At 45.9% G+C, this 202,877-nt stretch overlaps 1 protein-coding gene across 4 annotated transcripts; it reads right to left on the bottom strand.

The window, feature by feature from the left end:
- Positions 1-20,564: 20,564 nt before the first annotated feature.
- On the bottom strand, positions 20,565-189,763 carry LOC119969607 (rho GTPase-activating protein 18). Of its 4 annotated transcripts, XM_038803443.1 has the most exons (16): positions 189,572-189,763; positions 131,062-131,127; positions 86,016-86,209; positions 71,622-71,842; positions 67,518-67,608; positions 53,914-54,077; positions 48,077-48,242; positions 46,348-46,439; positions 45,329-45,406; positions 45,059-45,218; positions 43,212-43,294; positions 35,631-35,837; positions 32,671-32,796; positions 30,483-30,646; positions 24,953-25,011; positions 20,565-21,677 (listed from the first exon to the last, which is right to left on the bottom strand). In XM_038803443.1, exons 3-16 carry the CDS (start codon positions 86,185-86,187, stop codon positions 21,571-21,573), a joined length of 1,890 nt encoding a protein of 629 aa, XP_038659371.1. In that variant the 5' UTR covers positions 86,188-86,209; positions 131,062-131,127; positions 189,572-189,763; the 3' UTR covers positions 20,565-21,570. The 4 variants fall into 4 exon arrangements, with proteins under 4 accessions (XP_038659371.1, XP_038659370.1, XP_038659369.1 ...); XM_038803442.1 differs by lacking the exons at positions 131,062-131,127; positions 189,572-189,763 and adding an exon at positions 110,897-111,123 and having other exon boundaries at positions 30,483-30,640; XM_038803441.1 differs by lacking the exons at positions 131,062-131,127; positions 189,572-189,763 and adding an exon at positions 110,897-111,123.
- Positions 189,764-202,877: the final 13,114 nt, after the last annotated feature.

Genomic DNA, 202,877 nt, shown 5'->3' on the forward strand with positions numbered 1-202,877 from the left:
GTCCATTTGCCTTCTTTATCGCCTGCACACCTGCATGCTTATCTTCAGTGACTGGTGTACGAGGACACACAGGTCTTGTTCACGTTTCCCCCCTCCTAATTTATGGCCATTCAGATAATAGCGTGCCCTCTTGTTTTTGCTGCCAAAGTGGATAACCTCACATTTATCCAAATTCTACTGCATTGGCCAATCATTTGCCCACTCACTCAACTTGTCCAAATCACACTGAAGGATCTCTGCATCCTCCTCACAGCTCATCCTCCCACCCAACTTGGTGTTATGACACTTCGTTCCCTCATCTAAATCATTAATATATTGTGAATAGCCGGGGCCCTGGCATTGACCCCTGCGGTACCCCACTAGTCACTGCCTGCTAACTTGAAAAAGTCCCATTTATTCCTACTTTTTTTCCTGTCTGCCAAACAGTTTTCTATCCATCTCAATACGCTATCCCCAATCCCATATGCTTAAATTTTACACGGTAATCTTTTATGCAGGACTTTGTCAAAAGGCTTGTAAAACCAGGTTTCTCCTCTGGGGTTGCAAAGTAATAGCGCCACCTCTGGGGCGACAGCTTCTTCTTAAAGAATTTCACAGCTTGTCATCCTGGTCAGTCTAAGACAAAGGTACTGGCCAGGAGTTATGTTTGATGGCCAGGAATCACCAAGGACATCAAAAGTAGGGTCAATAATTGTGAGCAGTGTCAGACTGAACACAACCATCTGACTGAGACAAGATTACATACTTGGGAGTGACCAGGGCGACCATAAACGAGGTTCACATCAATGCGGTACTTTTTTTGGGAAAGGTGTTTTTAATGGTGGTTGACGCCCACTCCAGAGAATCACAGGAACGTTACAGTGCAGAAGAAGGCCTTTCAACCCATCAAGTCCGCACAGACACAGACAGTCACCCGAGGCTGGAATTAAACCCTGGTCCCTGGCGCTGTGAGGCAGCAGTGCTAACCATGCCGGGTGGAAGTCCAGCTCAAATGTTTGATGACTGCCGCAGTCAATGCTGGCCAGCTGCACCAAATCTTTGCCATTCACGAGCTACCAGAAGTGATCATCACAGACAATGGTACCGCCTGCACAGCTGAAGAGTTTCAACTCTTCGTTAAGTCCAATGGGATCCAGCACATAAGGACAGCCCTCTACCACTCTGCATCCAACAAGGTTGGCTGACAGAGCGGTTCAAACTTTTAAAGCGTCAATGAAAAAACAGTCTAACCGGCCAATGCTGCTTCATTTAGTGAACATCTTGCTCTCATACAATACAATCCTCCATACCACCACTGGGGTCACCCCAGCTGAATTGTTAATGAGCAGGTGCCTCAGGACCCAGCTTGACATGGTTTTTCCAAATTAGTTGGGGAGGGTAGAGGCTAACTAAGCCTCACAAAAAGGTCATCAAGATGCAGCCAAGGGGAACAGGTCATTTCAAACAGAAGATTTAGTTTACATGTGGAGGTTGAGTGGAGGATCAGAGTGGATGCTGGGAAGGGTTCTAAGTTCTTCTTCTTTACATAAATCAGCATTTTAACACTGCTTCGTCGCTTTGCTTCGCACTACAACAAAGAGCATCTCACCTCTTCCTTCCTAACCCTTTTATCCCTATTAAATTGTATTAGAATCATACAATCATAGAATTTACAGTGCAGAAGGTGGCCAGTCGGCCCATCGAGTCTGCAGCAGCCCTTGAAAGAGCACCCTACCTAAGCCCACACCTCGACCCTATCCCCGCAACCCAGGAACCCCACCTGACCTTTGAAAACTAAGGGGCAATTTAGAATGGCCAATCCACCTAACCTGCACATCTTTGGACTGTGGGAGGAAACCGGAGCACCTGGAGGAAACCCATGCAGACACAGGGAGAAAGTGCAAACTCCATACAGAGTCACCAAGCTGGAATCGAACCCAGATCCCTGGAGCTGTGAAGCAGCAATGCTAACCATTGAGCCATCTTGTCGCCCTATTCTATTTTTACAACATATTCTATTATTACAATTCCATTAATCTCTAATTTCAGGGTTGTTATAGATAAATACTGAATTCTGACAGCTATGGTATATATGGTATTGGACAAAAGAGACTTTTTAGGCTAAATGACCTGTTTCTGCGCTGTAGATAGTATTGCATGTAATTATTCCCTGGCCATATTTAAATTCTCCTATCAGGAGCACTCTATACATGTATCCATAAATTAATGTGCAGAGCCCTAAATCAGAAGCACCTTGTGTCATTTAAATACTTAACAAAGCACCAATAAAAAACTTATTTGAGTTCCAAATTATGCTAGAATCCATCCGGAAGGCAGTCTCGAATCATTTGAACTAGCCAGTCCATCCATTATTGTGAAACTGGCTTTTCCTAACTCACCATTTTCGAAACTAGCAGCAATCTTTTTAGTTTGAGCAACAAGACTTTTCCACCTGTTCTCCCTGGATAATAAAATTATTTTTAATACGGCCATCAGCGAAAAGTGGCCAGATGTTGCAATTGCAGACGACAATAACTCCCAACTTGCAAACAGTCAACAACCTCAGTAGTGAAGTGTTTTTTTTAAACTGCAACCTCAGTCAGCAATGAGACATAAAATGGTGCAGAGTAATAACTGAAAAAAGGAAAAATCTTTTGAGCCAGGATAATTGTTGAAACGAGACTTGTATGTTTTCTAGGCTTTATAGTTTTTCCTCTCTGGTCACCTTGAATCCTGATGTACTTAGTCCAAACTGTATATTACACCTTTGCTGTTCATCTAACAGAGCCTATTTCAAGGGTGCCTGATTCAGCTATAGATCTGTCAGAATGTCTTATTTCAGGAAAACCAGGTCATATTCGGGCAACACCCTAATCCGCAAGCACATGTCATCATAAAGTATTTTGTCCGCTTCCTATGACAAGATCCAAAATACACATGGTACTTCTTTTATTTTGAGTTTCAGACATATTCCTTGAATTATACAGAGCACAAAAACATTTAACTACATGTGATCATTGGCCGTTTTTTTGTTATCATTTCAAAAATCACACGGTTAAGAATACTTCCAGAAAAATATTGATTAAATTAAGTTCTGCGTTGCTGATTTCACCATTTTTTCTTTTCATACCGAAGATTATATGCTGAATCTGAAGATTAATTGTAGGAATAAATCACACTTCCATGTGGCAATTGGGAGAAAAATGTTCCAACACACTTACTAGCTTTGCAGACTACCTAATTAGAGACAAATAGAGTAATTTTGTCTTCAAAGTCATTGAAGGGAAAAATGGGAGTGATGCAAAACAGGCTAGCACCTGTTTAACACAATATCAATATTACCCCTTCAAAATAGATGTAAAGTGGTAAATTTTTGAGAAAACAGCACAGTAAGCAAGGTATCAATATCACCACTATCTGCTCTTAAATAATTGCATTCAATAAACCTCTCTGCCATTTTATTCTCATTTTATTCCACAAATTTACATGTATTGATTGTCCACATAAAATTGTAGTCGGACTTTTTCAAATGTTAACTTCAACTTGGGATAATTGATTTATTGACATCCAAATATATGTATGTACTACATATATTATCTACACACCTGCATATCTGATTTTATAAGCAGTTGGTGTTGCCAAGTTATTAGGCTGGGCTTTATTCAGCAGCTAGATGATTATTCACAATTACACTTTATGTTAACACCATGGTTACGAATGAGATACAACAAGTTTAGAAGAAAGTGCCCAGTTCAATCAAAACCTGGTCCGAGTCTCAAATTCCAAGTCATAGATCCCTTGCCGTCCATTCCTATTATGCATAATTTCTGGCCAAACATGACATTTAAACACAGAACTCTTAATCCAAGCGTAAAATGCTAGCCAATTATCTAGTCCTGAATGTTCAACACTTTAAATATAGCTAATCCACTGCTAAATCTTACCCAGAGATAGCAAACAGTACATTTTAGAAATCTAATTGTTTTTTTTGTTTAGATTGTGCACGCGTTATGAAAACTGGGAGATTGGTCATCCCTACCCACCCCCGCCCCCACTTAGTAGGAATAATCCGCCTGCATAATATTTTTTGAAAAACTACTCGTGTGTATTAGTTTATAAGTAGTATTAAATATGTCATCTAGGGGTAGAAATGAAAGCAGCTGCCTCTTCTTTCGGTTGCGCTGTGACTCACAAGTGGCTTTTAGCTTTAACTTTTAAATTGATGGACTGGAATAAACAAATTACTGTTGGAATCTGGAAGAACACTGATAGCAGCCATGACAATAGATCACTCCTACATCAATATATATGGGACCAGTGACACAACGGGCTGTAACTGACAATAGTCATCAGCTCTTGCATGGAAGATAGACACAAAAGAAATGCTGCACAATAGTAATTGTTGCAAATAGCAACATACAAGCCAGAAATAAGAATACAATTGTAAAACATGTCTAGTTACTGAATAGAAGAGGATATTTATTTTTGGTAGGGGGGGATGAAATCTCAGTTTAACATTCAAGTGCTCTCTTATTTTACAGTACAATGCGGAGTCTGCACATCCTCCCCATGTGTGCGTGGGTTTCCTCCAGGTGCTCCGGTTTCCTCCCACAGTCCAAAGATGTGCAGGTTAGGTGGATTGGCAATGATAAATTGCCCGTAGTGTCCAAAATTGCCCTTAGTGTTGGGTGGGGTTAATGGTTATGGGGATAGGGTGGAGGTGTTGACCTTGGGTAGGGTGCTCTTTCCAAGAGCTGGTGCAGACTTGATGGGCCGAATGGCCTCCTTCTGCACTGTAAAATTCTATGAAATCTATGAAATTTCTATGAAATTCTAATTAGAGAAAATATAATTGGGCACATCTAACTTCTAAAACCTGCTCATTTCATTCTGGAGTGTACATGGTTTTATGCGCACAACTGCAGAACTCTCGCCTGGGAAAGCCAGTAAAGTTTCGGCCTGACAGGAAGCAAGAAAGAGAAACCCTATTCTGCCCGGTTGGAACCCGAGCTGTCGCCACGAGCAACGTGCATGAACCTCCAGATATTCTGGTGATTTCAGACCAATTTACCAATACAGCACTAAGGTAATCCTCATCCTATCCTCCCTCAGGCCGACAAACTTTGAACTGAATGAATTAGCAAGTTAAGGAATGCAAGCACAAACAGAACAGAGATTTTCAAACCCTTTGTGGGGCCTGAGGATTGGAAACTGATGTGGCCTGGTCATTGCTGGTCTCGGCAACTCTGTAAACAAAAGCTGCATCTAGCCTTCAAGCCACCAATTTGTTCATACGCCAATGGGTCCAATCTTTCGAAAAATTTGTTTTTAATTTGGGAACTCGTGATGTTGGAGGTTAAGCCTGTTAAAGCAGGTAACCCCTATCTTTCCACCCTTTTCGTGTATAACTGAACTAAATTTACACCATGGAGCTGGAAATGTGAAGGAAAATGCAGCATTATTTGAATTTACCGGGGACAGATATGGATTATGCTGATGCCAACCTTGGAAACAGGTTTTGCAACAAAAGAAGTGGAAATCATTCTTGATTTGTAATATTATTGAAGTGAATAATATGATATGTCCTGAGTGGGATTGCAGTAAAAAAATAACAACCCACATATCGGTTTGAAATCTTGTAACCCCTACTGGAATACACTCCACACCCTATAAACTGACAATAGCCCCAACACTCAATGGCGCACCTCGTGACTGAATACCCCAACATCATCAACTGCAATTAATGCGAATGGCGAAGTCCCAGGTTTCAACCTTTAATGGAATATCTGGACAATCTTCGACTGCTGGTGAATGGGCCAGGGAAGATGTGGCCCACTTCTTCCACAAAAGGAGCATGGGGCACAACAAGCCAGACCATCATCCATACACTGAACTCCTACCCCGAGAGATCCATTCTTAGTGGTATCACAGCCATTCACACAGTGTCAATTGAAAGCATTAAATTAACCTCAGGGTCGAGCAATACCTGCACCCACCAACCACATTAATCTCCTGATAATGCAATTTCAAAACCCCTGACAAAAAAATGATGGTCCATTCATTCAACCCACATTTGATTAAGATTGTCAGTGGTTCAGCATGCCAAAGTCATCACTCAAGCAATTTAAAGAAGATTGTGTTTGGGTCCTTCCTGTTTGTTCCTGTTCATTCCCTTATTTCAGTTTTGCCATTACATTTTTGATCCATGGATGATTTATGGGCATATGTGTTTAAGGCAGCCTGTGCCTTTAATTCAAACAGTAGGATCCAAAAGACTGTGCTGATTGGTGATTGCAGATGGACGAGCACCGCTGGCAGATTGGCCAGCCTCAGTGATGACTCAGTTTGATTGATTTGGCTGGTGTCCAGTGAAATGGCCCACAAGGCTGTAATACGCCCAGTAACATGTGTTGATTAGATCTGATACCACTGGAATGTTTTAGAGCTTCAAGGGTTGAGTTTTGGTTTCAGTTTGACTCATGGAAATCCTGAGGAAGGACTGCTGTCCTCTCCCCTCTCTGTTTTTCTCCAGAAAGGCTGTGTTTCTGAACTGGCAGGAAACCTGGATGAATCCATCTACAGGAAAACCTTTACAGGCTTTACAAGCGGGGAGGGGGGGTGGGGGTGGAGATGGGTGCTGTCCAACTCTCTCTGCAGAAAAAGCGGATGTAAACTGACCAATGTTTCCTCCAGGAAAGGCAGAGGCCTGGAAATAAACCCCAAACTGAATGCAGAGTTTGATGTGAAGCAAGTGGGCCTTTCCAGGAAAAACCTTGAGTAATGCATTTCTAAACTATGGAGAAGATCATTACAGGGTGCAAATCAAGGACTTTAATCAGCCAGCATTCTGCGAGGAAAGTGTACTCAAGAACAACCATAGGAAGCAACGACTCATCTTTTAACCTTCATCCTTTATTATTTTCATCATCCCCCTCTGTGTTGGTCGGTCTTGTGTGTGTGGGTAGAGGGTGGGACTGTTAAATGGGGTAGTAAGTTAGCTTCTCGTTATCCAGTTGTGTTTACTACATATTTAATCATTATTGTTATAAATAAACAGGAATTGTATTTCAACTTACAAACCTGGTGACTGTAGTTTTCGACAGCCAAGGACCAAAGATTGCAGGAATCTTTATAAGAGTTATTGGTTAATTTGTTTGTGCTGTGACTCCAGGGCGCCTGGGGCTGGAGTTGACCGCGCACTTGCTCAGGACGGCGTAACAACTGGTAGAAATTACAATGCAGGAACAGAATGTAATCATTCGGAAGACATCCTCCGGTTTTGCTCTCATTGTTAGCATCATCATCAATGCCATTCTATTGAATACATAAAATGTTTAGCAACAGGAAAAACCTGTTCTATTCAAGAACTGTTTGCTGTTTATCCGTTCCCTCTCCCACCTTGCACTATATCCCTTAATTCCTTCATTTTCCAAAAACGTATCAGCACAGACTCTGCTGTGTAAGGACATCTGCTGTTAGCTAGATCTGTCCTCGCACATTTAGGTCTTTAAACTTTATGCATAGCAAGCTGTAGGAGGTGTGTGCAGGGAGGAGAACCAGAGTAAACAGGACAAGCTAGTGAAATTAACTCAAGGACTACTGAACGAAATGTGAATTAGCATGCGTGAATCGAATGTTCAATCAAGTGCAGAGAGAGAAATAAAATGAAAGGGAGTTCAAGCAGACAGAGCAAAAAAAAATGTTTTTTTACAAAATGTTTTCAAAATCTCGAACAACAATCTCGAACATGAAGGAATGAGACCTCGCAAATACTGCAACTTTAAATCACTCAACACAATCTCCATAGAGCCAACAGCAGAATGGACATTTTTAATTTTGTATCTTCCCCGGCCTGAAGCTGTAACGTTTGTGCATAAATAATGACAAAATGTCATCACCCGCACCATTATTTTGCGAGTAAATTTAGCCCAATCTAGTTGTCTCTTGAACGTTTACGATCTCTTTCTCCTGTTCTATGGTCTTTCTTTGGTGCATTACACCACAGTAAGTCAATTATCCATCAATAAGTTCACACATAATCTACAGGAGCAAACAACAGGCAGATATTCCAGTGTTTGTTGAGCAGTAATGAATGAAACAGCCAATTACCTAAGTAAGAGAAATTAAAATTCAAATATGAGGAATCTATTGCCAAAATAGCTTCAGCTTCTATAGGCTTCCAGATATACCGCATTAAATTGCAACTGAAAACTTTCTAAACACATGGAAATAATGGGATCAACTAAAATGGAACATATTCGGCATAAATCCATTTCTTTCATTCATTTGATGTATAATTACTAGGACCTTACTCCACATCAAGGCATACTTACTGTTTAAAAGCAACATGTAGACCATATCGGTCAATTCAGTCCCAAAATGTGAAAACTTTTAAATGGTAAATGAAATGCTTATCTTTTTGCTTTTAAATTAAGCTTTCCAGCTTCCAAGAGCCAAACATTTTCATCGAGAGCTGCTTTACCTTCAAGTAACCACTGGAGCTCGATAAAAATGCTGATAAAAGAATTTAACCAACGTATACCCAGGGATAATAATCAACTGGAATATCAATTTATATGCGTCAATCGCTGGGGAAAAAGAATCGTAACACAAAATTGGTTAAACAGTGTGTTGTAATTTTAATCACTGTAAATCTTTACTTGACAAACGAAGGCCTGCACTGCAACCAATTTTGTATTTTGCAATGTTATTGTTCCTTTCTCACAAAATAGTCTTGCGCAGTTAGTGACCTATTTCTGTCCAATTTTATTGCCGTTCCTCCAGAAACTGTGAAGCCATACTGGTTTGTATTCCAATGCTGGAGCCGCTGAGTAGCAGGAGCCTGAATCCTGGCTAATTTTACTCTTTCCTCAGGCTAGGAGAATCTAAAGTCGGTCAATTGTAACATTATCTCAACAGAGATCATCTTAGTAAGCACAAATGGAAAACGAAGACTGGAACTGTTCTAGTGTGCACGCCTCAAGACCATATTTACCATCAGGGCGTTCTCTATTATGTCGTATTAAAAAAAAACATACCTTAAATAAAACTACTTTAATAAATTATTAAAATATCTGTTTACGACAAATTCAATTATAATTGAACACGATTAAGAACATTCAAGAACCTACATACATATATTCTCATGCCTGCAGTCAAAATAATTTTGATTGATTCTGAACAATTATTTTCAGTTTCAGTGCATTTAGATTTTCGGAGCTGATGCTTGTGATTTTACAATCTACCACAAGAGGGGGTCAAGAGTGTAGTGAATGTGTGTGATCAGAAGCTAACCAAATTGTCTATGAAATAAAATGAAATTAAATGAAATGAAAATCGCTTCTTGTCACAAGTAGGCTTCAAATGAAGTTACTGTGAAAAGCCCCTAGTCGCCACATTCCGGCGCCTGTTGGGGGAGGTTGGTATGGGAATTGAACCGTGCTGCTGGCCTGCCTTGGTCAGCTTTAAAAGCCAGCTATTTAGCCTAGTGTGCTAAACCAGCCCCAGATATATCCACTGACCTTACCAAGTGACGCTCCAGTGCATTTCAGCACATCAAAGCACCATCTTCTCTCTGCAGTGCTTGTTGGTAATGATTAGTCAAAAAATCAGACTTACAATCATGGGCGCGATTCTCCGCTCCCCACGTCGGCTGGGAGAATCGCGGGAGGGCCGGGTGACTCACGACATGCCCCCCTGGCACCCCCCCGCGATTCTCCCACCATGCGCTCGGAAGAATCGCCGCTCGCCGTTTTTCACGGCAACCGGCGATTCTCCGACCCGGATGGGCCGAGCGGCCTGCCGTTCCCGACCGGTTCACGATGGCTGCAACCACACCTGGTCGCTGCCGTCGTGAACATGGCACCAAAAGCTGGTTTGAAGCTTGTGGGGGGCGGAGAAGGGAGTGAGCGCCACGGTCGTGCTCGGGAGGGGACTGGCTCGGGATCGGTGCCCACCGATCGTTGGGCCGGCGTCTCAGAGGGACGCACTCTTTCCCCTCCGCCGCCCCGCAAAATCAAGCCACCACGTCTTGCGGGGCAGCGGAGGGGAAGACGGCAACCGCGCATGCGTGGGTTGGAGCCATCAGCCGTCGTGACGTCAGACGCGCATGCGCGGGTTGGAGCCGGCCAACCTGCGCATGCACAGCTGACGTCACCTAGGCGCGCCGGCCGCGTCATTCTCGGCACGCCGTCTTGACGCAAGTGTCAAGAGTTATGGAGGGCCGCTCCTAGCCCCCGGTTGGGGGTGAATAAGGTGAGAGGAGCGGCCTCTGAGGCATTTGTGAAACTCGGCCGAGTTCACGACGGCCTTCCCGATTGTTCGCGGGAGCGGAGAATTCCGCCCCATGTGTATTGTTATGGGCCAGGGTTCAGAACACTCCAAAGTATATAATGGAGTTCACCTGACCTACAACTGTTTATTAATTTTGGTTACGAGGAGCACAAGGGCCTACCTTTCAGGTGTTATTGAACAGAGGCCTTAAGCACTTGTAATCAAAAACAAAGTTTATTCTATGAATTCAGTTAACATTTTTATAAACACACACAGTAGGCATTTTTATCAACTACAAACATAAATACCCCACACAGCAACAGTACTCTATATATAACCCTTAATAAATTTCCCCTTTAAACTGTTCCAATTTAATAACAAGATTCCATAAACCAGAAAACCCTTTTCAAAGGCGTGGTCCAGCACACAGAACTAAAGACCTGGTTTAGATGCTCGTGTCCTTTCCAAAACAGCAGGTTTAAATTTCTTCCAGAACACAATGATTTATTTTCAAGTTATCAGGAAACAGCTTATTAAATGTAGAGAGAGAGAGAGAGAGAGAGACAGGACAAGACTTCTCTGTCTGAATCCAGCAGCCAAATGAAAACGAAAGCAAAATCCCAGAGCCACAAAACAGCCCCAAACCAAAGGGGCGAAAGTAAACTCAGAGCCACAGCCCAGCTCCACCTACACAATGGCATCACTGAAGCCATGTGATAAGACAAAACATTTCTTAAAAGTTACACTCCCATGACAGTATGCAATGTGTCATTTAGAACTTTTGAATTTTGGGCGGATTAAATTATGTTCAATGGTTGTATTTTGAAACAAAGGAAATCCACATAATCTGAGGCTGAAGCCAGCTACGCGAGATATTAAAATCAAGGCAAGCTAGTTGAAACTGAAGCAATGAAGGTCTATTAACTCAATACAGGTCCATTGCCTGGAATGACAAGAAATACTATGTAAATAAAGAACAATACAGCACAGAAACAGACTCTTCCGCCTTCCAGGCCTGTACCGGTCATGATACCAATTTTGGCCAACACCCTTTGCACTTCCTCATGCCGCATCCCTCTATACTTATCCTATCCATGTATTTGTCAAGATTGCTTTTGAGTGCCATTAATGTATCTGCTTCTACAACTTCCGCTGGCAATGCTCTCCAGGCACTCACCACCCTCTGCATAAAAAAACCTGTCTCGCACATCTCCTCTAAACTTTGTACCATGGACCTTAAACCTATGCCCCCTGGTGACTGACCTCTCCATCTCCACCCTGGGAAAGAGTGCTTGCCCATCCACTCTATCCATGCCCCTCATAATCTTATAGACCTCTATCAGGTCACCCCTCAATCTCCATCGTTCTAATGAAAACAGTCCGAGTCTATTCAGCCTCTCCACATAGATAACACCCTCCAGACCAGAGAACATCCTGGTAAACCTCTTCTGTACCCTCTCCAAAGCCTTCACATCCTTCTGGTAGTGTGACGATGAGAATTGTGCACAATATTCAAAGTGTGACGACATCTATTCCCTGCTGTATCCTCAACACTATTTGCCACTCCACCAACCTTGGTGTCATCTGCAAACTTACTAATCAGACCAGCTACATTTTCCACCAAATCGTTTGTATACTAAAAACAACAGAGGCCCCAGCACAGATCCTTTTGGAACACCACTATATCCATCTTGCCACCTCACCTCTGATCCCATGTGACTTCACCATTTGTACCAGTCTGTCATGAGGCACCTTGTCAAAGGTTTTGCTGAAGTCCATGTAAACAACATTCAACCCCCCTTCCCCTCATCAATCATCTTTGACATCTCCCCAAAAAATCCGAGGACCATGCTATCTATCGCTAATGAGTCCATTTGTTTCCAAAGGGTATCCTTATCCTTAACCTTAAGTGGTCCAATCCTTTCCCTGGCTACCCTCTTGCTTTTTACATATGAAAAAAAGCTTTGGGATTCACCTTAATCCTACTTGCCAAGGACATTTCGTGACCCCTGCTACCCCTCCTAATTTCCCCTAAACTTCCCATACTTATCCTTCATTCTCTCAGGAACGTGACTTTCCTGAATCCTAATCAACTGTCGCTTGAAAGACACCCAAATGTCCGATGTTAATTTTCCCTCCAACAACGGCACCCAATCCAAATTCTTCAATGACTGTCTAACGTTATTGTAATTTGCCATTTCCCAGTTTAGCACCTGAATGCGAGTTACCCCCATCCCTGTCCAAAAGTACCCTAAAATTTACAGAATTGTGGTCACTACTCCCAAAATGTTCCCCCACTGAAACCTCCATTACCTGTCCAGGCTCATTCCCCAATACCATATCCAGTACTGCCCCTTCCCTAGTTGGACAATCTACATATTGCATCAAGAAGCTTTCCTGGATACACCTTACAAACTATGCCCCATCCAAGCCCCTAGCACTAAGTGAGTCCTGGTCAATACAGGGGAAAATCCCCTACCTCAACAACCCTGTTACTTTTGCACCTATCCAAAATCTCTCTACCTATCTGCTCCTTTATATCTTGCTGGCAGTTGGGGGGCCTGTAACAAACGACAAACATTGTGATTGCCCCCATCCTATTCCTGAGCTCTACCCAGATTGCCTCATTGTATGAGCCCTCAGAGGTATCCTCCCACAGTACCGCTACAGTAGTCTCCTTAACCAGTTATGCTACTCCCACATCCCTTTTAAATCCCCCTCTATCTCTCCTGAAGCATCTGTATCCTCCAACGTTCAGCTGCCTATCCTGCCCTTCTTTTAATCATGTTTCTATGATTGCCACATCATAATTCCAAGTACTAATAAGTGCTCGAAATCCACCTGCCTGACCTGCTATACTTCTGGTGTTGAAACAAATACACTTCAAACCACCGCATTTGAGCAGACATGGTGATGTTCTCTTATTTTGGTTCTCTGTTTCCCCTTCAGTTATTGCACCTTCTCAGCTAATGCTCTGATTCCCCACCACACCACACACCTCTCCCCCCCCCCCCCCCCCTCCCCACTGTACTAGTTTAAACCTCCCAGCCAGTATATTGGTGCTCCTCCCTTTAGATGCAACCAGTCCTTCTTGTACAGGTCACAACTGTCCCGGACGAGATCCCAGCAGTCCAGAAATCTGAAAGCCTCCCTCCCACACCACCAGTTCAGCCACGTATTTTGCTGCACTATCCTCCTATTTTTAACCTGGTGTTGTAAGACTTCTTACTGTGCACCTATTTTTAGCCTCACTTGGAGCCCAGGGAGTAATGCTGAAATTACAACCTTAGAGGTCCTGCTTTTTAACTTACTGCCTAACTCTCTGAACTCCTTCTGCAGGACTCATCACTCTTCCTGCCTATGTCATCAGTACTTATTTGCACTATGACCTCTGGCTGTTCACCCACCCCCTTACAGTGTGTCCTCTGTTCATTCAGAGACATCCTTGACCCTGGCACCAAGGAGACAACATAACATCCTGGAGTCTCTTTCCCGTCCACAGAAGCACCTATCTGTGCCCTTTACTATGGAGTCCCTTATAACTGTCGCTCTCCTGCACTTTGCCCTCCCCTGCTGAGCAACAGAGCCAGTTGTGGTGCCACTGTTCTGGCTGCTGTTGTTTTCCCCTGAGAGGCTATCTCCCCCAATAGCATCCAAAACGGTATACTTGTTAGAGAGGGGGACAGCCACGGGGATTCATGCACTGACTGCCTGCCCTTTCTAGTGGTCACCCATCTGTCTGCCTGCACCTTGGATGTGACCACATCTCCATAACCCCTATCTATGATGCTTTCCACCACCTGCATGCTCCTAAGTGCATCCAACTGCTGCTCCAACCGAACCACGTGGTCTGAGGAGCTGCCATTGGTTTCACTTCCTGCAGACGTAGTCGACCGGAAAGCTGGAAGCATCACGGATCTCCCAAATCTCAGAGCACTGCACCCCGCTGAGTGACATTTAAACACTAGTTAATTAAATCAAAATAAATACTTAAAATTGTTATTAGATTAAGTTACAATTAACTATATGGTCCCTGGCGCTAGATTTTTATGGTAAAATTAAATAATAAATACTAATCTCTGCCCTCCGGTTTAGTTACTCCTCTACCTAGTTAAGTAATTACAAAGAACAATACAACACAGCAACAGGCCCTTCGGCCCTCCAAGCCTGCGTCGATCAATTGCCCGATCTAGACCAACCGCCTGTATCCTTCTATACCCCATCTGTTCATGTGCCTATCCAGATTAATCTTAAAGGTCGCTAACGTATACCTCAACCACCTCAGTTGGCAGTGCGTTCCAGGCCACCACCACCCTGTGTAAAAATAACTTGCCCCGCACATCTCCACTGAACCTTCCCCCCCCCCCCCCCCCCCCCACCCTCACCTTGAACTTGTGCCCCCTTGTAATTGTCATTGCTGTCCTGGGAAAAAGCCTCCAACTGTTCACCCTATCTATACCCCTAACAATTTTATAAACTGCTATCAGGTCGCCCCTCAGCCTCCGTCTCTCGAGGGAGAACAAACCCAGTTTATTCAATCTCTCCTCAGAGCTAATTAGTTTTTAACGTGTATTTTTTTTTCACATTTAACACTGTCTGATTCCCCACCAGCCAATCAGGTCACAGCTTTACTGTGACGCCACTTCAGTTCCCCCCCCCCCCCCTACAATTTGATAACATAGAGACACAGGCACACTTACCTCCTCAGACAGCACTCTGGATTTCTCCTGCTCTGCTCAGCTCCGCTTCCGATGTGAAGGACTTGCCTCCCTTACCAGCTACTCACCAATCAGCTTTCTCCTTGTAGTCGCCTGCAGCAGGGCAAGGCCACTCACCGGAGGTTTGAGTGTAATAAACCAAGGGATAAAAAGCATCTCCCTCCACCCAGCCTCGACTTCCGACCCGACTTCAAATTCCCAGATCCCAAACTCACTCTTCAATGTGTCTCACTGGGAATGTGTCACTGGGAGTGAGTTTCAAACCCTTTCTCAAATCGGCCTGAGATGACTCCTACACCTGATAACTTTAGATCAAAACAATTGCAATCAGTGCCTCCTAATTAGGCTTTAGGTGGCTGACAGTTAACTGCCACGCCGCCTGCTGGCCAAGAAATATTCACATCCATTGCAATGAAGACGATTCTATTCATGTGAGCATCACCTTGTTGCGTTCAGGAATCAGAATTTTTTTAAATGAAGGAAAAGATCGGCATTCAGAGGACGTGCCACAAATATCCTTTAACCTGAAGCTCGAATCTAAAATGCAGGATGTCAATTAGAAGTTGTTGCGAGAGATAAAAATGCCAAAAACAATTGTAGGCATCTGCCCTTCCACGCCTCCCCACCCCTCAAAAACTGGTCCCCAATCACTTGCAGTAGTGGCCAACAGGTCCCCAAAATAGCGTCAAGGGTGGATCTGAAATTTGTGATAACACTCCAAATATTTTAAAAAGCATCAGGCCAGAATATATGCAACCGGAAAATGGCTGAAGTCCGCTGTTCATTAAAGCTAATGTCTGGGACATTTGCGCTGGGTGTTGTCGTGAATTAAAAATCCAAAATGAAATGTGTGCCAGCCTCTAAGATGGCTTCTGCCACTGGTGTGAACAGGGCAGGCAACTTGGTCTCTCCTTATCTATAACATTGATGAAAGGTTGATTCACAAGGCAGAGTGTGGAGCGGGAAATGCAAGTTAGAATAATTAATCCAATGTCAAATTAAGTACAGGAAGCAAAATGGGGGGGGGGGGGGGGGGGGGGGGGGGAAAGAAAGATTGGATTGAGCTATTTCAACACCACTTCCGGTGGCGGCATGTTGGAGGAGGTCACATGTTGGGTGGCTCCTGCTCGAGGCTTGATTTTAAAAAACATTTAATGCCCAGTCCCAGGGGCAATGTTTCAAATGCAGGAAGACATAAGGAAGGAAGGGGATGACCAACAACCAGAAGAAAGCTGCCGTGAAGAAGGGGGCGAGTGAAGATTCGCCATCGAACAAAAGGGTCAGCTTGGCAACTGGAAAGGTGGCGGGGGCTGGGTTGCGCCGCCCTGTTCAGGGCAGAAAAGATGACCGAGGTGATGGTCGTGGAATTTGAAAAGCAGATTGCAAAGCACATGGAGGTGATGAGGAAGTGGATAAAGGCGGCAATGAAGGTACTGGTGGAGGAGGCGATTGCACCAGTGAAGGTGGTGGTGTCGAGGACATCGGCCGAGGTGCGGGAGCAGGGTGAGAAACTGAAAGGGGTGAAGGAGGCCTTGTCACAACACAGTGATCAACTCACCTCGATGGGTGAGGAACTGCAGAGTGTGGTCGAAGCCATAAAAGGAGGGCGAGCGAAGGTGGAGGACCTCGGAAACAGATCCAGGCGGCAGAATCTAAGGGTTTTGGGCTTGCCCGAAGGGGTGGAGGGACCGAGGCAGAGTGAGTACTTTGCCAAGGTGTTGGGGAAGCTGTTGGGGAAAGAGGAGGATCCTCCCGTTACGAACTGGATTGGGCCCATCGGTCGTTGAGTCCTACACAGAAAGCGAATGAGCTGCGAAGAGCGGTGATTATTTGTTTCTATACGTACCATTGTGAAGAAGGTCCTGAGTTGGACAAAGCAGAAGCGGGAGGTGCAGTGGCTGGAGCTGGTATACGCAAATACCAGGACATAACCTTGTAATTGGCAATGGGGTGGGCAGTCGGGTGAAGACTGTATAACAGCGGTGTGTGGTTCGTTGTAGTGTATCCAGTTATGTTGAGGCTAACCTACAATTCCAAAGACTTTTACTTCGAGGCGGTGGAAGCAGCGGACACATTTGTGAAAGCAGGACTCGGGCAGAAATGAGAAATGGGACTGAGGATTCGGCTTGGACTGAGGATAAAGAGGTGGAAGATTGTATATAGTTCTACTTTTTATTTCATGTTGTAATATGTGTTAAATGGGGTGAAGTTGCCTGTTTGGACAAGGTAGGAGTTGGGATTTTTTGCAATGACGGTGTCCAAAGCTGGAGAAGTATTGGAGGGAGGTTTTCAGTATCATCTTGGGGGTACTTCATGTGAACTTGGAACCAGGGCCTCCCAGAAGCCATTTTCGGGGTGTCGGACCGGCCATTTTCGGGGTGTCGGACCGGCCCAAGCTGCAGATGGGTGCGAGGGCAGATGTTTTGCCTTCACCTCGCTGATTGCCCAGAGGCGGGTCCTGTTGGGTGGAGATCAGCTTCTACTCGGATTTCTGACTTTTGAGGTAACATTTGAGCTGCGGGGAGATGAAGGAAAGGTTCTACAATTGATGAGGACTGTTTATTATGCACTTTCGAGAATTGGTTGCCCTTGAACATGGGGCGGAGTTTTTGATTACACGCATGTTGTTTTTGATTACACTGTTTACTGATGACTATCAATTTTTCAACAGGAACATACGGGTAGATGTTTTGGTCTGCATATTGAGAGGGGTACTGCTTTTGTTTGGGGGGATTGTTATTGTATTTGTTTTTTTGTTGTTTATTCGATGAAAATGTTGAAAATGAGGAGAACAAAAAGATTTTTAAAAATGGATTGAGCTATTTTGTTTATAATACTCCTGTGTAGCACCTTGGGACATTTCATTACATTAAACATGCAATTGAAATATAAGTTGTTGAGAGAGAAATAAAACCTGAATAAAAAATAAAACATTTTAAATCTCCAAACATTGAAGTCTGAAGGAATCAGGCTCCACACGATAAAATTAAAGTTTTAGCACCACAGTGATTAACACTGATTAACACTTATACACTATCAATATTCAAGTTAAATATTCGTGAATAATTGAGTCACGTTGCCACTTTGATAGTTCAATCTTATTTGTATAATCACAAATGTAAAATCTTCCATGAATCAACACATTCAAGCAGTACAACAGAACACCATTTGTTTTTATTTCCTTTATAGTAACATGTGATATATTTGAGAGTGGTGAACTGATGCTGTTTTACTTATACAGCTGCAAATAAGTTTATCACAAAAATAAGGATTTTTAATAAGGATATCTAGTCTCCTGTGAGTAATCGAATCTGAAATCACTGACATTTTTAATAACACAATATGAACCATTTGCTAGTTCCACTGGTGCATGCTGGTGAGTTTCAGTTAAACGAGCTTAATTTGAAGCGCCTTCTTCAAAAAGGTACAAATGGGTGCAATCAGGAAGTGAAGTATCGTACACACCACTGTCTGCATCAATGGTGCCAAGGTGGAGATGATTGACACCTTCAAATTCCTAGGTGTGGACATCACCAACAAGCTGTCCTGGTCTACCAAGTTGACGTTACAACCAAGAAAGCACAACAGCGCCTATACTTCCTCAGGAAAATAAGGAAATTTGGCATGTCCACATTGACTCTTACCAATTTTTACAGATGCACCATACAAAACATCACAGCCTGGTATGGTAACTGCTCAGCCCAAGACCATAGGAAACTACAGAGAGTCGTGAACACAGCCCAGTACATCACGCGAACCCACCTCCCATCCATTGACTCTGTCTACACCTCCTGCTGCCTTGGGAAACAGGCAGCATAATCAAAGACCCCTTCCACCCAGGTTATTCTCTCTTCCAACCTCTTCCATCGGGCAGGGGATACAAAGGTCTGAGAACACGGACTAACTGCGTCAAAAACAGCTTTTTCCCAGATTCCTGAATCACTATTATGGACTGAACTGATCTCTTCGCACATCTTCCCTACTTGAGGAATACTACACTCCTGTATGCTTCACCCGCTGCCCGTGTCTCTGTATTTACATTGTGTATTTATGCGTGTCCTATGTTTTTTTTCTCATGTTTGGAATAACCTGTATGGACTGTACGCAGAAAAATACTTTTCACTGTACCTCGGTACACGTGACAATAAATGAAACAATTGAAATTCGCATGCTCACAATTTCAATGCAGGGACACAGCCAGGATTGTAGGGTGAGGTCGGCTGCCTATTTCTTTTCTTTTTAATTTAATTTTTAAAAGTAAATTTAGAGTACCCAATTATTTATTCCAATTAAGGGGCAATTTAGCATGGCCAATCCACCTAACCTGTGCATCTTTGGATGGTGGGGGTGAAAACCACACAGACATGGGGAGAATGTGCAAACTCCACACGGACAGTGACCCAGGGCCGGAATTGCTGGATCCTCAGTGCCATAGGCAGCAGTGCTAACCACTGCGCCACCGTGCCGCCTGGGTTTGGCCAATTTCAATTGAGCTGATGAAAGCAGTGCAAACTACCAGAAACGACGCAAAGATACAGAGACACCATGGGTGAAATTCTCCCCTACCTGGCGGGGCGGGGGGTCCCGGCGTAGCGGAGTGGCGCCAACCACTCTGGCGTCGGGCCTCCCCAAAGGTGCGGAATTCTCTGCACCTTTAGGGGCCACGCCCTCACATTGAGGGGCTAGGCCCGCACTGGAGCAGTTGGCACCACACCGACTGGCGCCAAAACCGGCAACAACGGCCTTTGACGGCCACGCCCGGCGCCGGGGCTGACCGAAAGGCCTTCGCCGGTTCGCGCATGCGCCGGTAGCTGACGCCAACACCGGCGCATGCGCGCTGGGGGATTCTCAAAGAGTGCCCCAACGGCACTGGCCCGCCCGCCAATCGGTGGGCCCCGATCGCGGGCCTGGCCACCGTGGGGGCACCCCCGGGGTCCGATCGCCCGCACCCCCCCCCAGGACTCCGGGGGCCCGCTCGCGCCGCCGATCCCGCCAGCACAGAGGTGGTTCAAACCACGGAGGCAGTTCAAACCACGGCGGCGGGAGAGGCCTCTCAGCGGCGGGACTTCGGCTCATCCGGGCCGGAGAATAACGGCAGCACAGAAACGCATAGCCTCCCGCCGGCCCTCGCCATTCTCCGAGGCGGGCGGCGGGATTGGCGGCACGCGGACTTTTTGCAGGTGGGGGAATTCTGGACATGGCGGGGGCGGGATTTTTAGCGGCCCCGGGCGATTCTCCGACCCTGCTGGGGGTCGGAGAATTGCGCCCCATATGTTCTGCAGTCACAAATTAATTTCATATTTTCACTGCTCTTTACGAATGTAAAGAGACATTCAGTTCAACTGTAAATATTGGTTGCAATTGTATCCATGACTCTTATGTAGAAATTGCTTCGTTTTGAACATACAATCTGTACTCCCAGTCACCTTGAATTTTTCAACAATACAGTATTGGGTGAATTTGAATAATAGTAATTCTAAGAAGTCAGCTTTATGACCAGTGCTTAAACCAAGTCTCCTAAACTTAACGTTATTAAATAGTGCAATGATTCCACAAAAGTTGGAAAGATTTGATACAATTAGAAATATTCCAAAATAATGTAAAGAACACATTCTTTAATCCTCTTAAAAATAACTTTACCAATTCACAGGATGACACAAACAGCAGATTGAGATGGTTATTTAAACAAACTGTTAGAATATAAAAAATTCTAATTGTAGCCATATGTAGAAAAAAAGTTCAAAATGTAAATCTATTAACATTATACAACAGTAAATGCTAATCAGCAACTATAAGCAGGCTGGGGACTCAAAGCTGACAAATACACACCACACAGGTTTCAAATATTATTGTCTGTAATAATTCCTGCAAGCTACTGCATTTCTATCTTTGATTGTGTCACATTCTCTGTACCCAAGCCCTAAAGTGCTAGACACAATCATAGTTATTTGTCCCCACTGAAGATCTTGTAACTCCCGAGGAGTTTGACACAGACATTCACATATTGCTTCACGACAAATAAACCGGAGGCACAGATTCACGTCCATTCTTCTTTCTGCTGCTCTGGCCCTTCAATAAATAATGGATTGTGTGAGATTTGGCACAAGCCAAGTTTATTTTTCTTTCAGGTTTTGCTGCTTTTTCCCCCACCTTACACATTCTTTTTCTCCAAGGAGTTCCAAGGTGGCACAAGAGTCCCATGCAACACAAAAAAAAAGGGTTTCAAAACATTCCAAGAAAATATATTATGTACAGTGATAAAGGAGACTAGTGTGACTTTTCCACAATATTCTTTGCAAATATTTGGCAGTGCTTCCTGAACATGTCTCAATAAAATAGGCATGGTTAAATACAAATTTTGTATAAAATTCAAGTTCTCAAATCCACATGCCAACACACCAGTAAGTTAAAAGCTGATTTGATTTTACCTTTAAGTAGTGGTAAATGTCCCTTGTCTAATGGGAAAGTTCTCTCTCGGTTGTGCCTTGGAAAAAGTACCTCAGCATTTTTCCTTTAGTTTTGAGAGGTCACAAACTTTTTAACAATAAACCAAAGTACAGATATTATGCTGTGGATTTAGGTAATGAATGTTCACAAAGGTTTAGCTTTCTTTTGACAAAGCTGCTCGCGGTCTGATGACCCACTCAGCCTGAGGGTTAATCCTGTGCAGTTCCAACACATGTGTGTCCGGATCGAGACAGCGTTCGCCTGTTGAAATGAAAATCAAAATAACTAACGAAGCACAGGATTTTTTTTTCTTTTTACATTAAAGTTTTGAAGTTTCCAAAATGGCTCAGTGCACTTTTACAGCATTAGGCACCAGAGACATGGAAAAATCTGTCCATATCGGTGCTCAGCTCACCTCTGCAGGCCACAGGTGAGGGGGTGATCGCAGGCTGAGATGGGAAAATAAATTGCACTCCTGGGGCGAAATTCTCCGACCCCCAGCAGGGTAGGAGAATCGCCTGGGGCCGCCTAAAATCCCACCCCCGCCGTGGCAGAGATTCTCCGCCACCCGGGAAGTGACGGGAATCTCACCACTCCGATCAGCGAGGCCCCTGCTGTGATTCTCCGGCCCGGATGGGCCGAAGTCCCGCCGCTGGGAGGCCTCTCCCGCCGCCAAGGTTTGAACCACCTCTGTAACGGCGGGCTCAGCGGCGCGAGCAGGCCCCCGGGGTCCTAGGGGGGCGGGGGGCGATCGGACCCCGGAGGGTGCCCTCACAGTGGCCTGGCCCGCGATCGGGGCCCCCCGCTCAGACACCGGGCCAGTGCCCTGGGGGCACTCTTTCTCCTTCCGCGGCCGCCACGGCCTCCGCCATGGCGGAAGCGGAAGAGAAACCCACATCGCGCATGTGCCGGTGGTGACGTCAGCAGCAGCTGACGTCACCGCCGGCGCATGCGCCGACCAGCGAAAGCCTTTCGGCCAGCCCCGCTGCCGGGGGCGCCGGTTTTTTGCGCCAGTCTTCTGGTGCCAACGGCTCCGGCGTGGGCCTGGCCCCCAAAGGTGGGGAGAATTCCCCACCTTTGGGGAGGCCCGACCCGAGTGGTTGGCGCCACTCCCCTACGCCGGCACCCTCCGTCACGCCGGGTAGGGGAGAATCCAGCCCCTGATCACTAATCAGCGGTGTTCAATTCCAGATAAGGACAGCACCAAGTTACATCTCCACAGGACAGATCATTAACCATTCCCGTCATGCAAGCTCAGGCAAAAAAAAAGTACAAATAAAAATTATATAACACATTAGATTGATCCTGTGAAAGTGGAAATTCTTGATTTTGTTTTTTTGGCTATCCAAAGAGGCAACTGACATGAAGATCACAATTGATAAGGTGACCACACCAGACTGTGAAATTACATTTTGACAGAATCATTGGAGTCAACCACATTGCTTTGAATCTGGAGTCATATGTGGACCAGACCAGGTAAGGGTGGCAGGTATCCTCACCTGAAGAACATTAGTGAACCAGATGGATCTTTGTCGGCAACAGTTTCATGAGCTTTGACAAAGGGTCATCTGGACTCGCAATGTTAGCTCTTTTCTCTCCCGACAGATGCTGCCACACCTGCTGAGATTTTCCAGCATTTTCTTTTTGGTTTCAGATTCCAACATCCACAGTGATTTGCTTTTATTATTTTAATAGTTTCATGGTCATCATTAGTCTTTTAATTCCAGATTTTTATTGAATTCACATTTCATCATCCGCCATGGCGGGATTCGAAACCAGGTCCCTAGGAAATTACCCTGGGTCTCTGGATTGTTACTCCAGTGACAATACCACAACACAAACCACTGCCTCCCCCTTAATTGGATGAAAATTGCTGAGCTAGTGCCTTTGTCGGCAAGTGGGGATTTGTGGTAATTTGGTGCCAATATCAGGGTACTGACGCCAGTGGAAAAATACAGCCATTTTTAGGATTTGTGTCAGCAGCAGGCTACTTTTGCTGAATGACTGGACATCCAAAATTTAAAAGCCATTGTATGAACCATTATGCAGCAATGTTTCATTGACAAGATATGGTATTCTGTTAAAACAAATGCTTCTTACTATAATGGAGGATTTTGGTGCTAAACCATCACTTCTGTATTGCAGCTATAAGCTGTTTTATTAGTCGTTATGAATGCAAGGCTATTTTAAGAGGGTTATGTTTTAGACGGTTTCTTTAATTTGAGCTAAAATGGAGAAATGAAGGAAGTCATGTGACCTGCTCGGAGTTCGCCCTGACGATAAACCTGGGTGGCCTAGTTACCATGGAGATGGGAGGAGGGGGTGCGAGAGCGAGAGAGAGTGAGAGCGAGAGAAACAACAGTTGTTATAGTCTGCAGAGAAGAAAGTAAGACTGCCTTACCAGTTCGAATGCGGGAAAGCCTGCACACTGGTCAGAGAGAAGGAATTCACAGTTATTTAAGGACCCCTGAAGATTTGTCCCAGCAAAACCCCGGGGAGAAATCACCAGAGGGAGCCTTTTGGTTGAGAGCCAGTGCAGGAATTCTCAGATGACTGAGAGCGAGAACCTTGGTTGGTCGCTGAACATAACTCTGTAAGATGGGAGACAAGAACCTATTGGAAGTGACCCTGGATTGTTTCCTGAAAGACTGCAAATCTGTGGGAAGCGTGCTATGAAATAGAAATATGGCCTGGGCTTATTGGATGTATTAATACATTATTAAGAGATACCTTTTCTGTATTTTAAAGTAGTTATTTTCCTCTTACGTAATATTTAGTTGATGTTGCATTTAGTTTGTATGTCACAGTAAAAGTCTCAAAACCAGAAATGATGTGTGATTCCTTTGAATCGGTCAGTGGGAATCAAATATCTCTTTTCTAAGTTATCATTTGCTATAGGATCATAACATAGGTAGGTATTAGTTTGTTAGTTGTTAAAAGAAAATGACTCCGGATGCTGGAATCTGAAACCAAAAGAGAAAATGCTGGAAAATCTCAGCAGGCCTGGCAGCATCTGTAGGGAAAGAAAAGAGCTAACCTTTCACGTTCAGATGACTTTGACAAAGGGTCATTTGGAATCGAAAGGTTCGCTCTTTTCTCTCCCTACAGATGCTGCCAGACCAGCTGAAAATTTCCAGCACTTTCTTTTTTGGTTTCAGTTTGTTCGTTGTGTTTTGCCCTGTATACCAATACAATCAAGAATTTCAATGATACCCTGCGTTTGATGTTTGTGTTGCTTGGGCTGCCTACATAATGATCATTTCAAATATTGTGGCAGAATTAAATTTGTTTCCCACTACTTTAATAGTCAGTGGTCAATTTTTTTTAACCATTCTCACCATTGGGATCTTCCAGTCTCACCAATGGCGACAACCCAACATGGGCTTCCTAATGGCAACTGTGTGAACAATGGAAAAAACGTTGCCGGGGGGGGGGGGGGGGGGGGCGTGGAAAATCCCACCCAGTGGCTTCATCCATTTTAACTGAGAATGGCATCAAAATGTTGATATTTAAAATAATATTGATGCATTACTCACCTATATTACCACCCACTTCATACAAGCAGAACTCTGAGCCATCTGTGGAATTGTTGTTTCTAAACAGAAAATAATATAAGGCTCACTAATATTGGATTGTTACGTTTCAACGACAATGATTCATGACTGAAAATAAAATCTACTTAAGTTCTGATCATACAATGATTCCATACTGAAACAACATTTCCCAGCAGTAAAAAATGTATAATGAAAGTTAAAACATTAACACTTGGGTCAACACTTCAATGCTTTGTGCCACCTCCACTGAGTCACGTTCATGGCAAATGTACTGGTTCCCGCAGAAGAGTTAAAAATTACACACTGACCTAAATCTCAATGTGGGTCAGAACATCACAATGGCATTAGATTATCTTGTCCAGACTTACTGGCACATGTCTAAACTGAGGGGCTGGTAGGTTCTGATAGACATTTGTGTAGCCATGTGATGCTCCTGCATATATATCTGCTGCTCTGGTTTCTTCTGACATCCAGAGCACCTTCAGATGACAAGTGATTAAATAATAATGCTCCAAAACTAGATGAAGCTGGAACGCCAATTGAGTACCAACACTGTGGCCTCGTTAATGTGATTGAGGCAGTGTTATTTCAAACTTGTGCAACAGCAGCAGCATTTTGTGATTCTGACTAGATTGAACTGTCTAGGTGTGATACGGTGATTACATGTTATTTTGAGACATTGTTTTAAAAATTATTCATGGGGAGTGGGTGTCGCAGGCTGTGCCAGCATTTATTGCCCAACTCTTATTGCCTTTGAGGAGTCACATGTAGGCCAGACCAGGTAAGGATGGCAGATTTCCTTCCCTAAAGGACATTAGCGAACCAGATGGGTTTTTCCAACAATCGACAATGGTTTAATGGTCATCATTAGACATTTAATTCCAGATATTTTATTGAGTTTAAATTCCATCACCTGCTGTGGTGGGATTCGAACCTGGGCCCCCAGATCATTATCCTGGGTCTCTGGATTATTAGTGACAATACCACTATGCCACCGCTCCCCCGGAGCTGAATGAACTTAACACATATACATTTATTCATCATACGCATTTCCCCAATCTGCACTCAGAACCACTCCACACTGATTTTCAATTGCGACTGTCCACTTTTTTGTTCAGTAAGAAGTCTTACAACACCAGGTTAAAGTCCAACAGGTTTGTTTCAAACACGAGCTTTCGGAGCACGGCTCCTTCTTCAGGTGAATCCGTGCTCCGAAAGCTCGTGTTTGAAACAAACCTGTTGGACTTTAACCTGGTGTTGTAAGACTTCTTACTGTGCTCACCCCAGTCCAACGCCGGCATCTCCACATCATGGCTACCACTTTTTGTTGAGAACCCAGTTGAAAATCACCACCACAGCATTTTGGACACTCAGCACCTGAAAACGGATTAGTACCTAATTCATTTTTTTTCCAATTAAGGGGCAATTTTAGCGTGGCCAATCCACCTACCTTGCATATATTTGGGTTGTGGGGGCGAAACCCACAGAAACACGGGAAGAATGTGCAAACTCCACACGGACAGTGACCCAGAGCCGGGATCGAACCTGGGACCTCGGCGCCGTGAGGCTGCTGGGCTAACCCACTGTGCCACTGTGCTGCCCTGATTAGGTGATTTTGCTGTGTAATTAACACATGCCTATCGATTTCAATGCATGCAACACGCTAACTTCATGCTGTCAACTCATTTCAGTGATTTCAACAATGATTTCAGCTCAACTTGTTGTTCAATGGCTGAACATAACAGTACAAGATCAATACTGTATGTGGCTACCACTTGAAACTGGCCTGCACTGATCATGCATCTCTTAAAAGGGAGCTGGCATTGTGGCTTGGGTACGGTTCTGGAAGCAGTGGAGAAAGGGAATCTGGACCTACAGGGCGTGGGAAGAGTCAATGCAATGGCCAGGGCAGCCTGAAACTCTTGATGGTGGCTAGAGAACTGGGAATTGGTTTGGAGCAAGCAGGGAACTTCTGGAAACCTGGGCGGACCAACTGGACAGCAGTCAGAGTCCGAGAAGCCCCAAGGAAGGGAAGGTTGCCCTCTGGTCTAGGAGACAAGGGAATCTGGTTCACAGGTCACGAGGAATTAGCATCTGGAGCTCCACCAACTGAACTCTGCTCCCTGACTGATCCGCGATCGGGGGTTAAGCTCTCGATGAGTCTTCTGGGGAATCTCGCACATCAGTTGCGAATATCCTTTGGAAATGGTTTGTTTCTCGGAATTAACTTTATTCATTAATGTTTATAAAGACTTCATGCCACTGAAATAATGAATTCTGTTTTATGATCTACGTTCAGTCAACGTGCTTTAATTGCATGCAAAAGGGATGTGTTGCAAAATCTCCAGTTCCATCCCTGAAGAATCCATATGTGTAGGAAATCGCAGTGGTTACCCTTATAGCCACAGCAATGTGGTCCTTGCCCTGCTCGGTTGTTGCAGTTATGGCTTCAACAATGGCAGATTTCAGTTAGGATTTCATTAATGAAGTATAGCAGTTTCACACACTACTCTTTGCTGATGTACAGCTGGGGGAATTATTCCCCGAGCACCCTGATCAGAAATGGTTTCCTGCTGGAAACCCTTCTCCAGCTCCTCCTGCCTTTCATTCCCTCTGTTAATTTTCCAAGTTATTTTGTATTCCAAAGGGAATGCCTACTAGGTGCAGCGATGTCAGAAAGCAACTGGTTCGTGCAGAAGCCTTGCAGTTGGCTAAAACCTATTCAGGACTTTCTACATCACTACCCGTCAACTTTTGCAACTTTATACAATTAAAGAAAGCTCCTGACACTTGTAGATTTGAAGCAACAGCCAGAAGAAATCAGACAGCAAGTGGCTGGTGATGCTTTAAAACAGCACTGATAGATGGTCCCTCCAACTACTGAAGATGAGTTGCGAGGCTAAGTGAAGGGATTAGCTGGAGTATTGAGCTCCAAACTCTGTTTTGCTGGCATTATAACAGAGCAGAGGAAGACTATGGGGCCAAGAAGATGCACAATTTCACAGGCCTCTCTTTTCTCTGGGTTTTCTTCTTGGCTATCAATGACTGTCTCCCAGTTGTCAGTATCAATGTCTGCCATCTTCACATCTTGCTTGCAGGTATCCTTGTAGCAGAGCTATGGGCACACTGAAAATCGTGACCCAGTGATCAATTCACTGCACTGAAGGGTATATGGCCATCATTCAACTGGTGAATGTGGCCACGTCAGAGCAAACATTGTTGGTTTGGCAATGTGTGTATGCTAATGAAATTAGCACACTTGAGGTGTTACGACTTTTAGTGACTTTTCCCTGCCAAGAGATTCAGAGGTATCAAATAGAGAAGGTGTAAACTGTTCAGTCTTTTCTCCTAGAAAGTCTTGTCTAGGTCTCACCACTGCAGGGCAGTAAGACTTACTTGAGTCGCAGCCATGACCTCTGGAGGCTGACTGTTGGGAAAGGCATTGGAAAAGGCGAGCAAACAGGAAAGCCTCGGCTGTTCAAGAAGAGAACCCAGAGAAAAGAGAGGCCTGTGAAATTGTGCACCTTCTGTGTCAGGTTGTTCCTCCACACTCTCATTCAGCTTGGCAATGACTGCTACAGCTTTTGTGATGCATGTGTTGATTTCAGCATTAACACTGCAATAAAGTTACTGTGAAAATCCCCTAGTCGCCACACTCCAGCGCCTCTTCGGGTACACAGCGGGAGAATTCAGGATGTCCAAATGACCTAACAGCACGTCTTTCGGGACCTGTGGGAAGAAACCGGAGCATCCAGAGGAAACCCACACAGAGGGAGAACGTGGAAGACTCCACACAGACAGTGATCCAAGCCGGGAGTCGAACCTGGGACATTGGCATTGTGAAGCAACTGTGCTAACCACTGTGTTACCACACCTTCTTGGTGCTGATGGTCGAACCAAACTCTTTATCGAGGATGAGAGAGTCAGTCCATTTGCAGCTGCAGGAGTTCCTCAGTAAGGAATGTTTGTGCAGTATCGTCAAAGTACCACAGCTCTGATGATGGCTTGGCGCATCTTTGTCTTGGATCTCAGGCAAGCAAGGCTGAAAAGCTTTTGGTCAGTTCTGTCATGCAAGTAGACACCTTGGATAGGCAACCTGAAGGCATACGACAGCAGCAAAGAGAACAATGTGCCAGAGAGAGTTGATGCTAGAACACAACCCCGTTTGAACCCACTACAGATTAAAAAGGGTTCCAATGTTGCACTATCAAAGCTGACCTACTCATCATGTTGTCATGGCAAGAGGAGATCACATCGAGCAGCTTTGGCAAGCAACCTATTTTCTCCAGCAGCTTAAATAGACCGCCTCAGCTCACACGATTGAATGATTTGGTGAGATTGATGGAGGCAATACATAGTGGAATCTTTAGTACATAACATTTATCTTGCAGCTGCCAGACTGAAAAGATCAGGTCAGTTGTACATCTTCTGGTTTTGAAACCGCATTGGGATTTGGAAGAGATGTTCAATCACGATCTACATTCTGACACCCTCGAAACAGCTGCAAGAATTCATACAAATTGCTTCTGTGTTGCCATGGTGACTCCTCTGTTACTCTCCAGTAGTAGAAACAATGTTTGTATTTTCGGTCCTCGGGTGATGAAATATTATAGTGACGATATTATTTTGAATATTATTGATAATAACGTTGAGGCCAACAACACTCACCGTTATCACAGGTTAGTCAGACGGCAACATCCAGCTTCTACAAATGTATAGTTAACCAAAGAATTCTGTAAGCTGCAGTCCAAGATAAACAGTATCCCCAAAGACTACATTGCAACAATCTTCGCCAATTGCAATTCTTCAGAATTTAATTGGTATTGACGATTTTTAAAAACATTCAAAACAAATGTGTCCCTTTTATCATTTCTAAATTCCATCTTTCCTTCCCAATCTTTATTTTGCCTTCTGTACAGGATTTAATTCCAGTTTTATATTCCAGGTTTTGGACACTGCATCTCTGAGTGAACGTTCTTCAGTTTGGTTGAAGTGCTCGTCTGTTTCTTACCCTGCTCACAGTCATTGAGGATCCCCTTTTGGGAGCATCAAATTGGACGAGACCTAGGGCAGCACGGTGGCCTAGTGGTTAGCACAACCGCCTCACGGCGCTGAGGTCCCAGGTTCGATCCCGGCTCTGGGTCACTGTCCGTGTGGAGTTTGCACATTCTCCCCGTGTCTGCGTGGGTTTTGCCCCACAACCCAAAAATGTGCAGAGTACGTGGATTGGCCACGCTAAATTGCCCCTTAATAGAAAAAATAATTGGGTAATCTAAATTTATTTTTTTTTTTAAATTAAATTGGACGAGACCTTCTCCCCCACTATAGAGAGCAAGTATCTGCTCAACAGCATGTAATATATCTCTGGGCGTCGGTAAGCTTAGTGAAGGACAAATTCCGTTCCTTCAACAATGATCGCAAAATCCAAGCAGTTGTGCAAATGGTATAATCCACTTTAACTCAACAAAATGCAGAAACAGGAATATAGGTGAAATGTGAAAAAATCAATTACCTTTTTGTGAAATCATCAGTGGCGGCATCCCAATTATTGCAATTTAATTGTTTCTGAAACTGAGCAACAATGTCTCCAATTGTAATATTAGAATTCAGCTGAACCTCCATAGTGTCCTTCAATAACTGGGGGGCTTGAATTTTTATCACTTTGTTCAGCTGTTGCTAAGAGAGAAAGACACCTAATTTCATTTAACTATCTAAACAGCTATATTGCTGCTAACTTGTTATACACAAGTAAATACATATTTACGGTAATAGCCAGTACAAGTCAGTTTACAAATGTGACGAGGGACACACAGAATTTCAATACTTTGAGACAGCAATCCAGCATTGAGAAGTACATCAATTCCATATTTTCTCAATGACTGCTGGCTATGAATTGACCTCATCAGTATATCGATAGAATTGACATCTTCCAACTGGAAACTCAAGTCAACATAAGCAAAAACCATTGTTTTTTCTACCATGTGTACTGCACGCCTTGCAATAACTAGGAGGAGGGCTGGAAATTAAGCTGTGCCCTCTATTTCCATGGGTCTTTCTATAGAATCTCCACAGTGCAGAAGGAGGCCATTCGGTCCATCGAGTCTGCACAGACCCTCTGAAAAAGCACCCTACCTAGGCTCACTCCCCTGTCCTATTCCCATAATCCCATCTAACCTGCACATCTTTGGACACTAGGGGGCAATATTAGCATGGCCAATGAAATGAAATGAAAATCGCTTATTGTCACAAGTAGGCTTCAAATGAAGTTCTGTGAAAAGCCAATCCACCTAACCTGCACATCTTTGGACTGTGAGAGGAAACGAGACCATCTGGAGGAATCGTAGACAGACACGGGGAGAACAGACAAACTCCACACAGTCGACCAAGGCTGGAATCGAACCCGGGACCCTGGCGCTGTGAGGCAGCAATGCTGAGCTGTGCTAGATTGTGCATTGGTGGTCGGTATTTCAAATGAAGATAAATGCAGCTGCCAAGGTGGTTGGGCAATATAGTGAACTAGAGAATCTTAAGTGAACAATTTCAATGGATCTTTGACCACCTTCTTAGAGAGGCTGAGGGGTAATTTTCTGGAGGGGAGCTCATGTCCTCTGTTCCAAGTACACACTGTGGCTTGTATCCTCTTCAAGCAGCAGATGTTTACGATGTGGTCCTTTGGGGTGCAGACAGTACCCATCTTTTTAAAATGAAGTGACCATATCCTGACCCTACCAAGCTTGGCGAGGCCCACACTTGGGATCGCTGTCACTGGTAGCCACATCCAGGCTCACGTGTTTTCATGTCTCGGGTCGCTAATGTTTGAGCAAACCTTAAAATTTCTCCTCAGGTTCCAAAAAGATGACATTTGGATACACTATGGGCGGGATTCTGTGATCCTGAGGCTAAGTTCTATATTCTATGTAAGGTTAAGGGGGGGTTGTTGGGTTACGGGTATAGGGTGAATACGTGGGTTTGAGTAGGGTGATCATTGCTCGGCACAACATGGAGGGCCGAAGGGCCTGTTCTGTGCTGTACTGTTCTATGTCTATCTATGTTCTAAGTGTTGACACTGTCGGAAAACGCTGTCGCGTTTCTCGACAGCGTCAACACAGCCTCAGGATCAGCAATAGCACGGCACTAGAGCGGTTCATGCCGCTCCAGCTGCTGATCCTGTCATGAACTGGGAGCCGCAGGATCTGCGCATGCGCAGTTGCACCAACACGCGCATGCACAGTTGCACCTTTCAATGCGCCGGCCCCGACGCAACATGGCGGGGGGCAACAGGGGCTGGCGCGGAAGGAAGGAGCCCCCCCCCAGACAGGGTGACCGGCCCGCCGATCAGTGGGCCCCGATCGCACATCAGGCTTCCCCCCCCCCGGACCCTTCCACGCCGAGTTCCTGCCGGCTGACAGCAGGTGTGGATGGCGCCAGCGGGACTCGGGTTTCTTTTACGACACACGCTCGGCCCATGCTGAGCTGAGAATGGGCAGGGGGTCGCCAACCACAGCGGTGCTAGTGGCGCCATCGTGTGTCAGCATCGGGGTGGCATGGTACAATTTGCGCTGGTCGCGGGGATTCTCCGGCCCCGGGCTGATAGAATCCCGCCCTATATGAGGGAGCACACACAATGTAAAACTTTCTTCTTCAGCAACGTTTCAACCAGGAAATGTAAACTGGAATGCAAAGTTGAACTGCACACGCACCTCTACGTGTGGCTTGTCATGTTTGTCTGTGTGAATCTTCTTCAGCAGGTACTTTAGACGATTCTCAGACTTCTTATTGCTGTTATCATTCAGTTTTCTCACCTGCGCCACAAGGAAACATGGAATCTACAACACAAAAAGAATTGAGTGAGAGTTTTATCATTTAAAATTTGTCGTAGCGGAAAAATTTTGATTGAGGAAATTCCGAACAATACTGATTAATATTTCTGTTTAAATCATAGATTTTAATCTGAATGTATCTATTTTTAAAAAAAAATAAGGTCAACACCAGTTAAATTTGCAGTGCTTTCCAATCATCTAGAAAATAATGTATATCTGTGGTCTTTAAGCTGCACTTATACTTGTTGCTATTCACTTGAGATTGATTTACAGCCAGCAAGACTTTATTTGTGTTGCCTAGCTCAGGAAGGAGTTGTACATTGTGCCCACATATTCCTGTGCAGAGGTCAGTGTCTGGGTGGTAAGTTCTAATTGAACCTGCAATTTAAACTCCACTTTATGAAGTGTTCTGGAGGCTTTTATTTGAGCGATGTTTGAAATTCTCCATGCAAGTGTCGTAGTGGAATTTTGAAACAATTGTCCAGTACCACAAAAGGCATCAATGTGTGTCTGTATTAACCTCTCAGTTTTACTTCTGTACACCTTTAGCAGTAAGTACCCATAACCAAAATAGGTGGTGGGATTTTCCCACCATACCCACCCGCAGGATCTGCCAGTCCCTGCCGGTGGAGTGTGCAAACAACGGAAAACCCTGTTTGACAGCAGTGGGACTGGAAGATAAAATGGGGTGTGAGGGGGGGGGTGGGTGCATAGTGAGGAGATGGAGGTGGAAAATTTGGTAGCACCAGAAACTAGGTGCAGGGATGACGGTACATGATTGACTTAATCCCACTTCTTCCATTGCGGGCAGAGCTCAAACTTTGTGCTGTCCGTTTTTGTAGTGCTAACCATGCTCTCTAGTGGTGGTGTGCTTCAGCAGCGTATTCAAGCTCAGGGGAGGCTCGGGCCACTTCAAGCTAGCCTACACTACTTAAAAGCAGCTCCACTTCTCAAAGGGGAGGTGTATTCTGCCTATGCCAGGGTTCTCTGCCACAGCCCTGGTGCAGGGTGTGATGAGAGGTGTCCTCCACAGACACGCGTGAGAGCAGATAGCTGATGCAGTCAATGGAAGCAGTACCTTAGAGGACCTGGTTGCAGCAACAAAAAATGTAATGACCTCACATGAATGAAGTGAATTCATATTCAAATGCTATACATTTAAAACCTAATCACTCGCCTCACACGCTGCCTAATTCACCACCAACATCACTTAGCTACCAACAATCTCTTATTAATCACGATTCCCAAACTTTACCTTTGTTGTTTCACCCTCACAAATTTAACACTGCTGCCAGCCTGACACCCATGTCTCACAGCTGGCACACAATGCCAGCTATTCAAACATGGCAGGCACATTGCACAAACGGAATGTCACTAAGTGTGGTGCATACTCTGTCCTCTCTTGCAGGATAAGGTAGCCTGGAATAAGATGCAGCAGAACCTAAAGATGAGAAATAGGCAAGGCCTTAACATCCATGGCAGAGATGGTGTCATTAATGGAGCAGCCATGACCGACTGGCGTGCATAACGGCAGGAACAAAACCAAAGATGACCATGTGCTCATATCTAATCCTCCTTCTCACATCCCAATTTCCCTCATTCCACTCTCTCCACTGACTGACAAGCTGCACTGTCAGCGTGCTCTTTTTGCTTTCATCTCCCCTCACCACAACCCTGCTTTTAGAGACCCGAGACCTGCACCCAATAATGGAAGAGAAAGAGGTGGAAGAGCAGGAAAACTTTGATGATGATGACAAAAGACTCGATCTCACGCTTACAGCCATTAGTTCAGGTGCTGATATTGTGTGTACTTTTGATAATAGTTTACAGGCAGGATCTGCATACGATATGCTACAGGGCACGAGTCAGCCAGGGGAGGGGCCATGGGGAGTGCAGGCATCAGATCGCCAGTGGGCAAATCGCACACGTGTTCTTCTGCAGAGGACTCAGTTGAGGGCTTCAATGAGGTGACTGACAGGGAAAGGTAAACAGAATGAAATGCCTGGTACCTCTGCAGGCCTGCCCAAGAGCCTGTGGTCACTGTGAAAATGCATGGATGAGCCTGACATCAAACTGGCACAGGGCTTTGCACAAAACTTAAAGATGAATCTTGTGCAGAATGATTGTGGTGGCCAACTCTATAGGAACACTTAAGAGTCAACAAAGATGCAACATCTGATTACCAACGTTTCAGCTTCCATTGCAACACAGGCAGATGCCACCCAATGTCTGGAGGAAGGAAGAAGCTCAATCAAACAAATTCAGCTCACTGCCACACAAGCTCAAACTGCTTTAGGTGAAGCTCAGTGGATACCAGCAGACAAAAAGACTTGCAGGATGTCATGGTGTCAGATGGCAGAGATACAACCCAGGGGAGTGACAGAGGTTTCTTGGGAGCACAAACCTGCTATGCCACCTCAGGATGAGTGCATGTGTCCTCCCACCACTGCCATTCTGCTCGAGTCCTTGCTGTTCCCGGTCAGCCAACCAGCCCAGACTAAGATGCCCACTCCGAAGCTGGCTTTTTGGGGCAAGAGCTAGTTGAGGCCATCCTGCAAGACTATCTATCCGTCATCTCCCTCAGTGCAAGTGAGCCAGACCACAACAAATAGATGCACTGACTGACATCACAATCTGTCTACTCTGCAAACTTCTGCCAATCACTCGGAGCCTGCTTTACAAAATGGCGTCCTGTGCACAGGATTACAAGATTTCCTGGTTACCATGGAAACCGCTTTGGGAGCCAAAAAAACATTAGTAGTGGCAATAATATGGGTGCTACACAACCAACTTGTGTGAGCAAATACATTTTCATTTTAGTGTTCTAAAAGTCAACATACAGTCCAGAGAAGGTCTTGATAGTGGATCAGCATTCGAACAACATTTGCAGCTTTTTCTGCCTGCTGCTTCTGATTGCCATCAGGAATTTTGTTTGGAATTCCTTTGTGCATGAAGAGGTTAGGGGCGATGATTGTGGAAACGTTCCAGAGATTCATCTTGTTTTTCTTCTCTTTATCAATCACTTTGCGGAGAAACTCTAGTAGCAACTGCAGAAAGTGGAACATCTGGTTAAACATGGAACACGTTTAGTCTTAGTTTTGTAACTGCTACAGATAAAGACTGTGTGTCGGCGTCATGGGAGTAGATACTGCAATCAATATTGTTCAAGTAAATAATGGACGCTGCTGGAAAATCTCAGCAGGTCTGGTAGCATCTCTGAAGTGAGAAGCAGAGTTAACGTTTTGAGCCTGTATGGCTTGAAGTTGTAATACGGACTCAAAACATGAACCCGGTTTCTCCTTCCTCAGATGCTGCCAGACCTGCTGAGGTTTTCCAGCATTTCCTGTTTTATTTTGTCCATGTAAAGATTAACCGCTATGTTAGAGCACAGTGAGGAAAGCAGTTATCGAAGATTCGCAGCTTATAATTTGTACCCTGCTATAGTTGCAAGGTAAAATTTCAACAAACAAAAGGGAATTGTTTAGCTGTTTTAATATACATTTTTTAAAATATATTTTTATTCAACAAGTTGCAGAACATCATAACAGTGAAATAGCTCGTGAGCACCCATACAACAGATGTACTGCAAACAACTTGTTTTTAAGTAGTGTGAATGCTGCCCTCCACTCCCTCGTGGAACCCTTCATCCGACCCCCGGTGGGAAATTTGATCGTTTCTAGCCTCAGGAATTCCACTAGGTCGACCAGCCAGTCTGAGACCTTAGGTTGCACTGCTGATCTCCATCCATGTAGGAGTCATTGCCAGGCTTTCAGGGAGGCAAGGCCAAGGATGTCTGCTCCCCTCCTCTCAGAGTTATGATTGGTCCGACACCTCGAAGATCGCCATCAATGGGCATGGCTTCTTCATCTTAACCCCTACGACCTTGGAAATGGCCTCAAAGTATGTGGTCCAGAATCCCATCAGTCTTGGGCAGGACCATAACACGTGGGAGTGGTTGGACGGACCCCCCCACCACCCATATCGTTCGCAACTGTCTTCCACCCCGTGGAGGAACCCGCTCATGCATGTCCTGATCAGGTGTGCCTTGTGCACCGTCTTCAGTTGCATCACGCTCCGGCTCACGCATGAGGTGGAGTTCAACCTGTGCAAGAACTCGCTCCAGATTCCTCCCCTGGACCGAGGCCGAGTTCTTCCTCCCACTTCTCTCTCATTTTGAACAGTAGGGCCTTTACCTCTTCTAGCAGTCATCCACGTAGATCTGTACACTTTCCCTCCCCTAACACATCCGGTGATATCAGTCGGTGTGTTGCTGGGTAACCGAGGGAACGATGGGGCCTCCTTGCAGAGGAAGTCGCTTATAGAATCATAGAATTTACAGTGCAAAAGGAGGCCATTCGGCCCACTGAGTCTGCACCGGCTCTTGGAAAGAGCACCCTACCTAAGCCTACATCTCCACCTGATTCCCGTAACCCAACAACCCCACCTAACCCAAGGGCAATTTAGCATGGCCAATGCACCTAACCTGCACATCTTTGGACTGTGGGAGGAAACCAGAGCACCCGAAGGAAACGCACGCAGACACAGGGAGAATGTGCAGACTCTGCACAGACAGTGACCCAAGGGGGAATCAAACCTGGGACCCTGGTGCTGTGAATACATAGTGCTAACCACTATGCTACTGTGCTGCCCCTTATCTGAAGATACCGAAGCTCACTCCCTTTCAGGAGTTGGAACTTCTGTTAGTTCCTCCAGGATTGTCACTCTGCCATCTCCATACATGTCCCTGACCCACAAAACCGCTTCCTCCCTTCTCCAGGTTTTGTATATGGCGTCCATTCTGGCTGGGGTGAATCTGTGGTTTTTACAGATAGGAGCTGAGATGGATGTGTCTCTTAGCTTGAAATGGTGCCTAAGCTGGTTCCAGGCATCACTGGCAGTGACCAGTGCCTGCAGGGACGTTCCTAGGAATGCCACATTTGCTTTTATGTCAGGAGCTGATTCTTATGGAAACTTTAACAAGGCTCTAGGTTCCACATCCACCTCAGTTCATTCTGAACTTTAGTCAATTTGCTTTTGCAATCCTTTGTAACCCTTAGCCCCCTCCCTCATTAAAACCTGTTGCACTGGGCCCCCATTTGCAAACAGAATCCAAGCCATTTACAGATTTTACAAGTATAATTCTTGATGTCAGTGGAAAGAGATCAGCCAGTCTCACAGGTCAATGGCACCTCCCTGCAGATTCTCCTCCAGACCATCAAGGAATGGCAGGAGTTGCTCATTCTGAGCAGTAGGAAAAGGAGACCTGCCCACCTGGCTAAGGCAATCTGGATGGTTTAAATTTTGTTACGATGCAGTGCAGTCTAGAATATAATGCATCAATATGAACATTATTATTCAAATTAATGGTTTTCGCACAATTAATCTAGATGATATATCTGACAAAAAACGCTTTCCAAATCATCGATATCCATGTAAAGTCAAGGCGGCAGCAGAGCGGAGCCGCTGATTGGCTGTTGCGGGGAAAATTTGCATCAGTGCATTGCGGTCACTGTATCTAGAAGGTATACCTGAGCAAGACACTCTCCGTGTTCAAGTGAAGGCAAGCATCCAGCAGAGCGGAGCTGCTGATTGGCTGTCGTGGGGAAAATTTGCATCAGTGCATTGCGGTCACTGTATCCAGAAGGTGTACCTGAGCAAGACAACTTCCGTGTTGAAGTGAAGGCAAGCATCCAGCAGAGGGCAGCAGAGCGGAGCTGCTGATTGGCTGTTGCGGGGAAAATTTGCATCAGTGCATTACGGTCACTGTATCCAGAAAATGTACCTGAGCAAGACAACTTCCGTGTTCAAGTGAAGGCAAGCATCCAGCATATGGAAGCAGAGGGGAGCTGCTGATTGGCTGTTGCGGGGAGAATGTGCATCAGTGTATTGCAGTCACTGTATCCAGAAGGTGTACCCGAGCAAGACACCCTCCGTATTCAAGTGAAGGCAAGCAGAGCTGAGCTGCTGAGGGGAAAATTTGCATCAGTGCATTGCAGGCACTGTATCCAGAAGATAGTCGGTGGAGGAGCTGTTGTCAAGTGACAGTAAGACCCCAAACACATCTTCAGTGTTTCCCTCCCTACCTCCTCCTCTAACCAAATAAAAAACAATCACTGTTGGGATCCTGGTCGATTAAAGATCAAGAGGGAGACTTGAGGGTAGGTAGAAGTAGAAAGAAGTTGAACCGTGATGTCACAGCCTGCAGGTAAATGATTGGCTGGTGACTGGTAAGTCGTTTTTCTTTTCCCTGAGGTGTGTTGATAAGGAAAGGTTTTTCTATTTCTATTTTTTTTTTTATCATCTGATTGGTGACAATTTTTCTTTTTTTTTCCTTTTTCATTTATCTATTATTTGATATTATAGTTGGACTAAGTTAAGTTTAAGATTAAAAATGGCAGGAGATCTCAGACCCGTGTTATGCTCCTCTTGCTCAATGTGGGAGCTCAGGGATGTGGCTGATGTCCCTGGCTCCTTCATGAGCGAGAAGTGTGTCCAGCTGCAACTCTTGTTAGACCGCATGACGTCTCTGGAGCTGCGGGTGGACTCACTTTGGAGCATCCGCGATGCTGAGGAGGTTGTGGATAGCATGTTTAGTGAATTGGTCACACCACAGATTAGGATTGCTGAGGGAGAAAGGGAATGGGTGACCAAAAGGCAGAGAAAAAGCAGGAAGGCAGTGCAGGTGTTCCCTGCAGTCATCTCCCTCCAAAACAGGTATATATCATTTTGTATACTGTTGGGGGAGATGGCTCACCAGGAGAAGGCAGTAGTAGCAAGGTTCATGGCACCGTGACTGGCTCTGTTGTACAGTAGGGCGGGAAAAAGAGTGGAAGGGCTATAGTCATAGAGGATTCAATTGTAAGGGGAGTAGATAGGCGGTTCTGTGGTCGAAAACGAGACTCCCGAATGGTATGTTGCCTCTCAGGTGCATGGGTCAGGGATGTCTCAGATCGGCTGCAGAACATTCTAAAGGGTAGGGTGAACAGCCAGTTGTCGTGGTGCACATAGGCACAAATGATATAGGTAAAAAACGGGATGAGGTCCTACAAGCAGAATTTAGGGAGTTAGGAGCCAAGTTAAAAAGTCGGACCTGAGGTAGTAATCTCAGGATTGCTACCAGTGCCACGTGGTCGGCAGAGTAGAAATAAAAGAATAGGCAAGATGAATGCGTGGCTTGAGAGATGGTGCAGGAGGGAGGGGTTCAGATTTTTGGGACATTGGGACTGGTTCTGGGGGAGGTGGGACTACTATAAATTGGACGGTCTACACCTGGGCCGGACTGGAACCAATGTCCCTGGGCTGCTTTTGCTAACGCTGTTGGGGAGGGTTTAAATTAATGTGGCAGGGGGACGGGAACCAACTGAGGAGGTTAGTGGGCAGTAAGGAGGTAGTAACTAAAGTCTGTAAGGAACTAGATCATGAAGTCAGTGTGACTAAGGGGAAGATTAGGCAGGGAGCAGATGATGAACGCAAAGGGGCTGGTGGTCTGAGGTGCATTTGTTTTAATTCAAGAGTATGATGAGAGTATGATGTTATTGCTATTACTGAGACTTGGTTGAGGGAAGTGCATGATTGGCAACTAAATATCCCAGGATATTGATGTTTCAGGCGGGATAGAGAGGGAGGTAAAAGGGGTGGAGGAGTTGCATTACTGGTCAGAGATGATATCACAGTTGTGCTGAAAGCGGGCACTATGGATGATTCGAGCAGTGAGGCGATATGGGCAGAGCTCAGACATAGGAAGGGTGCAGTAACAATGTTGGGGCTGTACTACAGACCTCCCAACAGCTAACGTGAGATAGAGGTACAAATATGTAAACAGGGTGGTGGTGATAGATTTTAATTTCCCCAACATTGACTGGGATACACAGTGTCAGAGGTCTAGATGGAGCAGAATTTGTAAGGAGCATCCAGGAGGGTTTTCTAGAGCAGTATGTAAATAGTCCAACTTGGGAAGGACCTGGTGTTGGGGAATGAGCCCGGCCAGGTGGTTGAAATTTCAGTCGGGAATTACTTTGGGAATAGTGATCACAATTCCATAAGTTTTAGAATACTCATGGACAAAGACGAGAGTGGTCCAAAAAGAAGAGTCCTAAATTGGGGGAAGGTCAACTATACCAAAATTTCACAGGAGCTGGGGAATGTGGATTGGGAGCAGTTGTTTGAAGGTAAATCCACATTTAATATGTGGGAGGCTTTTAAAGAGAGGTTGATTAAAGTGCAGGTCAGACACGTCCCTGTGAAAATGAGGGATAGAAATGGCAAGATTAGGGAAACCATGGATGACAGGTGAAATTGTGAGACTAGCTAAGAGGAAAAAGGAAGTATACAGACGAAGCTTTGGAAGAATATCGGGAAGTAGGACCAATCTAAAACGAGGAGAGGGACATGACGGGTGTTGAGGTTAGGGATAGATGTTTAATTACTCTAGGTCAAGTCGGCATAAGGAGGGAGGATGTGTTGGGTATTCTAAAAGGCATTAAGGTGGACAAGTCCCCAGGTCCGGATGGGATCTATCCCAGGTTACTGAGGGAAGTGAGAGAGGAAATAGCTGGGGCCTAAACAGATATCTTTGCAACATCCTTGAACACGGGTGAGGTACCGGAGGACTGGAGAATTGTTAATGTTGTCCCCTTGTCTAAGAAGGGTAGCAGGGATAATCCAGTTAATTATAGACCGGTGAGCCTGACGTCAGTGGTAGGGAAGCTGCTGGAGAAGATACTGAGGGATAGGATCTATTCCCATTTGGAAGAAAATTGACTTATCAGTGATAGGCAACATAGTTTTGTGCAAGGAAGGTCATGTCTTACCAACTTAATAGAATTCTTTGAGGAAGTGACAAAGTTGATTGATGAGGGAAGGACTGTAGATGTCATATACATGGACCAGTAAGGCATTTGATAAGGTTCCCCATGGTAGGCTGATGGAGAAAGTGAAGTCTCATGGGGTCCAGGGTGTTCTAGCTAGATGGATAAAGAACTGGCTGGGCAACAGGAGACAGAGAATAGTAGTGGAAGGGAGCTTCTCAAAATGGAGAACTGTGACCAATGGTGTTCCACAAGGATCCGTGCTGGGACCACGTTTGTTTGTAATATACATAAATGATCTGGAAGAAGGTATAGGTGGTTTGATTAGCAAGTTTGCAGATGACACTAAGATTGGAGGAGTAGCAGATAGTGAAGGGAACTGTTAGAGAATACAGCAGAATATAGATAGATTGGAGAGATGGGCGGAGAAATGGCAGATGGAGCTCAATCTGGGCTAATGCGAGGCGATGCATTTTGGAAGATCCAATTCAAGAGTGAACTATACGGTAAATGAAAAAGCCCTGGGGAATATTGATGTACAGAGATATCTAGGTGTTCAGGTCTATTGTACCCTGAAGGTGGCTGCGCAGGTCGATAGCGTGGTCAAGAAGACATACGGCATGCTTTCCTTCATCAGAAGGGGTATTGAGTACAAGAGTTGACAGGTCATGTTACAGTTGTATAAGACTTTGGTTCAGCCACATTTGCAATACTGCGTACAGTTCTGGTCGCCACATTACCAAAAGGATGTGGATGCTTTCGAGAAGGTGCAGAGGAGGTTCACCAGGATATTGCCTGGTATGGAGGGCACTAGCTATGAAGAGAGGTTGAGTGATTAGGATTATTTTCATTAGAAAGAGGAGGTTGAGGGGGGACCTCATTGAGGTCTACAAAATCATGAAAGGTATAGACAAGGCGGATAGCAAGAAGCTTTTTCCCGGAGTGGGGGACTCAATTACTAGGGGTCACGAGTTCAAGGTGAGATGGGAAAAGTTTAAGGGATATATGCGTGGAAAGTTCTTTACGCAGAGGGTGGTGGGTGCCTGGAACGCATTGCCGGCGGAGGTGGTAGAGACGGGCATGATAGCATCATTTAAGATGTATCTAGACAGATACATGAATGGGCAGGGAGCAGAGGAATACAGATCCTTAGAAAATAGGCAACAGTTTTAGATAGAGGATCTGGATTGACGCAGGCTTGGAGGGCAGAAGGGCCTGTTTCTGTGCTGTAATTTTTCTTTGTTCTTCTTTGACCCTGCAGTCACTATACAACAGCATCCAAATGTTTCTTCATGATTCTATGTTTATTGTCTGTGAGACCAAACCAGGGGATCTGCTCCACATGTTCATACTTATTTATGAAAAACACGCCCTGACCATAGCCCTACATTTATTGTGTCCAACTAGTGAGGTGGTCTTTAAAGTAGAATTCTGAGTTTACCTCTCCTGCACCATTTACTCTCTATTGTCAGTCAACCAAGATGCCCTCAGTCACTTCCATTCAAGGTTGACTTTTATTAGCTTCCTGTCATAAGTTTTGAATTTATATTGAATACTAAAGTGTGAAGGTGACGTTTGAGTGCTCTAATCCTTCATTTCCATAATAAATCCTACCTTTAGTGTAGCCCTATATATCTCTGGGAGGACTACCACAAGAAGATTCAGCGAATGTATCATCTGTGTTTGATCCGGGATATCTGAAATAAATCAAAAGCTGTTGCAATGCAAGTAAAGGATTGTAAAAAGTAGTATGATTTTAATTACAATGGGTAAAATTAACCCTTGAGCTGCTTTTTTATTTAATCAAAAACCTGCATGTACATAGAATTATACATCATGTGGAGATGCCGACATTGGACTGGGGTGGGCACAGTAAGGAGTCTTACAACATCAGGTTAAAGTCCAACAGGTTTCTTTGGAATCATTAGCTTTTGGAACACTGCTCCTTCATCAGGTAAGTGAAGAGGTAGGTATTTGTGTAACCTACCTCGTCACTCAGCTGATGAAATAGCTACGCTCCTAAAGCTAGTGATTCCAAAGAAACCTGTTGGACTTTAACCTGGTGTTGTAAAACTCCTTACATAGAATTATACAGCGCAGGAGGCCGTTCAGCCTGTCATGCCTGTGCTAGATCTTTGGTAAAGCTATCCAATTAATCCCACTCCCATTCACTTTCATAGACCCCCTACAGGCCCATCAAGTCTGCACCGATCCCCCCCAAAGAGCAACCTGCCCAGACCCACTCCCCCACCCTATCTATGCAAACTAACCTGCACATCTTTGGACACTAAGAAGCAATTTAGCATGGTCAATCCACTTAACCAGCACATCTTTGGACTGTGGGAGGAAATCAGAGCACCTGGAGGAAACCTACGCAGACACGGGGATAATGTGCAAAGTCCACACAATCACCCAAGGCTGGAATTGAACCCAGGTCCCTGTAAGGCAGCAGTAAATTCCTTCCTTTAAATTAGTTATCCAATTCCTCTTTTCAAACTTACTATTGAAACTGCTTCCACCAGCTTTTCAAGCAGTGCATTCCAAATCATAACTACTCACTGCATGATTTGATTTCTCATGTCACCTCTGATTCTTTTGCCAATCGCCTTAAATCTGTGTCCTGTGGCTACTGATCTCTATTTACTCTGTCAAAACTGCTCATTATTTTGAAGACCTCTATCAAGTCTCCTCTGAATCTTGTCTGCCCCAAGGAGAACAACCCCAGCTTCTTCAATCTCTCCAAATGACTGGAGTCTCTCATCCTCGGTACCTTTCTCGCAAATCCCTTCTGCACCATCTTTAAGGCCTTGGGATAGGTCTTAAAGTGTGCTGCCCAGCAGTGAGCAATGTAGTCTCACTGAGGCCTAATCTGTGGGTTCATAAAGGTTTATCATAGCTTAATAAATTCTGTACTCTATACTTCTATTAAGAAAGTCAAATATTCCACACACATTCTTCAGTCTTTTCAACTTGTATTCCAACTTCAAATATTTATGCTCATAGACTCCCAGCTTTCTTTGTTCATACCCTTTAAAATTAAACCATTCAGTTTACATTGCCTCTACTCTTTTCTCATAGCAAAATGTATCACTTCGCAGTCCTTTGTGTTAAACGTAATCAGCCATGCGTCCGATCATTTCACCGGCTGTTCACGTCCTCCTGAAGTCTCTTTCTAACTTCCGAGTCATTTGCTACATTTCCAAGTTATCCGCAAACTTTGAAATTACACCCTGTATACCCGAGTGCAGGATCATTAATATAGATTAAAAAGAGAGGTGGCCCTAATATCCAACACAAGGAACAACACGGTGTAGTTTCCTCCAGTCTGAAACTTAACCTTGAACAACAACATTCTGCTCTTCAGTAATTTGGGGTCCAGGCCCCCACTCTCTCCTTTATCCCATGGATTTTATTTTCATTACCGAGTTCATTATGTGCCACTTTATTGAAAGCCTACATACGTTTGACTGCTGTGAAAGCAGTCACATATTCTGCTGTTAGCAAGGGAGACGGCAATTCACGGATAAACATCTTTAATAAGCCTGCAAGGTCGTTTTGGTGCACTTTCTTCCAGTCAAAATTCATTTGGTAAAAGTTTGCATCAATCTCCTGTTGCAAATTCTGTGGGCAAGAAAGAAAATATACAAATGCTGAATGTTACAATGCCAAAACTATCAGTTGGTAAAATTAAAATTTATTTTACTTCATTCTGTTTGTTTGGTTAGGAGTACCTTCATCCTAGAAACAGAGCCCGAAATGCGAAGAATCCCTTCCGTTTCTAAACCTCCAATTTCCAGACAGCACACCAACTGTGGGAAAACAGAATTGTATTGGAACAGGCTACATGTACAAATCTAAAATTAATCTAATTCATTCTAAAATTCCTCTCTTGCTGTTTGGCCAAGGAATGAACCCAGTTATTTTGAAGAGGTTAATGGTCTGCTAATTCTGTATAGAGGCACAATACAGACAAAAGAAGTGTCATGCTTTTATTGATTACTATTGCTCAGGATAATCTCACAGTTTTAGAGTTCCTTGTACCTCTGGATGTGATCTTTAATTTAACAAGCACATCATATATTCTTGATTGAGGCATTTCTAGGCTGGATTTTATGGGACACTGTGGTTTTCGCCCTCGGTGAAAGGGTCAGTCGGGTGCCCGCCTATGACCAACAGCTCTCCTGCAGCAATTTAACACCGGGAGCAGTGTTTCCTGTTTTAAGGAGTGGTTTTAGCCCCAATCTTGGTGGGTTGTACTGCTAGAGAGAACAACCAGAGTCTCTGCAGCGTCATCCCGGTGAGTTGACCACTGTGTCGCAACACCGAGAGGCCCAGTTAAGCCTGGGGTCAGGAGTATCTCTGGAGGGTAGGGAAGTGGGATGCTTCTTTTTAATTCTTTCACAGGATGTGGGCATCACTGCCTAGACTAGCAATTTTATTGACCATCCCTCGTCGCCTTCTACAATCGCTGCAATCCATACGGTTTTGGTACACCCACAGTGCTGTTAGAGAGGGAGTTCTAGGATTTTAACCCAGAGAAAGTGAAGTAACGGCGCTATATTTTCAATTCAGGAGAATGTGTGACTTTACACACACTTGTTGCCGGGGGAGGGGGGGGGGGGGGGGGGGGGGGGGGGGGGATTGTAAAATCAAATGCCTTGGAGCTTGTAAGTACGGTTTCTATAATTTGATCCTTGTCTATTTTGTTCCTGAAATCTTTTCTTTATTGCAATGAAACAAAAGGGCTCACCTTTTTAAGAAATAGTGGAACTTTAGTGCTGGGCTCAATCTTCTGATCATTTTCAATCAAGTGTGCGAGTGGGACACCAAAAACTTTATTTTCTACACAACAAAAATTATATTAGTACTGCAGATCGCCATGATGATTAGGATTTCTGATGATTCTGCCATTCCCCAAGTTGCAAATGTTTCTCTGCAATGGCGGAATATAAATATCATGAGTGCCTATCTCAAGGTGTACCTGGAATCCTTCATACATGGAGTCCTGTTCTCGATGGAGAAGTCACAGGGAAAGAGGAATCTCATTGAGACTTACTCGTTCAGTGCTCCTAATGGCAAACTTCACTGCAGCCCGCGAAAACGACTCACTCAACTTCAAATTGCAAAGAGGAGAAGATACCTCAGAACAAAACTCTCACCCTTCCAATTCTTAAATTGAGCTTTTGTTCAGCAAGGCTAAAAATAAATTGCTAACGTTGTCCTAACCAGCCTGGTTTAATCCTGATGAGCTCTACGATGTAGTTAAGTGTTAACATGATTGTAATATCTCGCATGGGGCAGAGCGGTGGCTCAGTGGCTAGCATTGCCGCTGTCATAATATCCACTCCTGTATATCATGAGATGCAGACAGGCAGTGATTGACACACAGGATAACCAATGAACACACACGACACAGAACAACCAATCACCAGACAGGACACCACCACTATAAAGCCCGCAGGGCATTAAGGCTCTCTCTCTCTCTCACAGGACACGGCTAGGGAGATAGTCACAGTGCACAGGCCAATGAACATCATCACCATGTGGTAGAAAGCTAGTCTGGTCAAGCCAGTAGGAGGTTATCAGTTTGGTTAATAGAGTGTCAACCCACAGCAGATTATGTACAGCAATCAACAGGTTATATAAAACAGTGTTGGACCATCTCCTGTGTCGGAAGCCTGTTTTTCGTTTTACTGCATCCAGGTGCAGTCGATGTTAGACCAGCACAGATAACACATCAGCTGCCTCACGGTGCCAAGGAACCGGGTTCGATCCCGGCCCCAGGTCACTGTCCGTGTGAAGTTTGCATATTCTTCCCGTGTCTGCGTGGGTCTCGTCCCCACGTGCATGGTAGATGCAATGACTACACTAAATTACCCCTGAATTGGAAAAATTAAAGAAAAAAATATCGCACATGGGACCTATGGAATGAGAATGTGCATCTTCTCTGTGCTCCTTGCGAAGTACAGGCTCCGCAGCTAGGGGCATGGCATCCCACTAACAATAATCTTTATTATTGCCACAAGTAGGCTTATATTAACATGCAATGAAGTTACTGTGAAAATCCCCCAGTGGCCACATTCCGGCACCTGTTCGGGTACACAGAGGGAGAATTCAGAATGTACCTAAGAGCACGTCTTTCGGGACTTGTGGGAGGAAACACGAGCACCGGGAGGAAATCGACGCAGACACAGGGAGAATGGGCAGATTCTGCACAGACAGTGACCCAAGGGGGAAATCAAACCTGGCACCCTGGCACTGCTAACCACTGTGCTACCGTGCCACCCAATCACCCAGTGTATTTAAGGTCGGACAGTAAGGCACCGACTAAGGAAGTGTATCCCGTTTGTAAATAAACGCAGTTCTTATTTTTACTAAGTGTGGACCCCCAGTGTCCTTATAAAATGATGAATTATTTTGTTACAAACATGCATCATAATTACTTTATTTGACTGGAGGAGTTTGCATTTAACACCTACCATTTACTTTAACTTTCATTGCTTTGCATCGTTTCACCTCTAAATTCAGGACATCAAAGAGAGCTGTCAGCTCAATTAATGCCAAACTGTGAATCTTTTTCATGTCGTTTGCGGAGAGATCACCTATTCTCGTTACTCCGAGTTTATTCTTGCGCACTCTGTATTGCTATTAAAATAAGAAAAAATAGAGTATGTTATTTAATCTCAGAAACAAAATGCTGTTGTATTCACAAGTTACAAAATCATAGAATCTCTACAGTGCAGAAGGAGGGCATTCGCCCATCGAGTCTGCAACGACAGTAGAAAAGAGCATTCTACCTCGGCCCACGCCCCCATCCTATCCCGTAACCCCACCTAATCTTTTAGACTCGAAAGGGCAATTTAGCATGGCCAATCCACCTAACCGGCACACCTTTGGACCATGAAAGTAAACCGGTGCAGACACTGGGAGAAAGTGCAATCTCCACAGTTACCAGAGACTGGAATTGAATCCAGGTCCCTGGCGTTGTGAGGCAGCAGTGATAACCATTGTGCCACCCTATCTGTAAATCTATTCAAATAATGCACGAACATAAGAATGAAGAATATTTTCTTCATTAATTTACAATCTTCTACACATTTGTAAAACAGAATTGCCAAAGGAAAAGAAATGAAGATAATAGAAAAAAAAATCTAGGGTAAATATCATTTGAGTTCTGAAAAAGTCATTCTGAACTCGAAACGTTGACTCTGTTTCTCTCTCCCCCGAGGCGTAGAAATAGAAGCAGGAGTACGCCATTCGGCCCTTCAAGCCTGCTCCACCATTCATCTTCATGGCTGATCATCAAGTCCAATACCCTGATCCCACCTTCCCCATATCCCTTGATCCCTTTAGCCCCAAGAGCTGTTTCTAATTCTTTCTTGAAATTACGCAATGTTTTTGTCATAATATCCACTCATGTATATAATGAGATGCAGACAGGCAGTGATTGACACATAGGATGACCAGTCAGCATACAACACAGTACAGCCAATCACCAGACAGGACACTACCACTATAATATCCACCTCTCTCAATTTACCAAATCAAATAATAATCTGCCTTCGTATTTTTGCTACCGAAGTGGATACCCTCACATTTATCCACATTAAACTGCATCTACTATGCTTGTGCCCACTCACTCAGCCAGTGCAAATCCTGCTGAAGCATCTCTGCATCCACCTCACAGCTCACCCTCCCACCCAACTTTGATCATCTGCAAACTTGAAGATAATACATTTAGTTCCCTTGCCCAAATCACTAATATATAATGTGAATAGTTGGGGTCCTAGCACAGATCCCTGCGGTTCCCCACTAGTCACAGCGTGCCATTCAGAAAAGGGCCCCTTTATTCCAACGTTTTGCTTCCTGTCTGCGAACCTGCTTTCTATCCATCTCAAGACACTACTTGTAATCCCATGCATTTTAACTTTACATATTAACATTATTAAAAAGTTATAGTTTTATTATTTTTGGCGATACTGTGTTGGTGTATACGGGTGTGTGTCTAATTTAATTATGCTGGGGACTGAGTGTTTCTGGAATTGAGACCAAACGGCTAGGTGTGAAAAGCAGGCACTTGAAATGAAGGGGCCAAGTGGGATGTTCTACAAGTAAATGCACAGTAGTTAGAAATTTGCCTGAGGAGATAAGTGAGTCTTTGGATATTTAGCTGCTGGATTTCAAAGGGAGGCAAGAAAGTTTACAATTTAAAAGGATACAATAAATGAGGCTAAATTATGACATCTTACTTTATCTCTAAGTAGTGGTAAGGAAAAGACAAAATGTTTTTATATTCTAGAAAATGTAAATTTCAAATAAGGATAAAGACAATTGGGAAAGATTAATGAAGAAGTAACATATTTTCAGTTGGGATTTGTGTTGAGAGAAGTAGCCGTTAAGACCCTTCAGTGTGTTCTGTGCTTGGTCAGAGCCAAATGAAAAAAATCATCTAGAAGAGTGTCTGTTATCTTCAGGAAGCAGAGTTTATTCCAAAGCTTCTGAAATTCTCCACAACAGAGTGAGACAGAGAAGCTGTGTGACATACCTACCCTATTGCAACAGTGGGTGACTGGTGGTTTATATTACTGGAAAATGGAAAATTAAATATCTATAGGGACTGCTGCCTAAACGGGTGTTTCATTTGTGAGTCTATCCAAGAAGAAATCTTTTGGGGGGGAAATGTTCTGCAAGGTTAATTTGAACGGTGTAAATGTAATCATGGGGGGAATTTTTTGGGCCTATTTTCCTCGGACGCATATCCCGTCTGGCTGCTAACTCTTGCGCAAAGGTCATAATGTGACTTGCGCAGGGGTGATTTCAAAATTGGATCTTCCCCCCTCTCCCCCCTCCCCCCGGCAACGTAATCAAGTTTATACCCGAAGAGGATGGTGGGGGGTGGGGGGCATTGAAAGAAACCCTGATGCCAGAAATGGTGGTGAGGAGAGAGAGCGACAGAGACGCAGTGGCAGTGTAGCCCTCATGCCGGTGATATGGGGACCTAATACTGCCGTTGATTGTGGTTGGGGGGAAGCCAGGCTTGCCGCCGGCTCTACCAGGCCCCACCCCACCAGAGGAATGGCGCAGAGCACATCCCTTCCTTTTTTTTGACAAAGTGTCAGAAGATTTAGAGAGAAATCTGTCTCTTTTGGGGGAGAAACAACCTGTGGGATTCACCGTTGACGGGACCCTCCACTTCGCCGGCAGCCCATCCACGCCTGTGGATTTCCCACCGACGTGGGATGGCCACAATGATAAACCCCATTAGCCGGCTGCTGGAATGGAAGATCCTGCTGTCGGCGGGGGATGCTGCTGTCTGCTGCTGGAAAACAGGCCTGGCGGGACGGAGAATCCCGCCCAACGGTTTTCAGTCAGAACTTGACATTTGCTAGTTTTTGGTAAAATACCACCCTTAATATGTTTATCTTTTCTATTGTTCATAAATATTTTAATTTACCATTCAAATTCTACAAAAGTATTTGTGGAATTTGCGACTCCTGACTTCATCACACACAAGTTCATCTCGTAAAAGGAATATCTGACCCAAATTTCTAACTCTTCTCTGGCCACAGGGGAGGTGTCTGAGGACTGGAAACAGCTCATGTTGTTCCACTAGTTAAGAAAGGTTGTAGATAAGCCAGGGAGCTATAGTTCAGTGAGTCTCACGTCAGTAATAGGGAAACTATTGTAGAAAATTCTGAAGGAGAGAATCGATCTCCACTTGGAGAGGCAAGGTTTCATCAGGGATAGTCAGCATGGCTTTGTCATAGGGAAGTCGTGCCTAACAAATTTGATTGAATTTAGTGACTGGAAGCCAGTGTCCGGTGGGACCACAGGGATCTGTGCTGGGTCCCCTATTGTTGGTCATTTATATAAATTACATAGATAACTATGTGGGGAGTAGGATCAGTAAGTTTGCAGGTGACACAAAGATTGGCCGGGTCCTGAACAGTGCGGTTGAGTGTCTTGGGTTACAGGAGGATATAGGCAGGATGATCAAATGGGCAGAAATGTGGCAAATTGAATTTAACCCTCAAACGTGTAAGGTGATACACTTTGGGAGGAGTAATTTGACAAGGAAGCATTCAATGAATGGCCGGACACCTGGAAGTTCTGAGAAACAAAGGGATCTTGGTGTGTTTGTCCATAGATCTCTGAAGCCAGAAGGGAAGGTTAATAGGTTGGTGAAAAAGGCATATGGGACACGACTTTATCAATCGAGGCATAGATCACAAAAGCAGGAAGGTTACATTGGAGTTGCACAGAACTTTAGTGAGGCCACAGCTGGAGTATTGAGAGCAATTCTGGTCGCCACATTATAGAAAGGATTGGCGGGGACACTGGAGTGGGTACAGAGGCGATCCACCTTATGAAGAGAGGTTGCATAAGCTTGGGCTGTTTTCGTTGGAACAGAAAAGATTGAGGGGGTGACCTGATCGAGGAGTACAAGATTATGAGGAGCATAGACAGGGTGGACAGAGAGCAGCTGTCCCCTTAGTGAAGGGTCAGTTATGAGGCGACTCAAGTTCAAGGTGGGGGATAGGAGATTTAGGAGGGTTTTGAGGAAAAACATTTTAACCCAGACGGTGGGAAGTTCTGGAATTTAAAAAAAATTAATTTACGATATGTGGGCGTCGCTGGTTTGGCCAGCATTTATTGCACATCCCTAGTTGCCATTCAGAAGGTGGTGGTGAGTTGCCTTCTTGAACCGCTGCAGTCCTTGATGTGTAGTTACACCCACTGTGCTGTTAGGGAGGGAGTTCCAGGATGTTGCTCCAGCGACAGTGAAGGAACGGCGATATATTTCCAAGTCAGGGTGGTGAGTGACTTGGGAGTGGAACCTCCAGGTGGTGGGGTTCCCAGGTATCTTCTGCTCTTATCCTTCTAGATGGTTTTGGCTTCGAGTTTGAAAGGTGCTGTCTGAGGAACCTTGGTGATTGCAGTGCATTTTGTAGATGGTACACGGCTGCCACCATTAGTCGATGGTGGAAGTTTTGAATGTTCATGGAAGGGGGAGCATTCAAGTGGGCTGCTTTATCCTGGATGGTACATAGAGTACATAGAACAGTACAGCACAGAACAGGCCCTTCGGCCCTCGACGTTGTGCCGAGCAATGATCACCCTACTTAAACCCATGTAACCCGTATACCCGTAACCCAACAATCCCCCCATTAACCTTACACTACGGGCAATTTAGCATGGCCAATCCACCTAACCCGCACATCTTTGGACTGTGGGAGGAAACCGGAGCACCCGGAGGAAACCCACGCACACACGGGGAGGACGTGCAGACTCCACACAGACAGTGACCCAGCCGGGAATCGAACCTGGGACCCTGGAGCTGTGAAGCATTGATGCTAACCACCATGCTACCGTGAGGCCCCATGAGGCCCCACCGTGGTGTCGAGCTTCTTGACTGTTGTTGGAGCTGTACTCATCCAGGCAAGTGGAGAGTATTCCATTATGCTCCTGGCTTGTGCCTTGTCGATGGTGGACAGGCTTTGAGGTGGCCGGGGGGGGGGGGGGGGGGGGGGGGGGGGGGTATAGTCCCGGTCTTGCTGTATTTGGGTATGGACTGCTTCTTTATCCGCGGTTTCGCGAATGGTGCTGAACATTATGCAGTCATCCACAAACATGCCTGGAAGGGGAGCACGGTAGCATGGTGGTTAGCATCAATGCTTCACAGCTCCAGGGTCCCAGGTTCGATTCCCGGCTGGGTCACTGTCTGTGCGGAGTCTGCACATCCTCCCCGTGTGTGTGTGGGTTTCCTCCGGGTGCTCCGGTTTCCTCCCACAATCCAAAGATGTGCGGGTTAGGTGGATTGGCCAGGCTAAATTGCCCTTAGTGTCCGAAAAAAAAAAAATAATGTTAATGGGGGTTGTTGGGTTACTGGTATAGGGTGGAGTAGGGTGATCATTGCTTGGCACAACATTGAGGGCCGAAGGGCCTGTTCTGTGCTGTACTGTTCTAAAGGGTGGTAGAGGCAGGTTGCCTCACATCCTATAAAAAGTACCTAACTGAGCACTTGACACGCAATAACATTCAAGGTTATAGACCAAGTGCTGGAAAATTGGATTAGGTAGACAGGTCAAGTGTCTTTCATGCCTCAGACTTGATAGGCCGAAGGGCCTCTTCTGCACTGTATTATTCTGTGATTCCGTGACTCTGTTGCAAAGTGGAGCCAGCTATTTTGTCTGATTAATCACTTTGTCTAACTTTAGATATGAGAAGAGGTATTCAATGTGAAATAGGCTTGAGCACTCAGTCTATGTTTAGGCTGATTTCAGACGGAGCAAAAGAAGTAACGAAGATAACTCACAAGCAAAGTCCCATCATCCTTTCTTTTCTTGTTGGACTTTATATACAGTGCATGGTTTCGCAAAACCGATGCTTGTTCAGAATAAGAAATATCAAAAGATATAAATTCTGTCTTTGAAAGTTCGCACTGTGTTGGTATCGAAGCCTTGCATTTATCAGAACAAGCTGCAGAACAGAGAAATAAAGAAATCTGCATATGTTACTTGCTATAATAGAAAAACAAAAACACAAGTGCAGCTGTCAAAAATATGGATGAGATTTTGTCTATTTTCCATCTAGAATTTTCTTACTAACTACATCAATGTTAAACTTATAATATGCAGTAATACCTGACACTCTGTCTAATTTCTGCAGTGCGTCCTCGTTTCACAAAATATCTTGGCTTTTTTATTTTGAAGATAACAATCCATCCACGGCTTCCGGTTGCGGCTATGACCAGCTAAGTCGCACGTTTGGCGGCTCCTGCTACAAAGGTGTTTTCGGGCCAATTGGAGGGCCCCAACGGCGCTGTAAGGACAAATCCCGGTGGGGGAAGGCTCCCTGAGGAGAACCAGACCAACTTTATGGTCGGTACCCGGAGTGGGTGGTAAAGAAAGCGACAGCAGCTCCCCAAAAAAAGCGGGGGAAGAAGACCAAAATGGCGGCCGGTGGCGCACCCGAGGAATGGAGGAAATGGGCGGAGGAGCAGCAGGCCGCTCTCCTGCGCTTCTTTACGGAGCTGAAAATGGAGCTCTTGGAGTCAATGAATGCGACGACCACCAGGCTGATGGGAGCCCAGGCGACCCAAGAGGCGTCGATTCGGGAGCTGCAGCAGGAGATGACTGTGAGGGAGGAGGAGGCCACGGTCCTCGTGGGAAAGGTAGAGGTGCACGAGGCACTCCACCTGAAATGGCAGAGCCGTTTTGAGGAGCTGGATACCCGAATGAGGCGGAAGAACCTGAGGATCTTGGGCCTGGCAGAAGGCCTGGAGGGGTCAGACCTCCCGGGATACGTAGCAGAAATGCTGAGCTCCCTGATGGGGGCAGGGGCCGTCCCTTCGCCCCTGGAGCTGGAAGAGGCCTACAGGGTCATGGCTAGGAAGCCAAGAGCAAATGAGCCCCCGAGGGCGGTGCTTGTGCGGTTCCAGCGACTCAGCGATCGTGAGAGAGTGCTGGAGTGGGCCAAGAGGGAAAGGAGCAGCAAGTGGGAGAATTCGACGGTGAGGGTCTACCAGGACTGGAGTGCGGAGGTGGCTAAGCGGCGGGCCCGGTACAACCGGACGAAGGCGGTGCTACATGCAAAACGGATCAGGTTCGGAATGCTGCAGCCAGCGCGCTTGTGGGTCACCTACAGGAACCAACACCACTATTTTGAGTCCCCAGAGGAGGCGTGGGCCTTTGTACAGGAAGAGAAACTGGACTCGAATTAGACCCAGGGGATACTTGGCGGCCGTAGCCGCTCGGGTACTTTCAGCTGAACAAGCGTTTTTTTTTTTTCGGCTGGGTCGGAACTGGGCAACTCTTATTGGAGCGGTTTCCCTTTTTTTTTCTTCTTTCCTTGTTTGGATCTTGAACTCTTGCTTTGGGTTTTTCTTCTGATGTTTTTTCCCCCCTTTGCCAACTTCCCTTAGTTATTGTTATTGTGGTTATTCATGGTTATTTATGGTTATTTATACTGTTTGGTAGAGGGCGACTGTTAAGTACATTGGTATTTGTTATCTATCTGTTATTTATAATGTTAAGTTGGGGAGGCGGGACGGGGGGGAGAGCAGATCGGGGATATGGGCTCCTAGGGGGGGTTCTTTACAGGCATGGACAGGGACGGGGGTGGAACTGAAGATGGCGGGGTGGGGTGTGGCAGGGCGAAAGCGCGGGCTTTCCTCTGTTTTCCCGCGCGTGGGGCAGAGGAGGGGGGAGGGGAGGAGTGCGGGGCGTGGCTAGCAATGGCGACCTTTCCCGCGTTGGAGCGGGGCCAGGGAGGAGTGGCAAGGGGGGGGAGGCCCCCCCCCCCCCCCCCCCCCGAGCCGGGGGGAGTCGGAGTGTGGCAGGAGCAGCCGGGTCAGCGTAAACCAGCTGACTTACGGGAGTACGATGGAGGGTACATCGCGGCTAGAAGGGGTCCTAGCCTGGGGGGGGGGGGGGGGGTTAGGGAGGGACACCGGGTTGCTGCTGGAAAGACCAGAAACGGGAAGTGGAGGACTGGAGAGGTGGGGGGAGGGGGCCATCGCCATGGGGAGCGGGTCAGAAGGGGAGGGTCGACCCGGGGCGAGCAGGGAACAGGACATGGCTAATCGGCAGGGGAAGGGGGCGGGTCGTCCCGCGACCCGGCTGATCACTTGGAACGTGAGGGGGCTGAATGGGCCGGTCAAGAGATCAAGGGTATTCTCACACCTGAAGGGACTGAAGGCTGATGTAGCAATGTTACAGGAGACCCATTTGAAGGTAGTGGACCAGGTTCGCCTGAGAAGGGGGTGGGTGGGACAGGTGTTCCACTCTGGATTGGACGCAAAGAACCGGGGGGGTGGCGATTCTGGTGGGAAAGAGGGTGTCGTTCGTGGCGGAGGAGGTGGTGGCGGATAAGGAGGGTAGGTATGTGATGGTGAAGGGTAAGCTGCAGGGGGAGAAAGTGGTGATGGTCAACGTATATGCCCCGAACTGGGATGACGCGGGTTTTATGAGGCGCCTATTGGGCCTCATTCCGGGACTGGAGGCAGGGGGCTTGATCATGGGGGGGGGACTTTAACACAGTGTTGGACCCCGGGCTAGACAGATCGAGCTCAAGGACCAATAGGAGGCCGGCAGCGGCAGAAGTGCTGAGGGGGTACATGGAGCAGATGGGAGGAGTAGACCCATGGAGGTCTGGTAGGCCGAGGGCGAGGGAGTATTCCTTTTTCTCACACGTCCATAGAGTGTACTCCAGAATCGATTTCTTCGTGTTGAGCAGGGGGCTGATCCCGAGGGTACGGGAAGCTGAGTACTCGGCCATTGCGATCTCTGATCATGCACCACATTGGGTGGATGTGGAAATGGGGGAGGCGCGGGACCAGCGCCCGCTGTGGCGGCTGGATGTGGGGCTGTTAGCGGACGACGAGGTGTGTAAAAGGGTCCGGAAGAGCATTGAGAGCTATCTGGACTTGAATGACACGGGTGAGGTGCAGGTGGGGATGGTCTGGGAGGCCCTGAAGGCAGTGATCAGGGGAGAGCTGATCTCCATAAGGGCGCACAGAGAAAGAAAGGAGAGGCAGGAGAGGGAGAGGCTGGTGGGGGAGCTATTGGAAGTGGATAGGAGATATGCGGAGGCACCAGAGGAGGGGCTGCTGGGGAGAACGGCGCAGCCTGCAGGTCAAGTTCGACCTGCTGACCACCAGGAAGGCAGAGACGCAGTGGAGAAGGGCACAGGGCGCGGTCTATGAGTATGGGGAAAAGGCGAGCAGGATGCTGGCACACCAGCTTCGCAAACGAGATGCGGCTAGGGAGATTGGGGGAGTGAAGGAGAGGGGCGGGAAGGTAGTGCAGAAGGGGCAAGAAGTGAATGGGGTCTTCAGGGATTTTTACAAGGAGTTGTATCGGTCTGAGCTGCCGACGAGGAGAGGGGGAATGGAGGACTTCCTAAACAAATTGAGGTTCCCAAGGGTCCAGGAGGGGCTGGTAGAAGGGCTGGGGGCGCCAATAGGGCTAGAGGAGCTAGTCAAGGGAATAGGTCAGATGCAAGCGGGGAAGGCGCCGGGGCCAGATGGGTTCCCGGTGGAATTCTACAAGAAAAATGTGGACTTGGTGGGACCGGTACTGGTACGAGCCTTTAATGAGGCGCGAGAGGGGGGGGTTCTGCCCCCGACAATGTCGCAGGCTCTGATCTCCCTGATATTGAAGCGGGATAAAGACCCCGTGCAGTGCGGGTCCTACAGGCCTATCTCGCTTCTGAACGTGGATGCCAAGTTGCTGGCAAAGATCCTGGCAGCTAGAATAGAGGATTGTGTGCCAGGGGTAATCCATGAGGACCAGACGGGGTTCGTGAAGGGGCGGCAGCTCAACACGAACGTGCGGAGATTGCTGAATGTAATTATGATGCCGGCAGTGGAGGGGGAGGCTGAGATAGTGGTAGCGCTGGACGCGGAGAAGGCATTCGATAGGGTGGAGTGGGAGTACCTGTGGGAGACGTTGGAACGGTTTGGGTTTGGGGAAGGGTTTATTAAGTGGGTGAAGTTGCTCTACTCGGCCCCGACGGCGAGTGTAGTGACAAACGGGAGGAGGTCGGAGTATTTCGGGCTCCACCGAGGGACCAGGCAGGGATGTCCCCTATCCCCCCTACTTTTCGCACTGGCGATTGAACCGTTGGCGATGGCACTGAGGGGTTCAGGGGGGTGGAGAGGACTGACTAGGGGAGGGAAGGAACATCGAGTATCGCTGTATGCGGATGATCTACTGCTGTACGTGGCAGACCCAGAAGGGGGAATGCCGGAGATAATGGAACTATTAGCAGAGTTTGGGGACTTTTCGGGGTACAAACTAAATTTGGGCAAAAGCGAGGTTTTTGTGATACACCCGGGGGACCAGGGAGAGGGTATTGGGAGACTCCCCTTCAAGCGAGCAGGAAAGAGCTTTAGGTACTTAGGGGTGCAGGTGGCAAGGAACTGGGGGACCCTCCACAAGTTGAACTTTTCCAGGCTGGTGGAACAGATGGAGGAGGAATTTAAGAGGTGGGACATGGTACCGCTGTCGCTGGCGGGGAGGGTGCAGTCAATCAAAATGACGGTCCTCCCAAGGTTCCTGTTTTTATTTCAGTGCTTGCCCATCTTCCTCCCTAGGGCCTTCTTCAAAAAGGTGACGAGTAGCATCATGAGCTACGTGTGGGCGCACGGCACCCCAAGGGTGAGGAGGGTCTTTTTGGAGCGGAGTAGGGACAGTGGAGGGTTGGCACTACCCAATCTCTCGGGGTATTACTGGGCGGCAAATGTGTCAATGGTGCGCAAGTGGATGATGGAAGGGGAGGGGGCAGCTTGGAAACAAATGGGAGAGGGCGTCCTGTGGCAACACAAGCCTGGGGGCCCTAGTAACGGCACCATGGCTGCTCCCCCCACGAGGTACACCACGAGCCCGGTGGTGGCGGCCACCCTCAAGATATGGGGGCAGTGGAGGCGACACAGGGGGGAAATGGGAGGTCTGTTGGCGGCGCCAATAAGAGGGAACCATAGATTCATCCCGGGGAACATCGACGGGGGATTTCAGAGCTGGTACAGGGTGGGCATACGGCAGCTGAAGGACCTGTTTATAGAGGGGAGGTTTGCGAGCCTGGGAGGGCTGGAGGAGAAGTTTGAGCTCCCCCCGGGAAACATGTTCAGATATTTACAAGTGAAGGCATTTGCTAGGCGGCAGGTGGAGGGGTTCCCCCTGCTCCCCAGTAAGGGGGCGAGTGATAGGGTGCTCTCGGGGGTCTGGGTCGGAGGGGGGAAGATATCAGACATCTACAAGATAATGCAGGAGGCGGAAGAAGCATCAGGGGAGGAGCTGAAAGCCAAGTGGGAAGGGGAGCTGGGAGAGCAGATAGAAGACGGGACGTGGGCGGATGCACTGGAGAAGGTCAATTCTTCCTCCTCGTGTGCGAGGCTGAGCCTCATTCAATTTAAGGTGCTGCATAGAGCTCACATGATGGGGACAAGGATGAGCCGGTTCTTTGGGGGTGAGGACAGGTGTGTCAGATGTCTGGGAAGCCCAGCGAACCATGTGCATATGTTCTGGGCATGTCCGGTGCTGGAAGGGTTCTGGAAGGGGGTGGCAAGGACGGTGTCGAAGGTGGTGGGGGTCCAGGGTCAAACCAGGATGGGGGCTTGCGATCTTTGGGGTCGGGGTAGAACCGGGGGTACAGGAGGCTAGGGAGGCCGGAATACTGGCCTTTGCGTCCCTAGTGGCTCGACGAAGGATATTAATTCAATGGAAGGACGCGAGGCCTCCAAGCGTTGAAACTTGGATTAACGATATGGCTAGCTATATTCAGCTAGAAAGGATCAAATTTGCCCTGAGAGGGTCAGTACAGGGATTCTCAGGCGGTGGCAACCTTTCCTTGACTTTTTAGATCAGAGATAGACGTTCGGGGTCGTGGCAGCAGCAACCCGGGGGGGGGGGGGGGGGGGGGAGATGCACGACTGTAACGCGGGCAAGTCTGCTCGCTGCTCATGTCTGAAACTGTAGGCTGCCTTGTTTGTTAAGTTGTTGCTTGGGGGGGGGGGGGGGGAGGACTGGTGCGCGCGAGAGGGCGGGCGAGGGAGGGATATTTGCCTAGAGGGATTGTGTTGTAAATAATTTAAAAATTAGTAGGGGTAAATGTTTGTATGGAAAAACTCTTTCAATAAAAATTATTTAAAAAAAAAACAATCCATCCACCATTAGAAATTTCTCTAAAAATTGGGTTTAAGGTTATGCAAAAAAGGAATCATCATGACTCGCTTTTTAAAATCGCTTCCAAAGCTGTGGCACAGGCAGCATTCTCCCATCCTGCCCATGGCGGGTTTGGTGGCGGACATGATGAATCTGGCGGGAACCAAAAAGTTGGAAACCCTCCAGTATAAACCATGTTGCAATTCTCTCAATAGCGGTTCGGTCATCCCGTTGGCACAAATGGCATTAGCATTAATTTGCATCTCACAAATGCTCATTAGGATGGCGTTGCGCCAGCAAGAAATCACATTGGCATCAAAACTGGTGAGGCTGGCATACACAAGACTGCCCTCAGTTCGCCAAGGACTTTTGAGATGAGCGCACCTTCCAACACCACCTGCCATAGATGTGCATTGCTCCTGATGTGCTGTACACCAGCCTGCCGAGGCAGACTGGTTCCTGCCCTCCAACTCCATGGAAAGCCAAGCGCTGCTAGATCCATGGACTGTCCTCGATCACCAACTCGGATCAGTACTGCACCTGGGGTTGGGGAGTAGAAGGGCCTCCTTTCTCTTGGTGCCACACACAATGTCTATCTGGTCAGCACTGTGGTGCAGGACTCATGCAGCCACCGTAACAATGACCAAAGTTTGACTAGCTGAGTTGCGTGGTAAGGTCAGGGGTTTGGGACATCACTGTTCACCACCACAACGACAGGATTCAATATTAGTGGGGGAGTCTAGATGCAAACAGCTGAATTAGAAGCAAGAGTAGGCCACTTCTCCTCCTTGAACCTACTCGGCCAACAATAAAATGATGATTGATCTAATTTTAACTTCAACCCCACATTCCTGCTTACGCCCAATATCCATTCACTCCTTTGTTAATCAAGAGTCTATCCAGCTCTGCCTGAAATGTATTCAAAAATTCTGCTTCCACTATCTTTTGAGGAAGGGTGTCCCAGAGACTAATGACTCTCAGAAGAAGTTTCTCTTCATCTTGTTCTTAAATGAGCGATCCTTTATTTTTAAACAGTGACCCCTAGTTCTCAATTAGAATTAGAATTAGAACAGTACAGCACAGAACAGGCCCTTCGGCCCTCGATGTTGTGCCGAGCAACGATCACCCTACTCAAGCCAACGTATCCACCCTATACCAGTAACCCAACAACAACCTCCCCCCAATTAAAATGCCCCTAATGTTTCAATCCTCTTTCCCGCCTTGAACTCGTCTCTTACTTTGCTAAACTCTAGTGGATACAAACCTAACCTTTCCTCATTTGACAACCTGCCTGTTCCTGGTATTTGTCGAGGAAACCTTCTCTGAACTGCTTCTAATGGAATTTGCATATTTCCTTAAATAAGGCGACCCAGTTTTGTACACAATACTCAGGTGTGGTCTCAACAATGCCCTGTACAGCTGAAGCACAAACCTCCCTACTTTTGCAATCAATTCCCTTCACAGTAACTGATAACATTGTATTATTTTTCCTTATTACTTGCTGTACTTATATCCTTGCCTTTGTGAGTCATGCATTAGGACACCAGATCCCTCTGCACCTCGAGAGCTCTGCAAGTTCTCACTATTTAGATAGCCAGCTTCTTTTTTTATTCTTCTTGCCAAAATGGAAAATGTCACATTTGCCCACATTATACTATTCTTGTCCTTCCTTTTCCTTTTGATTTTCCTTTGTTCCCCTTCTTTTATTTTATTATTTTTGGTTGGTGGACCCATCGGCGGAATGTGCCTTGAAGGAACCTGCTTGTCAGGACAGTGTGTTCCAGGATTTGATTTGTTTAGAAAGGAAAAAAATCAGACTCGGCACCGGTGAATCTTAAGAGCTAGCTTCGGAGGAAGTTGGTTGGATTGGTTGGTAGGCAATCTGTTGGTTAGCGAGGGATAGTGATTGGTTCCTGCGTGATGTTTCTGAGAGAGCTGGGCAGAGGTGATTAGATCTTGAAAGAAGATCTCTCTCTCTCTTGCTGCTGAAATAAAGAACTGCCTTATTGCTCTCAAACCAATGAGCGTCTGGTACTTCTTCACCATATATTTGGGATAAGCTTGCATCAAGAGAGAAAGCCATGCCAGAGAAAAGCATCCCAAGCCGAGAAGGAAGAAGCATCGAAACAAAAGGACTGAAGGTATAACTTCTGAAAAGCTTTAACTGGAAACCGTCCATATACATCTTCCCTCTCCATCATCCTTTCCCTGTATGTTGTGTGTGCTTGTGTGTATGTATGTATTAGAATGGGGCAAGTTGGAAAGAGAGGTGTTGGGAAAGATGTGTTAGGTAGTCAATTACATTGTTGTCAGTTTAATTATATTACTGTTAAATAATAAAAGGTTATTTGTGTTTAATTTACAAACACAGTTACTGTAGTTTATTGGGCACAGCCAAGGTCCTCGTATTTGAAATGAAAAAAAAAATGAAAAATGAAATTTTTAAAAAATAACATCTAATTTTATTGTGTTGCAACTCCAGATCAGTTGCGGCTGGAATTGCCCGTGCATTTAGCTAGCCCAGAAGGTTGTGGCAATACTCTATTTGTCACAGTTTTGTCCACCCACTTAATCCATGGTTCTTTATAGCCTCCTTACATCTCCAAAATTTACTTTCCTACCTACCTTTGTGTCATCAGCAGCTTAGCTTCTGATACAAATTACTGGGATGAAGGGACTGAAGGTATAACGTGTTAAAAATGGAGGCCCTAGCAATGATCTCTGTGGCACAACACTGAATACATCCTGCCAACCAGAGAAAGACCCATTTATGCCAGCTCTGATTCCTGTCAGCTAGCTAATCTTTAATCCATTCCAATAAATTACTACCTACACCGTGAGCATTTGCACCTTATCAAATGCCCTCTGGAAATCTAAGTACAATACATCCACCAGTTCCCCGTAACCACCGAACAGATGAATCCTTCAAAATAACTCCAACAACTTGGTTAAACATGACTTCCCTTTCACAAAACCATGTTGACTCTGACTGATTGCCTTGAATTTTTTCCAAGTGCCTGCTATAACATCTTTAATAATAGTTTTGTGAGGGCCACGAAGAATCCAGCATGAGTTTTCAGGATACAAAGAAATAAACATTTATTTACAAATTAACATATATACACAACTGCAGCAACAACTTCTCTTGCTGCTCTCTCTGGTTCCAAACTGGCCAGCTCTATTTATGCAGGGAGTCTGCTAATGATTTCACCGCCCCCCCTCATTGGGGAAGCTCATATTCCCACAGGATTGTGGGATTGTCATTAGTCCCCAGCCAATGGTAAGCAGGCAGGTTATAACATCCCTCCCCCCCCCCCCCCCCCCCCAAAGTCCAAGGAATCCACCGAAGACCCTGGCGAAGGAGGGCGTCGGACTCGTTTTGCGGCAGGCCGGACACCATTTGCACAAGGCGCTGGATCAGGCGGCGTGTAACGTGATGGAGACCGGCGCTTCCGTGATGAACGGCGTAACGGTTGCACATCCACGGCCCGTGGGCCCGAGGATTCCCCCTTTGAGGTGGCTTGTGTCTCCATCTCGGAGTCAGAGTCTGCTGCCTCCGTCATCTCGGCGTCTTTATCTCCACGTGGCGCAGGCTTTGAGTGAGGCACCAGAGGAAGATTGTGAGGAATACTTTCCATTGTGTCTGGTCTCTGCAGCTGTAGAAATGAGCTCCTGGGGCGGGGAATCTTTGGCAGGGATAGTCTTCTGGACCGAACATGGTCTACATGTTTGTGATGGAGATGCCCCTGGGCTTGTACCTGGTAAGAGAGAGGGCCCATTTGGCGAAAGATTATGCCAGAGACCCACTGGGCACCACCAGCAAATTTCCGAACGAACACTGGGTCACAGGGCGTAAACTGCCGAATCGGCCGATGCCGAGAAACTTCTGATGCTCCTGGCAAATGGAGCAGTTTTGGGCCACCTTCTCAATGTCGGTGTCGAGGCCTGGCCACCAGACATAACTCCGGGCCAACATTTTCATTTTGGTCACACCTGCTAATCCATTGTGCTATGCACGCGTGGGTTCGAATCCCATCCTCGTTGCCAGTTTTGTGAGTGCCACGAAGAATCCAGCACGAGTTTTCAGGATACAAAGAAATAAACATTTATTTACAAATTAACATATATATACAACAGCGGCGACAACTTCTCTTGCTGCCAACTCCTCTCTCTCTGGTTCCAAACTGGTCAGCTCTATTTAAGCAGGGAGTCTGCTAATGATTTCTCCGCCCCCCCTCATTGGGGAAGCTCATACTCCCACAGGATTGTGGGATTGTCATTAGTCCCCAGCCAATGGTAAGCAGGCAGGTTATAACAAATAGCTTCTAACATTTTTCCCATGATTGAAGCTAGTCTAACTGTCCTGTAGTTTTCTGCGCTTTGACTCCCTCTCTTTTTAAATAAAGGAGTTACATTTGCTATCTTACAATCTAAATGGAACCTTTCCCAAATCTGGGGAATTTTAGAAAATTAAAACCAATGCATCAGCCATCTCATTAGCCACTTCTTTCAAGACCTTAGGATGAAGTCCATTCAGACCAGAGGATTTGCTGCCCACAAACCCGACAATTTGTTCAATACCATTTTCTGATGATTATCTCCTGAGTTCCGCCCTTCCTTTCATTTCCTGACTTGTGGCTGGAGAATAACAGATGGCATCTTTACCTGCACATTATGAGACTTCATGTAAATCAGGTAATTGTGTCTGGAAGGGGTATGATGAAATGCGGGAGGGCCAGAAAATTAGCTTCTGGAGCTCATTCTCTGGTGGAGTGGTTGAGCTCATTTATCCGCTTACTGCGCTGGATCACGCTCTGTCGGCAGGAGACAGCCGCACTGACCCCCTATGCAATGGTCTCCCAGGCCAGAGAGGCGAGGTTGACTTGCTTCTTTGAGCCATCTCTAGGGTAGAGGATGCGCTGGTGAGCCCGCTCTCCTCAAATAAGGGTCTTGAGGGCCCTGGTGCTGAAACCCAGTGCTGTCTTCTTCTCAAGGCCACTAGCCTTTTCCCTCTGTGTTGCTAACATCTTGTGTGGCCTGGTGAAGACCAGTGGACTGGAGAGAGTGAATGAGTTTACTGGACTGGTATTTAAAGTATGGCACTGAGACCATTGAACCCACCAGCGGAGGGCAGACAGACCAATCAGCTGCGGGCCTGCCAGGAGAGGAGATGGGGAACCCCTTCATGGATTATTACTGAGGTTCCAAGCACCATATCTGACGCAGGATCCTGACATTCTGGTCAGTGCGACAGGCGCCATCGGAACCACCCACCACCTCACTTGGGCTTCAAAATGTGAATATTCCACCCTACAAATTTAGAAAAAGCATACAACTTACTGGCTGTACAAAAAAGTTCTCTCCTACTCCAAATATCAACCTACAATTTCTCCCTTTTAACATATTGCAGCTGGGAGATTCATGGTGTAATATTTTTAAGCTGAGAATCTTCAACAGAGTTAACTAAGTGAGTTTACACCTGAAAAATCAGAGGATTATGTTCCATCCTGAAGGACAAATAAATTTCATTCTGTTCACCTGTGACATTGGCCCAGATCATCAAGTCAGCGGCAATGTTGGGGCCGTGGCTACCGACTGTGAAGATTGCTGCACCTTGACTTTTCAGTGTCCTTCCAGATAAGGCACTGTTCCCATCTGCAGCAGCAATGCTCATTGCAGCCTTCCACAGGGAACACCAGTGAAGAGGTGCAGTGCAGTGACACACCCTCTTTTTGCACCATCAGCCTGCTTTATCAGTTAAGTGCTTAAATATCTCAACCATTTCAGTTGGTTAGTGCGTGAGTGGGTGGGGGAGTGAATGGAGGTTGGATGGCCTGGTTAATGGGTGGGTGAACGATTGCATGGGCATGTAGGTGTGTGAGTGGGTGGACGAGTGACTGGATAAATGGATATGTGGTTAAGTTGCTAACTGGATGGGTGGTGAGAGGGTGAGCGAGTGACTGAGTGGGTGAAAGAGTGGATGGATGGGCCAGCAAGTTGATGGGTGAGTGAGTAGGAAAGTGGGTAAATTGGTAAACAGGTAAATTAGTTGGTCAGCAAGTGGGTGCATGAATAATTGGTAAGTGGGTGGGGGTGGGTTGCAGGGTGACATGTTGAGTCAGTGCGATTGCAATTGGAGATCAGTTGGGATGGTGGGTTGAGTTATAGAGTTAGACCAGAAATTATAGTGTAACATTTCTAGGGTAAGTATTAAGTATTGGATAAGTAGTGTGTATCGCGCCCAAGTCTCCCAAGACTGAGATCAATACAAGAGATATGCATGGAAGGTCCCACACAGAGCAAATCAGACCATCGGTTTAAATTTCCTGGGCAATTGCAGTGATTTTGTGCATGCCAGGATTTCAGATGGGTCTTGAAGTGTAACAGTGACAGAAACCTCTACATTCACACTGTTGATATCTGAAGGCTTGCCCCAATATCTCAAACAATTTTGGTAAACCATCAGCTAGCAAAGCTAAACGTGGGAGAAGCGCAAAAGGGGAAAACAATTTTAAGAGAAAAAGAATTATGTAGAGTGCATTGGTGTCCACCTTCAATTTCACAATGTGTACTTCTGTTGCACAGAAGTGAAAAGTTGTAAAATCTACCCTTAGAAAACTATCACCAGCAAAAATAAAAACATGCAAGGCAATGTTATCCCAAAGCAGAGCACTCAACATTAATAAGTGATGTAAAATAATAATGGACTGAATCAATCGAAACGGCAACATCGAGATGAAAGAATATTCAATGTACAGCATACTTGGACAGACAGGACAAATCATGTGCAAACAGGAAGACAGATTCTTGCCATATTTCAACAGCACAAAAGCCACACCAAGATGGTGTGGCTTTCAATTCTGCCACCTCCCTCCAAACCCCACCACATCCTTAATATTCTTGAAAGAGGGGAATAAATGCAGGGGGAGAAATGAAAGGTGTCTAGCAGGTTGCTGGTGCCACCTTCATTTTGGGAAAGCAGCAATGACATTAGCGATGGCCTGGAATCATAGCGATGGCTTGGAATCACAGAAATTATAACATCAGCTCAACCGCAGTAAGGTCTGAAGAAGAAATAAATAGCAGAAGCAATAGTTCCCTTCATAACTTAAAAGGCCCAAAGGCTAACTCAGCTGGTCTTTTTCCATTGGTAAGGAAAATGCTATGCAGCTTTAAAGTTCATAAATTCTTCTTGCTTACACCATCCCTCCCTTCTTCAAGACAAATTTTTTGATTAAATAAAGTTGAAACGTACCTTCTCTTTTCTCACCATCTGGCAGCAGATGCTCAAGTTGCTGATCCGGTTGCAATGCGTCAATAACTGGACTTTGGTTATCCTGCATTTCCTGAAAGTAACATAGTCCACAAAGATATTGGAACCTTTGATGCAAATGAACAGAACTGCTGAGGCATTGTGCTTATATGCTGCACTGCCAGTAGAGTACACAATAATTAAACTGCTGTTAAAGTGTCTGCCTGCTAGTGGTTTAACAGCGCATTTGAAGCAGAAACGTCTGCTGATCTACCTGGAATTGTAATGTTCAAAAGGTTCTTATATAGATAGTACAGAACCTTGCTAACCTTCTTGCAGAATCTATTTCTGCAGTAAGTATCAACACTTTTAAACTTTAAAAGGGCAGCACGGTAGCATTGTGGATAGCACAATTGCTTAACAGCTCCAGGGTCCCAGGTTCAATTCCGGCTTGGGTCACTGCCTGTGCGGAGTCTGCACATCCTCCCCGTGTGTGCGTGGGTTTCATCCGGGTGCTCCGGTTTCCTCCCACTGTCCAAAGATGTGCAGGTTAGGTGGATTGGCCATGATAAATTGCCCTTAGTGTCCAAAATTGCTCTTAGTGTTGGGTGGGGTTACTGGGTTATGGGGATAGGGTGGAGGTGTTGACCTTGGGTAGGGTGCTCTTCCCAAGAGCCGGTGCAGACTCGATGGGCCGAATGGCCTCCTTCTGCACTGTAAATTCTATGAAAAAATTCTATGAAAAACACAATGGCTTGGCTGTTTAACACACCAAATTACACAATAGGGAATTAAGTATCAGATCAAACTTCCTATTCAGGATAACCACAAACAATCCTGCAGCCAGGACTACAGTTTCTGGATCAACAATCACTGTAAATACTGTCAGTCGAGGCAGCTAATTTTGCTTTTGGTTCAGTTGGTTTAGGGAATCAGCAACTGAGCTGTACAGAGTAGAGATGTCTGTTTTGATCCCTAGTCTGCATAGCAAATGGGAACCTTATTATAATTATTGTATCTTTTATACATTGTGTGTTATGAATAGATTTTTTATGTGCATTTTTGAATTATGTACGACTTCCTGGTAGAAGAGGGTTAACTTGAGATGCCTGAGGAGGCGGTGTGAGTTAATTGAAACCACATGTTATGGATTGATTGTTTGTGTGTTAAGGATATGCTGTTTGGGTCATGACTGACGCATCACAACCATGAGTCGTGATTAATCACAATTACAGTTAATTTAAGCACAGATAGACAGTCAGCAAGATCAGAACACAGCAGCACAGGAAGGCCACCTTGCTGCAGGGGGTAAAAACGATCAACTCGCAGAAGTTTAGTGCACAGATTGAAAGACTCAAGGAGAGGAAAGAAGACAGGAGTGACAGGCTGATTGTAGCAACTGGAGTCAATGTGTTCCTGTCATCAGCAAATAAGGAACAAAATTAGCTGAAAGGGGTTTGAAGGAATGTACAAAAACCAATAACCAATAGTGGAAGTAGAAGAAAGAACTATTGCCTCTAGTAAGTCCTTAGCTTTGATGCGTACCACGGGTTGAAGTATAATTTGGCTTTATTTTCCCATCCCCCACCCCTCCCTTTACTGGTTATTGGCTCAGCACTTGTTGTTTAAATCCACTATGACCATGTGACTATTCTTCACACATGAGTAAAGTGAAAAAATGCCAATGGACAAACCTATCAATTGAGTCTACTTTTATTTGATATTCACCCACTGAATATGTATGGGCCTGGATGATCAGGTCGTCGTCTTATTCTCAGGTGGTTCCTCAATCCAGGGTTCTGGATCCAGTATTGGAATTTTTAGTCATCTTAGGACACATAATCCTGGAGTGTAGGAAAGGTGTCGGCTGCATGTTGTCCATGTCTCTGACACGTACAGGAGGAGGGCAGGTAGCACTGCAGCCTTGTAGGTCACAAGCTTGAAGTCCAAAGTCACTTACCCATCCCTAACCAAGAGCCATTGAGACCAATTTCAGTATTCCAACACTGCCCTGACTGAGAACAACTAATTTAGCATGGAGAGAAGAGGATCAGAGACCACAGTATATATTTCCAACAAGCGGACACTTAATGCAGTAGTATCAAGACAGTTTAATCAGTCATAAAAGTTATACTCAATTAACAGGACACGCCTGACTGTAACATGGGACGAGGGCTTAGTGGTGGGTGAGGGGTAACTCAGGGTTGAGGTGACAGGGTCGCTCAGATTCACCAACATGAGACCGTGGCCATTTTAAATTACGAACGTCTAGTTCCAAATCCTGTTTGAATCTGGAAGTAATGTGTTTGAGGGTTGGAATATTGGTCAGACGAATGGTACCACTGGGTGCCCACAGGAACAATCCACATTTGGCATGTAACTGGGTGGGGAAGGGAGAGGATGAGCATCATCAAGAGAACGGAAAGAAGCCCAGGCCATGCGACATCCCAAAGTTTTCTTGCTCATCCTGCCCCACAAAAAGACAATAACATTTTAATTTAATGCCCCCTTAAACTAATGTCTTGATCTTACTCTTCCCTGACTGTGGCTTTGAAGGCAGGTGCGAGATGATATTTGTAAAATCGAGCGGGAGGGGGGGGAAAGAGTGTAAGCCATTGGCAGTCCTACCCACCCTTGGGCCCATTGAGGCCCTGAGTTGGCTAACTAATGACCACTTATTTTATAATAAGCTTTATTGTCACAAGTAAGCTTACATTAACACTGCAATGAAGGTACTGTGAAAAGCCCCTAGTCGCCACATTCCGACACCTGTTCAGGTACACAGAGGGAGAATTCAGAATGTCCAAATTACCTCACAGCACGTCTTTTGGGAAACCAGAGCACCCGGAGGAAACCCACGCAGACGCGGGTAGAACGTGCAGACTCCGCACAAACAGTGACCCAAGCCGGGATTCGAACCTGGGACCCTGGCGCTGTGAAGCAACAGTGCTAACCACTATGCTACCATGCTTAAGGACATCATCCCACCCCTGCCACTGTTTTACCCACAGGGAAAAGTCCGAGGTCCAGCAGCTTTAGCTGTGCAGGTTAAATGTCTGTCAAGGAGAGAGGACCTCCGTTGTGGATCTTCTGAGCCCACCAAGATCCACCCCCCCCACCCAAGATCACACTGACCGTTTACTCTCAAAATCATCCCCCACCTCCCTCTCCAGGGCACGTCAGCCAACCTGAAATCACCCCATTTATTGTCCGGCTGCAGCTACAATCTCCATTGGGGATTATCGGTCATCCCACCATTCCCACCTGCCATTGCTAGAATTAGAGCTCGATGCCTCTGAGGTATGACTTTCCATCCCTGAGGGGTGGAAACCCGCCACCAGCCTGTTAACAACCAATTGACTGTTAAATTTCAGTGGGGCAGGTGTTCTTCCCCTGGGCAGGATCCCAATCAGGTCGGCCCAAGGACCTAGATGAGGCCAGCACTAGGCATGAAACACTCAGTCATGCATTAAACGAGTGTAGGACCCTAACAATGTCATAGAAGAATAGAATAGAATCCTCCAATGCAGAAAGAGGCCATTCGGCCCATTGGGTCTGCACTGGCCCTTGCTCTGATAGAGCACCCTATCTATGCCCAATCCCCACTCCTATCCCCGTAACCCCACCCAACGTTTGAGCAATGTTAACATGGCCAATTCACCGAACCTGCACACCTTAATAATAATCTTTATTATTGTCACAAGTAGGCTTACATTAACACTGCAATGAAGTCACTGTGAAAATCAGACTGGAAGGAAACCGAAGCACCCGGAGGAAACTCACGCAGACACAACCACACAGACACCAGAGGTCGGAATCGAAACCAGGTCCCTGGCGCTGTGAGGCAGCAGTGTCACTATGCCACCATAATGTCACTGGACAACAAATGTTATATTTTGATTAGATCCCCCCCCCCCCCCCGGGGCAAAGGCCTCGAAAAGAAGCCTGTTAAAATGGCGCAAGGTGCAAGCAAGACAAATACCATCTTGCTGATAGGTTAAACCACCCACTTGGCACATCCCCACCAGACATGGGGAAAGTTAAAAATCAGGTCTTGAGAGCTTTAAGATTCATATCATTCGGTTATTATAGACTGTTTACACTTACTGAAAACTTGGGTCTTGCAAAGACATCCCGAACATCTCGTACAGGCTGCTTACTCTTTACCCGCATAGACAGAGTATAGTTGTCCACCCTACGCTGTACAGCTGCAGACTGTGTCCGAGTTAGAGTCGAGAGCAGGACTACTTCATCGTCATCATTACTGCCTTCCTTGATAAGAGTGGAGAGCCCAGCATCCTGAAGCCAGTCAGCCTCAACTTCTCCATCTACAAGCATAAAAAGTCACATTTAGCTTTAACTTTTGATCACACTTTCCAGGTCAACATTGGCTATGTCCAGTATTAAATCATGAGAATCTACTCATTTCAACAGATTTTTAATAAAAAATATTTAATGGGATGTGGGTGGCACTGGTAAGGTCTGCATTTGTTGCCCTATCTCAAACTGACCTGGAGAAGATGGTGGTTAGACACCTTTTTGAACAGCTGAAGTCCACCTGGCTTTGAAAGACAGCTGTGCTGTTAGGAAGGGAGATCCAGGTGCATTTCAGGAATGGCAATATAGTTCCAATTCAGGACTATGTGCTTGGACAGACACTGGGCGTTTTTTGTGTTTCCATTCATCTGCTACCCTTGTCCTTCTAGATGGTTAGAGGTTGAATGTTTGGAAGGTGCTTTTGAAGAAACCTTGATGAACTGCCGCAGTCCAGCTTGTATATAATTCACACAGCCGCCACCGTGGGTTGGTGATGGAAGGAGAGAATGTTGAAGGTAGTGGACGGGGTGCTAACCAAGCGGGCTGTTTTCTCATGGATGGTGTCAAGCTTCTTGAGTGTTGTTGGAGCCACACTCAACCAACCATCACACTCCAAGGTAATCTGTATGGTCATCAAATTCAACTCAACGTGATTGAGCTTCAATGAATAATCAATTCGAAGCTGGCCACAAAGTGTTTATAATTAAAATATGATTCAAAATGTATCTTTTGTATTCTTGATAGGAACTGTAGTAAGATGTCCAGTCTGTTCCATCATTCAATTAGATCATGGCTCCACTGTAGCCCAACTCCATTGTCCAGTCATTCTTCTGTATACCCTGATACACATACAAACATCTATTGATAGCTATTTCCACTACCCTTTTTAAGAGAGCACTGCAACTCCTGCTGTGACCGGAAAGGCATCAGAAACACTTGCACAATGTACATTCAGCCCACACTGCAGCTGCTGGATCATGCATTACTCTTCCGGACACCTTTCTAGTTGGATACAAGAGTTCCGTATATGGGCGCTCCAGCCGAGTTTGTTTTGCACACTATCTACGGACTGCAAGTCACGTTATTCGGTCGCCCGCAGACTTGTCCTTGTTCAATTGTAGCCTTGAAAATTAACTATTTCAATTATGTTCCGTCTTTGTGTAGAATGCCTATGTAGCCACTTAGCTCAGTTGGTAGCTTTTTAATTTCTCAGCGTGAAGATAATGAGGTCAAAATCCCACACCGAGTAATGACCTTTTTCTTAAATATTTTCAAATTATTCTTTTCCTATTGATATTACGAAAAAGTGTCGTAGAGTCTGACAGCATAGAAGAGGCCCTCTGGTCCACCGTGTCTGCACCAGTAAAAAACAACCACCTAACTATTCTAGTCCCATTTCCCAGCACTTGGCCATAGCCTTGTATGCCTTGGGATTGCAAGTGCACATCTAAATACTTCTTAAATTATATGAGCGTCTCTGCCTCCACCACCCCTTGAGGCAGGGAGTTCCAAACTCCCATCATCCTCTGGATAAAAAAGTTTTTCCTCACATCCCCTGATCTTAAACCTATGCCCCTTGTTCATTAATCCCTCCACCAAAGGGAAAAGTTTCTTTCTGTCTACTCTATCTATGCCCCTCATAATTTAAACCATGTCCCCCCTCAGTCTACTCTGCTCCAAGGAAAAAAATCCCAGTCTATCCAATCTCTCTTCATAACTAAACCCCTCCATCCCAGGCATCATCCTGGTAAATCTCCTCTGTACCCTTTCCAGTGCTATCACATCCCTCCTATAATGTGGAATCTCGAACTGAACACAATAATTCAGCTGCGGCCTAACCAACATTTTATACAGTTCCAGCAAAACCTCCCTGCTCTTAAACTCTATGACTTGGCTAATAAAGGCATATGTTAAGATGGCATAAATACCATATGCCATCTGAACAACTTGTCCACCTGCTCTGCTACCTTAAGGAACTAGTGTACATGCACACCAAGGTCCCTCTGATCCTCTGTGCTTCCTAGGGGGTCTGCCATTCTTCATGTAGTGCCTTGCCTTTTTTGACCTGCCCCAAGTGCATGACGATGGAATTCCAGATGGAATTCTATTTGCCACTGATCAGCCCATCTGACCAGTCTGTCCATATCCTGCTGTAATCCAAGTCTATCCTCCTTACTATTTACCACTCTCCACATCATCCCCAAACTTATTGATCAACCCTCCTATAGTTCAGTCTACATCATTTATATAAATCACAGAAAGGGCCTCAACAGTGATCCCTACGGGGTCCCACTGGACACATGCTACCAGTCAAAAAAAATCCCCGACCATCATCCTCTGCTTCCTGCAACTCAGCCAATTCTGGATCCAAATTGCTAAATTCCCTTGGATCCCATGAGCTCTTGCCTTTGCTATCAGTCGTCCATGTGGGACTTCATCAAAAGCCTTGCTGAAGTCCAAGTCGACTGCACCAAATGCATTGCTCTCATCTGCACATCTCCAAATGCAGATTAATTCTGTCTCTCAGAATTTCTTCCAATAGTTTCCCCACCACTCAAATTCGACTGACTGGCCCGTGGTTTCCTGGTTTATCCCTCCGCCCCACTTCTTGAATAATGGTACCATATTGGCTATCCTCCAGTCCTCCGGCACCCTTCCGGCGGCCAGAAAGAATTGAAAAGTATTGTCAGTGCCCCTTCTATTTCCTACCTTGCCTCACTCAACAGTCTGAGATACGTTTCATCTGGCCCTGGAGATTTGTCTACTTTAAGCCTGCAAAACCACTCTGAATCTCCTCTCTGAACATGTTAATCTCTATGATTTCTGTACCCATACTGTCTCTCTCGTCAGTCAACACTGACACAATTCATTTACAACCCTACCTTTGGCTCCACACACAAATTATCACTGTGGTCATTAATGGGCCCTACTCTTTCCCTAGTTATCCTTTAACCCTTAATGTAATTGTAAAACTTAGGATTTTATTTTATTTTATCTGCCAGTATCCTTTCATGTCCCTTTTTGCTCCCCTAATTTCCTTTTTAAATTCAGTCTTGCACATTCTACACATCTCTAGCACTTGTGCGTTTTGAGCCCTCGATATTTGCCATATGCCTCCCTTTTTCTTTTAATCCAATGCTGCATATCCATCAATACACAGGGTTCACTGGATTTGTTGGTCACAGCCTTTTCCTTGATTGGAACATGTTGGCCCTGTACTCTCACTGTTTCCTTCCTGAATGCGTACCATTGTTCTGTCACAGATTTACCTAAAAGGCTCTGCTCCCAGTACCCAGTACACGCTGGCCTTATTCTGATCTTGTTAAAATCACCTTCCCCCAGTTCAGAACTTTCATCTCAGGTCCATCCTTGTCAACAAGCTTGAACTTTACAGAGGTCTGATTACTGCCTGCAAAATGCTCCCCCGCTGACTTGGGCAGAGAAATGGAGTTTAATCCGGACAAATGTAAGGTAATGCATTTTGGTAGGTCTAGCGTGGAGGGGAAATATACTGTAAATGGTAAAACACTTAGGAATATAGAAAGTCAGAGAGATCTGGGCGTGCAGGTCCACAGACCTTTGAAGGTGTCAACACAAGTGGGCAAGGTAGTCAAGAATGCATACGGAATGCTTGCCTTCATTGGATGGGGCATTGAGTGTAAAAATTGGCAAGTCGTATATAGTTGTGTAGAATATTGGCAAGGTCGCACTTGGAATATTGCGCACAATTCTGGTTGCCACACTACCAGAAGGACATGAAGGCTTTGGAGAGGGTGCAGAGGAGGTTTACCAGGATATTGCCTGGTCTGGAGGGTGTTAGCTATGTGGAGAGGCTGAATAGACTCAGACCGTTTTCATTAGAAAGACGGAGTTGATGGGTGACCTGATAGAGGTCTACAATATTATGAGAGGCATGGATAGAGTGAATGGGCAGGCACTCTTTCCCAGGTGGAGGGGTCAGACTAGGGGTATAGGTTTAAAGTCCGTGGGACAAAATTTAGAGGAGATTTGCAAGGCATGTTTTTTACGCAGAGGGTGGTGAAGTGTCTGGAACACGTTGCCAGGGGAAGTTGTGGAAGGGGATACATTAATGACATTCAAAAGGTATCTTGACAAACCATGGATAGGATGGGCATAGAGGAATACAACACAAGGAAGTGCGGAGGGTTTTAGCAAAGGTTGGTATTATGACCGGTACAGGCTTGGAGGGCCGAAGGCCCTGTTCCTGTGCTGTATTGTTCTTTGATACTTTAACCACTTGCCCTGCTTCGTTACCGAAAATTAAGTCCAGGACTGTCACCTCTCTTGTAAGTCCTTCTACATACTGGCTTAAAAAAAGTTCTGGGTGAATCTTAAGAATTCCACACCCTCTAAACCTTTCAAACAATGGATCTCCCAGCTAATATTGGGGAAGATGAAATCACCCACTATCACGACCCTCTTACTTTTACACTTCTCTGAAATTTGTTTTTAAATTAAACATTGCAAACAATTCTCCTCTAACTGAATTGAATGTTGGCCATCCCACTTACTGAAGTTTCCCGATTATATAGCTTCATCGTTTACTGATTTGTCAGGAGAATGTTTTACGGAGGAATCTCTAGGTAGGCTAGATATAGAAATGTACAACTGGTGAAGGACTCCACAGACCTAAGACTGGGTAATCTGAACTTTGTTAGTCTCCGTCAAACTAACTTGTTCATTTTAATGAAATTCACAGAGAAACTGCCTGTGCATATGCAGAAAAGATTGCAGCACAAATTATGAGTAAAAGTAAAACTTGATTTCACTCCTGTATGACTGAGCTCTCGATTTAACACTGTACCATCTGGATTCCTTCATCAGGAGGTATTGGGCGCAATTTAACAGAAGAAGGAACTGAAGGCACTGTTGCTAAGTTTGCAGATGATACAAAGATCTGGAGAGGGACAGGTAGTATTGAGGAAGCAAGGGGGCTGTAGAAAGATTTGGACAGGCTAGGAGAGTGGGCTATGAAGTGGCCGATGAAATACAATGTGGAAAAGTGTGAGGATATGCACTTTGGAAGGAGGAATTTAGGCATAGACTATTTTCTAAATGGGGAAATGCTTATGAAATCAGAAGCACAAAGGGATTTGGGAGTCCTTGTTCACGATTCTCTTAAGGTTAACGTGCGGGTTCAGTCGGCAGTGGACATGGAGAGGATGTTTCCACTTGTAGGAAAAACTAGAACCAGAGGACACAATCTCAGACTAAAGGGACGATCCTTTAAAACAGAGATGAGGAGGAATTTCTTCAGGCAGAGGATTTGCCGCTGAAGGCTGTGGACGCCAAATCACGGAGTGTCTTTAAGACAAAAATAGATAGGTTCTTGATTAATAAGGGGATGAGGGGTTATAGGGGGAAGACAAGGGAATGGGGATGAGAAACATATCAGCCATGATTGAATGGCGGAGCAGACTCGATGGGCCGAGTGGCCTACCTCTGCATGTGCCCACACACACACACGCCCTCTTATGCCTGCCCCCCTTCCCCCCCCCCCCCCCCAGTAGGATACCCCACAATGGGATTCCTGGGGGCCCTCCCTATGCCCCTTACAGGCCCCCCTTCCAAGAGCTCCGCCTGTCACCCCCCCAAACTCTCCCTACATACTTGCCCCACCCACCCTTCATACTCCTCCATCTCCCCTCCACCCTCCCTTCATGGGTATGGCCCATCCTGGCACCTGGACACCATTGCATTGTCACCTTGGCACTACTCCTGCCAGCTTGGCAGTGCCACCCAGGCACCTTAGCAGTGCCAAAGAGCCAGCCGGGCAGTTCCATGGTGCCGGCGTTCCAGGGGGTGGATCTAGGAGCCACATGGCACTATCCCTGGACACCCAGGGGCCTCCGATGGCCTGGTGCTGTTCGCCTGGTCCACATTTGGATTAGATTGGATTTGTTTATTGTCACGTGTACAGAGGTACAGTGAAAAGTATTTTTCTGCGAGCAGCTCAACAGATCATTAAGTACATTGGAAGAAAAGGGAATCAAAGAAAATACATAATAGGGCAACAGAAGGTATACAATGTAACTACACAAGCACCGGCATCCGGTGAAGCATACAGGGGTGTAGTGTTAATGAGGTCAGTCCATAAGAGGGTCATTTAGGAGTCTGGAAACAGTGGGGAAGAAGCTGTTTTTGACTCTGTTCGTGCATGTTCTCAGACTTCTGTATCTCCTGCCTGATGGAAGAAGTTGGAAGAGTGAGTAAGCCGGGTTGGAGGGGTCTTTGATTATGCTGCCCGCTTTCCCCAGGCAGCGGGAGGAGTAGATGGAGTTAATGGATGGGAGGCACGTTTGTGTGATGGACTGGGCTGTGTTCACGACTCTCTGAAGTTTCTTGCGGTCCTCGGCTGAGCAGTTGCCAGCAGGGTAGCATGGTGGTTAGCATAAATGCTTCACAGCTCCAGGGTCCCAGGTTCGATTCCCGGCTGGGTCACTGTCTGTGTGGAGTCTGCACGTCCTCCCCCTGTGTGCGTGGGTTTCCTCCGGGTGCTCCGGTTTCCTCCCACAGTCCAAAGATGTGCGGGTTAGGTGGATTGGCCATGCTAAATTGCCCGTAGTGTCCTAATAAAAGTAAGGTTAAGGGGGGGGTTGTTGGGTTACGGGTATAGGGTGGATACGTGGGTTTGAGTAGGGTGATCATGGCTCGGCACAACATTGAGGGCCGAAGTGCCTGTTCTGTGCTGTACTGTTCTATGTTCTATGTACCAAGCTGTTATGCAGCCAAATAGGATGCTTTCTACGGTGCATCTGTAAAAGTTGGTAAGAGTTAATGTAGACATGCCGAATTTCCTTAGTTTCCTGAGGAAGCATAGGCGCTGTTGTCCTTTCTTGGAGGGAGCGTCAATGTGGGTGGACCAGGACAGATTTTTGGAGATGTGCACCCCTAGGAATTTGAAACTGCTAACCATCTCCACCTCGGCCCCATTGATGCTGACAGGGGTGTGTACAGTACTTTGCTTGCTGAAGTCAATGACCAGCTCTTTAGTTTTGCTGGCATTGAGGGAGAGATTGTTGTTGCTGCACCACTCCACTAGGTTCTCTATCTCCCTCCTGTATTCTGATTCGTCGTTATTTGAGAACCGGCCCACTATGGTCGTATCATCAGCAAACGTGCAGATGGAGTTGGAACCAAATTTTGCCACGCAGTCGTGTGTGTACAGGGAGTAGAGTAGGGGTCTAAGTGCACAGCCTTGCGGGGCCCCAGTATTGAGTACTATTGTGGAGGAGGTGTTGTTCATTCTTACTGATTGTGGTCTGTGGGTCAGAAAGTCGAGGATCCAGTTGCAGAGTAGGGAGCCAAGTCCTAGGTTTTGGAGCTTTGATATGAGCTTGGCTGGGTATGGTGTTGAAGGCGGAGCTGTAGTCAATAAATAGGAGTCTGATGTAGGAGTCCTTGTTGTTGAAATGCTTTAGGGATGAGTGTAGGGCCCGGGAAATGGCTCTGTTGTGGACCGGTGTGACGGTATACAAATTGCAGTGGATCAAGGTGTTCTGGGAGTATGGAGGTGATGCGCTTCATGATCAACCTTTCAAAGCACTTCATTACGACTGAAGTCAGGGCCACCGGACGGTAGTCATTGAGGCACGTTGCCTGGTTCTTCTTTGGCACCGGTATAATGGTGGTCTTCTTGAAGCAGATGGGGACTTCAGGTTAAAGATGTACACGAAAACCTCTGCCAGCTGGTCCGCACAGGCTCCAAGTGCATGACCAGAGATCCCATCCGGGGCCGTCGCCTTCCAAAGGTTCACTTTCAGGAAGGCTGATCTGACTTCGGAAGCTGTAATGGTGGGTATGGGTGAGTCATAGGCTGCTGGGGCACTCGACAGCGGATTGTTGGTTACCTGCTCAAACCAAGCATAGAATGCATTGAGTTCATCAGAGAGGGGTGCGCAGCTGCTGGAGATACTGCTTGGCTTCGCTTTGTAGCCCATTATGTTGTTTAGTCCTTGCCACAACCGCCGAGAGTCTGCCTGTGACTCTAGCTTGGTTTGATATTCTCTCTTGGCATCTCGGATGGCTTTGCAGAGGTCGTACCTACATTTCTGGTATAAGTCAGGGCCGTCTGACTTGAACGCCTCAGACCCGTCCTTCAGTAGGGAGTCAATCTCGCGATTGAGCCATGGTTTCTGGTTAGGGAACATACGTACTGCTTTCTTTAGCACACAGTCGTCCACACATTTGCTGAAGAAGTCTGTGACAGTGGTGGCATACTCATTTAAGTTGGTCGCGGAGTTCTTAAATATGGATCAGTCCACTGTCTCTAAGCAGTCACGTAAGAGCTCTTCTGTTTCCTTGGACCAGCACTGCACGGCCTTCTTAGCTGGATTCTCCCGCTTGAGTTTCTGCTTGTATGCAAGGAGAAGGAGCACCGTCTTATGGTCTTATTTCCCAAAGTGCGGTCGGGGGATGGAACGGTGGGCGCCCTTGATTTTGAGTAGCAGTGGTCAAGAGTGTTATCGCCCCTGGTGGGAAGGAGATGTGCTGGCGGAACTTTGGCAGTACACTCTTGAAGTTGGCCTTGTTGAAGTTTCTGGCCTCAATGAACGCAGCACGGTAGCATTGTGGATAGCACACTCGCTTCACAGTGCCAAGGTCCCAGGTTCGATTCCAGCTTGGGTCACTGTCTGTGCGGAGTCTGCACATCCTCCCAGTGTGTGCGTGGGTTTCCTCCGGGTGCTCCGGTTTCCTCCCACAGTCCAAAGATGTGCAAGTTAGGTGGATTGCCCCTAGTGTCCAAAATTGCCCTTAGTGTTGGGTGGGGTTACTGGGTTATGGGGATAGGGTGGAGGTGTTAACCTTGGGTAGGGTGCTCTTTCCAGGAGCCGGTGCAGACTCGATGCGCCGAATGGCCTCCTTCTGCACTGTAAATTCTATGACAAGGCTTCCGGGTGTTCTGTTTCGTAATGGTTTATAACTGTGTACAGTTCATCCAGCGTCTTCCTCACTTCTGCCTGGGGTGGGAGGTAGGCCGCTGTGATAATGGCTGAAGTGAACTCACGTGGAAGGTAGTATGGGCGGCACTTCACGGTCAGGTGTTCCATGTCCGGAGAGCAGTAGGTCACCAGGGTCGCCACATCCAAGCACCAGGAGGAGTTGATGAGGAGGCAATCCCCTCCACCCTTTGCTTTGCCTGATGACGCTATGCGGTCCGCCCGGTGAATTGGGAAGCTTTCAGATTGTATGGCACTGTCCAGTGAGGTCCGGTATGGACCAGTACTAAACAGTGCTCGGCTTTGGTCTCGCTGGAGAGGCCAGTAGATCCTGGGAGGCTGGTAGATACCAGGTAAGCTTGCCCAAGTCGGTTTAAAACCTACAGCGGCACACGGCATATGGTCACACCCATTTTGGGCAGGGTTCTGATTCCGATGCCTCTCAAGATCTGGGTAGGTCCCTCAAGGCGTGAAGGCTATCGATAGGCCCGCAGATCTACCGCCCGCTCTCGTCCGAGCAACGCGGCCAGTAGATCGCGTCCATTGTAAGAACTTTCGACATTTTAGCACAATTAGGCCACTCGGCCTGCTTGCCATTCAATTCGAGCTGATATTTTTCTCATCCCCATTCTCCTGCCTTCTCCCAATAACCCCTGATCCCCTTATTAATCAAGAACCTATCTATCTCTGTCTTAAAGACACTCAGTGATTTGGCCTCCACAGCCTTCTGCAGCAAAGAGCTTCACAGATTCACCACCCTCTGGCAGAAGAAATTCCTCCTCATCTCTGTTCTAAAGGATCGTCCCTTTAGTCTGAGATTGTGTCCTCTGGTTCTAATTTTTCCTACCAGTAGAAATATCCTCTCCACGTCCACTCCAACAAGGCATCGCAGTATCCTGCAAGTTTCAATAAGATCCCCCCTCATCCTTCTAAACTCCAACGAATACTCATCCAGAGTCCTCAATTGCTCCTCAAATGACAAGCTTTTCATTCCAGGGATCATTCTTATGCTGGACCCTTTCCAAGGCCAGCACTTCTATCCTTGGATCGTGGGTTACGGAGTCCAAAACTGCTCACAATATTCCAAACGGGGTCTGACCAGAGCTTTATACAGCCTCAGAAGGACATACCTGGCTCTTGTATTCTAGCCCTCGCGACATGAATGCTAACATTGCATTTGCCTTCCTAACTAATTTTTCCAAGTCCCGTTCCCAAGTCCCTCGTCATTTTGAAAACCTCAATCGGATCACCCCCATAGCAACAAGCTATTGATCATGGAAAGAGGAAGGTAAAAATATGATTTACAATGTAATCTGCACCGACTCATCTTAAACTTGATAAAGCAGAGAACCATTTTCTGCTCATCACACATAAAACTAAAATTTCCAGCATAAAGGATTTATAAATGCTATTCCCATCAATCACCATCACTGCAATAAATAAATTGAGACCTTCCCCATAAGCAATTTTGATTGCGGGCACAATCTATTTAAATGGGGACAGAGATTAGCGGCGTGTTTCCAGCGCTTGGTTGCCAGGATACCACCCAGCACATAGCGCACTGGGGCCCTCCAATCCACAAGTGTGTTCTATCCCTGTTTGTGAACATCACTCACCAGAGGTCGCCAAGGCGAAGGTGTCAGATCCCATGGTAGATCTCAGGAACGCATATTCGAGTGAGACTGGCTGTCTCACTAAAATGCAGGTTTGCCAGAAAGTGATCCCACCCACAATGGGTGGGATTCACATCACGACATCTCGTGAGAGCGCGTTCGGTCTTGCGAGACATGGCGAGGCGGATAGATCCCAGAAGTGGGATCGCCCAGCATCTAGCGGTTGCGTTGAACCACGCTGCTTTTCGAATGCAACGTGAGCGGTAGATCCTGCCTCATCTTTTTTAATCAAATTTTTTAAACTTAGATTTGACTTGGATATGTTATGTCACAGATTCTAAGGTTGTATTTAATTCGCGATTTCAGATTTAGTGCAGAGCAATTCACCACAATTCTAAGTTTGTGGGATAGAAATCTGAAATCAAGACTCAAGCAGAACAAAACAAGTCGTGATTCCCTTTGTGGTCTGAATCACATTAGTATCCAGTTGGGTTCAGACTCTAATTATGACTTGCGTTTATATTATAATTGTAGCATCAGTGCAAAGTGAACTACTTCATACTAATGCCATAAAAGCAATGTTTAATGCATTATCATAGCTGATTTGAATTAATTTGCAGTGTCACACAAAGTTTCAGAAATCCAGGCCTATATCACCAAAATGTATAGTTATGTAAATAGTTTTTTTTAACCTGCAAAACATGTCAAATTTTCATGTGATGCATTTTCAGTAATGACAGCAAGTTAGCCTGGAAATTATTATGAATCCCATTATCTGACAAATCTGTAAACATTCATGGTAAATTCCTCTCCATGTTTAACACATTTATTTGGAATCCTTTAAAATAGCAGAGAAAGAAATTTGATACGGGTCCATCAATCAATCATTCATTTATTAGCATCACTCAGCCTTTTCCAAGCTAATAATTCTGTTACAAACTTTAGACAAGGCTAATAATACATTATTAAAGAAATTCTATTTTTTTTGTATTAATTTACGGGTCATGGGCGTCACTGGCTAGGCCAGCATTTACTGTCCATCCCTATTTGCTCTCGGGAAGGTGGTGCAAATGGTCTTCTTCGGTAGTTTTGGTGGTACAGGTACACCCATAGTGCTGTTAGGGAGGGAGTTCCAGGATTTTGACCCAGTGGCAGTGAAGGAACGGCGATATATTTCCAAGTCAGGATGGTGAGTGGCATGGAAGGGGTGTGGAATTCCAGGTGGTGCTGTTCCCACGTATTTACTGCCCTTGATCTTCAAGATGGTAGCGGGCGTGGGTTTGGAAGGTGTTGCCTAAGGAGCCTTGGTGCACCTTGTAAATGGTACTGTGTCGGTGGTAGGGGGATTGAATGTTTGTGGAAGGGGTGTCAATCAAGCAGGCTACTTTGTCCTGGTTGGTTTTGAGCTTCTTGAGTGTTGTTGGTTCTGCACTCATCCAGACAAGTGGAGGAAATTCCATCACACTTCTGACTTGTGCCTTGCAGATGGCAGACGGGCTTTGGGGAGTCAGGAAATGAGTTACTCGCCGTAGGATTCTAATCTCTGACCTGCTCTTGTAGCCACAGTATTTATACGGCTCATCCAGTTCAGTTTCTGGTCAATGGCAACACCCCCAGGGTGTTGGTAGTGGGGGATTCAGTGGTGGCAATGCCATTGAATGTCCTGGGCACTGGTTACTTTGTCTCTTGTCTAAGATGCTCATTAACTGGTACTTGGGTAGCATAAATGTTATTTGCCACTTGTCAGCCCAAGCCTGGATATTGTCTAGATCTTGCTGTAATAATCATAATAATAACCAAAGAGAAAATGCCGGAAAATCTCACCAAGTCTGGCAGCATCTGTAGGGAGAGAAAAGAACTAACGTTTCGAGTCCGGATGACCCTATGTCAACGATTTTCCAGCATTTTCTCTCTGATTTTAGATTCCAGCATCCGCTGTAATTTGCTTTTATCATAATAATAATCTTTATTATTGTCACAAGTAGTCTTACATTAACAGTGCAATGAAGTTACTGTGAAATCCACTAGTTGCCACACTCCAGCGCCTGTTCGGGTACACTGAAGGAGATTTCAGAATGTCCAAAATGCCTAACAGCAAGTCTTTCGGGATGTGCGAGGAAACCGGAGCACCCGGAGGAAACCCACGCAGACATGGAGAGAATGTGCAGACTCCGCACAAAGTGACCCAAGCCGGGAATCGAACCTGGGACCCTGGCGCTGTGAAGCAACAGTGCTAACTACCGTGCAGTGTCTGAGGAGTCGTGAATGGCGCTGAACATTGCGCAATCATCTGTGAGGATCCCCACATTTGACCTTATGATGGAAGGAAGATCATTGATGAAGAAGCTGAAAGAAGTCTACGACACTACCTTGAGGAAATCCTAGTTATTTACTGGAAGAATGATGCCACAATGGTTCCATATTTTAAAACAGAAGAATGTTTACTGTACAAGATTCAAACAAAGCAATGTCCATCCTCTAAAGCCTAGAATGTAAAATATAAACTGTCCAGAAAATGGAATATTCAATAAAACAGATTTTATTAATTGTCTCAGCAATCTGCTCCATGTATATATAGGTCATCAAACTCAGTCACAAACTCCATCCTCCACACAAATAATTTCAGCTCCTTTGTTCCAGGAGCTATTCTGATCCCCAACCGACAGCAGCACGTGACCAACCCAGGTACTACGAGCACTATCTTCAGCAAAAATGGCACACATCAACAAAGCATTCTCAGCCACGTCTGGGTGGTGTAGATCCACTAATATTTTCATCAAGTAATGAAAACAGCTGCAGCAACTGTGTATTTGCTTCTGGATTTAACCTTTGTCTTCTTTAGCTTGCCTGTACTACACCACTGGACTCATCAACTTCTAACACTGAGCTCTGATGTCTCAGTCTCCTTTTATATAGTTTCAGCCAGGAGTTTTGATTTCCAATTCTCAGGTTTAGTCTTAGTTTCTTTAGCAACTGGGAGGGTCAGCCTCCTTTCATAATTTCCCTTTTTACATTCCTATTTCACTTACCCCTTTTCAATTAGGGGCGGTTTCAAATAATACAAGCTTTACTCACAGATTCCATCACACTTTTATGAACTGTAAGAGAAAACTGTTCCAAGGATAGACACAGAGGACATATACAATTAAAACTATTTCTCTGGAATGAATTTTGGAATCAGAAACTGCTGATTACATAACTGGAATTATGAAACAGTCCTTCAAAATGTTTTGATGCGTGCTAATTGAACTGAAACCTCAACTTTTTTTTCTCCACTGATTCTGCCTGACCTGTCGAATGCTTACAGCATTTCCTGTTTCTTGTACGGGGGGGGGGGGGGGGTTTCTTAAATGAAATGCAAAGGAGTTTCATTATGGTACAAGTCCGGCTCCTGCTTTACTATCGTATATCCAATTAATCACATCTTCTGCACGTTTCTCACAGACATTAAATGTAAAAAGGGGGGTTATTGGACTAACCACTGGACAAGCCAATCATGTGGTGCAAACAACATTACACTGCAACATTTTGTACTCCAAATTTGATATTCTATATTCCCTGTCTGTCTTATTCTTGGGCATCAAAAGATACCTAACTTTCTTGTGGCTTACCATCTACTGTTTTTACATCGACATTTTCATCGGACTCAGTCCCGCAGCTTTCCTTTATGTTCTCTACTTCAGTCCAGAAGTCATCCATTGACAAGTTGTCCAAAGAATCCTGAGAACTGGAGCAATCTGAAGACAACTGCTCTTGGAAATGTTGTGACTGCATCTGGTTCATGATTGAAGGACTCGACTCCCTCCTAATGTGCACAGAAGAATAAAACCATGTTTTAGACCAAACCACTGAGATAAAGTACTTATGTAACATCATTGATTGTCTAGATGCTTGTTTCTAGAGCACAATTTCAAAATGGCACAAAACTTGGAAGCACAGTGAAGAGGATAATGTAGAACTTCAAAAGGATAGAGGCAAGTTGGTGGATAAGTGGCAGATACGGTTCAATGCAGAGAAATGGGAAGTGATTCATTTGGTGCAAAGATCATGGAGAGACAATAGAAATAATGGGGGTACAATTCCAAATGAGGTGCAGGAGCAGAGGGACCTGGCTGTGTATGTGCATAAGTCTCTAAAGATGGCAGCGTAGATTGAGAGTATACTATCAATGACTTAATAGAGGAACAAAGTGCCAGAGCAAGGTCAAGGTGAACACGTGTTCAACATCAGCTGCAGTACTGTGTCCAGTTCTAGGTTCTGCACTTTAAGGTGTGAAGGCATTGGAGAGAGTGCAGAAAAGATTCACAAGAATAGCTTCAAGGAAAGGAACTTCAGTACAAAGATAGACTGGAGACGTTGGGACTGTTTTCCTTGGAGAAGGGAAGACTATGACGCACGTTGATAGAAATATTCAAAATCATGAGGGATATGGACAGTGGAGACAGGGAAAGCGGATCCATCTCGTGAAAGGGTTGAGCCGAGAGGGCACAGATTTAATCTAACTGGCAGAAGGAGCAAAAGCAACACAAGGAAAATCTTTTTCACACAGCTAGACAAAGCCTGCATTGCCTGAGATTGTGATTGAGACAAGTTCAATCAAGTCGTTCACAGGGGAATCAGACTGTTATCGAAAGGTGTGCAAGATTAGGGTGTGCAAGGTTACGGGGAGAAGGCAAGGAAAATGGAACTAGGTGAATTGCTCATTTGCAGAGCCTGCGCAGAAATGATCGATGAATGACATCTTTCTGTGCTGTAACAATTCTGTGCTATTGACATAATGCTGACCCTTTACTTTAATAGTGAAACATAAATAGTAAATAATCTACTTCAGATTTATTTTCCATGGAATAGAATTTAAACTTCCACTGTTGCCATTTAGAGAGCTGATTACCATCAAAGTGATGGAATGGTTTGGAAATAAATACATCTGATCGAACACAATTTTTAACATGAACTAAAAAGAAGTTAGTAAATTTTGGTTAATTTATATAATTCAGTCACAGTTTATTCTATACAGTTAATTCATTGTCCTTCCGCCCTGAGTAGGGTAAACTCAACCGTAACATGTGCCAGGCTCAGCCTGATTCAGTTTACGGTCGTTCACCAGGCCCACATGACGGTAGCCCGGATGAACAAATTCTTTGGGGTAGAGGATAAGTGCGCTAGATGCGCGGAAGGACCAGCAAACCACGTTCACATGTTTTGGGCATGTCCTAAGCTTATGGGGTACTAGGAGGGATTTGCAGGGATTATGTCCCGGGTGCTAAAAACAAGGGTGGTGATGAGTTCAAGGATGGCAATTTTTGGGGTTTCGGAAGACCCGGGAGTCCAGGGCGAGAAAGAGGCCGATGTTCTGGCCTTTGCTTACCTGATAGCCCGGCAATGAATACTGCTGGCATGGAGAGAATCAAAACCCGCGAAGACCAAGATATGGCTTTCGGACATGTCAAGTTTTCTGGGTATGGAAAAAATTAAGTTCGCCTTGAGGGGGAATCTGTACTGGGGTTCGCCCGAAGGTGGCAACCATTCATCGACTTCTTCGCGGGAGAGTGAACGTCAGCCGGGGGGGGGGCAGATTAGAGTAGAGAAGGAGGGATAAATAGGCGGGTAGTGTCGATGGGAGATGAGCGGGCTTGTGTAGTATGGTTCGATTGAATATTGATTTTACGTTGATGTTTGCACATTTTTGCCTTTTTTGTTGTTATCCGTAACTGTTTACAATGCCGAAAAATACCTCAATAAAATTGTTTGATAAAAAAAAATTAATTGTACTCCCAATTTACATTTTGTTCTATTGAACCAAATAAAGAAATTTCAGATTATTTTATTCTCAAATTCTTTATCAGTCAATGCGTTCCAACATTCTATAGCATTGTTACTGCACCACACCGCCATAATTGTAACAATTCCCTGCTCTCTTATTCTAATTAAATATTGTTTCACATCTTGCTGACCTTGCTAATGTTTGTACTGGAGGTAACCGAATGCTTGGCATTGCCTCTCTCAGTTACACATCTGGAGCAGTGAGTCAAATACCTTGAATGTTCAACCTCTGGAAGTTAAGCAACTGAGACAACCCATATCCACTAAGCACAGCTCCTCTCACCCAAAGTGGTATTGACACAGTCATGGTAAAATATGCACTCTAATCCAGCCTGCTCATGTCTTTGCTGAAGGAAAGCTTTTTGGTGTATAAACGCAGGCCCAGTTCGATCCTTCACTTGTTGGCTATCTGTGGTCAAACAGAGATAGCCCACAAATCAAGTTTTTTCTTTTCGCAAAATTATATTAAAAAATGCACAACCTCACACTTTTAAAATGAAATGACAAAGCTCAAATTGAAATGACTCAACGATACGCCAACCGGCCACTCTCGACATGGGGAAAAAGTTGCAGATGCTGGAAATCTGAAATAACAGGAAATTCTGGAAATACTCAGTGGAGGGAGAACATTTAAAAAAAAATTTAGAGTACCCAATTATTTTTTTTCCAATCAAGGGGCAATTTAGCGCACCCAATCCACCTACCCTGCACATCTTTGGGTTGTGGGGGAGAAACCCATGCAGACACGGGAGAATGTGCAAACTCCGTGGAGGGAGAACATTTAAAGTCTGTGATGTTTCATCAGAACTGGGTGTACCTGATAATAGGAAACCACCAGTCCCATCCTCACGAGGGAGGTCGCAAACATGAACAGATTTGCTAGACAGTCTTAATGAGGTGTGGGAAAACTGCGCAATCCATTTTAATCCCTCATCCATCACTGAATTTCAATGGACTCAGTGGGTATTTCAGAGAAGTGTAAAAGTAACAGAGTAGTGACAGTGGGGGATTTCAACATTCTCAACATTAACTGGGGTAGCCATTGTGTGAAGAGTTTAGAGGCAGGAGAATTCTTAAAATGTATCCAGAAGACCTTTTTATGCCAGCGCATAGAAGGTCCTACAAGAGAGAGGGAGGTCCTGCACTTAATTTTGTGTAACAAAGCCAGGCAAATAGTTGAAGTAACAGTGGGGGAGTACCTTGTTGAAAGCGATCATAACTCCATTAGATTCAAGGTTGTAATGGAAAAGGTCAATGACGGGCCTGAAATCAAAGTTCTAAACTGGGGAAAGATCAGATATGATATGGCAGAGTGGACTGGGAGCAGACACTTTTAAGCAAATTTGTAACTGAAAGGTGACAAATTTAAGGAGTTCTTTGATGAGGTGACATAGGCAGTGGATGAAGGTAGTGTTGTGGATGTTGTATAATTGGACTTTCAGAAAGCATTTGATACAGTGTCAGGTTGGTTAGCAAATTAAAAATGTTTGGGATTGAAGGGTCCTTGGCAGCATGGATTGGAAATTGGCTAAGAGATAAGCAACAGAGCGTAGGTATACATGGGCACTTTTCAGACCGGAGAAGAATTGAAAGTAGTTGAAAGTATTTTGCAGCATTTTCCCTTTCATCGAAGAATTGAAAGTGGTTCTCCCCAGGGCTCAGTACCTTTATTTTTTCTGATTTATATAAATGATTTAGAGGTGGGTTGTTATAACCTGCCTGTGTACCACTGGCTGGGGACTAATGACAATCCCACAATCCTATGGGAGTATGAGCTTCCCCAATGAGTGGGGTGGAGGACTCATTAGCAGACTCCCTGCATAAATAGAGCTGGCCAGTTTGAACCAGCAGAGAGAGGCGTGAGCAGCAGGGGAAGTTGCTGCTGTATATATATATATGTTATTGTAAATAAATGTTATTTCTTTGTATCCTTAAAACTCGTGCTGGATTCTTCGTGGCCCTCACAAAATGGGTGTTGAGGGCAAATTTGCAGATGTGCTAAGCTAAGATCAATAAATAATACCCTCCCCCATCATCTTGAGACTAATGTTAAGGGCTTTCAGAAGGATCAGTACTTCAATATATCGCAGGAAAGGCGATATATTGTCAAGTCAGGATGGCACTGCCAAGTTGGCACCCAGGTGTCACTGCAAGGGTGAGTGAGTGAGCGAGATGATATCTTATCAAGAAGATATCAAAAGTTTTAGGTGAAAACGTGATCAACAATGATCATATTCATCATCAGAGCATAATTAAGATTTATAACCTGGAACACAGTATAGCCAGAGCAATGAATAGCACTGTATTATGTATGTTGTCACAGTTTAAATTTCAGAACTATAGAAATTGAACTAAATAATACCAAAACACAATTTGCTCATCGAGGATGGAAGAGCAGACAGGGCACTCAGAGGCTCAAAGACCTTTATCCACACAAAAGTCCGACCACTCATTAATTCAGATTGATTGTAGATCAATTTACTTTTATCTGCATGCTTCTAGTTGGAATGAAGACTCTGGCTTCATCTGTAAATAACAGGAAGGCAGACTGAAGGGATAGGATGCGGCGGCACGCTGATGTTGTGGTTGGCACTGCTGCCTCACACCACCGAGGATCTGGGTTTGATCCAGGCCCTGGGTCACTGTCTGTGTGGAGTTTGCAAATTCTTCCCATGTCTGCCTGGGTCTCATCCCCACAACCCAAAGATGTGCACGGTAGGTGGATTGGCCACGCTAAATTGCCCCTTAATTGGAAAATAAGAAATTGGTATTCTAAATGTATTTATTTTTTAAATGAAGGAATAGAATGCATGAAGACTAAGTCAACAGATCCAGCAGCATTACAGATTACCAGGTGTTTGGGTTAAAATTGCTTTAATAATAAATTCAAGTTTATACCCCAAAATTGATGTGTTTACTGCAGCTCAATGTCAATCAAAATTACTCAAGTACCAGCTTCGGTTTAGAATATTACTTAAATCTCCAAGACGACATGTGAGTGCCCCTTTAAGAAAGGTTTTGTTTTACCACATGACTGTAGCACAGCTCCAGTGATGTCATTTGTGGGTGGAGCTGGGCTGTTGCTGTCGGGTGAGAGGGGGTTTAGCTTTTTGGTTTCATTTTCAGTTTGTTCGTTTGGACTGCAGAAGAAGACAGTGTTGGAAGCAGTGTGTTAAGCTGCAGGAAGTTTCCTTGTTTCCTCTATTTTATTTTAAAGCTGTTCCAGTGAACTGAAAGCTAGAGTTGCTTTCCTGAAAGAGTTTTGAATCTGCCGGTTGGAAACTGGATCAGAATCTCAGGAAAATGACAAGTCCCATTCAAGTGAGATTATGTGAGGGTATGCTGGGCCACACCCTTGAAAGGGGTTTTGGTTTTATTGGGTTTTGTATTGAATTGGAACAGCTAAGGGGGATTCATTAAGAGTTCTGTACATAGATTACTGTAGCTGTTTTTTTCATGTTTGTAATTGATAACAAATTTTTGCTAAGTGTTTTATATATGTTAATTACATTCTTATAATAAACTTTGTTTTGATAGAAGTGCCCAGGAAATCTGATGAATCACACCTGAAGTGAAGGCTCTTGTGCTCATCCTAGCCCTCAACCACACTTGATCCCTCTTCCATCATGCATAATCTTACTTTGTTAGAGACCGACCTTCCCTCTGTCATCCAACTTTCTCCCCCAGTCCCCTTTCACCCTTCTTCAGGCTGCCATGACCCGACCTCCCTCCTCTCGACAGCCATGTCCAAACCTCCCAGGACAGTCACCACCCATGCTCAATGTAACAGCTGAGTCTCTTCTCCCCATCCAAGAAAAACAATGCCTGCTCAATCTAAATTCAGCAGGAAGACTATCTCGTGACCTGCACTCCACCTTGAACCTGCCATGAATCTGAAGGCACATGCCTCAAGATATATGATAGCTGCAGATGTCCTTAAGCAGATGCAGGTAAATAGTGTACAATGCGTAGGAATGGCATGCGATTACTGACATAGATGGCAGGAGCCCTGCATATTACTGTCTACTGGTCTGGTACACATTTTTTACATTATTAATTGAATGTATGTTATTTTGAAAAATATACCCCAATTATTTACAGATTTGGCAAGATATGTGAACCCTGGAAGCAGTTGAAATAAGATGCCAGATCCAGCGGCTATAATAATATTGATGTGGAGGTGCTGGTGTTGGACTGGGGTGAGCACAGTAAGAAGTCTTACAACACCAGGTTAAAGTCCAACAGGCTGTTTCAAATCACTAGCTTTCAGAGCACTGCTCCTTCACCTGAGGAAGCACCTGATTGAAACAAACCTGTTGGACTTTAACCTGGTATTCTATGACTTCTTACTATAATAATATTGGAGAAATCCGATGAGGTGGGAATATCAGAACGGTTTCTTCACTGAAAGGCTGGAAATTCATGCAACATCCAGTAGTTTAGAAAATATGCACTGGAAGAAAAGGGAGTTAATGAAACTCATGGGCGTATTGGAAATATTTAATCTATGTCTGCATTTAAAGACATGAAGCAGTTACAAGGAAAAGCGGTAGCAGAAAGAGTATGAAGTGCACAGTGATGGCAGCCTGAGATCTACAGGAAAGGCAGCCTCAAAGTTCAGCATCACTAGGATGGAAATCCTGCTTCAAGTCATGAGGAGAATGCATGAATTATTTACACGCAGGGCAGGGAAGTGGTTAAACCTCAGTACCAGCTCCAGCAGCCAGTGTCAGGGAAAACAAATGCTCAATTTGATCAGAATTAACCATGTAAATGCATGTGGGTTCTTCAAAATATCACCTTATATATTGGCACCTTGGCACAATCAATATATTGTCAATGTCTAATGTAGTGCCAGTATGGACACTGCAGAACCTGCCTAATTTTCATCCCATATGAAAAATAACACTATATGTTTACATGGATAGATTTGGTGACTAGAAACAATGGCTTTTTGACTACTTTGCATGCCAGATCGAAATCAAAACTCCAGCATACAGCTACCAAAACCAAATGTTGCACTGAGAGTTTTGCATTCACTAAACAGGAAGCAGGAGATAAAAGTGTTTCTTTTTTATTCACAGAATAATTTTACATATTCGAATTCAAGATCAGTAATCATTTGCCATTCATATGCATTGTACACCATTTACCTGGACGCTGCTCAACTACAGGAAGTACAGAAAGTAACTAAAAATAACCTATATAAATCAGCATAGTAGCATAAATGGATTTTGACAGAATCACATTTCTTTATTATAATGACATTCAGTGGGGTATCCGTTATTTGCTCGGAGGAGCAAATATTCAACAATCTTTTCATACTTACAGAAGAAAATTAAAAGCAAGGGTTTCAAGTTCACTCATCCACCTGCCACAGGGTTTCTTTTGATATAACACATTCCAATAATTATTATTTTAAGTGAAAACTTGTAGCAAGCATTATGCTGGTAAAGATTCAGAGTATCGTGGCTTTTAAAATGATTCTCGGTTTTCTGATGCCTCATGGGGCCTAATTTGGATAAATTAAGCTATGGAGGGAGGTACTCTACCCTGGTGCACATAATACTTCAGGGCATTGCCAATGTGGCCTGAACAAAGGTATATGTGTAGATACAGAAAAGCCTTTTATAATAACAGTATATATTTATGCAGCATCTTGAACATAATAAATCATTGCGAGATGCTTCATAGGAGTTTAATACCATGAAATATGACACCAAGGCACATGAGGAGATACCAGGTCAAATGGCCAAAAGCTTGGCCAAAGGGGAGGTTTTCAGGAGCATTTTAAAGGAGGAATGTTGGGTAAAGAGGCCGAAAGATGCAATCAAGACCTTGCAAAATCAAGACCCCCAGGGACATTGCAGCTGGGCCCTTAAAACAGGAATCCGCATTGTGTGCTTTGCAGTTTGGGTCCCAAGTTCAAGTGGTTGCACTTCAGGTTCTCAGTTTCAATTTGTAGAGATAGATGCGCCCCTTGGACAGACTGGTAGGCTGAATACATAGGGGCTTTGAAATAACCACCGGCAGTCTACTCTCACAGATCAGTGGAAGTATTAACCCATAAACCCTGACAGTGGCATTAGCACAAGGGATAGGTCTGATGAAAGCAAAATACTGCAGATGCTGGAGCTCTAAAATAAAATCAAAGTGCCGGAAAAAGTCAGCAGGTCTGGTAGTATCTGTGGAGAGAGGAACAGAGTTAATGCTTCAGATCCATGCCATACAAGTCTTACAGAAATGTGATGGGTTTTAGGCTGTTGAAGGGGAGGGAGGAGGGGGCAGAGGTCAGAGGTAACATAAGGAAGATCAGGGATGGGTTAGAGGGTAGAGGTGATTGAATACCAAAGATGCGATGGGACAAAAGGCAAATGGAGTGATAATGGTTGTAGCAAGGAAGCAAAGCAAAGCCTAGGTCCAGAGTAGGTGTGAATAGCAGAATAAAGGTCAGCTCAGCCTGAAAGCAAAGTCAGGATAAAAACTGGCACTTGGCAAAAGAAAATCAAAATGGAGCAAAAGCCCATGATCTGAAGTTGAGCTCAGTATGGGGTCCAAAGTCGCCAGCCCACCCTGCAGCCATAAAGCATTGCAGGTGGGTTTGGTGGGGCCAGTGTGGGACTTCTGCCCCTCACTGGGGAGGAAGTCATCCCCGAGGAGCTGCCGGCCAATTGCACTTGCCAGTAGCTCCATCAGTCCTGGCAGCGCTAAGCACGCATCATGGATGCTGCCAGGACTGCAAGCAGGCTCAAAGAGGCGGATCATAGTTAAGCCCAAAGTCTTGGGAAGCAGGGTTTGGCCAGGTCCGGGGGGGGGGGGGGGGGGGGGGGGGCTGCTCTGTCTTAGGCGGGCTGACTGCAATTGGCAAAGGGCAGTCCTGTAAGATAAAAACCCGCCCATCCCCTTTCCTTCGTATGCTTTGAAGATTTAAAAAATATATATATATAATCGGGCTGTCCACTCCCATCCAACTCCCCATGGGACAGCATATTATCCGGATCAATTGGCTTGGTAACAGGATCAAAGACGACCCTTATTTATTCATTTTAAATATGGTGGGGAGGCTGCTGATTTCAGCACTTGCCAACTCTCCATATTATGGAGGTAAACAGGAGGGTGATGTGATGGTCATCCACCCTGCTCTATGTGCCCACCCACCATAAACATGCCCAGTGGGGCACATAAAATGCAGCCTTGACACTGCAGTTGCTCATGCTCCCTGTCCTGTGGGACAATTAAACACAGCCAAGTGCACTTGTCAAAAGATATATTCAGTTCCATAAGAAAATTCCTGTACCAGCCTCCCCGGACAGGCGCCAGAATGTGGCGACTAGGGGCTTTTCACAGTAACTTCATTGAAGCCTACTCGTGACAATAAGCGATAAAAAAAGAATTACCATACCTTTCACCTGTTCTACATGTAAATTATTCTCATCAAAACAAGTATGTCATTATTCAAGTGATACAATGCAGATATCACAATCATATTTCTAGAAAACGATAACAAAATAATCAAATAACCAATGCAAATATGTTTAAAACTCAGCTGGACACACATTACAATTGGAGCATTAACAAGGTTTTCACAATGACTCGGCAGTTTGAAAAGTCAAGTTCACAAGAGTCAACAGCCAACCTGCACTGATTGTATCATTAACATGGAAGGGGCAAAACAATCCAATCTCGCGGGGGCAGGGGGGGGGGGGGGGGGGGGGGGGGGGGGGTGGAAATTGAACAGCTGAGACCCCGGGCGGTATTCTCCGCTCCCGATAAAAATCGGGATGGCCGTCGTGAAATCGGCCGAGCTTCACGATGGCCCGATACGGCCCCGCTCCCGAGCTATTCACGTCCTGGAAATGGGCTAGGAGCGGGGCCGCGGGTGTCGCGCGTCAAATGACGCAAAAAGGCTGCGACTCCCGAATGGCGCAACAATGACGCCGCTCCGCGTCGTAAGAAGGCGTGAGCGGCCCCTCTTCTCCTTCTCCCCCCCCCTTCTCCCCCCACTCCCTCTCCCTCTCCCCCCTTCCCCCCCCCACCCCCTTCCCCCCTTCTCCTTACCCCTTCCCCTTCTCCCCCCACCCCCCCACTCCCTCCTCCCTCCTCCCTCCTCCCTCTCCCTCCCCCTTCTCCCTCCCTCCCCCCTTCTCCCTCCCTCCCCCCCTTCTCCCTCACTCCCCCCCCTTCTCCCTCACTCCCCCCCCTTCTCCCTCCCTCCACCCCCTTCTCCCTCCCTCCACCCCCTTCTCCCTCCCTCCACCCCCTTCTCCCTCCCTCCACCCCCTTCTCCCTCCCTCCACCCCCTTCTCCCTCCCTCCACCCCCTTCTCCCTCTTCTCCCTCCCTCCCCCCCTCATCCCCCCGCCTTCCCCCTCCCCCCACTGTTCGCTGCGTTCTCCGGGATGCCAGCCCCGGTTTGCTCACAGTCCAGCGGTCCGCTCACCTCCTCGTCAGCCAGTCAAGCAGGTGTGTCAGCTGGCGTACTCAACTTGCGTGCCGACGTCGGGACTTCAGCCCTACTGGGCCGGAGAATAGCGGGAGGCCGGTTTTGGCCATTTCGGGCAATTTGACGGGGTTATTCGCGGGAAAGGCAGTCGTAAAAATTTGCGCGTTGGGGAGAATAGCGGGAGCGTGTCGCACCGGCGTTGCGGGAAAAAACAGCGCATCCCGCTATTCTCCGTACCAGCGTGGGTTCGGAGAATTCCGCCCCCCAGCTCCTAAGCTTTATTAAAAATGAGCAACTGTGTACATCAAGTGAGAATAAGGTCATGTTGCACTATGATGTTCTGCGTTTAATAATCGTGCTAATGCTCAATGACCAAGACCTCAAACATTTCTAGGTACTATCCATTCTGTACCAAGAATTCAAAAGGCTCGATCTTCCTCGGATTTTTCGGCAAAGAGGATTTTAGGACTATAACAGCAATCAGGTGCACCACCAGCATAGGCATGCTCCCTGATTAGGCCTTCCACCTGCAGCTCATAAGACACACTGTTATTGTGCTATCTTATCATCCTACCACCTCAAAAAAAACTTAAATCAACTCCAAATGGTGCAAGAAGATAACCCCACACAGGTTTTCCTGTGTGTTGGTCAACACAGTGACAGTGGTTAGCACTGCTGCCTCACAGCACCAGGGCTCAATTCCGACCTTGGGTATCTGTCTGTATGAAGTTTGTACATTCTCCCCGTGTCTGCATGGGTTTCCTCCAGGAGTTCCAGTTTCTGCCACAGTCCAAATGTGTGCAGCTTAGGTGGATTGGCCATGATAAATTGCCCCTTTAAGGTTAGGTGGGGTTTTGGGGATAGAGCGGGTGTGCTTTAGTAGGTGCTCTTTCAGAGGGTCAATGCAGACTTGATAGGCTGAATGTCCACTTTCTGCAATGTAGGGATTCTACAAGGGAGAGTTCAGCCACCTCAACCTTCTACAAATTATAGCAGTGAGTGTTTGACAACAAAGATCACAGGTCAATGAAAGTCTTAATGTACAGAACAATTAACTTCACCACACTCCTGTACTACAGTGAGGCCTGGTATGGGTGGCAGTGATACATAGAGCACTAGAGAAATTCCATCAGCAATGCCTCCAGCACATCCTTTGGATTCAATGGGAGGACCATTGAACAAATGCTACTGTCCTTCATGATGCCAACTCCACAAACATTCAACAAAACTCCTGAAAAATCTACTTCAATGGACTAGTCACTATGCCCAAGTAGCTGAAAACTACCTTCCTACCAACCTTGTTTCCTTAACAATCAAATGGTCAACATTCTGGGGAGGACAATAAAAACAATTCAAAGACACTCTGACATTCCCCGTGGAGTGCAGCAGTATTGATATTAATGACTGGGTGGAGTTTGCTACCAATGATTCAAAATAGCAACAATTTGTCCATCAAGCTGCATCATGTTTTGAGTCAACATGTCTTAATGATGAGCCAGTGCGTGCGGCAGTAGACAAGTAAAGAAAGGAAGGCAAATCCTGAACTTTGGATCCCACTGCCTTGTTGCATATCTGGCCCCATAAACCCAAAGATATCCAGGCCAAGAATTGATATGTTCAGTCACATGTAGACCCATGGCAGAAACACGTGACCCCGAGTAGACATCATCCTTGAATCAAGGGGCAGCTTATGATGACAGGAAAGTCTGCCATGCTGTCCTTATGTCACACAGATTCGTGCACGCCCCAGAACTAGAAAAAGGCTGCAAGACCAAGCTCTAAAATTAGGTAAGTAACACTCACTCTGCAGGCCAAGCGTGGATGCAATATAATTCTGCAGCTCTGTATGGTTGTAAGAAGTCTTGTAATGAATAGCAACATTACAAGTACAGATAGATGTGATCAAATACTGTATCAATTGAACACTTTATTACTTTGGGTCCTGGGGCAAATTTTGCAGTGAATTAATGTTGATTGCATGCCTCAACCTAGCGATTTTATCCATTAACTAATCTAATTCTCCTGTTCAGCGGCCCAAACCCAGCACACAATTATTGCCACATACCAGCCTCCCAGAGTCAAACACCCAAGCACAGGTGAGAATCTTGTTGCAAGTCGAGTAAGGTTATATTGATTAATCTGGCCCCGAAAAAGTCACTGGGGTCAGTAACAGGTGGGCCACAGAGAGAATTGCCTACCATTTGTACCCGAGTATTTGTTCAGATGCACAAGCCACAAGTTTAAATTCAGGTGTCTGTGGACCTTTTGACAATGTAATCAGTTATAATCTTGCAAATATTCAAAGTGCAATATTTTGTTGCTGTAATTCAATCTGTAGTTGAAGGAGAACTCTTTAAAAATGCAACTGGATGGTTCAGCCAAAGTACAAACAGGCTAAACCCATCATGAGGGAAGAAACTGGAGTTCATTGATCTTAAAAGGTAAATAGTGATAAGGCTGGCTGGGATTTCAATTTCACCTGGAAAATAATAATTTCACATGAAAGTTATTGATTTCAATTAGTAACAAGCAAATTGGGACAGTGTAATGTTTCCACTGTTCGTATTAAATTTACATCATATTCCAGTTACTACTTGACAATTACAGAGCATAAAATAATAAAATGAGAGCGCCAACACACTGGTTACCATGCAAACAATTTGGCTAATGCCTCATCATCCTTTGCAAGCCCACAACTTGGGACATCACTTCTACATAAACAAGAGATGCATTGCAAGCATTAACATACAACAGAGAATAGCTGTCAAAAAAAATTTTTCTTTGAATTTTTTTTCCCAATTAAGGGGCAATTTAGCGTGGCCAATCCACCCACACTGCACATCTTTGGCTTGTGAGGGCGAGGCCCACAGACACGGGAAGAATGTGCAAACTCCACACGGACAGTGACCCAGGGCAGAGATCGAACCCAGGTCCTCGGCGCCGTCAGGCAGCAGTGCTAACCTCTGCGCCACCGGCCGCCATAGCTCTTGTCATTATGTGTACCAACATCATAGGTGCATTCTTAAGGTTTTTTTTAATACTTCTGAGTTTATCAATGTTTTAACTCATCAAAAATTTAAATATAGCCTCCACTCAAATCAGTAGCCCACTGGGCAGTATCTGACACCCATTAGGATCTGTTTTTTTCTTAAAAGCAAGAATTAAAATAGCGTATTTTATAGCAAGCAGCTTCATCAGTTTTTAAATTGACTTCACCAACGCAACAAAATTTGCTTACTTCATTTTACTCAAGTAGAGAATCAGGTCGCATTACCCAAGATTGGAAATTAGTTACAGGAATATTTGCCGTGCCAGGAAAGTTCAGTATTCTACTGGATTGTTTAGTCAAACTACAAATGTGTAATAAGTAATGTACATAAGTTAATGAATAAAACTTCTGTAAAGTACAGACTTTCATTTCCATTTTAACTCCAGAAGCTTTGTGTCCAGGTATTTTCATGCAGAGATGTTGTTTCTCTGCTACCTTGCTATAGTTGCCCAAAGATCATAAGAACATAAGAACTAGGAGGAGGAGCAGGCCATCTGGCCCCTCGAGCCTGCTCCGCCATTCAGTGAGATCATGGCTGATCTTTTGTGGACTCAGCTCCACTTTCCGGCCTGAACACCATAACCCTTAATTTCTTTATCTTAAAAACATTGAATGACGGAGCCTCTACTGCTTCACTGGGCAAGGAATTCCATAGATTCACAACCCTTTGGGTGAAGAAATTCCTCCTCAACTCAGTCCTAAATCTACTTCCCCTTATTTTGAGGCCATGCCCCCTAGTTCTGCTTTCACCCACCAGCGGAAACAACCTGCCCGCATCTATCCTATCTATTCCCTTCATAATTTTATATGTTTCTATAAGATCACCCCTCATCCTTCTAAATTTCAACGAGTACAGTCCCAGTCTACTCAACGTCTCTTCGTAATCCAACCCCTTCAGCTCTGGGATTAACCTAGTGAATCTCCTCTGCACACCCTCCAGTGCCAGTACGTCCTTTCTCAATTAAGGAGACCAAAACTGAACACAATACTCCAGGCGTGGCCTCACTAACACCTTATACAATTGCAGCATAACCTCCCTAGTCTTAAACTCCATCCCTCTAGCAATGAAGGACAACATTCTATTTGCCTTCTTAATCACCTGTTGCACCTGTAAACCAACATTTTGCGACTCATGCACTAGCACACCCAGGTCTCTCTGCACAGCAGGATGTTTTAATATTTTACCATTTAAATAATAATCCTGTTTGCTGTTATTCCTACCAAAATGGATAACCTCACATTTGTCAACATTGTATTCTATCTGCCAGACCCTAGCCCATCCACTTAACCTATCCAAATCCCTCTGCAGACTTCCAGTATCCTCTGCACTTTTCACTTTACCACTCATCTTAGTCTGCAAACTTGGACACATTGCCCTTGGTCCCCAACTCCAAATGATCTATGTAAATTGTGAACAACTGTGGGTCCAACACTGATCCCTGAGGGACACTACTAGCTACTGATTGCCAACCAGAGAAACACCCATTAATCCCCACTCTTTGCTTTCTATTAATTAACCAATCCTCTATCCATGCTACTACTTTACCCTTAATGCCATGCATCTTTATCTGATGCAGCAACCTTTTGTGTGGCACCTTGTCAAAGGCTTTCTGGAAATCCAGATATACCACATCCATTGGTTCCCCGTAATCTACTGCACTGGTAATGTCCTCAGAAAATTTCACTAAATTAGTGAGGCACGGCCTGCCCTTTATGAACCCATGCTGCGTCTGCCCAATTGGACAATTTCTATTCAGAAGCCTCGCTATTTCTTCCTTGATGGTAGATTCCAGCATCTTCCCTACTACCAAAGTTAAGCTCACTGGCCTATAATTACCCACTCTCTGCCTACTTCCTTTTTAAACAGTGGTGTCACGTTTGCTAATTTCCAATCCGCCGGGACCACCCCAGAGTCTAGTGAATTTTGGTAAATTATCACTAGTGCATCTGCAATTTCCCTAGCCATCTCTTTTAGCACTCTGGGATGCATTCCATCAGGGCCAGGAGACTTGTCTACCTTTAGCCCCATTAGCTTACCCATCACTACCTCCTTAGTGATAACAATCCTCTCAAGGTCCTCACCTGTCATAGCCTAATTTCTATCAGTCACTGGCATGTCATTTGTGTCTAGCATTGTGGATAGCCCAATCGCTTCACAGCTCCAGGGTCCCAGGTTTGATTCCGGCTTGGGTCACTGTCTGTGCGGAGTCTGCACATCCTCCCCGTGTGCGTGTGGGTTTCCTCCGGGTGCTCCGGTTTCCTCCCACAGTCCAAAGATGTGCATGTTAGGTGGATCGGACATGATAAATTGCCCTTAGTGTCCAAAATTGCCCTTAGTGTTGGGTGCGGTTACTGGGTTATGGGGATAGGGTGGAGGTGTTAAAGAGTAGGGTGCTCTTTCCAAGAGCCAGTGCAGACTCAATGGGCCAAATGGTCTCCTTCTGCACTGTAAATTCTATGAAAAAAACCTGTTCAGTTCCTCAGCCATTTCCTCATCTCCCATTATTAAAACTCCCTTCTCATCCCCTAAAGGACCAATATTTACCTTAGCCACTCTTTTTTGTTTTATATATTTGTAGAAAGTCTTACTATCTGTTTTTATATTCTGAGCAAGTTGACTCTCATAATCTATCTTACTCTTCTTTATAGCTTTTTTAGTAGCTTTCTGTTGCCCCCTAAAGATTTCCCAGTCCTCTAGTCTCCCACTAATCTTTGCCACTTTGTATGCTTTTTCCTTCAATTTGATACTCGCCCTTATTTCCTTAGATATCCACGGACAATTTTTACTCTTTCTACCATCCTTCCTTTTTGTTCGCATGATACAGGAAAAATAAATTCACATGGGTTAAAGGGGTCACGAGTTTCAATTCAGCATTTTCCCCTCAACAAATTTGGAAGTAAATGAACCGTCATTGCAACAGCATTTTCCTGGAGCTTGAACAAAAAAGTATCAACATTCATCCTCCCAAGATCATAGTGTCCAATAAACAAACATTTCTCAAGACAGAACAGTTGGTTGCCCACTCCAGAAATAATTCCAAAACTAAATGTAAAACAATTTACTAGAAACAATTTACTAGACGGTAGGCTATGGCAGAAAATAAGGAAGTATGGAATTGAAGGTGATTTAGCGGTTTGGATCAGTAATTGGCTAGCTGAAAGAAGACAGAGGGTGGTGGTTGATGGCAAATGTTCATCCTGGAGTTCAGTTACTAGTGGTGTACCGCAAGGATATGTTTTGGGGCCACTGCTGTTTGTCATTTTTATAAATGACCTGGAAGAGGGTGTAGAAGGATGGGTTAGTAAATTTGCAGATGACACGAAGGTCGGTGGAGTTGTGGATAGTGCTGAAGGATGTTGTAGGATACAGACGGACATAGATAAGCTGCAGAGCTGGGCTGAGAGGTGGAGAATGGAGTTTAATGCGGAAAAGTGTGAGGTGGTTCACTTTGGAAGGAGTAACAGGAATGCAGAGTACTGGGCTAATGGCAAGATTCTTGGTAGTGTAGATGAACAGAGAGATCTCGGCATCCAGGTACATAAGTCCCTGAAAGTTGCCACCCAGGTTAATAGGGCTGTTAAGAAGGCATATGGTGTGCTAGCCTTTATAAGCAGGGGGATTGAGTTTCGGAACCACAAGGTCATGCTGCAGCTGTACATAACTCTGGTGAGGCCGCACCTGGAGTACTGCGTGCAGTTCTGGTCACCACATTATAGGAAGGATGTGGAAGCTTTGGAAAGGGTTCAGAGGAGATTTACTAGGATGTTGCCTGGTATGGAGGAAAGGCTCCTCTTACGAGGAAAGGCTCAGGGAATTGAGGTTGTTTTCATTAGAGAGGAGAAGGCTGAGAGGTGACTTAATAGAGACATATAAGATAGTCAGAGGGTTAGATAGGGTGGACAGTGAGAGTCTTTTTCCTCGGATGGTGATGACCAACACGAGGGGACATAGCTTTAAATTGAGGGGTGATAGATATAGGACAGATGTCAGAGGCAGTTTCTTTACTCAGAGAGTAGTAGGGGTGTGGAACGCCCTGCCTGCAACAGTAGTAGACTCGCCAACTTTAAGGGCATTTAAGTGGTCACTGGATAGACATATGGATGAAAATGGAATAGTGTAGGTCAGATAGGCTTCAGATGGTTTCACAGGTCGGCGCAACATCAAGGGCCGAAGGGCCCGTACTGCGCTGTAGTGTTCTATGTTCTATGTTCTAAATAACAGTTGGTATATTGTGATCCACTTAAATTAAGGAGATTCCACATTCCCAGTCAACAAATTGTTAATGAATCAAATGGATGAAACCTTCATGTAATCATCTACATCATTTATGTCAAACTCGAGGGCAGCACGGTGGCCTAGTGGTTAGCACAACCGCCTCACGGCGCTGAGGTCCCAGGTTCGATCCCGGCTCTGGGTCACTGTCCGTGTGGAGTTTGCACATTCTCCGCCTGTCTGCGTGGGTTTCGCCCCCACAACCCAAAAATGTGCAGAGTAGGTGGATTGGCCACGCTAAATTGCCCCTTAATTGGAAAAAATAATTGGGTAATCTAAATTTAAAAAAAAAAATATATGTCAAACTCAAGGCCCGTGGGCCAAATCCGGCCCGCAGTGGAATTATCTTTGGCCCACGAGATAATATTTTTTTTTTTTTAAATTTAGATTAGCCAATTATTTTTTTCAATTAAGGGGCAATTTAGCGTGGCCAATCCACCTACTCTGCACATTTTTGGGCTGTGGGGGCGAAACCCACGCAGACACGGGGAGAACGTGCAAACTCCACACGGACAGTGACCCAGAGCCGGGATCGAACCTGGGACCTCAGCGCCGTGAGGCGGTTGTGCTAACCACTAGGCCACCGTGCTGCCCTAATAATATCTAATTACTATTAAAGCTGGCCCCAGCAATTGAAGCGCCTATGGCGTATGATATGGCTGATGCCGAGTTTATTCAGGTATCAGGTTTTCAGTGTTTATTCGGTTTCCTGGTTTATTTCCTGAATATCATTAATGAATAAATTTTTTTTCTATTAGAGCTGGTCCGCCGGTATATTGCCCCACCACCAATACTGCAAATCCCACAATACATTGCCAGTGCGTTGCTCGCGCTTGCCCCACTCTCTCATCAGCATCCTTATAACGCTAGTCATCTGTGGTCAACTTTTAGCTAGTCCTCACCCCAAAAATGGCTAAACGAAAGGTGGACTTAGAAAACAGGGGTTTTCAAGGCAGATGGGAGGCAGAGTATATGTTCGTGGATATAAAGGGCAAACCTGTTTGTCTTGTGTGCGGAGACGGTGTGGCTGTAATCAAAGAATATAACGTAAGACGACACTATGAAATGAAACACCACGACAAGTACAAGCATCTGGACAAGAAACAGAAGCTCCAGAAGGTAGAAGAGTTGAAAAGAAGTCTGGCGTCACAGCAGGCTATGGTCACAAAGGCCAAATCACAAAGTGAGGCTGCTGTAAAGGCTAGTTTTATTGTGGCAGCAGAGATCGCTAAATCAGCTCGGCCCTTTACCGAGGGAGAATCTGTTAAAAACTGCATGATTAAAGTTTGCGACGTCGTGTGTCCAGATAAAAGGCAAGCCTTTTCAAATGTGAGCCTGAGCAGAAACACCGTTGCCGACCGTGTACGTGAGCTTGCCACCAATCTACAACAACAGTTGGTGGGAAAGGGAAGTGATTTCATCGCATATTCCCTTGCTGTAGATGAGAGCAAGGACACTTCTGATACTGCCCAATTGTCAATTTTCATCCGTGGAGTGGATTCAAGTCTGTGTGTAACAGAGGAACTTTTGGGATTAAGATCAATGCATGGCACAACTACTGGAAAAGATCTCTTTGAAGAGGTATCCAGATGTGTAAATATAATGAGGCTGCCTTGGAATAAACTTGTGGGACTGACGACAGATGGAGCGCCCGCGATGTGCGGTCAAAAGAGTGGATTGGTGGGCAGAATCCGGGAGAAGATGCGGGAGGAAAACGGCGCAGGTGAGCTGACAGCTTATCACTGCATCATACACCAAGAATCGTTGTGTGGCAAAGCCTTGAAAATGGAACATATAATGAGCATCATAACACGAGCAGTTAACTTCATAAGAGCCAAAGGTTTAAATCACCGCGAGTTCAAGTCGTTTCTGGAGGAGTTAGGTTCAGAATATAATGATTTGCCTTATCACACAGAGGTGCGATGGCTAAGTGAAGGAAAAGTGCTGAAAAGATGTTTCGGGTTGCGTGAGGAGATCTGTCAGTTCATGGAAAGCAAAGGGAAAGACACAACAGAGCTCCGGGATAAAAAGTTGCTTTGTGAAGTGGCGTTTCTGTGTGACATCACGAGCCATCTCAACGCGCTCAACCTACAGCTTCAGGGGCGGGGCCATGTGATCACAGACATGTACGCTGCAGTGAGGGCTTTTAAAACTAAGCTGCGCCTGTGGGAGACGCAGATGCAGCAAGAAAACTTGAGCCATTTTCCGTGCTGCCAAATTATGAAAGAGCAGGTCTTTACCGCAGTGTTCCCACGTGCACAGTTTGCTGAAAAACTTAGCATACTTGGTGCCGACTTCACACGGCGATTTGCCGACTTTGAAGCCCAAAAAAACAGGTTTGAACTGCTCAGTAATCCATTTGCAGCTGACGTGGAAAGCGCACCAACCAATATACAAATGGAGCTGATTGAACTCCAATGTAGTGACACACTCAAGGCAAAGTATGACTCGGTGGGTGCTGCACAGTTTCTACGTTTCATCCCCAACACAATGCCTCAGCTGCGTAACCAAGCTGCTCAAATGCTCTCTATGTTTGGCAGCACATACCTGTGTGAACAACTGTTCTCTTTGATGAAGATAAACAAAACATCACACAGGAGTCGTCTTTCTGATGAACACCTTCACACAACCCTGAGGATTTCCTCAGCTCAGAGCCTGACTCCAAACATTGATGAACTTGCATCCAAGGTGAGATGTCAAGTATCTGGCTTAGACTAGTGTGAATCACAAAGTGTTGGCCTGTGGAAAAATGTTTTCATTAGAAATTACTCTGGAAAAGCTCCAGATAAAGCAATAAGAAATAAATGCAACTAATTTTTTTATTTATTTAATATTTAATGTTGTTTTTATAGGCAATAACCTAAGCTTTATTAGTTCCAGGTTCAATAAGTTCATTTCAATAAGTTTTGCAAAAAAACATTGAACCAGTCCGGCCCTCGACTTGTCCCGATTTTTAAATTTTGGCCCACGGTGTATTTGAGTTTGACACCCCTGATCTACATCTTTATTACGAAGAAGAAATGCTGACCAGAATTGAACAGATGGTGCTGTCGAGTACCACAGTCTGTACTAAGGGATAAAAGAAACAGTTCGGCGATCCTAATTTGTGTTCCAAAAGGGCGTTTGACTTCCGCAAAATTACAAACTTAGTAAAATAATTTTTAAAGCTCAAATACGGATTCAATTACTTGCATATTATTAAGACCCAGGAAGCCAAGTGACGAGGTGAGAGTTGGTTTTAATCAAGGTCACATAGGTCTGCCTGTGGCAGTGAACTATTGACACAGTATAGTCCTGGTGGGACAATCAAGATGCCGGTCCCTGCCCGGTCTTTATACAAGAGTTCTAATGAGGCCCAGCTGGGTGGACCTCTGCCCACTCAGCAGGGAAGCTCATACTTCACTAGTCCCTTGGGGAGATCAGTGAATTCCCATGAGTCTTGTGGGGGTTATTACACATACAAATAACATTCAGAGGTTGCTGTCAGCGTTAATAGCTTCCCAGCTTGGTATTCTTAGCCTTTTAAAATAATAATAATAAAATCCAAGCTATTGTTGTGTTTAAATCAACTTGATTCTGAAAGTGCATCAGAATATTAGCCCAGGTTTACCTCTCAAAACAATGGCAAGACTCAGGGCAAATGCCGTTATTTATGTGGAAATGGAAAGCAGCTTCAAGCACAGGACAGATGTATGGTTAAACTCTGTCATCAGCTTCACGAACATGACATCTTACTGCTTGCTTCATCATTGAAATGCACTGAAAAGGTACGAAGTTGTTGTATGTATGGTAAATGTGAACTTTAACTGTTAATGACATATGAAGGGTTGACAGAGAGGGATAATGAGGGCAATGTTATAGATCTGGTATACATGGACTTCAGTGCCACACAATAGACTTGTAAGCAAAGTTATAGTTCATGGAATAAAAGGGACAGTAGTGGCACAAAATTGGTGGTTAACCGATGTTCAGCTGGAGAAAAGTTTATGGTGGAGTTCCCCAGGGGACAGTGTTTGGACCCTTGCTTTTCCGGTTATAGATATAAATGTCCTAGACCTTTGTGTATGGGGCAGAATTCCAAAATTGCAGATTATACAAAGCTTGGTAGTGGTGAATTGTGAGGATAGTGTAGAACTTCAAAGGGGCATAGACAAGTTGGTGGAATGAGCAGAGGTGGCAGATTAAGTGATTTATTTTGATAGGAAGAACATGAAGAAACAATATAAACTAAGAGTACAGTTCTAATGAGGATGCAGGAGCAGACGAACCTGGTGTAGACATGCATAAGACATTAAAGGTGGTAGGACAGGACAGGTTAGAGTCAGAGGGCTACAGCAAAGAAAAGGCCCTTCAGCCCGTCGCATCTGTAGTGGTCAAAAACAGCCACCTAACTATTCTAATGGCATTTTCCAGCAGTTGGCCCATAGGCTTCTATTCATCGGCATTGTAAGTGCACTTCTAAATACTTCTTTAATATTAGTAGGGTCTGAGGTTGAGAGCATGATTAATAAAGCATACAGTATCCGAGGCAGAGTACACGAGCAAGGAGGTTATGTAGACTTTTATAAGGCATAGCTCAGCTGGAGTACTGCATCCATTTTGGCTCCAAACATTAGAAATAATAATGGGAAAGCGTTAGAGAGAGTGCAGAAAATGTTTACGAGAATGATTCCAGAGATGAGGAACTTCAGCTCTGAAGATCAATTGAAGAAATCAGGACTGTTGTTCTTGGAGAAAAGGCCAAGAGGAGATTTGATGGAGGTATTCAAAACAACGAGGGTTCTGGACAGAGTAGACAGGGAGAAACTACTCCAACTCATTAAAAGATTGAGAACAAGAGGGCACAGATTTAAAGCAATTAAGGGAAAAAAGCACTACGGGAAAAAAAACATTTCGCACAGCAAGGTTTGGAATGCATTACTCGCGTGTGTGGACGGCAGGTTCATTAACGTCATTCAAAAAGGAACTAAGACAGTTATCGTAAAAGGGATAATGTGCCGGATTATGGGGAGAAAGCGGGTGAACGGTGATGTGTTATCTGTGTTGGTCTAACCTCGACTGCAACTGGATGCAGTAAAACGAGAAATAGGCTTCCGACACAGGAGATGGTCCAACACTGTTTTATTGAACCTGTTGATTGCTGTACATAATCTGCTGTGGGTTGACACTTTATCAACCTAACGGATAACCTCCTACTGGCTTGACCAGACTAGCTCTCTATCACATGGTGATGATGTTCATTGGCCTGTGCACTGTGACTATCTCCCTGGCCTTGTCCTGTGAGAGAGAGGGAGCACCTTCATGCCCTATGGGCTTTATAGTGGTGGTGGTCCTGTCTGGTGATTGATTGTTCTGTATCGTGTGTGTTCATTGGTTATCCTGTGTGTCAATCACTGCCTGCTTGCATCTCATGATATACATGAGTGACAAACGGCTCATTCAGAAAGCCAGTGCAGGCATGATGGGTTAAATGATTTCCTTCTAAACTGCAACAATTACACGCAATCAACATTTCTACCAGAAGTGTGGAGTCGCATTCCTTCTGGTGTTGCAAGAGATTTTTTAAAATGTCAAATTGAAAATTAAGAAATTATTCTAACTTTTTCTTTCTGTTTCTTCTTGTCTCACTTAATCCAATTTTACATTCCCTTTATTTCTCTTTCTGTATCTGATTTGACAGTGAATTCACCCAGACTCATTAAAATGCCCTTTTCAGTCTTTGAGATTGGTTTGCCATTCTCATTGGGGGAGGGTAATTTAATAACCAGGTCAGTGTTCTTTGAGGTGGCATTAGCAGTGATTAAAGTTCACATAACAGGATGTACTTCAAGAAATCGTCATCCACCCATCAGCAAAGACATGTCAATCCAGGGTAGGCTTTAATCAACCTCTCTCAAATCCAGAAGGCTACTTTGGACCATCACCCTTCAGTTTTCACCCCTCAGCCTTGACGACCAGTCATGGAATGTTTGGAAGAACTGCAACAGGATTCCTCATAGAGGACCCCGCATCCAGAGGGTTAAAATCACCCCCATAAACAGTGGACAATCGCCAACCTCATCAGAAACTGCTATAATAGTTCTGTCGCCTTCTCCACTGTTGGAAGATTAAAGCATCCCCTACAGGAATTGCAGAGCTCCTAATCAGACCCTGGATCACATCTTCAAATATTGTTCTCAAAGGAGACGCACAGAAGCCTATCTACAAGATAGCTACGCTGTTATAGTCAAATCCTTGGTCTGGATAGCGGACTTAGATATTGATATTTGATTCATTTTTTACTACTACCATAGGGAAAGAAGTCCTTTGTGCTGCTTAATTCCACAATCTTTCAATATGGTGAGTTAGGGAGATACATGGTTGCTTGCCCCGTTCACTCAACTCTCAGATGCCTGGTTTCCCTCACTGTGTCTTAAAAACCCAAATGTGCCAGGACAAGTGTAACTAACTGGCAATGCCATCAAATGCCCACTCTAGCGGTCAAGTGCAACGGAAAACACTCCACTACTGAACAGCAGATAACACTGAACACATTCCCATTTGCATTGAAGCACTTGGAAAGCTGTGGGAACAAATAGCTTAGAAAAATTTTTATGCACATGATTTAAACTTCGTTCCATAAAAATCTGTAACAACGCCAAATAAAACAGAGACGGCTACCCTCCTTAAACAGGCAACGTTAAAGCTTTATATCTTCACCATGACTAAAGGATTCTTGACTTAATCCAGCTCCACACAAGAAGTTTCCAATTTGTTTAAATAATGGTGCTACAATCTGTGCTAAAACAGTGGATGGCCAAAAAGAAAAATCACATCTCTGGTGTCACCTCACCCACCCAAGATATATGAAGTATAAATTTACGATAGCAAAGTTACATTTTGAAATGCACAAAGAAAAATTATACCTTTGGGCAAATTTGGAACATGGGTAGCTGCGCACAGACGCCGGCATCGAATTCGCGTACAATTTGGGTCGGGGGATACGGGAATAAGTTTTTGAAACGACGCCTGTTGTCTGGTCGCTCTCCATCGCGACGACTGGCGAGTTTCCCCCTTTACAACGTCGTAAGACAAGCTGAAGGGAGCGACCTCGATAAAACGAGAGACCGTCAGCACACAGCAGCTCCCTTTCGTGAAGACTAATGAACTCAGGAGGAATGTGAAGCCCAACCCACTGCCAGTGACAGCGGTCAACAACCCCACCCCGCCCCCCTCGCCCTCGCTCAGGCACGCAACATCCACCAAGATCTGAACCCGCCAGATTGCAGCCTGTTAAAATTGCGCCGCAACACCTTCTGCTCCCTTCTTTAAAACGCCAATCATTTTCACCTCATTTTCTTCCACTTTTTTTTTAAACCGACCGACTTAATTTTTCTTACCGAGGTACGTTTTGAAAAGTAAAGAGCTGCTCGTTTTCTTTATAAAAATGAGTGTCCCAACAAAAGGTGCTGCGATGCAGTTGGGTTGGACACGTTTTGCTTCATTCTTTCGCAGGAGTCAATCAGGAGACATGTAGCCCGTTGGCAATCGAATGTGAAATGTTTGTTATCGCTCCAATACTTTCATTATGTCCCCGCGACTTGGAAATGTTCCAACGGAGAGGGAAAAGAAAGAGGAAGTTAGTCTTTAATTCCACACTTATCTCAACTTTGTGGACAACATTTGGATCTTGGCGGGGTGGGTGTGGAGGGGATGTTTCCTCTTGTGAATCTGGAACCGGGGCTTTTCGACAAAGGAGGTTTTTTTTTTGGAACCGTCTCCCTCAAAGGGCAGGGGATGCAGAGTCTTTGACATTTTTTTTTAAAAGGCAGAGCTGGATACATTCATCATAGGCAAAGGGGTGAAAGGTAATCAGGTGGGAATGTGAAATTGAGGTTAGGATTGGATTTGTTTATTGTCACGTGACCAGAGGTACAGTGAAAAGTATTTTACTGCGAGCAGCTCAACAGATCATTAAGTACATGGGAGGAAAACGGAATAAAAGAAAATACATAATAGAGCAACAGAAGGTACACAATGTAACACCGGCATTGGGTGAAGCATACAGGGGTGTCATGTTAATGAGGTCCATAAGAGGGTTATTTAGGAGTCTGGTAACAGCGGGGAAGAAGCTGTTTTTGAGTCTGTTTGTGCATGTTCTCAGACTTTTGTATCTCCTGTCCGATGGAAGAAGTTGGCAGAGTGAGTAAGCCGGGTTGGAGGGGTCTTTGATTATGCTGCCTGCTTTCCCCAGGCAGTGGGAGGTGTAGATGGAGTTAATGGATGGGAGGCAGGTTTGTGTGATGGACTGGGCTGTGTTCACGACTCTCTGAAATTTCTTGCGGTCCTCGGCTGAGCAGTTGCCATACCAGACTGTGATGCAGCCAGATAGGATGCTTTCTATGGTGCATTTGTAAAAGTTTGTAAGGGTTAATGTGGACATGCCAAATTTCCTTAGTTTCATAAGGAAGTATAGGTGCTGTTGTCCTTTCTTGGTGGTAGCGTCGACGTGGGAGGACCAGGACAGATGATTTTTTGGAGATGTGCACCCCTAGGAATTTGAAACTGCGAATTATCTCCACCTTGGCCCCGTTGATGCTGACAGGGGTGTGTACAGTACTTGCTTCCTGAAGTCAATGACCAGCTCTTTAGTTTTGCTGGCATTGAGGGAGAGTTTGGTGTTGCTGCACCACTCCATTATTTTCTCTGCCTCCCTTCTGTATTCTGACTCATCATTTTTTGAGATCCGGCCCACTATGGCTGTATCGTCAGCGAACTTGCAGATGGAGTTGGAACCAAATTTTGCCACGCAGTCGTGTGTGTACAGGGAGTAGAGTAGGGGGCTAAGTACGCAGCCTTGCGGGGCCCCGGTATTGAGGACTAATGTGGAGAAGCTTTTGTTGTTCATTCTTACTGATTGTGGTCTGTTGGTCAGAAAATCGAGAATCCAGTTGCAGAGGAGGGAGCCAAGTCTTAGGTTATGGAGCTTTGATATGAGCTTGGCTGAGATTATGGTGTTGAAGGCGGATCTGTAGTCAATAAATAGGAGTCTGATGTAGGAGTCTTTGTTGTTGAGATGCTCTAGGGATGAGTGTAGAGCCAGGGAAATGGCGTCTGCTGTGGACCGGTTGCGACGGTATGCGAATTGCAGATGATCAAGGCATTCTGGGAGTATGGAGGTGATGTGCTTCATGATCAACCTCTCGAAGCGCTTCATTACGACTGAAGTCAGCGACACCAGATGGTAGTCATTGAGGCACGTTGCCTGGTTCTTCTTTGGCACAGGTATGATGGTGGTCTTCTTGAAGCAGGTGGGGACCTCAGAGTGGAGTAGGGACAGGTTAAAGATGTCCGCGAACACCTCTGCCAGCTGGTCCGTGCAGGCTCGGAGTGCACGACCCCGTCTGGGCCCGTCGCCTTCCGAGGGTTCACTTTCAGGAAGGCTGATCTGACTTTGAAAGCTGTGATGGTGGGTATGGGTGAGTTAGCAGATTGTTGGTTACTTGCTCGAACTAAGCACAGAATGCATTGAGTTCATCAGGGAGGGGTGCACTGCTGCTGGAATAGTGCTCGGCTTCGCTTTGGAACCCGTTATGTTGTTTAATCCTTGCCACAACCGTCGAGAGTCTGTCTGTGACTCTAGCTTGGTTTGATATTCTCTCTTGGCATCGCGGATGGCTTTGCGGAGGTCGTACCTGGATTTCTTGAATAGGTGAGGGTCGTCTGACTTGAACGCCTCAAGATCTGTCCTTCAGTAGGGAGTCAATCTCGTGATTGAGCCATGGTTTCCGGTTAAGGAACGTATGTACTGCTTTCTTTGGCACGCAGTCATCCACACATTTGCTGAAGAAGTCTGTGACGGTGGCAGAATACTCATTTAAGTTGGTCGCTGAGTTCTTAAATGTGGACCAGTCCACTGTCTCTAAGCAGTCACGTAAGAACTCTTCTGCCGGACCAGCACTGCATGACCTTCTTAGCTGGATTCTCCCGCTTGAGTTTCTGCTTGTATGCCGGGAGAAGAAGCACCGTCTTATGGTCTGGTTTCCCAAAGTGCAGTCAGGGCATGGAACGGTTGGCGCCCTTGATTTTTGAGTAGCAGTGGTCAAGAGTGTTGTCGCCCCTGGTGGGACAGGAGATGTGCTGGTGGGATTTTGGCAGTACACAGATTGACCTTGTTGAAGTCTCCGGCCATGATGAGCAAGGCCTCCGGGTGTTCTGTTTCGTAGTTGTTTATAGCTGTGTACAGTTTGTCTATCGCCTTTCTCACTTCTGCCTGGGGTGGGATGTGGACCGCTGTGATAATGGCTGAAGTGAACTCACGTGGAAGATAGTATGGGCAGCACTTCATGGTCAGGTATTCGAGGTCCAGGGAGCAGTAGGTCGCCAGGGTCACCACATCCAAGCACCAGGAGGAGTTGATAAGGAGGCAAACCCCTCCACCCTTTGCTTTGCCTGATGACGCGGTGCCGTCCGCCTGGTGAATTGAGAAGCCTTCAGGTTGTATGGCACAGTCCGGTGAGGCGGGGGTGAGCCATGTCTCTGTGATACAGAGCACACAGCAGTCTCTTACTTCCCTCTGAGAGATAAGTCGAGTTAAGTTCATCCAGCTTGTTCTCGATCGCTTGGATGTTTGCCAGGAGTATGCTGGGGAGAGGGGTCTTGAAACTGCATTGCTTAAGTCTAACTTCGCTTCCTCGGTCGGTGGCTGTGGCGGGATGATCCTGCGATCCGATGGGAGAAGTCTGACCTTGTGGAAGGTAGGTGGTTGCGTCTGGCGGGGGCCAGGGCGCTGGTTACATTTCTGGGGTCACGTCTGGCAGGGTCCTGTTACTGTCTGATCAACCATGACCTTGTTGAATGGGGGAGCAGGTTCGAGGGGCCGAGCGGCCTTCTGCTCCTAATTTGTATGTTTGCGTTTTTTGTATCTATGTAACATCTTTTCCCATTGGAAGATGCATAATTAGAAATCTAATTAATATTCCTTATGTTGTATGAATGCATGTTTCAGCTCAGCACAGCCTGAAATTAATATATCCAAAAAATAAAATGAGTTGCAGCACTTGGCTGGTCATAACACAAGCAAGAAAGTATGCTGGAAAAATCCAATGATTCCTCTGCTGTGCCAAAAGCAGAGGTCCTGGCACTTCTCTCCAATTTCAAAATGACAATGAAGTTCACTTAGCCAGGGTCAGTAGTGTTGCACTTGGAGGTATTGTATTGCTAACAAAATGTTAACCAAGGCTATGTTTGCTCTCCCAGCGCACACAAAAGAAAGGCAGAGGTGTCAGTGCTCCAGTTTCTGGAATGTCGCTCCTACCCACCACCTTTTAAGGTTTTTGCGGCAACATTCCACAAATACTACATACACTGGTGATTTAAGATAACATAGCACGCTAGTTAAGTTTAAAAGGGAGCACGTCACAGTGGCTGCTAAAAATACTGCGCCAAGAAATTGTGCAATAAGATAAAAGTTGTAAAATTGTACAACAAGATAAAAGTTGTATTTGGAGTAATGTTTGCCCGATCCACAGGAGGCGAAAGGCCAGATGGAAAACTGGAAGATCGATCAGCATCTCCAAGCCCTTGAATATAGAGCATGTTGGAGCTGGCATTTTTTCTGAACTTTCCATTGCGGAATACAAGACTTGTGAAAAGGTGGCCAAGGGAAGAGAAAGAATGGGAAGAAAATGTTCAAGAAGAAAATAAGTAGAATATAGCCTGGCCACTTATTAAAATACAAGGCTAAAGCAACCATCTTCAAACCAGAAGTGACGAGTTGATGATCCGTCTCAGCCTCCTGAGGTCCTCAGCACTGTACATGCCAATCTTCAGCCAATTCAATTCACTCCATGTGATATCAAGAAAGAGTGAATGCTTTGAATCAGCAAAGACTTTTGGGCCCTGACACCATGCCTGAGAATTGAAGACTTGTGCTCCAGAACTGGCCCCGCTCCTAGCCGAGTTGTTTCATTACAGCCGCAACACTGGCATCTACATCACAATGTGGAAAATTGACCAGGTATGTCCTGTCCATCAATACAGGACAAATCCAGTCTTTTCATTGACTGCTAATTAAATTTACTCACAATCATCAGAATAGTGATAGAAGGTGCCATCAAGAATGTTATCAGAGAATGTTATCGAGTAACAATTATTCAGCAACAACCAGCTCACTGATGCTCAGTTTGGTTTCTGCCAGAGCCACTCAGCTCCTGACCTCACTAGAGGTCCAAACATGAACAAAAGCTGAATTCCAGAGCGGAGTCGAGTGATATCAAGGCAGCATTTGACCAAGTGAAGCCCTAGGATATCCATGTAGGAGTTTCAGGATGGTGTGCTCGGCGCAACCATCTTCAGTTGCTTTATCAATTTCATCATAAGAAATTGAGATGTTTGTGCAATGTTTAGCCATATTCTGATACTGAGGTATTCCATGCTGCATTCAGACCTCAACAACATTCAGGCTTGGGCTGATAAGTAGCAAATGACATTCACAAAACAGAGGTTTCAGGCACAGACCATCACCATTTGCATTTCATTGTCATTCTCATTCCTTGCAACATCAACATCTTCGAGTGACCACTGACCAGAAATTTAATTGGACCAACCAAAAAACACTGTAGGTATAATAGCAGGTCAGAGGTTGGGAATTCTGCAGTGGGTAAGTCACCTCCTGGGTCTGAACACTTAGAATGGCGAAGGCTCGACCCTCACTCAGGAGGAAATCTCACTTGGAGATCTGCCAGCCAATCAGATTGACAGGCAGATCTCTAGGCCAGTCATTTTTAAACCCAGGGTCACGGGCGGGTATCGGGAGGGTGGCGGGGCCATGTGTCACAGTGTTCTCGATCACAGGAACATGTATCGCGGCGTTCCCGATCGCACGAAGTAGCGCACAACAGCGCAACCAGCTTTTAAAAATGCCAGCCAGGACTGGCCTTCAGAATGCCGGCTGTTCCGTGCATGCATGCCCCCTCAGCAGTGCGCAAACCCAGAGCCCAGCGGGCAGACCACCTCCTACTGACGTCAGCGTGCTAACCCAGGAGCAGATTTTTTTTTTTTTTTAAATCGCTGGAGCCTTCCTGCCTGGAGCAGCAGCAGAGAGCAGGTCACGCGCCCCCGTATACTGATGTCACGTGTTCTGGGCGCAAAGGAGATTCCTCCATTTTGTAGCTGCTAGCAATGCTGGTGTGAGCTCACCAGGGCCTCTGGTGAACAACCCATTAAGACGAAACTGAAACCAGAAATAAAGCAGCATAATGATGATTACTTGCGGTATGGGTTTATTAATTGTGCCACTGCAAATCAGGATTCAAAGGTGTAATATGCAAGGAAGAACTGGCAAATGAAAGTTTAAAACTCTCAAAACTTCAAAAGGCATTTAAAGACTAAGCATGGCGAGTTTGAGGACAAACCTCTTGATTTTTTTAAATGAATGCAGTGAGCTCATAAATCATCAGCTCAAGTCATTATCAGAAATGTAACATTGAATAACAAAGCAAGTGAGATTGTGAGGACCAAGCAGGCTCACCTGTCGCATTAAAGGTAAGTGAAACGGGTGGGTCGCGAATTTCGGGGAGCGTGGGTTGTGAGGTTCGGGTGGTGTGGATCACAAAGGTTGGCCAGCTTGTTTTGTGAAGGTTGGCTGGCGTGGTTCGCGAAGGTCGGCCAGCACGGGTCGCGAAGGTCGACCGGTTGGTAAAAAGAGGTCCCGGGCAAAACAGTTGAAAAACACTACTTTAGCCCTTCCAGGCACAGTGCAGAGTGGCCACAAGAGGTACTGCAGGGAACTGCCTGGAACAAAGTCCAAAGACCCAGGGCGACAGATAGTGACAGAGGTAAGGTATGTGGCAGGGTAAGGAACGTCTGGGAATTGGGGACAAGGGGGGGGGGGGGGGGGGGGGTGGATCATCCGGTCTTAAGGGGAGTGTGCCCCAGGTAGCAGGGGCCTTATGATGGATGCCTAAAGGTCGAGTCTGGGAAGCAAAAGCCCTTTAATCGACCATTAAGAGGTGGCCATTAACGTCCTTAAAATGGGGCAAAGGTGGGCTTCATCTACGATGCCCTGCCCACCCGTATAAAATCACAAGTGGGTCAGGGCAGGCAAGGTTTCAGAGAGAATCCTGTCCATGCAATTTAACACTCTTTCCCCCTCCCCTCCTACCTCAGAACCTGCCAGGGAGGGAGGGGGTGGAGACTGAAAATTAATTTGGAGGTAGGCTGCAATGCAAACTTGGAGACTCTCGCATTGGCAACTTTACTCAGAGGTGGGACAAAGGCAGGGTCTCACTTAATAGGGCAGCAAGCACAGTGGTGACTTTTAAGGATGCTGTCTTCAGGAAGATTATGCCACTGCTCTCCCAGCAAAAGGAACACAAGCTCGGGGCCTGCATTTGATCCAGACATTGGGGCCTTGAAGCCCAGGGGAAAATCCATCCCCCGACTCTGGAAAGCCTGTCCAGCATCCACAAGACCCGAGTCCTGAGAGTGATGGAATACTCTCCACCTATTTGGGTGAGAGCAGCTCCAACAACACTCAGAAACTCAACACCATCCAGGACAAATCGTTTGCTTGATTGGAACCGCATCCATTACCTTAAATATTCACTTCATTCAGCACTGACGTATGTTGGCAGTAATGTTTACAGTATACAAGATACACTGCAGCAACTTGCCAGCACCTTCCAAACCCATGATCGATCGACTGAAGAACAAGGGCAGCAGGCACGTGGGAACACCACTACCTTCAAATTCTCCTCCAAGCCACACACAATCCGGATTTGAAACTAACTCATTTACTTTCCTTCAGTGTCACTGGGTCAAAAACCTGGAACTCCCTTCATAAATGCACTGTGGGTGTACCTACACCACATGGACTGCAAACGTTCAAGCAGGCAGTTCGCAGCATTTTCTCAAAAGGCACTTGGGGCTGAATAATAAATGCTGGCCTTGTCAGTGACATCCACAGTTCATGAAAATAAAATCTTCTCTGTTCCAGGAGGAAGAGACTTGCACATAAAGTTAATATTGTCAATATTGTAAAGAAGAATATAACATTTTCATTGACATCATATTTCACACCCCAACAGGGTTCCTGTTTATATTTATAACATTGTCAAAGTCAGAAATTGCATGGTAACTGTCAAGGGGGAAAGCAGCAGAAACCTGGGAACCCCAGCACCTAGAGGTTCCCCTCCAAGTCATTCACCATCTCGACTTCGAAATATATCGCCTTCGCCGTTCCTGCACTGTCACTGGGGCAAAATGCTAGAAATCCCTTTCTAATAGCGCAGTGGGTGGACCTACACCTCATTGACTGCAGTGGTTCAAGAAAGCAGCTTAGCACCACCACCTTCTGAAGGGCAGCTAGGGATGGGAAATAAATGCTGGCCAAACCAGTGACACCCACATCCCGTAAATTATTATTATTTTTTAAACTTAATTTATCTGATGGAGATTTGGCCAAAATCCAGATTCAATTCATAATTCTCTGTGTCAGCATCCAGGAGGAATATTTACTGACCTCCATTCAATTCCTTTCCAGATTTCTTTAGTATTCAATCTGTTGTGCAGAATACTCTTGAAATATGCCACATATTCCACTCCATGGGGCTGGTTTAGCACACAGGGCTAAATCGCTGGCTTTTAAAGCAGACCAAGGCAGGCCAGCAGCACGGTTCAATTCCCGTACCAGTCTCCCCGAACAGGCGCCAGAATGTGGCGACTAGGGGCTTTTCACAGTAACTTCATTTGAAGCCTACTTGTGACAATAAGCGATTTTCATAAAGAATTAGCAAAGCCCATTTTCAACTGTGATTTTGAGAAACTAGAACTGTGGGGGGAAATTTAAAAAAATACTTAAGATGCTAGAAACATCAAATTAAAAGATAAAATGCTGAAAATACTCAGCAGTCCAGGCAGCATTTGTGGAGAGAAACAGAGTTATGTTTCAAGTTGATGTGGATGAATAAAGTTTTATTTTTGTCCAAAGATGACTGCATTCACATTCAATGATATGAAAACGTGGGGCAGAATTTTCCCATTTTTTTTTTCAAAATGTCGGTTGCGGTGAGAAAACCGGGAAGAATCCCACCATCAGGTCCAACAGGAAAACTCATTGTATATTCAGCCTTTTTAAACAAATTTTTTCCCCACCATGTGATTCACACTCCGCTCGTAGTGGCTTGCCCCTGATACATTGGGGAAACCTCATCTCTGTAATCAGTGGGGCACCCCTTTTAAATGCCTCCCCAGCACTTGTTCCAAATCCAGTCAGGAGGATGGCTGCCAGGAAGACAGCACCACGATTTACAGAGAGAGCCCTCAGCAAACTTCTTGATGGGTCGAGCAAAGGCGGAATCCTTCTACCCATGATTGGACAGGCGTCCAGCCAGCAAAGTGACCAAGCCCACCTGGATGCCAGCTTACTCCACAAAAGGATGGGCTGGAGTGTCGTAAGAAGAATGACCTTCTTCATGCAGCCAGGATAAGTTTCCTTCCTGTCTACACTCTCCCCATCTATCTCATTGCAGGACAAACACAAGCACAACAGGCGTGAGTGGACACAGCCTGCCGGAGCTCACGACTCTAACCCCATTTGAGGATATAGCAGCACCACTCCTGTGCAGACTGCGAGGTCGGGACCAAAGACACAAGTGAGACCCCTCAACATATCCAGCAATGGTGCAAGCTTCACATGAGTGACCTTTCTCCCATCAGTGTTTCCCTGTCCCATACCAGTGCCTTCTCCCTTAAATTGCAGGTCAATCAGCAGACCAGCGCGGATCATCCTCCCGGCCCCAGGGCAGCACAGATCAACATTGAAAGGTGCCACAGCTGTCACACACACTTCCATCAACTCACACCTTGGTAGGATTAAGTATTAGGCAGGCTTCTGGGTCACTCACTGGTGAGCTCCTCACACCTGATGATCCACTGCAGGCAGAGGCAGGGACGTCACAGGAATTCTGCACTCGGAGGGATGCCTGAGCCCAGAACTGTGCTGAGCCTCAGGATGATGACTGTCCCTGGGAGGGGTCATCCCAGAACTGCTGGAACTGCAACGGCAGAGTCACGAGCATCAGTAAGGGATGACACCTTCTCTTAGACTGCAAGGCTGACTACAGGAGACCCATCTACTTTTGTTGAAGAGATGGTGCCATTAATCTCATACAACAAGCCTAACACTGTGAAGTTGGCATCCGCAGTGGAGACCATGACCCATGACATACACGCCATGGCACGGGATGTCTGCTCCATGGTTCCGGTCACGACCTCCATGGCGGAGGGCATGAACCCCATGGCGCAGGGCTTCAACTGCATGGTGCAGGCACTAGTGGAAATCCACGAGGGTCAATGCCAGAGGATGGCAGGGCTTCTGGAACTCACTCCAGCTGCTCCTCTATCACGTGAAGGAACCCAGGGGCACATAACTCTTTAATGGCTTGGCCATACTCCGTAGCCCCCTGCATAAAATCAGCACTTTGTCGCTGTCCTCCCCTACCCCGGCCCCTGGCAGAGTCTGGTCAATCACTTTAGCCCCCTGCCCATGAATGGAGTAGGGTGGCGCAGTGGTTAGCACTGCTGCCTTATGGCACCGAGGACCCGGGTTCAATCCATGCGGGTCACTGTCCATCTGGAGTTTGCACATTCTCTCAGTGTCTACGTGGGTCTCACCCCCCCACCCCCACCCCAAATCTAAAGATATGCAGGGTAGGTGGATTCGCCATGCTAAATTGCCCGTTAATTGGAATTGACCATGTCAATGACCTCCAACAGGCCCTACAGTAATGAGAAGATACGAGACACCCATGTTGAGAGAGATTTTCACACTCCCATCCTGGTCACTACCAAATTGAGAGTCAATGAGTATGCCCCAATCCCTGCACCCCTGAGGGCCCTAACCATCACCCAAACTCCTTCATCCTTCTCTTCCTCCATGAATTACCAGTCACCGCCCTCTTCAGTTCCTCCTCATCCAAGGGGATGCAGCACTCCATCTTCTCTTGATCCAGCTGCTCTTCCCGCTGCAGTGTTAGGTTGCGCAGAGCATAGCAGACTACAATGATGTTTGACACTCTCTTGGGCTGCATTGGCGGGCTTGCCCCACCTGTCCAGGCACCGGAACTGCGTCAAGTAGTCCAATCTGATGCTCAACCAGCATACACATTGACGCATGAGCCTCATTGATCGAGTCTCAGCAGGTGTTTGTGGCATCTGCACTGGCCTCATCAGCCACCTCCCTTTGTCCTCAATGAGCCATCCCTCCTGTCGTTGCTCTCCCTCAAAGACAGCTGGAATCTGTGAACGCCCCAAGATGTAACCATTATGGACGTTCCCCAGGAAAATGGGCACACACCACATGATAAGCATTGCGTAGTCACAGACAAGCTGGACATTTACCGGGTGGTAAAGCTTGGTGTTCAAAAATGATGCCCCATGCCGCCATGGGAAAGCAGAACCATGTGGGTGCAATTTATTACACCCTGCAATTGGGGCATGCCTGCTATTCTGGCCAAGTGGATGGCCCTGGATCACCTGGTTCAGGTCCAAGTTGATGTACATATGGGCCCTCACAAACCGAACACAGAATCTCCCCCCATCACACCGCACACCCCCATCCAGCCCCAAGTTCAACTTATCGGTGTCTCCCATGTCCCCTCTGACATCCCGTCTGCAACTGGCACCCTGGAGGTTGATGACAACCTGAGCGCTCACCTCCAATATCCCCATCAAAGGAGAGGTTGCCAGGTTCTCATTTTTATACAACTGTTGTAAACCGCGCCGGCGTGACCGATGAATATTCAATGAGGGGGACGTCTCGGCAGAAGGGCTTAGTAATGGCATGCTCATGCATTTAAATGAGGTTTCCGACCTTCTGTGGCATATTTCTCATCACCCCTCTGGTGAGGGGCTCGGAAAAATTGGAAATCGCAATCCCACCGGGGAGAATAGAGTTTCCCGATTCTCACCATAATATCTGCCCGTGTCGCTGTACTTCCTGATGGCTAACATGAGCTAAAAATTCCACCCGTGATTTATCGAAATATAAGAGCAATAGAAACAGAGCTGATTACTGAGACCATTGAACAAACATTCGCCACATCAGTTCTATGAAATAGCTTAGTTTCAAGTAAATTTAAAGAATGAACATTTATCTTCACACATTATATTTGGACACCATTCTGTTTTCTAGGATATGAAACTCTTTCAGGCAACCAGTAACAGTTTTATGCTTCTGCCCAAAAGGTATGAGGTTGTCATTGCTTGCTTCCTACCACAAAGTTGGCGTAAAGGAATCTGACCCTTTGTAGATCTGGGCTACCATTTCTTCTCCTGCTTTTGGTGTCAGCATCACAGACTAATACCTGTTTTCCATGAACATGTCTATGGGTAACGCTAGCTAAACCAGATATGACGTGCTGAAAAGGTAGTCCTGATGCTGAAAACGTACAAATAAAAATAATCCAAAAATGGGTTTTGAAGATTATTTCCTTTGGCAGCTAGTTCCTTGTAAGATTATCCTTGGGAAGAAAGATTGCTGACACACTGAATGGAATTTTACATCGGTGGGAGTGGAAAATCGCACCAAAGTCAATGGACTTTAGAATGGCTTGCCACATTTTCCAGCCCCATCCCTCCGCAACACGGCCGTAAAGTTGCACCCACTGTCTTGGAAACAGATGGTCTTTCGAATTTGTGTGGATGGCTATCTTGCATTTGTCATTGCCAAGGGGACCAGGGACCTGTTTCTGTCCACTCCATATTTTATAGAAGATGGCAGTCTATTTTTCTCCCTCCTGATGCGAGATTGGATGACAATTGAAGGCTTTATTGGACTAGGTGTTTCCCCCAGCAGCGCAGGTACAGAATGCAGCTGCTTGGGAGACACAGGCTCTTATACTCCGCCTTACTGGGCGGAACCAGCAGGCAGGCTTCACCAATTATCTTGCTGTCTCGGGTACCTCCCACACCAATGATCTTACAGCATCAATCTGGGCACCGTAATATCCCTAATACTGACTACCACATTCACCCCCTGTTAAAACAAATGAGTCTGGCAGGGGTGGTGGTCTCACGTTATACAGTGGTAGAGTTTGAGATTATTGTGGTACCCGGTATACATTAGTGCAGTGTTTTGCCTCGTTACATGTTGCAACTATTTGCAGTATTTATTTACATTCAAAATGAAGCAATTAGTCGATCGGGGGCCCTGGTCATCCTCTGCGATTGCCGCAGTTTCGGTGGTGATGCAAGCGCCGGCTCGGGCAACCGTGGCTCCGGGAGCGCCTCCGCGGCTTCGCCGGCAGCTTCATCACCCCTAGATGGGACCAGTGGGAAGACCGATCCACCTGGGAAGGGGGCGGCTGTGGGGTGCGCCAGTGGGAGAGACAGTGGGGTGGTGGTGGGGGTGTGGGTGGGGATCCAGCGGGCGCCAGGTCCCGTAGGGAGACCATATCCTGTCTTGAGGCAATGTCCTTGCTGAGCAGGAATTGATGCAGTTAGTCGCTCATAAAGGAGGACCCCCTATCGCTGTGTATGTAGGCGGGGAAACCGAACAGTGTAAAGATACTGTGGAGGGCTTTTATGACGGTGGCTGCGGTCATGTCGGGGCAGAGGATGGTGAATGGGAACCGGGAGTACTGGTCAATCACGTTCAGGAAATACGTGTTGTGGACGGGAGGGGCCCTTTGAAGTCCATACTGAGGCGTTCAAAGGGACGGGAAGCCTTTATCAGGTGTGCTTTCTCTGGCCTGGAGAAGTGCGGCTTGCACTCCGCGCAGATTTGGCAGTTCCTGGTGGCGGTCCTGACCTCCTCGATGGAGTACGGCAGGTAGCGGGTCTTGATGAAATGGAAGAATCGAGTGACCCCCGGGTGGCAGAGGTCCTCGTGGAGGGTGCAGAGTCGGTCCACTTGTGCGTTGGCACACGTGCCGCAGGATAGGGCATCAGGAGGCTCGTTTAGCTTCCCGGGACGATACAAGATCTCATAGTTGTAGGTGGAGAGCTCGATCCTCCAACGTAAGAACTTATCGTTCTTTAGCTTGCCCCGCTGTGCATTATCGAACATGAAAGCAACCGACTGTTGGTCAGTGAGGAGAGTGAATCTCCTGCCGGCCAGGTAATGCCTCCAGTGCCGTACATCTTCTACTATGGCCTGGGCCTCCCTTTCAACGGAGGAATGGTGGATTTCTGAAGTGTGGCGGGTGCGTGAGAAGAAGGCCACGGGTCTGCCCGCTTGGCCAGAGCTACGTCGGACGCGTCACTCTCGACTTGGAAGGGAAGGGATTCATCGATTGCGTGCATCATGTGCGACTGAAGGCCTGGCGGGCCTCTGTCGACAGGGGAAAAACCGTGGATTGCATTTGTCGGCGGGCCTTGTCCGCATAGTTGGGGACCCACTAGACATAATATGAAAAAATTCCCAGGCAGCGTTTCAGGGCCTTGGAGCAGTGGGGGAGGGGAAACTCCATGAGGGGGCGCATGAGTTCGGGATCTGGGCCTATAACTCCATCATGCACTACGTAGCCGAGGATGGCTAGACGGTCGGTGCTGATCATGCATTTGTCCTTGTTGTAGGTTAGATTAAGGATTTTTGCGGTATGGAGGAATTTTTGGAGGTTGGTGTCGTGGTCCTGCTGGTCGTGACCGCAGATGGTGACGTTATCGAGATACGGAAACGTGGCCCGTAAACCGTAACGGTCAACCATTCGGTCCATCTCCCGTTGGAAGACCGAGACTCCATTTGTGACACCGAAGGGAACCCTTAGGAAGTGGTAGAGCCGCCCATCTGCTTCAAATGCAGTGTATTTGCAGTCGCTAGGGCGGATGGGGAGCTGGTGGTAGGCGGACTTGAGATCCACTGTGGAAAAGACCTTGTATTGTGCAATCTGATTGACCAAATAAGATATGCGGGGGAGAGGGTACGCGTCGAGCTGCGTATACCTGTTGATGGTCTGACTATAATCGCTGACCATCCTATGCTTCTCCAAGGTCTTTACAACCACTACTTGCGCTCTCCAGGGACTGTTGCTAGCCTCAATAATACCTTCCTTCAGTAACCGCTGGACTTCCGACCTAATGAAGGTCCGGTCCTGGTCACTGTACCGTCTGCTCCTGGGGGCGACGGGTTTGCAATCCGGGGTGAGGTTCGCAAAAAGGGAAGGCGGATCGACCTTGAGGGTTGTGAGGCTGCAGACAGCGAGGGGGGTATAGGGCCGCTGAATTTAAAATTTAAACTCTGGAGGTTACATTGGAAGTCTAACTCTAGGGGCGTGGCAGCACAGAGGCGAGGGAGGAAGTAGAGCCAGAAATGTTTTAATTCCCTCTAGCCATCCTCGGCTACGTAGTTAAATATCCGAGGGTATCAAACTATTCGGAAGGACAGAGTGGATGGTAAGGGAGGTGGTGTTGCTCTGTTATTTAAGGATGACATCCGGGCAATAGTAAGGGATGACATCGGTGCTATGGAGGATAAGGTTGAATCCATTTGGGTGGAAATCAGGAATAGTAAGGCGAAAAAGTCACTGATAGGAGTAGTCTATCGGCCACCAAATAGTAACGATATGGTGGGGCAGGCAATAAACAAAGAAATAACTGATGCATGTAGAAATGGTACAGCAGTTATCATGGGGGATTTTAATCTACATGTCGATTGGTTTAACCAGGTCGGTCAAGGCAACCTTGAGGAGGAGTTTATAGAATGTATCCGCGATAGTTTCCTAGAACAGTATGTAATGGAACCTACGAGGGAACTAGCGGTCCTAGATCTTGTTCTGTGTAATGAGACAGGATTGATTCATGATCTCATAGTTAGGGATCCTCTCGGAAGGAGCGATCACAATATGGTGGAATTTAAAATACAGATGGAGGGTGAGAAAGTAAAATCAAATACTAGTGTCTTGTGTTTAAACAAAGGAGATTACAAGGGGATGAGAGAAGAACTAGCTAAAGTAGACTGGGAGCTAAGACTTTATGGTGGAACAGTTGAGGAACAGTGGAGAACCTTCCAAGCGATTTTTCACAGTGCTCAGCAAAGGTTTATACCAACAAAAAGGAAGGACGGAAGAAAGAGGGAAAATCGACCGTGGATATCTAAGGAAATAAGGGAGAGTATCAAATTGAAGGAAAAAGCATATAAAGTGGCAAAGATTGCTGGGAGAGTAGAGGACTGGGAAATCTTTAGGGGGCAACAGAAAGCTACTAAAAAAAGCTATAAAGAAGAGTAAGATAGAGTATGAGAGTAAACTTGCTCAGAATATAAAAACAGACAGTAAAAGTTTTTACAAATATATAAGACAAAAAAGAGTGGCTAAGGTAAATATTGGTCCTTTAGAGGATGAGAAGGGAGTTTTAATAATGGGAAATGAGGAAATGGCTGAGGAACTGAACAGGTTTTTTGGGTCGGTCTTCACAGTGGAAGGCACAAATAACATGCCAGCGACTGATAGAAATGAGGCTATGACAGGTGAGGACCTTGAGAGGATTGTTATCACTAAGGAGGGAGTGATGGGCAAGCTAATGGGGCTAAAGGTAGACAAGTCTCCTGGCCCTGATGGAATGCATCCCAGAGTGCTAAAAGAGATGGCTAGGGAAATTGCAGATGCACTAGTGATAATTTACCGAAATTCACTAGACTCTGGGGTGGTCCCGGTGGATTGGAAATTAGCAAACGTGACGCCACTGTTTAAAAAAGGAGGTAGGCAGAAAGCAGGAAATTATAGGCCAGTGAGTTTAACTTTGGTAGTAGGGAAGATGCTGGAATCTATCATCAAGGAAGAAATTACGAGGCATCTGGATAGAAATTGTCCCATTGGGCAGACGCAGCATGGGTTCATAAAGGGCAGGTCATGCCTAACTAATTTAGTGGAATTTTTTGAGGACATTACCAGTGCAGTAGATAACGGGGAGCCGATGGATGTGGTATATCTGGATTTCCAGAAAGCCTTTGACAAGGTGCCACACAAAAGGTTGCTGCATAAGATAAAGATGCATGGCATTAAGGGTAAAGTAGTAGCATGGATAGAGGATTGGTTAATTAATAGAAAGCAAAGAGTTGGGATAAATGGGTGTTTCTCTGGTTGGCAATCAGTAGCTAGTGGTGTCCCTCAGGGATCCGTGTTGGGCCCACAATTGTTCACAATTTACATAGATGATTTGGAGTTGGGGACCAAGGGCAATGTGTCCAAGTTTGCAGATGACACTAAGATGAGTGGTAAAGCGAAAAGTGCAGAGGATACTGGAAGTCTGCAGAGGGATTTGGATAGGTTAAGTGAATGGGCTAGGGTCTGGCAGATGGAATACAATGTTGACAAATGTGAGGTTATCCATTTTGGTAGGAATAACAGCAAACGGGATTATTATTTAAACGATAAAATATTAAAGCATGCCGCTGTTCAGAGAGACTTGGGTGTGCTAGTGCATGAGTCACAGAAGGTTGGTTTACAAGTGCAACAGGTGATTAAGAAGGCAGATGGAATTTTGTCCTTCATTGCTAGAGGGATGAAGTTTAAGACTAGGGAGGTTATGTTGCAATTGTATACGGTGTTAGTGCGGCCACACCTGGAGTATTGTGTTCAGTTTTGGTCTCCTTACTTGAGAAAGGACGTACTGGCGCTGGAGGGTGTGCAGAGGAGATTCACTAGGTTAATCCCAGAGCTGAAGGGGTTGGATTATGAGGAGAGGTTGAGTAGACTGGGACTGTACTCGTTGGAATTTAGGAGGATGAGGGGGGATCTTATAGAAACATTTAAAATTATGAAGGGAATAGATAGGATAGATGCGGGCAGGTTGTTTCCACTGGCGGGTGACAGCAGAACTAGGGGACATAGCCTCAAAATAAGGGGAAGTAGATTTAGGACTGAGTTTAGGAGGAACTTCTTCACCCAAAGGGTTGTGAATCTATGGAATGCCTTGCCCAGTGAAGCAGTTGAGGCTCCTTCATTACATGTTTTTAAGGTAAAGATAGATAGTTGTTTGAAGAATAAAGGGATTAAGGGTTATGGTGTTCGGGCCGGAAAGTGGAGCTGAGTCCACAAAAGATCAGCCATGATCTAATTGAATGGCGGAGCAGGCTCGAGGGGCCAGATGGCCTACTCCTGCTCCTAGCTCTTATGTTCTTATGTTCCCTGGACCGTGAGGTTCGCTACGCAGAACCCTTTGATCTCTACAGAGTGAGACCCGGAGGCCAGGGAGATTCTTTGGTTGACTGGGTGGATGGGAAGGGCACAGCGCCTTACCGTGTTGGGGTGTATGAAGCTCTCTGTGCTCCCGGGGTCGACCAGGCAGGATGTTTTGCGCCCGTTGATGAGCACGGTCGAGAGCGTTCGGGGCCGAGACTGGTCCAGGGTCACCGAGACAAGTCGTGGTAAAAGTTGGGAGATTTTCCTCGGGCGGCGTGTGGTCCTCCGAATCGGGAGACACAGGCTCTTATACTCCGCCTTACTGGGCGGAACCAGCAGGCAGGCTTCACCAATGATCTTGCTGTTTCAGGTACCTCCCACACCAATAGTCTTACAGCATCAACCTGGGTACTGTAATACCCCTAATACTGACTACCACACCTCCTTTGTCGTGATTTCCATTCCAAATCTTCAGTTGAATATCTGATACTGGCGTATTTCCCATTTGGTGAGTTTAGTAAGCTGTGGGCACCAAGCAGACATCTTGTTGCAGTTCCCTGGTTTCAGAGAGTGGGAAATTAAGCCTGCAATGGAGGGACACAGGGTGGAGCTTATTCCGCAAGCACCTGAGCGTGGGCCAGCGCTGGCTCACAGCATTGTGTCTGAGCCAGAGGTAGCATTACAACTGAGCAACACAACACCCGACAAAGTGGATGGAACATTCATGGCACCGCAAGGGAGCCTCCCAATTTTACCCGCACGTTAACCCCAATTTGCATTGAAAAAAATTATTTCATGGCATGTGGGCATAATTGGCAAGACCAACAATTCTTGCCTATCCCTAACTGCCCTTGAACTGAGCTTGGCCTTTGCAGAGAGTGGTTAAGGGTCAATTAGATTGCTATGGATCTGGAGTAAATTCCACCAGCTGCCATGGTGGGATTTGAACCTGTGTCCCCCATCTTCTGGATTAACAGCCCAGTGACATTACCACTACATCACCAACCCCCCCCCCCCCCCCCCCCCCCCCCTCACTGAAATGGATGGCTGATTGTTCATCTATTTACAGTCCTGTTTGAAAATTCTATCTGGCAGCAGATCTGGAGTGGATGAGATCCTGCCCCCCTCCACCACATCCCCAAACTTTGTAACAGCCATTATCTGCTTTAAAGTATAAAAGGATTGCTGGCAGTTAATAATTATGCCCTGAAAACATCAAAGATATACATAGTATGGCCTGATGGAGAATAAAACACCCTTTTAACAATATGATTCAACCTAAACATTAGAAGAGCAGTCCTGACATACAGTATCAATGAAATTTTCTATTTCCCACCTCTGTAAAAAAACAGAATGAACACAGTTATATCATACAAACGCATCAAGTGTCCACATCTAAACTTCACGAATCACAACATTTGACCCAATTACAATGTTGCCCTTCCCATTCACTTGGATTTTGGAACTCGTCATTTCAGCTCCAAGTTCAGTGAATTTTGGTTGGCTCTGCTTAAATTGAATGGCTGACCAGAGGTCAAGTTACTCATTCTTCAATTCAAATATTTTGCCCTTAAAAAAAGTTAAGCATTGACCACTCTCAAACCACAAGGATATAGGCACAGTCATGCACTGTTGAGTTTTAGTATGCTTTTACGTGGATACTCATTTGAAGCTCGATGAACCAAATCTATGCCTGGGAGTAAAAGATAACAATTTTCACCAGTGTATGTCACACACAGATTGTAGCTCCTAAATCTTGTCCAAGGCTTGTAGGTGAGTGTGCTACAATGCTCAAAGCAAGGCGGAGGAAAATGTTCCAATCTATACGCCCATATTGTATCAATAGAACCTTCAGTTCCAGTGAATGTTTTGAACAATATGACATTAGGTCTATCTTGAGAAAATTATTCATCACATTTTCTATTTTATTACAATAACAAACAGTAGGAACTTGGAATATGACTGAATACCTGCGAACAATTTAGCAGAGGTGCCCAAGCTTCAGCGTGGGTTTAGTTTCAGAAAGCGCCAGATATCTAAAATGTAAAACCAAGAGGAATACAATTGAAATGGCTTAATTTACCAGATTTATTTATTAACCAACAGCTTTTACTGTGCTGTACTATTCTATGTTTACAGGAAGAAGACACATTGTAAAATAAGTGGGTTTTCACAGTAACTTCATTGCAATGTTAATGTAAGACTACTTGTGACAATAAAGATTATTGTTATAAATTGATGGTAAAATCTTATCAACTGATCTTCATCCATTCAGAGAATAATTACTATGAGCCAGGAAAAAAAACAATAATAAAAAACATAATTATTTAAATCTTCCAAGATCTTTGTGTCCAAAGAAAACAATTAATCGAGGAATAAATTGTTAACAAATTGTTGTTTAACAATACTAGTTAACATTTTCCATGGCTACCATTTAATCAGAAGCACATTTCTCTGGTGATTTCAGCAAATTTGGGATATTTCTGGAAATTAAACAGAAGTATGATATCGTGGAAATATCCGAAATGCACTCCAGGCCAACAAAACATTCACCCCAGTTAAAAATAACTGAGAAATTGTTGGAATTGCTGTGCAAGAAAAGATCTAGGTCCATCCAAGCTGGTAGTGGCATGATACTATAATGCAGTTGTTGACTCATCAAAACAATGAATCTCTATGAATTTAGTCTGCAACAGATCCTGCACTGATGCTAGAAAAATCCAGTGATGGACAGCTTCAGGTCCTGTTCTTTAAAAATTAATTCATGGGGTGTGTCCCTGGCTAGGTCAGTATTTATTGCTCAGCCCTTGTCGTTGAGAAGGTGGTAGTGAGCTGCCTTCTTAAACCGCTGCAATCCATGGGGTGTAGGAACGGCCGCAGTGCTATTCCATCCAAGTATTTCACATGTAACACATCGGGCGAGGCTTTTGGCCGTTCCCGCCGAGTTGACCTTCTGGTCCCGATGATGGGAACCCCTGCCGCAGATTTCCACAACGATGGAGGTTGTGGGTAACGGGAAACTAGTTGACAGTGGCTGCATAGAGGATCCCACCATCGACCAATGGCGGGCCACGTCTGCAGTCGCAAAACACACCATGGGGGCGGGGTGAGGTGCAGGCGGAAAATCCCACCCGTCGTGTCTCATATAAAAGGTACCCCAAAATGTTACTTTCCAGAAGAAATCTATCTCATTTGCATTTGAATTAATCAATACTAACTCGCTTCCATCGACTCCCGAAGGAGTCACTGATGTTTTTCATAGATTTTCCACTTGGGATAACGGAAATTTTGACCTGCATTTTCAGCTGGAGGGGGATGCTACGTGTAGGAGAGCTGGTCAGGAAATCCAGAAGAATGGGTTTCCTGAATGTCTTGCAGAAATTAACTGCAGAGTTGCTTCCGTTGGTTTTCTTCCTACAGGCAGCCTGCTCGACAGGCTGGAGGTATTTTGTGTGGACCTGCTTCAAGAAGGCCAAAGCGTGAGAGAGCAGTCAGGTGCAGAGAAAAGAACTCTCGATATTTTGACCCAAGCTCAGCCATTCCGAGATCCACCATTGAGAGTTTCATTCTGACATGTACTTTGGGTCAGGTACGGTTTAACTTGGCATGTGGTTTTATTTGCCTCTCGGTATGAAAACTAGGGATTGTATTTATAGAGCACTTTACCCAGCTACCAGACATCTTGAAACACTTGACAACCAAGGAGTACTTTTTGAAGCATGACCAATGTTGCAGGAAATACCACAACCAATATGTGCCCAGCTGAGATTACACAAACAGCAAGATTATAATGACCAGATAATCTATTTTTGTGGTGTTGATTCAGGGATAACTATTGTCCAGGAAACCAGAGGTAACTCCCCTGTTCTTTTCAAAACAATGCCCGTGGGATATTTTATATCCAACAAAGTTGGCAGCTGGGGCCTCATTTTAACACCTTCAACATTGCAGTACTTCCTCGGTACTGTTGGGCTGTCAGCCTTATTTTTTTTGTGCTCAAGCCCTGGAATAGAACCTTCTGATTCAGAGGCAAGAGTGCCACCAACTGAGGCGCAGCTGACATACATTCAATAACCAGGTACGTGCATGTGAACAAATTGTATCTGCAGCAATACAGTCAAAAATAAAGTTTTATCACTACCAGAGCCAGCCCACGTACATGCAAGAATCCATTTGCTGCAGTGTTAAACTGCTTCAGTATGTACCAGCGCTACAAACACTCTTCAACCAGGACAGTTAGGACACTACATGATTTAGAAAAAACAAAGGCCGAAGGGTTAATGAGCACGTTGTTTTCCCCATAATTGGCAGTACATGCTTCACTGAAAGATAACAGTTGATTAAAGGACCAATGTTTGAAGTGAAATATTGTTGCTGATTTTTGGGCTTTTAAAATAAAGCTGTGTTCCGGACAGAAGTCCGAAACACCTTCTAATCCTGCAACATGTACGTTAGTAGAGGGAGGAGGCACTGAAGATATGGCTGATGACGCATGGTGAATTAATTTTAGTTGTCAACATTTGTTCTTTGCCTTTAGTACTTTATTTGTTTATTCCAGGATTGTTTTGCTAATTAAAACTGAAGTTTAATTTCTGACTTAAAAATTTACTGATAGCTGATCATGGAATTCTTTTCACCCGAATTTAAGAAAGTAATAGTATGAGAATATTTCCTTAATGTATGAGTAAACAAACCCAGAGGCACAATTTTTTTTACTGCACATAATGCAAAGCAAACCTTCTCCAATATGATGCAAGATTTACCGAATATGCTGCCACCTAATGGTTACTGCAGAGAAAGGTGTTTGTAGTATTCTGTGAAATAAACAGTGATCACATCTCAACAAAAGGAATAATAAGACTCGAGTAAAGAAAAAGGGAGTGTGTGCAACATTAGAAATTTGGTTGTGTTGCTTTTGACAACCTACTGGAGCAGTGTAAAATCCAATTTTGTGCTTAAGATAATATTTTATTTAGAGCTCTCTAATATGTATGCTATAATTGTCATTGCGCAAGGACTGAAAACTTCATCATTATAATATTGGACACTAATTATATATGCATTATATTGAAATAGTTGTCGATACTTTTTATTTTATTGCATTCATAAGACAGATATAAATGCCGAAGGCTAATCAGCCCATCTTAGTTCATTTGTCCAGGTCACTCATTATCGCATTCAATTGTTACAAGTTTTTTTTTAAACGTATTTTATTACAAACATGTATCAAAGAGGTTACAGCAAATAAACACCCTGGGAAACAAACTTCCCAACAATCAACTGTACAGTCTGTCCAGATTTTTCCCCTTTTTCACCCTCCCTCCACCACCCACCTCCCACAGATGAACAGCTACTCAAACAAGGTTAAAAACATCCCCCGCCTTGTCTCAAACTCCCCTGCCAAGCCCCTTAACTCATACTTTATCTTCTCTAACCACAGGAAGTCGCACAGGTCACCCAATCAAGCCACTACCCCCAGTGGCAATGCCGACCGCCACTCCAGCAAAATTCACCAGCATGCAATCAGAGTGACGAAGGCCACAACATCGGCCTTCCTCCTCTCCATGAACTCCGTCTTCTCTGAATTCCCAAATATCGCCACCAAAGGGTCCGGGTCCACCTCCTCCTCCACTACGCTGGCTAAGGCTGCGAACACTCCCACCCAGAATCTTCCCAATTTTTCGCAACCACAAAACATGTGCACGTGATTCGCTGGCCCCCACCCACACCTCTCATACTCAGCTGCTACCCCCTGAAAGAACCCACTCATTCTCGCCCGAGTCATATGCACCCTGTGCACCATCTTAAATTGTAACAGACTCATCCTTGCACCAGAGGAAGTCCCGTTTACCCTTCGCAGTGCCTCATTCCATACTACCCAATTGATCTACCTTCCCAACTCCGCTTCCCATTTCTCCTGGATCTTCACCACCCGCTCACCTCTCTGCTCCCCCAGCCACTTCTATATATCCCCAATTTTTCCCTCCCCTTCCATATCCAGAAGCAGCAGTCACTCAAGCAAGGTGTATCACGGCAACCTAGGGAACCCCTTCCAGAGCTTCCGTGCAAAGTCCCTAACTTGCAGATGCCTGAACTCACTACCCCTCCGCAGCACTACCCTCTCCCTTAGCTCCTCCAGACTAGCAAACTCTTCCTGCAAATGCAAATCCCTCACCTTGACCAGCCCCACTTCCATAACTCCCCAGTTTCATTTCCCTCCACTGCTCACCCTTCCATTTATTGATCAATCTTTACTGATACCATTCCAAAATTTTCTAATGAATCAACACCCCCTTGCAGATTGTGGATTTTGCACCAGTAAAAACAAAATTCACTCGAGAAAAATGCAGTACGACATTCAAACAGGTTAACAGACAGAAATAGTGCAGTCTATGCGGAACAAGCAGAACAGAGGGCGTAATGTCACTGGGGTGTCATTATGTTTTAGATGGAGCTAGCCGTATCTGCCCATATTACCAATGGAAATGTGCAGCACGCAGACAGGGGCAGAAATCTGGTATTGAACGCGGTGTCCTGAATGTTTGACTACCCCATTATGTCCATGCATACCTGTTTGCCAATCATGACAGAAACAAACACGGGCAACAATATTATTCCTGGGAATAATGGTAAAAATCCTGCCAGCTGCTGATTCTAGATACTTCTGGTGACATAATGTCATAGTATTTTTAAGGAAACATCAAATCAAGAGAATCCTTACTGCCAAAAATGGAAATACATGCCAATGCACTGCTTATTGAAATACCCGGCCAATAGGACATTTTACTACAATATGCTGTGTGGCATAAAACTGAATAACACCATGTATGTCAGTGTACCATGCAGAAATAGTTCTTAGGGAACAATGGTGCCCATGTTGTAATGGTTCATAAGTAAATTGGTTTGATAACAACTTTACCTCAAACTGGCTAAATGACAGCTATTGGTATTTAATCAAAAATGAGCATCTACTTAAAAGTCATCTTGTCTAGAATTCAATCCACTAAGACTCTATTACTTGTGCTCCCCAAACTGAACATGGGTAGAAACATGGAAGCTCCATTCTTAACAGAAGTTAAAGACATTAAGAATTAAATCACACTTCTTTCACAATCCTCTCAACTCTGTAGATCTTAGTGTTGTGCTACATTTAATGCAATATGTTAAGTTTTTTGGTAATTTTTTATGGTTTTACTGTTTTGCCCTAGCCACTTTTCCCTTAATAATTTCACACAAACTAATTTCTTCAGAGGCTTCTAACTAGAATTAGAAGGTGCTTTATATCACCTTGAACAATTCTGTCCATATAACTTTGGTAAACACAATCCTGTGGGATTAAATTTTCCCACTGCCTGTTCAAATAAACTACAGGTTTCTCTCAGTTTAATCAGATTGCAGGTCTGACTGGAGTGGCGGTCGGCATCACCACTAGGGGTAGCGGTTTGGTTGGGTGACCTGTCTGACTTCCTGCGGTTGGAGAAGATAAAGTATGAGTTAAGGGGAGGGCGGCATTTGTAGCACTGGGACTGCTGCGCTGAGGAACCGGGTTCGAATCCCGGCCCTGGGTCACTGTCCATGCGGAGATTGCACATTCTCCCCATGTCTGCATGGGTTTCACCCCACAACCCAAAAGGTTAGGTGGATTGGCCATGCTAAATTGCCCCTTAATTGGAAAAGAAAAATAATTGGCTACTCTAAATTTATATATAAAAAAAGTATGTGTTAAGGGGGTCTGCAGGGGGGTTTGAGAAAAGGTGGGGGATGTTTGTGACTGTGTTTGAGGAGCTGTTCGTCACGGGTGGGGGGTGAAAAAAGGAAAAAAATCTGTACAGACTGTAGAGTTGATTGCCGGGAAGTATGTTTCCCGGGTGTTTATTTGCTGTAACCCGTTTTGACACACGTTTATAATAAAATACATTTTTTAAAAAAAAGATTGCATGTCTGTATCTCATCAAATAAAGGGGAAGATTTGTCCTGCGCACTACAATATTTGTCCTGAATCCAAGCACAGGAGAAAAAAAAGCATTCAAATTTGTTGCGCTGTAATAGTCCTCCATTCTCACTAGAGGGAAACAAATACCTCTGTTGCCAATTATCGCAGTAAATGTGTAGCAAAATCCCTTGAATCCATCACGTTTTGTGAGCTCCACATCACAAACACTTGTTATCACACATTGAACAATATAGCCTATTTGAAGCTCTCCTTGCATCATTCACCTACACGTTAGGTACAACTGAATCAGTTAATATTTATTCTCATTATGTTTCACTGTGTGGTAGGGACTAGAACTAGGGGACACAGTTTAAAAATGAGGGGTCTCCCATTTAAGATTGGACGGAGAAGAAATGTTTCTCACTCAGAAGGTCGCGAGTCTTTGGAACCCTCTTCCCAGAGAGCAGTAGCCATTGAATATTTATAAGGCAGAGGTAGATAGATTCTTGACTCACAAGGTACTCGAGGGTTATCAGGGGTAGGTGGAATATGGAGCCGAGGCCACAATCAGATCAGCCACGATCCTGTTGCGGAGAAGACAGACAGCATGGTGGCACAGTGGTTAGCATTGCTGCCTCGCATCTTCAGGGACTCGGATTAAATTCTGGCCTCGGGTGACTGTGTGGAGTTTGCACTTTCTCCCAGTGTCTATGTGGGTTTTCTCCGTGTGCTCCGGTTTCCTCCCACAGTTCAAAGATGTGCAGATTAGGTGAATTAGCTATCCTAAATTGCCTTTTAGTGTCCAAGAGGTTAGGTGGGGTTGCCTGGGATCCGGGGATAGAGTGGAGGCATGGGCTTAAGTGGGGTGCTCTTTCCAAGAGCTGGTGCAGAATCAATGGGCCGAATGGCCTCCTTCTGCACTGTAAATTCTATGAAGATTCGAGGGGCCAAATGGCTTACTCCTGCTCCTAGTTTATATGTTCGTATGTACTAGGAACAAACTACCATGGTTAAATTTTGGATAAAGACGTTTCTTCGGAATTTCCTATTGGGTATTTTGGTGACTATCTTATTGTCACGATTTATGTTCTTCCTCACAAATAGAACTGAATTTTACAGAGAGGCTGGGGGGGGGGGGGGGGGCAGTAGTGACATCTTGGAAGGAATTGCCTCCGATGCATTCCCGAATGATATGCCCCCCCACATTCCCACCCTTGTTCAACTTGGCCCACTCCCACCCATCTGCCCATGCCATGGGCAGTGTAATATCACAGTCAATTGGCTTGGCAGAATGCCAAATTGACCGTTACTCATGTATTTAAATATGGTGAGGCGCACCAAAAACCGTGCCATTTGCAAAGCTATCAGAATGGAGCCGGGCTGTCTAGCCCACCAGAGATAAATCAACTTAGATGAGTTTGAATAACCCATCTCCTGAACCATTCACAAAACATCAAGACATAACCTGTTCATTCAATGGAGTGTGGACCAAGCCATTAGGAGTTATTTGAGAAGGGAACTCCACCTGCCAGATTCTAATCATCTTTACAATAGACTTGGAATCCGCTTGCTATGACCACGTTTGGGTGACTGTCCAATTAGTGGAAGTTCATGTGATGAACTTTTCATATTTTTTATGTTTTAAGAATCTCCCTCTCTCCAGCCACCTTCTCTCTCTCTCTCCAGCCATCCTGCAAGCTTGTGACATGCCTGTTTTTGACCAGCCACACACTGCAGGTAGCACCTTATATATGAACACAGCAGCTGTTGACTCCAGAAGGTAGGTCAAAAATCATCCCTCGGCATCTTTACATCTTCTCCACCAAGACCATTGAGACCAGTTTGTAACCATATAAGCCTTCAATCCACAGAATCCAAATACAATTGACTTTTTTTGGACTTTTAAACAATGTAACCCTACCCTCCCATTTTGTAAATTACTTCTGCATGTGTGTGTGTGCGCGCGCGCGCGCGTGAACTCTTGAATGCACATGCGAGTGTGAATTGGAGAGCTTCTATTATTTTTAGTTAGATTGGAAGTATAATAAATATGACCCACTTTTCCATTAAAGTATACCAGAAAACCAGTTTGTGTCTGTTACAGTCACAACACTTGGAACAGTTAAACACTAACTGAATTGCCAAGCAAATTCTCAAAAAAAAACAACTGGTGGAAAAAGGCAGGAGCCATTCTATCACTTCTTATCTGACCGTAACTAATTTTAATTAATAATAGTTCATGCTTCTTTTACTTTCGTAGCTGGTTTAGCACACTGGGCTAAATCGCTGGCTTTTAAAGCAGACCAAGGCAGGCCAGTAGCACGGTTCAATTCCCGTACCAGCCTCCCCGAACAGGTGCCAGAATGTGGTGACTAGGGGCTTTTCACAGTAACTTCGTTGAAGCCTTCTCGTGACAATAAGCGATTTTCATTTCATTTCAGTTAGTACTTCTTTTATTTAAGCAAATGATCGCTAGAACTGAATCCAGATTAAGTATTATCCGGGAAGAATTAACTGATCCAAGATACGCGAGGATCTTTGCTATCCTTACTAATCTCTTTACTTTGGGCCCGGTCGGACAGCCTCATCGCATCCAACTCAGGACACTAAAAGGTTGTTAAATCTCGCGAGACGTGTCTCGCAAGATTTCGGTCGCTTGGGACGCCTCGCGAGATCGAACACGAATTCACTAGACTTCATGATCTGGATCTCGCACTCACTGGGTAGGATCCAGATTTGCATATTTAAGTGAGCAGTTAGGTTCACATAAATACGTCAGCGCTGGATTCCCCCAAGGCCCGAGATCGAACGCCCATGCCTGGGAGACCTCGCCATATATCACTGGACCAGGCGTAATGGCACTTGGGGAGGGGGGGGGAGGAGGAGGGTCTACCAGGCCATCAGAGGCCACAGGGCGCTGGCAGGGCAGTACCATGACACCCCTGTGGCCACCTGGGTACCTTGGCACTGCCAGCCTGGTGCCACCACCCATGCACCCTGGTAGTGCCACCCTGGCACTTCCAGGATGCCCAGGTGGCACTGCCAGGGTGGCAATGTCAGGGTGCCAGATTGGCACTGCCAGGGATCTGGCCCAGAGGTGCCCTGCCCTCAAGAGGTGTGGTGAGAGGGTGCTCAAGGACTCTCTAAAAACTAAGTTGGGGCATTGGAGGGCGGGGGTCCAGAGGCCACAGCGCATGATCCAATGATCGGGCTGGCATTTAAAAATGGTGCCTCGACCACTTCTTGCACCTTGTCGTTACAGGCAATGAAGCTAAGTGCAGCCTCGGGGATGTTCCTCGCCAAGACCAAAAAAGGAAGACTCCCATTCGATAGCGGGGTCATTTATGGTGCTGAGAAACACCCCGCTAAACAGGCCTCTGTTCTTTTTCCCCGTTAAATCGCACCCAATGGAAGGTTGAAATGAACACATCTTCAATAGGCTACAGATTATTTTGTGAACCAAGAGTATGAACAGCCAACACATTTTCATGTGCAAACACATTGCTGTATCTCTTTTCTTGGGAGATTGCCCATCACAATATCAAGCACTCTGCCCCATTCTCACAGCCCTATTATGTCCACCAAGAATCTATTGGAAACATTCCACTTCATTATATGCCATTTCAGACTCAACAGCATTTTATATATGTCAGCTCACAAAAGCAGCAAGCAACAATTTTATTTTTAGCAAATGAAAAATAAACTTTCTCATGAAAGGATTTGCACCTGCACAATGGTCTGAATAAATGAGCATAACGTTTCTGACTTTCTGATTTGTTAATGTCATTGACGTCACAGGTATCAATCAGATTAAAGTAGTTGGAGAAAGAAACCCCAAATGTGGAGTCAGTCCTCTTGGCCATCATAAGCAATGTTATGGGATTTCTATTAATAAATGTATCTATATTTATTTCTACAAATCCAATTATACTCAAACAAGTGGAACTTTTTTTTCTTTCATTACTCATCAGAGATAACCACATTACACAATTTTTAAAAATGCACTCCCACTTCTCCCAGAAGATAATTCACTCAGGAATATGAATATAAATATGAAGATTTGCACTCCTGGCACAGTACATTGCATGACAGGAGCATATATCAGACATTCAGCTGCAGACGCAAGTCCATCTAATTTGAGTTCAGCACCATTTTCTGATCGAATTGATCTGTCCCAATAACAGGAAGGATAAAGGAACTCAAGATATTGTCAAGAACAAAACCTTGGATGCAGCAAAGCAAATAAGGATGATCTGATCCATGCCCAGCATGAAAGCCCTGGGCACCACGGAGGAAATGTTCTACGGTGACTCCCCCATTTGTACACCATCCCTGTGACAGAATAGCCAGAGAAATACTGGAACGACAGCATCCATCGATTTCACCTGTTTCTTTCTGGGTTTCCAACTCTTGTTCCACTACCAGCCTGCCTCCCCACCCAGTTACGGAAAATGGACGTGAACATTCAACTCGATTGCCTGCAGGATTTTTCATCTCTCCATCCATCCTGCCCCAAGATGACTTACTTTATGTTTTTAATAGGGATGTTGAACAATTGAAGAGTACAGGCTAGACAGAACTGACAGAATTGAACAGAAAATGCATCTGCTTCATTATTCATGATTTCCTCCCGAACAGACAATTCAAAATCCTTTTTTGTAACATGTCCTTCCTTTCCTGACAGCTTTCAAAATCAGCACTGCTGTGCAATTCACACAATTCAAGAATTCAAATACACAAAGTTTCACTTTCATAGTCAGGCCCTCTGCGTTCTCAATGTTGGTTTTCTGAGGCGCATTCAAATAATGCAGCATGGTTTATGTTGCTAAGTTGTTAACTAATTGGTGGTATCAGTGAGGGGAGGAAATACTGCCCGAGGTTAACAATGCTGTGTAAATGTCCATTTCTGGCAGACTCACATAAGCCGACTGTAAATTACTGCTTTATTTCTTTTTAAGAAATCCCCACAACATATAAAAACTAACATTGTGCATATGGCAACAGATCCCATGCACAATGTCTGTGTCACAAATTCAGAAATGGTCACTAAGCATGTAGCCATTTATCCTCCAGGGGGCAGCATGCACGGGAACAAATGCTTTACACTTCGGCTACAGTGTGGTTGAGCCAGCAGGTAATGAGTAACTGTTGTACATAATGCTGTTGCAGATGTTGAACCATAGTGATTCGTTACAGAACAACTCCAGCTGCAAATTCAATTGAATTTGATCGTTTTCTTTCACACAATGAAATGTCTGTTAACTGTAGCATACTGCTCAATGTTTAGGTTAAATTTGCATGTTCACTCAAGACCATTTGCAATAATGGCCACACTTGCTAATTCTGAGCTGTAGACAATTAGGAAACAGGACAACTTTGCCCCTTACTGTACATTCATATTAAAACACGAGGCATACCGGAGATTAATCTCCTCACAAAGATGGGAACAGGAAGAAATAATCACTCTCTCCAACATGCCCTGGAATATCTCTCAGGAGCAGATTCATTAAAGCATTTCTAGAAGCCTGGTTGTTCATTGCGTGATGGATGGGATATGGTAACATGGCTATTAGGTTGCAAGGAGTAATCCAGAGACAAAAAGCAGAAAATGCTGGACAGTTGCAGCAGGTCCGACAGCATCCGTGGAGAGTAACGGAGCCAACGTTTCGAGTCTGGATGACTCCTTGTCAAAGCTGCTTTGACAAAGAGTCATCCAGACTTGAAACATTAGCTTTGTTCTCTCTCCACAAATGCTGCCAGACCTGCTGAGATTTTCTAGCATTTTCTGCTTTAGTTTCAGATTCCAGCATCCGCAGTAATTTGCCATTATTTTAGTAATCCAGAAACCTGGACTAATAATCTGGAGACATAGCAGTTGAGGCACAGTAGCCTGCTGACCTCACATTGGGTTTCACTAGGACCATTTGGCTTCAGACTAATGACAGCCTTGATCCAAATATGGCCAAAAGAGCTGAATTCAAGAATGGAGGTGAACTTGATCTTAAGGCAACATTTGATGGAGTGTGGCATCAAGGAGCCCTAGTAGAATTGAAGTAATGGGAATTAGGAGGAAAGCTCTCTATTGGCTGGAGATACAACTCGCACAAAAGATGTTTGCAGCTGTTAGGGGACAATTATCCCATCCCTAGGGCACGGTAGCACAGTCGGTAGCACTATTGGTTCAAAGCTCCAGGGTCCCAGGTTCGATTCCCGGCTTGGGTCACTGTCTGTGCGGAGTCTGCATGTTCTCCCCATGTCTGCATGGGTTTCCTCCGGGTGCTCCGGTTTCCTCTCACGAGTCCCAAAAGACGTGCTGTTAGGTAATGTAGACATTCCAAATTCTTCCTGTGTACCCGAACAGACGCTGGGATGTGGCAACCAGGAGCTTTTGACAGTAACGTCATTGCAGTGTTAATGTAAGCCTACTTGTGACAATAAAGATTATTATTATTATGATAATGATTTCCACAGGGTAGTGCTCTAGGTCCAGCCATCTTCAACTGCTTCATCAATAACCTTTCTCCCGGCATAAGATCAGAAGTCAGGATGTCCACTGATGATTGCAAAATGTTCAGCTCCATTCAGAACTCTTCAGGTAAAAACCGAATTTAACCAGCTCCCCCTTGACATTATATAGTATCATCGTTTTTAAATTCCCGACCATCAACATCCTGGGAATCACCATTGACCAGAAATTTAATTGGACCAATAATGTAAATACTGTGGCTATAGGGCAGGTCGGTGGCTGGGATCTTCAAAGGGATTCATCTCCTGTCTCCCAAAAGCCTTCAAATCAGCCACAAAGCACAAGTCAGATGTATGATGGAATACACGCCACTTGCCAGAATAAGTGCACCTCCAACAACACTCAAGAAGCTGGGCAACTTCCAAGACAAAACAATCTGTTTGTTCAGGACCCATCTACCAACTTAAACATTCACTCCCTCCATCATCATTATCATAACCTGGCTACAGTGTGTGCCAAGACAAACTACAATAACTCACACGCACTTCTTTGACAGCACGTCCAAAACTCTGGAAGGACAAGAGCAACTAGCTGATGGGAATACCACCATCTCCAAGTTCCCATTGAAGTGACACTTCATCCTTATTTTGAAATGTATCACTGTTCCTTCATTGTTATGGATCAAAATCTTGGAACGCCTCACTGAAAGCTGTTTCCTTTGCTGTATGGACTGCAACAGTACAAGAAAAGAGCTCACCACTAATTTCTCAAAGCAAGGGGGAGAGGGGGCAATAAATGCTGACTTTGCCAGCATCTTCCCCATCCGGTGAATGAATACATTTTTTAAAATGTAGAAAATAAATGTATTTTGTTGGTGATACAATAAAAAAGTTGCAACCAATTTTTCCAACTTCTAAAAACTTTTAAAATTTTCGTATGCCCTCTCAATCTTCTCTTTTCAAGCGACGAAACAGCCAGGATAGTGAAGCTCTCTCATGTGGCCCTTAAATTCTTGAGATCAACTCTGCAGATCTTTCCTATATCCCTCCAATAACTGAATAGTCTTTTGAAAATAGAGAAATGACAGCTGCACACAGTCCTTCAGACATGGTCTCACCAAGATCAAAAAGAGTTTTAAAATAACTTCTTCCTTAGGATTTATAAACCCCTTTCGATTCATCCCAGCACTATTTGTTTTCTAACAGCCAGGGAATATTGCGCTGATTGTGTAAGCGATCCAGCCACAAAGAACTCCCAAAATCGCTCTCCTGTTTCGATACCTCAAGTGTAGTCCAGTATAACACATACTCCATATTCACTCTGCCAAACCTCAACTTTATACTTGTCTGCTTTAAATTGCAACTGCCATTTCTGCCCACCGATTGAGCTCGTCAAGATCCTTTGTGAATTTGTACCCAAATAAATGAGCTAAGGTCAGGATCATCTTTGTTTGCAACTCACAGTAGAAAACGTAGACAACCCATTTTTCTTTGATACATTTCATCTCACACTGCAGTCTCACCTGCTTTGTCATCCTCACTTAATGCTACTATTAGAAAAGCTTACTCTCAAGAGGCTGAATGTATGTTCAGTAGTGGATGTCACTACTCCCAAAGGTGGTACCTGCTGCAAACGTGAGACATTTTACACACAGTTCCTTCCTCCAATTGATTAATGAAAATGATAAATAACCACGTTTCTAACATTGATCTTGTGGCATTTCACTGGCTGCCAACCACATCTACCCATGCACTATTGCTTATGCGTGCTAACTAACCAAACATTTGTCCTTTTATTTTAGAAATTAACAAACCAACAGTTGGTCCATAGTGAGGTCACACAAACAAGCAGAAGCAAAAAAACCCATCCCTCTATGATTGATGCTTCCATGTCAACCATCCCTTCTGTTCAATTGTCACATCCCATTAGAATATTAAGATCCTGAACAAGAAGCCAACTATTTGCAATTTGTAAAACTATGAGGAAAGGTTACTGCACCCAGGTCCAATGGCACAGATCATGGGTATCTTTTATGTCAAAATAAACTTTAATTTAAACACAGAATCAATCACATTAACAACAGACTTTACAGTTAACATTACAACAGTTCTCAAGTGAAACAAGAAACTTTAATGTCCTTTCTAAACCTGCCAAAACATTCCAATTAAGCAAATCAACATAGTGTAATACCATTCATGAACAAAGTTAACAACCATGGGTAGGATTCTCCGTCCCGCCGCGTCAGATTTCTGGTTGAGCACGCCGGCGGATGCTCTGTTTCGCCAGCTGGTCAATGGGGTTTCCCATTGTGGGGCAGCCCCATGCCGTCGGGAAGCCCCTGGCCTGCCAGCAAAACGGAGCATCCCAAGGGTGGAGAAGAAATCACAATCGGCGCGGGGATGGACAATGGGCGTTTACGCCGAAATCCGGTCCGACGCCGATCCCAGGAGAATCATTGACAGAGGCCCACCCCGCGATTCTCAGAGGAAAACTGGCCGAATTCCCGACGGCATGGTTATAACTACCTATCGGCTGTCGGGAACAGCCGGTGGCGGCTGCGGACTCAAGATCGATCACCGGGGGAGGGCTTCCTGGACGGCCAGAGGAACGATCGAGCGTCACGAACCCGTGGGCACGCGTGATCTCGGGGGGGGGGGGGGGGGGGCCTACATTTCTGGTGCCGTTCTACGGTCCGGGTCTGCCATGTCAGGGGCAGCCACTGCAGGCCGCCGCCGTGCGCATGCACGGATACCGACCGGAAGTGCAGCCAGAGCTGAGAGAAGCACTCCGGGGTCCTGCTAGCCCCCTGCAGGTAGGAGAATCATTCAGGACCTTCTTAAGGAAAGTCCAGAGTGATTCGCCAGCATTTTTACGCTGGCGTGGGGACATAGCCCCATTATTGGAGAATCCCGCCCCATGTCTTTTTACTTGCTTTTCTCTGTCCAGGATCTTTGGTGAGAGAATCTTTCAGGACCAAAACTGAAACACCCTCTGTTCAGATTAAAATCCTGGGAAGAACTAACTTTTCAGACAGATCTAGCTCCTCCCCTTAATTACATCATCTGCAGCCAAAGCATAAGGCATCCTTCTGTCTCCTTCCACAAGAGACCCCATGACCTGTTTAGCAATGACCAAATACAACCCCTGAAATTATCTACACCCTATTTATCTTTTAAATGTAAACAATATTCCATTAGCTAGCCAGCTGTACATGGGTTCTCAAGTCTATCAACAGAACACTTCACCTGCAAAATCAATGATTACCTCACTTTTATGACCCATTAATCGCAGCTTTCGCAGACATACTGACTCTATGCAGCTGAAACCAGGTTTTAATGACATTACTGCAAAAAAATATATCAATTAAAGACAATTTCTTATGTTCACCATAATAATAAATATAAAACTAATAATAATCGCTTATTGTCACAAGTAGACTTCAATGTAGTTACTGTGAAAAGCCCCTAGCCGCCACATTCCGGAGGCTGGTACGGGAATTGAACCCTCGCTGCTGGCCTTGTTCTGCATTAAAAGCCAGCTGTTTAGCCCACCGTGCTAAACCAGCCCCTACCTGAAATTTGAGACAGAATTCTGTGCGCAACTTGTACTCTGATGTGATACTCTGCGTTCTGAAGCAAAGTTTCAGTCATCACTAGCCATCTGAAAAGATCAAGTGAAGTCACTGACCTGAAATGAATTCACGCTGCACTCAAATCACATCAGTTGCGTACATTTATTTGCTTGCAGGTGTCCAGCTGCCACCATTGCTGTTCCGATGACTTGGAATGATGCTGAAATCAGCACCCAGCTAGCTTCACCCATGCTCATAGCAAGTACCTTAAGGCTGATTGAGCACTCACAAGTAGAAACGTACAAGTCCCTGCAGTATTTGGAAATGTAACTAATTCCCTGCAGCCTGGTATAACTCCAAGTATGAACAATTATTATGAGCTAACCTCGACATGTCCGCCTCCCAATTTCTGATGTGACAAAAAAGTACCCAACAAATCCTTGACATACCCCCACCTTCCCTACAACCCCCACTGACCACCTGACCCCTCCCTTACACCCAGCCCCACCCCCTCCTACTCCCACCCCTAAACCCACCTCCTAACCATAGTTACCCTTCCCAGCCACTAACTTCCACTCCTTCCTATGCCTCAATTCCCTTCTATCAACCCTACCCCTGCCAGAACTGAAGTGATGTTGTGCCCAGCGGGCATGATGTCAGAGCTTGCTCAGCGTATATGCAGACTGCATGGGACTACTTAAGAGCGAGGTACGTTTTGGAGTGTGCAGACTGGGAGGGAGAGACAGACAGAGATAGAGAGGTAGAATAACAGACAGAGTAACACAGAGTCAGGGTAAGAGACAGAGAGAGATTGACCGAGATGAGAGTGAGAGAGCAAAAGAATAACTGCATTTATACAGCACCTTTCACACCCCCTGGTCTTTCCATTCTACTTTACAGCCAACATTTGGTAGCGCAATTTACCATTGCCATAGAGGAAATGCAGCAGCCAATTTGCACAGCAAACTCCACGAACAGCAATGAAATAATGACCAGATAATTTTATGGTGTTAATTGAGGGATAAATATTGGCCAGGATATTGGGGATAACCCCCTTGCTCTTTAATGGAAATCAAAATATGGGATCATTTTCATCCACTTGAGAGGGACAAATAGAGCCTCGGTTTAATGTCTCACTTGAAAATCCCTATCATTATTCCCCACAGCAAAATAGAACAGACATTGCTCATTGGGTTTCAACTACTCAGAAGCAGTAGCTGCCTCCCTGGGATTCTGAACAATGTAACTAACAGTAAGACCCGAGGTGGGTGTCTCCATTCCAGGGTCTAGGTGCTCCTACCAGTGGAGAATCCAAACTGCGTTCCGTTGGTGCATCGCCAGGATGGAATTCTCAGACCTCTGCTATGGAAAATAATGCATAGCGGCAAATACGGTGGTTTCCCAGCACCTACTACTGTCAGCCCCCCCCCCCCCCCCTCCCCGCACAATGCAAACGTCGGACCCCCTTCCCCCCCCCCCCCCCCGGCTAACTAGGGAAGCACCCAAAGCCCCTCATCAAGGAGGGGCATCTTAACCCCCCCCCCAACACAGGCGTGAGGGTAACACAACCCAATTCCCCCCTCTCCATTCTAACCCCCAGCTCCCTCTTCCCCCTCCTTCAGCCAGATGCTGGCCACTTCAAACCAGATAAGTGCTTTCACTTCCTTTTTTCTAACTGCAGAAAGCACTTAGCCTTATTGAAGTGGTCAGCCTGTCAATCAGAACAAGCATGTTTAAAAACATCACAGTTAGGATCAATGGAGGGTACTTCTGGTGCATTCAAGTGTGAAGGGAAAGATAAATAAACAAATTTCAGGACAGCTGTATTTAAACCATTGAGCTGTCAATCAAAGGCCCACAGGGAATTTCAAAGCTCTTCAAGTGTTGTAGTCTTTCTGGGAAGGCTCTGACACTTCAAAGAACAGTAATTTTAGAAACATAATTCTGAGGGAGCATGTGAAAAAAAGTCTTCCTGGCTTGAATCTTCAATGAACACTCTGATAGGCTCAACAGCAGCCTGGTACCAGCAGAGGGGCACATGAGCAATGGGCTCACCCCCTTGGAATTTGGAATCCATCGCACCAAGACTGAGCTTATCAATACTTGCACCAAAGCCCACCTGGTGGAGTCCCCGCTGGTATGGAGGGGGAGGGGGGGGGGGGGGGGGGGGGGAAACAGAGCATGACGGGGGTTGGAGATTTGTGCTTCCAGCTCATTATCTGCATTCTAATCAAAGCATACCAGCCGTTTGCATGTTTCTGCCGGTGCAGGTCATGGAGCCTGCTGTGGCCAATGGGTGGGACCAAAGACTGGGCACGGTGGCACCAGGCACCAATCCTTTTCTTGGGCCAACATGGGATTCTCCACCCAATCAGAATTCCCGATTTTAGCGGCAGGGAATGAAAAATTCCGGCCCATGACAAAGAAAAAGTTAATAAATAGACAATGGTCTAATTTCAAAGGTATCCTGAAAAATTTCTGTTTTAGTGCTTCACGATCTATTCAGAAGACACTTACTTTACTAAATGCAAGCCCAGCGATTCTCAATCTGTCACCACGGAATATTTCTTTCAACTTTTCTTAAACATGACGGGGTGAATTCTCCGCCGACAGGATTCTCCATTCCGCCAGCAGCTGACCCGGATTTCCTGGCGGTGTGGGTTGGCTAAAATGGGAAACTCCATTGGCCCTCAGTGGAACAGGCAATCCCGCTGCCAGCAACGGCGTGCCACGGGAAGCAGAGAATTCATCCCAATGTCTGTGTCCACAAGCTAATTTCCTGCAATAGTTTAGATTAGTCAGGAGATATTCTGGTGAAATATCATGGCAATAAATAAAAAGATACAAATTGGCTGAAAATACTTTGTATCTTGACTACACTGGGGACGCAATTTAATGAAAACATATCTAACGGCGCGATCTTCCAGTCACATTGCAGCGAAAAGCATCTCAGATGGCGCAGTGCGGCCAGTGAAAACCGGGAGACACCCCTCCCGGGATATATCCGGCTCGCAACACCTCGCAAGATTCAACGCAATCTCGCGAGATGTTGCAAGGGGAATTCCGCCCACAAATGATGATATTAACTTTTGGCAAATCTGCATATTAGAGCGAGGCAGGAAGTCTTACTCTAATGTGCAGTTTCCCCAGGTAGCGGAGGCCTCGGGCGAGCGGCGGTTGGTACTGGTCCCCACGAACGGTGACCGGCGGAACGTCACCCGTGGGGGCATCCAAGGGGATCGAAAGCTCCCAGCTGCATGCCCTGGCACTGTTGGTGCCATCTGGGCACCCTGGCAGTGCCAGCTTGGCACTTCCAAAGTACCTAGGTTACACTGCCAGGGTGTCACTGCCAAGGTGGCATTTTGAGCACACGCGCGATCGGGCATCAGGGATTTTTTTTGTGGGCCATACAATTAACGGGAGCCACGCCATATCCAATGGCTTCCCGTCATTCATCGACCTTCCCAGCAAGTGGTCACGTTGGCGCCTATTAGTACTCCTATTAAAAACGTGAAGCTGGGCAGCACGGTGGCGCAGTGGGATAGCCCTGCTGCCTCACGGTGCCTAGGTCCCAGGTTCGATCCCGGTTCTGGGTCACTGTCCGTGTGGAGTTTGCACATTCTCCCCGTGTCTGCGTGGGTTTCGGCCCCACAACCCAAAGATTTGCAGGGTAGGTGGACTGGCCGCGCTAAATTGCCCGAATTGGAAAAAAAAAATGAATTGGGTACTCTAAATTTCTTTTTTAAAAACGTGAAGCTGGCGGAAGGGTGTCGGTGGGGAGCTGAGCAAGTGAGTAGCCCTCTTGCTCACAGCCTGGAGGTGCTGGGCCTGCCACTTGCAGTGCTCAGCGGGGGGTTGGGGACCCTCCGCAGGAGTGGGCTGCCATTGGAAGGGGCGGATAAGTGGGCAACCGGGGTGGTGGGGCAACCGCTCACAGCACCACCATGCCAACCCCTGGATCATGTTTACCCCTTCTGGGGGCAACACCTGTCCCTGCCCGTCTGACCACCGACCACCCATAAACCCACTCACTGACGGCCGAGGCCTCTGGCCATGCTGCTGAAGGCTATTGCTGATGGAGAACTGCCAATTGAGCTGAAGTGAACAAGTGGATTCCCGTGGGTGGGTGGGCCACGTAGCATGTGGGAGTCATTGCCTTGCATCCCAATCAAACCGTGATGCCTGGACCTCTGGCTCTGCCAGTCCTGGTGGTTCCCTGTCGTCCGCACCATCATGTTGACACCCTCGGCGATACTCCTCAGTGACTGGGACATGCTCTACAATGCCCACCTGTCGCTGGGATAAGCTCCACAGTGCCTCGGCCATTCCCGCAGCACCTCATCAAAGTCAGCCTGGTACTGGGTAACATCCTCCAGTGAGGCAGACATACTGCCGAGGCCCTCAGCCATGGCCGTCATTGACTGCGTGACGCCTTGGACACCTTCACTCATCGTACATCAGGCTCCACTGCGGTCACTACCATAGCAGTGTTGGCCTCAGTGCCATGCATTGCCGATGACATCTTTAGCACCCATAGCGTCAGGGACTCCTCCAAGAGGCTATGGATCTGCTGGAGTATCGCTGACATCTCCCTCTGAATGTCCCAGCTGCTCCCTAACGTCTCAATCAGCTCAGGGAAAACCTCTTCCACAGGCTCAGCATCAGGTTGGGACCCAGCTGGGTCCTGGGATGCCGCAGACCTCCGACTGCTGTCTCGCCTGGGCGTTCCGGCCTCCACCTGATGTATATCAGCAGCAGTGTGGTGCTCACCAAACTGTGCCCCAGAAACCTTACCACTAACATTTCCCACCGAGGTGCATGCATCTGCGCTGGTGGAGGGTGGGGATGACAGCAGTGACGTGTCATTTGCGGAGACACCCTCGGAGCTCTCCTTCAGGTGGCCTCTTTCCACCACAGCACACAGCGGCACATTGTATACAGAGAAGATCCACTGCAGAAACTCACCAAGACTCCTTCCACAGCATCTTCCACAAGATGGGGCAATATGATCTCCAACCCCACGGTAGGGAGCGATTAATCCAAATCTGGGGCAATGAAGCTGTTGGAAGGAGGGAAAGATGATGGGGAAAAGAGGCGGGGAGCTCGAGGAAAATATTCCTGTTCCTCCGCATCCAAGCAGTGCTGTGAAGGCACTCACCTTCTGTATGAAGCTGTCTTTGCCTCGTTTCAGGTCCTGGTTTTCCTTGGCCATGCGCAGTAAAGTCTCCAAAACAGGTTAAATCAGAGGTTGCCAGCCTCATAAAACATTTAATGGTGGCTGCCCACCTTTTCCCCAGCCTCTGGGTGCTTTAGAGGCAGGGGTTGGGGTTGATGTTTTTAAATTATTTTTTAAAAATAAATTTAAAGTACTCAATTCATTTTTTTCCAATTAAGGGACAATTTAGCGTGGCCAATCCATCTACCCTGCACATCTTTTGGGTTGTGGGGTGAAACCCAAGCAAATACGGGGAGAACGTTCAAAAACTCCACAGGGACAGTGACCCAGAGCAGGGATCGAACCTGGGACCTCGGCGCCATGAGGCAGCAGTGCTAACCACTGTGCCAGCATGCCGTTTGAAAATTATTAACAATTGGCCCGAGCCCAACCCAAATAGTCCAGTCTAAAATCTAGCCCATTTTATTCTCCAAACACTCTGATGAATTCTCCCTCCTGTAAATAACCTTACTAACCACTTGTGACCACAAATCTCTTCCCACAGATGCAACAGCAGCACAATCCACAGTGTGAAAATTCACCCTCAAGAACCAAAACTGCAGGAAATGCAGAGTTTCAGAAAGCCGTCAGCTTTTCAGAAGGTAGACAAACTGTCCATTAACAACAGCTTAGTCAGCACGTAAATATGGAACATTTAATAAAGCGGTGCGCATAATAAAAATCATCAGTGCAATGGCAGTAACATGTCTGCCTGACAGAAGGACAACACCTCTTCCGCTTCATATAAGTCACCTCTTAAAAGAAATGTTTAGGAGATTAATACTAAAAAAAAACTACCTGGCCCAAAAAAAAATGAACTGCAATTAAAATACAGGATACTGGAAATACACAACAGGCCCGTCAGTATCAGAAGTATATACTATCCAATCGTCACTTTGTAATGCAGTAACTTCTATAGTACAACTTTGAAAATTGCTAATGGTAGATTTTTTTGAAGGCTGAAGAACAGGAAATGCAGCAGTCTGTCAACTATATAATATTTTCCTGTGTTCCAGGAATACAAGCCAGAAAGGAAAGAAAACTCAAGACCTATCCAATTGCAAGCCGACTGCAATACTTTCTCAGGAAGGTGTGCTTGTCCATTTTAATATATTTCGCAAAATGAATCATAGACCATATTTACATGCAGGCTGCAAGTGGTAACCTGTCACTGAAGTAAACGGGACCAACATTAACTCAACAAAATCCCGTAGAAATCTAGCATCAGCATGAAGCATAGTGCACCAGCTCTCCATTTCAGTCCACTTGTTTTTTAAAAATAAATTTAGAGTACCCAATTCATTTCTTCCAATTAAGGGGCAATTTAACGTGGCCAATCCACCTAGCCTGCACATCTTTAGGTTGTGGGGGTGAAACCCACGCAAACACGGGAAGAATGTGCAAAAACTCCACACGGACAGTGACCCAGAACGTGATCGAACCTGGGACCTCGGTGCCGTGAGACAGCAGTGCTAACCACTGTGCCACCGTAATGAGTAAAGAGAAAAGGATAGTGGAAGCAGTTGTGTAGTGGTATTTGCTTGCTGGACTAGCAATGCAGAGACCCAGGGTAATGCTCTCGGGATCCGGTTTCAAATCCCATCATAGCAGAAGGTGAAATTTGAATTCAGTAAAATCTGGAATTAAAAGTCTAATAGTGACCATGAAACCATTGTCATAAAGAACCCAACTGGTTCACTAATGTCCTTGAGGGAAAGATATTTGCCATCCTTATCGGGTCTGGCCTCCAGATCTACAACAATGCAGTTGCCTCTTAAATCAAGGATGAGCAATAGATGTTGGCTCACATCCCAATGAATTAAAAAAAAGACAAGACAGCAACACCGAAAAGAACGGGAGAGTGGAGAATGCGGAGAGGAGGACCCAGAAACAGACGGCAGGCAGCACCTAAACGTGAGAGAAAGATGGACCCAATCTAAAAGTTTGGGAGAGAGGTAGACCCGGAGACAGACTGCCGCGAAAAGGTTGCCGCGAAATCTATGGCATTCTGAGAAAAATCAAAGTATGACATCCCAGGAATTTCTCTTATTCATCTTTCAGAACTCAGCTAACTTTAGTAATTATAGAGAGACACTTCCGGTCGGCGAGCGAAGCGGTCGCAGGGAGAGGGGCACCCGCAAGCGGCAGAGAGCAGGGAAGGGACCCCCCCGGGCAGGCCGGTCGGCGGAGGAGCATCGGCAGCGGCAGCGGCGGCGGCAGCGGGGCTCGGCGGCAGCGGCGGTGGCAGCGGGTCGCAGCGGCGGCGACAGCGGCGGCGACAGCGGGGCTTGGCGGCAGCGGCGGCGACAGCGGGGCTTGGCGGCAGCGGGTCGCAGTGGCGGTGACAGCGGCGGCGGCAGCGGCGGCGACAGCGGGGCTTGGCGGCAGCGGCGGCGACAGCGGGGCTTGGCGGCAGCGGCGGCGACAGCGGGGCTTGGCGGCAGCGGCGGCGACAGCGGGGCTTGGCGGCGGCGACAGCGGAGCTTGGCGGCAGGGCTTGACGGCAGCGGCGGCAGAGGGGCTCGGCAGCGGCAGGTCCAATCCGGTCCAAACTCCCACCCCCCCTCCCCCCCCAAAACGCAGGCCAGGAGTGGTGCGGCAGCGGCAGGCCCTCTTCCCCCCCCCCCCTCCAACGCAGGCCAGGAGCGGTGCGGGACCGAAGGGGGGGCCAAGCCGGAGGCAGCGACCAGGAGGCCGCGGGGTGCGAAGTGCGGCAGCGGGGACCCCCCCCAAACCGGCAGCGACCACCACGTGGCAAGAACAAAGGGACTGGGCAAAAGCCTCTCTCTCTCTCCTGGGTGAGTGAGGAGAAAGGAAGGGGGAGATAAAACAAAAAAAAAAGACTTATATTTCTGTTTTTAAAAAAAAAAACCCAAAAGAAAACTGGTAAAGAGAAAGGGGGGAATATATACTATTTTCTCTCTTTATACACTCGCTCCCAGCAAAAGTAAGCCCATCGGAGAGGAGTTGCATAAAAGCGGGGAGGAGGAGAGAAAATAATTAAGAAATAAATAAAATAAAGGGGTAAAGGAAAGAAGGGGGGGGGAAAAATAAATTTTTTAAAAAAATAATAATAATAAATAAAATAAAAATAGGGTGCGGAAAAGGGGGGGAAAGAAAAACAAGGGGAGAAGAAAAGATGAAAGGGAAGACGGAGAAAAAAATGACAGAAGGGGGCCAAGAGAAAGGGGGCACCAGAAGTGGACGGGGCAAAGGGCAAGTTAGCTCGGGTGAACGAATCAGCACACGAAGCGGCGGGAAGGATGTATCGCCGCATCAAAAAGAGCTGGACAGACAGGTACCCTCTCCCCTGGGGTTAGAGGGGGGCGTGAACTGGAAGGCAGCCTTGGCCGAGGTGGTGAGGGAGCAGCTGCAGGCAATCAAGGCAGAGTTGAAAGCGGACGGAGAGGCCGCAGTACAGACAGCAGTGGCCAGGGCCATGTCAGGGGTGCAGCAGGCTCTGACCAGATTGGAGGAGAAAGTGGATGCCCAAGGGGAGAAACTGGCAGCCCATGAGGCAACCATTAAAGAGCTGGAGAAAGCAGCGACCGACATGAGCGACCGGGTCACGGCCCTGGAGAGGGAAGTGGCGAGACTGGGTGCAGCACAGGGGAGCCTGAAGGGCAGGGTAGACGACCAGGAAAACAGCTCGCGAAGGCAAAATGTTAAGATAGTGGGCCTGCCAGAGGGGGTCGAGGGCAGAAACCCCACAACATTCGTGGCTGCATTGCTGGGCTCCTTAGTGGGGGGGGGGACACCTTTCCCACCCCACCGGAAATGGACAGAGCTCATCGGTCACTGCGCCCAAAGCCCAAGGAAGGGGAACAACCGAGAGCAGTCATAGCCAAACTGCACCGGTACCGGGATAGGGAGACAATCCTGCGCTGGGCCAAGGAAAATAGAGCCTGCAAATGGAAAGGGCACGCCATCCGAGTCTACGAGGATCTTGGAGCGGACATAACTAAGAGACGGGCTGAGTTCAACAGAGCGAAAGCAGCCCTCTACAAGAGCAAAGTGCGTTTTGGTATGCTGTACCCAGCAAAACTCTGGGTCACATACCAAAACAAGGAATATTTCTTTACAGCCCCCGCTGAGGCGAATAGGTTCGTCGAGGAGCACGGGCTGGAAAAACGCCATGGGAGGTAGGGACGAGGGGCCCATGGCAAGGAGAAACGACATGCTGACGGGGGGGTGGGGAGGGGCGAGGCAAAGCCAGCCCCCTCCCCCCCGGCAGGAACACCCAGAACAAAAAACAACCCACTGCCTAAGGGGCCGCTCCAGGTGGGAGTCCAGGCCCCAGCACGAGGGAACGGGAGTATTGGAGAAGGGAGAGGAGAAGCGGGACAGCAACCTCCGAGAGGGGAGCCACTGTGCTAGCAAGAAAGCTAGCGACGGGGGCACGCAACAAAGCAGGGCCGCAGCGCACCCCCAACAGGGGGGAAGGCGCCAGGCAGGGGAGGGGGGGGGGGATCTCCCATCAAAGTCGGGAGAGCAAATGGGGACAGGAATAGGGGATGGAGGGGCAAAGGAGGGGTATACAGGGGAGGGGGGAAAAAGGGAGAGAGCGGGGGGGGGGGGGGGCACTCGGGGTGCGAGAGACCAGGGAGGGGAAACGCAGGGACAAAGGGACAAAAGAGGCCAGAAAAGGACCAGGGCCACAAAGTGCCACAAACAAGGGCTCGAAACAGGGAACCGCTGCACCCAGTACGGTCTGTGAGCAAAGGAGCCCCCCCGGAATGCAGGGGACTACCCGCGTGGCGGACACACAGTGGACGGCCATGGCGGGTGCCCCCGGGACAAGGGGAAACCCCGGAGCGCAGAGACCCGACCGCATGGGGAGAGCAGTGATAGTGGCCATCCTGGACGGCCCCCTAATAAAGGGAAACCCCGGAGGGCAGGGGCTCGTCCACCAGACAAATATGGTTAATCCCACAGGAACGAGGGGGCAGAAGCCCCCCACCAGGATAGTCACCTGGAACGTAAGGGGACTTAACGGCCCAGTGAAGAGATCTAGAGTCCTCACCCAACTCAGAAATATGAGGGCCGACATAGTCTTCCTCCAAGAGACGCACCTGAGGGAGCAGGACCAACTGCGGGTAAGAAAGGGCTGGGTGGGACAAACCTATCATTCCTGTTACGGGACAAGGGCCAGGGGGGTGGCGATCCTGATTGGCAAGAGGACAATGTTTAGGGCGACAAAGACGGTTACAGACCCAGGGGGGCGGTATGTCATGGTCAGTGGATGGGGCGCCGGTAGTTCTAGTCAACGTGTACGCGCCCAACTGGGACGACACGAGCTTCATCCAAAAGACCATGGCAGAAATCCCGGACATAGCGACGCACCGACTAATCATGGGGGGGGACTTCAACTGTGTACAGGATCCAAAGACGGACAGATTAAACCCCAGAACGGGGAAAACCTCAAACATGGCAAGGGAACTCAGTCACTATATGAAGCAGATGGGAGCAGTGGACCCCTGGAGATTCGCCCACCCGGGGGAGAAAGAATTCTCTTTCTTCTCCCCAGTACACAATGTGTACACCAGAATTGACTTCTTTGTGGTGGGGAAAACGGTGCTTCCAGGGATAGACAAGGTGGAATACTCCGTAATTGTGATATCAGACCACGCCCCACACTATATGGACGTGCGGCTGGAGACGGGAAGGGCCCAGCACCCCACATGGAGGCTGGACGGTGCCTTACTAGCTGACACGGCCTTCAGCGAAAGGATAGCGCGGGCCATAGCGGAATACACGGAGAACAACCAAAACGGGGAGGTCTCATCCTCCACGTTCTGGGAAGCGCTTAAGGCCGTACTAAGAGGGGAAATCATTGCCTACAAAGCGCAAAGAGATAGGGAGGAAAGGGTGGCTAGGCAGAAGCTGGTCGACTCCATACTGGAGGTAGACCGTAAATACTCCGAGGCCCCGGCCGTAGAGCTCCTGGCGGAGAGAAAAGAATTACAAAGGAACTTTGACCTGCTCTCCACCAGGAAAGCAGTACACCAACTCCGCCAGGCACGCGGGGCCCTGTACGAACACGGAGACAAAGCCAGCCGCCTGTTGGCACACCAGCTGAGAAAGCAGGCAGCCAGCAGGGAAATTGCGCAAATCAGAGGTACCAGAGGCACGTGGGAAACAGAACCAGAGAGGATTAACGAAACCTTCAAGGCCTTCTACCAAGAGCTGTACACCTCGGAGCCCCCAACGGGGAAGGCTGGGATGAACCGGTTTCTTGATGGACTGGACATACCAGTCGTGGGAGAGGGCAGAAAACGGGATCTGGAAGCACCACTAGCACTGGGAGAGATCATGGAGAGCATTAGCTCCATGCAGACGGGGAAGGCGCCGGGACCGGACGGATTCCCGGCGGACTTCTACAAAAAATTCGCGACAGCGCTGGCCCCGCACCTGCGGGAGATGTTCACAAACTCACTAGCTAGGGGCACACTGCCACCCACGTTAGCACAGGCCTCAATCTCGCTGATACCTAAGAAAGACAAAGACCCAACGGAATGTGGGTCATACAGACCCATATCTCTGCTGAACGCAGACGCCAAAATACTGGCCAAAATCCTAGCCAAAAGGCTAGAAGACTGTGTACCTGAGGTGGTCACAGAGGACCAGACGGGCTTCGTCAAAGGTAGACAGCTTACCGCGAACATCAGGCGCCTGCTGAACGTGATAATGACCCCCTCCGGGGAGAGAACACAAGAGGTGATCGTCTCCCTGGACGCAGAAAAGGCCTTCGACAGAGTCGAATGGAAATACCTCATAGAGGTACTGGAGCGGTTCGGGCTTGGAACAGGGTTCACCGCTTGGGTAAAGCTCCTATACAACGCTCCCATGGCGAGTACGGACCAACAATACCAACTCCCAATACTTCCAGCTGCACAGGGGCACCAGACAAGGATGCCCACTGTCCCCGCTGCTGTTCGCACTAGCAATCGAACCGCTAGCACTCGCGCTCAGGGCAGCAAAAAATTGGAGGGGGATCCGAAGGGGAGGTAGAGAGCACAGAGTCTCACTCTATGCGGATGATCTGCTCCTCTATATCTCGGACCCACAAAGCAGCACGGACGGAATCATAGCGCTCCTGAAATAGTTTGGAGCCTTCTCGGGCTACAAACTCAACATGAGCAAAAGTGAGATCTTCCCAGTACACCCGCAAGGGGGGGTGCAGCACTAAAGGGGCTGCCGTTCAAACAAGCCCGAAATAAATTCCGCTACCTGGGGATCCAAATAGCCCATGACTGGAAAGGGATCCACAAATGGAACCTCACCAGCCTGACGGAGGAAGTTAAAAAGGACCTGCAAAGATGGAACACACTCCCGCTCTCCCTCGCGGGGAGAGTCCAGACGATCAAAATGAACGTACTGCCCAGGTTCCTTTTCCTGTTTAGATCCATTCCGATCTACATCCCCAAGGCCTTTTTCAAAGCGCTGGACAAACATATCATGGCGTTCGTATGGGGGGTAAAAATGCTAGGATCCCAAAGAAGGTCATACAAAAAACAAAATCCAGCGGGGGGCTAGCCCTCCCGAATCTACAATTCTACCACTGGGCGGCAACAGCCGAGCGAGTAAGGGGATGGATCCAGGAGCCAGAAGCCGAGTGGGTGCGTGCGGAGGAGGCCTCCTGCATGGGAACCTCCCTCCGGGCCCTCGCCACGGCAGCACTCCCATCCCCACCCAAAAAAACACTCCACCAGCCCAGTGGTGACAGCCACCCTCCAATCCTGGAACCAACTGCGGCAGCAATTTGGCCTGTACAAAATGTCGGACAAGGCTCCCATCTGCAACAACCATAGGTTCAAACCAGCACTGACTGACGCCACCTTCAAAAGGTGGAGGCAGGACGGGGGGACACTGACAGTCAGGGACCTATACACGGACGACAGGATCGCAACACTGGACGAACTGACAGAGAAATTTCAGCTAGCTGGGGGGAACGAGCTACGGTACCTGCAGCTCAAAAACTTCCTACGAAAGGAGACAAGGACGTACCCACAACCGCCACGACAGACACTACTGGAAGACCTACTGGACGCAAGTATGCTAGAGAAAGGGAACTGTAGTGACATGTATGACCGACTGGTAGATAGGGACGACACCGTACTGGACGCAACAAGAAGGAAATGGGAGGACGACCTGGGGATGGAGATAGGGTGGGGACTCTGGAGCGAAGCACTGCATAGGGTCAACTCCACCTCCACGTGCGCAAGGCTCAGCCTGACGCAACTAAAAGTGGTACATAGAGCCCACTTAACGAGAAACCGTATGAGTAGGTTCTTCCCGGAGGTGGAGGACAAATGTGAGCGGTGCCAAAGAGGCCCGGCCAACCACGCCCACATGTTCTGGTCTTGCCCCAGACTTGTGGAGTACTGGACAGCCTTCTTCGAGGCTATGTCCAAAGTGGTGGGGGTGAGGGTGGAGCCATGCCCGATAGTGGCGGTCTTCGGGGTTTCAGACCAGCCAGATCTATTCCTGGGGAGGAGGGCGGACGCCCTTGCCTTTGCCTCCCTGATTGCCCGCCGTAGAATCCTGTTTGGCTGGCGGTCAGCAGCACCACCCAGAGCTGCAGACTGGCTGTCCGACCTCTCGGAATCTCTCCAAATGGAGAAAATCAAATTCGCCATCCGAGGGTCGGACGACGGCTTCCACAGAACGTGGGAGCCATTCATGCAACTGTTCCGGGACCTGTTTGTGGCCAACGTACATGAGGAAGAATAGTCGGGTGGCCAAGAACCAGGGGAAAATGGACGGGAATCGGGGGAAGGTAGCCGTGGGGAGGGGGGCTACGGGCTCGGTATGGGGGTTTGATGGCAAGCCAAGGCCCAAAACCAAACTATAAATAAATGCCTATAAACATGTGCCTCGGCCATATTGGGGAATGTAAAATATGTATGCTGGCTAAAGGGGGCGGCCACAATTATTGTTATGAAGATGCTTACCTGTAAATATTCATGTTAAATTTTTATGTTTTCCTTTTTTTTCTTTTCTTTTTTTTTCCTCTCTCTCTAATAACCTCTAATTTGTCATATATAAAATATGAAAACTCAATAAAAAAACATTTATAAAAAAAAACTTTAGTAATTATATGACTTTTTTTAGTAGTAGTACGGTTTACAATCAGAATTAAAGCTTATTAGAATTGTTGGTGAGTATTTCCTATTGATCTTAACTCGGGAATTTCAATTAGCGTAAGTAGGGCAATTATTGAAATAATAAGATTATAAGTACAGGGAGGACCAGAGACAATTATTTAAAATTTAGTCAGGACATTATTTAATTAATTAAGCACTAGTAACATGGCAGGGCAGGTGCTGTTGTGCGGCTGCAGAATGTGGGAGGGTGTGTGCACATCAGCATGCGCCCCCTAGACAAACACATCTGTAGTGTGTCCGAGGCTGAAGGAATTTCAGCTCAGAGTTACTGAGCTGGAGGTCGAGCCATAGGCTCAGCGACACATCAGGTAGGGGTGGAACACTTTGGGCTGGATTCTGACTGTGCGGAGTCTGCGTGGGTTTCCTCTGGGTGCTCTGGTTTCCTCCCACAGTCCAAATATGTGCACATTTGGTGGATTGGCCATGCTAAATTGCCACTTAGTGTCCAAAAAGATGTAGGTGGGGTTACGGAGATGGGGTGGGGGTCTAGGCTTGGATGGGGTGCTCTTTTCAAGGGCCAGTGCAGACCCGATGGGCTGAATGGCCTTATTCTGCACTGTAAAATTCTATTGGCTGTTTTTGGGACTACGGCCCTCGCCGTCGTAAAAACTGTGGACTTTCATGCCAGAAAAACGAGCCCCCGCACTTCCGGGTCGGAGGCCTCCAGCAGCCGCGCTGTGCTCCATGGCAGACTCAGACCGCGGAGCTGAACATAGTGCCCCCGATCGGCCGCGCGCCCAACCCGGACCGCCTTCCCAAACATTGCCTGGCCACGTACAAGGACCCTCCTGCCCTCCGATCGGACCAACCCCCTGACCCACCACACTACTATCCCGACCAGCAAGACCATGTTCGACCCACGCCGCTTTTTGGGGCACAGAGAATCGTGGAACCGGCACCGGTCCCGATTCCATGTGGGGAAATGGATTTCTCGCCCCAGCACCGGCTGCGATTTCAGCGTCGGGGTGCGGAGAATCCAGCCCTTTGTTCCAGAAGGCGGTCACACCCTTTAGGAAAGGGTCATCGGATTCTGTTCATCATTAGGTACAGGAGGATGAGACTGCAAATGAATCAAAGTATTGGGATTGCAAAAGGTAAAAGAATTGTTCAACAGGTTTGAGGTTCTTGTGACGGGTGCGACAGGGTGAATGGCAAACTGACCCTGGCACCATAGTTCAGGAAGCAGCCATTCAGGCTGGGCGAGTCAATAGGAATGTAGTATAGTCAGAGAGAGGCACAGTTCTTTGCAGCTAAGAGCAAGAGTTCAGCAGGCTTTGCTGCCTGTGTAGTGACAGCATTCAGGACTTCTGCTCTCGGCTGGAGAGGAATTTGCAATGCGAGGGGAGGATCCAGTTGCCATGGTTCACGTAGTTACCAATTACCTCAGTGAGACTAGTAAAGAGGTGCTGCTCAGACAATATGAGCAACTAATCTCTGAATTAATTAAATGCTATAAAAAAAATGGCAGAGCAGGTGATGCATATTGGTTGTCTACTGATAAAATAATGGGACGCAAACAAAAAAAAACTAAGGCTGCTGGTTTATGAGTTGCTTGCTGTGGAGAAATAATGAAAAAGGAAGCATGTTGGGAATACTATTCCATACGACTGCCCAAGAATAATAGTTCTGATTATTGCTGGGATGTACTGATTAGTCTTGTTAGAACTGATCTACAGGTGATATTTCTTAGAAAACACCCTCCTATCTAGGTACAGAACAGGACTTTGCACATAGAAATTGAGCGGGTCTACCCATATGGGTAACCTGGTAGATATCAAAGTTTACACTGCTTGAATTGATCATATGTCCTCAGGCTGTATGTACCAGAAAATATACATCATGATATTATAAATATAAACTGTAATTGTTAGTGTAAGGGACACCACAGAATGCCACATACTGGACTGAAAGAAATTGAACTGTATTGTACTTTATGCAATGTCAAACTTGAACTGTTATGGTACATTTTTTGAAAAAGAAAATCTATATTAAAAACTTGTCATCCATTTACACCACTGTCCAGCATTATAAATTACTGTACCTACATTTACAATGGAAATATTCAGGGAAAGTGGTTTCATCAACAGAGATGCCATGGTGCCAACACTGGCAGGAGAGCCTGACAAAAGCATAATTTACAATTTTCATCACAAATTATAGAATTTACATTGAAGTGTAAAAGTTGAATGGAACTTATGACTTTCAAATGGAGATTGAATTATAGCTGATTACCTAGTCCAATTATTACCTGTGTTTATGAGGCCACGAATGAATCCGCACAGAGTAGTTCAAAGAAACTTTATTCACAACCACTATTATATACATCACATGGTAGATCCCAACTACGTCTGCCTTGCCAGCGCCTAATTGGGCGGCTTTATGTACCCTACAACTGTACAATGTTTAGATGTCCCCTGACCCCTTAATTGGGGAGCTCATATTCTGCAAGGTCCACAGGAAAGTTAATTGTTCCCACCCCGTAAGGTACTTGTGGTTATAACACCTGTGCTCTCAGAGTCATCGAATGTCTATGTCGGCTCTCTGAAAGAGCAATTTAGCGGATGTCACACCCCAGCTTGCCCCTGCAACCCTACTTATGCTTCCTCTTTCGATAATTGTCCAATTTGTTTCGAAGGCCTCGTTTGAATCTGCCTCCACCGCATTCTCAGGCAGTGCATTCAAATCCGAACTGCTTACTACCTGCTTCTTTTGCCAATTACCTGAAGTCCGTGCCTTCTACATTTTGTGATCCTTCTCCAACAGGAATAGTTTCTCTCTATCTACCCTGTCCAGACCCCTCATGATTCAAAATACTCCCATCAAATTTCCTCTCAACCTTCTCTTCTCCAAGGAGAACAGCTCCAGGAGTGGCTGGGATGTGTGCGGGGAATGTGAGAACAGAGTATTACTTGCCTAACTGGCCGGGTAAGAATCCCGGGTTCAGTCTTCGAAAGTCTAAATAAAATGTTGGCAGAATCAACGGGCGCAATTCTCCCATCGGGAGACTAAGTCCCGACGCCGGAGTGAAAACCGGAGTGTTTCACTCCGGCGACGGAGGCGCTCCCAGCCCCCTATTCTCCCGCCCCGGGAGACTAGGAGCAGCGGCGCGTCATTTACGCGCACCGGGCCTTGGCACCACGTAAAAGCGGCGCCACGTAAATTACGCATCCGGCGCCGCGTAAATGACGTCATCCGCGCATGCGCGGTTGCTTTCCTCCCCGCGGCTGCCCTGCAAGAAGATGTCGGATGGATCTTGCGGGGCAGCGGAGGAAAGGAGGTCCTCCTTCAGAGAGGCCGGTCCGCCGATCGGTGGGCACCGATCGCAGGCCAGACCCCTTTTGAGTGTTAAAATGTACTAGATGCTGTGGTATGAAGAGGCAAGAGTTCAGCTCCCTTTTCACCAACACACCTTTAATGGTTCAAACTCACTCTGCACAGAACTCTACAGATCATCACAAGCTCCAGAGTCCACCTGAAGCCCCTTTACATATCAGTGTCAATAATTGAACACTTAACATAAATGAGACAATCATTGAACACTTAACATAAATGAGACAACTAATTGCAATGTCTCTTAACCCATTACTTAACATTGAGGCCCCCCCCCCGGTGCAAGAACCCCCCCTCCCCCCCCCCCCACAGGCCACTCCCACCCAGCGTTCCCGCGCTGTTCCCGCCGGCAGCAACCAGGTGTGGACGGCGGCGCCGGGAACCTGTCGTTTTGGGCAGGCCGCTTGACCCATCCAGGCCGGAGAATTGCCGCTTGCCTGCTACAAACGGCGAGCGGCGATTCTCCCAGCGGCCAGCCGTGAATCTCGCTTGCCCGGTTTGGGGGCAAGTGCCCCCAAACCGGGGGTTAGGTGGATTGGCCATTCTAAATTGCCCGTAGCGTCCTAAAAAGTAAGGTTAAGGGGGGGTTGTTGGGTTACGGGTATACGGGTTACGTGGGTTTAAGTAGGGTGATCATTGCTCGGCACAACATCGAGGGCCGAAGGGCCTGTTCTGTGCTGTACTGTTCTATGTTCTATCTATGCCGGGGCACCGTGGCGGGACTCGCTCGGCGCCCCGGCAATTCTCCCACCCGGCGTGGGGGGGAAGAATTCCGCCCAACAAGAGGACTGAATTGGGGAAAGTTTAGAAGACTTGGAGGCCCAATTATTCCTTCAAGAGGCTGCTATCTATCCACGTCACTGAAGTTCCTCATCACTGGAACCATTCTCTTGAATCTTCTCTGCACTCTCTCTAATGCCTTCATATTCTTCCTACTAAAAAGTGTGGTGCTCAGAATTGGGCACAATACTCCAGTTGAGGCCAAACCATTTTTTAAATCCTAACTCCCTTGCTTTTGTGCTCCCACCCTATTTATAATTCCCAGGATCCTTTCTGGTTTTTGAACTGCTTTCTCAACCTGTCCTATACCTGCCGGCCTTTTATGCTAGTGCTGGGTTAACTCAGTCCAATTGAACAAGGGGAACAATCCACCCCAGCTGGATCAGTCGTGTGCAAATTATTACAGTTTCAATCTACCTAGCAAATTGATTACCCCACACTTGTCTGATCTTGCTTCACAGGACATTCTTGTGTAACAACTTCCCATGCCAAAAATTTCCTTTAAACGCTTGAATGAAAACTCACAAAAGGATGAGGTTCAGTCAATACCAATGAAGTTGCATAGGACTCCTGCAATTCAACAACTGGACACGGACCAAGCAAATGCCCTGAAAATGCCATCAAATTTGGAGAGGAGCGGATGGTGTTGGAAGTTGGGGGACAGTGGTGGAGGGTGAGAATAGAGCATAAATTGCATAATTGTTAAGTTAGTAATCAAAGGTCCAGCCTCAGGAAGTCAAAATAAAATGTTGCCAGACTCAACAAGCGGGTAAATTGGGAAGACTTCAGAGGGCTAGTTATCCTTGCAAGAGACTGTGATCTTCATGCTAAAGTTGACGTTATTAAGTCCAAAGATGTGCAAGTTAGGTGGCTTGGCCATGATAAATTGCCCCTTAGTGTCCAGGGATGTGTAGGTTAGGTTATGGGGTACGGGAATAGGGCAGGGTAGATATTTGTGCAGTGCTCATTCGAAGGATCAGTGTAGATTCGATGGACCAAATGGCCTCCTTCTATACTATAAAAGATTCTATTATTGTAAGTCGCCATAGTCCCAGATGACCATAGGCTGCTTTCCTCTTTGAGGGGGAGAGCTGACTGGTGGTGACTTAACCTGAGAATCACCACACATCAGGCGAGGGACAAGGTTGAGACGGCCATTATTTTATTGTTCATAGTCAAATTTGTACAACACAAGTGTGTGCATTGTCAATGAAATTAGGGTGTGGCACAGAACTTTGAACAGGTTCAAATCTCTTTCTCCATGCTCAGACTCTGCCAACCAGTGTTTCAAAGACAAAATGTTTTTTTTTTTAAAAAGTGAGTACCGTAGCTAGATTGGTTCTGGTTCACTGAGAGATTAGGGACTGAAATGAGCCTCGGTGATGAGGTTAGGAGTGGTGGAATATTCAAGGTCCAGCTCCTGAACACTGTCCAGTTATTACTGTTACAGAGTAGGAGGATGTCGGGTGAGGGCAGGATCCAGGCTCAACAGTGAATCTCCTCCTACGGTCAAGTAATCAGCTGATACGCTCTGACCGGAGAAGTGGGGCCTATTGGATGAGGTACAGGAAGGGAACCTGGGGACATATTTGGAAATGTCTGGTGATTTGGACAAATGTTCTGCATTCCATGTGTGCTTTTCCCTGCCTTTGGGGACACAGAGGCACAATTAGCAGAGAAAGATATTTCTTTTTTTTTTACATTTAGAGTACCCAACTCATTTTCTTCCAATTAAGGGGCAATTTTTAGCATGGGCAATCCACCTACCCTGCACATCTTTGGGAAGTGGGGGCGAAACCCACACAAACATGGGGAGAATGTGCAAACTTCATGAGGACAGTGATCTGGGACCGGGATCGAACCTGGGACCTCAGCGTCGTGAGACAGCAGCGATAACCACTGTATCGCCGTGCTGCCCTAGAGATAGATACTTCATTGGGAACTAGGAGATGAAATAATCAGACATTGTGTGATCAGAGCTCTATGAATATGTCAAGCAGAGGTGCCAATCCTAGGACGCAAACCCAACAAACTGAGTCCCTCATTTTTGATTCTCGGAAAAATCACCTCTATTTGAAATTACTTTGGCTTTGTGCAATGTTTGCCTATCTTTGTTCTGAAAGCAAAGGTATTTTGAAAAAATAATCTCCAGATCATCCAATGGATAACCGAGGACATTTTACAATCGTACTAAGAGTTCTTTTAATATTGCGAGAATGAGAACACCGCGTTCTCAACACAATCATAATTTTGTTGGCTAAAAAGTTGGATTACCACTATGCCCCTAGTTACTTGCGTGGAAATGCAGCAGTTCCCGTCTCATCTGACTTAGGCTGGGTGAGAAGTGAATAGGACATCACGCTTCCGAGGCCCTCAATTAAGAGCTGGAGAGTTGGAGGTTAAGAAATCCATGATCCCTTTCTTGTCGTACTAGCTGCCAAAGAGCAGGTCAGGTTAAAGGTCCAACCACTTTCAGAAGCCAGGGAGAGAAGGTAGCTTCGTAAAGAAAGTGCATAGGATTTGGAGGTGTGGGTGTGTGTGTGTGGAGGGTGTATCCACAGCACATCTTTGGCGTGCCCCCCTCCCCCCACACCCCAGTCCCAGAAGGTCAGACGTTGCAAGCCATCTCGTTCAAAGCCAAATTGATGAAAGATCATTTCCTCAAAATGATTTCATAGATTTCATAGAATTTACAGTGCAGAAGGAGGCCATTCGGCCCATTGAGTCTGCACCAGCTCTTGGAAAGAGCACCCTACCCAAGGTCAACACCTCCGCCCTATCCCCATAACCCAGTAACCCCACCCAACACTAAGGGCAATTTCGGACACTAAGGGCAATTTATCATGGCCAATCTACCTAACCTGCACATCTTTGGACTGTGGGAGGAAACTCCGGAGCACCCGGAGGAAACCCACGCACACACGGGTAGGATGTGCAGACTCCGCACAGACAGTGACCCAAGCTGGAATCGAACCTGGGACCCTGGAGCTGTGAAGCAATTGCGCTATCCACAATGCTACCGTGCTGCCTTACATGCTCGCACATCTTTTGCTAAAATCTGTTTAGAATTTTCAAACTCATCTTTAAATTACACACTTTACTTTAAATGTAAATTTAGAACTAGGTCACTTAAATTTAGGATAAAATGGCTTATGAATCTTTCTCACCATTCAGAATCTTTTAACACTTGTAGAAGTTACAGGTGCATTTTCGAATTAGCCAAGGGACGCGATTCTCCGCTCCCCACGCCGGATGGGAGAATCGTGGGAGGCCGGGCAATTCATTTCACGCCCCCCTGGTACCCCCCTCAATTCTCCCACCCCCCACTCGCAGAATCACCGCTCGCCGTTTTTCATGGCGACCGGCAATTCTCCGGCCCGTATGGGCCGAGCGTCCGGCTGTTCGCGATCGTTTCACGATGGTGGCAACCACACCTGGTCGCTGCCGTCGTGAACATGGGCGCCAAAGGCCCGTTTGAAGCTTGTGGGGCGCGGAGAGGGGAGTGAGCACCACGGCCGTGCTCGGGAGTGGACTGGCTCGGGATCGGTGCCCACCGATCGTCGGGCCAGCATCTAAAAGCGACGCACTCTTTCCCCTCCGCCGCCCCGCAAGATCAAGCCGCCACGTTGTACAGGACAGCGGAGGGGAAGACGGCCACTACGCATGCGCGGGTTTGAGCCGTCAGCCGCCGTGACATCAGCCACGCATGCGCAGGTTGGAGCCGGCCAACCTGCGCATGCGTGGCTGACGTCACACAGGCACCGCCGTCGCGTCATTCTCGGCGCGCCGCCTTGGCGCAGCATCAAGGCCCGGCGGCCAAGAATAATGGAGCGCCGCTCCCAGCCCCCCGGGTGGGGGTGAATACGGTGAGAGGAGCGGCCTCCGAGGCTGTCGTGAAACACGACCGAGTACACAACGGCCTTCCCGATTTTTCCCGGGAGCGGAGAATTCCGCCCAAGGTACTAGCTGACACTAGATTCCTCTGTACACTTGGGGCGAGATCTTCCAACTCTTCACACATTTAATACTTGCCACACGAGTGGGCAGTCTTGTCCGGCTTCAGCATTGGGACCACTGGTGCTGCCCAGTCCATGAAGTGGACTGGGTGAATAATCCCAAGTTGTCTAGCCATCTAAGTTGGTCTTCCCCCAATGACAGCAGGGCATACAAGTCTGGGAAGACCCTAAAATACTTGGGTTGAGCTTCTCAGTCAACATAAATTTTAGCCAAGGGGGCCTTCATCTTCCCTAAGCCGTCTTGGAAGACTTCTGGGTGTTTTCCCAGGACCTCTTACAATCTGCCCGTACCAATTCTAAAAGATCTGTTAAAAATCTAGGAGTATCTATAACCAGTCGCAGCCCACAGGGGCTCGTTTAGCAAACTGGGCTAAATCGCTGGCTTTTAAAGCAGACCAAGGCAGGCCAGCAACACAGTTCAATTCCCGTACCAGCCTCCCCGAACAGGCGCCGGAATGTGGCACTAGGGGCTTTTCACAGTAACTTCATTGAATCTTACTCGTGACAATAAGCGATTTTCATTTCATTTCATTTCATTTCACAAGAGGCTCCGAGCCCCCACCAGTGGAAGTCGAATAGATTATTGCCCATTGGCAACCGGAGTCCCTTGGTTTCTGTGGCTATGACTCATCTTTCATTCTGCCACCCTACAGTATAAATATCTCCCACTTTCTATGTCTTTTAGTTTTGACAAAGTGTCATCTGGACTTGAAGTGTTAGCTTTTTACTCTCCATACAGATGCTGCCAGACCTGCTGAGATTTTCCAGCATTTTCTCTTTTAAACCCAGATTCAAGTTCAGTTTGCAGTCACGCAAAGTCGCACTGCTACCATCACTACTGTAGCTGTTGAAAGGAGCTTGCAGGGCATCACAGCAGTCCACTAAAGGTTACAGGTGGTGTGGCAGTGGTTGAATGGAGCATGATCCTGCTGTACTCTCTCAGGGTGACAGCATTCAGCCTCCTACCAGTGTCACTTTGCTGGTGTTTTAGTTGTGCCTATGCCATCAGCGAACCAATCCTATTCCAGGCTATAGTTAAACTCAGGTGGTAGACTGTTCTGATGCTCTTTGCCTCTTTAACAATTTCATGTCCTAGCTACAATCATCCTCTGTTCACCATGGACATCCAATATCTCTAATACCCGTTGCCATCACGGTGGTCTGAGAGTTCCCAGTATCTTTCTTCTTAAACGGATGTTCAAATAGTCCCCAATCATCACCGTCTTCCTCCATCTGGCTGAATATGATCTCAGATTTAAAAACTTCTCCTTTAACCCCACGGACTTCCTCCAAATAAAAAGGCATTGTTCTGGAAATTTGCGTCTCTTAGCTATTCGTTTTCGTGAGATATGTGAAACACAACTTGCTCTAGTCCTATCGCCCTCACCTTCATTTTCCAGTACATTGATAATTGTATCGCTGCTGTTTCTTCCTGACCAGAGGTGTGTGTGTGGTATTTTTGGAACCAGGAAACCAGCAAAGGAACCAGATCTTTGTGGCCAACGTTTTTGGATGGCAATTCTCTGTTAATCCATTTATCGTTTACTTTACATGGATTAGCACCTCCATTAAAATGCAGTAAATGGAGGAATGTCATACAAATGTATTAAACATTCGTCCACTTTAATCACCAATAGTAATATCAGCTCTATACTTTTGTGAGAAAGTGGAATAACAATAGTGGATATAAATACAAATTGCATATCTTTCCACTGTTAACAACCAAGCCTGCAGATAATTCTTCACAGTTGCTCTGCAGAGGGCACATATATCTATAAAACTAATGGGTTTGTCAAATGGGTTTTAATATCAAATATTTTATCCATCTCCAGTTTTGTATTAGAGCGCCGTGCCTTTTGTTACCATACTAACATGTACGCTGCAGTTGACTAATAAAGTTTAAGAAGGTTCACACAAGTAGGAGGACAAATGGACTGATACCTATCCATGACCACACAAGCCAGGGATCAATAAAAAAATTGCTCAGGCGTCTACTGGAGGTTTCTTGTAAAGTTAAATAAGAACCACCTGAATGAAGTGGACAGTGAGTAAAAAGCCCATTTTCAATAATAATATTTGCCCACTCCTTGGAAATCAAATTGGATTTAAATAACTGGATTGTGTTTTGGATGAGGCAACATAGATGATTGATGAAGGTAATGCTAATTTGGTGCATATGGGTTTCCCAAAGACTTTTGATAAAGTTTCATTATTATTTGATAATAAGCTCGTCAGCAAACGTAAAATCTATGGAATCAAAAAGAAAGGGGCAATAAGGAAACCAGGTTGAAAGAGTGACTGGAAGGGCTACACGGTGGTGCAGTGCTTAGCACTGCTACCCCGGGTCACTGTCTGTGTGGAGTTAGCACATTCTCCCTGTGTCTGTATGGGTCTCACCCCAATAACCCAAAGATGTGCAGGGTAGGTGGATTGGCCACACTATATTGCTCCTTAGTTGGATTTTTTCTTAAAAAGTGACAGGAAACAGAATAGCGATGCAAAGCTGTTTTTCAGACTGAAGGTCAGTGGGGTTCCCAGAGGACCACAGTTTTCCTTGATATATGTAAATGACCTGGACTTGGGAGTACAGGGCACAATTTCAAAATTTGCCGATGAATCAAAACTTGCAAGTATTGTGGACTGTAAGGACCATAGTGGTAGACTTTAAGAGGACATAGATAGGCAGCTGGAATGGACAGACACATGGTAGATGAAATTTAATGCAGGGAAGTGCGAAGTGATCCATTTTGGGAGGATGAATGAGAAGATAAAATATTAAACAAAGGGTGACATTTTAAGATATAATTCTTTCTATCTCGCCTACCGCGGGAATTGTCATGCGCCGGATGAAAACTTTGACGGACAAGAAAAATATTACTTGACCTTGGGTGGAAATTTAAGGTCTTGGGATGGACGGGAACCAGAACATCCCACCCTAAAAGCAGGAACACCTTGCTCAAATCCTGGAAGGTGATTCGGTAACTTGAGAAGTGATTAAAAAGGTATACGGGATCCTGGGTTTTATAAATAGAGGCTAGATTCTCCATCCACTAGCTAGTTTCTCAATGGCGCATCATTTGCTGGTGGCAGAATTCTCTGTTCCTGCCACCGGTCAATGAAATTTCCCATTGGAGACACCCCATATCGCAAGGAAACCTGCTAGCGAGGGTACGCTGCCGGCGGGGACAGAGAATCCCAACAGCCAGAGAATTCCAGAGTATTGCATGGAGGTAAAGGCTGCTTTCCCCTTTGAGGGGAGAATTGATTGGTGGTGATTTAACCTGAAGATCACCACACCTCAGGCGAGGGAGCAAGGTTGAGAAGGCGGGCCTTCCATGAATGAATGACCTCGGCGGTACAGGAATTGAACCCATGCTGCTGGTCTTGCTTTGCATCACAAACCAGCTGGCTTGCCAAGTGGGCTAAACCGGCCCACAATTAGTGTACAATTCTGATCACCACACTTTGGGAAGAATGTGAAGACTTACGGGTGGGTGCAGAAAAGATTTACAAGAATGGTTTCAGGGATGAGTATTTGAGGTACATGGATGGATTCAAGAAACTGGGGTAGTTCTTCTCAGAGAACTTTGAGAATAGAATTGTTTAAAATCACGCGAGGTCGATACAGAGGAGGTCGAGAGAATCTCCCCCCTCCCCCACTGATAGAAGAGTAGAGCAGACATTGTCAAGCTTGGGGGCGCGACCCGTGGGTGTGTCACGGGCGGGTGTCGGAAGGGTTGCGGAGTCGTCCATTGCAGTGCTCCTGATCGCACATATCTGCGCGCAACAGCCGACTGTTAATAACGCCGGCTGCAAGGGGCCTCCAAAATGACCGTGAACGTGTAAAGGAAATGCGGCTGCACTGCACATGCGTGCCCAATCATCAGCGCGCATGCACAGTGCGGCCACTTTTTTTTTAAAAAACATCCGCAGCTTTTTGTTTTAAAAGTTCGGGGCGGTTTTATTCACTTTATTCATTTTTTTTTTAACAATTTTGGGGATTTAATTTGATAAGATTTTACAGGAAAAAAATGCACGGGCGCGATTCTCCGCTCCCCACGCGGCCTGGGAGAATCGCGGGAGGGCCCCTGACATTTTTTACGCCACCCTGGCGCCCCCCGCGATTCTCCCCCCCCCCCCACCCTCGGGTGGGCCGAGCAGCCGGCCCTTCACGCCCGTTACATGACGCGGCAAACACACCTGGTCGCTGCATTCGTGAAACGGGCGCCAGATGCCCATTTGGGGCATCTAGGGGCCCGATTGGGACGGGAGCACCACGACTGTGCTCGGGAGGAGGCAGGCCCACGATCGGTGCCCACCGATCGTCGGGCCAGCGTCCAAAACGGACGCACTTTTTCCCCTCCGCCACCCGCCAAGATCAAGCTGCCACGTCTTGTCGGGCGGCTGAGGAGAAAGACGGCTACCGCACATGCGCGGGTTCGTGCCGTCTACGCGATGACGGCAACCCGCGCATGCGCGGATGACTTCACATTCTCGGCGTGACGAGGTCGCTGCCGAGAAAGACGGAGGCCCGCTCCTAGCCCCCCAGGTGGGGGTGAATTAGGTGCGGGGAGCGGGCTCCGAGGCCGTCGTGAACCTCGGCCGAGTTCACGATGGCCTTCACGCATTCGGCCCCCTGCGAAGAATTCTGCCCCACAACTTTGGACAGATGGAGACTCCATACTTTCCGACAACAAAAGGCTACACCTTCATACAACAGGTTCCATTGGAGAAGCGTGTGCGAGGGCCAAAGGGACCCAAAACCATTTCCTCCATTTTTGTCAGCAGCAAACAAGGCAAGACAAAAATGGTGGGTCACGCAGGTCGGCCGGCCGGGTTGGGTCCCAAAGGCCGGCTGGGTTGGGTCCCAGGAAAAAAAGTTTGAAGAACACTGGAGTAGAGAATTAGAGGATACCAATTTAAGGTTATTTACAAAAGAACCAATGGTGACAGAAAGAAAATGTTATTTACACAGTGAGTGGTTAGGATCCAGAATGCATTGCCTGAAAGTGGAAACAGATTCACTTCTATCTTTTAAGTCCAAATTCTCTGGTAGTTCCCCATTTTTTGTTTAAACATTGTTACCCCCATATAAGATTATGCCTCCTTTTCACATCCAAGTAAATCAACAAATGCAAAGATGGACAGAAGTTGATGACAAATAGACGGACCAATTCTGACTGCAGTAACCCTGTGGACCTCCATATAGACCCCTGTTTTGAAAGATTCTGTTACAACATTGATTGATTCTAGAAAGTTAAAACTTGTTTATCGGGTAAGCAGCCGAGCATGTGAAAAAAGAACGCATGTTCAGATTGCTCATAGGTCCAACTTGTGACTCAAATTTTTAAATGCAGCTTTCAGCCTTGCACCCAGACAACTCAGTGCAATTCTTATTTGCTGCTCTTTGCTACTTGAATTTTGTGTGGCTGAAGAATGGGAAAGATACCAAATTTAGGCATCAATATCTGTGAGTGTCAACAACTTGCGACATTTGCAAATTCATGGGAACAAAACTCGACACAGAATTTAGGTAAATGGATTTTAAAAATGTTTGGACAATTCTGTATTAAATCATACTACCACCATAATGCGAGTTATCCAACTGATCCCACCAAAGAAAGTATAACGAGCAGAAAATATGGACTGGAAAGTTTGAAAAATGCTAAATACATCCAGCCTTACAATCTGGCTCAGAGCACTGAAACACAAAGTTAAAAAACACATTACTGGTAAACTAATTTACTTCACCTCCCCATTATTGTTAAAATAATAGTCTTATTGTAATTTATTGTACATTGTGGCTGGTCTATGTCTGCAAAAAATTGTCAGTACACAGAGAGGCAGAGATCAGGTTGCGTTTCATGTGCAGATGTGATGAGATCATGAACATGAACTTCCTTCGGTAAGCACATTTTAACAATTTTGGTTCAGCGTTCTCCATTAGAGGAAGTGTTTGTAATAGGAAAACTGCTATCCACATTATTTGATGTCATCTGAAAGGTCAAATGAAGACATCTGACTCACAACTGTGAATATCCTACAGCCGAAACAGAAATATGAATATAATAATGGTAGCATTCCTCATGCTAAATGGAAAATACACGTTGCAAATTTTGGAAATAAGTTAGTTTGCAAATAAGTTACATGAACTAGAAATATACAGCAAAGCCATCAACAGCTGTAAAAATAAAAGACAAATTAATGTTTTAGTCTTGTAGAAAATATTAGCCTGTCTTTTCCATTATCGATGCTTACGCCTTACTCATCTTTTATGGATTTCCAATTTGTTGATCCTTATATGTCACAGTCATCGTCAGGTACGAATAATCCTTTCTACTACCTTCATGCGAAAGAGAGTTGTTAGAACGAATTGCAAACAAGTTGAATAATCTGTAATGTACTTTCATGCTGCACATATTGCAATTACTGGTCTGATACAGCAATTGTTCCAGTCAGCCCATACTCTTTTTAGTAACTTACAAAGCCTTGACGAATCAGGGTGAAGTTGTATGGTTAAAATTTTCAAAGAATGATCGAGAGTTTTTTGTTAAATTTAGAGTATCCAATTTTTTTTTCCCCCAATTAAGGGGCAATTTAGTGTGGCCAGTCCACCTACCCAGCACATCTTTGGGTTGCAGGGATGAGACCCACACAGACACAGGGAGAATGTGCAGACTCCACACAGACAGTGACCCAGAGACAGGATCGAACCTGGGTCTTAAGCGCCATGAGGCAGCAGTGCTATCCACTGTGCTACCCTACAATGCTCAAGAGTTAATGGTCAGTCACCATTAACTGGTGCAGTCATCATGACAATGCCTCTACCAATCAGCACTCTCTTCTCATCCAGTATAAATTATTGTTTTCCCCCTAAATTTGTATTCTTGCAAAGTGTTCTGATGAGTGCAAGATGAAAAACTTGTGTCTTTTTTTCTGGAATACTCTCTTTGCAGTACACAGTTAGAACTACAATTCACTCGTCCGGGAGAGAACTCCTTGCACAACTGTCCTTTCAGCAGTTAAAAGTTAAACATTTAGACAGTGAATGTGGCAGATGTGCTACTCGTAAAACATTTACTTTAATGGTAGGTAGATTTCTGTTTAAAAAGTATGTTCTGTAGGTCTACCACACACATGGGTACCTTTTAAAGCCTTTTCCACGCAGCACCAAATCTAAACCATACACTTTTGAGTTTTGACAAAGGGTCATCTGGACTCGAAATGTTAGCTCTTTTTACTCACTACAGATGCTGCCAGACCTGCTGAGATTTTCCAGCATTTTCTCCTTTGGTTACACTATGCACTGATGAACCAACCTCCTCATGATTGTTTCACATGACTGGACTGCAGAAGCACATGAAACCTGTTGCAAAATTATGTGGCAACTTTAACATCAACATTGCAATTACTGCATACAAAATTTTAAATATCAATCAAACCTTTCAATAGATATGTCGGCAAAAGGATAAATGTAAGACATATTATATACCTACGTCAAATACACAAAGATACAACAATCCTCCAACAGCTAAAGAGACAGACAGAATGAATTAGCTCATGTGTTGAGTACAGGAAGCTTATCTGAAACCAGACACTTTATTTGATCAGTTCAACATTTGGTAAGTCTAATATTCCAGTAAGTACACTGTGCTGAGAGAAAACACAGAACAAATGAGAAAGTCAACAGAATACAAGTTTGTTAAACTACCCTTAGTCATCTGTTCAAAGAGTATTAGGGACAAACTGTAAGCAGATCTGGCAGCCACTGTGGAGAAATAGGGCATAATCTTCCGGCCACGCTGCGCCGGAAAAGCATCTCGCCGTGGCGCAGTGTGGCCTGAGAAAGCCAGGAGACCCGTTCCCGGGATCTATCCAGCTCGCAGTGCCTCACGAGGTTCAATGCAATCTCGCAAGACATTGCAAGAGGTATCCCACCCACAATCGGCAGGATCAGTTTTTGGCTTTTCTGCATATTAGAGCGAAGCAGTAAGCTTTAAATTATTATGCAGATTCCCAAGGTATCCGAGGCTTTGGGATTCAATCCTTTCACCTCAGGGACCTCGGGCGAGTGCTGTTTGGTACTGGTCCCCACAAATAGGGACCAGATTGAACAGCACTTATGAGGGTCTCCCAAGGGGATTGGAGGCCCCCAGATGCATGCCCTTCTGAACTGCCTCCAAGGCAACCCCATCCCTCCTCAAATATGGTGACCAAAACTCTAAACAGTACTCCGGATGCGGTCTTGTACAGTTGCAGCAACACTTCCCTACTTTTCTACTCTATTCCTTTAGCTATAAAAGTTCAATTTGCCTTCCTTATTATCTGCTGTACCTTCATGCTAGTTTTCTGCAGTTCATGCATAAGGAGACCCAGATCCCTCGGCAAAAAAGCAACCTGAAGTTTTTTTCTATTTAGAATACCTGGGACTGCCACGGGGCCTAGGTGGCACTGCCAGATTGGCATTGCCAGAGTGCCAAGCTGGCATTTTTTGTGCACACGTGATTGAGTCAGGGTTGCAGGACATGTTGCATAGAGGTCGAGTAGTTTTTTTTTGTGCGCCTCAGAGATCGAAATGGCATCATTAATTCTCACTACAATGGGGATTTCCGGTGAGCGGTGCTCCACATTGTATAAAATAAGGCTACGTGCGGCTTTGGACACGCATTCTCCGGGGAAGGAGTCACAATGAATAGGCACTTGCTTCTTGCCACTGCGCATGCCTGGAAACATACGGCTAAACACGCTCACTCAAGGACTTGGTTCCCTTTTGGAAAATCGCGCCCATAGAGTTAACATTTTGGATTCCGATAGGACTTTCCTTCAGAATCCAGAATGAGTGGGTGGCATGGTAGCACAGTGGTTAGCACTGTTGTTTCACAGCGCCAGGGTCCCAGGTTCAATTCCTGATTTGTCCATGTGGAGTCTGCACGTTCGCCCTGTGTCTGTGTGGGTTTCCTCTGGGTGCTCCGGTTTCCTCCCAAAAGTCGTGCTGGTAGGTAATTTGGACATTCTGAATTTTCCCTCTATGTACCCGACCAGGCGCCGGAATGTAGTGACTCGGGGCTTTACACAGTAACTTCATTGCAGTGTTAATGTAAGCCTACTTGTGATAAGAAAGATTATTATTAAAAAACAGATCCGAAGAGTCATATAAAAAACATAAGAACTAGGAGCAGGAGAGGCTATTCAGCCCCTCTGGCCTTCACCACTATTCAATATATTCATGGTTGATCTCATCTCAGCCTCATCTCCACTTTCCTGCCCACTCTCCATAACCCTTCAAACAGTTACTAATTAAAAATCTGTCTATCTCTTCCTTAAAATGTACTCAGTGTCCCGTCATCCACCATACTGTGGGCTAGTGAATTCCACAGGTTCACGACCCTTTGAGAGAAGTAATTTCTCCTCATCGGTTTTAAAGCTGCCATCCCTTATCCTAAAACTATGACTTCTCACTCGAGATTGCCCCACAGGCATACACTCTATGCCTACTTTGTCAATGCCTACTTTGTCAATACCTTTTATCAAGGTACAGGCCTAAACTGCTCAATCTCTCTTTATAAGACAAACCCCTCATCTCTGTAATAAATCTACTGAACCTCTTCTTAACTGCCTCTAAAGGCGGCAGAATGTGGCATCTAGGGGCTTTTCACAGTAACTTCATTGAAGCCTACTTGTGACAATAAACGATTATTAATAATAATATTATTAGCTACTCTCTCCCTTTTAAATACATAGAAGCTTTTGCTCTCCTTTTTTTATATTTTGCGCTAGTTTTCTTTCATAATTTACTTTGCTCTTTTTATTATTTTTAGTAACCCTTTGTTGATCTTTCCTCCCAGCCTGCCGCTGGCCTTTACAATATGGTATGCCTTTGTTTTTGTCTTTATGTTTATCCTTAACTTCCTGAGCGATGGATGTTTTTCCCCTCTCTTACATTGCATGTAATTGTTTCTCTCTCCACAGATACTGCCAGATACTGCCAGACTTGCTGAGATTTTTTTCCAGCACTTTCTGTTTTTATTATATCAGAGAAAAATTGTGTTCTCTATAGAGCAATCATTCCAAAGAAATCATGCCAAACGTCTACTGCAGAATCAAACAACATAGCATGACACATAATTTTGAAAAATAACCTGTTGTTGCAATCATGCCTTTACAGCATGGTTATATTAATTTTATCAAAAAAACCTCAAACATTTTTCCAAAAAGTCAGACCAAATATCAGCCCATATGCCAGCTTTATTCCTTAAAATATACTGCCTATTAGAGGGTGTCGGATATCTACCAGGAACTACAGGAGGCGGAGGAAACCTTGGTGGAGGAGCTCAAGGGCAAGTGGGGGGAGGAGCTAGGTGAGGAGTTGGAAGCGGGTCTGTGGGCAGAGGTCCTGGGCAGGGTTAATTCCTCCTCATGATGAGCCAGGCTCAGTCTAATTCAATTTAAGGTGGTCCACAGGGCACACATGACGGCAGCTAGAATGAGCAAGTTTTTTGGGGTACAAGACAGTTGTATGAGGTGCAAGGGCAGCCCTGCAAATCAGGTCCACATGTTTTAGGCATGCCTGGAGCTTAGTATTCTGGCAAGGGTTCGCAGGGCATTGTCCAAGGTGCTTAACATACGGGTGGTGCCGAGTCCAGAGATAGCGATCTTTGGAGTGTCGGAAGACCCGAGAGTTCAGGGGGCGAAAGAGGTCAATGTCTTGGCCTTTGCCTCCCTAGCAGCCTGGAGACGGATTTTATTAATGTGGAGGGACTCGAAGCCCCCGAGTATAAAGACTTGGGTTACCGACATGGCTGGGTTTCTCAGTCTCGAGAAAAAAACGTTTGGCTTAAGAGAGTCTACGCTAGGGTTCTCTCAGAGGTGGCAGCTGTTCGTCGACTTTCTTGGGGAAAATTAAAATGTCAGCAGCAGCAGCAATCCGTGGTGGGGGGGGGGTGAGTGCTTCATTGGGATGGTGTGGGAAGACTGGGTCGCGTGGGGTAATGTCTATTTAATTGTTATTGTATATTCTCTTTTTGCACTATGTTAATGTTCACTCTAGTTTGTTTTGTTATTATGGTTACTACTGTTTTATTATGAAAAATTCTGCAAAACCTTAATAAAAATACCATAATGTAAAAGAAATATATTGCCTATTAGAATGACAATTTTCATCCATGAATTAACAAGTGCCCCTGTTGCAAAACTGCTTGGTGGGATTTCCATAAATAATGGGGAAAGGAAAATGAATGCTTTGCATTCACTAATTATTTATTTAAACCTTCTTAAAATCATAAATACACGGGAAGTAACTAGAGCAAATTTGTAAGAACAATAACATTTTAATCATGCCCCTCCTCTTATTTTTTCTTTAGTTTTTCCAATTGAGGGACAACCTAGCATGGCCAATCCACCTACCCTGTACATCTTTTGAGTTATGGAGGTGAGACGTACGTAGCCACGGGGAGAATGTGCAAACTCCAAACGGGGCCGGAATCAAACCCGGGTCCTTGGCGCCATGAGGCAGCAGTGCTAACCACAATGCCACTGTGCTGCCCGCCCACCTTCTTTAAAATGAGCATAGGTGTTGTTACGTTTTCAACATAACAAAAGTTTAACTGTACTATCTGACCAGGTCCAGTCTTGTAAAATAATACCTTACTCTTAAATTCTTTATACCACCTTCCTAAGCCAATGATTCACCCTCGGTCGTCAAAAACTAACATAAAAGCTCCAATACACAGGGGTCTGCATTTTCACTTCAATGTTCAGTGACAATGAAGCATAGTGAACAAACTACTACCTCTGCCATTGAAAATAGATGGAGATAACATTTTCATCCCCGTTTTTTAGTCTGAGTCAGCAAACAATAATATCACAAACAAAAATGGATGGTTTTCAGTTAAACTTGGTACACAGATAGAATATGGACCAAGGAAGAACAGAATTAGTTCTGGGCAAAGGAACGGATCCAGTTCCTCAAATTTTAAAAAATTATTTTGCTATAGAGAGATTTTTAGGAGGCCTCAGGTTGTCTTATTTAGAATGTGTTGATTGTTTTAGAAACTTGTGGATTGTCTCAGCTGCTGTGGTGGAATCTGTCAAAACGTGAGCTGCGTTTCCTGGGCAGGTTGTTAAATGTGGATTGGCATGCTCAGTGAGACAGAAGCTCTTAATAAAAAGATTTAATTGTTCAGCTTTGCAGCTTAAGGAGCCTCAAGGAAGAGCCACGTAATGGTAAAAACATTGAGTAATCTATTTTTTTAAATTTAGAATACCCAATTACTTTTGTCCAAATAAGGGGCAATTTAGCATGGCCAATCCACTTATGCTGCACATCTTTAGGTTGCGGGGACGAAACCAACACAGACACGGGGAGAATGTGCAAACTCCACACGAACAGTGACCCAGGGCCAGGATCGAACCCGGGTCCTCAGTGCCGTGAAGCAGCAGTGCTAACCACTGCGCTAACGTGCCACCCACGTTTCTTCATTGATGTCAGAAACAGAGTTAGCATTTCAGGGTGACCCTGTCAATTGGACAAAAAGTAATGAGCCGTTGAACATTTTAAAAGTGCATTCTCCTTTTATTATAAGAGGTATCCAGGTTTGATTCCAATGTCAGTGCTGAATTGGCTGATTTCATCCCAGTGGAAAATTTGGCGGAATGGAATGCTCCAACTGGTCTCAGTGTCCCTGGGATTGAGAATGGGAATATTTCTGTGCCTGATTACGATCTAGTGATCCATATGTACAGAGCAAGTCAACACAGGATCAGGCTCAAATTTAATGCCATCAACAGTTGAATAATTTACCAAACTCATTGGGTATAATGAGAAAGTTCCATAAACATGAATGATGTCTATCAGGGTGAGGTACCAGAGAGCTGAACAGCCAGAATCAGGAACTTCTATGAAGACAAAGAGAAAAATATCAATAATAAAAGGAAAGGATTCAACTTGAACCGAATTATAGCATTCTTTGCTCTGCAATAGAGGGTTCAACTCTCCCACTAACTTCACAGCTTGAATGCAATCACTGGTGATCTTTCAGTGGAGTGCTGTATTGTTCAACATGCCTTCTTTTTACCAATGCAACAAACTGAGACCTCACCTCCCTGCTGTTGAATATCTCATGGCAATTTCTGAATAAGAGCTGGTGTGCAGCTTGACTAAAGTTCCTTCCTAAAATAGATGAAGTTGTCATTATTATTATTGTTTGAGGGGGAAATGGCAGCTGATTTCACTTGCACAGCAATAGCAATAACTTCCAAGTCAAGTACTTTACCAAGGGGCCTCCGCGTCTTGTCTTGAGAAATATGTGCCTGTACTTTTAAATGAGAATTTAATAGGTATTACAATAGAACACGTGAAGAGGGTGTTCAATACAGCTCATACCTCTGTCTCACCATGATAACCCAATGTTGGGCGGCACGGTAGCACTGCTGCCTACGGCGCCGAGGTTTGATCTCGGTCCTGGATCATTCTCCCAGTGTCTGCGTGGGTCTCACCCCCACAACCCAAAGATGTGCAGGGTAGGTGGATTGGCTATGCTAAATTGCCCCTTAATTGGAAAAAAAAGAATTGGGTACTCGAAAAAAAAATTTAAATCAATGAAGAAATGCACATGATCTGTGCAGGTAGCAACTCGCAGCGCTGTCTGCCCAGGGGTGATGGATGCTCATAGCAGCTCTATATGATTCAATTTCTCACCCTGATTCTCTGAACATTAATATTGTGATATTCTCTGCACACGAGTATGAATTACACAACACATTGTTGCATAACAATTTAGAATTGCTAGATTTCAAAATAAGGTCAACCCTGAAGCCCCCCCCCCCAGGGAATCACTGGGCATAATACAATCTTTCCATACTCTTCCATTTTTCAGTCTCCCTTTGAGTCAGTTTCTGGTTCCCAATTTTACCCTATGTTAGAAAAAAAAAGTCCATCCATTTCTATTTAATATTTGTATAAACATTAGTGTAAGAGCACACTATTTATCTTACTGCAGCTTTACACCAGTGAATCCAAATTAGTCAAACTATTAAAGCTATATAATAAACCTAAATACAAGGAATGTTTCAATTTCTAATCTCTTGCCTTATTGTTTATTCTTTCATATGAAGTGGGAACTAAAAGGAAGGCCAGAATTTGTTGCCCATCCTTAATTGCCCTTAAACGGAGTGGCTTGAGAGACCAGTTAAGAATCAACCCCGTTGCTGAGGATCTGAAGTAACATATAGGCCAGACCAGGTAAGGATGGCCGATTTCCATCTTTGAACAAGATGGGTTTGTAAAACAATCACCAATGGTTTCTGGTCTCTATTACTGAGACTAGCTCTTTGTTCCACCAGCTGCCATGGTGGGATTTGAACCTATGTCCCCAGAACACTAGCTTAGGCCTCTCAATTACCAGACCAGTGACATTACCACTATATCACTCTCTCCCCATAATGAAGCAAAATCTATGTGTATTTGATTGAAGACTTATTTCCAGTGTTTATAGTAAATACTACATTTTTAAAAAAATAATTTTTATTAAGATTTTCACAAAATATAAACAACAACACAATATTAACAGAATAACCATTGTTAAAAACCCAAGAACAACACCCACCCCCCCTACAAAAACAACTACTCGAAAACAAAAAAAAGCAAACAACAGAAAGGAAAGAGATAACACCCGCCACATCTCCCACAAACCCATGTACACACTTCTCCCTCCCTCCCCCCCAAACCCAATCCCCTCCCCCCCCCCCCCCCCCCCCCCCACCCCCCCCACCCCCCCCCCAGGTTGCTGCTGCTGCCGACCTATTTTCCTACCGTTCTGCCAGGAAGTCCAGGAAAGGCTGCCACCACCCAAAGAACCCCTGTACTGATCCCCTCAGGGCAAATTTCACCTTCTCCAATTTAATGAACCCCATGTCATGGATCCAGGCCTCCACGATTGGGGGCCTCGCATCCTTCCATTGAAGCAAGATCCTCCGCCGGGCTACTAGGGACACAAAGGCCAGAACACCGGCCTCTTTCGCCTCCTGCACTCCCGGCTCCACTGCAACCCCAAAAATTGCGAGTCCCCAGCCTGGCTTGACCCTAGATCCTACCACCCTCGACACCGTCCTTGCTACCCCCTTCCAAAACTCCTTCAGCGCTGGGCATGCCCAAAACATATGGGTGTGGTTCGCTGGGCTCCCCGAGCACCTAGCACACCTGTCTTCGCCCCCAAAATCCCTACTCATCCTCGTCCCAGTCATGTGGGCCCTATGCAGCACCTCGAACTGTATGAGGCTAAGCCTCGCATAGGAAGAGGAGGAATTCACTCTCTCCAGGGCATCCGCCCACGTCCCCTCCTCAATCTCCTCACCCAGCTCCTCTTCCCATTTACCCTTCAGTTCCTCCACCGAGGCCTCGTCTACCTCCTGCATTACCCGGTATATGTCCGAAATCCTCCCTCCTCCAACCCACACCCCCGAGAGCACCCTGTCCCCTACCCCCGTGGGGGCAACAAGGGGAACCCCTCCACCTGCCGCCTGGCAAACGCCCTAACCTGCATGTACCTAAACATGTTCCCCGGGGGAGCCCAAACTTCCCCTCCAACTCCCCCAAGCTCGCGAATCTCCCCTCCACAAACAGGTCCCTCAACCTCCTAACTCCTACCCTGTGCCAGCCCAGAAATCCACCATCAATGCTTCCTGGAACAAACCGATGGTTCCCCCGTATCGGGGCCTCCATTGAGCCCCCACCTCTCCCCTATTCTGTCTCCATTGCCCCCAAATTTTGAGGGTAGCCGCCACCACCGGGCTCGTGGTATACCTCGTTGGAGGGAGCGGCAACGGCGCCGTTACCAGCGCCTCCAGGCTCGTGCCCACACAGGACGCCATCTCCATCCTCTTCCATGCTGCCCCTTCCCTGTCCATTACCCACTTACGCACCATCGCTGCGTTGGCAGCCCAATAGTACCCACAGAGGTTGGGCAGCCCGAGCCCCCCCCCCCCCCTATCCCTGCCCCGTTCCAAGAACACCCTTCTCACCCTCGGAATCCCATGCGCCCACACAAATCCCGTAATACTCCTGTTAACTCTCCTAAAAAAGGCCTTCAGGATAAGGATTGGAAGGCACTGGAACAGGAACAAAAACCTCGGGAGCACTGTCATCTTGACGGACTGCACCCTCCCCGCCAGTGACAGCGGTAACATATCCCACCTTTTGAACTCCTCCTCCATCTGCTCCACCAGCCTTGTGAGGTTGAGCTTGTGCAGGGCCCCCCAGCTCCCAGCCACCTGGACTCCTAGGTACCTGAAGCTCTTCCCTGCCTGCTTCAGTGGGAGCCTACCAATCCCCTCCTCCTGATCCCCCGGGTGCACCACGAACAACTCGCTCTTGCCCAGGTTCAGCTTATACCCAGAGAAGCCCCCAAATTCGCTGAGATATTATTGTTTATTATTTCATGGGTAGGGATTTCTACCAACAAATTACAAATCTTTTTGTTTAGTGTTGATTTGAAATCTTGTGTATTAAGATGTAGATTACCGAATTACAAATAAAAACTGCACAGACATATTTGCTACCTACCAGCAATAAACAAAGAGCAGTACTTCAATGGACTAATCAGTAATGTTTGAATTATGTTGCGACAAAAAAACTGGAAAGAATAATGCAGATAATAGATCATTGGGCAAGTGCGTGTTTTGGCACACTGATTATACCATACAGCGGAGCAGAAAGCCAGGCTGTTCATAGTTATTACAACCACCAATTTTCTAAATTGTAACCTACGATCCAGAAATGTACTTTATATAATGACTTACAATATAATAATAAGGTGTGATATGAACACCCTGCCCCCACCAAAAAAACTATTGCCATATTATCATTTACCCTGTTATATAGTATCTTCTCTGCCTCCTGCAATTTTTATACTGGAGGACCACTGAATCTCTTCCCAAGACACAAACAACTCCAAATTATTTCCTCACACAATAGTGATGAGCATTTATAAGAAAAATCTGCCTGACTGGGATTCATCAATACAAACTCAGGCATGACCTAAACATTTGCAACTTCCAACGTTGATTTGATTGTATCCATCTCGTAGGCCTCATTTGGGTATGGACTCAATGCTATATAGAGGGGAGTTGACTAGAGGGGAGTTGACTAGCAAATAGGTCAAACACAAATTCATGAGTATTCTGAATAAAATAATCCTGGTCTTTGTAAATTACATTTCTACTTGTGAAGTTGACTGTAATTCACGCGTCACTTTATCATTCATGAGAATGTCTAACTAGGAGAATTAAAAATCTTCTTTCATGACTAGTCAGAGAAATGTTTTAATATGCATGGATAGAAAAGTGGTAAGTAAGATTTGTGCCACACAAGTGCCAGGCAATGACTATCTCCAACAAAAGAGAATCTAATCACCTCCACTTCACAATCAGTGGCAAGTCCCACATCATCAAAACCCTGGGGAGCTTACTGACCAGAAATTTAAATTGAACAGAGACATAAATACTGTGTCTATGAGAGAAGGTCAGAGATTGGGAATTCTGTGGTGAGCAACTCACCTCTTGATTCCCCAAAGTCCACATTCCATAAGGCACAAGTCAGGAGTGTGAGGAAAAACTCTCCACTTGTTTGGACAAGTGCAGCTCTAACAATATTCAAGACTTTGAACACAAGTCAACACTAAGAAACTCACTTGATCAATATTCCATCCACCACATTAAACATTCACTCTGTCCACCACAGTGCAACATGGTTGCAGTGCCTACCATCTACAAGATGCATTGCAGCAAGTTGCCAAGACTTCTTAGTTAGCATCGCTCAAACGCACAGCCTATATAATCTAGAGGGTGGCACGGTGGCAGTGGGTGGCACTGTGGTTAGCACTGCTGCCTCACAGCACGAGGGACCCGGATTCGATTCCTGCCTTGGCTGACTGTTTAGAGTTTTCACTTTCTTCCTATGTCTGTGTGGGTTTCCTCCGGCTGCTCCGGTTTCCTCCCACAGTACAAAGATGTGCAGACTATTGTTTAAGTGCCCAGGTATGTACAGGTTAGGTGTGGCAACATTAAGAGGGCAGCACGGTGGTGCAGTGGTTGGCATTACTACTTCACTGCATTGAGGACCCAGTTCGATCCCGGCCCCGGGTCACTGTCCATGTGTAATTTGCACATTCTCCCCTTTTCCCCCACAACCCAAAGATGTGCAGGGTAAATGGATTGGCCACGCTAAATTGCCCCTTAATTGAAAAAAAGAATTGGATACTCTAAATTGAACAAAAAGAGATTAATCAGAACTGTGGGGCCAGGTCTATTAATGCTGTCACATAGGGTGGAACATGGTTTTGCAGTCAATTGCCCTGTCAGAGCTGCCAACATCTGGTACAGAGCCATGCAAAAACATCAAGTTGAAACTGGCTATTGTTCTTTAAATGAAAGAGGAATAATTTTTTTTTTCTTTTTTTTTTTAAATTTAGATTATCCAATTATTTCTTCCAATTAAGGGGCAATTTAGCGTGGCCAATCCACCTACTCTGCACATTTTTGGGTTGTGGGGGCGAAACCCACGCAGACACGGGGAGAATGTGCAAACTCCACACGGACAGTGACCCAGAGCCGGGATCGAACCTGGGACCTCAGCGCCGTGAGGCAGCTGTGCTAACCACTAGGCCACCGTGCTGCCCATGAAAGAGGAATAATCACTTACATTGGGATAATCACTATTACAACAGAAATTACTGATACAAAAATATATTAATAATACAAGAAAGCTCTACAAATAAAATAATGAGCAGGCAAAGCAAATTAAGGAAAGCACAGCATGGCCACCCACTAGGGAGACAACTAGACACTAAAGCACCAAAGAAGGGCCATGTCGTGCCTCACTGTGGTGGCCTCCCAATTTGGGTGGCAAGGAGGGCCTTAAGGCCAATCCATGGCCCTGGGAAGCAACATCCACACCTGCAGCTATGGTTTGAAGTTGCCCCACTCTCCTTCCAATTTTCCAATGAAATTGCCAGAGCCTCGCTGCCCGCTTACCCGTCTTCATGGTCACCTTGGCATCAAGGTTCCCTCCCCTTCATACTGCAGTTTCAGCAACAGCCAGCTATAACAGTGGCTCTGCTGAGCTGCCAGTCTTCTAATTGGGCCTGCAGCTCCGGGGGGGGGGGGGGGGGGCTCCGTTGATTGGAGGTCCTCCTGGCGGTGAGCTGCTAAAACCTAGTCTAGTTTAGTCTAACCTAGTCTGCAGAATCTCTGATGGGATCTTTGCAAAGTGGCCAACAGAAGGTTCGCTTCCATTGCAATTGACATAGGTTATTGTGGTCCGCGGTTGTTTCTCCCCAAATAAGGTCCATAAAACATTCTGCCGGAGAGCAACGTTTTGATAATGTGTGTAGGTCAGTAGTGCAGAGCCATTTCAATCGACAAGGCGCTTTGACAGATAGAAGCTGCTGGGTTGGTAATTTAGAGGAAAACTCGCCCTTTTGTTACTTTCCACAGCAGTTTATTTTTCGCCTACAGATTCCCTTTCACCTTCGGCTATCAACAAGTTGCTTTGGTGCCAAGTCCTTTGTAACATGGTAAAAGGTGTGTCCTGTTACATACATAATACCCTCCCACCCCAAAAAATCAACAAAGGGACTGGGGTGGAAACCTGATCTTAAAAGGAGTTGATCCCTGTCAGTGCAATTTTCTCGTTGCGCCTAACTGCAACCTGGAAGAAAGTCATTTGTTAATAGTTACATTTCCTCAGATAAATAAATCCGCCAGTACCTCCTCAAACAATTCGTCCCCAATTCCCCGTGCTTCTGCCCTGAGGCAGGGAGAATGAATGGTAAATCAACCAAGTTTCTCCATGGCAACCGCTCCAGCTGCCCTGAGCAACCAGATCGAGCGGAGCAGCTGCTTCCCCTGAGCAGAAGTTTGGGCGAAAGCCTCCTCGCTTTCCCGCGTCTCCCAGAGCGGCTGGAGTGTACAGAGAGAGAGATAGTTCATTTGTATATAAAACACCAACCTTTCCGGTGTCAGTGAGAGGAGGAGGAAGGGGCTACAGAAATGCAGGGTGCATGTCCTCGGCTCTGCCTCGGAGGATGGTCGCCCCGGAGCAAACGGCGCTCTTGTGGCTCCGCCTGACGTCAGCCTGCAACCCGAAGCTCCACCACTGCCCTGAATGGGCAGCAGGCAATTCTTCTCCTGTTGCCTTGTAGTCAATGCTGCATGTTTATTCATGTATGCACATTACAATATCCGGGAGCTATTTTTAGAACCCCCTTCGAATTGTGCAATCCCCACGAACTGCTCTTTCTGAAACTTTCTTGAAAGGTTGCATCGTTTACTTTTTCTGTGTTTTTCAGATGGTTTGGAGTTCATCATTCCTACTATTTTAATTAAAATGACCCCCCACCCGCGCCAATAAAAAAAACCTCAGTTAATTTGGAAAAACATAAAGCGTCATAGTTCCTTTCCTTAATATTTCCTTGTTTGACTGTGAAGACATGTGGGTCTGGAATCTCAGATTTCAATCTGACAGCAGCCCAGGTACTCTCGTGGGATAGGACAAGGTATGAAAGTCACCACAGTCCCCGAGGACCGTAGACTGCTCTCTCCCCCTTTTTTCATTTTCATAGAATTTACAGTGCAGAAGGAGGCCATTCGGCCCATCGAGTCCGCACCGGCTCCTGGAAAGAGCACCCTACCCAAGGTTAACACCTCCACCCTATCCCCATAACCCAGTAACCCCACCCAACACGAAGGGCAATCTTGGACACTAAGGGCAATTTATCATGGCCAATCCACCTAACCTGCACATCTTTGGACTATGGGAGGAAACCGGAGCACCCGGAGGAAACCCCCACACTCACGGGGAGGATGTGCAGACTCTGCACAGACAGCGACCCAAGCCGGAATCGAACCTGGGACCCTGGAGCTGTGAAGCGATTGTGCTATCCGCAATGCTACCGTGCTCCCCTTGACAGAGAGCTGGCTGGTGGTGATTTAACCTGAGGGCCAGCCACACCCCAGGCGAGAGGCAAGGTTGAGGAGGCTGGGCATTCTGGATAACTTCAGCCGGTATGGCAATTGAACCCAGGCTGTTGGCCTCCCTCCGCATCAACAAACCAGTCGTCCAGCCAATTGAATGAACCCACCCCCAAACGGCAGGGGTCAAACAACCACCTGGTTGAGCCAATTCAAGTGTTGCCACTAACCTGGGATCATGCTCCTTTAGTTGTTGGCCGCGAGTTCTCTAAATTAACAATAACGGGTAGAAAAGAATTGTTGAGATTGCTCAATTGTTGAGTATCTTCAAGACTCAGATGTTTGCTGGCGGCACTGTAGCGCAGTGGTTAGCACTGTTGCCACACGGCACTGAGGACTCAGGTTCAATCCCGTCCCAGTGTCATTGTCCGTGTGGAGTTTGCACACTCTCACCGTGTCTGCGTGAGTCGCACTCTGACAGCGCAAAGGTGTGCAGAATTGGCCTTGCTGAATTGCCCCTTAATTGGAGAAAAAAAAACAACTGGGTACTCTAAATTTAAAAAAAAGACAGATGCATGAATTTTTAGACGCAAAGGGAATCAAGGGATATTCGAGTGGAGTGGGCAAGTGAAGTTAAGGTGACAATCAGTCACACTCTTATTGAATAGAGGAGCAGTCTCAAGGTTGCATTTAGTTTATCGCATGCAGGAACTGGGGTAGCAGGCAGGGAGGCAGAAAGTCTGGGCTCTCCAGCAATGCTCACACACACTTCCAGTTTCTATCATGTTGAATAAAGGATATATAAATTAGTTCCGTGGAGTAAGTGCATAGTTGTGTGTTATATTGAACAATGTATTTCCATTCATCAATGTAACTTTATCAATTATTTGACTTCTGAGTCATTCCAGTTAACCTCATTTAAAACCACAAGAGTTTCCGTGAAACCTAAATCCCTCCATAGAAATAATTTGCTTTACAATTAATCTTCTATTGTGACTTAAATAGGATATAAAATGAGAAAATATACATAGATAAAGATTCAGCTTCTCTCAGTTCATGGTATTGTTCCCAATCTGGCAGAAAGTTGTTGAAGGTGAAGGACATCACCCAGGACATTACCTGAAAAGCAATGCCTTTTTGAGGCAATATTAAACCAAGGCTTTGGCAATGTGAACAAATAAGATTGTCTGCAAGAACATATCAGCTGGTTTTTTAGCTCGTTTGCTCTCTGTCGGAACTTGGGATTTGCAAAATGTCTGTCAGCATTTGGCACAGTGAAAACCGTACCGTGTGCTGACCATCAAGAAGGTCGAGCAACCCTCGTTCAATGTGACGGGAGAAGGCAATGCCAGAGTCATCACTAGGCATACCTTACAACGGCATTTTTCAAACTTTTTGTCCCAGGACCCACTTTTATCAGCTGGCCGACCTTCATGACACATGCTGGCTGACCTTCGTGACCCACGCCGGCCGACCTTCGTGACCCACACTGGCCGACCTTCACAACACACCAATTTTGCTTACCTTTAATGCGATAGGTGAGCCTGCTTGGTCCTCATGATCTCATTTGCTTTGTCGTTCAAGGTTACATTTCTGATAATTACTTCAGCTGGTGATTTAAATTTTTGCAACGCCCTTTGAAAAAAATCAAGAGATTTGCCCTCAAACTCGCAATGCTTCAAATAACTTTGAAGTTTTGAGGGTTTTAAACTTTCATTTGCTAGCACTTCCCAGCATATAACACACATGGGCTTTGCATCCTGATTTGCATTGGCACAATTAATAAAACCATACCTCAAGTAATCATCTTTCTACTGTTTTGTTCCCGTTTTCAGCTTCTTCTTAATGGGTTGTTTACTTGAGGCCCTGGAGCTTGCACGCGCACTGCTTTGTCCTGCTGTGGACTCACCTGTGCAGTTCTCTCCAGCAGATTTAGTTGTGAAATCCTGGTCTGTTTGTATCTCTGGCCCTCTCTTCCTTATTACAAAACAATCCATTTTCAATTTTTTACAGTCCTGGTGCTTGGTGGCAGCTGCAAAATGGAAGAATCTCTCCTCTGTGATTTCGCACCCAAAGCACGAACGTACAGGGTGCATAATGTCAGTGTACGTGCTGGGTGCATGAACTGCTCTGCCGTCACTTCCGGTGGGAAGACTCGATCGCTTTTAAAAACACATTTGGTCCTGGGACAATGCGCTGACATCAGGAGGAGGCGGTTTGTCCCGTTGGGTTCCAGGCCTGTGGGCAGACCCACCTCAGGGGCACGTATGAGTGGGAAAGTGGGACGGCCGGCATTCTTGAAAACCGGTCACGACCTCCATTTCTAAAAGCCGGTCACGGCCATTGGCCGCTTCTCCAGCGATCGGGAATGCTGCGCCACCCGTGGGTTGCGGCCCTGACTTTGAAAAACCCAGTCTTAGAATAAGGTACAACTCTAACGAATCTACTACCGGGGTTACCTGAAAATCAAACACCAAAAACAGTAGCAATAGACGGAGTTTGAGAGAAATCCACAATCAACAGTTCAGGAGGAGGAGGCTCTGTGAACAATCCTATCCAACCATAGTGGAGGCTACTATGAATTCAAGAGCCAGAACTGACATGGTTGCACATATCTTCAGCCAAAATTACTGAGTTGGATGGTCTTCGCCTTCCACCATCATAAATCTCAATATCAAACCAATTTCTTTTTTAAAATAAATTTAGAGTACCCAATTCATTTATTCCAATTAAGGGGCAATTTAGCCTGGACAATCCATCTAGCCTGCACATCTTTTGGGTTGTGGGGGTGAGACCCACGCAAACATGGGAGAATGTGCAAACTCCACATGGACAGTGACCCAGAGCCAGGATCGACGTGGGACCTCAGCGGCATGAGGCAGCAGTGCTAACCCACTGCGCCACCGTGCTGCCCTTCCAAACCAATTTCATTCATTATTAACCATCTAATGAGTGCAAAATAAAGGTAATGAGCCCTAACAATTTCCCATCTGAAGCACTGAAGACCTGTGCACCATAGTAAGGTACTTCCTTAGACAGGTTGTTCGAGTACATCTGTTACGCTGGCGTGTACCTAAAAATATAATAGATCGATCAGGTACATTCCAACCTAAAACAAAAGAGCAAATCTAATCCAGGTAATCATTACCACATCAAGTGCCTCCCAAAAATCATTAAATTATGGAAGGAGTCATCCATAGCATCTTCATAATTATCACAAGGGTACGGTCATACAGGAATAAGGAAAACCTGCTATAATAATAGAACTGTAGTGGAGTACTGTGGACTGTTTTGGTCTCCATATTGAAGGAAGGGTATTCTTGCATTGGAAGTGATTCAGCTAGATTAATTCTTGGAATGAGGGTTGTCCAATGATGAGAGGGTGAGTAAATTGGGCTGATCCTGTTTCAAGTTTAGAAGAATGAAAGGTGATCTCATGGAACCATATAAGGTTCTGAGGGGGTTTGATAGGATAGACATTGGGAAGCTGTTTCCCATGGTTGGGAAACCGGAGCACGGGCACCGCCTTCGGACCAACATTTTAAGACCAAGTTGAGAAGACATTTCTTCACTCAGAGGATTTGGAATCGTTCACTCCAGATCATGGATGTTTCATCATTGAGTATATTTATGGTTGGGGCCAGCACGGTGGCCTAGTGGTTAGCACAACCGCCTCACGGCGCTGAGGTCCCAGGTTCGATCCCGGCTCTGGGTCACTGTCTGTGTGGAGTTTGCACATTCTCCCCGTGTCTGCGCGGGTTTCGCCCCCACAACCCAAAAAATGTGCAGAGTAGGTGGATTGGCCACGCTAAATTGCCCCTTAATTGGAAAAAGTAATTGGGTAATCTAAATTTATTAAAAAATATATATATATTTATGGTTGGGATAGACAAATCTTGGTCTCCCAGAGAATCCATAGATATTGGGACCAGGCAAGAAATTGTAGTTTAGGAAGAGGATCAGCAATGATCCTATTGAATGTCAGAGAAGATTCGAGGGGCCATATACATCGCTCCTATTTCTTATGTTCTTATCAAGCAAAGCTTGTTCACCAATGTTCATTTCAAAATCTGCCAGAACCACACATCGTCATCATCAGACCTCATTGAAACCTTGATCCACACACAAATACAAGAACTAAATACCAGATGAGAGATGAGAATAACATGTGAACATTTGATGAAGTATTGCACCATGGAGTAATACAAGTGGATGGCATCAAATTGGATGCAAATAGATATTTTTGAGGATATTAGAAATCAGTTATCATAGCCCCGTGACATCACTGCATGGTGTCTTCAGTTGCTTCATTAAAAACCTTTCTTCCATCACAGGAGTGGGACTGTTCTCCAGTGGTTCCACAGTGTCCAAGTCCACTTGCAACTCCCCTGATAATGAAAGGTCTGTACAAGCTACAAGAGGACCTAGCTAAAATAAGACACAAGTTGTCAACTTTCAGGTTACATCTTTACAATATAGATGCCACGTAATAACTATCTCGGGCAAGAAAACGCCCAGAAACCTCAATTTGAACTTTGATAGCACAATCACATTATGGGCCAGGGTTGAACAACTCTAAAGTATATTCTGGAGTTCACCTGACCTATAACTGTTTATTGATTTTGGTTATGATAATCACAATAGCCTGCCTTTCAGGTGTTATTTAACAGAGTTCTTAGAAGCTTTTAATCAAAAAACAAGCTTTATTCGACAAATTTAGTTAACATTTGCATAAACACACACAATAAGAATTATTATCAACTACAAACATAAAGACCCCACACAGCTACCAAAATCTATGTATAACCCTTAACGAATTCCCCCATAACTGTTCCAATTTTATAGCAAGATCCCATAAACCAAAACCCCCTTTTTACCAAAACAGTAGGTAACTATAATAATTGGGTTTCTTCCTTGGAATAACTCTTTAAAATTGAAAATAGAGAGACAGGCCAAAAATACTTCTCTGTCTGAGTCTACAGCAGCCAAATGTGAAAACAAAAGTAAAAGCTCAGAGCCACAAACCAACTCCAAACCCAAAGCAAAAGTAAAACCAACTCCCAGAGCCAAAGCCCAGCACCGCCCACATAATGACATCACTGAAGCCATGTGATAAGACAAAACATTTCTTAAAGGGACCTTTTTTTAACAACCATCAGAAAGTTCCCCCACAACAACTTGCCAGATACCATTGATCAAAAACTGAATTGCAGCAGCCATATCAATATCACAGCTATGAGAGGAGGGCACATATGGGTACTCTGCAATGGCACATCTCCTTACTCCTCAAAGCCTCTCAAATCCAAGATTTAAGTCGACAGTTTGATAAAATATTCACAATGTGCCTTATAACGGTCATATGAGGAAGGATACAAATATAACTCCTGACCATGGTAGGGTTTTAGAAGGATGAAGGTATTCATACAATGTCTGTGTTTAACAATTTACATACCGATTGAAAAGAAACAAATCTGACAGATTTTCTTCAGGTTTAAAACAAAAAGGGGTTAGATTTTACTGAGTTAAAAAAAAACAGGGAAAGATAGCTAAATACTTTTAAAAGTAAACACACGCTCCTTGAACTTTTGTTACTCACATTCACACACAAGGACGTAAAATCTATAAGTTATACTGTAGGTAATTACTTTCGTAGCAATATTAAAGTTCAATGCTGAAAATGCTAAAAGAACTTGCAATTTCACTGTTTTAGTCTTTGGTTGGTCACTGTGGCTACGGCAGAAATGTTTCCATGTATCTTTAGATTCTGGGAGTTGAGTTGAAGTCTGTGTAACTGCAATTGCTGGGGAAAAAAATCCTTTTATTCTGCAATCCATCTCTTCCAGAAGTCGATGCATTTTGCGCCTGAGGTTCTTTTTTAAAAGTAAATTTAGCGTACCCAATTATTTTTTTCCAATTAAGGGGCAATTTAGCGTGGCCAATCCACCTAACCTGCACATCTTTTGGGGTGTGGGGGTGAAACCCACGCAGGCACGGGGAGAATGTGCAAACTCCACACAGACAGTGACCCAGGGCCGGGATTCGAACCCGGGTCCTCAGCGCCATAGGCAGCAATGCTAACCACTGTGCCACCGTGCTGCCACTGAGGTTCTTTTTTATGGAAAATTCAGTATCTCTATGCTGGATTTTTAAACTATAAGAGACACGGCTAACTTGGGAGAGGAGAGAAGGGAGCTCATCACTAATTTATTGGCAGCTTTCCAGAATACCGTTTACTTCTGTCTTTAGCAGCTTAGATTAAAGAGGTTTCAAAATGATTACTTCAGTAACATGACCACTCTCTCCCATAATGATTTCAGAATGGGTTTATTTATCTGATGTCTGAACCTTACAGTTTTTTGATTCATGGCTGGGGCTGAGTAGTTTCTGTGATGTCCCAGCCATTTAGGGCAGCATGGTAGCACAAGTGAATAGCACTGTGGCTTCACAGTGCCATGGTCCCAGGTTCGATTCCCCGCTGGATCACTGTCTGTGCGGAGTCTGCACGTTCTCCTCATGTCTGCGTGGGTTTCCTCTGGGTGCTCCGCTTTCCTCCCACAGTCCAAAGACGTGCAGGTTAGGTGGATTGGCCATGCTAAATTGCCCTTAGTGTCCACAAAGGTTAGGAGGGGTTATTGGGTTACAGGGATAGGGTGGAAGTGAGGGCTTAATGTGGGTCGGTGCAGACTCGATGGGCCGAATGGCCTCCTGCACTCTATGTTCTATGATCATTAATCTCTTGAATGAGCCATTATCTATCTTGACGAGATAGAAAGTCATAATTCCATATAACCATTGTTCAGGCAAATGTTATGTTTCTGCTTGAGAGGTAGTCTTATAGAAATGCAAAATGCTATGCCCAGTGCATTTCAGTAAATCCCTTTGAAATGGGTCTTGACATCCTTAGGTGTGAAATTTCAGAGAAGTATGTAGGTCCATTCAAAAGTCTGATGGCAGCAGGCACAAAGCTGTTTTTCAGTCAGTTGGTACGTGACCTCAAACTTTGGAATCTTTTTCCTGACGGAAGAAGGTGGAAGAGAGTATGTCCGGGGTGCGTGGTGAGTCCTTAATTATGCTGGCTGCCTTTCTGAGGCAGTAGGAATTATAGATAGAGTCAATGGATGGGAGGCTGGTTTGCATGATGGACTGGGCTACATTCACAACCTTTTGTAGTTTCCGGTGGTCTTGGGCAGAGCAGGCTCCATACCAAGCTGTGATACAACCAGAAAGAATGCTTTCTATGGTGCAATTGTAGACGTTGGTGAGAGTCATAGCTGACATGCCAAATTTCCATAGTCTTCTGAGAAAGTAGTAGTTGGTGGGCTTTCTTAACTATAGTGTCGGCATGGGGGGACCAGGACAGGCTGTTGGTGATCTGTATACCTAAAAAAATGAAGCTCTCGACCCTTTCTACTTCATTCCCATTGATGTAGACAGGGGCATTTTCTCCACTACGCTTCCTGAAGTTAATGACAATCCCTTTCATTTTGTTGACATTGAGGGAGAGATTATTGTCGTCGCACCAGTTCACCAAATTCTCTATCTCATTCCTGTACTCTGTCCATCATTGTTTGAAATCCAACCCACTACGGTGGTGTCATCAGCAAATTTGAAAATCGAGTTGGAGGGGAATTTGGCCACCCTGTACACCACGACCACTCCACTGGAAAGCTTGTTCTTGGCAAAGTGAAATATGGTGCTGATGAAGGTGGGGTAAAGGGTGAGAGCAATGACACATCCCTGCTGGTTTCCAGTCTTGACCTCAAATATATCTGTCTTATTTCTGTTGGGGAGGACTGTCACTGACATCTTGTCATGAAGGATTCGGAGGATGTTGATGAGTTTCTTTGGGCAGCCGGACTTTGACATGGTCTTCCATAGCACTTCCCAACTGACTGAGTCAAAAGCCTTGGCCAGATTAATGGAGGCCATGTAGAGTAGTGGATATTGCTCCTGGCATTTCTCTTGAAGTTGCCACGCTGTGATAATCATGCCTGCTGTTCCATGATTTGGTCGGAGGCCACACATTGGCTTTCCGGAAGGATTTTTTTCAGAGTCTGGGAGAAGGCAGCTCGTGAGAATTTGGGCAATGATATTCCCTGCAATGGAGAGTAGGAAAGTTCCATAGAATTTCTACATCGAGTCTGCACCGACTCTCCAAAAGAGCACTCCAACTAGGCCCTATACCAGCAACCCTACTCATTGATCATAGAACATAGAACATAGAACAGTACAGCACAGAACAGGCCCTTCGGCCCTCAATGTTGTGCCGAGCCATGATCACCCTACTCAAACCCACGTATCCACCCTATACCTGTAACCCAACAACCACCCCCTTAACCTTACTTTTTTTTTTTATTAGGACACTATGGGCAATTTAGCATGGCCAATCCACCTAACCCGTACATCTTTGGACTGTGGGAGGAAACCGGAGCACCCGGAGGAAACCCACGCACACAGGGGGAGGACGTGCAGACTCCACACAGACAGTGACCCAGCCGGGAATCGAACCTGGGACCCTGGAGCTGTGAAGCATTTATGCTAACCACCATGCTACCCTGCTACCCTATCATGGCCAATCAATCCACCTAATCTGCACACCATTGGACTGTGGGAGGAAACCGAACACCCAGAGGAAATACATTCAGAAACAGGGAGAATGTGAAGACAGGTTGGAATTGAACCCAGATCCCTGGTGCTGTGAGGCAAAAATGCTAACCACCGTGCCACTCTCGATAGTTCCCACAGTTCGCTTTGTCTCTTTTCTTGACGATGGAGGCGATGATGCCATTCCTGAGGTTGGCAGGAATTTCTTCCAAGTCTCAGATTTTCAGGAACAGCTGATGGAGATGATGGGTGATCTCTTCTCCTCTAAGATTTAAAATTTCTGCTGAAATCCCACCATTCCTGCGGCTTTTCCATTCATCATTGGTATAATGGTGGCTTCGACTTTGTCCACCCTTGGTGTTTGTCCAAGATCATCTTTGATGTGGAGTTGAGGAATTTCCTCAAACAGGTCCTCATCTATGATTGTTTCACAGTTTAGGAGTTCTTTGATGTGTTCTCTCCATCAAAGACTGATATTTTCTCTATCTCTCAAGAGGGTTCCATCCTTACTCTGCACTGGTTTGAGGCCTTGGATATTGGGTACATATATTGGTGGCACTGAAGTAGCCATGGGTGTCATGCTTGTTGGCGAGGAGTTACAGTTCCTTAGCTTTCTCAGTCTACCTGTGATTCTTGGTTTCCCTAGTTCTTCTTTGCACCTCCGACTTGGCTGATTGATGAGCTTGCCTCTTTGCCTTGCTGGTTGTGTTGTTTTACCAGGCGCAGAGAGCTTTCCTCTATTTGTCGATGAGATCTTTCTCATTGAACCAGTCAATGTTTCCTGAACTTGTAGCCGATAGTATCTTCACAGCTTGAGATGATGGCTGACTTCAGCTATTTCCAGTTTTCCTCCACTCCATTAGTGTGGTCACTTTGAAGATATTTTTGAGAAGACATTGTTGGAAGTTCATTAGCATTCTTTACTTTTTAATCTGCTCAACGTTTATCTTTTTCTGAGCTGTTTCTTTATCTTCCGCTGCTTCAGGTGGACTTTGATGGATGTAGAGGAGCAGATGAGCCGGTGGTCTGTCCAGTAGTCATCTGCATTTGTCATTGCTTTGGTAATTAAGGCATCCTTTTGGTCTCGGAATTGGACGATGACGAAGTCGATCATGTGCCAGTCCTTTGATCGTGGATGTCTCTAGGAAGTCTTGAACTTGTCTTTTCAGTGGAACAGTGTGTTAGTGATGTCAAGCTGGTGTTCTGCTCATTTGGTGAGCTGGAGAATCTCGTTGGAATTGCAATTCCCAACTCCTTCTTTTCCACTGGTTCCTTTCGAGATTTGAGAATCATTACCAAGCCTGGGATTAAAGTCCCCAAAGAGGATGACCTTATCTTCCTTATGCATGTTGGAGAGGGTGGAGTAAAAGCCTTCTTTGGACTCATCATTGGCATCAAGGGTTTGGCATAGACAGTCACAGCTTTGGCCTGTTGGTTCTTGGTAAGACGCAGAGGGAGGGTCATGAGATACTCGTTGATGCCGACTTGAAACTAAGAATCAGTTGATGAGTTTCTTCTCGATGGCAAATCCTATTCCATGTATCCTGGGCTTATCCTCGAGTTTTCCTCTCCAGAAGAAGGTATAACCACCACCATCTCCCCTCAGCTACTCTTCGCCTGCTCTTCTGGTCTCTTACAGTGCAGTGTGTCAATGTTGAAGTACCTGAGTTCACGGGCCCTCGGAAGGGCCACTCCTTGCTCTTTCGCTGGATTCCAGTGTGACTTTCTGGTGCATCAGCGCGTCACTCCGAACAGCTTTTCACTAATGCGAGTCTGCTGTTGGAAGCTGCGAGGGATGGAGAGAGCGGGGAGTTGATTTGGATGCTGGAACCTTCATTGTACTGTTGCCTGTTTTTTTTGTTCATGTCATTATTCTGTGATTTGTTTTGCCTCCTTCGTAAAGGTGGAATGTTGGTGACCTTATTGTATTATTGCCTGTTTATTGTTTTATATAAATGTTTTGTAATTGCTTTATTGTTTTTGTACAAAGGAACTGTCGATAAACTAAATAAATCCATGGGGTAACCAATTGTCCCGACCCAATGGGATCTGTGCAGGTTACAACACTGCTAATCCCCTGCTTCCTGTGCAGTATGGTTGCATTTCTGAGGAGTGCACTGAGGAGTGCCAGCACTCCTCAGAAATGAGTGCACTGAGGTGGGCGAGCACCTGGTGGGCATGGCCAAGCCCATCCCCTTGATAATACTGCTGGGAAATGAGGGTTTCCAGAAGGGTGGCATGGGTGGGCCCCCACATGACCAGAGCGCTCTCAGAGCATTTAAAGGACACTGTGAGCAACCAGGAGCCTGTAAGTAGCACCAGAGGGATGCATTTAAAACACATACTGCAGCAATGGCTGTCTGAGTCAGGCCACCCCGATCCTGAGGGGTACATCCTGAGTGCACGGACATGGCACCAAGTCATTCCCCGCTAGTCCCCCCCCCCCCCCCCCCCCCCCCCCCCCGACCCAGGCAGCCATCCCCTAGGAAGCCCAACATGTTTACAAGTTAGCCAGGAAGGACCTAAAGGGAGAGTTAAGAAGAGCGAGGAGAGGACACGAAAAGTCGTTGGCGGATAGGATCAAGGAAAACCCTAAGGCTTTCTATAGCTATATCAGGAACAAAAGAATGACTCGAGTAAGATTAGGGCCAATCAAGGATAGTAGTGGAAAGTTGTGTGTGGAATCAGAGGAGATAGGGGAAGCATTAAATGGATATTTTTCGTCAGTGTTTACACTGGAGAAAGACAATGTTGTCGAGGAGAACACTCAGGTTCAGTCGACCAGGCTAGATGGAATTGAGGTTCAAAAGGAGGAGGTGTTAGCAATTTTAGAAAATGTCAAAATAGATAAGTCCCCTGGGCCAGATGGGATTTATCCTAGGATTCTCTGGGAAGCCAGGGAGGAGATTGCAGAGCCTTTGTCCTTGATCTTTATGTCGTCTTTGTCGACAGGAATAGTGCCGGAAGACTGGAGGATAGCAAATGTTGTCCCCTTGTTCAAGAAGGGGAGTAGAGACAACCCTGGTAATTATAGACCTGTGAGCCTTACTTCGGTTGTGGGTAAAATGTTGGAAAAGGTTATAAGAGATAGGGTTTATAATCATCTTGAAAAGAACAAGTTGATTAGCGATACTCAACACGGTTTTGTGAAGGGTAGGTCATGTCTCACAAACCTTATTGAGTTTTTTGAGAAGGTGACCAAACAGGTGGATCAGGGTAAAGCTGTTGATGTGGTGTATATGGATTTCAGTAAGGCGTTTGATAAGGTTCCCCACGGTAGGCTATTGCAGAAAATAAGGAAGTATGGAATTGAAGGTGATTTAGCGGTTTGGATCAGTAATTGGCTAGCTGAAAGAAGACAGAGGGTGGTGGTTGATGGCAAATGTTCATCCTGGAGTTCAGTTACTAGTGGTGTACTGCAAGGATCTGTTTTGGGGCCACTGCTGTTTGTCATTTTTATAAATGACCTGGAAGAGGGTGTAGAAGGATGGGTTAGTAAATTTGCAGATGACACGAAGGTCGGTGGAGTTGTGGATAGTGCTGAAGGATGTTATAGGATACAGAGGGACATAGATAAGCTGCAGAGCTGGGCTGAGAGGTGGCAGATGGAGTTTAATGCGGAAAAGTGTGAGGTGGTTCACTTTGGAAGGAGTAACAGGAATGCAGAGTACTGGGCTAATGGCAAGATTCTTGGTAGTGTAGATGAACAGAAAGATCTCGGCATCCAGGTACATAAATCC

This window comes from Scyliorhinus canicula, chromosome 7 (assembly GCF_902713615.1).
Source record: "Scyliorhinus canicula chromosome 7, sScyCan1.1, whole genome shotgun sequence".
NCBI classification, from domain to species: domain Eukaryota; kingdom Metazoa; phylum Chordata; class Chondrichthyes; order Carcharhiniformes; family Scyliorhinidae; genus Scyliorhinus; species Scyliorhinus canicula.

Bases quoted from the DNA above. Each gene is read 5' to 3' on its own strand.
- LOC119969607 (XM_038803441.1), bottom strand. From the start codon at position 111,021: ATGGAGAGCGACCAGACAACAGGCGTCGTTTCAAAAACTTATTCCCGT. The intron at 45,219-45,328 runs GTACTCCTAACC...TCTTGCCCACAG, and splicing joins GCTCTGTTTCTAGGATGAAG to AATTTGCAACAGGAGATTGA. The intron at 35,838-43,211 runs GTAGGATTTATT...CACTTTCTGCAG, and splicing joins TATATAGGGCTACACTAAAG to TTGCTACTAGAGTTTCTCCG.